Raw genomic sequence first — 257,500 nt, 5'->3', positions numbered from 1 at the left:
CATTTGGTATCCAGAAAGATAAGTTAGATGAATTAAATTTATACCATTTCCAACGCGGCAATGCGGTCTTGACAAGAGCGAGTGGAAGCTTCAAGAATTACCGAGATCCCCTTTATAGAACATTAATTTATTTCACAAACTTGAAATGTCATATAAGCAATAACTAAGCATTATTAAGTATGCATTATGTCAAGTGTGCATGTAAAATAATTGAGAATTTTGGTACCCGATTCGTGTAACTTCATGAAATTCCCGTTAAAAATCGCGTTTCTGTGTGTGTCAGAAACAAGTGAAAACCATTTTGTTATTATTTTAATAAAGACGTATCGATAAATGCTATTGTAAAAGAGTTATTATTACTGATATTAGTTAACCAATAAATGCGGTAACTTCGGGGAAGTCGGTACCTGCGCGAGCGTCTGATATTGGTAGCCTTATTACTTTATAATAGCCTGACCGTATTCCATTTCGTAAAACGCTAATTTTATATCAGACAATGTCCAAACTTACTGTGTTGTTTTTGCGCTTTAAATTATAGTGATTGATAAATGTCCCATAAGCAATGTGAAAAGGGGCCTTTTCACAGATTTTGGCATTTTTTTAACTTATTCATTAAATGCTTTATATTGATAAATGTAAACATTGGATCGTAAAAGCTCCAGTAAAAAATCAAGAAAAAAATTAAAAAAAGGAAAAGAACATTGCCCGAAGCAGGTTTCGAACCAGTGACCCCTGGAGTCCTGCCAGAGTCCTGAAGTAAAAACGCTTTAGCCTACTGAGCTATTCCGCCGAGTACAAATTCTTGACGTATTTTATACCTTATATAAGCAATCTTCGTAGTTTCACAAAATTTAACGACAAAAACAGAACTCTCCAAATTATTCAATCGTTTCGCGTTGCAACGCTTTATAATTTTTAGGTTTTAAAATCGTCAAACGATGCATATAATGGCTATATTAGAGCATGGTTAATGTTCAGTATTACTGTTTCCTCACAAATATCATAACTAAAACGAAAACTTACGAATCTGAAACAACTTTTTTCAATTTTGTCAATTTACCAAAGCGTGAAAAGATCCCTTTAATATGATTAATATCACTTTTATACGCAATAACATGTGGGATTGAGGTACCCACCCGGCGTCAGAAAGCGCGTAAAACTTCACCGAATTCCCAGTTATAAAGCTCTATTTCGTGTCAAATACACGGGTAGGGGGAGTGTTTCAGTAATAATTTTGTTAATAACACGGGTAAATACCGGTAAAGTGTTAATTTATTGCAAAAACCACCATTACACGTAATAACGGGTTCGATTTCGGTAAGCGCGCAAGCGTTTGAGAGCGTGTTTAACGTACCGATTTACCCGTTATAAATAGCTGATGTTCTCTTTAATCGTATATGTTTTGCATTTGCAGAATAACTAAATGGCATCAACCCCTTTACAAGTGTAATATGGTGTAAAACAAGTCCATAAAATAATTCGGAATATCGCGTAAATCTAAATGCAGTCTATAGGCAACGAAGCCATTTTGGTGTTAGCTTGTCTAGGTTTTCTTCCCGCTGAGCCACGTGATTAAGTGGGCGGAGCGATCACTGATAAGTCGTCATGTCAATTAAATGTACCACAGACGAAACACATACTTATTTCCAGTAATAAATTGTGACTATCTGATTATTTGCAGTCATTAAAGCATTTAGCTTCTTACTTGTACATGCTACTGATTTAGACATTTTCCATAGTAATAATGAACATGCTAATTGATATGCCTACGACTTCAAATTTCTTTCTTTAACTATGTTTTTACACATTTATTCTGTGTCCCATTTTTTAAAATTTGACGCCATGCCGGAAATAAAGGACCACATGCTTTCATAATGTTTCTATCATGCTGGTGCAGCTTGATTTACTTTCTGTCAGCGTCAGAACATTGACGACCGCAGTGTCAGCTATGAATGCAAATAAAAGTCTCATGTGTCACGACTATCCATACAGACTCAACAGTATTAACCGCAAGAAAACATGACACAATGGCTACCAAATTCTCAGAGGAACTCGAACATGCCTTGTCTATAGAAACCAAATTGGATAAACATAGTTATCCTAAAGGCATGACAAATCATGATATAATTACGAAGTCAGCATTCTCTATCCCCGAGATATTTATTGATAAATATATTGTCATTCTGCATGGTATTCTAGAAATAATAGAGGAGCAGACCGTAAGGGTAACGATTAAACTAATAATACAACACTAAGAAGAGACTTCCTTTAAACCAAAAATAGCATTTAAGCGAAAATAATATTTCAACCGGCGTGTCTTGATATTAGAAGAAATTCATGTATATTACCAACTCAATGATATTACCTCACATGTCTCAGTTTATTCCAAAAACAGTTTTGGCATATATTTATCTGTACAGATCATAAATTATACATATTAACTATGTTTGAGTCATTATCTCTCACGAAATTGTAAAATTCAATAACTCATGTTTAATTATGTGCAATAAGGAATGCAAGATAGTATTTGAAGAAACTTATACTGTCTATTAAAGGTCACTTAAAACTTCTTTAGAGTCAAGTTCAACAAGTAATTTACATTTAAAGCTTTCAACGAGTAATTTACATTTAAAGCTTTCAACGAGTAATTTACACTTAAAGCTTTCAACAAGTAATTTACATTTAAAGCTTTCAAAAAGTTATTTACATTTAAAGCTTTCAACAAGTAATTTACATTTAAAGCTTTCAACAAGTAATTTACATTTAAAGCTTTCAACAAGTAATTTAGGTTTAAAGCTTTCAACAAGTTATTTACATTTAAAGCTATATACAGAATTGACCAGAATCGCAATCGGGAAAACATGTCAAAAGCGAATTATGTTAAATGTGGAATTACCAATGTTACGGTTGTGGTATCATGACAGGAGGTATTAGTCCATACTTACATGTACCGCAAAATGATAATTGGTGATCTGATTTGATTTTCTTAGGAAATAAGCGACACATACATCATCTGCAACAATCTTAATATACACATTAACTATATTTTCTAAAATAGAGAAATTTTAATCGATATTATAAACAGACTGTTTCATAATATAAAGAAGGGAAACTCCAGCTGCTGGAGTAGTATTGAATTATTATTATAAACAATTAGTAGGTCCCTTATTTTAGGAAAGTGACCGATTGCCCAAACAGTACAAAACAGCACAATACAACACAATACAAAACAACATAAACACAAATAAGAATAATGCTGGGATCACCGCCTTGGAACGGTCAATGCAAAGCATTAGGAGTTTAAACCGGTTTTGGAGCGCTCAACCTCACACTTGGCCCCATTGTGTACACACCGGTCTTTCTGACCTGTGTACTAACGCGAAAGGAATTGTGGGTAGCACTTCTTTAATGAAAAGTGAAAGTAAAAGAAGGTCTGGTAATCATGCTTCTGATAATCGCTATCAGGCTTAATAGAGATTCAAAATCACATTTAAACATAATTAAATAACATTTCTTTAAACAACATTCCGTTTTAAACACACAATAAAAACGAGTTTTCTTTCAATATTAACATTTTCATTCCTACGCAGAACTACTTTGGCGAAAGCATAATTCCCCAAACCAGGGGAATGTGATGCGTCTAAGCATAGAGGTGACAATAACGTAGTGACGTCACCATCTATGTATTGAATGACTTGGCCCAGCAATATTCATAATACATTTAAGTGTAAATAAAATTTAACCTCATAGCATTGTAACTCAAATTAAATAATAATAAAAGGGAATTAAAACGCATTCAATTTAATTACCATTTAATTACCATTTAATTACTCAACGGTATTGAACACAGTTACAACTTTTTGAGGAACGTTGGAATGAAACTATGAACAAGTGTCAACTGCTTTCCTTCTTTATAGAAAAAGATTTAAAAATATAGCATCATAAAGTTTATATTTCAGATCATCATCGCACAAATACAGCAAGAAGCAGCAATAATGGGTGTAAAAGTTCCATATTACATTGCTTGGTTGTTTATGTACTGCTAAAAAATAAATCAAACAAGAAACGCCTGTCACAGAGAAATTAAAAATAAAAATATAAACCCAATGACCTATGCATGTAGATTACAACTGGGAAAGTTGGTCGTATGACGTCACAAAAATCAATGAACCCAGGAACAGAGAAAGAGTTATGACGTAATTGACAAGCGAAGACACAATGACGTGAACACAATCCAGGGGCAGTACTGTAAAGTAAAAATAAAATATTAATGGGACGGTACTGCAAAATTGAACTACTAATAAAACAAGCTTAGGGGATTAAATATTAAGAATCAAATGTATAAAAATAGTAATTCCATTAAAGCGACATTATCGGAATCAAACAGTATATAGGTGTTTTAACAACTGACGACAGAAATGATTTGATGTAAGATGTGAGTCTAAATGTAGTTTTCATGCAGAATTGTGCAAACGACACAAAGACACAATTATGCTCAAATGTAAAAAATGCCCATAATATCATTAATGATTCCAAATTTTAAGAGAAGAAAGATAAAGTGAATCAAAAACGATCAAGCGCGTGTTTTTAAGTACATCAGCATCATATCCTTTTGATAAAAACGAGTTAATTAAATTGAAAAGTTTAATATGAACATTTTCTTTAACATATTTTAATTTGCGGACACGCTTCAAAACATCTCCATAAAATGATGGATGGGAAATTCCATTATTTAAATGCCATTTTAAAGAAACATTATATTTTGAAATTAAATCACCATACTTTGAGTGAAATCTAGCGAATTTACTTCTTAGGTTATGATACAAAAAGCCTTGTTTTATCAATTTCTTTGTTAATATAAGATTACGATCATTAAAATCTTTAATACATAAACATACTCTGGCATAACGTGCCAACTGCGAAATGTAAATACCATAGAAATGACCTTTAGGGATGTTGCCATCTAGGAACGGAAAATTCACAATTTCAAAGTTAAAGTCGTCCCGTTTGTCGTACAAAGTAGTTTTAATCATATTATTATTAATAGCTAGATGTAAGTCTAAATACGCAGCGTCTGTATTGGATTGAGATGATCTATTTAAGACTAGTTCGTTAGGGTAGATTTTGTGAATATATTGTTCAAATAATGGATTATCTAAATTTAGTATGTCATCAATGTACCTACTAGTAAGGTTAAAACATTGAATCAAATCTACTTGTTAAGGTTTAGAACATTCTAACATATATTCGCTTTCATAACAATATAACAAAGATCAGCAATAAGTGGCGCACAATTAGTACTCATAGGAACGCCAATAATTTGTTTAAATATTTTACCATTAAATTCAATAAACAAGTTATCCAGAAGAAAAGAAAGTGCTGCACAACAGTCAAGACCAGTCCAAATGATGTAATTATCTATTATCTGATTAGAAAAATAAGCGGTTTTAGTGTTTAAAGCTAGATAAGAACACTTCTCTCAGTAATGTGTGTGAACCTGGACGGCTTAGCAACTAACTATTTCAGTTTCAAGGTTATGCAAATAAAATCAATTTCAGGAAAGAGTGTGCGGTTTCTACGTTTAATATATTAGATTCTCCATATTAAGGCGCGACAAATTCAACCGCATCATACGAAATAAATTAATCCCGTCGCAAACAAACAATTCCCTATAATTTATACGCTCTTGAGACAAAATCCATGGACTACTTGTTTTGGACAAGCGACATTCCAATCAAAATCTCATGTAAGTGAGTAAGGAACAAAAGGCTTTTCATGTCACTATGCTTGCAATTAATCATTCCATTCTGCAAGGACGCCATTGAACACAAGAAAGCTAAGAAGAACAAAGCTTTGTGGAAACTATAATTGGCTAGAAGCACAAATTATACTGGTGACATCTACGACGGGTCTCTTAATTTGCGCACTAATAACAAAATCAATTATCTTTTGAATCAAGGCGATTGATATATGCAACAAAATTATTTGATAAGTATCATGTTAAAATTCCGTTAGAATCATACTGGAATAGTTTTTAGAATAATAATATAGCAGCTAAATATAGATGACACTCCTTTGCTTACATTCAAACCATATAATATGTATGGCTATGTTTAATACCATATATGCTTACTGTTATCAATGCATGTGTTTATGGTGAGTTAGGAAGATATCCTCTCTTTATACATAGATACATACGAATTATACAATATTGGTTTAACATAGCAACCTCTGATAACATAATAATCGAAACTGTATACAACATTGGAGTTTCAGATTATAAAAAAAGGCTGCCGAAATTGGATTTATAACATCAACACATTATTGGATGATTACGGATTCAGTTATATTTTTAACAGCGTTCATGATATTGATGTTAAATTTGTTAAACCCATTCTTAAATCCAGAATTATTGATTCATATAAACAAAATTGGCACCGTACACTAGAAGATAGTTCAATGTTAGATATTTATAGAACATTTAAATCAAATCTTAAATATAAGATTTACCTAGACTTAGTTCCGAAAAATTTACGGATTTATATATGCCGTTTAAGATTATCTGTTCACCCCCTACGTATACAGACTTGCAGATATAATGGAAACAATATTGTCTTTGTTGTAATGTCACGGGTATTGAGGACGAATTTCAGTTTGTATGTATTTGTTCAACATTTGCTGATATAAGAAAGAAAAACATTAAAAAATATTACTATAATAATCCATCTGTTATTAAGTAGGTTTAACTGCTTCAATCAACCAATAGGTCTGACATAATAAAACTTTGTTTATTTGTTAAGGTTAATGGGGGGGGGGATACAATTCATTAAAACTTCGCTTTGGTTTTTCTTCATTCAATGTGGTACAATATGGTCAAACTATATATCATTTTAAAGCTAAAGACGGATATAATAACATAAACACATTTTTGACATTCAATATTTGTGTGATTTATTCATTTTTTTGGTTTAAAACCAATACATTTTTACACTTATTTACAAAATCTCAATCTAAAGTTAGGAAGGATATGCACTACCTTAAGTTGAATAAATACAAAGCTATATACATATACAAGGTCAAGTTAGCAACATTTCACAGAAAATTATTGTCATAAAACAACAAATGAGTTTTTATTCAACTGCCTTTTTTGGATAAATTTCCTAAACAAAGTTCTAAAAATAACTAAAACGTAACTACTTTTTAAAAATCCAGGTATGGTGGATAATAAGAGTCACAATTCTATTTCAAAGGCTTAACAATTTTGTTATTTACCTCTCAACCAAATTGCAAATTTTAAACCATCTCAAATTGAAATAGATTGCAGACGACACATAAAATTGTAAAGGAACATAAAGAAATTGGCAAACCGATTGATTTTATATTTCGATTCCTTCTACCCATTTTGAAAGCGTGGCACTCGCTGTGCTCCGTAGAAAAACGTGCAAAACAAATCGGTCGAAACCACGTGCAGTGGTGAGAAAACCGAGTATGTGTATACACATACCTGAGAAAACACATACTTATTTTGACAGTTGGGTGGCAACTAGTAAAACAACTATTAACATTAATCAGCAAGAGATCGCACTAAATAACAGAAATAACCACGTAGAGATATCTTCACTTACCCTATTTCAAATATTTTCCAGTTGAAAATTGTCCCCCCACACGTCTTTTTTAGTTTATGTGTATTGTTTTTCTGGAGCCGAAGTGCATCTCACAGAATATCCATCCAACTTCCGTTGTTTTAACTTTCGTAATTAAAAACTCCGTTTAAAAAAAATATTTCTACTTTTAGATTGTTAAAGCGATGTATTATTATACATTATCAATAGAAAAGTATACCGTGATGAATTGAACGGAGTTACGTATCGATTTTTCTGTCAGTCTGTAAGCGTACTATTTTATGCGCAATAATATAATACATGTGATTCGACAACAATTGTAAACATTGGTGAAATGCTTCTGACATAGTTATTCTTTTGAGTGTTTATGAGGTCTGATCGTGCAGTTTGCAAACATCAACGGAAAGATTACAAGCCAATGCATTTGTCATCATCAACCGTTTGGAATGTCAATTAGGCGATGAGTGAGTTTTTAGCATGTTTCTTTCTATTTTATTAATTTAAAAATGGCTACCCCCATGGTGATGAAATGACATGTGTTCGAGTTTTGATATTTCTAGATATGTAAACTTTTTTTACTATTTAAGCGTAACTTGCCCTCGTCAATGTCGATATAATTCACTAGTTATATAATTTTCCGCCGAAATACGTGGAATAAACATGATTTAGATTTTTGAAAATAATGTATATTTTAGTGTTAAAATTGCTTTGTATTTTGATTGATTTTGTGGATGGTATGATACGTTGATGTACAGAATTGGTAGCAGTTTGAAGGAAAAACATCCTTTAAAGCAAATATGTATACATTTTTAATGTGGCACTCTTCCTTTAGTCAAATTTGAGTTCAATGCTAGGGGTCCCACATTTTTCAAAATGAAGCCTCTACATGAACCTTAAGGAATCGTTAAGTATTAGATTGAATTTGTTAAATCGTGTAATGTAATTTTCAAATTGTTCATCCCCAGTACATCTGTATATATTTGTTTTGTAAATATTCATGTTTGTTGACACTTGTTTTCTGCGCATAGACATGATGACATATATCAATACCAACCTCATGTGTTGTTGACGATGTACATTGTGCAAGTCAAATAAAATGTCTGTCTGTCTGTCTGTCTGTTAATAAAATTTCAACATATTAAATAATAATCTGACCAAATATTAAGAATACCTAATTCAAAAGTACACTACCGTAAATCCAATATTTAATTGCGTTCATACTGGTGCTCAATACATTTACAAAAATAATCATATGTGTGGTTGTGAGATTCAAAAAGAAAGGCTGTTCTGTTCTGTTAATTGTGGCATATAATTATGTTCACGGTAAATACATCAATTGATTCGATGCCTGCATCCATTACGAGAAACGTAGAGAAGACAATTGAAGCCTAAACGTACCTTCTGATCTTCAAATGTCATCTTATCGGATATCATGGATTGATAGCGATTTGATGATTACATGACATTATATTTAAGATATTCAGAGAAAAGGGAAATATACTATAGATAAAGGTTTGTACACAAACATAGTGGACAAATCAATTAAATACTAGTGTATTTTCTCGTCTACAATACTCAATTGTATATTTTATACAAATGGCCGGTAGGGATATTTGTATTAGAGTCGGAATAAGATTCCCCACTTGCATATGAACATGGTTATGATTGTCTCAGTACTCGCCATTGAACGAAAATTTGCAACTTTATATATTCAATTGAGATTTTTTAATTTCGTTTTTATTGCCGTTATTGAAGACACCAAGTATTTTTAATATAATAAACGTTACAACTACAAGGGAGTTCGCATATTAGTTTTTTCGTCAAAAATAATGCGTTATAAAATCAAAATGCAGCACATAATTTTTCTTTGTTAAAAAAAATCTAAAAAGTGAAACATAAGATGTCTGTAGCAAGACAATAAGCGTTCAAAGTAATATTAAGATGGAATGCCTTACATAAAGTAAAAACGAAAAAGATGATCAGTATCATGATTTCTCGTACCGCATATCACATATATATATATATAGATCCAAAACTTCGAATGATTTAGTGTCTAAACTATTTTAGAACATTTAAAAGGTTAAGTATGATGCACTAGTGATGTTTTTAAAAAATAGACACCTATTGGTTTTTTTAGAATATCAATATTAAATATGAAATTCCTTTAAGCAAACAGCGTAGACCCAGATGATACGCCGCATGATGCAAAGGCCTTTTTTCTAGACGCTAGGCATAAATGGGTTAATTCGTTTATTGATAATATTGCCAATATCCGGTTTTATATCACCCATGCGACCGATAATGACGTGCATTTTATTTATTTTAATCGATTATATACCGGTTCATTTGTTTAAACGTGCCAATTTAAAACGCTAATTGTGAAATTACACGCACAGATCAAGTTATGTACCGTAATGTAACGAGGTTTAATTTGCGTTGTTTTAGTATTGAGATTCTTACTTGTACATGATAATTTTCATTATAATTAAGACCATGACAATTGATATGCCTCCGACATGAAGCTTCAAACTTCAATAATGTTTCGAGAACGATTGTTTTGTCTCACATTGTTTGACACTCGGCGCCTTGCCATACATACATGGCCATATTCTATATTGTGGTTTCTCCTTTGCTAGTGCGGCATAAGTTTCAACTTGTAAATATTTTCTATAACTGTCTTCGTGTCAGTGTCAGAAAACAATAACGGCAGTCAAGTCAAATAAGCGATACTGAACATATAAGTGTCATGATGATGTGTACGGTTTCTACTTTAAGTAGTGTCCTGACTATCACAACAAACTCAGCCGTGAATGTGCATGAGACACTGGGCAACACATTTCTAGATAACTTAAGAAAAAATCAATTTGTTTATAGAAACTAAATTGAAATAATACAAATATTTCAATGGCGTAACAATACGTCATACAATTATTAAGTCGGAATTTCCAAGATATTCACTTACACATATATTTTCTTCGATGCTTTGTTGGCAGACTAGTTACATTCGGGGATCTAACAAAAAGGGAATCAAATTCAATCAGTTACGTGGCTAATTGTGAAAACATCGATTTACGAACACGTGCCAATCATAGTCAATATTATCTTTTAGCAAAACGTGTTGTTTTTGAGAAATTCGTGTCAGCGCCTTAGAATACAAAGTATATTTTAACTGGGTTTTCTTAACATTTGAGAAAATGCATGTTTTAAGACATAAAAAATGATATGACTCCAAACGTTTCAGATCATTCAAAAACAGTTTCGGCATCAAATCAGTGCTATGTTTGAGTAATTATTTAATCACTCGAAACATTGTACAAATCAAACACTCATGTGTTATCATATAAGATAAAACATATAAAACGATTGTTTTAAGCTCCAAACACTGGTTTTAACTACGTCGACATTCAACTGTTTTAAAGTAATGTGAATCAAGCAATTCGTTCTACGCAATAAGTTATATTAGTAAAAAATCTATTCACATACATTAAACATAGTCGCTATGATTAAGAAACTGTAAATGCGAATGTTACACTTTTGGGGATCTGCTTTGATACGGTATAGATGTTTTGACTAAAAGTGTTTGTCCTGATTTAATTAAACGACACAATAATAAGGCATCAACTGTTGGGAGTTTTTTGAGCAAAAAAACAACGTCAACAAACGCATCTGCAAAATCTCAGTGTATAAATACTGTATTATATTTGCACAATTTTTTTTCGTAGATATTATAAAAAGACTCCATGTAAAATCACGTACACATGTGTCTCCTGAAGGCTTTACTACTAACTATTTCACATTCAATGTAATGCAAATGAAATCAATTTCAGGAGACAGTGTGTAGTTTTTGTGTTAACTATGTTAACCTCTCTCCTAGAAGGCGCTACAGTTTGACAACCTCGCCCTCAAAAACAAGAACACAGAATAAAACTACATAAATTTCCCCAGACGCACAAAACAATTCCTCGTAAGTTACAAACAATTGAGACAAATTCTATGGAAAACGTTTACTAGCCAAGCGACGTTTCCAATCTCATATAAGTGGAAACGGAAAGAAAGACTTCCAATTTTCGCTTCTCTGTGCTTGCAATAAATGATTCTATTTCTCTAAGAACGTCATTAAACACACACCAACCTAGGAAGAACAAAACTTGTTGGAAACCTATATTGGCTAGTAACACAACTAATGCCGAAGTCATCTTTTAAAGGGATCTTTTCACGCTTTGGTAAATTGACAAAATTGAAAAAAGTTGTTTCAGATTCGCACATTTTCGTTTTAGTTATGATATTTGTGAGGAAACAGTAATACTGAACATTTACCATGGTCTAATATAGCCATTATATGCATCTTTTGACGATTTTAAAACCTAAAAAATATAAAGCGTTGCAACGCGAAACGATTGAATAATTTGGAGAGTTCTGTTTTTGTCGTTAAATTTTGTGAAACTACGAAGATTGCTTATATAAGGTATAAAATACGTTCAGTATGTGTACTCGGCGGAATAGCTCAGTAGGCTAAAGCGTTTTTACTTCAGGACTCTGGCAGGACTCCAGGGGTCACTGGTTCGAAACCTGCTCCGGGCAATGTTCTTTCCCTTTTTTTAATTTTATTCTTGATTTTTTACTGGAGCTTTTACGATCCAATGTTTACATTTATCAATATAAAGCATTTAATGAATAAATTAAAAAATGCCAAAATCTTTGAAAAGGCCCCTTTAACAGTCACTTAATTGGCATACTAATAGAACAAAAATCCGATATGCGCTCTTATTTTTAATGAATCGTTTTAAACAAACAAGAGTTTTTTAAAAGGGAATTGCAAATATATAAAGGGAGATGGTGTGTACAATATCATGTTAACATTCCTTTTATCTCATACATGAAATAGTTTACAGAGTTATTATATACAATCTACATATGGCGATATTTTGGACCATATAATTTGTATTGCAGTGTTCGAAATCCTATATGCTTACTGCCAATATACATTAAACATATAAAACAATATTCTGATCAAATTAATATAATGAAACGTATTACATAAACAAAATGCAAAAGTCCATACCGTAAATACAAATATTACATGCGTTCTTCATGCTGTACGATAACCGTTCAAAACAAATCTTATGTATTTTACATCATTATGATTAACAGCTAGTAAAACGAAACATTAAATGAGTTTGAAATAACAAAGCTGTGCTGTTGTGTTGTTCTCGACACAATTCTAACGTAAAATGCTCTAAATTAATCTTTGCATGAAATGCTAAATAAGATCCATAAGAAATTAACAGAAAATATATGCCTCAAAGTACCTTTGTTAACGCATCGAATATCATGAATGTATAGAGATTAAAAATTTACTCGAATATTTACCTTGTACTGATGATTTTCAGAGAGGAAAGAAATAGACTGTGGATAATGGTTTGGACACGAACTTAGAGGACCAATCAATTAAATACTGAAGCATTAACCAGTTTTGGAAACTTAATTATTTAATCGGAATTGACGTCAGGGATGTTGGTATTGGATATTGAAATGGTTGGTATTGAGATAAATATAAGAGATGTCTTAATACTTGCCAATGACCGCATACGAATCGCCCTCTTAAAGCCAGTGATTGTTAAAAGTTAAATATTTTTCTCCGAACTTTAAAATTCGTTGTATTTTCCCTATTAAGAATATCGCGTTTTTGTTTTAAATAAAATAAATGTATTATAGACTATAAACGTCTTCAGATTATCATGATTTATTGTATTCGTCGACACTAATGTGTTATCTAATTAACATGAAGCACATATTTCTTTTGCAAAGAAAGAATGAGTCGCATTCTGAGAAAACTGGGAATAATGCATGTGCGTAAAGTGTCGTCCCAGATTAGCCTGTGCAGTCCACACAGGCTAATCAGGGACGACACTTTCCGCTTTAATGGTACTTTTAGTTTCAATGGATACCTTCTTTCCAAAAATCAAGTCTAGGCGGAAAGTGTCGTCCCTGATTAACCTTGCGGACTGCACAGGCTAACCTGGGACGACACTTTACGCACATGCATTATGCCCAGTTTTCTCAGAACACGACTCATATATTTAGCCTCGTTGTGGGCAAACTGGGCTTCAACCATGTGCGTTAAGTGTCCAAGATTAACCAGTGCAGTCTGCACATCAAATTAGGAACGACACTTTGCGCCTATACTATATTTTGTTTAGAAGATACTACAGGCTAATTTATAACGACAATTGACGAACATGCGTAAAGTTCAGTTAGAACAAATCACATTTAAGTCCATTATCAGCACATATAAACAAATGCATTCTTTAGATTTCTAACAACTGATAGTTCATTTCCATGAAAACTAAAATTTTTGTTGCAGGTTTTTACGTCGATATTTTAAAGCGCTTTGTGGCAATTTAGTAGCTACTTCACTGAACGCTTGAATAGAAAGTAATGTATTGCCTTAAAATAAATCAAGAAATTAATGAAACTTAATAACACAATATGGGTGTCAGTGTACTGCAACGTGTGGCACTGTATTGTTAACCTCAAATTTAATTCTTTGTGATTAATATTCATTGCTACTTTCGCATATTTTATTCTCCCGAAAGCGTATTAAGTGCCTGACAAGTTTGAACGCCGTTTCCGGACTAAGACATCGGTCCGTTTAGTTGACCTAGTTATATAGACGTTTAACATTTGGCTTTCATAAATGTTACTGATTTGCATCAAGATCAACCATAGCCAGAATATATTGTCGGTTTGTCAAATATTTACTTAACATAACAGCACATTAATATACAAATAAGAATTAACGGTACAAGGAAGATACAATTGCAATAAGTTCAGTTTACTGTAACAGAGAGGAGGTTAACGTCAATCCATACACTAGTTTATTTTATACGGGCATACATATTTCAAAGCGCAGAAAGCTGATGTCAAACTTGATAAATGTCTATCTAGAAATGGAAATCGAATGGTTTAAGGTCTAAGATATTTAAACGCAAGTAAAATGTTTGGTATGATGCTCTAGTAATGCTTTTAGGAGCTGACAATCGATTGGTTTTTTAAGAAGATCAATTATGTTTCTCGATGATATATTTGAAAGACGCATTTATGAGAGATTAGACAGGTTCTTTCATGGCAATATTGGCAATATCCGGCTTGAGGTCAGTCATCCAGACCGATAAAGACCTGCACGGTATCTGATTGAATTTTATAGATTATATATATTTTTACAGAGGACTGCCACTTTAAAGCGCTAATTAATTTATTGTTAGATGACATTCACAATCAATTTAATGTATCATGGACGAAACACATACTTATTTCCAGTAATAAATTCTGACTATTCGATTATTTGCCGTCATTTAAGCATATAGCTTTTTACTTGTACATGCTATTGATTTAGACATTGTCCATAGTAATAATGAACATGCTAATTGATGTGCCTACGACTTCAAATTTCTTGCTACAACTAAGTTTTTACACATTTATTCTGTGTCCCATTCTTTGAAAATTGACGCCATGCAAGAGATAAAGGGACACATGCTATCATAAAGTTGCATGCGGGAGATAAAGGACCACATGCTATCCTAATGTTTCTATCCTGCTGATGCAGTTTGAGTTTCACTTTTTTGGTTATTTCTAATAGCTTTACTTCGTGTCAAAGTCAGAACATTTACGACAGCCGTGTCAACAATTAATGCAAATAAAAGTCTCATATGTCACGACTATCCATACAAACTTAGCGGTATATTAACCGCAGGAAAACATGACACAATGGATAGCAAATTCTCAGACGAACTAAACATGCCTTGTCTATAGACACTAAATTGGATAAACATAGTTATCTCAATGGCATGACAAACCATGATATAATTATGAAGTCAGCACTCCATACCCGAGATATCTATTGATAAATAAATTGGCTTTCATGCCTGATTGGTATTCTAGAAATAATAGAGGAGCAGACTGTACGGGTAACGGTAAACTTAATAAGAAAGCACTAAGAAGAGACTTCTTTTAAACAAAAAATAGCATTCAAGCGAAAATAATATTTTAACCGACGTGTCTTGATATTACAAGGAATTCATGTATGTTACCAACTCAATGATATTACCTCACATATCTAAGTATTTTTGAAAAAAGGTTTCGGCGTAAATTTATCTGTACATATCATAAATTATACAGAGTAACTATATTTGAGTCATTAGTTTATCACTCACAAAATTGTAAAATTCAATAGCTCATGTTTAATTATGTGAAATAAGGAATGCAAGATAGTATTTGAAGAAACAAAGACAGTCTTTAAAAAGTGACTTAAAACTTTTTTTTAAGTCAAGTTTAACAAGTAATTTACATTTAAAGCTATTTACAGAATTGACCGGAATTGCAATCGGGAAACACATGTTAAAAGCGAATTATGTAAAATTTGGAATTACCTATGTTAAGGTTGTGATATTATGACAAGAGGTATAAGTCGATACTTAAATGTACCGCAAAATGATAATTCTTGATCTGATTTGATTTTCTTAGGAAATTAGCGACAAATACATCATCTGCAACAATCTTAATATACACATCAATTATATTGTCGTAAGAAGAGAACTATTAATCGATATTCTTAACAGATTGTGTAACAAGTCAAGTAATGTGTGTGACCCCTGACGGCTTAGCAACTAACTATTTCAGTTACAAGGTTATGCAAATAAGATCAATTTCAGGAAAGAGTGTGTGGTTTCTACTTTTAATATATTAGATTCTCCTCATTAAGGCGCGACAAATTCAAAATTTCATACGGACAAAATAAACCCCGACACAAACAAACAATTCCATGTAATTTATACGCTCTTGAGACAGAATCCATGGACTACTTGTTTTGGCCAAGCGACTTTCCAATCAAAATCTCATGTAAGTGAGAAAGGAACAAAATGCTGCCACGTTTCTGTTCTCTATGCTTGCAATTAATCATTCCAATCTGTTAGGACGCCATTGAACACAAGGAAGCTAAGAATAACAAAGGTTTGTGGAAACTATAATTGGATAGAAGCACAACTTATACCAGAAACATCTATGACCGGTCTCTTAATTTGCGCACTAATAATAAAATCAAGTATCTTTTGTATCAAGGCGATTGACAACATATGCAACAATATTATTTGATAAGTATCATGTTAAAATTCCGTTTTAATCATACTGAAATAGTTTTCAGAATAATAATATATCATCTAAATATATAGGACACTCATTTGCTTACATTCAAACCATAGAAAATGTATGGCTATGTTAAATACCATATATGTTTACTGCTTATACAAATCCAACATATTAAACAATAGTCTGACCAAATGCATAAACTAGCAAATATTAAGAATATTTAATTCAAAAGTACACTACCATAAATCCAATATTTAATTGCGTTCATGCTGGTGCTCAATACATTTACAAAAATAATCATATGTGTAGTTGTGAGATTCAAAATAATAGCTGTGCTGTTCTGTATATTGTGGCATATAATTATGTTTACGGTAAATACATCAATCGATTCGATACATGCATCCATTACGAGAAACGTAGAGAAGACAATTGAAGTCTAAAAGTAACTTTATGATCTTTAAATGTCTACACATCGGATATCATGAATTGATAGCGATTTGATGTTCACATGACATTGTACATTATATGTAAGATATTTAGAGGAGAGATGAATATATTGTGGATAACGATTAGTAAAAGAACTAAGCGGAGCAATCAACAGAAGCGTCGGAGCTAGGGCGGCATTTCAATACCTGTACATTTCAAAATATCTTTTCCACGAAGCAAGGTTATCACGCTTTCGCGGTTATGACACGTGTATTGTTGATTGTCATCACCCGCCCGCGGTAATGTACGTGTCAATTATGTTGTTAATTGATCAGTCTCTTTTATAACGATAATACCTATATTCGTGAATAATTAAACCTGGGAATCTTTTTTGTCTGTATGATGTAAGCCTTTGCTTCTTTTGATTAATATAAAGGAAAGTATGACATGAAACAAATGTGCCGATATCCAATAGTCCTTAATTATAACAAAATTAAAGATCCCTCATTATACCTGAATTAATTGTAATAACTCAAAGTAAATCGATAATTCTAAAAAACATTTTTAACGTTTTTCCCCCTTTTTGTGTCATTTCAATATGTCTACTCCAAACCAACCAGGCTCCTCGAACCCCCACCAACGGTAGGGGGACATCCCCTCCCATACCCACCCCCTACGCCGCCCCAATGTCAAATCGCTTCAGACATCCCTATTTCAATATTAGTGTATCAACCAGTCTAAAATGTTAAATTTAAGCATATTTAATACGAATGACCGATAGGGATATTTGTATTAGAGTCGGAATAAGATTCCCACTTGCATAAGAGCATGAGTACATGATTGTCTCAATACTCGCCGTTCAAACGTAAATATGTAACTTTATGTATTTAACTCAGATTTTTTAAAATTTTGTTTTATTGTCTCTATTGAAAACGCCAATTATTTTTAGTATAATAAACGTTACAAAGATAATTTAGTTTGCATATTAATATTTTCGTCAACTATAATTCGTTATAAAATCACATATTTTTAATTTGTTAAGAAAAACAATAAAAAATGAAACATAAGATGTCTTTAAAACGACAATACGCGTTGAAAGTAATATTAGCATGGTATGCCTTACATAAAGTAAAAACGAAAAAGATGATCAGTATCATGATTTCTCGTGCCGCATATCACATATATATAGATCCAAAAACTTCGAATGGTTTAGTGTCTAAACTATTTGAGAACATTTAAAAGGCTAAGTATGATGCATTAGTGATGTTTTTAAAAAGAAGACATGTATTGGTTTCTTTAGAATATCAATACTTTTTCCTTATTATGTATTTGACAGGCGCATTAGATTAACCCATTTAAGCCTAGTCACTAGCCAAGTGGGCTCTCCCGTCCTTCTAAATTGGATCAATTTATTTCCAAAATTAGGGATGTCTTGTCTAGTATATTTATTTCTATATTTATAATATTTCGCACAGAAACTCCTTTAGGAAAACAGCGTAGACCCAGATGAGAAGCCGCATCATGCGGCGTCTCATCATGCGGCGTCTCATCTGGGAATACTCTGTTTGCGTATGCATTTTTTCTAGAAGCTGGGTATAAATGGATTAATTCGTTTATTGATAATATGGCCAATATCCGGTTTTAGGTCACCCATGCAGCCGATAATGTCGTGCAATTTAAAACGCTAATTGTGAAATTCGTTGTTTTAGCATTAAGATTCTTTCTTGTACATGCTATTGATTTAGACAATTTCCATTATAATTAAGACCATGGCAATTGATATGCCGCCGCCTTGAAGCTTCAGACTTCCATTATATTTCGAGAACGATTGTTCTGTCTCACATTGTTTGACGATTGGCGCCTTGCCATACATACAGGGCCACATTCTATACTGAGGTTTCTCCTTTGCTGATGCAGCATAAGTTGCAACTTGTAAATATTTCTATTACTGTCTTTGTGTCAGTGTCAGAAAACATTAACGGCAGTCAAGTCAAATTAGCGATACTAAACATATAAGTCTCATGATGATGTGTGCAGTTTCTACTTTAAGTAGTGCCCTGACTATCAAAACAAACTCAGTCGCGAATGAACAGGTGACATTGGGCAACACATTCCTAGATAATATAAGAAATCAATTGTCTATAGAAACTAAATTAAAATTATACAATTATTTCAATGGCGTGACAAATCGTCATACAATTATGAAGTCGGAATTTCTAAGATATTCATTTACAAATATATTTTCTTCGATGCCTTGTTGGCAGACTAGTTACATTTGAGGAGGTAACAAAAAAGGGGATCAATAAAATCAGTTACGTGGCTAATTAGGAAGTCATCGATTTACGAATAGATAATGACAGATGCCAATCATAGTCAACATTATCTTTTAAGAAAACGTGTTGTTTCTGAGAAGTTCGTGTCAGCGCCGTAAAATACAAAGTATATTTTAACCGGAGTTTCTTCACATTGGAGACAATGCATGTTTTAAGACGTGCAGCTTAAATGACTCCAAATGTCTCAGTTCATTCAAAAACAAGTTTCGGCATCAAATCATAGCTATGTTTTATAATGATTGTATACTCGGAATATTGTAAAAATCAAACTCTCATGTTTCATCACATAGGATAAAAGAATATAAAAACTAGTATTTTAAGCTCCAAACACTGGTTTTAACTACGTCGACATTAAAAATAAATTGTTTTAAAGTAAGGTGAATCAAGCAATTCGTCCTACGCAATATGGTATATTAGTAAAGATCTATTTACATATATTAAACAAAGTCTCTATAATAAAGAACATGTAAAATGCGAATGAGGATCCCCTTTGATAAAGAATAGATGTTTCGACTAAAGTTTTTGTCAACATTTAACTAAACGGCAAAATGATAAGGCATCAACTGTTGGGATTTTTTTAGAAAAACAACAACAACAAACGCATCTGCAAAACCTAGGTGTATAAATAATGTATTATATTTGCACAACACATATTCGTAGATATTATAAAAAGACTCCATGTAATATCACGTACACATGTATCTCCTGAAGGCATTACTACTAACTAGTTCACATTCAATGTTATGCAAATGAAATCAGTTTCAAGATGCAATGTGTAGTCTCTATCTTAACTATGTTAACCTCTCTCCTTGAAGGCGCTGCAGTGTGACAACCCCGCCCTCAAAAACAAGAACACCAGCATAAAACTACATAAAGTTACCCAGACTCACAAAACAATTCCCTGTAAGTTACAAACTATTGAGACAAATTCTATGGAATACGTATACTGGCCAAGCGACGTTCCCAATCTGATATAAGTGGAAACGAAAAGAAAGACTTCCAAGTTTCGTTTCTCTGTGCTTGCAATTAATGATTCTTTTTCTCTAAGAACGTCATTAAACACACAAAAACATAAAAAAGAACAAAACTTATTGGAAACCTATAATGGCTAGTAACACAACTAATGCCGAAGTCATCTTTTAACAGTCACTTAATTGGCATACTAATAGAAAACAATCCGATTTGCGCTCTTATTTTTAATGAATCGTTTTAAACAAACAAGTGTTTGTTTAAGAGAAATGCAAAAATATAAAGGGAGATGGTGTGTGCAATAACATGTTTACATTCCCTTTATCTCATACATGAAGTAGTTTGCACAGTAATTATATACAATCTTCATATAGCGATAATGGAACCTTATAATTTGTATTGCTATGTTTGAAATCATATATGCTTACTGCCAGTATACATTAAACATATAAAGCAATATTCTAATCAAATTTATATAATGAAACATATTACATAAACGAGATGAAAAAGTCCATACCGTAAATACAAATATTACATGCGTTATTCATGCTGTATGATACACGTTCAAAAAGAATCTTATGTATTTTACATCATTATGATTAACAGCTAGTTAAACGAAACATTAAATGAGTTTCAAATAACAAAGCCGTGCTGTTGTGTTATTCTCGGCACAATTCTAACCTCAAATGTTCTACATTAATCTTTTCATGTAATGCTTAATAAAATCCATAAGAAAATAACAATAAATATAAGCCTCAAAGTACCTTTGTCAACACTTCGAATATCATGGATTTATAGAGATTGAAAATTCGCTTGACCTTTTACCTTATACCGATGATATGCAGAGAGGAGAGAAATAGACTGTGGATAATGGTTTGGACACAAGCGTTAAAGACCAATCAATTAAATACTGAAGCATTAACCAGTCTTGGAATCTTAATTATTTAATGGGAATTGCCGGTAGGGATGCTTGTATTGGAGATTGAAATGGTTCCCAGTGAGATAAATATAAGAGATATCTTCATACTTGCCAATGACAGCATACGAATCGCCGTTTACAAGCCAATGATTGTTAAAATGTATATATTTTTCTCTGAACTTTAACATTCGTTTTATTTTCTTATTAAGAATATCGCGTTTTTGTTTTACATAAAATAAATGTTATCTAGATTATATTATAGAGTCTTAAGATTATCATGATTTATTGTATTCGTCGACAATACTGTGTTATCTAATTAACATGAGGCGCATATTTCTTTTATAAAAAAATGAGTCGCAATCTGAGAAAACTGGGCATAGTGCACGTGCGTACAGTGTCGTCCTAGATTAGCCTGTGCAGTCTGCACAGGCTTATATAACATGACTCATATATTAAGCCTTGTTGTGGGCAAACTGGGCTTCAACCATGTGCGTTAAGTGTCCAAGATTAACCTGTGCAGTCTGCACATCAAATAAGGAACGACACTTTGCGCCTATACTATATAATAAGGAACGACACTTTGCGCCTTTACTATATAATAAGGAACGACCCTTTGCGCCTATACTATATAATAAGGAACGACACTTTGCGCCTATACTATATTTTGTTAGAAGATACTACAGGCTAATTAAGGACGACAATTAACGAATATGCGTAAAGTTCAGTTTTGTTAGGACAAATCACATTTAAGTCCATTATCAGCACAAATAAACAAATGCATTCTTTAAATTTATATTGATTTATAGTTCATTTCTATGCAAACTAAAATTTTTGTTGCACGTGTTTACGTCGATATTTTAAAGCGCTTAGTGGCAATGTAGTAGCTACTTCACTGAACGCTTGGATAGAAGGTAATTTATTGCGTTAAAATAAAACAAGAAATTAATGAAACTTAATAATAATATTGGTGTATGTGAACTGCAACGTGTGACACTGTATTGTTAACATCAAATTTAATTCTTTGTGATTAATATTCATTGCTGCTTTCGCATATTTAATTCTTCCGAAAGCATATTAAGTGACTCTGACAAGTTTAAACGCCGTTTCCAGACTAAGACATCGGTCCGTTTAGTTGACCTAGTAATATAGACGTTTTACTTCTTGCTTGAATAAATGATTACTGATTTGCATCAAGATCAACCATAGCCAGAATATATTGGCGGTGTGTCAAATTTTACTTAACATAACAGCAAATTAATATACAGATAAGAATTAACGGTACAAGGAAGATACAATTGCAATAAGTTCAGTACTTTCTTACTTGCACATCCTATTGATTTAGTCATTTTCCATGGGAAATAATGAACAAGCCACTTGATTGCCTCCGTCTTCAAAATTACACGCTTCAAATATTTTTTTCGCAAGTTTATTCTGTTTCATATTCTTTGAAAATTGACGCCTTGCCGGAAATAAAGGACCACATGCAATCATACTGTTTTATGCTGAAGATAAAGGACCACGTGCTATCATAATGTTGCATGCCGGAGATAAAGGTCCACATGCTATCATAATGTTTCTATCCTGCTGATGCAGCTTGAGTTTCACATTTAAAAAAATATTTTTTAAAGCTTTACTTCGTGTCAGCGTCAGAACATTTACGACAGCTGTGTCAGCAATTAATGCAAATAAAAGTATCATGTGTCACGACTATCCATACAAACTCAGCAGTGTATTAACCGCAGGAAAACTGGGCACAATGGATAGAAAATTCTCAGAGGAACTCGAACATTCCTTGTCTATAAAAACCACATTGGATAAACATAGTTACCCCTAAGGCATGACAAAGCATGATATAATAATCAAGTCAGCACTCATATCCCCGAGAGATTTATTTATAAATTGAGTCGCGATCTGACAAAACTGGGAATGATACATGTGCGTAAAGTGTCGTATCAGATTAGCCTGTGCAGTCCGCACAGGCCAATCAGGGACGACATTTTCTGTCAAAATTGGATTTTTGCTACGAAGAGACTTCATTTAAACGAAAAATGTCATGAAAGCGGAAAGTGTTGTTCCTGATAAGTCTGTGCGGACTGCACTTGCTTATCTGGGCCGACACTTTACGCACATGCATTATGCCCAGTTTGCTCAGAGCACGGCTCATATATTATGTTTTATGCCTGCATGGTATTCTAGAAATAATAGAGGAGAAGACCGTAAGGGTAACGGTTAAACAAATAAGACAGAATTAAGAATAGACTTCCTTTAAACCAAAAATAGCATTCAAGCGAAAATAATATTTTAACCAGCACGTCTTGATATTAGAAGGAAATTATGTATGTTACCAACTTAATGATATTACTTTAAATGTCTAAGTTTATTAAAAAAAAAGCTTCGGCAGATATTTATCTGTACGAATTGTAATTTATACCGATGAACTATGTTTGGGTCATTAGTTTATCACTCACAAAATTGTAAAATTCAATAACTCATGTTTAAATATGTGAAATAAAGAATGCAAGATAGTATTTGAAAAAAACTAATACTGTCTTTAAAAGGTGTTTTAAAACTTCTTTAAAGTCAAGTCCAGCAAGTAATTTACATTTAATTCTATTTACAGAATTGACAAGAATCGCAATCGAAAAAAACATGTCAAAAGCGAATTATGTAAAATTTGGGATTACCAATAATAAGGTTGTGGTATTATGACAAAAGCTATTTGTTAGTACTTAAATGTACCGTAAAATGATAATTCATGACATGCTTTAAATTTCTTAGAAAATAAGCGGCACATACCACATCTGCAGCTATCTTTATATACACATTTATTATATTTTCTAAAATAGAGAAATATTCATTGATATTATAAACAGACTGTACAACAAGTCGAGTAATGTGTTTGACTACTGACGGCTTAGCAACTAACTATTTCAGTTACAAGGTTATGCAAATAAAATCAATTTCAGGAAAGAGTGTGTGGTTTCTACGTTTAATATATTTGATTCTCCTCATTCAGGCGCTACATATTTCAACAGCATCATACGAAATAAATTAACCCCGACGCAAACAAACAATTCCCTATAATTTATACGCTCTTGAGACAAAATCAATGGACTACTTGTTTGGGACAAGCGACTTTCCAATCAAAATCTCATTTAAGTGGGAAAAGAACAAAAGACTGCCACTTTTCATGTCACTATGCTTGCAATTAATCATTCCATTCTGCAAGGACGCCATTGAACACAAGAAAGCTAAGAAGAACAAAGCTTTGTGGAAACTATAATTGGCTAGAAGCACAACTTATACGGGGGACATCTATGACCGGTCTCTTAATTTGCGCACTAATAACAAAATCAAGTATCTTTTGAATCAAGGCGATTGATATATGCAACAATATTATTCTCCTCATTAAGGCGCGACAAATTCAACATCGTCATACGAAATAAATTAACCCTGACGCAAACAAACAATTCCCTGTAATTAATACGCTCTTGAGACAGAATCCATGGACAACTAGTTTTGATCAAGCGACTTTCCAATCAAAATCTCATGTAAGTGAGTAAGGAACAAAAGGCTGCCACTTTTGTTTCCTCTATGCTTGCAATTAATCATTCCATTCTGCAAGGACGCCATTGAACACAAGAAAGCTAAGAAGAACAAAGCTTTGTGGAAACTATAATTGGCTAGAAGCACAACTTATACCGGGGACATCTATGACCGGTGTCTTAATGTGCGCACTTATAACAAAATCAATTATCTTTTGTATCAAGGCGATTGACAACATATGCAACAATATTATTTAATAAGTATCATGTTAAAATTCCGTTAGCATCATACTGAAATAGTTTTCAGAATAATAATATATCACCTAAATATAGAGGCCACTCATATGCTTACATTCAAACCACTGTGTATGGCTATGTTTAATACTAAATATGCCTACTGCTAATACAATTTTAACATATTAATCAATAGTCCGACCAAATGCATAAACTAGCAAATATTAAGAATACTTAATTCAAAAGTACACTACCGTAAATCCAATATTTAATTGCGTTCATTCTGATGCACAATACATTTACAAAAATAATCGCATGCGTGGTTGTGAGATTCAAAAAGAAAGGCTGTGCTGTTCTGTTTATTGTGGCATATAATTATGTTCACGATAAATGCATCAATTGATTCGATACATGCATCCATAACGAGAAACGTAGAGAAGACAATTGAAGCATAAAAGAACCTTTTTTGATTTTCAAATGTCAACACATCAGATATCATGAATTGATAGCGATTTGATATTCACATGATATTTTATATTAAATGTAAGATATTTAGAGGAGAGAGGAATATATTGTGGATAACGATTGGTACACGAACTGAGTGGAACAATCAATTAAATAATAGTGTATTTACCAGTCTAAAATACTCAATTATAGCCTATTAAATACGAATGGCCGATAACGATATGTGTATTTGAGTTGAAATAAGATTCCCACCTGCATAAGAACATGACTACATGATTGTCTCAATACTCGCCGTTTAAACGTAAATGTGTAACTTTATATATTTAATTGAGATTTTAATTTAAATTTCGTTTTATTGTCTCTATCGAAAACGCAAATTATTTTTAGTATAATAAGCGTTACAAAGACAATGAAGTTTGTCTATTAATTTTGTCGTCAACTATAATTCGTTATAATTCGTTATAAAATCAACATGCAACACATATTTTTTCTTTGTTAATAATAACAATAGAAAGCGAAACATAAAATGTCTTTAAAACGACAATAAGCGTTGAAAGTAATATTAAGATGGTATGCCTTACATAAAGTAAAAACGAAAAAGATGATCAGTATCATGATTTCTCGTTCCGCATATCACATATTATATATAGATCCAAAACTTCGAATGGTTTATGGTCTTAACTATTTGAGAACATTTAAAAGGTTAAGTATGATGCACTAGTGATGTTTTTAAAAAGTAGACATCTATTGGTTTCTTTAGAATATCAATCTTTTTTTCTCAATTATATATTTGGCAGAAGCATGCACCTGATAAAGACGTGAATTTTATGTATTTTCATTGATTAAATACAGGTTCATTTTTTAAAAGTGCCAAGTTAAAACTCTACTTGTGAAATTACACGCACAGATCAAGTAATGTACCGTAATACATTGGGTAACAAGGTTTAATTTTCGTTGTTTTAGTATTGAGATTCTTACTTGTAAATGCTATTGATGTAGACAATTTTCATTACAATTAAGACCATGACAATTTATTTGCCTCCGACTTGAAGCTTTAAACTTCAATAATGTTTTGATAACGATTGTTTTGTCTCACATTGTTTGACGATTGGCGCCTTGCCATGCATACAGGGCCACATTCTATAATGAGGTTTCACTTTTGCTGGTGCAACATAAGTTTCACTTTGTAAATATTTCTATAACTTTCTTTGTGTCAGTGTCAGAGAATTATCGGCAGTCAAGTCAGCGATGAGTGCAAACAAAAGTCTCACTATGATCTGAACGGTTTCTACTTTAAGTAGTGCCTTGACTTTCAAAACAAACTCAGCCGTGAATGAACAGGAGGCATTGGGCAACACACTCCTAGATGATTTTAGAAATCAATTGCCCATATAAACTAAATTCAATGGCGTGACAATTCGTCATAGAATTATGAAGTCGGAATTTCCAAGGTATTCATTTACAAATCTATTTTCTTCGATGCCTTGTTGGCAAACTTGTTACATTTGGGGAGCAAACAAAAAAGGGAAACAATTAAATCAGTTACGTGGCTTATTGTTAAGACCTCGATTAACGAATAGATAAGACATATGCCAATCATAGTCAATATTATATTTTAACAAAACGTGTCGTATCTGAGAAGTTCGTGTCAGCGCTTTGGAAAACAATGTATATTTTAACCGGGGTTTCTTGACAACGGAGAAAATGCATGTTTTAAAACAAAAGAATTATATGACTCCAAATGTCTCAGATCATTCAAAAAAAGTTTCGCCGTCAAATTAGTACTATGCAGAGCTCTAGATAAGATGCGTATCTGCGTATTTACGCATTGAAAAATTAAAAAACGCTTTAAAAATCGGCCCATGTACGTAGCATTACGCAATACAAATCTCGGTACGTATTTATAATCGATTATAGTGCGTAAACGGTTTAACCGATAATCCAGTTTAGTGTAAGTTAACCTTAGTTAGTAAGTCAATCAAAAAAACAAACTTGTAATCAAAATTAGAATGGCGGCCCATCGTGTTGTAGGTTCGAAAAAGGGTCGTTTCAAGCGAACATTGGCTCCTGCAGGAACTAACAGTATGTTACAATATGTCAATAGGGATAACTCGTATGATTCTTCTAGGATTGTAAAAATAATTCTAGGCGATTTGATTATCACAGCGGTTGAAAAGTCGGAAAAAAAGCCCAAACATCATGTTGGTGACAAAGTGTCGGACAAAACCATCACATCATGGAAAGAAAATTATCACTGGTTATTAATGAATAAACAAGGCCCAGAAATAAGACTCACGTGTAAAATTTGCACTGATAAAAAGGTGCAAAGTATCTGGGCAAATGAAGGTTCAACAAACATTCAAAGAAACAGCATTGAAAGACACAACAAGTCCAATGAGCATCAAACTGCCGAGAAAGAACTGGCAAATGCAGTCAATGAATATTCTGACAACTCAGAAGATGAAAAGGAACCTGAGGTAACAGTAGATGATGCAGATATTAAATTATTTCGGACAGTGTATTATGCTGCTATTGAAGAACTCCCTTCTGTAAAAGTTAACAGCTTGCTTGATTTGCAGAAAATAAATGGTTGTAGAATGTTGTATCAAAACTTGAGTTGGGTTACAATTTCAGACATTCAGAAGTGTATCTGCACTGTTATACGGAGAGATACTGTGTCAGAGATTTCTGAATCAGAGTTTTATGCGATTATGATTGATGAAAGCACAGACATCACGGTAACGAAACATCTATCTATATGCATTAGATATGTGAAAAATGGGGTGACAATTACTAAATTCTTAGGAAATGTTGAATTATCAGATGGAAAGGCCCACTCTATTGTTGCCTGCTTAGTTGAATACCTGAACAGACAACATCTGGACACTTCAAGAATTGTTTCCTTAGCAACAGATGGAGCCTCTGTGATGATGGGTAAGCATACTGGTGTAGGGGTGCAATTGAAATCTAAGTATGCTCCGTTTGTGGTACAGACACACTGCATGGCTCATCGCTTAAATCTCTCGGTATCAGATGCAATCAAGAAAGAAGAAAAACTTGTAACATTCAGAGCGAAAATCAGTGCACTGTATGCTTTTATGAGTGGATCTAGCAATCGCACAATTAAGTTAAAACAAATGCAAAAGGTACTCGATGAACCAGAGATAACATTAAAGGAACCTCACAGCATAAGATGGCTTGGGCTACAAAATGCAATTGAAGCTGTGTACGTCAGTTACAACTCAGTCTGTGCTACTCTATCTTGCTTTGCTGCCGAAGGCAATGCAGTTGCAAATGGCCTGCTAAAATATTTCATCAAGTACAAAACTGTACTTATGGTAGCTTTCATGTTGGACGTTCATGAAGAACTAGGAATCCTGAGTAAAAGGCTCCAAGAACAGTCTCTTCAGTTCAGTGAAACAGAATCTCATGTAGACGGGTTTTTGGGTAAACTTCAGTATTTAAATGTCAATGATGGACAGAGATTGAAAGAAATGAAAGCATGCATTAAAATAGGGACCAAGGAAGATGGTACAACATGTGCATCATTGAATGGTGAAGATATCTTGACTTACAAGGACAATTCTGATCATGCATTTGCCAAGTTAAGAGAAAAATATGTGGCATGTTTGGAAAAAAACATTAAACATCGGTTAAGAAAGGGTGACAGTGAGGTGTTCAGGAACTTAAGCCTTGTCCTGAATCCACAAATAGTCAACAGTTCCGAATCAAGTGAGTGTGTAGCTGCTTTGGAGACTTTGAGTGAGTTGTATGGTGAAGATAAGGAGGTCACCGTTGTTAGGGGAGATTTACAAACTGGCACTGAAGAAGAGAAAACGAAGATAAGCAAGTTACTAGACAAAAACAAGTTGCTTGATGAATGGCCAAGATTGAATGGGATGATAATGGGTTGCTAAAAGGATCTTTCAACAAAAGCACTCTGCCATAGAGTTATCCAGATTCATGAGAGCACCGGGTTACCCGAGTTTGCCAAGCTGTGCAAGATAGGCCTGTGTATGGTAGTTACCAGTGTGGAATGTGAAAGAAGTTTCAGCACACAAAACAGACTGAAAAATAAGTTTCGAAGCTCTCTAAAAGAAGAGAATCTTGACCTGCTGATTGCCATGAACATGTACCAGGTCCCTGTGGGATCATATGACCCATCTAATGCAGTACTTGTCTGGCTGAAAGATAAAAAGAGGAGAAAGAAAAGATTGTTTCAGGGGTATAAGCCCCGGGCCAAGAAAGTGAAGACAAGTTCAGATGAGTGACTATGAAAAGAACAAGTTCAAGTTATTACGTTTTAGATGTTTTAAGTTAACCTACATATACCACAGGCAGTGTGACTTTATTTTCAATTGCACAAGCAGTGCCATAACTTAGTTTAATTGTACTACATGAACCAATCAAGACAGAGATACAACTCATGTAAGTTGTCTGTTCATATCATCATTTAAAATTTATTATGTTTGCATAAATTAATAACAACTAATAAATATATTTCTAGATAAAACACATCATGTACTATGTCAGGTTTCTATGGAAAACGTAAATACCCCTCAATATTCCTAAATACCCTTTATGGCTGAAACTAAGGAGTAAAATACCCTTTAACAATAATATCAGGGGGTAAAATACCCTTTATACTCAATCCTTATCTAGAGCTCTGGTACTATGTTTCAGTAATTATTCTATCACTCGGAACATTGTACAAATCAAACACTCATGTTTCATCATATAAGATAAAAATATATAAACTAGTATTTAAAAATCCAAACACTGGCTTTAACTATGCGATAGGGTATACTAGTAAAGATCAATTTACATATATTAAACATATTTCCTATGATTAAATAAATGTAAAATACGAATGTTACACTTTCGAGGATTCCATTTGATACGGTATAGATGTTTTGCAGTAAAGTATTTGTCCACATTTAATGAAACGACAAAATGATACGGCATCAACTGTTGGGATTTTCTGAGAAAAACAACGTCAACAAACGCATCTGCAAAATCTAAATGTATAAATAATTTATTATATTTGCACAAAACATATTAGTAGATGTTATAAAAAGACTCCATGAAATATCACGTACACATGTGTCTCCTGAAGGCTTTACTTCTAAGTATTTCACATTCAATGTTATGCAAATGAAATCAATTTCAGGAGACAGTGTGTAGTTTATATGTTAACTATGTTAACCTCTCTCCTTGAAGGCGCCACAGTGTGATAACCTCGCACTCAAACACAAGAATACAAGCATAAAACTACATAAATTTCACCAGACGCACAAAACAATTCCCTGTAAGTTACAAACAATTGAGACAAATTCTATGGAATACGTATACTGACCAAGCGACGTTTCCAATCTCATATAAGTGGAAACGGAAATAAAGACTTCCAATTATCGTTTCTCTGTGTTTGCAATTAATGATTCTATTTCTCTAAGAACGTCATTAAACACACACCAACATAAAAAGAACACAACTTGTTGTAAACATATAGTAACACAACTAATGCCGAAGTCATCTTTTGACAGTCACTTAATTGGCATACTAATGTAAAAAATCCGATATGCGCTCTTATTTTTAATGAATCGTTTTAAACAAACAAGTGTTTTTTTAAGGCAAATGCAAGCAGGGAGATGGTGTGTACAATATCATGTTAACATCCCCTTTATATCATACATGAAGTAGTTTGCAGAGTTATTATATACAATCTACATATGGCGATAATTGAACCATATAATTTGTATTGCAATGTTCGAAATCATATATGCTTACTGCCAATATACACTAAACATATAAAGCAATATTCTGAACAAATTAATATAATGAAACGTATTACATATGCGAAATGCAAAAGTCCATACCGTAAATACAAATATTACATGCGTTCTTCATGCTGTACGATACACGTTCAAAAATAATCTTATGTATTTAACATCATTATGATTAACAGCTAGTTAACGAAACATTTGTTAATAAATTTCAAATAACAAAGCCGTGCTGTTGTGTTGTTCTCGGCACAATTCTAACGTTAAATGCTCTAAACTAATTTGTAAATGTAATGCTAAATAAGATCCATAAGAAAATAACAGACAATATAAGCCTCAAAGTACCCTTGTCAACACATCGGATATCATGAATATATAGAAATTGAAAATTTACTCGACCTTTTACCTTATACTGATGATATTCAGAGAGGAGAGAAATAGACTGTGGATAATGGTTTGGACACGAACTTAGAGGACCAATCAATTATATACTGAAGCATTAACCAGTCTTGGAAACTTAATTATTTAATGGGAATTGACGTCAGGGATGCTTGTATTGGAGATTGAAATGGTTGCCAGTGAGATAAATATAAGAGATGTCTTAATACTTGCCAATGACCGCATACGAATCGCCCTCATCAAGCCAGTGATTGTTAAAATTTAAATATTTTTCTCTGAACTTTAAAATTCGTTGTATTTTCCTCATAAAGAATATCGCGTTTTTGTTTTAAATAAAATTAATGTTATCGAGACTATAAAAGTCTTCAAATTATCATGATTTATTGTATTCGTCAACAATACTGTGTTATCTAATTAACATGAAGCAAATTTTCCTTTTGTAAAGAAGTAAAATTCAATCAGAGATATAAAATGTCCTTAAAAAAGACGATCAGAGTCGAAACTTATATTTGGTTTGAATGCTTTAACAAAAGTAAAACAGGATCAACATGATTTCTCGGACTGCATATAATTTGAACGCATTAAATAATATATAAAATATAGTATTTAACATATATATCGTTTATGCACTGCATAATAATGTATTTACTTTACGCAAATAAAGCATGTAACATTGTTACAATGCCAAACTTGCACGAGGATTCTTTTACTTCATATTTTATATCGAGATAGATGTCGCACAAAAATTCAACTCGAGTGAAATCACACATTTAATATAAAGTATTATAAAAATAAAGCATATACATTTTAAATTACCCGTTATTGCAATTCTTGGGTATACGATTGTTTATTCACTTAGTAAAAAAGGTATGGGTTGTAATACACGTATTAGTACAACGTTACCACGGATATTTATGGAAAAAAATTCGTAGCACACCAGTGGTTTAAAACGTGTAATTCAATGAAAACAAACAGACAGTGGTTTCATTGTAAGATAGCGCCCCTTTATTAAAAACACAGATATTTATCAAGTCAGAGTACTTGTCCAACACAACAGCACTGATGACGACTTTACGTTATAGGTGTTATATTTTGATGTAATAAGGCAACAGTTTGACAACCGAATTTTACAACAGTTTTTATGCTTGTGATCTCTTTTGAAGTTGTCTGTACATTTACAAATATCCATTTAAACAAAATGCCCGATTCTCCTCGGAGAATGACCTAGTGCATAACATCATTTTATCATTTAACCGTCCAGTTGTTGACCAAAAAAAAGTATCTGATGCTATGAGCGAACCGTCATATATTTAGTGGTATATGACATAACCCCCATGTGGCTTTGTTTTTTTTCAATAGACATGAAACGTTTTCGCACTTGGACGATATATCGTTATAACCAATAATTTTAGCAAACGGCCAAAATTTCATTTTATTAAATATTTCATAAATTTTATACACCGACCGATTTTTTTTAAAGAAATTAATACATGTCTCTACTTCTTTTCATGACCTACCGACCTAGTTAATCAGCTGTGGACCTTAAAATAACCTGATATCGTGACCCCACGACTCCATTTTGTTCAAGTCCTTGACATATAGCATTACCGGATTTTATCATCATCCAAAGACCCATGGCATCAGCCGTTGACTAATGCCATGTTTTGATTTCATGAGCCATGAACATTGTCTGAGCATTTAACCTATGACATTTACCTGATTCCATGACCCAATGGACCCTTTTCTAAGTCGTTGACCAATGGCTAATTCAAGGTAGAACAAGGGAATAGCCTCGATCACTATCAACACGGCATATGGAATCAAGAATGCCCCTGAAACAGTCAAACTACAGCTATATAAAAATATGTATTGAATCCAACTAAAACACGAAAAACACGAAACTGTTCTAAACATATAAAATCATGTTTATCAAGTTAAAATCACAACACAATTATCGTCTTTCACCGCAATTAACTGTGAAAAGTTTTACTATTTTAAATCTGCTGAGACCTGGTGTTTTATTTAACTTGCTTCTACTGTAATATTATAATCGAATAATGGTTTATATACAGGAAAATCAATTCAGAGTCTTACATGTTTTAGTGCATACATGGCGAACTAGTATAACCTAGAATGAGTATTTAAGAATAAGTAGTTGCTTGTGTTAATTTGAATATTAATTTGAAGAAACTTACTAAGTTTGACCTTATGCAATGTTAACTCTTTAAGTTCAATAGTTTGTTCGCTCTTTGGTCTTGTCTTAAATAAGTCTTTACATGTATAAGCATGCTTTTCCAGGTAAATTGCACATGTTGATAATATTACCTTGCTGCATTTGATTTATTCTTTCTTACGTCAAATAATCATTTAGATAAAACTCAGTTGATGGTAATTAACACAATAATTATTTTAATAAAATTCAGTTAAACCTCATCGTACTATATGCATTTTTTGTCTGCACATGTTCCATGCAATCGTGTTAAAAAGCTAATTACACTCTTCATGTATTGCACACTCAGCACGTCAGACATTGTGTTTTTGTTTGAGCTACTAACACTTAATACGATATCATGATGCCAAAATTAGCTTATTTTACCGTCAACATAATTGATTTTCCTTTTTAAAGAGGGTAATTATCTTCACGATGGCGATTGCTACTGAACAGGATTTTATCAAGTGATCAATTAAAACAGGAAAATAGAAAATGTTATCGACGTCATCACATGTGTATTCTGCTTAATATTGATATTTCTATATTTGTTTAAGAAACTCTTAAAAACGCATGTACAGTATATTGGCAAAGAATATGCTGTGTGCTGTTTTGTGTATGATTGTTTTATGGATTGAATACATTCCCTTAAATGGTTGTCTGTTTTAAAGCAGCATTCTTATTATTCAAGAAAATTGTCATCATATCACTACAACAACAACAACATCGGTATATATCGATATCTAAGTTAGCAATATAAGTTATTAAGAACACAAATATTCTATAGATATCAATCGAAATTGTACGAAATTGTTTTAGAAAAGACATGGTCACATTGTAATCAGCGCCCCTATATATGTGCTGCTGCAGTATGGAGATTCAAAGATAACATTAATGATGTATTTCTGATCGATGTTCTGAGGCTCTGCCAACTGATTGTCAAAGACATTCTAGTCTTATCAAAGCTATAAACTTCTGTTTTGTTTCATATTGTATTCAGGGAGAAATTAACTATCACGAGAAAGCGAATAAATCTGGTTTTGCAAATTCTCAAGCAGACCATCGATTGCAACTTACTTGATAGGATTTCAGGCGTGCTTGTCAAAGATAGACGCTTTTACGAGCTCAGGAAGGTGTCATTGGCCTTAATCAATATCATCTCCCGAGCCTTAACATTCGCAGATGCACACCCATATGGTGATATATCGTTAGATATAGAGATATATTGAGGTAGGTATTTTGACACACAAAATGTACATATTATGTTAGTAAAATAATAAAACAGTAACCATATAATATCTTTTTATGTTAACTTCATCAATGTAATAACTCGTTTATGTATTTCACAAAAACAATGGTATTAATTCATATGTCCCGCAAGGCTCTATTTATAACACGTATGTATGATTTTTTTATTTATATGATGGTTCTTTAATTTCAAGTGGGATAATTAATTTCTAATATGGATTGTGGCTCTTGGAATAGAATATATGTTGAAAGAGAAACACATATGGAATTCAAATAATCATATTTGCACATGTGTTTGGTTTCAAAACGAGTAAAGCTATTTACGTATTTATAATGAAATCAATTCAAATTACGAACACATTTTGTCCGTTGTTGCTTCCATGAAGTAAATCGTGTGAATCATTGACAAAAACGTAGCACGTCTGACGTACATAAGACCAGAGCAATGACCTTTGCGATGCGATTGTGTTGGGTTTGTTAGTACACATATTATGTACACTACACGGATATGTGTTTTCTATTTCGTGAAAGAAACTCAAGTCAGAGTAGTCCGACAGTGTTATTGTAATCAATTTCACTTGTGCTTTGAGCCCGCGCCGTATTGGAAAAAACATTTTATTGCACGCCTCAATCGGAAAAGCAATGCAATTCTTTTAGAGACTTTTATTAAAAGGTTGTTAAGACTGCACATCATACGTGAACCTGGAATAGAACGTCTCTTTCCTAGGTAGTAAATGACGTCACCACAATGTTTAAGAAAAAAACGCAAGAGAAACTATTGTCATTATTACAGATACTCCCTTGAAACATACCAATTAGACAACCACCTTAGTTGTATTCTAGGACTGGCTTCATTTAAAATGGCATGTGGCGTAATATTTGAGATACTTTATTGTGGTCAACAGGCATATGTCTTATCTTGGGGGTTTTATTCCCTAGGTTGATTGGGAATGTCGTAAGTACAGGCGTCTTTATTGCGTACACTTCATGTAGTCTTAGGCTGTCTTATTTTATTTTTTAGTGCACAAACACGTTTTATACTTACATGTATCGGTTTTATATGTAGTATTCAACATTTTGTATGCATACATGCTTATAGAACATACAGTTTAAAGTTGTATTTAATAAGTGCTACATATTTTGTACGGCCTTTGTGAATATCGACTCTGTCGAAAAGTATTTAGCTGCATCACAAAGTCCTGTATTCATAGCATATAAGTAATGTGGATCTCAGATGGAACTCAACAAGAACACACCAGGTCTGTTTTATATCGTCTTACTTCAAATGTTTTTGTGTGTGACACGTTGTTATATGTATATTACACATATGGGATACTTGGTTCATTGAAAAACTACGAATTACCGTGTACACAAATCGTACGTAACGTACCTTTAATTCTTTTACATATACCATTTAACCACATTTGCTGTTAAATCATTCTGTTATTAATGCAATAAATTAATCTGACCGGAACATATATTATATTTTATTACAATGTAATTACACAATTATCCCTCTGTGATGTGTTGTATACAGAAGGGATTCTTTCATAAAGAATTATGAGTCTCGTATAGGACATGTGCATGCACGTCTGTTATGTTATATATTTAGAAACACCATCTTACGTAGTAATCTAATATCAAAACATGCTGTTGTTTTTTTCATTTTATATAAGGAGTAATTTATTAAAGGACATTTTTATATTAAAGGTAAACAGTTACTAACATGCAATGTCAATACAATCACTCTTCTGAATTTTTTTAAACGTACCTCCGCCATTTTTCTGGGTCAAGTAAGGAAACCTCCACACGTTGCCAAGGCCAACAGCGTAGCCAATCAGAGACAAGGTGAACTCCGCTCTATTGCTCCAAGTCTCTCTCTCCTCCCCCGTGTGACGATTGATTGCCTTCTCAAGGTCAATGCTTAGGAGGTTTGCCGTAGATGCCTCGGGTTGAATACTCAGTGTGCTGCCTGAAAATTGCCATTAACAGCAGATGTTGCCATTGATTTAATGATAGCGTAAATAATATATATGGTGAACGACTGGCCATTGAGTATGCTACCTGAAATAAGCTCAATAAATCAAGTACTTATCAGCTCAGGTCTGTGCAATAATATAAATTATGCCAATTATGATATTGCGTTTTTATGATATACTGAAATCTTGAATTGAAGTACTGCTTCGTTTATTCTGATGTCGAATCACAAATAAAAAAATAACATAGTGATGGCCACAACACATGCTTCGTGGTTTCATTTAGTCTGTATTCAAAAATGCATACGTATAAGAAGAGAATGCTTCTAAAGTTTGTTTTCTAAAATGACAAACATTTGAACCAAACGGAAGTTCATACGTTTGATATCAAATTGTATATGTGTGTTTAAAAAAATGTAACTACCAGTTCAAGACTAGACAGTCAATCAATATTCCACTATAACGGAAAAACACGAATGCACTGATTTCCATTAGAGTCAATACCGTTCAGTGATATATGGTTTTCAACGTTTAATAGTGTGCTGCCATTAATCAATTAAAGCAATTTACAACGTACTATACGAAGTTATTCTAATTAATTTGCATACATGTTTTCAAGTCTTTTACTAAAAACCGAGATAATTCTGCATTTGATACAGCTGATATCTTATTAAGGCTTTCTACCGATTTTTTTAAAAGAGCAGTACCGTATGATGTCACCGGAGATGTTTCCACACCAAGCAAGTTATTTGCCGGCACGTGTTGCGTTGTTGTGGTGGTGGAAGGAGATGTAAGTTTTCCAACTGAGTTATCTTCACACTCCTCCATCGATGTCGTTGGTATCATAAGGTTGGACAGCTCCACTTTTATTTTATCGCCACTGTTTGCACGTTTGTTGTTCATGTCACGTTTGTTATTCATTGTTACTTCTCAATTTGTCTCCAACGCGTCCTGCAAATACGCATTTAATTTAATGATATTATTATTGCACAAGCAATGCCGAATTATAATTTACTATATAATTATGTAGAAATATGTGTTTCGAATATCCATGCACATTTGCAACATCGTATATAATTAAGCTGATACCTAAATATCTATTAAGTCGTAATAGGTATTTACACGTGTATGTTATAGGAAAATATCGGCATTTTGATTAATATTATACAGATGCTTATTATACTATAAAAACATTTGCGAAAATGGAATTAGAAATAGTCAGGTAAATACTTGTCAATGTTTGTATAAAATAAAAGTTTGTTTAACTGGGGCAAGCGTATTTTGGCCTTAAAGTCTCATCCATTTCATTTGCTAACTACTCTACAGAAAATTAAAATGAGTTTCTGTGATGTATCCGAATAATATTGATGAACAAAACAACGCTATATTTAACAGTTAAACAGCACTTTAATCCAGTCACCATCTGCACTATTGCTTCGCGATTTACACCGTATTCCAACGTTCTCATTTGGGATTTTAAGGCCGCATTCGTATTCCGAGAAGAAGCAGTTCGCAAGCTATGATGCCAGAAATAGCGAGCCAATAATCAATCGCTGCTTCAGGATGATACCGAACTCGACTTTGAAGCATGTAGTAAATACCGATGCACAATGAAAATGTAACTCATTGACAACTAACTAAACATTCACCCTGATCATAATGTGTTATATCTTTGCAACTGGCGTTATATTGTTATTGATTTTGTTCTAGAAATGAACTGTCTGGAACTCTTATGCAGCACACAGGTTCAAAGTGCTTGATTTATCAATGCCGTGTAACATAGTGCCAGTACAAACATACATCGTAACTGAGGATTTATTTAACGAACTATGTATCATCAACAAGAGCATTTGCAAGACAGCGCGATTAATTATTATTGCGCTTGGATATTGTAATGAACAATTTATGTTAGTCGCATGATGTAATTGTTACAAAGAATTATTTGTTGTTTAATGTATGCAGAAGTTATATAGTATATGTAAACTTGAAGCTAAACATTTATAAACTAAAACCATGCCAAGACAATTGAATTTCAAGATTTTACCAATGAAATTAGTTACATTTTATCAGCTATGAAAGCAAGGTCTTCGTCTGAGCTTCCTACACACATCATATCAACACAATACCTACACTGATCTCAAGATATTGAGTGAAACGCATTGTTTCGTTTTCTACTATTGGTCTTCATTTCGTACGTCCCAAACAGAATGCCCCGAATGGTCTGCATATAAGCTACCTATAAACAAAAGTACAACATAACACCCCAATTCAAACTAAATTATCAAACATTTACTGTTTCCTACTTGTAGAATCAGTGATCCTTTCGTCACTGGCCACTAAATCCAATCCTCCACTACATCGGTCTGTTAACTACTTACTTAAAAATTCAGCAAAGTATGTGTTGTGTGTACTGCTTTATATCGTATTATACTAGCAAATGACATTTATCTCCATATAATGTCGATTTTATGTTTTCTTTTAGTGGAGTAAACTGAACGGATTATATTTTGTTTCATTTAATTTCTGTTACGACATGCATTTATTGGAAATGTGTCCAATAAAGTTTTACAAAATTGTATTCACCGGGCAAGAAGTACCTAACAGGCATTGTTTGCTTTCGTGAACGTTTAAATTGTAGTAAGAATGCGTAGCGGTGAAAAGTGAAAGACATATCTTTTGATAGTTTAAGAGTCGTCAGGCAATCGAAATGTTTACAGATGTAATATGCCATGAAAAGTATCATTTACAAAATAAAGCAACCATCTAAAGCGTTGAGAAATCAATTAATATGATACATAAATAACTATACATTATTTATGATATATTAAAAACGCAATAATTAAGCGAAGTCGTAGTGTTGTTGTCGATTTTAAAGAAGTATTAACTGTTTGCGCATGAATATTTAAAAAAAGCGACAACACTAAAACAATTATACTTAATATACTAGTAGTATGTTTTCTAATATTATTCACGAATTGAAACCGTGTATACATATTGATTACATATGGTATTTTTCAGAGTCATGTTCTTGATATACATTTAACACTAAAAAAACATTTGCTTTAAACTAATTAACCACACCAGAACAGTACAACAACAAGACCATATATACATTTTGCTTTTCACTATTCTAAGAATAAATGAACAACATATATTTAAAAATAAGTTTTGTACAGACTTCTCTTAGTCAATAGCAAATAAACGTTAAAATATGTGTTTATTTATTTGTAATTGTTGATTGACATTACGTGTCAACTTTTTTATTTTCCGATAAATCGCGGAACTTAAATGACGACCCTTGCTAGTGTATAAAACCATTTATTCGTTCTCTCTCGATCCGGTGGTGAATAATTATAACTTTGTACAATAACCAAAGAGCAGCGCTTCACATACATTCAGGGATGATTCTGTCTGAATGGTATATTTTTGTAACTTTAACTGCCATCCGAAGGACAGCAGTATTTCCTAATGTATTAGTTGGTTCACTCTTTGATGATACATAACTATTATTACATACACAAAGTAAAACCAATGTCCGGCGGTGGTTCACATTTGATTATGGTAGACACTGTTAGCGGATACAACTCACCAAATTTTTTTAAAATTGTCGTCCGTCAAATAGTCAATAAAACTAATGTACTATAGTTAATTTAATTGGTATTGTATAACATAGGTATTTTTGGATCATAACTTTATGAACAATTATGTCATTATTTGGTTGTGTTTGAATGAACTGTATATGCTTTTTAAGTTAATGTGTGATAATTTCATTCCAATTGAAGATGACACTATTTCATAGTTGTTACAAAACCTTTTATAAAATTAAGTTTATTATGATTACACACTGGATGTGTAAGACTAATATAGTATTTGTTCGGTTCTGCTCACTTGGCCGTTTCATTTAATATGTTTAAAGCATAAAGTAAATACTCGATTACATATAAAGCAACTTGTAATTCGTACTCGGTGCTATGTAAACAACAATTTAAGATGCAACCTAGGTCGGTTGAGTATTGTATTTTACGTTGGAAACAATCTGTGTATAGTTTGCAAGTCGAGTGTTTATATATTTACAAGCTTTTGCAACTGCACTTGTTTCATTGACGTAATGGTTTTGAGCCTGGGAGTATATATATGCATTATGTGGGAATTACTTAAGAAAACATTTTCAGAAGGCCGAAGTTGGTGGAAAGGGAAGATGTAAAAGTATATATACCAGTAGATCTTCAAACAATTTCCCAAGACCAAAAGTATCATACTCATGACTACAGGGCTTATGATGATATTGATGCTGACCTACCAACAAAATCTAGTATGTCACATAATTTTTTAATTATGCTTAATATAATACACACACACTATTGAATTTGACAATCAATATACGGCAACATTTTAATAATGAAAGTTTTCATTAGTTTTCATTTGCAGTTCAAGAGTCAGAAAGGGAGAGGTTGAACATAGCCGCATGAAAATGCGCCCATCCAAAATGTCGATTCATGACATAATTTGTGACAATGATGAGGAATTTGTTTTTATACTCAAATATACTCAATGAAAAAATACATAAAAAATAAATAATTCATTCTGGTTGTAATACAAGTTTCTTTTTTTCGTACTTGTTGTTCCATTTGAAATTCGGTACAATCCATCATTTTGATACTGTGTTCAAGTATATGAATGACTTTTATATACTTATAAGTGGCGAATTACTTTTCTTTTTAAGTTGGGACATATGGAACAATGATATTACTAAATCGGAATGATTTGTTACACAAATTATGGAGTTAAGTCAGTGGAGTACACATGTAATTTTGATTGTATTAACAAGCTTTATTTGTATTTAATGTCTAATCCTTTTTATTTCCAACCACAGTTAAAACATTGCTCACTCACAACTCAATATGTGCATGCCACACTGTTTTATTTCAAATGCTGCTCTAAACATCTTTTCCAATCGACGTCTTATAAGTCCTGGTGGTTGTTCTTAACAGGTTAGCTCCTTTCAACTACTATGCAGGCTGGACTGTTACCTGCTTCACATAGAGGATGAACTATTTATCACTCTTATGAAATTACGTCTGAAATGTCAGGACTTGAATGTGGCAGTTAGATTCGATACAAGCAGAGGAACTGTTTCGAACATTATAAATACATATTATATTTATGTGCTTCACGAAATATTGTTTGAAGGAATTTAACTTAAAGTAGGGATTCGAAGCAAAATCAAATGCAAGGGATACATGCCGAAGTCATTTGGATACTTTAGTTCTGCTAGAATTGTAGTGGATGCTACATAAATTTTACTGGATGTTCCTTGCAAAATGAACCATCAAATACATTCTTACAATAATTATAAAATTAGACATACTGTAAAAGCTGTAACATGTTGTGCTCCAAATGGTGCATTTATTTTGTGTTCAAATCTTTATACAGACTCTACATCAGATGCAGCTATTGTTGATCACTCGATAATATTATAGCAACTTAATTTAAACTTTATTTTAAGCAAATATTGCATGTAAACATGTACACATGTAAACATAATTCGAAATAAGCATATACCAAAATTAAATGTGCTTTGGATTGGAAAACAAGGTCGATGTGACACTTATATGAATTCCTCTCCGTTTGTGTTGAGTTGCGACTGCAGTCATTGTGGTCAGAAGTCGAACTGTAAGTGTTTAGATTACATGTGAAAATGGTTGGAGAAGACATTATCTAAAAGAATTATTTAAAAAGGAATGCAAAAACCTAACAAGAAAAAAAAATGTTATTTTATTTGTAAACCTGGTACACGGTCTGTTTTCGAGCAGGAGAGAGCCGTTACACATATGTTGCAAAGCGTTTCGTTATTATGATATATCGCTGTACAGCGCGAAACAGAAGTTCGTTTTCTGCAAGAGAGAATCGATCAAAGCCATTTAACAGATTATTTGTAGTAATAGGGCACCGTATATCGGCAAAGCAGTGGGTTCTGAGGTTTGTATAATGTGGACATCTTAAGAGGAAATGTTCAATTGTTTCTGAAGATCCACAGGAACATAAGGGGGAGCTTACTAAAGACCTTCTGTACAGATCATGGTTCAAACCGCTACAGTCGAGTCGAAGACGTGTGTGTAGGATTTGCCCAGTTCGTGAACCGCAGTAAAAAAGAGGTGAGGATTTATTTTTTTCTTTTTGTAGGGCGTTTTTGAATGAGTGTACGTCTGGTGAATTTTGTATTGTTATGTGCAGTTGATTCCATTCCCGTATTGTTTTGGGTAAGAAAGATAAACTATATGCTTGCGTGCGTGCTCTGGCATGTCGGATGTGTCTTAAGTTGTATCCGCCTGATTGGGTTTGATTAATATGTGTAATTAGATCTGACATGAAGGGTGGTGAAAGTCCATGTGCCATTTTGTAAAATAGAAGTAGGCGATGTTGTTTCCTTCTTTCCGATAGTGTATCCCATTTGATGTCGTTGAGTAGCTTTTGGATGTTGCAATATTTTGTTGCTCCAGTACATATACGGGCAGCTTCCACTTGAACAGATTCAAGTTCTTGCTTTAGGTATTCGCTACAGTTGTCCCAGACCACATCAGAGTATTCAAGTGTAGGGCGGATGAGTGACAAGTACATTTTTTCGAGACAGGAGCGGTTGAGGAAGAATTTAAGCGACCTAAGAATACCGATAAGTCGCCAAGCTTTTGACAGAGTAATTGAGATATGTGCGTTCCATTTTGCGTCAGAGGAAAGGGTCAGACCCAAGTGCTTGTGGGTGTCAACTTCTTCGATATTTAGAGAATTCATAATTAAAGGTGGGTGTTGTGATTTAAGCCTTTTCCTGCTGAAAATAATAGATTCAGTTTTCTCAGGGTTAAACGATACAAGCCAAGACTGGGACCACGAATGTATGGATGCAAGGTCGTTGTTTAGCGTGGTTGATGCAGTTACAGGATCTTCTACAATAATGTAGAGACTGGTGTCGTCGGCAAAGAGTCGGATGTTTGAGTTGACAGCAGAAACAATATCGTTAATATAGGCGAGAAAGAATAAGGGGCCAAGGATGGAGCCTTGAGGGACGCCTGCTTGTATATGGCGCCATGATGATGTAGAATTTGCATACACGACGCGTTGTTTGCGATTTGACAGGTAAGACATAATCCAGTTAAGTAGGGAGTCACATATTCCAAAAGACGAAAGTTTTGTGATGAGACCACGATGCCAGACTCGGTCGAAAGCTTTTGAAATATCGCAGAATACAGCACGCACTTCCTTGCCCTCGTCCATGGCCTGACATATGTCGTTGTAAAGACATGTAAGTTGATTTACGGTCGAGTCCCCTTTTATAAAGCCAGATTGGAAAGGGGTAATAAGATTATTTGTCGTTAGGTAATTATATATGTATTTGTGAATGCATCGCTCCATTAGTTTGCCGAGGCAACTAAGTAGGGAAATAGGGCGGTAGTTGGCGGGTTTAGAAGGATCTGATTTTTTGAAGATGGGCGCAACGTTTGCAAGCTTCCAAGAACCAGGGAAATACGAATTCTGCATGAGCTTATTGAAAAATGTTGAAAGAGGTATAGAAAGTTCGTGTATGCCTTCTTTTAGAAGCCTAGGACTGACCATGTCTGGGCCACTTGCTTTGCTTGGGTCAAGAAGTGAAAGAGCGTCTTGAACGTCTTGGGGCGTAATGGTGATGCTTCTCAAAGAGGATTCCGTAACACGATTTATTGGTGGAGGATAGTGATCTCGATCGTCGATAGTTGACTGAGAAGAAAAGTAGTTTTTTAAGAAGATCAGCTTTGCCATCGTCAGTAGTTGCCTCGTGATAGTGGTCGTATAATGTTGGTATTGTTTGCGATTGTGTTTTGTTTGCAAGTTGTTTAGCTGTTTTAAACCATGTTTTAGGAGATGTGTTAGGTTGATTTAATTTCTCAATTAATTTATTTTTATAGTTTTGTTTTGCCTGACGTATATGTTTAGTGACTAAATTTCTTGCGTGTTTAAACTTTGACCATGCTTCTGGCGTATTCAACTTTTTTGCTTTTTTATGAAATTTTTGCCTCTTTTTTTATAAGAGTTCTAATCAGGTGTGACATCCATGGGATGTCATGAGGTCTTACTGTGATTATTTTGTTTGGGATATTTTGGGATGCTATTGATAGGATTGTGTCTGTTATTTTCTCGGTAATATCATCTAGGTCGTCGTTGTCGAAAAGGCTGTTCCAGTCCGTCGACCGTAAGCCGGCTCTGTAATCATCATAGTTTCCTCTGTCGTAGACCCATATACGTCGTTTGAATGGAGCTGTTCTGGGCTTATGCAAATGAAGAACTACCACTACTGGACAGTGAAAACGAGTTAAGTTTGGAATGAAAGGGTCTGCAACAAAGCTGGATAGTATGTGATTTTTGTTTTTTACAAAGATTAGATCGATAAGTGAGCTAGAGTGTTCTGTGATGTGAGTTGGTGAGGAGATAAGTTGTTCAGCGTTGTATGATGTCATAAGATTTATGATTTTATTTGGGCATTGACTGAGGACGTTCATATTAAAGTCTCCAGTGATGATGATATTATCATAGGACATGGAAAAAGCTTGATCGATGTTATGTTCTAGTAAGGTCCAGTAGTCATTGTTTGCGTCCGGAGGACGGTAGATGCCTCCAACAATAATCTGTGCCTACCTGTTGATAATTCGACCCAAAGAGATTCTAAGCCATTTATACAGAGATCTGATCGCTTGGTTGCATTAATACCTTCTCGGACATATATAACTACACCGCCGCCAAGACGATTTATACGATCACAGCGAAATGGTTGCTGAAAATGCAATAAAGCGATATCATCGTCAGGAATCGATGGGTTAAGCCAAGTTTCCGTAAGAACGAGTACGTCGTATGGATGTGCCTCAACTTCTAGGATGTCAAGCTTTGGTCTAAGACTCTGAATATTCAGGTGCATGATGCTGAGTCCGTTGTTGTTTAATATATGGCTGTATTCTGAGAGGGAAGAACTAATCGATGAGTCGGGGCCGGGGTTAGGGTGGACGTCTCCAGAACACAGAATAAGTAAGGAGCACAGGTACAGCTGTGTATGGTTTCTGAACGTTAAGGGTCGATGAATGAGGTTTAGCAACAGAAAACTAGGTTTGTAGTAGGATGGGCGGCATGTCCTATCAGTGTAGACAGTCATTTGACTAGGGAGGATGATATCTGGGACGGCTGAGTAGAAGCCATGCCGCCTTTTCAGTTGTAGACAATGTGTGGTGGTCGGATCTCATACTCGCCAACGTGAACCGTGTACCAAAGGGGTTACTTATAAAATAAAATAAACAGATGAGTGGAAAAATGTAACATATTATGATTAAGGACATGATGCTTAACGGGCATTGTGGTATTGGTAAGTGCTGGCGGAAGAACAGTATCTTCAAAATATGGGTATCGTGGAAGAAGCTTATAATGGAGGTCGTCAGGCTAATGTTTTAAATCCTTTCGTATTAAGTTTTTAACAAGTAAAAGGATTGATTGTTTGAATGCGTCTCAGTAGCCTTGTTTCCGGTTAAATGGTTAGTTAACGTGTCCCACAATAGCAAAGACATTACTCTATTATCTTAAAGAAGAGATGTGAATTGTTAGTACATAGTTGTTAAATATCGTGTATATGTAAGCATAAATATAACATGGCAAAATACTATGATATTACAAAAAAAGAAGCAACATCAAGATACACGGCGGATAAGGACATATCAGATTATTAACACAGTACTTGAATGTATACAAGTATGAGTGCTATACAGGTATGAACTGTTTGGTAGGCATGAATAGGTGGTACATTTAACTGTAAACTACAAAAGGCAGTCATCTGACACAATACAGCAACAAGAATAATCGATAGTTTTTGGTGATCACTAAACTATATTTTGTGGATCGTTCGTTGAGTAAATGTCAATGCATGTATACGAAGTTGAATTTTTTGTAAAAACAGCATGCCTTTAATGTAGTTAAAGTAGTCATCTACATAAAGAAAAGGCCAATACTTATACTAAAACACGGCAAAGTTTTAAAACTTGATATGCTCTAACGATTGCATAAAAATAAGTCGGCTTAGTTTAGAAAATTAATTCGGTTATTAGCGTTTTACACGAGGTTTATGTGTTACGGTGGGTTGTAATCCGATAAACCAAGATACTAGTAGTGGAATGTCGTAGTCCATGCGTGAATAGGTATAGTGTACATAAAAGGTAGAGCTCGCTAAATACTCTCAGTGAACGAAGAGAAATCTGCTCTGGTTGTTATTCTGTGGACCTTCTGTGTTTTATCTTTGATGAATATAATTCCATCAAACGACCAAGAGCTATCAATCCGTTTCTCCTTTACGAGTATGCGTGCCTGGTAGAGCAGCTCACTGCGTTGTTTAGTAAGTTCTTCGTTTACAAAAACATTTTTGTGGCCGCTCTGCTTAAGCTTTGTTCGGAGACTGTATAGCTTCTGGCGCGCACGAAAGGAAATAAATTTCACAATGATGTCGCGGGGTCTGATGTTGCCTCCCACTGATCCCACTTTGGTTTGGTTGGATTTAGGCTTGCCGAGTCGATGGGAACGGTCTATTTCGTCTATTGTAAGGTTGGCCCCAGCTGCTTTCGCGATTTCAAGCACCAATGAATCCGTTGACTCCTCGGAAGTTTCTGTTAGACCCGATATTCTCAAACAGTTGCGCCTGGAGTATTGTTCGTATGAATCGTTCTTCTCTTCAATTTCGCTTATTTTCTTTTCGAGATCGACTACCTTAGATTTAAGACCGGTAACTGATGATTTAAGTCCAGCATTTTCGGATTCAAGCGCTGTTATCTTAAGTTTTAGACCATCTACGACCCCTGATACAATACTGCTCACAAAGGAAGAAAGCTGATTTTCAAGCGAATCCTTCATCAACATACTCAGTTTCCTTAGTTGTTCGTCGCTTAGTGTTACTTTGACATAGTCCAGGCTGGTGTCAATGTCAACGCAATCGCTTTCGCCCCCATTTGAGCAAAGGCGAGATTTCTTATAGTCGTCATCGTCTAATGGTGATGATGCCTCACGTTTTTTGTCTGTAACCACGCGAGATGTTACTGGCGTAGACGACACTTCAGGCGTAGACGACATTTTCAATTGGTGACGCTTATATTTTGTCGAACAGTATAGATGAAATATCGAGCAAATGGGGGTGGCCTACTTGTTGGTCTTCTTGTTGTACGACTGATTGTTTACAGGTAAATTCAGTCAAGCGTGAAAGTAAAATTGACCGTGTTTCAAAATTCAACAATTCAAAAAGTCTTTCAAAAATTCACCTTTGTTAAAAGTTATCTCGAGGAATCCTTCTCGAGGCTAAGCACTTTCGATAGAAACATTTTCCTTTGGATTTCCGTTCCGCTTTCTCAAGAAAACCACAATTTTATATGCCCTGGTAAATTGTCTAACCCGCCATTTTCTGACCGGAAAGCTTATAGCAACTTAAACCAGGTGACTTGACTTTGGCTGATAAGGGCTTCACTATTTTTGATAAACTTCATGCAGTAGTTTCTTTAAATATTCCTCCTTTTCGTTCTTAGTAAAGGTCATTTTACAAAAGAGGAAACTTTACTTTGCTATAAAATTGAAAGCCGAATTCATGTAGAAAGGGCAAATGAAAGGATAAAACATAATTTAAGATCATATTTCTGCACAATACAGACAATTAGCGACAAAATGTTTTCAATTGTATTGTTGTCTTGTTAATCTTCATGCCCCATTGTTTAAGGAAATAGCAGATAAATATGAAATTGATTCAAATAAATGCTCTCAAATATCAACATACTTAAGCAGTACTTAGTAATCCATGTACCCCTTTCATTCAAAATGGCTTGGAATCCCTACTTTGTGTTACTGTAAAATTCCTTCAAACAATATTTCGTGTATATGATGCTGTTTTCTCAAACTTTTTGTAAAAAGAATGGATTCAGTTGATACTTGTATGCATCATTAAGAGTTTATCCTCTATGCTGAAGAAGCTAACAGTCTAGCCAGCAAAGTAGTTGAAGGGAGCTAACCTCGTCAGACTCTCTGAAGACAGTGCAAAGGAATAGTTATTACATTTTAGCTGGCAATTTGTATTTCTAATTTTAGCATATGCTTATGCCGATTTTATATGGAATGCTTGTATGTTTCTGAACTTTTGTGTGTATTGTTTAAATATAGAATACAAGGTCGGTGCGAATAAAGCGAAGTTTATTTTGCGAGGCTTAGAAAATCTGAACCACGAGCCTTGACGATTTATCCCATCGATTTTCTTAGTCGTCAATTATTTCTTTAAAGATATAATAGGACAATAAAACTACAAAAAAATCCCAAAGTTAATTTAAGCAAACATTGTTTGTCGACCTTAGTTGTAAAGAGGTCCGCGTAAGAAAACAGTACAAAAATATTTCAAACAAAAACAATACGATAAACACAATGCATTTATAGTTACAAGACAACAAATCACTTTCATATGTTACCAAAACTCAACCAAATAAATAACTATAACTAAATTATATTTATAGCGATGTAAAAAGTCATGTGCATTTAAAAAAAATGGTCTACACAGTAAGCCGAACACGTGAGTCGAATTTGTGTGCAGAGCAAATCGATGCTTTTTGTCGAATTAACGGTGTGTTAAAAGTAATATTTCGATACTGGATTAGTTATTGTGTACATGAAAATTCTGGATGTTGAACGTTGCCCCGAAGAACTGGGATTTTAATGAGCTGGACAGTGACTGCTAGAAGCTGTACTGTGCCTGTGGGTGGTTCTGCATTTTGACCATGGGAGGCAAGTATATTGAAACATTTTTTCTGTTGCGAATGCCTTACATTTGAGTAATTTAATATTGACTGTACATTTTTTTGTCCAGTGACAGACATAATTTCAGTGGCCGGAATGTTATGGTCTCTAAGTTTTTGAACCAGGTGCTTGCCAGTAGAATGATTGGTCGGGCGTTTTTCAATTGGTAGCCCGGCTTCAGTTACCATCATCCTGAGCATTTTGCTCAATTTATTCATCCCAATGTTTTGACGAATGGACCATTGCTAGCTTTCTTTGCGATCAGACTCAGACTCTTGAGGTTCCTGCTTCATCATTGTGTTTGGAGCTAGATAGAATGGGTCATCCACATCGTAAAAATTGGCTGGGCGCTTCTGTGCATACATTTTGTACAAAGCAACTGGGTTTCTGGGGTCATTGTCATTGGTGGCAAACATTTTTGGGGTGACTCTTCTAACATCGCTCAAGTTTTCTCCAGTTCTAGTCTTAGTTTGACGTTCATTGAGCTCCAAGTACTCGGTCCCATCAGAAGATATTTTCAGTTTAATGTCCCCCATCTGTTTGAAAACACATTATTCTAATTTCTAAATATTTCAGTAATTTATTACTTATTACTTTATATTACCCTGGTAAGTAACAGTATAGGGCAGGCTATTTAAAAAAAATGTAGCTGCTATAGTAGTAAGTAACGAAAAATAAGGACAATTTAAGAAAAAAATCTGGAAAATATCAAGTTATTCCAAAACATGATATTTTTTATTATACCTTACTTTTATTCACAATGCTAAACTCCCATAGTAAATCGTGACATAGAAATACTGTCAGACCCAGCGGGACAAAAATTACTGTCCAAAAAATACTATCGCCCGCTACCTTAGCAATCATGTGGTAAAAAATACACTGTCCCATTCGTGCAGTACGCATTTTTGCAAAAAAGTTATAAACAGACGACCAAATTCATGAATATGAAATATTAATATTAAAATTGTTCATAGTTCTACTTCATATAAATTGTTCATGTTTGAATAGTTTTTCTTTATAATAAAATGAATATTACATGTTTGAAAGGGTGACAGTAAATTTGTCAACTTTCGGAAAATACTGTCAACCTCTGCTTTACCTTGGTTGATAGTATTTCCTCAAGCTGACAAATTTACCGTCACCCTGTCAGAAATGTACTGTAATATTTATACAATATTTCATTTTATTGCTGTTTTTTCAGAAAATAAATATTTTTTTGTGAAACTTACCATTACTTATTTTCTGTAAAACAGCACAGTTTTTAATTAGATTTATTAAAATTCTGTTATTTCAGGCGTCAAATTGATTATTTCTAAGGCTGCATTGTTCCTTCGTGCCACGCAAACCGAAATGCAAGCAGTTGTTTAGCCACATGGTGTGGACAAGAGCTGTTGGACTGTGAGGACAAAGGACACCCTTCTGTCACATGATATCAATTTCATGGTCGGTAAGTACTTCTGCCTCTTATGGCCGGTTGCCTTTTCCCTATATAACAGCAAATGGGGTTTGTATAAAGAAAACCCCATTATTTTTTATAGCATTATAATTCTAAAAAATATTTGTGTATTTGTCCTTATTTCTAGATTCACGCGAAAAATCCCAATTAACTGAATTTACGCAATTCCAAAAAAATCCAGAGTTGATCGGTACCCGGTACTTTTCCAAAAAGGCAAGGAACTTACTCTAAACTGTGAAAATCAGCCACTGTTGTCTTATAGAAATACTGCAGTCAGTATACACAAATATTATTGTTTCGTCAATAAATCACAAACTGTCATAGTTTTCATTAAATAATGCAGTACAGTATTGAGTTATGAATTTAAACGGGTGTTTGCTTTCATTTAAAGTGGGTATGCACGATTTTGATGTGTGTTAAATTGTAATATATTGCTAAAAATATGTTACAATAACACAAAATGGGCAAGAACAACTATACATTGAAGACGAATTTCATAAAATGCAGCAAAGACAAATTAACGCCCCTAGCCGATTGTAACGAAGATATTTCGTACATATTTTTCCACAATAACCAAAGCATTCTTCTTTTTATTACGATCGCAGTTAAACTGTTAGTGTTCTTGTGTCGGATGAATAGATATCGTTGCAGGAAATTAAAATGATCCGTAAAACTAAATTTAGATTCACATCGTACATGCACGATAAACATACTGGCGAATTCGACTGTACAGACATTTTCGACTTCAGAATAAATATCTGGCTTATTTCGCATTTTTCGACACACGTTCTTCTTAACTTTTATTTTAATTAATATTGAAATATCTGTATAATAAGTATTTTACACATTTTATATAAATTCATAAATATTTGACAAAATCATGCATTACCCACTTTGAAAAAAGTTAGTTTTACCTGCTTTTTTTAGGTTTTTCTTTTTAGCATTGTAGGTTTCTCTTGTCAGAGAAAATTGGGACCCTTTCTCATTCATAATGCTAAAAAGGTATTTGTGTCTTTTCAGCTTCCGGTCCAGGCTACTGATGATGACCCGGATACTTATTGGCTCAAACTCTGTGCCATCTTTGCGTTGCGGGGATAGAATAAATGTAGCAATATGCTCGTCAAGGACATCGACATCCAACTGATGCATTTCACTGGTCTCACCCTTTGTCAGTAGAAACGTCTGGAACTTTTTTGTGTCATTTAAAGTTTTTTTGCTGTGTTTTTGTTTTCTTCTTTGATGATGTACTGTCTGACATCAGAAAGCTCAAAGTTTTTAAATTCATTTGGAATTGACTGGGTGAGATTTTTGGCTTCATTTTGAACTGTAGCATTTGTGTTATTTTGATCATCACAATTTGAATCTGGAGCAGTAGTCTCAGTTAAATTCACATCACATTGAAGTGCATCAATACCATATTTTTGCTCAAATTCTTCCAAACTTAGTTCCACAACATCTTGAATATTGTCATTTGAAAACAAACCATCCAATACCACATCAAAATTCCTTGTTTCTTGTTTGGAAATTGTTGTCAAAATTTATTTAATTTGCTGAAATCTGTTTTGCTGCAGTTTTATTTAATTTCTTGATTGTGTATTATTTATTTTTTCATTATTTAAAGAACAATTGACATTTAAGAACTTAAGAAGACAACTTGTTTGGCTGCTGACTTATTTAATAAAATATATGAAATAAAACAACAACAACATTTCATATATCTAAATATCAATTTCTGAACAATTTATTTCCAATAAAATGATTTTTTTAAGTATTGCATTGTGTTGATTTGCAACCACTCATTGACGAGAAAAGTGGATACACAAATTAAACAATGGCGACCTACTGAACCGTGATAAGTGACGTCTTACAAAAAACTAGTCCTTGTTAATAATGACGTCATGAGAACGCGCACTTAATATTAATAAAAAATGTTAATTTTGCTGTGTGTGTTAAAAATATATAACAATGGTATCAAATAGTTTGTGTTGTTGAATCTTATTCGATTTTACTAAAGTTATTACTTTATAGTTTATTCCGAGTACTATGACCATCCTCCTCCTCCGCGCCGGACAGCTATATCTCAGCATTGCCGAAATAAAGGAAAATATATTCCACAGTAGTTTATTTCGACAATGCACGTCTAATGACGGGATAAATAACAAATCATGCACAATTGGTTGTTGATCTGTATTTTTATTCAATAAACATCTAACAGACGGAAAGTATTTCTGGTATATTCCACCTTATCAGAGTCATAAAAAACAAAGAACCAAATAAAAACAATTAAAATGTCTTGATTATGGCAACTCAGTTGACCATGATAAAGCTGCCGTTGAAACACATGCATTAATAACAACATAAACAAATGAACACTTATAAGAAAAATACACATTCTACTGAAAATGTAGAATTAAAGAATATCTGTACTGTCACAAAATGGTGTATTTATCTCATTATATAAACGATATATACATATTCAACTTATCGGTAGTACATGTATTAACATATTTCTTTAAAAAGACAAATAAAGACGTGCAAGTGATCAGCATCAACTCAATATCTGAAAGCGTATAGGAAAAAAGTCCGGAATTCTGTGTATAACAGATTGTGCATGTAATAAGATTGAACAATTTAACTATAATCGGTTCATACCAATATCATCTCAGATTTAATGTAACCTTTATTCGTTTAGTAATGGTAAAAAGCTCGAAAAATAAAAATAAATCCTTTTTGTTTTACAGATTTACAGACCACACATGATCCTTTGCTATTCTGATCACTTGCAAGTCTTTATTTGTCCACACAACAAGATCACGTTATGTCTTTGAATTTGATGCCAGAAGTTGTTTGCAACCTTGAGGGAAAGCCGTCCATCAGAAGATTGATCTGAAATGAATATGCATCCATGTGTAATAAGGCAATTGCCACCTAGTAGCAGGGATTTCAATTGAATCACAATCATGCTTTTTGATGGTTTTGGTTTGAAATTGATGGTATTTTGACTCCTGCAAATAATCTGCCTTGCATTATTTTGACATAACTGTTACCGAGATGCTAACTTCAAAATATATTTCTTATCATACAATGCTTGTTTGCATAGTATTTCACTTTATAATATGCCAAACAACATTTTGCAGAGTATATAATAGTTATCCAGGAACAAAGAAATTCTCGACCTCTGAAAGTTTCATTTGACCCCTGCAAAAGTCAACCAAGGGGTCATTTGACTACTGGTTTTCACAAATCTATTGAAATCTCTGAAGTAGTGTTTTATACATCAAGAGATTGTAAGAGCAAGGCCATTTTTTACATTACACTGATTGTAATAATATGAATGGATGTAATTGCACGTTGTATGCAAAATGGGTAAATGATGCTTATTTTTTAATTGTATATACTGTATAATATCAATGTGCATTACAACCTTGAACAGTAGACATACTAGTTTTATCGAGGTAAAAATCTTTGATCGATTAACACGCCTCCAGAATAGTCATGTCTCTGGCGGTGTAATGGTTTTTTACTTCTGTGATGTCTGCACTACATGTTGCCTGGTCATGTTGTTGATGAACTACACCCCTAAACACGCCTTCGACAAAACCATCTGGTGTTGCACCCAAGACATCAGACTCGTGCAGCCAAATGCTTGTATTAAAATGATATAACATAATATATGATATTAAAATAAACACATTGTGAAATTCTATTACAGCTAAAGACCAATTCAAACTTATAAAAATACGTTATCCACTTGCCTGTACAGTGACTCCTCCCACCTTGCAGTAGTCAGCTATACACACCTGCTCATGTGTTGCTCCCAACTGCATAGGTGCACGTTTTTCCAGGTTATACGTACTCAGTTGTTTGTTTTCAAAGACACTGCTAGTCTTGAAATACATATAATACATATACATTTATTTATCTTGTATGTTTATTTATAAATAAAAAACAGTATAATTTACGGCAATGCATACAATCATTACAGAAAAAGTAATGCAAGTCTATGTTTAATGTCGAGAAACATATATTAGGAGTTAATATTGACAACCCAGTTTAAATTTATATTAATTCACATGAAATGAAGACACGACCATCATATATATTAAAATTATAGCAACATGTAATAGCACTTACTTTTTCTGTCAAACGCTGACAAGATATGCCCGAAGTTAGAGGCGGCGAATCTCAACTTGCGAACAGCTGCCCATTAGGCATGTTCTCTCTTGCCAATTGTTACTGCAACTGTTTGGTTAACCTTTTCGTGCGACACCAGCAGCTTTCGTCTCAGCCATGTGCGGGGTCGTCAGCTCCCAGATAATCAGGTTGGATCATCAAGTCATCCAGAAGAAGCACTGTTACATGTACATCCTGTGTCTGTGGCTCCTCTTCCATAATCCAATTCAGAGCTGTAAACATAAAACACAACAGGTCAAATTTTAGCAACAGACTATTAAAAATGCTTTTAATTTTAGAACAATAAACAATACCATGTGTTATTGATTATTTTTTAAGTACCAAGAATGTTTGGTATTATTACTTATAAGTCATACTATCACAACTACATATTTGCCAATGCGATTAATAAGTAATATCTCACTGTTTGAACAGCATATTTTTTATATGAAAATCATTGCTATATATATTAAAACGCTTTAAAGCACATACTTGAAACACTCATACGGAGTACCACTCATGCTAACAGGAACCAAAATGCTTACAGAAACAAAAATGCAACAGGAACCAAAAATGCTAGCAGGAACCACCAACAATGCTATCAGGAAACATTCTTGATAACATGAACCAATCATGATAACAGGAACAAAACATTCTAACAGGGACCAATTATGCGAACCTGTAAAGCGACCCAGCTGCCCAAGTTGTTTATAAATAAAAGTTATGTGATCATCTAAGACAGCTCTCTTTAGAGCCCTGAGTAACGAGTAAAAAGGTACATTGCATTAAGAAATAATTGTAAATACAATTATGCCCATGAGTTAATGAATAGGTCTAGTATGGTCCAATTAAAACATGTACACAATTTTATTATTTCAGAATAAAAGCTATGATATGACATGTTTCTAATCATTTTGCAATTCTTTTGCTCCTGTAGTTGTATACAGACAGTTTTGGTAGAAACATTTGCGCCATCGTCACAGTTGTATTGGGTGGTGCGGATCTTGGACGCTTTATCCAGGAACACGTAATGTCAGTTTTACTCGCTCTCTTGTATTTGTATAATGAATTAATTTTATTAAATTTTTTACAAGCTTTAATCACTGGGGGCTGACGAGGTCAAAGCGTAGTCCGTTTCGCTACGACGTCGGGTATATGTTTTACTACGAAAACATGGTGTAAATACACTACTTAATCAGGCGAGTTCCATATTTTCTGGTGTTTATGGATTAGAGAACGGAACATCCAGTAATGGTAGGTACTTATTTTCAATAACAAACTAATAACAAATGCGCGTATTTGCAACCTTTAAGTTTATTTTGAGCTAAAATCGAAATATTTTGATTTGAAGCAATGCATAAGGTGGTTATTCTGTTAAAATAGCCAATTACGGTAACTTAAATTAAATAAAACTACATTTTACTTCGATTCAGTGTACATTACACATTTTAAAGTACAAAACAGGTTACGAACATATATTTTAATTATGCAAATTCTTTGTTTCGAAGGAAAATACAAGTCGTTTTATGTAAAGGTTTCGCACAGAGTATGTATTGGTTGCGCAACGAAGTACAAATATAATGTATAGGTTGCTCAACGAAGTTTCTGTATCCATTTCTGGACATATCACATGCAGTTTTCAGTTACTGCAGACTGCCATTTCCCAGTGCAAAAGATGCCGTGCTTCACTGTGCGCATGAACATCCAAACGAAAAGGTTGAACCCGGTGAAAGCCTGCAGAGTCCCGGCAGAGCCCCGGTATACCGTCACTACGCCGGCACTCACCGGGGTTATACCGGCATCAGACCCCGGCAGAGCTGCGGCAACGCCCCGGTTTAACCGGGGACAACCGGGGCTCCACCGGGAAAGTATTCAAATGTTTAATACCTCCGGGATGAACCAGGAGTTACCGGGAAGGACCGGCAATAACCGGCTTGGCACTGGAAACAACCGGGACTGCATCGGGAACAACCGGGACGGTACCGTCAGAGCACCGGTTTACTTATGTAACGTAGCTATAAAGGGACTCTGCCGGCATTCACCGGGGCGTTGCCGTAGCTCTGCCGGGGTGGTTTTGGGCCCCGGTGGAGCTAAGATGCCGTCCCGGTTGTTCCCGGTACAGTCCCGGTTGTTCCAGGTGCCACGCAGGTCGTTGCCGGTCCTACCCGGTGACTCCCGGTTCATCCCGGAGGTATTAAACATTTTAATACTTTCCCGGTGGAGCACCGGTTGTCCCCGGTCGTCCACGGTTTATCCCGGTGGAGCACCGGTTCATCCCGGTAGGGCCCCGGTTCATCCCGGTAGATGCCTGATCACGCACTGGGGCTCCGCCGGCATCATAGTGAGACTGGGCCTTAACCGCATTGTAACACGAAGTAAATTTACCGGCCGTCATGTACGCAGTTAACAATAACCTGTGACGGAAACCCACTGCCACAACTTTACAACAATATATTGATTATGCAATTGCGGATTTGTGCCATTGGGGTCCTACTTTCCACACCTTACGGCTGTTACAGGTGTGGATTTTACAGGTACAATCATGTATACGAACATGAAATTCACCTCAAAATTAGTTGACGATTACCGATTTTCAAGAAAATCGCTTTGATATATACAATGTAAAAATCAAAATCCGTATGAGATAAATAATGATCGAAGTTGGAACATGGGATTTACTTTGACATAAGCAGAGTTTCGAGATAAGCGAGTTGGGAATAACGAGAATCGAATGTCATTTGATAAAGAGTACCGTATGCTGAAAACCTATCGTCGGTCTCTATCAAAATGAACGTATAAGGGATTGTCAAAAGGTGAAGATGCGTCATTTTTATTGAGACCGACGACATAAGTTTCTCGACTCTCAACTGTCATCTTATATATGGATTATCGATTTTAATCGTTTCCTTTGGCCTAGTCGTGAATGTAATTATATCATAATAATGTGCATTACCATGTCGACTGTGCGCTTCGGATCATGTTGTGCCGTTGTTACTACCTCTGTCTCAAAGGAAACATCCAGCCACTCCATGACTCTGTATTAATTTTTTTTCTTCTTTATTTTGCCTTTGAGAGATAACCAATACGTCTTCTGTGAGAAACGCATGCACGCTAAAGCGTTGTCGTAGCGAGGCATATACGTATGCTGTCAGAGACATGATCATGCCTTATAATAATATGTAGCCTTTATTTCTGATAACTGGGTCACCCTACACATTTCTAAACACCCCAGTGGCTTAACAATACATAGATCAATATGGAAATTGTAAAATTGTGTCAATTAAACACAGTTGTAAACCTTAATTGCATTTTTTTAAAGTGAAACTTGACTTCGGTTTGATAAATCAGCGGTCTATTTCATGTTTAACCGCATAAACCAGACACATCTTGGATTATAATTTGATGTAACAGACCTATGAAATGACATTGTGCTTAAATTCAGAGTTTTGTTATTACAAAATCATAATCTTACATGTTTTAAACACAATTTTCGACTTATCCGTTCTCGATGTCATGTGTATTTAAACAATGTTTTCGTAGTAAAACATATACTCGACGTCGTAGCGAAACGGACTACGCTTTGACCTCGTCAGCCCCCAGTGTTAATACATTCAATACATACTTAATACGTATAGTAACACATAAGCATTTGCCTCTATATTCCTTGTGAAGATATGTCTGTTTATTACGAAGAACTTACACATGTAATTGTTAGCTGATAAACGTTTCATGAATAGTTTACAGATATTTATTTTCTCTTAGTATATTTACAACCTGTTTTAAACATTACATTACAAATATAAGTTATTTTATGCATTACCCAAACAATAAAGCAGCAGCCACATGATGCCATTTGAAATTCCTCATTGGACACGGACATGTCGATGATTGTATCACGCCGATGTTCTCTGACTCAAGGTGAATCTAGTGAAAACAAAATCTAAAAGAGACATCATAACAAAACGTAGACTTCACAACGAAACAATTTACACCCAATTATGAACACAGTAAGGGACGAAATGAACATTACAATATACAGCGGATAATATTCAATACAGATAAATATGAATCATTGCGATTACATTTTACTGTATCATAGTGAATCGGATGTATCTATATAACTAACCGTAACAGTATAACAGTTCATCGAAGCTTGAACGCTGGCACGGATTACACGCAGTTCGTCCATAAAGATTTTAAAAACACGTCTCTTTTAACCGACGCTTCACTATTTCGACGTAATTTAACATAAAATCAACGTAGTTAGACCAGTACATTATTGATAAGGCCATTCTGATTTTTGTTTATATCCGGAAGTTGGAGATGAAATCGTGAAATATCGGTGGTCACATGACGAGACTTACATACCCTATTCGTCGCTCGATGATGATGTTGTCCGTATGGTTATATGTACACGTTTAGATTTATCCTCAGTTTATCAAAAAAAGAAACATTTAGACAAGCAAGCGTTTGTATTCTGTTTCGGTATGATTTTTATGAGTTGTAAACAATTATAAAGTAAGTGCACTTTTAAAAATTGTGTTAGCATTCTTTCAAATAGTGGATGTATGACTTTTTTTGTTGACGTCATTTCAACACAAGTGTGTCTTGTTGCATTTATGTTTATAGGCATTTGATTATCATCTCATGACACTAAAAATAAAGAATGTGGTTGTTTTCAGTAACATACGTTTTTGTTTATTTTTTTCAACACAAGTCACACAAGTGATGAGCATATAATAATTATTGTCAATGTTAATAAAAAACTGCCTATTAACGTTCTATTTGAACGTATAAAATGAAATACTAGATAATTAAAAAATGAATAATACGCGCATTGTTCACTAGAATAACTATGAAGACAAGTTTAAATATACAATCACAATTATGTCTTCGTAAGTTTTGCACACAATAGGCCAGTTTCACAATACTCCCAATGTAACGCGACTAATTTCAGAACGAGGCTGAACTTGTAACTGTCTTTAGCGGAGAATATCGAAGATTTTATATCTGTTGATTGTTATTGTAAACATTCGGAAGTTTCACGAGAACTGACACTGGTAACAATAACGTAAAATATATGCATACAGGCATGTATTTATTTATATAAATATATATATATATAAACATTTAACATTCTAAATAATAATTCAACGACATAAATATTCAGTATCATTAGGGTACCTTTACAAATGGTATTTCATCTTATAAAAATACGACTTACCCATGACCATCAGAGTAAAGGTGGTCTGAAGACTAAGCATCGCTGATTAAAAAAAATAAAGATATACAATAGCCATCTTATACGATACATAGCATTGTATTTCAACTATAATTCTCAAAGGTATGTGGTGTTTTTTTATTTTTAATGATCGATCGAACGTGTAAGACGTGTGTTGAATAACAGAAGACAAAGCACTACAAAATGCAAAATATGACACTTTCAACAATTTTTAACAGGTATTTGTAATGTGTTATTATAAAAAGTGTGATATTTTTAATATTTGAATAATATTGTTGTTCAGTTTTAGGAATTTGTCGTGAACATGAACATTATAACGTAAACATTATTCAAATATATCGACTAACACTGATATATATATATAGCATACTAGGTTAGCGTTGAATACAGAGAAGTTTATGTTGCGAGGCTTAGAACGCCGGGAGCGCGAGCCTTGGCGAGCGCTTTTCTGTGTTCGAGCCGAGCAACATAAACTTCTCTGTATTCAACGCTAATCCTAGTATTCTATTTATCCCATTTGATTTTTTTTGTAACGTGACATTGAACATAAATAGATCTAATAACCTTAACAATAATTTTAATTCAGTCTTAAAAGCGCTTAAAATCTAACGAATGTAACCATGCGTAGTGATATAAATGTATTTGTTCTGGTACGCAAAATAGTCTTTAAAAATTCACACACAAAATGTAAAACAACTAAAAATATCACCATTTGCCTCACTTCAATCTTACGCAGTATCGGAATTGTAACACATTACAACCGCAAATAGAAGATTTTACTTTACTATAATTCATTTTATATTCGAACGTAAATGATCAAAATCCAATATGGCGGCGATTGCCTCCTGACAAAAGGATGTTGGCGTCCATGTTAAAATCATTTCCCCGAGAACAGGGAACGACAAAAATACAAAAAAGCAAAATACGTTCGAACTAGTATCTTACTTTTAATTATCTTTTAAAATCCATCTAATAATCCATTTAACTCAATAATTGACGATTTTGCATCTAGGGTGTTTAATAATTATTTTAGCATAGTTAAATAAAGACCCTTATGCCATCCTATCACTATATTCAAATGAGTTTACGAACTCAATAAACTTTCTTTTTCGTTACACGCTACGTCATGTACTCTACATTACTGCTGTTAAAAAATGAACCGGAGCAGTTTATCAAATAATAGCCGTTGGTAAACTCGGTTGCATTTGCAGATTTCTGCATTCAAACATAATTATGTTTAAACTTGCACAATTTTTTATTTGTCTATGGTAAATGCGCTTATTGTACAAGAAAATAATTTAATATATAAATACACAAAGAATGAAAACATTCCATTACACAACCAATAAATGAGTGTATAATACCCGTGTACAAAATGGGACGTTCCGAATTCCAGTGTGGTGCTCTTTTTACCATCTTATACTTTGCACAGCTCAATGCCTAACGTGAATTAAATTTGAAAGCAAATATTGCAGATTACTTATGAATTGTGCGATATTTGTATGGCTTGTTGTACATTCTTAAAACTAAAAAGTATATGCATGGGTTATAAACAATGCACATTACACGAAATATGGTAAATTTGATAAATTGACAATTCAAATATGTCGATATACAGTACATGTACATGTGAAATAAGTTGCGTTTGTAATAAATCGTCGTTTTTTTTTGGGGGGGGGGGGGGGAAATGATGCAATAAGTGTCATTTTCAGCTGATTCATCATTATACGGATGACGAAAAATTATGTCATATGACTAGATTTAAAGGTTAAAGGTCGTATAATTTTGAAGCTAAAGTTTTCTCGCATTTTAGCGCATATCGCATGACGTCATTTGAAAAGTAGTCCGTGCAAGCTACAGGTATATTCCACAGTGTTGAAGACAGGCTAGTATATTCCACAACGTGTAATACCGTCAATGTCGCGTTGAAAATGGGATAAATGTAATTAGCGAAACCTTGCCGTAATTCGGGAGACTTTAACTGCATGGTCACTGTATTGTAGACTTAGACGTGTGTTTCTTGTCGTACGAGTGACCCTCGAAGCATTAAACAGGCTGACCGCGTTCGTTTTTTTAGAAGTTCCATGTTGGAATTTAATTTGAAGGAAGGGCCCATAACTATATATACATATACATATTTTGTTCACAGTTGAGGTATTAAACAAATGTTCGGATGTAAAAAAAACAACATGTAGAATGTCCCGATCGTGAAAATTATGTAGGAATGAATATTCGGACTGGCTAAACAATGTAGGAAAATTTCTCCAGGTTGTTAAAAAATAGTTGGAACGAATGTCCTGGTAGTCAAAACAACGTAGGAACGAACGTCCGTCATTCACTTTAGGATTATGATTAAAATGGCAAATATCTATACAGTATGTAGTAACTGAAAATCTGTTTTGAAAACTACTATCAATTTGAGAGTTTGGCGTTAAATTAATCCTCAAAATGACTACGCAATACTTCTACCAGGAGAAGACTTGTAGGTATCATACATTTTGGTTATTGACCAGACATCTGCTACGCGTGGTTTATGAAAATTTGCTGTTATTTATTATTTGACAGCACACTATCTGATCACAACGAGATTATGGGTTTGTGCTGAACACATGGTCAATGCAATCACAGATATATCAAAACACAAGATTATTGATCGATCTTTGATCAAACACCGCGATAAAAATGCTCAAACGAAGAGTTTCAAACTGTGTGCAATCAATTTAATAAAACAGCTACTTTAATCAAGAACCTTTATTCAAAACATAAACACTTAAAATCGGAATTATATATTAGTGCCATTTCAGACAATATCATCTTGTGTTGAAAATATTATTACGTCGCCGAATGTTAAAAAAGAATGAATGATTGAAATCAGATGCGGCGTTGCGTGGCACTATTAGCAATGGATACACGTTCAGCCTCGTTCTTGAATTCTGCGAGTCACGTGATGTCGCCCTCTAATCAATTTTGGCTTATTGTGAAAAGTGTCTAGTTTTTAAAATTGTTATGAGAACATATGTATGGTTTTAATTTAAAATAGCATACTTTTATATATTTGCATTAAACAAAGAGCTTTTAAATTAATATGATATAAACTGTACCCGAGTGATTTTTAACCTTTTTTAGTAATTTGTAACCCAATTTCTTGTGGTCAGTTTTATCACTATTGGGTGTGGTTTTCTGATTGAATTGTTCACTTTTGGTGGGAATTTAGAGAAGAAAGGCAGACATTTTCTTCTACCTGTTTATTAGTATTAAATCAGGATTTTCACTGGCTGGTGTGTGATATTCGGTTGTTATGAACTGTATTCAATCCATTGTTATTATTGCATTTGTATTTAAATAATGATTTGACACGTAAGTTATGTTAAATCGTCTGTTTTTGCGATTGTTGAAATGGTTGCACAATGGATTCAATTCTTTCTTTTAATATTTTAATTTCTAGAATCGTTTTAATGCTGTACTAATCAGTGCACTTAATAATGCGTGTGCATGCTTAATTTACAGCAGTCACGTGAGATTGGAGTGTAGAACTTGACCCGAATCGACGCTGCCCTAATTCGACGCGATTTTTGTTTTGCCTCTTTGATACATAAGCGACATCCGTTGACGTCATACAATAGCACATGGCACACTACGCACAATTTACTATAGTTGTTGTTTATTATGTGGAAAATAGCGGGTTAAAAGTTAAGATATGGTTGATTGGTTTGCAATTGATGGATTTTATGTATTTTACTCAATGAAAAACTTTTGAACACTTTACACCCAATTGTCTTTGTAATTAAGACCGTGGGATAATGCATCGGTTTCGTCTACAAAAGTTCTATGTTGCATTCATAAGTCAAGTGACTGCCATTTGACAAAACAACGTATAAATAGATTTCAATTTTAACTACATGTAGCAAGTGTTTATGTTGGTAATTGCATATTATGTTTATTACTTATTCTCATTTATTTAATTATAATTGTAGGTTCTACAAAAGAAGTACAGGTTATATTCACCTAATTCCCTAAACACAGCTTATGACAAGGGGTTGCTTACAGGGTCCCCTATTAAAACCACTGCCAGAAAGTATGGCATCCCAAAATAAAAACCTTTACTGATTTAATTGATTTCAGTTCCATTTTGCTTTTACAGTGATACAAATTTGAGTACAACAATCATGAGTTAATATTTTATGCATTCAGTCTACACGGGAGTGATATTAACATTGAAATCAGGTTACCAATCAGATGCGTCGATTTAGGACGATCTCAACAATTATGGCCGCCGTTACATAGACTTGGGTCATTTCGTTTTTCAACGAATTTTTGTTGATAGCACAATCAAATGAATTTATAATGTGTAAATAAAAGGTAAATGTGTAATGAAATAACAAAATTTATTGCATATATCCATATATTGTGCAACAAAACTTCAACAAACTGCTTGTATGCGTCGAAATTGGGCTCTCGAGGATAACTGTGTGCTATGTGATATGCAATGTTCTTGTCATGTGATATATGTTTGTTGCTTTGTATGTTGTTACTATTTGTATTGCATAATAATGTTTAATGTTCAGGTTTTATTGGCCACTAGAACATGACATTTCTTATTTATAGTATAAATAAGTATGATCAATAATAATTGATAATATTACCATTATTATTATGCATCATACTTAATATGTAATTGTTTATTTACAGGATGGGACGTTTCCATAGATAACTACATCCTGATCACTTATTTGTGTATTTACATGAATACATTGAAACGTTAAAAACTGAATCGTATTGAGTTGTATAGTCCTCTTATGTGAGTTATATAACTCCAAAGAACCCCAGAGTTATATAAATGAATATATATTAAAGGCAAATTATTGAAAGGCATTTTAACAAAATAGTTCTATGTGTTGAAAAGTAATGTTTGATATATTCCTGATGATAGAACCGTCAAACTACTTCTTCTTGCGTTTTTGTCAGCAGATCGGCCTGTCTAGTTGAATTTCTTTAAACATTAAAAAATATAGACTTTACAACAACATTCACATTCAAAACCTGCTAGATTTATACAAAATCAGTGTCTATATGTGCATGTCTAAATTCATGTTTATTCGCAGGAAAAAGTAATTCAGCGACTAGGCAATAAATCCTATATAACAATCGGCCGTTATTTTAGAGTTGATTCGCAGTTTAAACGAGATAACAAAACTGCTGAATACAATTCGTAATGATGTTCAATAAAGACACAAAGTGCAAACATATTTCGCAGTTTATTCTGGACGACACATCTGATTGTATTGATACATTACTATTCATTTAAGACAATCAATATTAGCTTAAGAAATTACAAATTCCTGCCAAAAAGTGGTATTGATGGCACAGTCATTGAAATAACCAAATATATTAACCAATACAATTGATGGTTATTCAAATTGAAGTGTTTATTTAATTTTTTGCTGATTATATGTCGTGCTGCAGAACTCATTGCCATCCTCAATTGTTGGGATTGCCATGGTACTGGTGGGCGTGTTCAAACTGCACTGAAATTGGTGAAACATGTGTAATGTTTATATATCAAGAAGTGAGATATATATATATTTCAATATAAAATGTGAAACATTGAATGCCTCACCAACATGTGTATGTGTAATACCATGTGTATGTGAATGGGATTCATTTCAAACGGCACATATGCTATATTTTATTTATGAAACGGAACACCAATCCTAGTCATTAACAAGCGTGATTGTGTACCCTTAACGGCTGTCAACAACAAGTTGCAAAATTTTCAGCACATGCACATAAATCTGACTCTTGGGAGCTGGCAGAAGCGTTTAGTTCTTAAGAGCCCAGATCGAAAACAATGTATAGCATTTGAGTTGTATTGTGTTCTTATCTGTTTCAATCGCGTAGAGCAGAGAACTAGATACAGAGTCACCCAAAATCGACCAACAGTCTTGATATCAGCGGGCAAGTTAAATTGACGGATTTGTTTTATTGCTTCATTGGTTTGTGTTATATAATTGTCAAAGCATTTTAGATATCAATTTGAAAACTGACTGGATAGTTTAGTTTACCGGTCTCAATATTTGTGAAATAACGTCATATAAATGACAGTATAAAGCGGTATAAAGGATAAGTGATGCGATACTATTCCGAATACTATTTAAACGTCCAAAACAACACCGGGCAATACATTAATTATAAAAAAACACATGTCATCGATATAGCAACTCGGTACATATCTTTGCATAAATTTGAAAAAAAAGACATCATTATACATTGCTCATGCGTTATTTAACAAGATTCTACATAATGTCAATCTTACTTGCAGCGGCGATGATGACACACGGCCACGTTCACGATTAATAAGAGTTTTCCATACATCATGAATTGCGAGCGTCTTATCCTGGAATAAAGAAACTAAATTTACACAAACAGTTGTGGCTAGCTGCTGATATAATAGTATATTGCAATTATTTAAAAATGAACTTGAAAATAGAGCCATGACTTATATTCAGAATCAAAATAACTAACATGTGTTTTCAAACGAAGATATATACACACTTTTGTGCAGTATAAATTGTGTTTGAACATTTATGTAATGGTAACATTTTTCATTTACTTTATGTTTATTTTAATTCGTAAAAGCTGTGTATGTTGTTATTTTCACAGCCTGAGTTATACTTAAAACTAACTGACACATGAATACTTTTATTAGAATGCTTATATGAAATTCATTTACATAAGTAACACTTACCTTATTCACCTGATTTACCAGCGTGGATTCGACAACATATTGCAAGTTTCCCTACGCTTTTGTCAATGATGCATATATGTTATATTTATGTTTTATAATTGCAAGGTGCGCAGATTGTTAATGTGTTTCTAATTGTTAAGTATGCTAGAGTACATGATAGTTATCGCACATTCGAGAGTTACAATAATAAAATAAGTGTGAATTATTTTATCAACTTGTCTGTTTTTAAAATATAGTCGGAGTTGTGTTTTTCAGCGATCCGAATGTTAATAATCCTCCTTCGACAATTACAAGCTTTTATAATGTTTCACTGATAATTTTGCGAATTTTGTTTTCAATTTAATAAAAGCTGATGTCATCAAACTCGGAGGACAGAACTATTGTTTTTATTAGTAGCTTTAATTACGAATTCTCGCATAGTTGATATTTTATGCTATCTACAATCACAAATAAATATAATTTCAGCCAACCAACAAATAAGTCACGCATCATTCATTCAGACCATACTTGCAACAATTAGCCTGAAGAAAACACAGATGATGGCTCAGCATACCGAACCACCTCACATAACCATCAACAACTATATACTAGAAGTTGTCAGCAAGTTCACATATCTTTGTTCTACCATAACTTACTACCTCTGTTTGGCATCAGTGATAAACCAAAGGATTGTCAAGACCTAAAAACTCGCAGAAAGTTAGAGAGCATGGAACAACGGCTTGCTGACTGCAAACAGAAAGATACATGTTTACCAGGCGTTCGTGTTACTCACTTTTCTATATGCCAGCGAATCATGTGCATCGTACGCATCATATGAACAACACCACACAACGATGCGATTTGGAATCATGTTACCAATAACTATGTGATGGAGATGACATCCATCCCAAGCATAGCCACTTTTCCCCGCCAGCGACGTCTTTCATGGCTGGGGTATTGGCATCGGATGGAAAAGTGCTATTTTGTACAGAGAACTTGCCTAAGGAAAGAGAACAACTGGTCGAGCACATCTCCAAGGGCGTCTGCAAGCAAGCGTAGAAGAGAGCTATTGACATACAATCCAAGGCTTGCTCAGGACAGATGCATATGCATAAATTATATGCATGTTGTACTGCGGCGGGAGATGAGAGGATCCTTGAGCTTGCCAACGACAGAGGCAACAGGAAAAAAGGAAGACAAATGCGACCGACATTATATTAGCAAAGTGCGACAGGAACTGCCACGCCTCAGTTAGCCTTCACAGCCACAATAAACGCTGCGCACGAAACCAACAAGCACAAGCAACCTTTCCTCAGTAAACAACCTTCAAGGAGCACAATCGAGACTAGCAACGCTAACGAAGCATGATTATGATTATGGCTGCTGATGTTTTCCGTATAGTTTAGGAATATCCTCTCTAAACATCGTGAGTAACCCCGAGTAGACACAAGCTTATATTGACAATCAGTCGAAGTTAATTAAATTGGTGCATGTTCATAAAAAAATAACGTTCATTTTATATAGGCTGAAAATGGAAATAGCAACCACTGAAGAACTTTATCATCCATGATGTCATTAATAATAATAAAAAAATGACAAATAACGAGCGATATTTAAAAAGAATCAACTTGAACACAAGTTTAGAATTAAAACTAGTTATTCGCAATCAGTGCATCAAAATAATATTTGCACATGTTGATACGATTATATTCTAGGTAAATCAATTTTTTCGCAATAGGGAGTACTGAGAAACAGCGTGAACAAGTGTATTTCAATGTCTATGTGCATTGTCATGACTTTCTAAATACAGAGCTCCTGGGTCTCTTTCAACCGGGGTGTTGTTTTAATGTATTCGTGACTATAACACGTTACTCGACGATACCGCTTGGCAGCAAATTGGCAAAAAAAGTGGCCAGTTATACTCACACAAAAGTGCTGTAAAATATAACTTTAATATCAAAGGCGTGTTTAAATGTAGGTGTAACTCAATGCTTATTGAAAATAATACTTAACAAGACTTTTGTGCCAAGGATGCTCCCATATACGACTATAATCTCCAAAATCCAATACCAGCTGCCTCTAATGTGACTTTTGGTCACACAGGATGATCTGTACCTTCAAGGAAAGAAGGCAAGTGATACATGTGATACTGAGCCATTTTTTGATATTGTGTAATTGCATTATGAATAAATAAGCTACAGCCCGAATATGCCAATTTATGGTCGATTTTGATATTTTACCTCTTACCATTTAACTAAGGTATGGAGAAAGACTTTACACATTTTACATTTCCTTATGGTGGTCATCCGTGTGTGTTCATTTACGGAGATACTATTTGTTAGATTTGGTGGAATGTCAGTTTTAATTCACGCGTGACCATATGAAATAATATTTTCATGAGTGGCGCACCACAAGTATTTTTTTCTATGATCACGATTGAATTAAAATCGATATTCGATCAAATCCAATCAACTGTCTTTTTATGTTATGCTTACAAATGATTATTTTTGTAATTTTGCAATTACAGACACTTTCGTTCCACGTTGAGCGCCACGAAATGTTGTTACATCTCCTGGAATGTCCAAGGGAAGCGTATCCGTATATATTTATAAACATTAAGTGGAGACTAATCGCCCTTGGTAACATTTGGGTGGGGGCACGATGGGGAAAACAAAGTTATCTAAAAATAATCCCGGCAAAACAATGAAATTTATCGACAATTTTCACTGTTATTATCCCTTATTTTAAACAGTGAAATATAAGTTTTATTGCACCATATACGAATACCACAATTAATAACAAGGTACAGTCTTGACGGGATATATTTCAAAGCTGAAAAAGACAAATGAACTCTTAATGTTACCTTGACCTTTGAGAAAGAAATACAGTTGATAACAATTTTATTTCAAAATCGATCACTCTGCTGCGGGTCGTGACTGGGACAAGAATAATAAGATTGTTTTATGTTCTAGATTGACTGTTGGCTTCATAATGGTGTAGATAGACGGTTGAAACACGACACACATCGTCTTTTCATAGCTTACCTGTGTGCGAAATTTAACATGAACTCTTTGATTGAAGTAATGGCTGACGCAGGACTTTTTTTGAAGCCACTTTATGGTAATCTTTGAATTTGACCTATTTATGTGACCTTTACCTCTGATATAGAGAGACCCTAAACATTCTTAGTTGTCTTGTTTTGATGGTCATTTGTTACAATTTAGTTTACAACTGCATATTCATGTTGAAAAATACAAATAAATTGCGTAGTGCTATTTTATTTATAAAACGAAATTGATTTTTCACTTATATGTTTCCTTTTGTTTGCGGCCCTTTGTGGTAAAGTTATTTTTTCAAAATCATTCGATACATGTCAAAGTAATGGCTGAGACATGAATGTTCATGCTGGTCATGGCAAAATTAAATGTCTGTGTCCTTAACGCTCGAGTTACACGCGCACCTATTACGATAGTCATGGGCAACATCGGAAAATTGGCCTAGGTTTTGTCTTGACCTTAAGGTAGGAAAACGGTGCGAAACGTCTTACTATGGTGGCTTTTCATTAAGAAAAGTTATTTGAAAATCAATCAACCAAAGGAAAATATATTGCTGAAATTGGAAGCTTCGCAGTGACGTATACAAGGAAAATATGACGCCTCCTCACATAGGAGAGTAGGCTTTAAAGATATACAAATGTCATAGATGCAGTTTAAGCAGTATTTCCAAAAACCAATGGGGGCGTCATCTTTCCTTTTTCCGTTTGTCAGTTACAATATAATGGCTGACCCATATTCAAGTCCAAATAATACTGTTTACAGCTTTTAGAAAACAAAAACAAAACACAATTTGGTGTTAAAAAAGATGTGAATTTAACAAGATCTGTCTCAAGACAGCGCAGTCGATTATTCTTCTCATTCGATTGTAAAATTAATGTAACTGTCAGGAACCTATATTACGGTAGAAAGAAGCTTGAAGCTAAATATATGTAAAAGTAATATATTGTGTTAACGAAATATGAACATTTATACAATTTTCAATTTTTGGTGAACACGAAAATCGTCCACAACGCAATCGTTGTCTACACATCAGCTATCTACACACATAACTACAGAACAATAACTCCATAAACAAAGCCTATATGCCACTTAGATATCGGAATCGGAATATTGATCAGGGGTTGCGCCACGTGTTGGCTGCATAAATTATTGCTCTGATAAATTGCTTTATTTAATAGATATTGTGTGATTCTAAAATCAGGATTTTTGTCATACTATTTTATGAACATAATTACTGTGTTGTGCTTTTTATCGGATTGTATTGTTATATAAGCTAATTATCTTAGAAAAACAAGTGGATGTGCACTATTTTAGATAAAGTTTTACCATATCAATTTCAAACTGTTTGGTGAATACCCGTTATAAGCTCAATAAGAAATTCACATCAAATTCTAAAAAGTATGGAAAACCAGTGCAAACCTAATAATCATAATATCATATATATATACACACTGAACCAGAAACCCTCATAAAAAAACGAAACCATTACAATGAAAAAGTGATATGTATAACATTAAACTGCCACTCTGTTGTCCTAGACACCATTATTGGCCAATATTTCAGGGAAGAAAACAATGAGTTCGCTCTTTTGACAGAAACTGGGTTTTCATATAATCGAGAAGACCAAATTGAAACATCGGACTTAAACCAAAACGGTTACAAACTGTGTGCAGTGAATAGACCTAATGGAATTGGTGGAGGAATTGCTCTTACCTATCGAAGCGGGATGAAAGTAAACAGGAAACAAAGCCGAATTAGACGTTTCTTTGAACATTGTATTTGGCAAGTAGCATTTTATAACATTTCAGTTACTGTGGTTGGAATATACAGGCCACCATCTCTTTCCACTGACTCCAAATTTATATCGGACTTTTTCGAGTTCATGGAAGACATTATGCCCCAGTATTCACACTTAATGGTTCTTGGCGATTTCAATCTCCACGTTAACGAAAAGAGTACTGTAACATCCGTCTTTCAGGACTCACTTTTTGCATTGGGACTTAAATAACATGTTAACTGTAGCACCCACACGGGAGGACATTTTATTGACCTATTCGTTACTGAAGTAACAAATGGTGTTCAAATCCAAACACGTGAACCCGGTCCATTTCTCTCGGACCATTGTGTCGTGAAGGTCACTACCAAAGTAGAAAAAGAAAACATAAAAAAAGAAAACGTGAAATTTCGTAATGTTTAAAATATTGACAACACAATTTGCAGATGATCTCGCAAACGGTGTGATCAATCGAACAGACATCAACACATTTGTGGAACAAATTGAAACTGAAATAACAACAATCCTCGATTCGCATGCACCAATAAAACAGAAAACCATCATAGATCGTGCCCCGAAGTCGTGGTTTACGGAAAATATACTGAGCTTGAAAAGAAAATGCCGGAAAGCTGAACGAATGTGGAGAAAATACAAACAGCCGGACCATTATGAACTGTTCAAACAAGCACATAGTAAATATAGCGTTGAGCTACAGAAAGAATAACAACAAACACTCAGTGAGAAAATTGCTAATTTCAAAGGCAATTCCAAAAAGCTACACAAGTTTGTCGCAGAGATGACAGGAACAAAGGCAGAAAATCCCATGCCGACTGGTGAAAATGACAAGACATTAGCAGACCTATTTGCTAATCATTTCATACGAGATTCACTGAACAGTATCGCAATTTTGATCCTGATTTTAAACATACATCATCTTTAGAATCTTTTCAAGAACTGTCTACGGAAGAAGTGAAAAAGATAATCACTGAACTTAACACGAAATCCTGTGAACTAGACGTCATACCCACACATATCATAAAATATTTTTTTCAGGAACTCCTATCATTGATAACAAACGTGGTAAATCTTTCTCTCACACAAGGTGTATTCCCTTCAAAATGGAACCAAGCTATAGTAAGACCACTTTTGAAGAAGGTAGGACTTGAACTAAATTTTGGAAACTACAGACCTGTAAGTAACCTTTGTTTTATGTCAAAGGTAATTGAAAAGGCCGTTCTACTACGACTCATTTTCCACGTAGACGAAAACAGTCTTTTACCGAGAAACCAATCCGCATACAGACGTTTTCACTAATGTGAGTCTGCGTTGTTAAGACAAGTGAATGATATATTGGACGGTATGGGTAAACAGGAGGTGACGGCGTTGATCGCCATTGATCTGAGCGCCGCCTTCGACACCGTGGACCATGGCATTTTAACTGATGTGCTTATACAGTATGGGTTATCATCGACTGCACTTGGCTGGATCGACACATACTTGCATCCACGACACTGCCGTGTAAGCGTCAACTCAGCATTGTCATCAGCACGTCCACTGGAATGTAGTGTTCCCCAGGGTAGCTGCCTTGGTCCTTGTCTGTACCTGACATATATTTGATGTCATCCCACCTACAATAACAGTCTACGGCTTTGCCGATGATCATACAGCAATCAAACGTTTTCGCCCTACATCAGCAAATTTAGAGCCACATGCTATTCAAGAACAAGAGCAATGCGCACTTACAATTAACAATTGGATGAATGAAAATAAATTAAAAATTTAATACCTCGAAGACTGAATTTATCATGTATGGCAGTAGACAACAACTTGACAAGTGTAACACAAAAAATCAATATAGCCAATGATTACATAGAGGCGAAAAGTCGTACAAGATATCTGGGAACATTCTTAGATTAGACATGAACTTTCAAGGAACATGTGAAGCGCAAATGCCGAACTGCAATGCTAAATGATCTGAAAATCAAAAACATCAGAAAGTACCTCACCAAAAAAGCAACTGAAGTTCTCGTGCTATCCCTAGTCATATCACATCTTTACTACTGTAACGTTATCCTTTACGGAATATCGCAAAGTGAAATCCAGAAAATGCAACGCATTCAAAACATGTGTTCAAAACTTGTCCTCAACCGTGGAAAATTTGACAGCTCTAAACATTCTCTTTACGAACTCCATTAACTACCTGTAAAAGCACGAATCACGTTTAAAATTGTAAAATTCATGTTCAACTGCTCAATTTGGAATGCACCCCCTTATCTGACAGAACTTCTTTCAGAACAAGTTCATAAACGACCATTGCGCTCAGCTTCGTCATCGGAACGGTGCTAAAATGTCCCCCTCAACAAGAGAAAAACATTTAGTGACAGAGGTTTTAAAACTGTTGGACCACGCCTGTGCAATGAAATTCCCATTGAGATTAGGAAATAAAAAACAATCGAAATTTATAAACGGAAACTTAAAACGTGGTATTTTAGAGACTTCTACGCACTATTCTACACGAGAATTAAACAAGGATGTTTATTGTACAAGTGACTGGTAACCTAGAATCATAAGGGCTTCTTTGCTCAATGATTGAAGACATCAGCCAGCTGTATTTTAGTCACGCTTAGCCCCTATAGTTGTGTCTTATAGTCACACTGTAATTTTTACCTTTAAGTTGTGTCTTGTAGTCACACTTGTTCAGTATGTTTGTTACTTGTAGTCACAATAGTTCAAAAAAGGCTAAAACCCCAAAAAGTGTCCGTAATGGTGACAGGTGACCGGTAGCTGTGGGATCTGACAGCCAGAGTGCAGAAATATCCTTTCACGTATCCTTTCAGTTTATGAAAAACAGTGTCTTTATGTTGCCAAATTTTACTCATAATATAATTATAATTATTGTCTTAACCCTAGTTATATCAATTTATTACATAATATTTTACTTTTACTGTGTTTTAATATTGTAGCCGGCATTGTTTTACTGCTAAAGTTTCTTACAGTATTTTTTTTATTACACACAATTTTAGATTATTAATCCTTTTATAAATGCTTCATAATAGTATCAATCACTCTTATTTGTTATCAACTGTATGTACATATATATGTTTTGTACACCGCTATTGAATATAATTATATAAATAGGCGTTTCATTAAATTAGCATGTTTCAAGTTTCAATGGGTGAATGCAAACATAAACACATGTTTACTTCGATCATAATTGTGCTGCATTGTAGGTCAGAAGTGGTGGCCTTTATGTTAGCTAACATGATGATAACCAACATTGTGTGAAGTTTATATTAAATATATGTGCTACGTACACACTTCCGTACTTGTTTAACGCAAACCTAAACCTTTATTTCAGTGTATTGGAATAGATCCTGTCTGCTTGGTCTGGCTTCTGTCCGCAAGCGACATTACAAAGTATCGCTGACGACCTTTAATCCGAGTACGTCCACATGATAGAGTTTTACATATGTATTTGTATTCAAACACAGTAATCCCCATTCCAACAATTTTAATAACAAACACATCGTAATTCAGAGAAAACGAAACGCAACAGACTACAGTACAGCTCACGCAAAACCAACAAAGTCTGCGGCTACGCCGCGGACAGATTCTTCTGTAAACGTATTTTCGCCGCGTATTTACTCGGCATGATGCCGAGGCACTCGACGAAATTTCGCGGAGTGACGCCGCGTCTGTTTTTGCCTCGGCATCGATTCGCGGAGTAACGCCGCGTAGATGCGGCTATTCGCCGAGTATAACTATTTACAAATATTGATTGTATACTAATCTATAACACATGTTATCGAAATATATAAACATACACAAAAAATACGCTGTGCGATCGTTAACATTTCTCTATATCTGCATACATTTAATTAAATTATCAATCGGATATCATCTGTCAAAACAATTATTGTGTATGTCGATAACTAGATCTATATTGAGTTAAAGTTTACACAGTTAAATCCCGTAGATTATTTCGGAAACGAGACTTGCTTTAAACGTCTGTCATGTCGCCAAAATTGTTGCTCAATAATTTAAAGAAAATAAATGTAGTATTAGATACACATTTTGCAACATGTACATGATTCTAGGCTTGTTATTCTTTAGCAAGGCAACCAAAATTCTAAAGATGGCTGCCAGTGCAGCAACCATCTGCGAAAAAAGAGAGACATATTGTTGTTGCTTTGTCTAAGTTATCTCTATACAATTAATATGAGGATAAATAGTGCACCCACATCTCAACCTGTGCTTTGCGGCACACTCTTTATAAATTTGAATGGGTTGTGTGCATTTCAAACTTGCGGTATAAAAAGCTATAACATAATTTTGAAAACTAAGATTATGCAATAGCGAACAACTTCAGTGCCTTCAGCGATTTGATATAATGTTTTATTTGACCGTACGATTATTAAACCTTTAACATAACATATTTTTATAAATCTTAAACTTGTAAAAATTCTAAAGTATTTATGTTATGTTCAAATACCCGTTATAATATAAAAATGAAGCTTGCACTCTGGTATATATTGTTGGGACGCATTGGCCATGGCATGTATTACTAGTATGTATTTGTCTATTGTTAAAGATCGTGTACCTTAAACATGATGAACGGGAGGGCTTGTGCGCTTGATATTTCGTTTATGTTAATACACCCAATATTTATAAGACCCATGGCGAACGCCTCATAAGTTAAAATTGTACTTGTGAAATCTGATATGGCTTTGGAAAATCCCGGTCTGTTGCAATCGATACCCCTGCAAAGCTTGTTTTTGTATATGATAAAATAGGTTTGCAAGTACGTCCTTTAATTTTTGGACTTGCTGTTTTAAGATTTTGTGAAATGGGAAGAACATATTTGCAATGCCAATTATTTTCAATGAATAACTTCAGTCGGGCAGACATAGCTGATATCTTATTAACTACTTTTATGTATAAAACTTCTGTGTGTAACGCAAATGCTTGATATATATTTGTTATTCCAATTTTCGGAACTGGACATACCGATCGTTAAACTGATACTAGATTTGCACACTCTTAAATAAAGAAAAGAAAATTCCCCTACAAGCTGGCCATTATTTACGTTATTGAGAATACACTTAAAGTTTTTAGATGTGTATTTATATTCTTTTCCTACGAGACATGGTTTACTGGGATATACACGTAATAGGATGAGTTATTTTATTAAGTGCGATCAGTTATCATTTTCTGTTTGAAACAAGCATCATAAAATCGATTAATTGTATAATAGAAACACATAACATATTTTTATTATATATATTAATAGTTTTGAATTCATGTTGCATTTTATTATGTTTGTTTTTTAATAAAAAAAAGTGTATATCCTATGTACTGCAAATGACATTAAGTCTCGTCTTATTATCTACCATGTTGTACTTTACATAATCGTCTTTTCCATAAACTCATTATAAGTATTATGGATATGTGAATAATAAAGCACAAAAATATAGTACCACATATAAATGGGGGACACACCTTCATATATTGGCAATACACCTCATTCGTTTTCTTATTTCATTCAAAAGTGTAAGCTCCCTTTAACAGGCCTACTTTTATTCCCGCATCATATTACAAGCTTAATGTTCACAGCACACAGCGGTAACATGTTAGGAAACTGCAACTAAATTGCATGTTAAAACCCTCTTAAAAATGCAATAATTTATGTCAAGGCCTCAATTTCATTGTGGAAAAGTATACCGTACTTAAGCATGGCCTACGTGCATGTTAGCGCTGAAAACATGACAGTGCGCCGTTAGTTTACAAACAAACATTTGAATACGTATTGTATCTTTGCAATCTGATACAAAGCCCGGGAATGGCGGTCTGATAAAATCGATATCCCAGCCAAGCCTGCTCTACATTAATATATTTTGCATACCAGCAGGCCGAATACAGTTTCTTAATTGTCCGTGACAACAGGAAGATAAGTATCGAATGTGTAGAATTTGCAACGACTAACCAAGAGAGTATTAACACTTAAGAACAATTAAACAGGCGCATGCCATGGTGGTCTGATGTGTCATTATGCAAGGATATTTAATACGTTTTTCTTCCGATCATATTATTTTCCTGCCATTGTAAATGTTTTGCAATATGCATTGTAGTTTACATCATTCCTTTTCAGACAACTATTTGTATGATCAAGAATAAGGAACATTCATGAACAACACGCTTTACATTGTAGTTAAGATCTTTAATCCTGTTACTTGCAAACGCCTATGCGCCATAGTGTGGTTTTCAGTAGTTATGTGAATCACATTATATTACATGTTAACTTGTATAAACAGCCATTGTATTTAAGTAGGTCATGGTTATATTGATTGCTGAATATTTGCTTGGAGAGGCTTCTTAAGTTACAGGCGCGATTATGTAAATTGATTATTTAAGTCTAAAATAGTGTTCAGGTGATCATTTTCGTCGTAATTTTAAAGCATTTTGGTAATGCGATCATTTTAAGTGTGGCAGTTAGAGCAGGTATAAATACCAAATGTTTCAATGCATATTTTGCCAAAAATCATGATAAAGGTTTACCACTGAAAACTTCAAGTATCATTGCCTTCGATACGTATATGTAAGGCAAACGTATAATGGTGTTACGATTACCACCTTTTGGTAATTGACACGCAAGGAATTTTGTAAGAATAATGAAATGACAGTGTTCTTATTTTCTTAACGTAATGTTCAACACATGAATTTGCGGGGTACAGAATTCGCGCTATTCGATTGCCAATGTGCTCCTGCGGTCTTTATCTTTAATACCCAGTCCATGTGAAGAAAAGCTACTTATTTTTAATCAGAACACTCGTTTAACCCTTTCCCTATCAGCAAAGTGGAAATGGCTATGTGCAAACAGCATAAAACCAGAACAGCCTGCGAGTAACTCGCAGTCTGTTCAGGTTTAATGCTGTTTGCTGCTCATCAGTATCTAATGTTTGTAGATGAAGGCTTAAGAACTTGAATCGAGTAAGAAAGGTCTTAAATTAAATATAACTTTCCAAGGGACTACAAATGCGTGAAAATACGTATCTAAGTGGTAAGGGTTAAATTGAAGCTTATTATGCTTGTTCGATGTACATGTATACACGTCAGTTCTAATGTTTAACGGTCCACTTCTACATATATGTTCAAATGCGGTCGTGATATTGAACATAATCAGCATCATCATCAGCAGCAGCAGCATCGGCGGCGGTGGCGGGGCGGCGGCGGCGTCGTGGTCGTCGTCGTCATTTTCATCACCATCATCAGCATCATTTGCATATGATACTTCACGTGTCTGAGATATATGTGGTTCCATTAGCTGAAATACAATAATGTTCTGTGAACAGCAGTATTTGGCATACGTACGTGTTTTTTTTATGCCCCCCGAAGAGTGGCATGAAGTTTTTGAACTGTCCGTCAAGCCGTCCGTCTGTCTGTCTGTCTGTCTGTCCGTCAGTCCGTCCGTCCGTCCGAACACTTTATCATTGGTCATAACTTTTGCAATATTGAAGATTTTTTGCACTTTTTGTGTGGTCAAAGGTCAAGGTCATCCTTCAAGGTCAAAGATCAAATATATGGCTTCAAAGCGGCGCAGAAGGGGGCATTGTGTTTCTGACAAACACCTCTCTTATTAGTTGTTCGCTTGCGAACAATTAAGGTTAAGAGCTAGTTTTGCAAGTCGGTCTGCTATTAACTACCCTAAGAACGATGACCACCGCATCTGCTTGTGCACACTGATTAGCCTGTTTATGCTTCACCACTGGTACACTGCAGACAGTGAGTGTGTGAATGTAATCAATAGTGTTTAACAGCCTGTGCGACGACATTGGCCAGTTTGTCATTGAAATCTGTACATATTGGCTGCGTTCAGGGAAAACGGGGCCTTATGTATGTCCAATAAATGGTGTCCTGTGCACACTGATTAGCCAGTGCAGTTCGCACAAGCTAATCAAGGAATACACTTTCTGATTCTATGGTGTTTTTCGTTTAAAGACAGTCTCTGGTACTGGGTTGACAATTTATGCATATGCATTAAGCCCTGTTTTCCCAAGAAGCTGCAGTCAGTATACAATACACTAATTGTTTCGGTAATGAAGGAACTGAAACAGCGTAACGGTAACGATACAGTGTGTTTAAATTATATTTTATTTAGAGGAATTGTCCGAACGTAGTTAATCTACATTTAATAAACATAATGATTTCGGAACTTGTAATCAGTTTCTATCCCAGGTAAATTATAGTTTATAAGATTGTTCGCCGAGTGACTCAGCGTCATATCACCAACAATTTCCTCGGCATCATGCCGAGGCGTGCCGCGGCGTGTCTCGGCGAACAGACACGGCGACTCGGCGACCAGATGGTCGATGCCGAGTCGACTCCGCGAACAATTGATGTCGTCAAACTCCGCGGATCGCGGAATTTGTTGGTTTTGCGTGAGCTTTACTGTACATACACGTGAAAACACCTTGAAGTGATCTAAGATTAAATTGCAATAAGCCCGTGAGAGATATGGGTTGCGGAATGAGCTGATAGAGATTCCCCGGCGGTGCATTTCGTCTCCCGGTCAGGGCCACTCAAAATAGCCCGGTGTATTTCATGTATGTCTTTTTAGAAATACACATATTAAACATTGGGATAATAAGCTATGACAAATTATGAACAGCATTCACACTTTAAACAGGAATACACCTTACATAATGTGTTAACTTCTGTATTTCGTATTCTTATCATCACTTAAACTATTTTATATTTGATAAAAAGTATGCATCTTTACACATCTTCAAACATTTCGTACAACGACAGATCAAAGTCTAAACATGGCGTAAAGAGTTCATTTGAAGTGTTTGTTTTCTTTCATTTACCGAAACGACAACGTGTTAGTTGAAAGACAATACTGAAATAATAATTATAATAACATATTACAGAAGTTTAAAATTTTCAAAGAAAATCTTTACATGGCATAAGCAAATAACAACATGAATACACTTTTTTCCAAATTCACACACAATGGTGTATTGTAACACTTAGCATTGTTTTTAAGTTTTACGATATATTGTCGCTAAATGTTTATCAGTAATAACACAAACTTATATGTATATTTTCATACTATTTCACTCTGTAAACCAGGATGTTAAACACTCCTTGTGCCACAATGATGCAGGAAGCTGTGCTGCTGTAGCATACTGCCTGTGGGCCCCATGCGTCCCATACATTTTGAGCAAATGTGGCCAGCTTACGCTCCCCCTTACAGTCCACTTGTAAGATAGTTTGGGACCGCCATCCACATACCAGAACCTGACCCGCTGGGGTAACATGTAAATCAAGTGGATGAAGAAGTTCTTGATCAGTGTATTTAGCCAGAGTGTTCCCATCCCTGGCCAGGGTGAGGAGCGTGTTCTTGGAGCAACTGATTATGTACAGCTTGTCCCCTGAGGGACTCACTGCACACTTGTCTACTACACAATAGAATAAAATCAAGAAATACATATTACGTATATGTTGTGATAAACGCGCAAGTAAAAATTTTAAATATCTACATATAATCATAAATAGTTGTGTGTGATATATTTTTATCAGTTTATTTCGTCACAGTTTTACATAATGAAATGCGACTGGTAAGTTTGAAATAATGTGAATTATAATAAAACAGATGGAACCAATTACATGGACGTAAACAAATCCGCAGTTTAATCAACATGTACACAAACATTAACCCATATGCATCAATTATATTTGCTCTACACATATACCATTTTATTGTTATATTAAGACGATATTCATGTATCTTTACAGGTAAATATACATAAAATAAGTTATGCAGACTATTAAGATTTATGCACATTCAGATGTATTGTAAACATTAATCCACGTTCAAATTCGACTGATTTCACGAAACATGTGAACTTGCAATATTCAATCTTTGTTTTAATCAACCCGTTAGTTGGTGCTTTAATTTAATCTGAACAGTTTCTGATGCGCGCACATAAACGTGATACTTTCGGTGAATGGTGTACGTTTGTGTCTCTGATATTCATAAACACATGTATTGTCCAGATTGGTCAGAATCAGTAAAAAAAGAAATGTTGATATAAGCATATTAGATTGCGGTTTCGTGTATAACGCTTGCTCGCGGCTTAGAACCCGTTTAACAACGCATATTGATGTTGCAGTGTACATATGTGATAATTAAGTATTGATAAATAATTTAAATTGTCACAAGCAGACATACTGTTTTCGTTTACAGTGCTACACGTGTAGTTGTGTTTGCTAAATTGTTAAAACAACCAATTAAGCATGTTGTTTATCTAATTGTTTACTTAAACAAAAGCGAGTTCTTAAAAATAAATACATTATTCTACATATTATAAGTTAGATCATTTCTTAAAAAACAACCATTTAAAAAGCTTCCATTTAATACGATGCTATGATTTATTAAATTGATTAATAATATTGTAAATGAACATGAATTTGATAACGAAAAAAACCAACATTAATTAGTGACACTTACAATACTTCATTACTTATATGTGAAAATGAATAAAACTGAAAACCTTTTCACCTTTCGTAGCAATCAAAACACACATTTAAGTATAAAAAAGTATAATAAATTTGTAATGCATATTATTAATAATATCATGTGGACTCCACAATGAGTAATACCTGTCAGTTCACCAAGTGGATCCTCGTAGAGTCTGCACATCTGTCTACCACTAAGTGCGTACTTGTACAGTTCAAAACCAGAGCTGATGAACAAGTCTCCTTGGTGATGCGCAATACCTGTACACGTATGTTCTAACTGAAATGTTCTGCTTGGCACAATCTGCCTTTCGGTGACTGTGATAAACTGAACCCAAACTGTATGACCAATCAGAGCCACTGCTGCCTTACTGGGTGTGATTTGGCATATGACCCCTGGACAAGAAATCACATCACAGTGACTAACCACCTCGTACTGTTGGTTAAGCAACCTGACTGTCTTAGTTACGGAATCTGCAATCAGGATCAGCCCATCAGGAAGAACACACATCCCTGAGATACCGGATGTTTGCGAATCACTTCGTATGCTCACATTGCGATTAAACTCTCCCTGTAAAGTTAACCTCTGGTCTGACTTCCCTAGCACAGTAAACGCCTGCTGTATTATATACTTACATTTCATGCTGGTTATAAAGCAGAGTTCCTTACAGTCTCCAATCGTCTGAATACATTCAGATACTTGTGTTAATGTGTTTAGAAGACGGGTGCAGTTAGGAATAGAATTTGTTATGGAACTGTTTATGCTAATAACTTCATCTTTCATTTCGTCCAATACCTTCCCAGTTGAATTATCAAATTTATTCACGATATTGAGTACACTCAAACACATTTCTTCTTTTATGTATTGCTCATTTGTATCAGACGTACTCACATTACTATTTTCATGTTCATCTAAAGTAGTATTTATATTGACACTTATTCGTTCTATCACGAAATCCATATGTTCCCTGTATGTTCTGTTTAATGACTGAACACTGGCCTTATGTCTGCTCAATAGGCTCTTGATTTCTTCCATAAGAGTTTCAAGCCTCACTGACAGCTCCTGTAGGTCCGTTGACAGGGTTTTACTCAGCTCAGTAATGTTATTCACTTTATTGCATTGGCTGAAATGAAAAAACAATACATGTTCATCTAATGAAATAGCCAGTGCGTTTTTATCGTAAGCTTGGAAAATTGGTCATATGAACTTAAGTTGTCCGCATCTCCCTCAATCCGTATGACCTTTACCGCTTCCGAATCTTTTGATTAATTTGTATTGACGTATTTGTATCTCATTTTTATACAAAATGGAATTTTAAAATGTTTATCACCTGTTACAGTATTGCTGCTAGAGATTCTTACATTAGTTTTTACCATTATGTCAACTCGCGCAGCTCCATATTTTGGTTTGGTTCTTCGAACAGAAGTAAAGTTATATACTCATTTTTTAAAGCGCATATTGTTAAATTTAATTGAGCTCCTTGGTATTTTTTTTAAATCAAAAATAAGTTTGGCCCCTTTCAAAAACGTACGTTTGTTAATAGTAAGAAACCTAAATCAAAACGGTTTGTTGATAGAGGAATATATTTTTAGGAACACAGTAACGGTCAAATTAAATAGCTCATCTCCTTGTGTTTCTATTTTTTTTTTGTTTTACTTAAAACACATGTTAAATTGCTGATATGGTTTTCTACTTTAATATTTGGAAATCTTGATCACACTTTACACATTCGCTCATGCAAGAAGATATAATTTATTCTCCCCACCCCACATACGCTAGCAAGCCTAAAGGCACTAGGTGTCACACCTGCGGTATGCAGTTATGTGTTTATTTTGTGAGGTTGTATAATAAGTGTATATTTTATATAGGTTTTTGAAATAAATATGTACGACAAAGACTTCATGTTGCCGGAACCTGCAGAAGACGAATTGAAAGTTTCTATGAGAAGCCTTAAGTGAGGCGAATTATTAACACCGGAGCATGATTTGAAGAACTTTAGTAGACGACCACCATAAAATGTCGCGTACCAAATAACCCCCCCCCCTGATTTGTGCGGTTTCAAAAATTGGGTCCGGTAACTAGCCTAGCAGAAACCAACATTTGTTCTATCTTTAAATAGATGGTTTTGTTAGGATTGGAATAATATAACAGCAACCGTAAGGAAAATGTGACATGGAATGTTCAAAATAAATTTAAATGCAAGATAATACCATCTTAGGTAATTTAGACAACGGTATATACTGGTATACACTAGCATTATGTACAAAAAGTAACATAAAAACCTTATCTTAACTATTAAATAGGTACAGACAATATTTTGCATTTTTAAACATACAGTCTTAGATCAATGCTTTGTTCAAACATTTGTACTAATATAAAGAATTGAAACATGCTGTTATTGTATCTCATATAGCACACTTTTTGCAAGCGATGACAGTTAAACAGGCAAAGCTGTATGTTATATGATTTAGTGAAACATCATAGCCTGCTTTACTTTAAAACTTAAACGCCAAATACATAAGTATTTATAGTTATAAGAATATGATATCCCAAGGTTGTTTAGTATATTAGGTCCAGTGGAAACTCTCTGTAAGTAAATTATCTTTGGTTCCATAATTTATGGCCGGTAAAGTCGAATTATTATAAGAGAGAAACACTCTTCAATGTGTGTTGATTTACTTTTTAAACATAATCCGGTCTTTTCAAAACTAAGGGTGTTGTCTCCCATTCGGGTACCGTAGGTATCGGGTAAAAAGCGGTCCGTCTAAAATGCGTATATGACTAATATCCGCGGATATGATCGAAAAGTGCGGATATGGACGAATATAGGCAATATCGACACTTGTTCTGCAATGTTAATTTCAATGTTTAATAAAAAATACGAAATATGTGTTACATATGTTAGTATTGTCTCAAGATAGAACAATTTAATAGACAGTACCATGTTTCCAACTCTAAATTCATATCCGCGAACATAACGAAGTGCAAGAAGATTGTTTAAAGGCTACACACCACTAACAATATAACCACGCCGACACCACAAATGTTTTGTTTTATAAGTTTACATAATGTTTATATAATATACTGAATGTATGAATATTCTTGGTGTCTTTGAATACTTTGATTTGATTGGAATCTTAAGCTATGTCTGAATGAAGGAAACCAAACAAAACCATATAGGAACTAGGAGGCCGTTTTATCAACAGATCTTATGGGGATCTTACGTAAGATTTCGTTAGATTCGATCGTACGCTAATCATAAGTACCGCGAGTCGTTTTATCAAAGAAAGCGCAGCTTAGATGTCGTAAGATGTTTGCTTAAAGTTACGCCTGGGTAATGCCAGTCTTAGCATTCGCAAATATGGCGGCTGTGGGAGCTTTAGACGTATTTTACCACGGGCAATGAGTCTGATTCGCAAAAGAGATGGTTTTAGCGATCTTTTAAATGTAGACATATTGATTCGTTATCTACTAGACGGACGCTTGTCGAGTTGTTAAAAGATGATCTCCAAAAAAATGATCTCCAAAAACCGACAAGGACATCACGCAGGTTTGTTGTTGCATTCATATCATTGATATGTTCTCAATAAATCCAATATTATTGAAATAACTTAAGTTTGATAACGTTTAATGAATTGGTTATATTAATATATGTATTTAATGTTCAATGGGCATAATTTGAATTGTGGTGCATTAAAATGAGCGATAAATTGTTTAGTTTCCGCGTAATTAATTGTTTAGCACTTGAAAGGATAAGTGTACAATTTGCTTTCTTTGTTTCATGTTAATCAAAACCACTGTTTATATTGCGTCTCTTCAAGTAAAACAGTTGAGTTGCCATAATAACTTGAATTTTAAAGATTGAAATAGTAGTCGGATATTGCATATTTCGGACGTTGCCATGCAAGTTTGTTGGCGACACAATTTATTGAAACACCTTTTTCGCATACACTTATTAATTTGTTGTCTATACAATGGAGCACTGTATGATTTCTTGAATAACTGCCCCACTGATAAGTAAGAAAATGTATACCCCATCACAACTTGTTTACGCTATTAACAATTTTTTATATTATTACCCTTTATAACAATGTCAGTGAGAAACCGTGTAATTTATAGTGTACAGTATACGTAACGCGTAAATTACAATTATGCACACATCATCTAACGGTGTTAATTGAATTATATGTTCACATCTTAAGTATAGTTTATTTGCAGGTACATAGGCATTGTGTCAAAATGGCCTGGGTCAATCAATGATGCCTCTGTCTTTGACAGCTGTTGATTGAAGGTATGAACATATTTTTATGTGCTTTTATGGATATAGTATACCGTTTACATTTTCATTGCTTTCAAAAATAAACTGTATGGATTGACAAGAGTAATGCTTAATGTCTCACCATTGTAATCATCACATCAACATCATAATAATAACAATTTAGTCAATGTACAAGCATTTAACCTGTCCGTTATCTCTGTCTTTCCATATATATGTTGATTGATTTTGCATAAACTGTGTCTGCTTCATGACCTACATGCGTCGTTGAGATCTAAGAATAAAATGTAGATGTAAAAATATATGTTATTAAATATTAATGTGTATTTTATTATTCAAATTAAAAGCATATAAACATATGTTGTTTGTGCAGTGAAATATCAGTTTAATTTGCTTACATATACACGTGCATATGTTAATACAAATGTATATCCATATCTTAATGCCTACATTTACTGTGTTTTATTCATTAAGTCTTAGTTAATTAATTACTGAAGACGTATTTCATTAGGGGAGATGTAATTAAACCACGTTGTAATATTGATTTTTATTTCCCACTGGCAGGTGTCTACATAAAACGGAAGTGTTAATACATGCGGCCAGACAAGAGCTGTCAACCAGTTGCTGCATGAATACGCCTTCACAACTTGTGCAAAAATCAGCAGGTGCCAAAACCTGAACAATCTATTGAGGCACAGGAGGTTGATGATATTGTACACGCTTCCCCACACAGGACCAAGTTACAGCAGAGTACAGACAACAAATCATTAATTTATATATGTAGCTGCTTTTTAATGCTAACATGTGTATGCAGTACTCTTGGTGAGCTTTTGTGGTCTGTTTATGTCCGGCTACATGTGTTATCCATATTTTACTCTATGTTGTTGTAAGTTGGTCCTACTTTTTCTGTTAATAATACAATAGAAAATGATGATTTGCTGTCTATGAGCTGCTTTGTTGTCTATGAGCTGCTGCATTTCGGTTAAGTGTGGTCAAACTCCTTTTAAGATGTTGATATTGACAATTTCTATTTCGTTCTTTTTGTGGATTGTTTTCATTAAGTACAATATTTATATATGCCATGCTTACAATTAATAATGTTTCCATTACATTAGAACACAATGAAAACAAAGTATACTCCTTTTATTTTTGTATTTGTAACATTACACAATATTTTTCCTTCAACAACTCTACAGAAACAAAAAAGTGGGACACAATCTGAAAATAAAATACATTTTATGTTTTAAATTATTTTTACGGCAAATGATGAAATAACAAGTTAATATTGCTGCATAAAGGGATGTTGTTTATGATTTTTCTTTTAAGAACATATACTGTGCATACTGCATATCAGACAAGATTCGATTGGAACAAATTGTTTCATATTTAATTGTTTTTAGAATTAATAGATTAATTAACGTTAAGATAGATTTTTGATATATTATTACAAGTTCACGATAATAAGGCTCGATTGGTTATTGTCAGCTCGAGTACTACTTAAATAATGCCCGGGTACTCTTAAGTATACTTAAATGTACACCGGGTACGGTAAATATATTAAAATGTACACGGGAGTTATAACACTACATTGGTTGTTGTCGACTTTTTTCCCAACTAATGTTGGGCATGTTTATGTCAATATTTTGTACAATGACCTCTATATCATCGAAACTTATACTACAAAAACGATATTGAAGCAAGTTTTTTTCGAAGTAAATTCTGTTTTGTATTCCGTAGCGTGTTTAACATCGGATTTTTGGCGATAATAAAACTTGAGTACAGTCTAAATTGGCCGGGTATGCGTTGATATATATTCCGTACCCGGGGTACATTTAAGTATACTTAAGGGTACCCGGGGTACATTTAAGTAGTTATCGAGCCGACAATGACCAAGCGAGCGATAATTATTTAATCTTTTGAACTCACATCTGTTTTTCTTCACTGACTCTACTGACTGGGCCTCATATGTGCTGATTGGCAGATCTTCCGATAATGTTTATGTACGAGTGAATAAGAATCTTTCATTAACATAACTAATCCAATATGTTCGTTTAGCTTATATCTACTTGTAACTTTCTTCCTACAATACTATGTAAAAAAACACAAATACATTATTTTGTATTAACTAAAAAAATGAATACCCATTTGATTTTTACAATTGCTATTGTAAAATGTGATAAACATTTTTTCTTTAAATAAAAAATATTTAATAGATCACCATAATAATATATGTATGTTTACACACTATGTTTATTTTCGTGTTTTTTAAAGTTACTGGTATCTTACGATAAATATGCATTATTAAATATGTACACTCATCTTTATGAGCTGTCCTACATGTAAACATGCACATTCAATGACAAAGATTTTTTTATTGTATGCATTTATTACAATGTGTACTAAACCAGTCACAAATAACGAACTTTATGTCACATAATACAATTTTGATTATGATACACATTGTTAAACCTTATTTATTTAATGTGTTTTGTAACATTGATGCACCTACAAGAATAAATGTAATAACTTTATACCGTGTACTTGATAAATTATCTCAGCAACTCATGTTCAATTGATGTGATGGAAGACATTCACACATGCTTGTTTGTTGTGCGCCTGAAAAGAAAGTACATAGTGTTCTAATTCAAACATTCCACAGTTGAACAAATTAAGTTATGAATACCGGTAGATACCATATTCATTAATATAAGTAAAAAATAGTATGTATATGTCAGAATATGTAGAAAAACCAAACATGAACTTAACTGGAATTGGTCGACAAAACAGTCTTTCCCAACCATCATATCCGCACGAAGAATGGATATAATCTATCCTAAATAGAAAACAGCAAACATACAATTACTGGCAACGATTATTACGTGCGAATTCAATAAGTTTAATGACATAATTGTTTTATGTATAATTCAAAATAAAATTTTAACTTTTGCTTCCAGTCTAGCTTTCATTTTTAAAATCTTACTTGTGACTGACATTGTGATTTTTTTAATTATCATATTGTGGTAAGATAAGGTTAGAGTCATGCGATTTTATTTAAGAAATAATATTTTTCTATCATGGTTTGTTGTTGAATAACCCACAGTAAGGAGTATAGATTCGTAGGAATTAAATCACGAGTGCAAAGCACGAGTGATTTGATAACACGCATCTACACAACTTACTGTGGGTTATTCTACAACAAACTATCATAGAAAATTATTATTTCGATTCTAACACGTTTTTCTGATTGATTTGGTTCAAGCTTTTGGAAGTGAACTATATTTTTCAATACTCCGCCCTCCTAAGTACAAAGCTCACTATTTAGTGACGTCATTGAATTGTAAAAACATAAGACGTCGTTTTCATTCAAAATATTTTGCAAATGCCGTCACTTTCATTGAAACATCAATGTAGAAACTTAATGACGTCACGTTTATTGATGTTACTGAAAAGCTGACATGCTATAAATGTTTTCTGAATAACGTTTCATAACACATAACATTCTTTGTAGGCGTGGTTATGCCACTTATCACCAAATATACAATTTGTTGTTTCATTACATTTATATACATGCTACATTTATTACATTTCTTTTAGAGCGGGTTTTAGCACGTGCATTTTACTGCAATATTTTCTTTATTTATTCGGAACTATTTTCGAAACATTAAGCTCCGCCCATAAGTTATTGCAGAATAACCAACACTTCATTTCCTTCTTTGTCTATAGAAAACAAGTCGCGTGCCGTGTTAGAATAGTTAATATACCTTAACTCGATTTCTTGATCACTTTGTCTAGTAAATGCTGTTCACTAAGAAATTGAGTGATAGTTTTCAGATTTGTATTTAAGCTAAGTACAATTGGTAATATAGTACATTCTATTATATAAAGTACGCATCCTTATATACTAAAATTATATACTAAGATAAATATATATAAACACGAAGCGGAAAAGTGTAAGATGAGAATGTATCATGAAAAATCAGATAAATTTACTCTCAAACAAAACACACAATAACATGCTTTCTTCATATTAAGGACATGGGCATAATGTATTGATTAAACTCAAATATACACGAATACTATTCCGCTAAAAAAAATTATGATATACAGTACAGCTCACGCAAAACCAACAAATTCCGCGATCCGCGGAGTTTGACGACATCAATTGTTCGCGGAGTCGACTCGGCATCGACCATCTGGTCGCCGAGTCGCCGTGTCTGTTCGCCGAGACACGCCGCGGCACGCCTCGGCATGATGCCGAGGAAATTGTTGGTGATATGACGCTGAGTCACTCGGCGAACAATCTTATAAACTATAATTTACCTGGGATAGAAACTGATTACAAGTTCCGAAATCATTATGTTTATTAAATGTAGATTAACTACGTTCGGACAATTCCTCTAAATAAAATATAATTTAAACACACTGTATCGTTACCGTTACGCTGTTTCAGTTCCTTCATTACCGAAACAATTAGTGTATTGTATACTGACTGCAGCTTCTTGGGAAAACAGGGCTTAATGCATATGCATAAATTGTCAACCCAGTACCAGAGACTGTCTTTAAACGAAAAACACCATAGAATCAGAAAGTGTATTCCTTGATTAGCTTGTGCGAACTGCACTGGCTAATCAGTGTGCACAGGACACCATTTATTGGACATACATAAGGCCCCGTTTTCCCTGAACGCAGCCAATATGTACAGATTTCAATGACAAACTGGCCAATGTCGTCGCACAGGCTGTTAAACACTATTGATTACATTCACACACTCACTGTCTGCAGTGTACCAGTGGTGAAGCATAAACAGGCTAATCAGTGTGCACAAGCAGATGCGGTGGTCATCGTTCTTAGGGTAGTTAATAGCAGACCGACTTGCAAAACTAGCTCTTAACCTTAATTGTTCGCAAGCGAACAACTAATAAGAGAGGTGTTTGTCAGAAACACAATGCCCCCTTCTGCGCCGCTTTGAAGCCATATATTTGATCTTTGACCTTGAAGGATGACCTTGACCTTTGACCACACAAAAAGTGCAAAAAATCTTCAATATTGCAAAAGTTATGACCAATGATAAAGTGTTCGGACGGACGGACGGACTGACGGACAGACAGACAGACAGACAGACGGACGGCTTGACGGACAGTTCAAAAACTTCATGCCACTCTTCGGGGGGCATAAAAAAAACACGTACGTATGCCAAATACTGCTGTTCACAGAACATTATTGTATTTCAGCTAATGGAACCACATATATCTCAGACACGTGAAGTATCATATGCAAATGATGCTGATGATGGTGATGAAAATGACGACGACGACCACGACGCCGCCGCCGCCCCGCCACCGCCGCCGATGCTGCTGCTGCTGATGATGATGCTGATTATGTTCAATATCACGACCGCATTTGAACATATATGTAGAAGTGGACCGCTAAACATTAGAACTGACGTGTATACATGTACATCGAACAAGCATAATAAGCTTCAATTTAACCCTTTACCACTTAGATACGTATTTTCACGCATTTGTAGTCCCTTGGAAAGTTATATTTAATTTAAGACCTTTCTTACTCGATTCAAGTTCTTAAGCCTTCATCTACAAACATTAGATACTGATGAGCAGCAAACAGCATTAAACCTGAACAGACTGCGAGTTACTCGCAGGCTGTTCTGGTTTTATGCTGTTTGCACATAGCCATTTCCACTTTGCTGATAGGGAAAGGGTTAAACGAGTGTTCTGATAAAAAAATAAGTAGCTTTTCTTCACATGGACTGGGTATTAAAGATAATAACCGCAGGAGCACATTAGCAATCGAATAGCGCGAATTCTGTACCCCGCAAATTCATGTGTTGAACATTACGTTAAGAAAATAAGAACACTGTCATTTCATTATTCTTACAAAATTCCTTGCGTGTCAATTACCAAAAGGTGGTAATCGTAACACCATTATACGTTTGCCTTACATATACGTATCGAAGGCAATGATACTTGAAGTTTTCAGTGGTAAACCTTTATCATGATTTTTGGCAAAATATGCATTGTAACATTTGGTATTTATACCTGCTCTAACTGCCACACTTAAAATGATCGCATTACCAAAATGCTTTAAAATTACGACGAAAATGATCACCTGAACACTATTTTAGACTTAAATAATCAATTTACATAATCGCGCCTGTAATTTAAGAAGCCTCTCCAAGCAAATATTCAGCAATCAATATAACCATGACCTACTTAAATACAATGGCTGTTTACACAAGTTAACATGTAATATAATGTGATTCACATAACTACTGAAAACCACACTATGGCGCATAGGCGTTTGCAAGTAACAGGATTAAAGATCTTAACTACAATGTAAAGCGTGTTGTTCATGAATGTTCCTTATTCTTGATCATACAAATAGTTGTCTGAAAAGGCTTGATGTATAATACAATGCATATTGCAAAACATTTACAATGGCAGGAAAATAATATGATCGGAAGAAAAACGTATTAAATATCCTTGCATAATGACACATCAGACCACCATGGCATGCGCCTGTTTAATTGTTCTTAAGTGTTAATACTCTCTTGGTTAGTCGTTGCAAATTCTACACATTCGATACTTATCTTCCTGTTGTCACGGACAATTAAGAAACTGTATTCGGCCTGCTGGTATGCAAAATATATTAATGTAGAGCAGGCTTGGCTGGGATATCGATTTTATCAGACCGCCATTCCCGGGCTTTGTATCAGATTGCAAAGATACAATACGTATTCAAATGTTTGTTTGAAAACTAACGGCGCACTGTCATGTTTGCAGCGCTAACATGCACGTAGGCCATGCTTAAGTACGGTAAACTTTTCCACAATGAAATTGAGGCCTTGACATAAATTATTGCATTTTTAAGAGGGTTTTAACATGCAATTTAGTTGCAGTTTCCTAACATGTTACCGCTGTGTGCTGTGAACATTAAGCTTGTAATATGATGCGGGAATAAAAGTAGGCCTGTTAAAGGGAGCTTACACTTTTGAATGAAATAAAAAAACGAATGAGGTGTATTGCCAATATATGAAGGTGTGTCCCCCATTTATATGTGGTACTATATTTTTGTGCTTTATTATTCACATATCCATAATACTTATAATGAGTTTATGGAAAAGACGATTATGTAAAGTACAACATGGTAGATAATAAGATGAGACTTAATGTCATTTGCAGTACATAGGATATACACTTTTTTTTATTAAAAAACAAACATAATAAAATGCAACATGAATTCAAAACCATTAATATATATAATAAAAATATGTTATGTGTTTCTATTATACAATTAATCGATTTTATGATGCTTGTTTCAAACAGAAAATGATAACTGATCGCACTTAATAAAATAACTCATCCTATTACGTGTATATCCCAGTTAACCATGTCTCGTAGGAAAAGAATATAAATTCACATCTAAAAACTTTAAGTGTATTCTCAATAACGTAAATAATGGCCAGCTTGTAGGGGAATTTTCTTTTCTTTATTTAAGAGTGTGCAAATCTAGTATCAGTTTAACGATCGGTATGTCCAGTTCCGAAAATTGGAATAACAAATATATATCAAGCATTTGCGTTACACACAGAAGTTTTATACATAAAAGTAGTTAATAAGATATCAGCTATGTCTGCCCGACTGAAGTTATTCATTGAAAATAATTGGCATTGCAAATATGTTCTTCCCATTTCACAAAATCTTAAAACAGCAAGCCCAAAAATTAAAGGACGTACTTGCAAACCTATTTTATCATATACAAAAACAAGCTTTGCCGGGGTATCGATTGCAACAGACCGGGATTTTCCAAAGCCATATCAGATTTCACAAGTACAATTTTAACTTATGAGGCGTTCGCCATGGGTCTTATAAATATTGGGTGTATTAACATAAACGAAATATCAAGCGCACAAGCCCTCCCGTTCATCATGTTTAAAGTACACGATCTTCAACAATAGACAAATACATACTAGTAATACATGCCATGGCCAATGCGTCCCAACAATATATACCAGAGTGCAAGCTTCATTTTTATATTATAACGGGTATTTGAACATAACATAAATACTTTGGAATTTTTACAAGTTTAAGATTTATAAAAATATGTTATGTTAAAGGTTTAATAATCGTACGGTCAAATAAAACATTATATCAAATCGCTGAAGGCACTGAAGTTGTTCGCTATTGCATAATCTTAGTTTTCAAAATTATGTTATAGCTTTTTATACCGCAAGTTTGAAATGCACACAACCCATTCAAATTTATAAAGAGTGTGCCGCAAAGCACAGGTTGAGATGTGGGTGCACTATTTATCCTCATATTAATTTTATAGAGATAACTTAGACAAAGCAACAACAATATGTCTCTCTTTTTTCGCAGATGGTTGCTGCACTGGCAGCCATCTTGAGAATTTTGGTTGCCTTGCTAAAGAATAACAATCCTAGAATCATGTACATGTTGTAAAATGTGTATCTTATACTACATTTATTTTCATTAAATTATTGAGCAACAATTTTGGCGACATGACAGACGTTTAAAGCAAGTCTCGTTTCCGAAATAATCTACGGGATTTAACTGTGTAAACTTTAACTCAATATAGATCTAGTTATCGACATACACAATAATTGTTTTGACAGATGACATCCGATTGATAATTTAATTAAATGTATGCAGATATAGAGAAATGTTAACGATCGCACAGCGTATTTTTTGTGTATGTTTATATATTTCGATAACATGTGTTATAGATTAGTATACAATCAATATTTGTAAATAGTTATACTCGACGAATAGCCGATCAACGCGGCGTTACTCCGCGAATCGATGCCGAGGCAAAAACAGACGCGGCGTCACTCCGCGAAATTTCGTCGAGTGCCTCCGCATCATGCCGAGTAAATACGCGGAGAAAATACGTTAACAGAAGAATCTGTCCGCGGCGTAGCCGCGGACTTTGTTGGTTTTGCGTGAGCTGTACTGTAAACACACTTACGATTTGTCAATTTAATGGCTGACATTGCCAAAGTGGGTTACTATTATTTCGTTATAACAGTACTTGCAAATTAAAAACAATACATAATTTCATAAATGCATGAACACATTTTGATACTTTGGTGAAAAATATCAATATTAATAAAAAAAAATATTATCAATGAGTAGACAAATTGACAGACACAAACACTATGAATTCTGAAGACATCTCTCAATATCGATACATTTACTTCTATCAGTAGTAAATCATAACTATCATTTACTACTTGCCTCTGTTTACTTTGGCCGTCATCTTCCTTTTTTGACATATACGCGAGAAATCGCGTAACATCTGATGACATTTTTCAACTGGTTCGCGATTTTTCAGATCGTACGCACAACTAAAATATAAGCTGCGTCTCGATACTTACGACGGCCGTCATAAAACGGGTATTAGCGGATCGCAGATGAAATCGTTAGTCTTGGATTTAAGATAAGATCCGCTAAGATAAGATCTGTTGATAAAACGGCCTCTAGAACTATTTCAAAAGCCCATTAATTTTACTAAAACTTTTATTTTTTATTTTTGTAGCAGTGACTTTGACCCGATTTGACCCACAATGCAAGCTAGGTTTGCATGTAGGCTACATGTACACACATATTTTATTCACGCGCAGCATCTCTATGATAACACACGTTATTAAGAGGAAACCTTTTTTTTTTGAAAACCAAAGTTACAAAATAAAAGTTGTGTATGGTTTACTTGCTGTTGCACCAAATGGTTATATGTTGTGAAAAAATACACACATATTTTTAAAAATTCACTGAAACTAAGGAATAGAAAAATTGCATTGAGAGAAACGAGTGTACAAGTCTTCTGTATACGTCTCTAAAACCAAATTCGCTTGTTTTTATCATTAATCTGGTAATGACAAAGAATCTTAAAATGTCCTTCATACTTTACACTCGAATTTGTAGTTAGGTATTGAGGTTGTTAATATTATCGCACAATTCCCACAGCTCATTGAATTGCTTATTTTGATCACATAAAGAACGAGGCTCTCGTGATGACATCACCCCAATGCGCTCTGAGTACTCTATTTCATTAACATGACTACGCTTAAAATTAAATACAAAAACAAACAAATAAAGAAAAAACAGGAATAATGTCATTCTAAAATCTTCCTTCAACTAAAATAATTCAAAGGTATCAATATTCCGTTTTATTGGTTATTTTAATTAAATTTCCACCTAAATGTCAGTAAAACTGACGACTTCACTATTGTAATGGTATCTAAACACTTAAAACAAAATACTTTCACTTTCGTTCGATTTTCAGAAAATTGTGCATGCAATAATTGTAGATTTTTAGCATAAGAGCAGTGCCTGCACATTGCGTCAGGCGATATATGCGCGTTCAATGGGAATACACCCGTTCTGATTAGATGTTTATTATATCATATTTCGAATAGTTTCGTGAATCAATTTGTTTAATTTGTGTTGGCCTAAAAAAAATTGTAATCAAGCACTCCCCCTTTCCGGTGTGACTTCTCAAATCGAGATAAAAACGCTCGCAGTGGATGTAATTGCGGGTGTAAATAAACGATGTTTACGTGGATTTACCGATAAATACATATTTAAAGTTAAATCGTTTATGGATGCATTGTTTGCATTTATACAGATACTCGTCTACTCGTGTCCTTAACAGCTCGATACGCGGTAATCGAAAGATAAGCGAATTAAACACGATAACTGTGATATTCTTTATTTGCATTGAAATTGTTAACCACTTAAATGGCATTACACTACCATATATAGAAAATTTAATATTCGAAATACATGTCCTTTAGAAGAGTACAGTTGATGAAGTGCAGCTAAACTTGGTCATCAAATTACATTTCAATTTTTCATTTAATGAAAATATTTCTTATGACATTGTTAACAATAATAAACCATATATTTGTTTATGTGAATATAAAACAAACTTGTTTAAATGATTCCTATCATCAACGCATAATTTCATAAGTTATACATTTTACTATATGAATTAATTGCGAGAAAATGATGATATTCATAGGCTATTCAATTAGCGCCCTCCACTAGAGAAACAGTACTGCTGATTGTGTGTTTGTGTACGTGGTTTTCACAAAACAACAAGTCAGTCAGTCAGTTTGTTGGTCAGTCAGTTAGTCAGTCAGTCAGTTTGTTAGTCAGTCAGTCAGTAAGTCAGTCAGTCAGTCAGTCAGTCAGTCAGTCAGTCAGTCAGTCAGTCAGTCAGTCAGTCAGTCAGTCAGTCAGTCAGTCAGTCAGTCAGTCAGTCAGTCAGTCAGTCAGTCAGTCAGTCAGTCAGTCAGTCAGTCAGTCAGTCAGTCAGTCAGTCAGTCAGTCAGTCAGTCAGTCAGTCAGTCAGTCAGTCAGTCAATCAGTCAGTCAGTCTGTCAGCCAGTCAGTCAGTCAGTCAGCCAGTCAGTCAGTCAGTCAGTCAGACATTATGTCTGTCTGTCTGTATGTCTGTCTGTATGTCTGCCTGTCTGTCTGTTTGTATCTATGTTTGTCAGTCAGTCAGTCAGTCAGTCAGGCAGTAAGGCAGTCAGTTAGTCATTCAGTTATTCAGTCATTCTGTTTGTCTGTCTGTCTATTTGTCTGTCTGTCTGTGTGTATGTCTGTGTGTCTGTGTGTCTGTCTGTCTGTCTGTCTGTCTTTTTGTCTATATGTTTTTTCGTTTGTTTGTTTGTCTTTCTGTTTATCTATCTTTCTGTCTGTCCGTCTGCCTGATGAAGCTAAGTGTTTAAAGATGAGTGTTCGTGAAAATAGTTACGTGCTTTCAGATGTAGTGGGTGGTATTAATGATTCTAAAGTGGTGGACACAAGTATAATACCCATAATTGCACACATGTTTTGTTTGTAGTCGTCATACTAAACAGATGGAGTTACTTCGGATCATTCACAGGGGCATCATTTGTACAGACTTTTTAGAGGACCACTATAAGAAGTAACACACAATTAAAAAACTGGCTCTCGTGGTTAAAAAGAGTTTTAAAAAGTTTCACGTTGTACATAGTTGCTTTCACTTAAAAAGTTTTATTTCAAACAATTATTTTTATAAGTACTTGTAGAAGGCTCAGATAAGCTTAAAGGTATGAAATCATTATAAAACGATGAATAAATGAATCATATTATTCTAGATTGAACAAAGTAAATGAGTGAATTTCGTTATTTTAAATAACAAAATGAATATATTTGCCAGGTACCTGTGATTCGTTACAACACAATTAGAGCAGCACAGCTGAGTATGGTCATGACAAAACTGTGTGAGCGTAAAATCCTTATGAACTTCACACTTCCTGACAAAATCCTCCACTTCCTCCGAAACCGGCCATTTCCTTATATCTTCCCTTCCATATGTTATATGCTTTGTATGAATCTTATTATGATGGTAAACGCAGTTTTTACAATAAAAGCTCAAACATGTCTCGCAATAAGTATCTGCAGATATCTCATGATTCTGATCTTTACACGATGTGCAACAAAAGTCTGCAAACATCCGCGAACGTTTAGCAACAGTAGACAGTGAACCTGTCGCCATTTTATTATTCTGTGTAAACAGGAAAACGTGTGTATCTAAATATATAACATATATTAATGTTTACTCTTTTACTCACAGGCATATAGATAATTTGAAAAGTTAATTAAAAATGAAACAATTTAAACACTAGTCAAATCCAATCCAAATATCACTTAATCTTTAAGGTAATTAAACCACGTGACTATGTACAACGCGAGATAAAGGTATAAAATACAAAGATTAAAATTGCTGCACCCAACCTAATCAGGTAGTTTTAAACGCTGTGTAAAATCAAACAGGAAGTATATAAACTCTTGATGTTTACCTGCAAAATGTTCACACAGTCAGTGATATCCAAACTATAATGGCGAAAATGCAATGTATTTATAGCTGTGAAAGTAATTCGTCCTTATATAAAAACATAACAACATAACTACATGCAATCGAATGATTGAATTGATTAATTTTTAGTTAATATATTTAATAATATTTACAAATGTTTTACTTATATGCAGAATGTTTTTCAACACAATCTGAATCGATGGGAACTCGCGATTACACGAATATTTGTTAATTGATATATCTTAATTGTGTAGCATGACATATATAACGTATAATCCTAGTTGTACCATTATAAAAACGCGCACGCATTCTTTTTCAAATACTCGATGTTTATGCAAAAATATTTGATGAGTTTACAAATGACGTGTTTGATAGGCTAGGCAACACTGCCGTACTATTGTAAATTGTATTCTGCAGGACACCAACACAAGTAAATTCTACATCTTAAAATATTTTTTCGCTCTGCCTACTCGTTGAGAACACTGACAAAACGCGCCTTTTTATCTCAATTCACCCCAGACATAGACTGCCCATGCGAAGATGTTAATGTTACTATTTTATCCAGATTAACCTCTTAACCTCGCGTAGAGATTAATCCCTTTAAGGGGTGAATTAGGCAATTCATCCCTAACACTCGCCAGAAAAGGTTGAATAGAGATGAAATCGAATGTACACGGATTAATCCCTTAACATCGGCTGAATGATGGTGTTAGGATATTTTAGGGATTCTAAAGAAATTAATCCCGGAACAAAATCCCTATACCCACTGTACTCCGAATAATACTCCAAGCAGAACCGAGTCACTATTATTGTCGTCGCTACAATCAAAACTATCATTCTTATGATTTAACTGGACGTAAACCCACTGTTTAAAAACTTAAGAAGGCAATCGAGATCTTTAAGAAAAGCTTCAGGAAAAGATGCCATACTGCCGTAAAGTATTCTAATGTAGAAACAGCGTTCACCTAGAGCATCTAAACAGCCTCCTCTGTCAGTGCTGGAAAGAAGGAGTGGTGCCTCAAGACATGTAAGATCACTCTGTACAAGAATAAGGGCGAGAGTAACCACTGCAACAACTACATATGGGCAACCTTCCGGAGTTCTGAAAGTAAAGTCTTTGAACCTGTAGTCCTGAACAGACTTCATAAGCTTGCTGATAGAATTTACCAAGAGTCACAGTGCTGGTTCCACTCAGAGACATCAACCATAGATATGATCTTCTCGATCAGGCAACTGAAGAAAAAAAAAACAAGCCTCGTTATATGACCTTCATGGACCTCACTCAAACTTTAGACCGTTTCAGCTGGGATGGACTTTTCACCATCCTGACGTAGACGTGTGCTGCCTATCGAGAGTCCTGAGCTTGATCCAGTCGTTCCGCTATAATATAAAAGTCATTTAACAGTATGTCGGCTCGTCGTTACATTATTTTGACAACCGCAGCTGTGTCAAACAGGGCTGCGCCTTCACTCCCGCTCTGTCCGGCTTCTTCTTTGCTGTCCTAATGCAGCATGCTTTTAAAGATTCCACCGAGGGTGTCTATTTCCACACACGGACAAATGGTAGTCTGTTACATATAAGCTCGACAGAATTAACGAGCAAAGTAAAAAAGGTGATTATCAGGGAAATGCTTGTTGCGTGTTACGCTTATTTGTTCACTGAAACAGAACTTCAGAGGCAGTTGAATCTATTTGCAAAGGCATGCGATGAGTTGACTCAGACATCCAGCCTAACGAAAACACAAGTAATGACTCAGCATGACGAACCCTCCCACAACAACATCAACGACTATGATTTAGAGGTCGTCAGCCAGTGAACATTCATTGGATCTACCATCACTGACGACCCCCCACTGGAAGCAGAGATGAACTTACGGATTGGCAAAGCCTCAATAACCCTGACACGGCTGCCAAAGAGAACGACAACATGCTAGAAGAAAGACCCTCAAATATACCAGATCTTCATGTTAAGCACTATCCTGTATTACAGCGATTCCTGGACCTTGTACGCATCCAAGGATAAAATGCAAGGCGCTTTCTATATGCGCTGCCTCTGACGCGTACTTGGCAGCTCATGGACGAACCGCATGAAAAATAACGATGTGCTGGAAATTACAGCCATCCCCGTCATGACCACTCTGCTTCTTTAGCGTCGTCTCAGTTGGCTGGGCCATGTGCGTCGGAAAGACAACGGCAGAACCACCAAAAGACTTAACGCCGATCGGCACCACTGATGTTCACTTCTATAGCATGTCTTGCTATAGTATACAACCCGAATCCGTCTATAACAAACATGTTTTGAGATGAGCGGAGTTTGCCAAGCTGTTGCCGCACCCCATTATTCAAATAAGCATTCGGACACGAACACAGCGAAAACAGACATCCATCTATGCATCTGAGGGAGACTTATCGTCATCTGCGCTATGGCATATGCTTAACATGTTTACATACCAAAGCCTTTTATAAAAAATAATTGTGTATTGCTATATATTAGGTAATCAGTCACTACACACAATGGTGTATTGTAATTAATTAGGCAATCTATGACGAATTTATAGTAACATATGCCATATCCACGGGTAAAACGCTTTTAAATCATGTCGGGATAACGATGCCGTTTTCCTGATGGGAACATTTGTTAAAGTCGGCTCAAGAGCAATTTTATATAATTTATGTGATTCACATATTGTGAAGCATATTAATCTGTGTGCCGTACATCATTATTTGTTTGCTTTTCAAGTTAATGTGCACACATTAAATCATCTACAAGGGACATGCACATGCGTGTCAACATTATAGCTTACTTCATTTTACCATATTGTCTATAAAGATATATATAGCTGTGTATGTACCTTATATATGAATAACACATTAGTTAATTTATGATTTAGTCAATTGTTCAACCAAAAGTCAGTATTTAAGGTTGCTGGCGATTTCCTTTATAATACATTGTAACTCAATAAACACAGAATCTCACACATCTAAAGCTTGTTTCATGCATATGAGTTTTATCCATGTTAACACTAAGTTCATCAATTGATCAGAAAATGCACTCGTGTAAATAAGCTTACGCATCATCTTATTGAAATGTTAAGGATAAAGGAAACTCGTGAAACTCTTGTATTTGATAAAAAATTCTAATTACTCATTGGTGTAAAACTTACCAGAGTCAAAGAGTTTTTACATTGCTGACATGAAGCAAATACATGTATGAGCAAAATCACTTATTACTTTTATGAGTTTAGAACCCAGCTACATAGTATACATTCTAAAAAAAGATAATTCAATACATAAACATTGTATCGAAATCAAATTGTATAAAATATAAGTTTACCTTTTCAGTAATATTTTTACAGAACAGAACATAACAGAATATTTTATTTGACTTAAGCATATACAGCTCATCGTCGTTCACATACATATACAATAACAGCATGCGTTATAATTAAATACAAAATATACATCATTCGAAGGAAGATCGATTAAAAAAAGAATGAAATACAACATGTTTAAGTGAGAATGTCACATGGAAGAGGTTAATACTGGGTGACCACATAATGTAAAAACGTTGTTTAATGCTTGCAACACGTATTATATTATTATACGCTTAGTGGCTTTATGAAAGATATATACTATATAGCAAGTTTAAAGTTGTTTTTTTTAAATCGGCAAAACGCCATTGACCATTGACAAACAAGTAAACACAGTATAGTCAAAGTGCATCTATGAATTACAAATACAATCAAGTAAATAAAATATACTACAATGAAACATGTTCTAATGTTTACATGAAACATTACAGAAATAAATAGCAAAATATCGAAACGATACATACATAATGTAATAATTAAGTTTAGAGTTGATGCACTGTACATGTTTTATGTTGAACTTTACAAATGTCTGGTTTTTTTTTCGACTTATAATATGCAACTGCGTCGGCAGAGCTGATCAGTATACAACCATACAGAACAAGTCTCGAATCGTGATAGCAGAAACATTGTTTCACATATCACAACTAGAGCATTAATGCACTTGTGTACAATGTATCATGACAATTTATAAGCATTTCGACATTTGGTAATATGCACATCCAAGAAACTTCATATTATCATTAGAAAAATTGTTTCAAACGGTAAGCAGTATTCGAATCACGACAATAAACACAACACAATATCGTAAAACATCAAGTATAAACGATTGAGTCAACCCTTGGTATGTTCAATACAATACAGGCTCAACTCAACTCAACTCAAACAATTTTATTGAAGTAAATACAGGCCACCGGCCCAAATACACAATATACACAAAATCTATACAATCACATAGTTGCCTTGTAACTATTTCTATCTATATTTAATTATACATTTTAGATAAATAAATACATACATACAAATTGATTTTGTTTCACATGTAGATATACATATAAATACAAATTCATGAATTGATGTTGTTTAACAGATGGTATACAAAACTTGCAACTTTATGGATAATTTCATCATTATTTGATCCCATTAATGAATAAAAATCAGATATTGAACATCCCCCATGGTACCAATTAAAAAGATATTGGGTACGGATGTCTGTGTGTTTAAAACAATAGAAAAATGCATGAAATTCACAATCAATAACACGTATATTATTGTTATCCAGACAAAAATAACATAGTCTATCAACAAATGGGATATTTGATTGTCTACCAATCTCAATATTTAATATGTGATTAGAACATCTAAATTTAGAAAATGCAATTTTATGTTTATATGGTATGTTTTCTAAGGTAAGATATCTCAGTATTTAGCATTGTTTTGTAATACATGTAATGGTGACAGCGAGAAGAATTATTTTTATCACTTTGCCAGTTTTGAGTATAACAATCAATAATACGTTGGCGAAAGTGTCTAATGAATAAATTAACATCACCAATTTCTTGACTTTTCCATACATTTCCATATCCATAACGAAATAGCATTGTTTTGACTTCTGAAGCCCAACATTTTCTTCCGAAGTCATCAAGCCCTTTTAACATTATGTAACATTGTTTAGGGTATCTATGATTATGTATAGTTAGTAACGTACACCAATATTTTATAAAATTGACAAAGTAGGTAACACATAATGGGAGACGTCCGCATTCACCATGAACAAGACATGTGTTAGTAGGTTTTTTAACATGCAGAATTCGTTTACAAAATTTGTTATGTACAACTTCAATTGAGTCGATATACTCGTAACCCCATATTTGTGATCCATAACATAGAATTGGTTTGATCATACTATCAAACAATATAAATAATTCTTTAGTCGGGAAATACCCAAATGATTTTGTATAGTTGTAAATAGAAAAAATTGCTTTTTGTGCTTGTGCACTTAGTTTTTCATGTGTAGCGCTCCAAGATAATTTTGGTGTAAACATTAACCCCATGTATTTATAAATAGATGTAGTATTTATTCGTGTGCCCCGGAAACTCCAATGTTCGTAATGTCTTAAAGGTCCACCGTTCCTAAATACAATTATTTCTGATTTTTGTAGATTATTTTCCATTCCAGTTAAAGCACAAAATTCGTCAATAACATTTAATTGCTGTTGTAATTTAATTGCTGTTTCGGCACAGCTAGCAACATCATCGGCGAACATTAGACATATAATGTCGCTGATTTCATTAGTAATGAATATTCCATTTCCACATTTCTCTCGTAACATCGTAGATAATTCATCGATAAATAATGTAAAAATCGCTGGACTGGTTTTATCACCTTGCCTGGTTCCAATATTGCATTTAAAAAATTCTGTTATGCTTACATGTGAAAACAAAGAGTGTCCGTCGGGTTGGAATTGCGGATTTTGAATTTTAACGAATTCATGAATTCAGCAATGTATACAAATTGAGTAAAACATTAATTTTTTTTCCATGTATGCCTTTTCTTTGTAGGGACTGGAAGAGTACATGATGATTGATTTTATCGAAGGCTTTCCGGAAGTCAATATATAAACAATAAAATCTACCTCCCTTTTTGACAGATATTTTTGAGCTATAGCTTGTAGACAAAATATATTATCGATAGCTGAGTAACCAGTACGAAAACCTGACTGTGATTCATCAATTTTATTGTTGGTTTCTGCCCATTCGTACAATCGTTTATTAATGACACCCGTGAAGATTTTATACATCGTATTTGTAAGTGATATTCCACGATAGTTTTCTGGCATATGTGTTGGTCCTGATTTATGAATAGGACAGATAATACTTTTCCCCCATGAATTCGGGAATTCTTTGGTTTCAAAAATGTTGTTAAAAATCTTAACAAGATATGGTGCTAAAATGTCAAAAGTATATTTATAATATTCTGATGGGATGCCGTCTATACCACAGCTTTTGCCAATTTTTAGTTTTCTAATGGCATCTTCGACTTCTGATAAAATGATTGGTGAATTAAGGGAAATTGTATAAGAAGCAGGATCTACAGCTATATCGTCCAATAAAATGGGTGGTGCGTTATTATCATATAGTAAATCAGAGAAATTTAGACAGGCCTAGAGGTAAGATCTGCACTAATCAGAAAACACACATTACAATAATACAACTCACAGAAACAGCATTTCCGTTAAACGCAAACACAAACTGTTCAAATATGTGATTCTTATTTAATTCTTTTTTTCCCCTACCTATGGATTAATGCATAGTATACACAACAATACAAGTCAATTATAACTATGCAAACCTATCATTATGGCGATTATCAAACAAACACTTAAGTAACGTTTCATGGGTAATATTGAGTGACAATATGATTAACCCAGCTTTCTCTTAACCTTTTGTAGCATCGATGCATCTCTCATACAAACCCGTGGTTACCATGGGTCAAGTAGTTCAAAGAATTGTACTTAGGATCGTCACAATTTAACTTAAAAAACTGATAGTATTAATTGACATTTTGGAATGTGCATCTGGTTTATGGTTAGCATTTTTGTATAAACAAGCTTCGGTATTTTATAATAGACCTTCATATTAAGTTAAAGGGCCGCCATTTCTGAATATATAATTTACATACGGTGTGTTAATCATACCTGTACTTGCACAGACGTCACAGATTCTACTTAATCATGAATTATGTACTCTCAACATCAATCGCTACATTGTCTTCATACAAAATGCATATGCTATCACAAAAAACGTGTGCTATGAACATACATGTAAAATCATTATTCTACAGACCAATAACCAAATCATTAATTCATACGTTGACAGACGCCGTGATATTTACGTCCCTATATTTAGTAAAGTACTTGGGTGGTATTTAGAAACGTATACGAAAATGTACGAAAACGTCAAAATATTGCAACAAATATGTTATTAAATTAGCCTCCAGCACTTAATGTTAACAGACGTTAAATTTGTATGCGGCGCACAAGCCCATCAAAGTCACGGTCAATATATAGAACACAGATTCTAACACTCTATTTTTAATACTTGTTTGAATCATACTTAGTTGCATGAATCTTATGTAGAATATCAAGAGCTTAAATCAGTCGGCGGTTTATCAAATAAATTACAGTTAATGATCAAGAAGAGAACAGTAAATTAAAAAATATGCACGCTGTCTACAAGAGATTTTTTATTAAGTTGGAAGGATCCGTTAGACCTTGTAGCGTGGACCGTATATATAATGCTTTCGAGCCAGATGTTGTGAAAATTAGCCAGTATTTAGAATGTATTGCAAAATAGTTGTGAAATCATCGACCATATATCCTTGCTTATTCCGTCGCTGCCTTTGGACTTTTCCAATTTAATCTCGTGGATGCTACCTTGCCCCGCGAATAAGCTCATAGTTAAATTTATTGCTTATAGTGTCACAATCTTCCTCAAGTGTCCTTTTCTTACATATTCAGTTATGGCGATGTCATACTGGCTTATCTTAAAATTTGTCTTTCTGATAATAATATTTATGTGATTAATTTTCCTACATTCCACACTGTTGAAATGATAGTTTTCTAAAATCCGAACGCGCTATGTCTAGAATTCATTAATTTATTTCGCAAATTGCCATTTTAAATAATTTGTATGAAATATCAACTTTATATAAATTCATCTAACATTATTTAAGGTTGTGACATTTGTTAAAATTGTAACATCCTAATATCCATCCTTCCAAGACACTGGGAGCGAAAACACAACATTTGAAAGTTGTTGTTTTTTCTTTAAAAACATATAAGTAGTTTTTGACAATTAAAAGCATGTGTGCTGTTTGTTTTGTTAACACCAACACAGCCACACAATTAGCATGCAGCTTTGCAACTTAAGAATACGAAAGGCATAGAACTAAAGATAGGTTGACCAGATTGAATGGAAATTGGGTTTTTACCTCGCATACTATGGTATTTCGTAGCTCCGCGTTGGGATATACCATGAGACAAGGCACATATTAATGTCAACAATGTTTAAAAAACAACACGGAAACTCGAAAGAACAAGCATGGTATGAAATCCTGTAAATGGCATGAATACAGTCGTGAACAATATATAACACTGTTAAGGTAGCAAATGATAAAATGTGAAGAAATTGTCACGAACATATTACATTATTTAACCGTTGAATGTAACATCTGCATATGGGCTTAATTATGAATGTCAATTTGTTTTGCGTGAAGAGCCTTTGTTTAAACACTTTCATGGTCTCGATAATGATACAGGATCATCTTGGTTAACCACTTGTGTTGACAATTTGCAAAGTTGAGCATGCAACCTACAGCACTGTTTAGAAGTCGCCGTCGATTAGTTCATTTTTAACCAAAATGCTACTAAAAATGTTTTAACTGTTATCTGAACATTTCTTCAATTATCCTGGTAAATCATATGCCAGTAAATTAATAGTTTGTTTGTGAATTTCATTTTGAAGTTACAGAAATATGTGCATAATAAAACATAAATAATCTATTCGTTTCGAAAATATCTTTATATGTTTGTTTTACTTTCTTGCGCAAAATAAGATGCATTCCGTTAATAAAGTGAGCAAAAATCAAATAAATATATACAGTACAGCTCACGCAAAACCAACAAATTCCGCGATCCGCTTAGTTTGACGACATCAATTGTTCGCGGAGTCGACTCGGCATCGACCATCTGGTCGCCGAGTCGCCGTGTCTGTTCGCCGAGACACGCCGCGGCACGCCTCGGCATGATGCCGAGGAAATTGTTGGTGATATGACGCTGAGTCACTCGGCGAACAATCTTATAAACTATAATTTACCTGGGATAGAAACTGATTACAAGTTCCGAATTCATAATGTTTATTAAATGTAGATTAACTACGTTCGGACAATTCCTCTAAATAAAATATAATTTAAACACACTGTATCGTTACCGTTACGCTGTTTCAGTTCCTTCATTACCGAAACAATTAGTGTATTGTATACTGACTGCAGCTTCTTGGGAAAACAGGGCTTAATGCATATGCATAAATTGTCAACCCAGTACCAGAGACTGTCTTTAAACGAAAAACACCATAGAATCAGAAAGTGTATTCCTTGATTAGCTTGTGCGAACTGCACTGGCTAATCAGTGTGCACAGGACACCACTTATTGGACATACATAAGGCCCCGTTTTCCCTGAACGCAGCCAATATGTACAGATTTCAATGACAAACTGGCCAATGTCGTCGCACAGGCTGTTAAACACTATTGATTACATACACACACTCACTGTCTGCAGTGTACCAGTGGTGAAGCATAAACAGGCTAATCAGTGTGCACAAGCAGATGCGGTGGTCATCGTTCTTAGGGTAGTTAAGAGCAGACCGACTTGCAAAACTAGCTCTTAACCTTAATTGTTCGCAAGCGAACAACTAATAAGAGAGGTGTTTGTCAGAAACACAATGCCCCCTTCTGCGCCGCTTTGAAGCCATATATTTGATCTTTGACCTTGAAGGATGACCTTGACCTTTGACCACACAAAAAGTGCAGCTCCATGAGATACACATGCATGCCAAATATCAAGTTTCCATCTTCAATATTGCAAAAGTTATGACCAATGATAAAGTGTTCGGACGGACGGACGGACTGACGGACAGACAGACAGACAGACAGACGGACGGCTTGACGGACAGTTCAAAAACTTCATGCCACTCTTCGGGGGGCATAAAAAAACACGTACGTATGCCAAATACTGCTGTTCACAGAACATTATTGTATTTCAGCTAATGGAACCACATATATCTCAGACACGTGAAGTATCATATGCAAATGATGCTGATGATGGTGATGAAAATGACGACGACGACCACGACGCCGCCGCCGCCCCGCCACCGCCGCCGATGCTGCTGCTGATGATGCTGATGCTGATTATGTTCAATATCACGACCGCATTTGAACATATATGTAGAAGTGGACCGCTAAACATTAGAACTGACGTGTATACATGTACATCGAGCAAGCATAATAAGCTTCAATTTAACCCTTTACCACTTAGATACGTATTTTCACGCATTTGTAGTCCCTTGGAAAGTTATATTTAATTTAAGACCTTTCTTACTCGATTCAAGTTCTTAAGCCTTCATCTACAAACATTAGATACTGATGAGCAGCAAACAGCATTAAACCTGAACAGACTGCGAGTTACTCGCAGGCTGTTCTGGTTTTATGCTGTTTGCACATAGCCATTTCCACTTTGCTGATAGGGAAAGGGTTAAACGAGTGTTCTGATTAAAAATAAGTAGCTTTTCTTCACATGGACTGGGTATTAAAGATAAAGACCGCAGGAGCACATTGGCAATCGAATAGCGCGATTTCTGTACCCCGCAAATTCATGTGTTGAACATTACGTTAAGAAAATAAGAACACTGTCATTTCATTATTCTTACAAAATTCCTTGCGTGTCAATTACCAAAAGGTGGTAATCGTAACACCATTATACGTTTGCCTTACATATACGTATCGAAGGCAATGATACTTGAAGTTTTCAGTGGTAAACCTTTATCATGATTTTTGGCAAAATATGCATTGAAACATTTGGTATTTATACCTGCTCTAACTGCCACACTTAAAATGATCGCATTACCAAAATGCTTTAAAATTACGACGAAAATGATCACCTGAACACTATTTTAGACTTAAATAATCAATTTACATAATCGCGCCTGAAACGTAAGAAGCCTCTCCAAGTAAATATTCAGCAATCAATATAACCATGACCTACTTAAATACAATGGCTGTTTATACACGTTAACATGTAATATAATGTGATTCACATAACTACTGAAAACCACACTATGGCGCATAGGCGTTTGCAAGTAACAGGATTAAAGATCTTAACTACAATGTAAAGCGTGTTGTTCATGAATGTTCCTTATTCATGATCATACAAATAGTTGTCTGAAAAGGCTTGATGTATAATACAATGCATATTGCAAAACATTTACAATGGCAGGAAAATAATATGATCGGAAGAAAAACGTATTAAATATCCTTGCATAATGACACATCAGACCACCATGGCATGCGCCTGTTTAATTGTTCTTAAGTGTTAATACTCTCTTGGTTAGTCGTTGCAATTTCTACACATTCGATACTTATCTTCCTGTTGTCACGGACAATTAAGAAACTGTATTCGGCCTGCTGGTATGCAAAATATATTAATGTAGAGCAGGCTTGGCTGGGATATCGATTTTATCAGACCGCCATTCCCGGGCTTTGTATCAGATTGCAAAGATACAATACGTATTCAAATGTTTGTTTGAAAACGAACGGCGCACTGTCATGTTTTCAGCGCTAACATGCACGTAGGCCATGCTTAAGTACGGTATACTTTTCCACAATGAAATTGAGGCCTTGACATAAATTATTGCATTTTTAAGAGGGTTTTAACATGCAATTTAGTTGCAGTTTCCTAACATGTTACCGCTGTGTGCTGTGAACATTAAACTTGTAATATGATGCGGGAATAAAAGTAGGCCTGTTAAAGGGAGCTTACACTTTTGAATGAAATAAGAAAACGAATGAGGTGTATTGCCAATATATGAAGGTGTGTCCCCCATTTATATGTGGTACTATATTTTTGTGCTTTATTATTCACATATCCATAATACTTATAATGAGTTTATGGAAAAGACGATTATGTAAAGTACAACATGGTAGATAATAAGACGAGACTTAATGTCATTTGCAGTACATAGGATATACACTTTTTTGTATTAAAAAACAAACATAATAAAATGCAACATGAATTCAAAACCATTAATATATATAATAAAAATATGTTATGTGTTTGTATTATACAATTAATCGATTTTATGATGCTTGTTTCAAACAGAAAATGATAACTGATCGCACTTAATAAAATAACTCATCCTATTACGTGTATATCCCAGTAAACCATGTCTCGTAGGAAAAGAATATAAATACACATCTAAAAACTGTAAGTGTATTCTCAATAACGTAAATAATGGCCAGCTTGTAGGGGAATTTTCTTTTCTTTATTTAAGAGTGTGCAAATCTAGTATCAGTTTAACGATCGGTATGTCCAGTTCCGAAAATTGGAATAACAAATATATATCAAGCATTTGCGTTACACACAGAAGTTTTATACATAAAAGTAGTTAATAAGATATCAGCTATGTCTGCCCGACTGAAGTTATTCATTGAAAATAATTGGCATTGCAAATATGTTCTTCCCATTTCACAAAATCTTAAAACAGCAAGCCCAAAAATTAAAGGACGTACTTGCAAACCTATTTTATCATATACAAAAACAAGCTTTGCAGGGGTATCGATTGCAACAGACCGGGATTTTCCAAAGCCATATCAGATTTCACAAGTACAATTTTAACTTATGAGGCGTTCGCCATGGGTCTTATAAATATTGGGTGTATTAACATAAACGAAATATCAAGCGCACAAGCCCTCCCGTTCATCATGTTTAAGGTACACGATCTTCAACAATAGACAAATACATACTAGTAATACATGCCATGGCCAATGCGTCCCAACAATATATACCAGAGTGCAAGCTTCATTTTTATATTATAACGGGTATTTGAACATAACATAAATACTTTGGAATTTTTACAAGTTTAAGATTTATAAAAATATGTTATGTTAAAGGTTTAATAATCGTACGGTCAAATAAAACATTATATCAAATCGCTGAAGGCACTGAAGTTGTTCGCTATTGCATAATCTTAGTTTTCAAAATTATGTTATAGCTTTTATACCGCAAGTTTGAAATGCATTCAACCCATTCAAATTTATAAAGAGTGTGCCGCAAAGCACAGGTTGAGATGTGGGTGCACTATTTATCCTCAGATTAATTTTATAGAGATAACTTAGACAAAGCAACAACAATATGTCTCTCTTTTTTCGCAGATGGTTGCTGCACTGGCAGCCATCTTTAGAATTTTGGTTGCCTTGCTAAAGAATAACAAGCCTAGAATCATGTACATGTTGTAAAATGTGTATCTAATACTACATTTATTTTCTTTAAATTATTGAGCAACAATTTTGGCGACTTGACAGACGTTTAAAGCAAGTCTCGTTTCCGAAATAATCTACGGGATTTAACTGTGTAAACTTTAACTCAATATAGATCTAGTTATCGACATACACAATAATTGTTTTGACAGATGACATCCGATTGATAATTTAATTAAATGTATGCAGATATAGAGAAATGTTAACGATCGCACAGCGTATTTTTTGTGTATGTTTATATATTTCGATAACATGTGTTATAGATTAGTATACAATCAATATTTGTAAATAGTTATACTCGGCGAATAGCCGCATCTACGCGGCGTTACTCCGCGAATCGATGCCGAGGCAAAAACAGACGCGGCGTCACTCCGCGAAATTTCGTCGAGTGCCTCGGCATCATGCCGAGTAAATACGCGGCGAAAATACGTTAACAGAAGAATCTGTCCGCGGCTACGCCGCGGACTTTGTTGGTTTTGCGTGAGCTGTACTGTACATATACAATCATACGTATTCATTTACACGCCCGTTGACATGGCAGTAACCATGTCGGCTTAAAATATGTATTTTATTTGTACAATGATTGTTTTCTTTCCACATTACATCTAACACACCTGTCAACAAAGCTGCGACCGACGTAATTATAATATAATTTATTGTTTGTTGATGCAATCATGTTATTTATGCCTATTTGTTATGTTATCTACTAAAAAACAAAACATAATGGCTGTCGTTTAACTGCTTCCCTAGGCGTTGAGTGTTTACCTGTTTTTGCACACGTTATTTGACGTAAGATGTTTTATTTATTATTTATAAGTGGTTAGAAGCTAGGTACAATTTGTCAATGTCAGGAACACATGTGTTTTAAAAGTGACTTTTTATTCTGAGTTTTTTATAATCAAAGTAAATAGAAAATAGCTCGATACCGAAAGTGAGGCTCATGTTTTCTAAGAATTGTGGAAACGAAAAAACGCTTTTTATTGACTGAAATATGTTGGAAAAAATGCATACGGAGAGGGAAGCCATTCTTCTAAACTAAACTGTATTAATGTAACTTTATTTTGCGAATAATACATTCTTTGATACAATGTTATATTCTGTACAAATGGTTAGGATCAGGAATTTATGCATTTAAAAGTTTGTTTACATTGAATTAAAAGCAAGCCGAGCCGGTGACGGTTGGAATGATAGATTAATAATTGTGTTGATTATCTATATTATCAACTATACATGTGCCCAGAGACAAGATAACTTGAAGGTGTAAAATAGGGCTGCAACGAATCCAAAAAGTTTGTTCGGATCCGAATCCGAATCCGAATATGGTTTTTTACAGTTTTTCGGATCCGGATCCCTCATATAAGAGAAAATTAGAAGTTTCTGTCTAAATTAAAGAAATCAGATGTTTTAGAAGTATAATTTGACTAAAAAACATTAAACATTAGTTAACAAAAAAAACATAACAAAGTTCTCGTTTAACATTGTAGCAATGTCAAAATAAAACGAAACCTTAACAATTATTCACTAAATAGTTTGTTTGTTAACATATGGTTTTCACTGTTCATGCAGTTTGATGTTTGTTTTTACAAAAAATAGCATTATGAGCACTAGCGAGATCTCCTGCCGTGAAGAAGATTCTCTCACTGGGCACTGAGGTTCCTTGCAGCACAAGATAGCATTTAAACTTAGTAGATGATGCTTTCAAGACATTACAATTTACATAATGCAGGAACTCAATTGGACAGGTAGTCCATATAAACGGACTCCCAGAGCCTTTGATAATTTTTGCTATGGCGGCTCTAGGAGTCCATATGCATCCCTTCATAAACATGGGTGCAGTTCAGCGCAGCGAATCCGTGCGCTTCACTAAACAGACGTCGTTCGAGACAAATTGAGAAAAATAATGAATAAACTTCATAAATTTTGATAAACATGTTTAATTAACCTGAATGGCAACCTACGGATGTTATCGTTTGCATGCACCCTATAAAAACACGACGATGTTTCAACACACTTTTCTCGCTGATAACTGTAACTATAACCAGCCCGTTGGGCTATAAAGCGTAGAGTTGAGTTATTGCAACTATTGGACAGGTCGCGAAATTATGAGTAATTTACCTGAATAACATTCCAGACACACTGGATCCACTACCGTTGTTTTTAATACAACTCAGAAAGACAATAAGGATTGAAAACTTACTTATTGCCATTATGAATTGCATTTGTAATGTGTAAATCCTCCATGATTTCGAAGGGGGGCATTGTTTTCAATATAGATATGACACAAATAACGGTACCTATAGATATTACACGTCAATCAAATGAGGATTGATACAGTAAATATTGTTTACAAAGATATTGTATACGGATGAAGGATTCTTATTAAAAATAAGATATTATGATAAAATTAGTAACCATATGTATGCGTTTAAAAATTTAAATCTCAAGTTTTTAATCTATTACGGGAACTATTTTGCGTTTGCTTCAAACACGAGTCGAGAAGGCCACAGGTACAAACGGTCTATGAACGAATAATTACCGGTTAACGTTAGCAGATGGATATGATTTCCGTTAGCGAATTTGTAAAAATATAAAACAAATGTGTATAAATTATACTCAGACGTTAAACGTTTTTTTCCGAGCGAGTATCATACGTTGTCAAGTATAAGGCGTGTGAATGAGTGCAACGATACACTACGGAGCATTAAACAAATATGTGGTGATATATTATTCGATAGCGCGCAATATTATTGTGAATATATTCTACTGAGATATGCAACATTGTCTTTCTTTGAGCGAGAATCAACCTTTGTCAAGTTTAAGGTATGTGAAGGAGCTATACAATGCGCTTCAGAGCAAAAACAACACATGCACCATGTCTATTTGGAGATATATGTGCCGAAACCATGAATCGTGCACTTTCTGGAAATAATTGAACAGCGTTTATGGCAGTATATTTGTATAAATATACTAAAACACGCAACGTTGTCTGTCCCCGAGCGGGTATAATCCATTGTCAAATCTGAGGCATGTAAATAAGTGCAACAATACACAACGGGGCATTAGCAGAATATGTGCAACATCTTTTGGTGTTATATTTTCCGATAGCGCAATGCGCAATATCTAGTTTGAGTTACATGACCAACGATGTGCAACGATGTCTTGCTTTCTGCCAGTATTTACCACTGTAAAGTTAAAGGCTTATAAATAAATCACACAACACGCCTCGGCGCAAAAACAACGCACGTGTAATATCTATTTGGAGTACTACTTTTCAATTGCACGAGTGAATAGCACAGAATGTGCATATAGTTGGGATTTCCTGTCCAGGGTGTATCGGACATATGCTAGGCGTGTGATTCTGTAAAATATTTCATTTCGGACCATTCACATCACCTGTGCTCTATCGGTTTGGACTTGATTTTTTCCATAGTACAGAAAGTGCTATATCTATTTTGAGTTGAATTTATCCTCAAACGCGCAACGGTGTCTGTCCACGAGCGGGTATAAACCATCGTGCAGTCTGAGGCATGTGAATGAGTGCAACAATACGCTGCGGGGCATTAACAGAATATGGGCAACATATTTTTGGTGTTATATTTAAGAAATAGTAAACTCAACTGAGGTCCCTATGGCATTATAGTGACCAGCCAGGCAGCCAAAAAATGTACGGCTTCGGTCCATATACAGTTTGTGGCTGCCTGGCTGGTCACTATAATGCCATTGGGACCGAAGTGGAGTATACCATTTCTTATATTTCACCGAAGATTTTCCCCTTTACAATTTTACAGTGCTGTACGATTGTTTATGGTTAAAAGGTTATAAACTGAAGTGTTCGCAGAAATAATGACGTCATTTCGTTAAAAAATGACGTCATTTTACAGAAAAACAGTGCAAATTTAGTGGTGTGTAACCCCAAACGGTCCATATACAAAAATAGTGACCGGCCATATACTATTAGATTTCTCTATCGCATTTTACAGACCGAAACCGGTCATATGGATATAGATGGACCAATATCTCTGAGGTGTAATAGTTTGCGATATATAGCGCGCAATGTGCAATATCTAGTTGGAATTACATGACCATGGTGCAAAGGCAATTCATATGTACACATTTTGCTTCGATGTGCAACGATGTCTTGCTCTCTGCCAGTATTTACCACTGTAAAGTTAAAGGCTTGTAAATAACTCACACAACACGCCTCGACGCAAAATCAACTCACGTGTAATATCTATTTGGAGTACTATTTTTCCATTGCACGGGTGAATAGCACTGAATGTGCATAATCTAGTTGGCATTTCCTGACCAGGGTGTATCGGACATATGCTAGGCGTATGATTCCGTAAAATATTTCATTTATGACCATTCACATCACCTGTGCTCTATCGGTTTGGACTTGAATTTTTCCATAGTACAGAAAGTGCTATATCTATTTTGAGTTCTATTTAACCTCAACGCGCAACGGTGTCTGTCCACGAGCGGGTATAAACCATCGTGCAGTCTGAGGCATGTGAATGAGTGCAACAATACGCTACGGGACATTAACAGAATATGGGCAACATCTGTTTGATGTTATATTTTGCGATATATAGCAAAAAGACAACACACATCGGAGCAAAAAACAACGCACGTGTAATATCTACGTGGAATGGGCAAACTCTAGATAGAATCTCATGACCTGGGAGTGTAAACTATTTCTTAGATGCACGAATGAGTGGTAGGAAGCATTTCTTAACATTAGCAGCGCTTGTGCGATGTCTTATAGGGTGATTTCACACAAATAACAAAATATCCACGCATACATAATAAAATAAATAAAATATTTTGAGTGATTTCACACAAATAAAGAATTATGCAAGTGTGTTAAACATAGTTTTATTCGACTAATAAATGATGAGTCAATTTTTGAATATATATACGGCGTAGATTGTGGTTGGGGTTGGTGAAATCTTAGACGTCACTCAGTTTTCAAAATTATGTTATAGCTTTTTATATGGCAAGTTTGAAATTACCACAACCCATCCTGGTTTATCTAATTTGACATACATTAAGCCACGTTTTCCATGAAAGCACCAATCTGTACAGATTTTAATGATAAACACTAGACTGGCCAAAGTTGTCTTACAAGCTGTTTAATACTTTTATTACATAAACACTATGTAGTGTACCAGTGGGGACTATAAAAAGGCAGATGCGGTGGTAAGAGCAGACGCTCCTAACATTCGTCATCTGCATAATTTTACTGCAGTTATCCGTATAGGCAGTGGTAAAGGTTCTTAGCGTACTCAAAAGCAGACTGGCTTGCAAAATTGCCTCTACATTATTTGTGAGCTAACGCTCACAAATTAAAACAGGCACAATGAAAACTTTGGACCAATCTGAAGGGAAATGACCTGAATTCAATATAGCATTAAATATATTTAACAGATGTTGTGATAGTATATAAAAACTTTCGATGCATTAAATATCTTTAACAGATGTTGTGATAGTATATCTAAACTTCCGATGAAATATTCGTTTATCAAATAGTCAACGCCAACCGATGTATTGCGTTTGAGTCGATGAACTGCCTTCTCTACTTCTTCTATGGTAATTGGACAATCTAGCTCTTCACATCTGCCTTTATCAGTGTTAAAATCATACAAATTGCTAGATTGTTTCGCCTGGGTATTATTTACGCGTTTTAAATCGTTCTGGAGAGAGGAAAAATAATCATAAAAGTTATCAACGGACAATGAATCACTAATGCTGTTTTTATTTTTGCTGAAAAGCTTACACAAATCTCTAGGTTTCGAGTGTCTAAAACTTACGATTTCTTTAAATCTTTTGTGTTTATATATTTTTGTTTCGCTTCAATTTAACAGTTCATTTGTATAATGTTTGCTTATTTATTGTTATCAGTCTATCGCTTTATGATCTGCTTTTATTGTATTCCGCTACAGCTTTTCAATCGGCGGATTTTGCTAGGCTACTCTTTTAAACGTCGTTTTTTAGAAGAAGATTGGCCACTTTTAACAGTCTTAGCAAATAAAGCTTCACCAGATTCGCTGAGTACTTTTGAGAAAATCGCCGCGCAATACTCATTACTGTCAAAGCTATTACAATCAATATCATCGATAATACTGTTTAACATATGTGAATTTGAGATTAATTTTTGCCGAAATTCGTCACGATTCTGATCCAACCAACTAATACGTGTTGTTCTAGATTCATTTAACACTTCTCGATAATGCAGTATTACACTTTATATTAAATAGCAGTGGACCATGATCTGACCATACTGAATAAAAGTCAACGTTAAAATGTGTTATAAGATTAATGTTTTCTTCACGTGGTAACACGTATTCAATGACACTAGAACCACGTGGATCAATGAACTTAAAAAGCTCCTAAACTATCATTGTTTAACCTACCGTTAGCTATCATCGATGAGAGCGATATGCACATGTCAAGCTTCTTACCAAAACAATTAGTTTTTGATTCCATTGAATTCCGGGTAAGTTGAGAGTCACTTGCGTAAGACTGGTCATTTATGGGATTAATTGTGAGGTCCCAAACAATAAAATCTCGCTTATTTCCTACTAGAGCGTTCCAATCGCCCGCAAAAATAACTTTGCCATTTGTTTGAAATTGATATATATTGTTTGTGAAATATCAAATAAATTAACATTTCAAATAGTATTAATAGGGAATAGCTAATGCCAGATGTACACACTAGCCAGGGAAATATCGTCCGTGTGTCATAGCTGAGACAAGCATCTCTTGCCATCAGCGCGAGCTTTCCGGAAGGCAGGCATCAAACTTCTGCGTCGGTCGGCAACGTCCTTTTGAAACTGTTCACTCACATAGTAATTGGTTTCCCTAAGGTTCCGGCTAGATTTTCGCACGTTTTCTCGGTCATTGACTAGTGAGAGTTTGGCCTCAATTGAACGTGGATGTGATCGGTTCCCGCCAATACGATGTACTCGCTCAAAACCAGGTATGTATATATACTAATATACATACCTGCTCAAATAATTTTTGTAGGTTTTCAGTCATAAAAGAACGAAGTATTCGTTTAGTATCGTCGGGTGTTTCAGACGGACGGTAACTTATGCCGATGATTATTAAATTGTTCCGCATTGTTTCGCCTGCATGTAATTTTAAGGACTGCGTTAATTCTGATTTATGTTGTTATTTTGGAATGGCGCTCTGTGATTCTGTCACTGCGAGTTCAAGCAGCGAAACGTTGTCCGCGATCTTATGCAGCTTTTCAGTCTGAATTGTGTTGGTGTATTGTACAACATTCCAAAGTTTGCACATTTCTGACTCTACACCATTTACTTTTTTCTCAAGTTTCTCTAATGTTTCTTACTTTTTGTTTATGACCGAAAATTTAATGTTCCTCGCCTTTACCATGGATACTATGAAACTCTTATTACAGAGTTGGTGGGTTGGCTTACCTGTGATATGATGCGTCTCTCGGTTCCATGTCCGGCCTCTCCTGCACTTGGTGCGAACATCGAGTTATCCATGACAGGGTCACTGAATAACACGGAATGAGCACCATGGATAGCGTCAATCACTCTGCAATTAACACTGCATATTTCCCTCACTACACTCTTTGTTGACTCATTCGATCCACCAGAAATACCCTTGTTTTTTGCAGCTATCTTCTGTTCATTTTAAGTTGGTCGCGTTAGCGGCCGAATGAATTTACAGACCATGTTTTGCAATCAGTATGTGCTTGGAAGCCTAAGCTACGCTAACGCAAAGAAGCGCAACTCACTATGCTAGGAACGATTATAGCTGCCTCTCTGCACTGCAGACGACGAATGCTAAGTAGCGTCTGTTCTACTACACTGCAGTGACTGTATTTACCAGCTTGTAAGATGTAATTGGCCAGTCTAGTGGTTATCATTGAAATATGTACATATCGGCTGCTTTCAGGGAAAACGGTGCTTAATGCATGTAAAACAAGATAAGCCTGTGCACACTGATTAGCCTGTGGAAAGCGCACAAGCTAATCAAGGACGACAACAGCGAACTATTTCAGTGCCTTCGGCGCTTTGATTTGGTCCATTGCTACTACTAGAGTTGTTACTACTGTTTTTACATTTTTGTGATTTTCCCATGGACTGTTCTGTAAAATAAGCTGATAATTGCAAAACGCTTGTTTGAATCTAGTGGTGCGTTAATGTAAAAATTATGCGCAATGTGCGACGTTGCCTTTCCCAGGGCGAGTATGATGATTCGTGAATGAGTGCGATCAGAAAATACAACATATCACACTTAATTACATTAAGATGAAAAAAAAACGATACACGGATGCCTGGCACCGCAACATAAGTAATTTGAAAATCAAGTTAAGAATGACGATATCACTGCGTGAACCAAAAACATTGTAATAAGTTTATTTCATTGAATTGTCAAAGTTATAAAATACTTTTTTATCTTGATATCAGCACCTCGATTATCACATGCGACACATAATACTACTGTGGTTGTTATTTATATCAAGGAGCATTAAAATACGACCATGTATAGCGACGCTATATGGTGGACAAAAACCACTTTCATTTTACATCGATTTTTGTCAAAGTTCAAAAGCAACGTTTGACTGTATCATCATGCGTCTTTCACGAGACATATTATTCACTTGTGGGTATTACTCTCGCCAAGTATTATTAATATCCCGACCATGTATGGTGTTCTTTTTTTGCGGACATGAACCCCGGTGTTGATTCGGACTTATTAGCTTTGTTTGTCACAGTGCAAAAACACCATTTAACCTTGATCTTCAGGACTTGACAGAACAGAACAGAACAGTTTATTGAGTAAATCAAGGCCTCCGGCCCATACTACATAGCATAATGACATAATGCAATACAATTTAAGAGTTGTGCCCATGATATATAACACAATAACATCAACATTAATTATACAGTTTCAAAAGTTGTGTAATTTTAAATTTCAAAAGTCGAAGGACAGGCTTGTCGGATGTCCTAAGACATAAGACCCGTTTTTGCAATACGTGGCTCAGTTTTAAAAGCACGTCATATAACATGACGAAAGTATTGGCATAATTGAAAAAAAGTCTTGATAACAATTACAAAGATTATGAAAAATAAGAGAACAAGTTGGAACTCGGAACTCCTAAGACATAAGACATAAGGCTCGTTTTCGCAATACTTGGCTTAGTTTTAAAAGCACGTCCAAAAACATGACAACAGTATTGGTATAAATGAAAAAGAAATGTCTTGATTACAATTACAAAGATTATGAAATAAAAGAAGACATCAGCATTACGAGTCTTTTACGCGACAAACATTTAAGTTGTGTATAGTGAATTTATTTAGCGTTCACGAACAACTGAAAAACTTAGTATTTTATATTGTTTTTTGTAAAAGTTCAATAGCGCCGTTTGAGCTTCACATCAGCATCTTGAGCCTTTTGCGCATCACATCATACTTGTGACTATTAGTTATGACAAGTATTATAAAAATCCAAACATGTTTAGCGAAGTTATTTAGTGGAAACAAAACACTGAGATGATCACAGTGTTAGATTTATTTTTTTTGTCAAAGTTCCAAAGCACCTTTTTACCTTGACCTTGACATAAGCATCTCGAGTCGTTCACGTGACATATCAAACGACATGTATTGTGGTTTTTTTTCTTATGCCAATTATCATTAAAATGGACCAGGCACGACAAAATTATTTATTGGACACCAAACACTGTCATAATTAGGTATTTACATTGATTATTGTCAAAGTTATATAGCACCGTTTGACCTTGACATCTGGCTGTTGAGTATTTCACATATACTCTTGTGGTTAATACTCATGCCAAGTAATATTTTAATCCGACCATACATAACAAAATAATTGAGCGGACACGAAACCTTTGCATTTTTTAGAACATAGTTTATTAAACAATCCATCCAGAAGGCCAAAAGCCCAAGTGGACAAATCAAGCATACATGATACAGTGTTTACACAATACACAGTTTTTGATTATACAAAATAAAGTTATGCAAAGAAATAAAATCGTTGGTTACAACGGTGCATACATGAATTATTATACATTATGAGTTATTATACATTACACTAGAACATAAATAATTATCGAATGTATACATGTAATTAAATATATCCTTAGTGTATGAGGCTAATAAACTCAATTTAATGCAATAAACAAAATATACTGTTATTTACATTTATTAGGTCTCCATAAGCAAGATGTGCTAATAAAAACACTTTGTACTAATCCGGAGTAACATAGTCGGTTTTATTAAGAATATTCGTATGTTACTAGTACATTTATATATACATCATATGTTTAAGGGTAGTAGAACAGTTTGTGATAGTAACAGGCTTGTAAAAGACTTGTTGACAGATCTTCTAAAATAAAAGTCAATTAAAACGCATGCATGTAATAATAGCATAAACGTCAGCCCTTACAGTCTACCTATACGAAACGGAAATATAGGCAACCCAAAGGCTCTGGAAACAATGAACTTTGTTAAATGGACGTTATAAATCAGTTCAATTATCTAAATAAACAAACACAACAAAATGCACTGAAAAGACAACGTTTGATATTAATTTATATTTAATATCATTGTATAAACTCTATACAGGTCACCTACGAAATTAACATATACATGGTCCAAAAGTCATGTTGAATGCTATATAAACAATAGTATTTATCAGTACGTTTGATAAGTCTTACATATTGTTTATTGTTTATTAAACAACACATCCAGAAGGCCAAAAGCCCAATTGGACTAAGTAAGCATACAGTGTTTACAACATAAATAATACATGAATTTACAACAAGAGCACCGCCTTGCGGGTGCAGACCGCTCATCTATTTTTCTTTCTAAAGGTGAAGGGACCTATCTCAATGTCAATCACAAAGGAGGGAGGGGTGTATAGTGTGGGGGTGTGGTCATTTATTACATTATCTTCCAAAAATGCAAAAACAAGCAATTTTTTTTTAGGGGTGATTCTTGGGTGGGATGGTAGGACGGTATTTCAAAAATAAAAACAATAAAAATAAATATTTCTGTTTTTTAACCATGTTTGAAAAAAAAAGAGATGTGTTCGTCAGAAACACAATGCCCCCTATTGCGCCGCTTTGAACAAATTTGTTTTTTGTTGTTTTTTTACCTTTGATCTTGAAGGATAACCTTGACCTTGAACTTCCACCACTCAAAATGTGCAGCTTTATGAGAAAGCCGCTTTAAAATATTCATCTTTGACCTTGAATGATGACCTTGACCTTGAAGGATGACCTTGACCTTCCACCACTCAAAATGTGCAGCTTCATGATACTGCCGCTTTGATTAAAAAAATAATTTACCTTTGACCTTGACGGATGACCTTGACCTTGACGGATGACCTTGACCTTGAACTTCCACCACTCAAAAATGTGCACCTTCATGAGAACGCCGCTTTGAAATTTATTAATTTTTTTACCTTTGACTTTGAAGGATGACCTTGACCTTGAAGGATGACCTTGACCTTGAACTTTCACCACTCAAAATGTGCAGCTTCACGAGCACGCCGCTTTGAATTTATTTTTATTTTTTTGACCTTGAAGGATGACCTTGACCTTGAACTTCCACCACTCAAAATGTGCAGCTTCATGAGATACACATGCATGCCAAATATAAAGTTGCTATCTTAAAAATTAAAAAAGTTATGGCCAATGTTAACGTTTTCGGACGGACAGACGCCATATATTTGAAATTTGACCTTGAGGATGATCTTGACCTACACCTTTCACCACTCAAAATGTTCAGCTCCATGAGATACACATGCATGCCAAATATCAAAGTGCTATCTTCAATATCGAAATAGTTAAACGTTAAAGGTGTGGTGGTCATTTATTAGATGATCTTTAAAAAAAAAAAATGGGGGGGGGGAGGGATTGAGGGGGGGATTGAGGGTGCATTTGGGGGGGCTAGGGGAGGGTTTGAAAATTTAAATTTAATTGAAAACTTATTAAATGTTTCATTAAATTTAATAACAGCATAATTACTACAAGGTTAGAAGAAACCAGAGCAATAGAATTTAAATTTTCTTAGGCGCGATGCAATGAACGAACCAACAAGTATCAATAACTTCTCTTCTTTCTAAAGATACATTTAAAAAAAATAACATCATATAGTTAATTATTCAGAGCATCGTCTAATTTACGCAAATCCTTCCTTTGTTAGTGTACAATGTGTTAGGACAAGCATTTGAGTAGCAAATCTTAACATACATGCATATAGTAATCACTATTTAAATGTATCCAGCCATTCCTCTAAAACAGCAAAAAAACTTACCAAACGTGCAATGGTGGCTAATGCATATTTAATGTATTTTGATGATTTGTTTTTTAGTTGAACTGAAAGACTATGTTAAATCTAAGTGTACATGTAATGGTAATTTATCTTACTTATTTCGCAGGCATTTTTTAAAGCCTTTAATGCAGAGTGTCCAACGACACAACTGCATTCGGTATGGGCTTCTTGGTAGCTGCATTTTGTAAAGGCTTGAAAAATGCCTACCAAGGCTTCAGGAAGCAGCACTTCTGTGATAAAATCGTCGTGCATGCTAAACAGAAAACAAAACAGACATGCTTTTTATTCCACTTCAACATTTACATAGTTAACTAACATTATGTTCTAAGCATTGCACATTTGGCCACACGCAAACTGGAAACTGGTAAAACAAGAGCTGAAAGAGGACAGCGCACTCAACCAGTCGAGTGCTTGACAGTATAACGCATCATTGGAAATTGTTCAGATTATTAAATAAGGTCGAGGTAATAGTTCAGGTATATTTTTTACACAATCTATTGAACATTTGTAAAGACATAAAACAAATTAATAAGATTTTATTTCAAGTTTGAAAGCAATAGCTTGGGTGGGAAGTTTGGACGGTCCTGCAAATATAAAGTAAATAAATCTATTTTTTAACAATTTTTCAAAGAAAAAAAAATCTTTTTGGGTTGGGATGGAGGGGCAGGGATTCTGGGTTGGGGCGTGGGGTATTGTTTGGGTTGAATCCATTGTTGTATTCAGGTAAGTGTTGTTCGGTCAAAGTATTAATAAAATCTGATCATAAATAAAGAAGTTATGGCAATTTAACTAAAATTAATTCTTTTGACCTTGATAATCAAGGTCATTCAAAGGTCAAGGTCTAATTGAACTTGCCAGGTACATTACTCTCATAATAATAATAAAATATTTGAAGTTTGAAAGCAATAGCTTTGATACTTTAGAAGTCAAGTTGATGTAAGCACAAAATTCAACAAAATGTTGTTTCTAAGACAAAAAAAGGCCATAATTCTTAAAAAATGCTTGATACAGGTGTCTGCTCTTGTTTATAGATTGGAGTCATGTTGATTACGAAGTTTGCAAAATATGCAAGCAATATGTCAAGGGACATGGGACATATTTGGGATGGTACGCAAACATTTGCACGCTCACGCTAACACTCATGTCGACATCGGGGTGAGAAGGATAGCTCAACTATATATATTTCATATATATAAGTCGAGTTATAAATGAAACAAATTAAATTAACTAGGATCACATTCATTGCCTTTTAAGCTAAGATCATGCATAACAATGTACATATGTTATAAGGCAAAGAGAAGACACATAAGGTTAACCATAGTCATAAGATCACATCAGGGACATATTTTGCATGTCAGTATCTATGTTGACACTGCTGTAGTAATTGCTGCTGTACAATATGTATTAAGCACAGCTTTTGCATTTACTTTTGAAGAAGGGCATGGATCGTATGACAGTGTGTGTTTACAAAAATGTTGTGGGATTTTTTTAATTTCTTAAGTAATACAAAGTATCTGAATAAGCAAAGATAAATGTTTTTATTATATATTATCATACATATATTCTATTTAAGATACATTGACGGATATTGTGTAAAAATGGTTAGTGATGAAAACAATACATCTTTCTTCATAGGTAACTATATCTGTAGCCAAAAACAAAAAATACAATTTTTGTGGAAACTTACTATTTATCCTTCGCAAGATAAGCCTTTAGGTTGTGATCTTTAATCCCCGTAACTGTTTTACGACAGAATAGTATGGTTCACTGAAATTAAAACCGAAGTAACTGTGATTTGATTTTATAAAAAATAAATTTATGTAACTATGTAGGTTTGAACATAGACAAGTAACTGTTGCCCACAAACATATAAACTGCATTCTCTGCAAGTGATGATATATTTAAAGTGTTTATAGTTATAAATGCTAATTTAGAGAATGTGGAGTGGTTATTATGTCCCCCACCACTATAGTGGGGTACATATTGTTTTTGCCCTGTCTGTTGGTCTGTCTGTCTGTCTGTTGGTTTGTTTGTTGGTTTGATTGTATGTTGCGTCAAACTTTAAAATTTGCAATAACCTTTGCAATATTGAATATAGCAACTTGATATTTGGCATGTATGTGTATCTCATGGAGCTGCACATTTTGAATGGTGAAAGGTCAAAGTCAGGTCATCCTTCAATGTCAAATTGGTCAAATACATAGCTTCAAATCGGCGCAGAAGGGGATATAGTGTGTCTGACAAACATATTTCTTATTTTGTTTAGCTAACAGAATATTAATTTATACCACCTAAATTAAAGTCAACTAGAAGAAATATATTCATTATAAGGCCTCTGGGCTCTGAGTTTGATCAGAGGCTCTGAGTTTGTTCATTACCTTTCGGATAGGTAGTCATGCAATCTCCAAAATAACAGAAACAGTCAGGACATGCATTTGCATGAGTACGCATTAAAATATGTTCATTAACAGAGGCGAATGAGTTTGAACATAAAAAGTTTTTTGTAACTACTTCAACCGACAATCAGTAAAAGTTTGTCACTGCATTACTGTCAATGATAGGATGTACAGCTATTACAGAACAAGTAATGCCCTTTCAGCATGAGTATAAAAATCTTCAAACTGGTTCAATAATTTAAACATAATCATATCTATACATGCATGTATAGAATACGCTTTTATTTATTTTGAAATTATTTTACATTATTAAAATTGCTTACTCTTCATTCTGTTCCATCAGTTCGTCTTTAATGTAGTGTCTCACACACTCTATGGCCTTGAAAATTAAATGTCAAAATGTTCAATACTCATAGACAGATTGTGATTAGGAATACAAGAATACTGGCATTTTATAATTGTTAATTATAATATTTAAATTTAAAATACTTGTGTTTTTGCTTGAAAGTGAAATTGTCCCAAAGACAAGGATGCTCCAGCATCACAAGTAATTTTAAAATCTAACTTATAAGGGCGATATCATTAAATGGACTTGAAACACTATAAAGCTAAGGATTTTACATATGATTGTCAAAGTTCAAAAGCACCTTTTGATGATGGCAAAAATATCAGCATCATGAATATTTCACGTGACACATCATACTATTGTTGGTATTAATTTTTCCAAGAATCATTTAAATCAGTACATGTTTAGCAAAGTTATTGATTTTTGAAAAAGTTCCAAAGTACAGTTTGACATTGACTTTCTCATCAGAATTTTGAGTCTTTCACACAACACATGTGGTTTTTACCCATGCCAAGTTTTATTAAAATCTGATTATATATAAAGGGGGTGAACAGACACGAAAACATTTTGGCCACTATTAAATTATATATTTACCAGTCCTATATATCTGCTTATACACATAAAGCATAAAAACAATTACTGGCACTAAATACATAAATTGAAAAAGTTAAACACAAAGTGTCCATTATGTTTGTCACTGACCTTGAAGTATACCACATGGCTGTTGCAACAAACATTGTCTTAATAAGAACATTATTGGTGCCAACTTATTTTGCATTCCAAAAAGTTGAAGCACAGTTATAAACAACAAAAAAAAAACATGCACATTTGTCGAAGTCTCCATAATAAAAGTTTCGATAAAGAGATTGTCCACCAGTAAATTGCATAAAAAATAACTTGCTTACCACACAGCTGAAGATGGCAAATCCAAACACATTTTTCACTTGCCGGTTGCCTGCCAAAAACTGGTTAGCAGAATGCATCCATGGAAGAGGGCTTAAATTGTTGGAAAATCAATGATGAGAGGTCTATTGTAAAAACACTTTGATGCAAAAGATGTTCATTTTTATCTTTCAAAAGTTCCAAAACAATTTTAATCCGGCAGTGTGAAGGTTGTTTCAACACGTACTTTGATAATGTGTCAACAGGTAAATGTTCACAAGTATTAAAGATTACCTTGATGATCCTACATGGTTCAATATCATGCTGGCTCTGCTGATTCCTGCAGCCATCTGAAAAAAGAACAATCAGTATCATAACTTTCTGTCATCATTGAATATCATTCTTAAGTTAACAGAACTTCTCAACTTGAACCAATTGTGCCCAAAGTCAAGCCTGTTGCCCAATATGCATACTATATTTATTTATCAATTGAGGTTGTTATTGTCTTATAGCTGTCTAAAGCTTGAAAAATAAGCTTCAAGTGTAGTTTGCGAATCAAACAAATGTATATATTCATTTATTTATTACCTATATAATTGTGTGTGTTACATATAAAACTAGTTTTATCAAAAATTAAGTAGGTCTGTTACTCACATTATCACAGGCGTCCTTCGCACAAATAAAAAATGTGCCCTCACCATGTTCCTCCTCATCTATAATCGTCTTAAATATAAACATAATCATTAAATTTAATGAAAAGATTGCCTTAACAATATTTAAGCTAATAGTATATTACAGTTATTTATACCACATCAAACGCTATTTGGAAAAGTAAGAAAAATATTTTTACCTTAAAATGTTCTGGAATCTCAAATATCTTTTCCTGCAAAAGACACTATTGTTAATTGGAAGCCAAATAAAATGATAAGTTTGCTACAGAGCTATGTTATGCCCTTTTTCGAGGAGGCATACATTTGCACATGTTGGTGGGTTGGTTGTTTCTTCGTAAAGAAGGATACATTAATTTACCTCTGACAAAAGTTTTACAGATTGGTTATCGCTTGCTTATAAGATCCATATTGTTTTTGGCGTTAATACCTTAAAGTGATATCTTGAGTTCTGTATCTCCCTCATTCTTTATATTTGGTCTAGGTGTTACTTACAACTAGAGGAAAACACTCATGGTTTTTTAATCGATACCTAAAAGGTCAAGGTCACGTTTACATTTTCTTAATTTGATCTCCTTGCAGGAGTGCTGTTGTAAGTTCTGCATGTCCCTCAGTCTTCATTAATAAGAATTTTTTTTGCCCACCAGTAAACGAAGACCTGTATTGATTTTGTCATTTATACCTCAAATGTCAAAATCACAAGGTAATGTTTGCATATTTTCTGTATATGATAGCCTTGTCAGAGTTGTATCTCGATTTCTGTTTTCCTGTCACTGTAATATGTGGAATAGTATTGTTTTACCAGAAAAAATTCCAAACTGATTTTTAATTTGATATTTTTTTACAGGTCAAGTTCACAAGGTCATTTCAACATATTTTCTTCATGTAACAGCTTTGTCTGAGTGATATCTTAAGTTGTGTTTGTTTCAGTCTTCACTTTTGGTATATTTTTTGCACATGATAATACAAAGGCTATACTACACATACAAAGGTCAAGGTCACTTGGAGATTGATATTATTGCATCTTATGTTCACAAACATTTCACTTGAATTAAGTTCTTTTAATTCAGACTGAATAAAACATTAAATACTCTATTTAGAAAAAAAAAACCATCAAAGTCATTATAGTGTAATGTTCAACATTTTACAATTTGAACCCTTTGTAAAACTTATTAACAAATGTATAGTTAATAATTAAAATGATAATTAATATGAGTTATATATTATACACGCTTCAAATCTGGCTCTATATGAATGCATACAAGCTTTGTAAAAATAAAACAAGAGTGCCAAACTGTCACAAGATACGCCCATTTGAAGGTTTTGGACAACTTGATAACTTGACCCATATTTTAACTTGATCAACATGTACATATCATAAAGACACAATTTCAGACCAAATTTGGTGGAGAAAATATGAAAACTTCTTCAATTAGATAACGGACATCATGCTAAACCATTGAAATGTGCTATGTGACCCCGTGACCCAGTTTTTGACCCGGCATGACCCATATTCTAACTTGTCCTAGATATTTTCTAGAACATTCGCCAAAAGTGAAACTATAATACGTCCCGTTTTAAAAAAACGGAGGTATGAAAATTAAAAGTGAACCTTTGTAATATTATTGAAGTCGTGCCAATCCTTTACACTAATTTTACCTTGATCATTCACACTAAATAATGGTTGGTTTTATTACAATATTTAATTTTGGTGTACATTAACTAAAGCAGGTAACTCTTCCTTTTAGCATTCAATATTGACGGTTACACAAATGCTATTCACCAAACTAATGTACATTTCAAAACAAGCATTAAATATATGGTATGAAAGTCAAAATTGTCATATAAATGGCTCAAACGTATTTTAAGCATGCTTTTATCATAATCTGTTCTTTTATATACATGTACGTAACCATACAATTGGCACAATGAACCCAAGAACAAGCTAGGTCCGAAATAGATGAATAAATGTAAACGTCTCTCAATTAATTCACAAAGTATTTTGAACAGTTAACCCATGATATTTACCTTAAAATCCCGAACCAAGATGCCACATAATATTAATTGTGTGAAGTTTCTGTACAATAGGTCAATAAGATTTTGAAGAAGAGGTTGGTAAACAAAATATATGAATATACAAATCCATGTAAAACAGCTTTTTTAAATAGGTTTTGGTAAGTGAAAAAAAACAAACAATACCTTGTGTGAACATGATGCGCATTTGTACTTTTCTGGTTCCACCGACTCACCAACACATTCCGGGTGGCACCATGTAAAGCATCCTTCACACTGCCAGTATGGTGACACATTTATTTAAAATTTCAAGAAATTGCATGAAATAGTTGCTGAAAAACAGGTCCAGATGGAAAAATGTGACAGACAGAAGTATGGAATGACAAAAAAAAATTCCCTCCGCCTCAGAGAAATTAACTCACCTTCACTTTATTATCACACATTTTATTATGGTATATATATAATTACTTACTGCATATTTTAAAACCTGAAAACAAATTACCTTTATTTAGTCGTTATGGATTCGTTACACTTTGATGACATTGATTTAATTCTAAATTATTTTGTGAATTATTTTCTACATCACATTCATTGATAAAAAGCATCAAAGAACCAGTATGACATCAAGGACATTGCTGCCAGTGAAAAGGTGATAAGCTAATATAAATACTCTAAAATTCATTTCCCTAAAACATTATGTTTACAAGCAATTATACAATATGTCATTAAAATACTATTGTTTGTTTCTTTACATTTATACACATGACATCAAGGTTTATTGCATTTCCTTGAGATTGTGTTTCATATGTGTATTTCTTATCAAATTATTTAAACTGTTCTGAACTGTTTTCAAAATAATAAGCTTTTCCAAAAATTGCTTGAGATTTCCTTTGTTCTATAGATTTTGAGTAGCATGTAGTGTTAGCATACTAAGAATTATGTCATGATATTTAAGGCATAAGTTACTGAATGAAAGCTCCGAATAAACAACACATTTATTGATAAGGAAGGGCTCAGAATTTGAAAAAATCTGGGTTAAGATCTTCCAGATTATCTTGCATGTGACATGTCTCATCTCTATGACTTGCTGTTGTACACAATAACTGTTAAAATTTTTTAAAGTATAATCTTACATTGATTTTGATTCCATTACAAGAAATACAAACCTCGCCCATTATGTGATGTTCGTGGGTTCCAACATAGGCAACAAGAACACACACTTCGCCTCTCAAAGAAGAGACTTTAGCTGATTTTAGCCGATCTATGACAGCCTGTCTTTTCCGCCTTGTGTCTGTGCCTTCAAGCTATGTCATAAATATTGTGCCATCAATGAAGAAAGTACAAAATATGATTAAGTAACCTTCCTAATAGACACATCTAATTTAAAACAATTACAAAAGTAACTAAACATCAAATTTACAATAATTACTATTTCATATCCTTTACATTTGCTCATTTTAGAAGGGCATACAGCTAGAATGGCAATTTCATTTTTAAATTATATGTATACATGAAAAAAAAAATATCTTAAGGATTCATTAGTACACAGACCTGAATATAAAAAATCATATGTAAATTATGCAGTATATTAAATACAAACAAGAGATGTGGCCAAATCAGTTTAACCCTGATCATTTGATCCGGGGGCATATAACAAAATTTCAATCAATTAAGGGGCCATAAATCTTAATATGAAACCAAATGTGCCAGCACAATATAACACTAAACATTAATTTTTAATTTCAATACATTTCATACAATAGTTGTTGAGAAACCGTTCATGGCAAAAAAAATCAGTTAAGGGGCATAACTATTGAGATACTAAGCCAATCCCGAAAAAAAAATGCATGCTCCACTGCTGTATGATGATACACTTTTATTTTAAGTTCATAAAATTCTATGCAGTTTTTAACAGCTTAAAACTGACAAAAAAATACTAACAATTCCATTCATTTTGAAGGAATAACTATGGAATTACCAAGAATGTACAAACAGAATTAATGTGTACAGCAAGGTAATAAGATTCATGAACTTCCTTGCAATAGTACCCGAGACACTGCTCCGGACTGAAAAAAGATCCTAAATTTCAATCAATAAGCGAGGCATATCTCTAGAGTTATGAAGGCTATCGGAACAGAAAGTGTGCTTGAACCACTGCAGTATAATGATAAATACGAACTTAAGGTTTTGTGATTCAAAATGCAACAGTTACTGAGGAACAGCTCCAGATGGAGAAAACAATTCAATTTAAACAATTGAGGGAACATTACTCTGGAGTTTCATAGGCCATTCAAAAAGAATATACTTGTGCACAGTGTGCACTTTGATTTTAGAGCCAATGTTAAGGTCTTAGCATGACATAGACGGTGGTTGACAAGACAAGCTGGCAATGACAATACTGCGGGTTTTCTCTGAAAACAGCAGAGCTTAATAATTACAAACCAATATTAAATTTGTTTCTGACATGGTTTGTGATTGTTCATTCCATTTCTTTTGATCTATTTTTAACATTTTCTTTAAACAAGTATTTCCTTAAAAATTTCCTCAAAAGTACACAGTTGATTTTTAAAATTCTATTTCATTATTTATAATCACATCATCTAACCTTATAGACTGGCAGCCGCAAGATGGTTTTCATTCGAATCTGGCAGCAACAGCCGTGTTTCTTTGTGTTTTGAAATATTTTCCTCTTGCCACCGGCTTATGTATGTTCGGGATCATTCTTAAATACATGTTCATGCACAAAATACATGCATTAATAAAATCAAGGATTCTGTTTATGAAATATATCAATGTGAATTCTGTCCACGTTTAACAGTGAAATTTGAAGCAAAATACTGATATAAGAGGAAACACACTATATACAGTGAATGAGCAAAATACAAACTTCAGCATTTCATGAACTAATAAGACGACATCCTATTTCTTCTTTAAAAGCCTGTTGTAGATTATTGTCACATGTCTTGTTAATAGAACATCCCATACCACAACTATCACATGGGGAAAAGGCCCCTATCTGAGGACATTTTCCAGCAACTAGTTGCATGAGCATGCCCCAAAACATCTTGAAAATTGGACACTCATCAGCACAAAGACCACGAAGAAATTTCCCAACATCTTTTCTTTCATTGACATTCATTCTGTGGATGATGGCAAATGAGGCTTGTCGCAGGAAAAGTCTCTATATCCGAACTTTTCAAACAAATAATGAATAACTTGTCAAACCTGTTACTCGTCAAAAACAGTTGTATTATTAATTATGCCATGAAGCTAGATAGAATGTAACCTAATGGTTTGACAACCATAAGAAAAGTTGACTTTTAATTTGACGTCATGCATGAATGACATGTGAATAATAATATCTAGAAAAAGTATTATTTTCAGTTTGACACAGATGCTTTTAAACGGGACACGGAGATACCATTTAAACAATAACGTTTAGCTTAATTCATTTTGTTTAAACATTAAGAAATATATGTAAACGTGAGACCCTTAACTGATAGATAGACTTTACAAAATATGATTATGGATAAATCCGATAATTATTTATCACATGCTATACTTTGTTTGCCATATAATACATTGTATAACCATCACAAATAGTTTTCATTCGCTTAACCAATTACATTCCAATTTACATTACATTATTACCACATCAAATGACATCATGGAATGTAAACAACTTTATTCACTGCTCAGCAATTGATATGCCAAGAATGCTTACAATGCCATGCCCGCATGGGTAATACTAAATAGACACAATACTGGTAGTTACATAACAACTGTCCTGGCACTTTCTCTTCCACCCAAGCAATCATGCTTACAAAGATGTTACCCAAATAATTAATAATACCAGAAAAATATCATTTTCAATAATAATACAATGTCTTTTCATTATTTTGTCAAAAATTGTGTTATATGACAACCATACCGGCTGAGCTTTCTTTCTTCCCTGCCTATTAGGACCGTAGTGGCATTCTCTTACTTCTGTTCCCAATTGCACGAATGGACATCCATCAAATGGTATTGGCATGGAACCACGATTTTCGTAGAATCGAAACACAATGTCATCCGTAGTGCTTAATACTACAATCATGTCATCAATAAAGCTACAGACATTCAATAAGTTCAGTATAACTTTACATTTATATCAACATAAAACACATAAAAAAATCATTTAAGTTTCTAGTATATAGTCTATAAATGTAAGCTTGAAACTTGAAACTTGAGCATTTCATTGAACGCCTATTTCTAGGTATAAAACATATTCAATGGCGTTGTACAATCAAAAAAAAAAGTTAAACACAATTTAAAAACATACACAGGTACATCACGTATTACCTAAAAAATATGGAAAAAAAATCACCGAACAAGTATGTCTTAAGTTGTTTTTTGAATGCTATAGTATATCTTATTAAAACAAATAAAAACAATAAGATTCTATATGAATTACGCTTATAAATGTTTTGCGTAATACACTTGTTTTTTATTAAAAAAAAACAAACCAAAATCAATATAAAAATTTAAACTCATTTATGACTCATGCTCTGTGAAAGAATAAATGTCATTTTCACATTAAATGTAGTTTCTTCTGAACATATAATTAAACAGCATAGGCAAAAGAGTCTCATCGACACGGATATAATAAGCCTGGTCGGATACTTGTTTTGCCTTTTTTTCTCATTGCTGAGATTGTAGTATTATAAACATGGGTATGAAAACAAACACAGTTAAATTGACCAGTAAAAGAAGATGTAGACTTTGCCATTTAAAGTGTTAAGTGTTGTGATATAAATGCAGGATTTAGTAACATTTCTTCACACAATAGCATATTACTTGTAAACATCTAAGAAACATTACCTTTTCATACATGTATATATATATGGCAAACATTTTTTTAGGAAATGACAACTTCATAATCAGTCAAGCTCTCCATTGATTAAACTGGGTATGATCTTTCATCAATCATGAACAAAGTTGCAAAACAATGAACAGTCATAAAAAATGCAAAATGTTTTAGCTGCTGCTTTAATCAAATATACATATATATATATATATATATATAACTTACCTATACCTTTATGCCATCTGTCCAAGCTGTTGAATTCTGATATATTTCTATTCTAAAAAACTTCAGAAGTACATTTCTAAAATGATCAAGAGTTGACGTGCTCATTTTAAGTAACAAATTTTAAATTTATATATATATTAAATGACTGAAATTGTTATTCTTAAATTACAAATATATATAAATAAAATTATAAACATTAAATATTCAAAATAAAATTAATGTATGTATTGTTACCTGTTTAAGATCTTTTTTGTGAGCTTGCTGATGGCATTGATAAGTACCCATTGACATTGTACAATTTTACATGTACATGTACAATGGATATCTTACAAACACCAGAAATTTTTGACGTCAAACAATCCAACAAATGTCCATCTCCTTTCCTTCCACTTGGTGTATTATCCAATAAATTTCAATACATTGCCTTTTAAACCAATTCAATGCTTTCACACGATTGTTTAATATTTTAGTATTTCCACAATAAGCTTAATTCAAATAAATATTGTAAGTAAATTTCCATTCACACCTTTTTAACTTTTAAAAAACCAGTGTTAGTTTGTAGATTTCTGCATAACTTTTTCCAGGGACCTTATTAAGAATCACAATATTATATAAACAAGTCACACTGTTTCTTATTTCCTTAACATGTTGAGTGTCAAATTTAATGTGATAAATAGATTAATTGCACACTTCTTTCCATTACCAAAAATAGCAATTGATGGTTAATTTGTGGCTTTCTCTTGAAGTTTTCACTCTTTGTTATCTGTGTTTTTCTTTACTTCACAGGGGAAATATGGAGACTTTTTGCCACAAGACATTGGGCCACATAATACTGATTTATTTATTTAATTTCAATTGCACAATATATATTTAATTTTACTTATATCATTGCAATTTAAATACAAAAACTTATTTTAGATCATAACAGCATTTTTGCAACTAATTATTTACTGGAGTCCTTTTATCATTCTGCAAATGGTGGCGCAATACAGTCCTTCCCAAAATTGTAATTTATTGCCGGCCATGAGGTCCTATAATCATGCAGCCATTTCCGGGCCGGGCTTGCACTAAGAAATAAATTTTGGAAGTCCTGACTTCCTGCCCTTATGTTAACGGAATGTCAACTGCGTAAATGATCACAAACTCTTCCCATCCATTTTGGGTCACTGTTCATCTGTGAAAGTAACTAGATATATCTTACAACAAGGCGGAGACTACCCTAGGCTTTAAAAATAGGGAGAAGTTTGGAAAATCAGGGTATAAGTTTGTGCAAATAATATCGACTTAAAAAACAAAACATGTTAATTTCAAAACTTTTATTATTTCTATCATTTTACTATGTTCATTTGTAAAAACAATAAATTCTCATACAAATCTACGGAATCATAACACAATGAAGTCATTCAACACATTTAAGTAATTTGAGATATGTGCAGTTGCAAATTTTCATCACATATTTATTGTCATTTTATTATCCTCATCCCTATGACTGCATTTGCAACAAAACACAATCTTAATGAATGGTCATGATGGAGCATCTAGTACATCAATTACTGTTTATCCGAATACTATATATGTCCGAAATATGTACACTTAATAAATGCCCTACCAGTTTAACTGTAATAATCCAAACTGTCCTTGTTGTTATCTGGTTTAACAAACCTTGTCAAATATTTGTTAAATCCATTTAATGTTTTCTCCATTATTCAACCAACATTACTTGTAATTTGAATCGCCAGCTTTGAACTGAACGCTGGTTGAATGTTACAATAGGCCAGCCATTTGTAATGTCGAAGGTCATGACGTAGGAATTTAATTCTACTCGGATAATTTATAGCTAATCCAGGAAATGTGTTTTCTGAATGTTTCTGACTATTTAAATGACTTGTTAGTATAGAACATGAACTGTGATTCCAGTTTATATAAGATGATTATTACTCGTAATTATTGGTGGATTAACATACTGAGAAAACTCGCGGGACCTAATACGGTAGTGAATCTACGTAATTAATTAAACTTTGATCAATTTTGTTTTTCTTTAATTATTTTTGTTGTCTTTCTTTTACCGTGCCGTCTGCCCTAAACCAGCAATTATCTCCTAATCTTCAGACAACATATGGCACGCGCAGAGGCACGAGTGTGTTGTTAAAGCAACCAATTTTAAGCGACTGCTTTGTCACGGTCAATTTGCGATCCACGCGGGGGGTAAATTGTGTAACCGTTAGATAAACAACACACAATAAACTTGCTTATCACCTGCGGGCGGTAGCAAATATAAGGAGGCGGAGTTAAGACTGATCGAGACGTATGCAAAACACATTGAGTCGGCAGAAAGCAGTGTTGATTGAAGTGTTATTTTAATCGACAGCTTACGTCCCGGGTTGCTATTTTCGGCGTATGACCAATTTTAAAGGGATCTTTTCACGCTTTGGTAAATTGACAAAATTGAAAAAAGTTGTTTCAGATTCGCAAATTTTCGTATTAGTTATGATATTTGTGAGGAAACAGTAATACTGAACATTTACCATGGTCTAATATAGCCATTATATGCATCTTTTGACGATTTTAAAACCTAAAAATTATAAAGCGTTGCAACGCGAAACGATTGAATAATTTGGAGAGTTCTGTTTTTGTCGTTAAATTTTGTGAAACTACGAAGATTGCTTATATAACGTATAAAAAACGTCAAGTATGTGTACTCGGCGGAATAGCTCAGTAGGCTAATGCGTTTTTACTTCAGGACTCTGGCAGGACTCCAGGGGTCACTGGTTCGAAACCTGCTCCGGGCAATGTTCTTTTCCTTTTTTTTCAATTTTATTCTTGATTTTTTACTGGAGCTTTTACGATCCAATGTTTACAATTATCAATATAAAGCATTTAATGAATAAGTTAAAAAAATGCCAAAATCTGTGAAAAGGGCCCCTTTAAGGAAGTACAGTGGACGTCATGGTTTTTTTTTTATCGGCGTATGGAAACAATTATCGGGCGTAATATACGGCCGTACGCCGCTTAGTGCAAGCCCAGTCTGATTATTTCAGGCCCAAAAAGTAAAAAATGACGACGAAAGACAAAGATGACATTTTTAACAATATTTAATATTATCAGATTAATTAAATGTCATGCTTGCTAACGAATTAATCGGATATAACTGGGACCAAAAGTATATGGTATCGTTTCTCTCCCTTTGCGAATCTACTCATATAGTGATGACGTAGTGTGTAATTTGCATTGACGACGCAGCAACAATCTTCGGATACCGTATATGCACGTACGTTATTCAAGAAATGCAACCAATGAAAAAATGTTTTACATGATTGGAGTATTCATAAATAACTCAGTAAATTCCCACTTTTGCCTTGAAACTTTTCTGAAAATAGCTTATAAAATTCCAAATTTCGCCATAATTTTATAACCGGACACGAGGTCCGGTAATATTAGAATCATTTCCGAATTTTCCAAATTATTATCGGAAAAATCCGAGTACCGAAGGTCTTTCGGAAAGACTGCAATAGTAGAAACAACACATGTTCTTTAAACCCATTATGTCTTTCGCGTCTCTGTTCTTAACGATCAATGGCACTGACATCTTCATATAAATATTTGATGCAAATGTGCCAAAAATATACATATGTGGTATGTAATTTGCAAAAGTAGCATGATTTTGTAGTAAGTGGGAAAAAATTGAAGTGATAGAAAGTCCTGAATTATTTCTGATGTAGGGCGAACCTAGTCATGGTGTTAAGAAGCGATTGTGTTAAAAAATTATCCAAGAAACAAGGCAATAATGATTTCAAGATAAATGAGATTTTCAAGTCTGCATGCACATTTTTAGCGATGGCAAATTGACAGACAATACTTCAGTATGTTTTTTGGTAAGCGTACAGCTTAATTAAAAAATGTTCACATAGTCAGTATAGTGAATCGATATGCATGACAATGTTCTGTGCGAGTGAATTTCATATAAACTTAGCCTAAGTCTTAAGCATGATTACTGTGTTCTAGAGCTTTACAGTTGTTGGTCATGCCGATGTAATGTTTTAAATCTATAGCCAGTGGCCAAGGTTAACGATTCCGACAACGCTTATTTGCATGTACATGTACCCCTTTTGGCTTTATCATTTTGAACTCACTTTCGAAGCGAGTCAACAGCATCTTGAAAACCATAGAGAAAGTGTAAACATTAAGCTACGTGCAGTATTTAACAGGCACAAAAATTCGATTCGAAATATTAAAACACCTGTAGACTGGGGTGACCCACGTCTTGCCAAAATAAGGGCACCATATTACACACTATGCATCTGCGGAAGTGCAGGTCAACAGAACAGGAACTTCAAAATGCTGGAGGGGTGTAAACAATAAACAAGGTGCAGCATTTAACAGGCACAATTCTTTGAATACCAAAATGGCCATAAAAAACACTGGAATTGCACTGTTAAAATACCTGTAGACTTCGGTGACCCACGTCTTGCCAAAAAACAAAACGTTCGCACGTTTTGATTTCTTCCTCTCTGATGTAATTGTCGGCGTCAATAAAAGACTGAAATGTAATACCGCCATTTGTTACAACAGACTAAGTTATCTCCCTTCGTCGACGGAGTTAACACCGCACTACTTTTGAGAATACTCTTTGGCTGATTAATTTATTTGGAAAACAACGTTACCGGATTTCGAATTAGTTTTTCTTTGTCGCAAATGACACTCTTATACAATAAAGGTTACACATGCCCAATTAATTTCCTTCTTTGTTATATAAAGAATTCGCAATCTTTGATCTCAAATTTCACCATGACCGAGCGATAAGCCAATATATAACTATACATGACTGGAAAGGTGGTTTCATAAGCTTACAAAAAAACTGCATTTGAACAAATTCTATACGGTGTAACTCAAAATAATTAACTTAGAACATATGAACCGGTTTTGACAGCTACCGGCACTGCCATTTGAAGGCAAAAACCATGCCCTACTATTGAGGCTGGCAACCAGTAACATACAAAGAAATGCACAAATCAGGCCTTTTTTTCCCTGTGGCTTACACATGTACCTTTAAACTGACACCTACACTCTTCATTTCAGATACATTTTTAAAATCTTATGCACCAGGACCTGCATCATATGTACTTAGTAGCAAACCGACTGCATGTAACCCCCCCAAATTCCACGTCCGTTTTGGATTATGTAACCTAAAAGCCGAAGGATCTTGAATGATCAGCTATTTGACTGTCGCATGTGAATAAATATCGACAATTATACGTTTCTTTTATCGTCTAAATGAAACCAGTCTGTATAAAAAACAATACTCGTGAATACAGCGCTAGGTTACATACAACTATAAAAATAAATATTCGGAACCGAAATTTCCAGGGGTGGAACCGTACCCGCGAATCTGAAGTAGGATCCGATGTCATCTGATATTTCAGGTACCCGTTGCAGCCCTAGTGTGAGATCTGTAATTTATCTGCAAATGCTTACATATGAAACACACTTTGTTCCCGCGATCTTTGCTCAATATACATACCGTACTGTTCCTGTAAAAAGGCTCTTTTGAAAGGTTGAGATAATATTAATAAATATATCAGTAAATGAAGTGTTTTTGCGTTCTGTTGTTTGGCTGTACAGTACAAAACAGGTTGATACTATACCAAAAACTGAACATTATATTTTAAACTGAACATTTTATTAATTCTTTAATACCGCAAATTCATTGATCAGAACTTATAAAGTTAAAGAAGGACATGCATTTATGAAAGTTTAAATCTTCATATAAGAGTGTGTTACACTTATACTAATAGTTAAAGACCTATAGATAACACAGATTGGAAACTTCGCGCCTTATCGGGCTATCTCGCGGCGGGGTCACGTGGTCGAGAAACCGATAAGTACACTTAGAATCAGCAGACGATTTATTCCATGAATCAATCGGAGTAGTCCGGAGATAGCCGGTGTATCACGATTGCGATAAGATAGTGACGCGTCAGTAGCAACGGCTACGATTATTGAGCAAAGTAATGCGAAAATGTTACGGCGCTATAGAAAGGCGGCTGTAACTTGGTCAATAATGATCCGATTGTTATAAAATAAAGTTTTTATAGAAACATGAGTAATTATGTTTTTATGAAATCTCGATTTTATTTACCTACAATAAGAATTTATTATGCCACGATCGTTGAAGAAATAACGCTTATAACTTCCAAATCGCGGTGAGAACGATGTTGAATAGTTTATTTGAAAGGCTTTTGCTGATAAAATAGTCTTGCATAAGTTGGTTTTTCAAACAGGTAAAACCTTATAAACTATTATTATTTCAAAACGGATAGATATATGTGGACACATAGATCTAGGTCTCTGATTAAAACAACATTACAGTATAATAAATGCTATGATCGTTCGATCCAAAAACGGTTTCAGTTAGACTTATTTCAATATTGATTGTGTAGATTTTTTCCATTGTTTAATTTTCTTTTTATTAAGATCTTATTCATGAGTTATAGGTTATTAAAGTTTTGTTTGTAATCTTTTTTTTTCTTTTTGTAATTAAATTAAGCTTTCAGTATCGTGGGCTAGGATTTCGCGAAAAGAAAAAAAAACAATTTCACGCGCGTGTTAATCGTCGGATCATTTAGCGAACTGAAGAAGATGCTTTGTGTGTTTTTTCTTTATTCTTGAGAATTAATTAAAAGAAGGGATCCTAACTTCAATTATCAGTTTGCGGTGTTGATTGATTTTAATTGTGTGATCAGTGGCCACGGCCGGCGAATTATAGTCATCTCACAGCTTTTGTTTGTGTTTTAATAGTAATCTCACAGCTATCTGTTAAAATATATTTGTATATTAACTTGCATGTGTAACATTGACAGGAAAACTGGTTATACTAATAAAAGAAGATATTAAATGAGAATTTAAACCCATACATTGTACTTTCATCTAGTGTTTTTATTCATACCAAGATAAACATATCACCCAGAGTACGAAATCTTATTTCTTCAATTTGAGGTGAATAATGACAAAGTTTTTCACAATGAACCAAAGCACGTTTGACGACATGTGCGTATAATAGGGTAAAAGAGCTTAAAATTGTACCATCTTTGTGCAAGGCCAAAATCCTTTAAAATGAACATATTCCTCCAGTTTAGTTAATTCATACCTAGATAAGCACATCACCAAGCTTAACAATCTGACTTAATCTATTTGGGATGAAAAATGAAAAAGTTTATCAAAAAGAACAAAAAAACGTTTGACAGCAATCTTGTACAATAGAAGAAAAGAGCTTAAAATTGTACCAACATTGTATAAGGCCAAATACTTTAAATCGATTATTTTCTTCTAGTTTGTTTAAATCTATACTTAGATTAACATCTTGCCTAGCATAAAAATCTTACTTCAACGATATGGGATGAGAAATAGAAAAGTTTTTAAAAAAGAAACAAACCGCTTTGGCGACAGGTGTGAAAAATGATTGAATGGAATAACAGTAAAAAAAAGTACAAATCGTACAAAGGCAAAGTCCTTTAAAATACCTCATTTTCGTTTACTTTTTATAAATCATACATAGATTAACATCTCACCTAGCGTAAAAATCTTACGTTATCAATATGTGATGCTTAATAAAGATGTTTTTAAAAAAATGCTTCGGGCCTTTCAATTTTTCAAAAATGATCGAAAATGAACGAATCCAGTGTTCTCTTTCACATTCCGATAAATTAATCATAAATTAGAATAATAACTACCAAAACCTAACAAATTATCAACACAGAAAATAAATATTTATTTTTATTCACACAAAAAATATTCATATGTCTTTTTTCGGCGACCGACTTTGCTCACTACGTGAAGTTCGTAACGTTGCGCTTTCAGACATTCATTGCTCTGCAAACTGACAACCGAGCGCTAAAAACACTAATTAACACATTAAGATTGTTAATAAAAATATCAAAATAATATAAACTACCAGATCGTGCTCAAAATACCATACAACAACAAATATTAACGACTAATTACGAAGAATAATTGATTGCTTTATAACACAATGGCCGACAGTAGCTGGAACAGGGAAGAATCTACAGGTACACCGGCATCTCCAAAATCAATGTCACGTGACCCGCGTCCGCCGTTAGATATTATCGCATATCGCTATCGCGAAGACGAGAGTTTCCAATCTGTGTTATCTATAGGTCTTTGTAATATTATAGAGGATTCAATTCATAGCATGTAACAATTTTCTAATTATAACGAATTGTATTTAAGGTTGTCGAGTCAGAGAATGATCCATTCATTGAATGCAATGTATTCAATAGGCTTCCTGTTATCAAAACAAAGTGTTAACAAGCTTAATAAAGGTACACTTTGTTCAAAGGTATAAGGGATTGGGTTCCCAATGCCTTCTTAAAAATCACTCTTGGACATCCAATGCGATCTTAAGCGTCGAGAGTCACCTTACAAAAACGCAAGTTTAAGATGAAGACGTTGTAATGGTATAACGCCTTACAAATTAGCATATCACCTAATTGTAATTTGATCTAACAGACTCAAAATCGAAACTATGATCTTAATTAAATCTCTTTTAAGATAATGTTTTGTTTTTGAAGTGAATGAAGCCGTCTTCTAAAACTTTTACTTTTTAACAACTGTTTTAATGGTATACATATCGCTAGTCAGGACACAATTTGTTGTCATCAATGACGCCAACATCTGTTAACAAATAGACACGTTTGGGATACAAGGAACGTGTCAAACACATTGTTCCAGTAAAGCTACCGCTTCAGAACGATTATTTTGTTTCAGATTTATGGTCAAACTGAAGATATGCATTACACTGAAAATAATGATCACATGTATTACATGTCTACAATATCCACGCATATTCTTACTGTTCATCGGTAGCTTGTTTTCAAATTTAAAATTGATATTTTGTTAACCATAATCAAATTTCTTTTAGCGAATATTTGTTCGTTAAGACCAAAAAAGAGGTTTATACTAAGTCCATTATTGGAGTAAACACAGACCTATCAATAAAAGTCAGCATCGTATGACTCTAAACGAAGCAAAACATTACGCGCTGTTAAAATTCTGAGCAGAAAAGTAGTGTCTAGCATCCATGTCAAACAACTGTTTGTGTGTTTTCATGATTTAATCTATTGTTTCATCCCATGTCCTTTCAATCTCTTTGCATGTTTTTGATGGAGCCTTCAATTTCTGCGTCAAACGATTATGAATTGGTATGCATGGATAGTTTCTATTTTTATATTTGTATAATCTTTTTCTAATAGGTTTGCTTTTTTGTCCATAATTGGGTATTCATTGATTGGCCCGTCCTTTAAATTCTTCGAGTGCTCTTTTTTATGTCTTTGCTCTGCCGACATTCTTTACTTTTATCTGTTGAATATTTGTTTATTTTTTCTCTGTCCTACTTTTTAATGCACACAATGCAAAGAAGTGTGATTTGTTACTATGCACCTTCGGTCTGTCGTTCAGTAATTCGTGTCTTGTCATGAGTAATCGCACGAGCAATCTTACTCAGGGATTAATATCATTCACATTTCAATAAGTTGCTAGTGTTATACATTCTTCTGAAAAGTCCTTGTTGAGATCGGTCAATAATGCTAATAGATATTCATTGGTCAAGTATTGTTTGCGTTATTCTGCTCCGCAGGTCGACATGACTTTTAGGTTGTTCGTATTTTTTTCTTGTTAGGAACAACTCCTTTCTCTTGGTGCATTTATGTACAGTAACGACTATTTGGTGTTGGGAGCGGTCTTTTCTGATCCGATTTCTTTTTTGTACCATTTTGGTTTTCTTTAATGAGTTATTTTTGTTTTTGTGGTGCTCATTTGATTAGTCCATTCTGTTTATGATCGTATCTTACCTGTATATTTGTTTTTTTAGTTGTTTTTTTTGTTGCTAACGAGCATATCTTATTTAATGTATATCGTAGTTTCTTTCATATCTCTCTTAAATATGAGTTACAGTCAGGAAATTACATTTGCATTTGATAACGTCTTGTATATAATGCACAGTATTCAATAATGAATCGAGCAACGCGCATCAAATTCGTGTTTGTTATTACTTACAAACGACGTTATGAAGCATAATTATTTTTAGACATACACAAATCATGACTGCCATCTTTAGCCCAATCATGTTTTAATCTCCAGTGCAGAAACTGCACTTATGGAACATACGAAATGGTGTATTCAAAAACGGAATTTACTACGTTTAAGTGTTTCCCCACTTACTCTTAAGCTAAGTTATTGCAGCAATTACGTTTATCATCTGTGTATATGCTGTAACCTCTCTTGGTCGATTAACATTTATCATTATACGGCTCAGGCTTCTAGTCCGTTATAATAGGTTTGAAAATAAAACAGAGTATTATATATCAACCATTATCATGCAATTGTTTAAACTAAACTAAACAGATCATCACACTGTGCAAATGTATACTGCTTCTTGTATTTATTTATTTACCACGTTTTATACTCGTCTAAACATTCAACATATTGACGATAGCCTTTAACTTCAAGCAATAAGTAATCAAGTAAACGCCACACGGCGCAGTAACTCTACGTACAAAAAAGCTGTCATCGTTTTATTTAAATAACATATTTCATATGCCAAGTACAAGTGTTATATTGCTTCCAGCATGCCGGCGATTGCTCATAAATAACGAATCACGCTCTTTCTATAGCTCCAACCCAACATCCTTATAGTAAAAACTATTATTCATATCGTCTGGGTGTTTTTTCTGATGTCAACGGTATTTCAAACGTATACAAAAATAATGTTGTATTGACGTAAATTTTTCAATTTGTTTAATTTACAAATAGCTGAACATATTATCATGCCATAAAAGTTCTCTAGTATCGTAAATATTATCAGTAATACTGAATACATGTAATTTGTGCTTTTTCACAAATATCAAAGTATTCAACGATAATACAGTGTTTTGGTCAACTAACTTATACAGATTTAGGTCATAATATACTAAATATTTGCCCTATATAATTCAATGTAAAAGCGACAAATTTAAGCGAAAATAAATGCAAAATTGTGCACATAGAGACCCCTTAACCATACCTTTTCTTAAAGACCAAAGCGGAATCAATTTATGCACTACACAGATATCTCATTTACAAACGAAGAAAGAACCTGACACAACTCAAAATCGACTGTTTTTGCAACTTTTTATCCAGCCGTTTCCTAGTGAAATGTAATTTGTTCAGTGCATTGTTTTTATTGTGTCTAACTATATCATATTTCAGTGATTAGTAGTAAATACCAGTTAATGCCCTACCACAATTTCTAAAAGAAAAAACCAGAACAATAGTTCAAATTGTAACACATGCCTTCGAGTGAACTATGGTATTTCTTTAGAGTACAGTCCTACTTGAGACTATTATTAGTAAAATATAACCTACAGATGATCAGTAAATTACATTAAAATAATCATTTGTGCACACATTTGACTTTGTTTAATTACAAAATATGTAGAAATAATACTATTATATTTATTCTTATCCAACAAATATAGATGTTCAATAAAATGATTTTAATCATAAAACTGTACAGAACAATTGAGGATTTAAACAATAATCATATAACAAATTGATGGTGAAAACAATGATCATAGCATTGTTATGAAAACGTATTCATACAAGACGAGTTGATATTAAACTATTAGATGAAGATAAATTATTTTGTAAAAACAACTATATCCAGGGTTAGTTTGATGGGAACTGCATAAGGGCTCTACATATCAACTTCTTGTCTACATATTTCTTGTTTGCAGTATATCAACAAATTAAAGACACTTGTTCTGGTATAATAGTACATTTGGATAAATTATGTTCGCACTGAATTATAGGCTCTGTATATAATAATAAATGCTACTCTTCTTTAATATCTCTAAAATAACATTTTGTGCATATCCGCTTTGATATTTTTAAATTGTATATATACCTGTTTCAATGGCTAATTTGAAAGATGACAACCGTTAGTTTGAAATAAAAATTCGCACTTTATTTGGTAAATTATCAAAATAAGTTTCAAATTCAAAAGTGTCTTAAATAATGTGTATGTCATTTATGAGTTTAATTATTCATTCAATAATACCAAGATTGTTTAAAAACATATATGTTACCTTTGACTTTAAACCAATATGAAAGGAATCGAGTTTGACCGAAGAGGGAATATTTCATACGTATGCAAATCCGTTCGTACCCAAACGTAATTATCACATTAAAAGCAAAATTACTTTTACAATATTGCACTCGTTTAAAGTGATATTTGAGTTATTGATTTTACATCAGAACGCTATTATACGAACGTTTCTGTTTATATTAATGGGATACCTTCTTAGTTTATTATATATTCCCATGCTGGTGCAAGATAATTTGATACATAGAAGCATTCTGCAAAGTTGTAGATGTATACTTTCTAAATGAAAAAACATGTGAAATCCCCATGTTTCGCAACCGTAATTTAAGGTCGCAACCTCGAATGCGTCAACAAGTTTGCAAGCAATACTGGATTTAATATATAGATTTTTGGATTATTCATTATAATATATAGGGCATTATGGCCATTTCCAGAAAGATATTCAGCATTGAGTTAAAACTATCCCGTGCAATGCCGTTGTGTTCCTAGATAATTTAAATCACAAACTATATCTAGCTTTTAGCCTTAGAATAACCAATTTTCAGTGTGAAAAGACGGTCCCCTTCTTCTAAAAAGCATTGCATTAGTTAAACTAATATTAACCCCAAGCCCCTAAATAGTTTTACATATATTATATATTTAAATTTTATATCTGTGAGTCCTTGAACGTTTGCTATTGTTGTTTGTTGCACAGTAATGTAGCAACAGAAACAGTTAATGTAGAGTGTTCTGTATCTCTTGCCAGACGACAGGCATTTCGCTTCTGTCCAGGTCGGCCACGTTCTTTGAAACTTGTTTCATGAAATAGTAATTGGTTCCTTAAATGTTTAAACTTTATGTTAGCACGTGTTTCTGTCCTTAAATAGTGATAATTTGTCGCCTATTTTACGAGGATGTTGTTGGTTCCCGTTTTGCCTTGCTGCAATACGCAGCACTCGCTCAGCCTTAATACACTTAACAGCCATGGGGAATTGTCACGGTTTTCAACCAAAAAGGAACGCATTAATGCTAAATACCAATGAATCTGGGGATTGGTTGTATGTGTGATACGACCGGACAGAAAGTGTGCCAAACAGTGTTTTTTGTTTTGCTTATCGATGCTTATTACTATTTTTAAAGGACTTTTTTCTGTATCCACATTGATATTTCGCTTAGAGAGCAACAATACAATTATACACCCGTTTGCCATTGTAATACTTAAACAATATTGAAATAAATAAATAAGCTCATCCAAAAAAAAACTTCTGAATTTATGACATATAAATTTACATGTTAACGTTTTGCCCACTGCTCTATATATTATTTGCGGAGTTTTTATTTTTCGGAGTTAAATTCTGTCAATTTGCTTTTAAGATTTATTATAAACGTTTACTCGAACAAGCAAATGAGTATAAGGAGCTTTGGTAATAGGCTAGAACCAAATTCTGAAATCGTTTTAACATTAATCAAAGCCTACTAGCTCTAATTAAACGACCAATGACGTGTTATAACGATCGATCTCATAGTTTGGTAAATGCGTTTTTTGTAGTATAACGTTAAATTTTAAAATAATACTTCAACGCTAAATCTTAGATCGATTAATGGTATAAGGTTGGGTTAAACACCTTTGCTTTCTGCGGATGGACATCAATGGCGACGGACGTAAGCTATTTAAACAATCACCGAACAATCTCAATAAAATTAAATATCAACATTCGCAGCATTCGTTATCTGGTAACCGCTGGTTGTGGTTATTGCAGAAGTGTTATGCTGGCTTTAAGAACATCTGTCCGCAGCACTTCAATGAGCGTGTAAACGGTTATGATAATTGTTAACACACACATCAAGCTAAAAATACACAAAATAAAACGTACAGCAATTCAATTATGGCCCTTTTAGATCATGGAATGTCCTTTCGTTGATTCGACGGCATGATAATGTCAGTGCTTCCCAATGATCTATTATTTCTAACAAGTCAATTAGGTATACAAAAAACAGCTGAATGAAACTATATCATAATATATTAAATATGAAATATTTTCCCAAAATATAGAACTGTGAGAAAACGGGTCTTATGTTTTATAACTCATATGTATTGACCTTCATTACAATAATACACGATTGGTGTATTATTTATAATGAAAAAGCAATGATGCTTCTTAAAATAAAGTTATCATAACTATCTATAACAAAATAATCAGGAATCGTCATACACAAATACTATGTTTAAATTTAAATAAACAGTTTGTTGTCCCAAAGACAATCATCAACCAATCAATCTATAAGTTACACATTTTTGCGAACTAATTATGTAAATGATAGTTCTCAAAACACACACTAATAATAAAACGGTTTGAATGAAATACGTCTACTGAAAACAGACACATTCGAAGGTTTTACAACTATCAGAGAGACAAAACACTCCAATAGTTCACACTGTTGCCCTTACAACAAATCAGATAAAGATACCGCGTAATTTGTGTATGTTAATTATGATAATAGGGAGGAATCCTGATCCAAACATCTGGGATATTAAAAAAGTGACTTGTGTACACAAATACAAATGTATCATTGAGCAGCTTTCTGAACACGATCGGCAGCTATCATATCATATGTCATCATATGGCATTAAATGTGTACGGTTACATGACCGATGATTTTATTTGGCTGAACGGCTGTGGACTAACAATGCATTTTGCTAATAAATAGTGTGGGATTTGTTGGTAATAGTCGTCAACACTAGTTTCCCTACAGTCAAGAATAAATCGCGTGGTAATAGTCGTCAAACACTCTAGGATCCGACATTCGAAGAAGAAAGTCCGCAAATTGTGCTTCAAACAAATTATACGTGAAAGTGTTAAACATTTAAATAACTGCGTCGTTTAGGCTTGTGATGCATAGAATAACTTTATTGCTTATTTCTATAAAATGATCAAGCAATGCTAATAATTACTTATAATAATACTATAGCAAGTTTTTTATGCAAAACTTTTTAATCGACTCGATTCATAAAAATGTTATGTTAATCTTATGAGTTATTTTAAATAACTAGTGATGATCGCTTGTAGTCGTTTGCATAAGTTTTACCATCGTTTTTTTCCAATTGCAGTATTGTTCCTGTGTGCTGTTAACTTTGTATGTTAAAGCATCCGTTAAACAAGTATAAGGTTGTTGTGGAAAGTGCTGATAATGCCGTTTTTAGTTGTATCGTTTGCGCGTTCTTATTAATTATATTTTGATTATTGTATATCATGAATAAGAAGTGATTTTATTCCAATACCGATACAAGATATGTATCCAAACTTTCTTTCCGGTCTTATCATTTTGTAAACAATAACAATGTTTTTCTGTAAATTAAAATAATAAGTTTCTCAATTTGGAATCTCACATAATACAAGATAACACAGATTCAATGCTACACAGCTAGATTGTTGTAGGTTTAAGCATACTGCGTGCGTTGTCTCACTATGTTAACGTTTACGTTGGAGAGGTTTTGCAGCTGACTACTGCTTTTCCGTAGTAAGACCAGGGGGCAGTTTCATTAACGATCGTACGACAAATGTAACATACGAGAGAATTGTGTAATCTTATTAAGTAGATTAACTAGCTCGCCATGCTCGTCAAATATATATACGGCGCTTGAGATGCCAATGTAATTAATTAAGTACTGAACATTTATAATACTATACTATGGACTTTAGTAGTTATGTATCTTCGAAAAATGTATCGTATCGTAAATGTGTACTACGATGTTTATTGAAACGGTCCCCTGGCTTAGCCTGGTATTTGAAATCTTAAGACAGATGTTCTGCAGGATTTTGAAAATAGGAATGAACTTAAAACACGGTTATTTTTACGTTTCTATTTTAACGAAATATGTAAATTAGACTATTTAAGGTATGTACTAGGAATGTACATATCTTTCCTTACACTTAGGTGTAAGCAAGAATCATGGCTCAACAAACATCTGCGAAGATCATTGTAACATTAACCGAACATGATAACTCTAATCTAAAAAATAGTTGTTACGCTCATAATTAAAAAAATACTACATGTGAAACAACATAGGATTAAATGAATGCAAACACAGCAAAACTATAACATCGGCGTGATTCGAGATGATGGTGCCAGGTAGTCGAGCAACATATCTACATGTGCGTTTCAACTTATTTAACAATTAATACGCGTTTGTTTTTATCGCTGGGTATATAAGACGATTCTTTCAAAATGCTCTAAAATTCATGTTTCTTGTGTTAAGGATACAGCTCAACTATGAACAAACTTTGCCTGATGCTGCTGCTTGTTGGCTGCTTTGCGCTAATGACTTTGCCACATGTTATCGAAGGCGGTAAGTACATGGACGTTTTCAAACGACTTAGCTTGGTACATAGCATGGATACGTGTATATGTTATTTCACACTAAACATGGTTGAATCTTTCAGTTGCCTTTAAAGTGCCTACTTATTTTCACGTGATGTGTTTTCCACATTAACACATTTCGGGACAAAATAAATTACGTTTAAATCCAAATATTGTTTTTTTCATTGTTGTACACATTCAAATACCAGATACGACCATTGTAGCTGCAACTGGTGAAAGCTTTGTTCATACCATCGCGCCGCCCATAATCCAGGCGGCACTTTGATTAACACAACTGTCGTGATGAACTTGTTTTTTCGACACGATACAATACAATTTAAATCGACATACGACATTTAAAGACAACACTTGGTATTTGAATATTTGAACATCGCCGCGCTTATATTTGCCAGAAAACGTAGCATGACATTTTAGTGTCGTCCTTAATGTTCGCGTATCGTTAATTAATGTCACAGGTCCTGACGTGTGTAGCTTCGATTAATATGTGTCGACCGCAAAAGGCGACAGGCGACCTTTAAAAGAAAATGGCAAACTACGACACGCGACATTTCAAACGACACGCGAAATTATTTCGCTATAATATGGCAATTTTCGAATGTCGAACTAAACCCAGGGTGAACAACAGACAACATTTAAAGCGACGAACGACATTCTATAAAAAATGCTTGATTTTCATCTACGAATCGAACGCAATCAGCTTCATCTTTTATGAATAAAATTGACGCCAAATTGATAAAAAGATCGGAGGTGTATTGCTTAGTTATCGTGCCTTAACTTGAAAATACATATTACGAAAGCATAATATCGTGTTGTAACCGAAATACTATTTGTTTTATATATTTTGTTGTCGACTTACCCATGGTAAGGTTTTAAGATACTAAGAACTCGTCATTTGTTCTTCCACATGCGGACTACTGATCGTTGATTATTCTACAATAACATAGGATAAAAAATATGTCTTAATTAAATGTCGATATGCTCATAGGACTTTAGCAACTTTTGCATGTTTTTTTCGTTATAGACTATGTTTGTGTTTGCAAAGACACATGTGATGACTGTTTCCCAGAGGACCCTGGCAAATGTCCAGTGGGGGAGGGCGGACAAGGTCGTCATTGTTGTATCGAATTAGGACAGATCAATGCGTGGTAAGGTCCTGTTAGAGATTTACCAAATGGAACTTGTTCATGACCCAGATTCAAACTTGGTCTTTGTATTGGCAGGATTAACATCCAAGTTGTATCAATATTGAGTCATACATGTGACCTCTAAAATGGAAACACGATTGTTTAAGATTTGATCTGATGACCTAGGTTATTAGCACATATAATGTATTGCAAAATAAAAAAAATGACCTCGCGACATAAATATTAAATAATACATGTTGCTTCTAGAGTAGCAAGAAGCATGTGACACAGGTTCGAAATATAATGGCAATACATCAGATGCATTGTAATATGTTAAATACACTGTACCGAAGTCAACCAAAGTAAGCATTTGTGAGAGACGTGTATGGTATTGGTTGGTTTGCATGCGTTGTGCTATTTAAAAATTTAAATGCAAAATGTCACAGTTTTAGCCGTTAACATGAGAAATGATTTCTTTTGAAAGTACTCTCGCTTTGTACGATAAGTAATACTATTGCACATGTTTAATGTACTTTAATCGTGCAAATATATCCTTTACATGCAATTATGTTCATTCATTTTGAAATAAAGGACTCATGCATGAATCACTGTCCGTCCTTTTATCAAATTTACAAGAGACCTCAGAAGTTTGTAATCTAATTAAAAAAAAAAGTTTTGTATGAAAGCAGTGTTCTTTCGTGCCGAAAATATTTGCTGATTTATTTATCAACTGACCGGTGCTTATTTGCGTTGCAATATATAAGTATACAATTATTACTTTTTTCCCCAAAACGTATGCGTACAATTTATCTGTAAAATGCTGACGTTCGACTTTATTGTCAAAGCAAAAAGTTGTTCGTACTTATTTTCAATCTTTACGTTGATAATCTGCAAATTCTCATTTCAGAATGCCTCGATATCGCTTTGACGACGCGTGAACGAGTGCATCAACATACTTCATTCCTGCTTGACTGTATTGTTGATGTAGAAATAAAATAGCGATTCGTTATAGGACATCTTGCATGGTCAATATAACATTACTTTAAACTCAGATATTACACCAAAATAGTAACTTCCGTAATCATCCGATGAGTATTATTTAGTTATTTAGAAACTGTGTAAATAAATTAAATTTTTTATGACAATAAATAATGCAGCAAAACTATTCAAGTAATACCCTTACTTTAAAACTGGTATCACCTCAGCGGGATAGAGATCAAGGAGAAATGACCTAACCAGCGCGTCTGACTTACTGTAATGTAACAGTGCATGTAAAAACAGCTTAATTTTATTAACTGATAGTTCCATTATGATTTTGCCTTATTAATTATTGATGGGCCAAGACAAAAACTAAATACACACATGCATGTCACAAACACATTGTATTGGTTATTGTCTGATATAGCTTGGTTAGTAATTCACACATGAATGTCACATACAAATTGTATTGGTGATTGTTTGATAGCTTGGCTGGTCAGTGTCAACATAACACTTCAAGGTTATCATGCATGCAACAGTATTTATCTGTAGTCACCGGATTGTGAATTAAACCTACATACCATCAACACGTTACATACAAGCATCAGGTTTTGTTTTGTTTGGGAAATAACACGATGCCTAAAACATTAATAATCTGTATCGGCGTTTTATTTCTGATAAAACATGCATATATATGTAATTATATAACGGTAAATCCTTCATATAAATGTCGTCCGTTTTAACAGCATGCTGTTGACACCAATTGGAGTCATTGTAATTACTGTGCTGAGTGGTCCGAAGTATTGTTTCAAGTTAAACGTTGTGTCTTGGCATTCAAAGTATGGAACAAGACTTTGAAGGCAGAAAATTAACAACGAAATATAACTCCGAAATACTGGAGAAGTGTTATGATATATGTTCAATGTGCTGCTGCTCGGATTTACGCACGATTATATTATAGTTTGTAAGATTATTTTGCATAATTAACAATTTGTGCTCCAAAAAAGAAAACAAACACTATTGAATACTTATGAATTTATTATCCACGCATTTAACCTACACTAAAGGAAATAACTAATTTATTACTGAACATACAATTATGGTCACTGCTATTGGCATATATATGAAAACCATCTATAATAACATTAAGAATTGTTGCGCTTCATTCAATACTTGCTACGTTATGCCCGATACAAGAAATAAAATATGCAAACAGCAAACGGAAATATCTTCAAACAGACTGACAAAAGAGTTGTATTCTTGTACTGTAGATTATCTTTTAGTGTTTTTTTATAAAGTACAAGTTTTGTGTAAACATTTACCCTGTGGTGTTATGATCCAAATAAGAAAACTCTCAGAAGAACACTAACTACTTTAATCTTACGATTTAGTTAAAGTCCTTGCACGCTATACATTCCTTAATCCCTCTGTCATAATATTAAGTTCTATTGGAATCATACCCCCGCGGTATGCTACGTACAAGAAGAGGAAAAATACTGTAAACACGCCCAGCAGATGTTGGAACTCCAAAAATATTTACAAGTAGAATTTGGTTCGTGTGCCATGCATCGCTTCTAAATTTCCTTCATTATTTGATACTGTCTGTATGTCATTTACGTCGGCATGATGTTCAACAATTTACATGACCGACATCAACATGTAAAAGCCAATACCGTATTTCATACTTATTACATACATATAAGATTCTTTGAGTTATGTTCGAAATACCAATATAAATTTATTAAATACAATATTGAAAAAACAACACACATTTCTTCGACACATTGTATGAGTTCGGCATGTCAATTGAACTAAGAAAAACTGTTTCAATAACATTTTTTTGCGCTGGTGTTATCACTATCAACGTATTGTATTTAACACATTTCCAAAAAAATGAAGGCATTAATCGAATAAACACTTTGAACAATAAGAACTCAGTTGATTCAAAGCATCAAATTGACAACATTTAAGAGTTGATACTGTTGCACATGTTAAACATATTATGCTTGACTATTGCCTCTCGGCTAAACACATGTAAACTTACTGACAACACCGATATTTATAACAAGCCAACGAAAATCCCACGGTAACATAACCCGTTTTATAAAATAAACGAAAATTCTGAAAACGACACTGTTTGTCTTGTTTGTATTGGTTTTTCCCTAAGGGTATATCTTTAATATCTACTATCGGACAAACTACAAAACATAGAAATACATATTTCGCATTTAGTTAGTACGAACCTCTTCTCGAAGTTCAATGAGCGCAACACATAGAACATATTATTATTTTTTTATCAAACCTGTTCGCAGCATTAATACACATTCTAGATAATATGATCGCAATCATTAGCATCGATCGAAAATTCAACCTTAACTACAACACAAACGAGAAGTGAATTGCCATTACAAATAGTAAGAAGCAAGCGCAATTAGTCTGTTGTGAAACGTTTACAGTTTAAACAACTTAAGCTCGCTCTATTTTCTTTTTCTAAGCTTCACCATATAAACTTTGTCTCTACACCAACCATGTATTCTCTACAATCATTGTTCCCTATTGCAATTTTGCATGCTTCGATGTTAACTACTTTTAATACTTGTGGTTTATAAATATAATGTATCAATATGTCAAAAGTTAAATATGTTATAGTTATTTTAACGATAGTGTTAACAATTTAATGATAAAACAGATCTGATCAATTGTATTATCTATTTATATTTAAGCGATATAATATGTGTATTAACTAATTATTTTGTTGACGATATAATTTATATATATACTATTAAGCTACATAACAGTAAATGTATCTTAACAGTTAAAGTCTAAACGCACATAGAGATATGACTGAAACAATGTGCTTATCGATAGAAAGACGGATGTAAAAATATCGTGAAAACTCTTAATAAGACTAAATCAAGGCTGTATAGTTTCTGCATGACTACAAATATATGGACTGAACCTGTGAAGCTGTGAACCAGGTACAGAAAGTATAATAATCACAGAGTATATTATTATGAACATACAAACTATTCACGTTGAAAATTGATACAAAATGCATATTTTAAATTGAATTTCAAAAATCATGTACACAATGCACTGACCAGCTGCTTCTGTATAAAAACACAAACTGTTATTATACCGATGTAATTTTGAATTAGGGGTTACGGGACCATTCTACCCGAATATCATATTTTTTCTAGATTTGTCCAGATACATCATGCTATTTATTTCGTCATGAGACTTAATTATCGATAACACCAAATATCCTGATAAGTTTGGCTTATTTCTGACATTTAAATAGTATTATCAAGGATAAATATTTAAAAGAAATCACCGCTATTTGAGATGATTTAAACAGCAAATAACGTAGTTTAAAATTTCTGAATAAATCGGAACGACAATGCTTGATATTAAGCGACTCGATGGAGTGAGATTTATCCCCATTTTATGTTACTTCTTCATCTATTTTGCTTACTGAATTTTTTTTCAGCATATTAACTGCAATCAGTTTCGAAAAACAAGTATCGAAACAAATAGGTACTTAATAGACGAATACAAAAGTCTTTGCTATCGCCAGGCAATTCAGATTGTATCGTGCGAGCATAAGTTCTGGATCATTGATAATTGTTTACCAAATGTTCAGAAGAAAGGAATTATACTGTGCAATACTTAAATATATATTTGATATTAGGATTGTTCCAAATAAGCTCAATATTTTCAATATCTGTAATGTTGTTATACTGTGATTTAATAGTAAGCGACCACGTTTCTGTAGATCTTTGTAAGATGTATGCAGCACGATATAAAACATGTAAATATCCGTCTGCGAACATTACCTTAAAAAGAAATATAAATGAAAGTGGATCATGTTTTATATCCAATCACAGCAGCAAAGGACTATAGAATTCAAACTTGTTTTAACAGCGTGCTATCCAAGCCACTGTGTACATAGTGCCAGCAAGAATGTAAGTTATTTGTAACATTTGTGCAAGTTCTACAACGCAACGATTTTTCGAGTATTTTTTCCTTGGTTAACGAAAATATCGTCTTGTCGTGGCAGATTTGCATGTTTAACAGAGGAAGAACAAGAATTAATCGTCTCCGATAAAGATTCTTTAAAAACCAAACAAGCGACAAAATATGCGGTGTCAACGTTTCGTCAGTACCTCAAGGAAAAGGGCGAACACGAGACTTTTGAAGATCTTGAGATTAATAAATTGAACCGTCAGTTTCGAAACTTTAACCCAGAATTACGGAGTGCTAAAGGTTAAACGTACACAAAACGTGTGTAAAGATAATAATCGAATTTAATTATTAAAGGCACTTCCTAGCAGAAGAACGTGGAGGTCGTAAAGACTGGTATAAAAAATAAGGAAATGAACTTTTAATTATTATGTTCATCAGCAATTTAAGAACGAATGGGCAATATGGAAGAATTTCATGTGACCTGATGAACTGAACTTTAAGCCCAAAACTCCGCCCAAAACAGAATGTCACACTATCAGTTGCCAGCCTTGCAACCAAGAGTGTACCAACGAATGTTAGATCGGGATTTAAACCCGAAACCACACATGAGCCATCTAATGAATCAGAAATGATACCGGCCTGGGTTGTTCTACCAATTAAGCTACCTGACCTTTTGAAACAAACTATAGGTTAATTGCAATGCTGTATTATGACATGATTACCTTTCTAATGAAAATGCTACAAAAATAACATTTTATTAAAACAAATATGATTTAGAACAGTATATTGTGAGTTCAAAAGCTCACATGAGGTAATGTTTGAAAAGCCCACACAATCTTCTGCTTGTAAAATGCTGCTTATTTGCCGACTGTGTAGTTTAGATAAAATCACCTTATTTTGCACATATCTTGTAGAAATATATATGGTTCGAATACCAACTGCGGATAAGAGCAACAGAACGGACTTTATAACTTCAATATTTTTTTTATATATTTATCTAAACTATAAAGTGACCTATACTTTAAAAATTATGTAAACCTGAAGAGAAGATATATAGGTGAACGTTGCTGTATTGCATGAAACTATAAACAAATTGTGCAGCAAACAATGATTGGTATATACCAAGGACATATATATTAATGTAGTATGTATGTCCCTGGCATTACCTCCCAAAATACACTAATCAACTAGAACATACAATGTAAAAATTTAGAACAGCCAAATGTTGCTACCTTGTCAATTATAATTTTCAGTTGCATATCATCGTCACTGGCATTAGCAATGATTTTTCCATGTTGCATTATGTACTTAGAGCATTTAAAATCAAAGATATTTCTAATTACCACAAATTAGGAATTAATGCAAGATAGGTCTGCGACAATAATGTCTCCCACCAAAATATGTTATTTAATACCATTGATATAACACTTTTTTGTTTTAAAATTTTGATGATTCACGAGACGGATCAATAGTTTGAAATGATCATATTCCAGCATTAAAGAAATTTCCTATTTTTCATTTAAATTTGTTGGATATGTAACCAATGTATAGATTTGTTGGCCGTTTTGATTTACGCCCTTTAAATATACTTCGATGTCAAACTTTAGTAGAAAAATGAAGCTGCCTCAACTTTAGACGCATGAGCCCACCAATTACCATCCAACAAACCAGTTTTGTATATATCTAATGACATGGCATGGCTATGATACATTTGCACCTTATTATGCCAATAGTCCCAAGCGTTGATAATTCTTTGGCAGATCAGATTTCGAAACATTAGACAATGAGAGCAACAGTTTCCATCTAGTGGTTTATATTGTACTAAATAGAGAACATTGTCTATTCTCTCAAATTTAGTAAATGACATTTTCTGTCAAATAAAATGTTGTCTTTTTGTTGACTGTCAAAATATTTAAACATTTCAACGATCGGATTTGTTTATTAAATGGAACGCATATTTTATCAGTTTAAAAAGACAGTTTAAGCTTCCATTGCAATGCAAAATTGGTGTTATCAAATAAAATCGATCTAATTTCTTTAACCTGTGTCCGCATAGCGACCGGAAAATCACGGGTTCGATCCCCAATGTAGGAGCGTTCTTAAGATCTTCCACAAAGACACTAATTAGTGTTTTGGTAACAAGCATCGGATCGACGAAGCGTTGGTTATGAGAGAAGGTTACGTAAAAGGCGGCGCTGATGCTGTTAAAAAGATAAATGTGAAAGTTACCGCAATAACCAACGCTTACATGTCGATTATTTTGAGTCTAACACGATTTCATTAATAAGGTATGCGCGATTTAAATGTTATAAATGTTAAAAATGATTCGGTTAATCATATTAACTGAAAGTCCTTCACTTTTCCGCGAAAACGTGACATCACCACAACAATGAAAATCAAATGCTATTCATGTTTGACGCACAACTTAGTAATAATCATTGACAAATTATTTTCACAATTTAAGGTAGAAAAACAGTACTTAAAGTGTGAACAGGCTTCGGTCCATATACTATTTGGGGCTGCCTGGCTGGTCACTATTATGCAAAAGGGCCCTCAGTGATGTTTTTATATCTTAAATATTACACTCTTAATCAACAACCGTAAATCCATAGTATACTTCATAATGCGATCAACAACGAACGCCACAATTGACCACACGTAAATGATCGCGGTCTCTCACTGAGGTATCAGATTCGATACGATGTGATCTCTGTCCTTACTTTATTAAACTCAGATTTTCCTTCAGATGCGAAGATTTGACGATTTGAAAACAAAAGATACCGGAGCATTGCACGATCTGATCTCTAGTTCAGGTACGATATAATCCTGTCGAGTAGATGTATTTCGCATAAGTCGGCTATAAGGTTATGAATTTAGTCCCTGAACATAAACTGCTAAACAAATACTGGAAACAAAAGGTTAAGACACATTTTTTTCACAGTTAATTGCAAGTTCCCTGCCAAACGCATCATGAAGCTGTCTTGACATAATCAAAATGGTAAGAATCTTTAAAAAGAAGCAACGAACATGTTACGAAACATTTGCTGTGACCAAACAATATTTGACAGAAACGATTAAACTTTTTTTCCGACACGATCGTCACGATAGGGTTTCCAAAATTAGCACGTTCTAATACGATTTCTACTGTATATATGTTTAACAACAGTTAAAGTACACAGCATCCATAGGTATCGCATGGATCAATTTAAAGATATTTTCCGAAATATAGACGTTTGTATGTTGTTATTGTTACCCTGCCATGCAATTCCCAGGCTGCAACGAGGATCGAGCCGGCCACTGCCCGCAGGCTAATCAGACAGACAGTCAAACACGTTGCTAAAAAAAACAGCCCTCTCTTTATACCAAAACCTGCTACACCCTCCTCCATTTGTAAAATTCGTCCACATATTTCATACATCCACGTATCTGTAGGTCATCCAACGAAGGTGTTTTCTATACTACATCGGCGCCAATATAACACATGATACATTTTTTGTGTGGTAATTTTTAATATCCTGTATGTTTGAAGCTTCGCATTGAAGACCTACTAGAACATGAGCTGTGTATGGGGCTTATTGTCGAAATAAGGCTTCCGAAACACGGTTTCTACGGCGGATGCATTTGACAGCGATTAACTTTCCGAGAACTAGCAAGCCGGTATGTTTTTGGGTGTAATACATGTAAGAAGACATATTTTTAAAATGACACCAGGTTTGCAATACACGTAGGAAAGGCAAGAACATTGTTTTGACAGTTGGCTGTTCTATTATGTTAATTTACCTTATATGGCTGTATTGAAATCTTGTTTATACTCTAGAAGTCACATGTTTTCGTCCAATCTTAATACAACTTGGTAAAAAATGTTGGTTGGATTAAAGCTCGACCAAGAGTGTTTCAAATGGTTAAGGTTCGTTGAAAAGAATGGCCACAGTGGGTGGGGCGCTGTTGCTTATACGGCTAAAACAAAACTTAGTAATCATTCTAGAAGTCACTACTTTTAATACAATCTTCATTGAACGTTGTCAGAGAAGTTGTTCTTATGCTATCTCAGCCGATTTATATTGGATGCGGATTGGTTTTGAGAGGCCATTTAAATCTTTAAAAAAATATATTCATGCTTCCATGAGTGCTTACAAAGTTTCCTAAAACATACAGTAATTCAATAATGCACCAATCAATTCATTATTTTAAAAATGAATTTCTTCTATAAGCAGTCAATGTTCAGTTGTATGTTTTAATACGTACTTTTTAATTATTTACACTTATAGATTCAACATGTAAGTACTTCTTTCTATATCATGTTATCATATAATTTATACCATAATGCTAATGTAGTATAACACATATTGTATTTGTTTATGACACATATATGTAATATTTAATTACACTGAAGTTTATATTAAATTTCCCTGTTGTTTTCATTAATGTTTCAGAGCTGATTTTACTGTGCACGATACTAAATCGTGTGACAGTTATTAATATTCATAATTAATTATGATAAATGTTAACAACAGCTGTGTTACAAACATTGTTCAATTGTGGACTTAACGGCTATTCACTATAAACAAGAGCAGTGTAATGCGAAATGTGGACAAACCGATTGGTTCATTTGAGTACATCTCCGATGCGCGAACGAAATAGAAAGGCATATCAAGTGTGTGTCTTCATAATGAAACATAAACTAAAATACACGCGAATTAATATCAATAAATATTACTTCAGTAAATATATTTATGATGCTATAGCTCTCAGTTCCTCGGTAAACCCAATACTGAATGCGAAATAGCACACAAGGATTAACTCTCGATTACTGGAATTGTTAAACAAATTTTGAAGTTGTTTAAAATACGCGTCACGTCTGGTTGACGACACACTCTTTTCACCAGCGGATAGACAAATTGCAGCAATGTGTGACACATGGACTGTTTCTTTAAGTATATGTTGTGCGGTCCTCGCTTGTGTCGGGTCGAAGCAGCCGTGTCCCAGCAATGTGTTTGAAAAACCGGAAGAGGTTCTAGCTTGCGAGCAACGTGCACAGGTAACAGACATGTTAACAATTAAGGGAAACACTTTTCTCAGCTTGAGTTTGAAACTAAAATATGTAGCTTACAACTGGACAACTGTGATTGCCTAGTCTTTTACGTTTTGGGTTGCTTTATTCTTGAACAGTGTGCATATTTTTTTGTATGAATACACATTTCCAAAAGATCTGTGCATAATCTACAATCGACAATGTACACACTGTTGATTGCACAACATGTACTTAAAATGCGGATGATGCGTTCTAACATATACATCTGGTAAAATTTGCTAAGATTAAACAATGGTGTACAATGAGAGGAAGAATTAAGAGTAAAACAAAACTGCTTTTTGACAGTTTTATTAATGTGGACATTGTATGAACTCTGTTACAGTAAAAAAAAATACAGAACGACCCATTAGACATATTTGATACAAATCTAATACAAATCACATTAACGTTATACATTTGCGTTTTAATTTATTAATACTGCTTTAATATATTCTAAATAGACTGTAATATAACAATGCTTTATTTGTATATTTACTCAAATGTTTATAATGTTTACTACGTGTTATTCATATGAAACATGTTTTAGTTAGTTGATATATTTTTTACTGTTTTTGTTCCCGAAAATACTTTGTGAGAAGTGACGATACAACATTGTATAACCCAGAGGCATATACTTCCAACAACTTTTTGCAAGAGCCGATCGCTGTTAACATTCACATTTATAAATTCAAAAGTAAATGTAATATTAATCATGTGCTATTTTTAATGTACACACGTCTAGATCGTTAAATTAATTAAGTAGCTACTGAACTTATTTTCAAAAGGATTTGAACCATGATGCTCCCCTCCTCCTCTTACCCCTCATTCTCCTCCTCCTCCTCCTCTTCCTCCTCCTTCTCCTCCTCCTCCTCATCATCATTATCATAATAATTATCATCATCATCATCATCACCAACACCATAATAATAATTATCATCATTATTAATGATCACCACCATCATCATTAAAGTAACAATTATTTTTTTCGTCGTCATCATTTTCATCGTAACCATCCTTATTGACATGAACATCATTGTTGTCAACATTGTCACCATCATCATGTTGCTTCTCTCTTATTGCATATGCAACATATTCTTCATTTGCACAATTTATTGCAAAGAACAATACTATCAGACTCTGGAAATGACTGGAGTTAAAAAGCAACATTCATAATGTACTTTCGATATCGATTATCATTTTCTCAATCGATATGGTTATATTATATACACTAGCACTACTCTGAACTAATGAACCCATCTGCATGAATTCTGGACGTTTACATGTAGTCATTTTAAAAATATGTCGACAACAATGCCAGTGCTTTCATAACAAACGCATTATTGAATCAAATACATTTTTATAAGCGACTGTCTGAATGATATGCGACTGCCTAATGAATTTATATGTGTCTCATTGTTCATATCCGTCAACGAACATGCCCAACCTGTCGCCTGATGTTTGCGTAACGGTTTCTTTTTGTGGGACTGCCACGTAAACTCGATAGACAGTTATACAGTGAGAATTTCTTCCTTATTGATATAATTGTTGTTTGTCGTCTTGTCACTTCTTCTTTTTTCCATATCTTTTTTTCCTTTAATTTCATTTTATTTCCTTCTAAAAGTTGTATTAATCTTTATTTTTTTCTAAATTGTGTTTGCTTCATTTTCATTTTCTTGTTTAATTTGAAAAACTATGGTTGAAACATTGACCGTTTAGTCGTAAAGCTGTCTTGCAAATACACATAATATTCCCTGATGAGTAAATAGTAAATACAAGTTCATCTTAAAATATTATTCAATTTAGAACGAGCCTGTGAACCAAGCACTGGCGTCTGAGGCTTGCTTGAGGACATACTTTGTGAACAGACTCACAGCCAACCCAATGCTACCAGAAGACTACGCCATGCTCGCAGGATTCGCAGAGAAAAAGTAATTATTATGCTGCACCTTTCACGACATTTCAACATAAACATCTATTAAGTGACACAAACTGATTTAATGTACAAAAGGTATTCGTCACATCACATACAGAGACATTTGTCACAACCAATGTATACATGGTATTCTCATATTCAACTACAAACAGTATTCGTTACTTCAACTAAATAAAGATGATTTTGACGATCTAGTAATGCAAATAAAATCACATTACACGATTCGTAGTGGGGGAAGACTTTGACATGTTTAAAAAGCTTCCGCTCATTCTGGTTAAGGGCTACCATGTCCATTATACAGTCACGCAATGTTTGATGGTCTTATACGTGGACATAGTTGCTCCTGACTTGAATGTCAGGATTTGCACGCCATTCTGCAGCTGCGTTGGCCGCTTATAATATAAGACCCATTTTCGTATCATGCGGCTAAAAAACCATGCCTTTTAAAAAAAAAGATTTTTGCATGTGGATCGATATAAACTTTGTATATACAATGATGTCTTTGCATGTTCGTTCGACACAAAGGTTCGGTAAGAATCTTCCTTCTAGCGGATACCGGGTACGACGTGACATCCGAGTCCTATCTGTTACGGAACGACACAAGCTGTTCCGAGCTTTCAATGTTCTCTACAAGGTAAGTATGACCTCATCTCAATTTTACCCCATTAACGTTTTATTGCAAAGGACTCATGTAGCAATAAAATATTTTACTAGTGTAAAGTGTTACATCAAACAAAAAGGTCAACTTGTTTGATTTGTTGGTAAACGATGAACATGCGATATTTATACCAAAAACATTACAAAGACAGAAGCCATTACAAAATTATCGGCAAGGTAAATTTGTAATTGATTATATAATGTATCATTTTATGTGTAAAATCAAATTTAAGGAACATATAACTCTGATTAATCTTTCAACATTTAATGGATTATTGAAAGTATAACTAGTGTAATATAACATTCAATAAGAAGCTACCTCAGAAATGGTGTTCTTTCTGTGGAAAGTATATTTCTTAAGATATATACACCTTACTGATACTCATCCGGTCTTATTAATTAACAGTATCATAAGGTTCACATTTTTTGCCCATATTTTTGACAGGGGTTTGCGTTTTCTGCAATTTACGAATAACGCCATACGTGACGTTATGGTTCCTTAGACGTTTTGTGGAAATCACTTGATGTAATTGATGTCATAGCGTAACGCCTATTAATGTTTCTTGTTTCACACGGGCGTACTGGCGCGATTCGGCCGCCTTCACGGCATCCAAACTCTCCGGAAACACAGCGGGGCCAGCTTCCTGCCCTGGCATCGTGTTTTCACAGCGGCGTAAGTAGAGCCAGAATTATCGCACTTTGTCCAGCAAACATAGTTTAGGGACACAGTTATCATGATTGATAATAAATTAATGGTTTGCTGTTATTTTCAAGAGTGTTTGGCTATCATGGAAAGAGTTAATGATTTCCATACATAGTGCATGTCTGATATGTCGGTCTGCTGCAGGGTCGAGGAGAAGCTCCGAGAGATCGATCCGGATGTGTCGCTGCCCTACTGGGACTTTACCATGGACAATTACCTCCCGGTTCCATCGGTATCCATCATGTGGAGCTCGTGTTTCGCTGGCAATGGCAACGGAACGGTCCTCGAGGGTCCCTTCCGGAACATGTACGGCGGCTTGAACACTCTGATCGAACGCGACATCGCGCGAAACGGAACGCGACTTATTAACAAGGACGAAATCGATAAGCTGATGGGACTTTGCTATTATGCGGTAGGTTTGCGTCATATGTAATTATGTCAAATGTGATGGGTGCCCAAGCAACCAAGTAACTAGCATTAATAACTGCAACCAAGCAAAATAAAAAAAATGCCATTAGAGTTCCCGTTTAATGAACAAATCCCAATTCTTAATAGTAATTATGCATTATTCATTTGTTCACATAAAATGATAAGTTCAGAGATGTCCACCTTTCTTAAATATTGATAGTTATGGATATCCTTTTAATTTACAAAATCATAACATCTATTAGGTTCTAGCCTTAGAATCAAGTCAAACCCTTCTCTCGATATTTCTTGTAATAGTACCTTTATTGAATCTACATCTTCAAAACAATACCTAGGGCTACATTGGATCAAACCTTTTGTCCTTTGATGCCATGGATCGTTCAGTAATTCTGAAGGCCAACTCCAGGTTAAAATATCTATATAGAAAAACAGAATACTAGTATCTCACTCAGCAAACCAAGAAACGTCTTGTCATGTCTTTGATCCAATGTGTTTACGCTTACTCAATATGGTACCATAGTCTCACCAAAGTGTTACAGAATAAGCTCCACACCACCCAGAATAAGGTATTGCGGTTTGTCCTAGGTCTCGATGCAAGGGCACACATTGGACCAGAACATTTTCGATTGATCAACTGGCTACCCGTCAATAAACGTGTAGACCAGATGTTTTGGCCATGCGTTTAAGATTACAAATGGATTGGTCCCTGACTATATGATAGAACATTTTATTAGCTCATCTATTTTTTGAAAAAAAATTATGAGCTATTGTCATCACCTTGGCGTCGGCGTCTGCGTCGGCGTAGGCGTTGGCGTCCGGTTAGTTTTGCGTTTAGGTCCACTTTTCTCAGAAAGTATCAATGCTATTGCATTCAAACTTGCTACACTTACTTACTATCATGAGAGGACTGGGCAGGCAAAGTTAGATAACTATGGCGTGCATTTTGACAGAATTATGTGCCCTTTTTATACTTAAAAAATTGAAAATTTTGGTTAAGTTTTGCGTTTAGGTCCATTTTTCTCAAAAAGTATCAATGCTATTGCATTCAAACTTGGTACACTTACTTACTATCATGAGGGGACTGGGCAGGCAAAGTTAGTTAACTCTGGCGTGCAATTTGACTGAATTATGTGCCCTTTTTATACTAAGAAAATTGAAAATTTTGGTTAAGTTGTGTGTTTAGGTCCATTTTATTCCGTAAGTATCAAAGCTATTGCTTTCATACTTGCAACACTTACTAACTATCATAAAGGGACTGTGAAGGCAAAGTAATGTAACTCTGACTGGGATTTTGACAGAGTTATGAGCCCTTTTTATACTTACAAAATTGAAAATTTGGTTAAGTTTTGTGTTTAGGTCCACTTTATTCCTACAGTATCAAAGGTATTGCTTTCATACTTGCAACACTTATTAACTATCATAAGGGGACTGTGCAGGCAAAGTTATGTAACTCTGAGTTGCATTTGGACGGAATTATGGGCCCTTTATACTAAGAAAATTGAAAATTTGGTTAAGTTTTGTGTTTAGGTCCACTTTACCCCTAAAGTATCATAGATATTGCTTTCATACTTGGAACACTCGCAAACTATCATAAGGGTACAGTAAAAGGACAAGTTGCATAACTCTGGTTGTCATTTTTACGGAATTATGGTCCTTTTTTGACTTAGTAACTTTGAATATATGGTAAAATTTTGTGTATAGATTCACTTTACTTCTTAAGTATCAAGCTTATTGATTTCAAACTTCAAATACTTTCATGCTATCATGAGCTTACTGTACATGGGAAGTTGAATTTTACCTTGACCTTTGAATGACCTTGACTCTCAAGGTCAAATTATTAAATTTTGCTAAAATTGCCATAACTTCTTTATTTATGATTAGATTTGATTGATACTTTGACAAAACTACTCTTACCTGACATACCACAATAGACTCCACCCAAACCATCCCCCGTGCCCTCCCCCCTCCCCCCCGAATCGCCCCCATAATTTTTTTTTAAGATCATCTCACAACTGACCACCACACCCTCACACTATACCCCCCGCCCCACCCCCCAATTTTTTTTGAAACGGTCAAAAAACACAAATATTTATTTTTATTATTTTATGATTGAAATACCGTCCAACCATCGCACCCAAGAATCCCCCACCCCACCACCCTCCACCCTCCCCCGAACCCCCCCATATTTTTTTAAGATCATCTCACAACTGACCACCACACCCTCACACTATACCCCCGCCCCACCCCCCAATTTTGTTTTGAAACGGTAAAAAAACACAAATATTTATTTTTATTATTTTATGATTGAAATACCGTCCAACCATCGCACCCAAGAATCCCCCACCCCACCCCCCTCCACCCTCCCCCGAACCCCCCCCCCATAATTTTTTTTAAGATCATCTCACAAATGACCACCACATTGCTCTTGTTCCGCAGGTCTCTATTCATTCATACAGGACCAGGGTAACTCACAAAGGTGCATTTGCTGTCTCTAAGGTCAAAGGTTTTGGGTCAAAGCCCTTTTGTTACACGGAATGCTCATTATGGAACAATTTACACTCCAGTATAATCCATATTGATATATTGTCTGTTTTAAGTCAGACCTACCTACTTACCTACCTACCAACCTACTTACCTAACTACCTACCTACCTACGTACCTACCTACCTACCTACCTGCATGCCTGCCTGCCCGCCCGCCTGCCTGCAAGCCCTCCCGCCCCGCCCTCCCGCCCGCCCGCCCGCCGGCCCGCCCGTCGCCCGTACCTTCCTACGTACCTACCTACGTACCTACCTACGTACCTACCTACGTACCTACCTACGTACCTACCTACGTACCTACCTACGTACCTACCTACGTACCTACCTACGTACCTACCTACGTACCTACCTACGTACATACCTACGTACCTACCTACCTACCTACCTACGTACCTACCTACGTACCTACCTACCTACCTACCTACGTACCTACCTACGAACCTACCGACGTACCTACCTACGTACCTACCTACGTACCTACCTACGTACCTACCTACGTACCTACCTAAGTACCTACCAACATACCTACCAACGTACCTACCAACGTACCTACCTACCTACCTACCTACCTACCTACCTACCTACCTACCTACCTACCTACCTACCTACCTACCTACCTACCTACCTACCTACCTACCTACCTACCTACCTACCTACCTACCTACCTACCTACCTACCTACCTACCTACCTACCTACCTACCTACCTACCCTACTACCTACCTATCTACCTACCTACCAACCTATCTACCTACCTACCTAAGTACCTACCTACGTACCTACCTACGTACCTACCAACGTACCTACCAACGTACCTACCAACGTACCTACCTACCTACCTACCTACCTACCTACCTACCTACCTACCTACCTACCTACCTACCTACCTACCTACCTACCTACCTACCTACCTACCTACCTACCTACATACCCTCCTACCTACCTACCTACCTACCTACCAACCTATCTACCTACCTACCTACCTTCCTACCTACCTACCTACCTACCTACCTACCTACCTACCTACCTACCTACCTACCTACCTACATACCCTCCTACCTACCTACCTACCTACCTACCAACCTATCTACCTACCTACCTACCTTCCTACCTACCTACCTACCTACCTACCTACCTACCTACCTACCTACCTATCTACCTACCTACCTACCTACCTACCTACCTACCTACCTACCTACCTACCTACCTACCTACCTACCTACCTACCTACCTACCTACCTACCTACCTACCTACCTACCTACCTACCTACCTACCTACCTACCTACCTACCTACCTACCTACCTACCTACCTACCTACCTACCCTACCTACCTACCTACCCCTACCACCTCAACCCACCCACCCACCACCCATCTAAATCCCACCCACCCAACCACCAACCCACATACCCAACCACCCATCTATCTATCTATCTATCTATCTATCTATCTATCTATCTATCTATCTATCTATCTATCTATCTATCTATCTATCTATCTATCTATCTATCTATCTATCTATCTATCTATCTATCTTATATCTATCTATCTATCTATCTATCTATCTATCTATCTATCTATCTATCTACTATCTATCTAGCTATCTAGCTATCTATCTATCTATCTATCTATCTATCTATCTATCTAGCTATCTATCTCTATCTATCTATCTAGCTATCTATCTATCTATCTATCTACTATCTATCTATCTATCTATCTATCTATCTATCTATCTATCTATCTATCTATCTATCTATCTATCTATCTATCTATCTATCTATCTATCTATCTATCTATCTATCTATCTATCTATCTATCTATCTAGCTATCTATCTATCTATCTAGCTCTATCTATCTATCTATCTATCTATCTATCTATCTATCTATCTATCTATCGATCTATCTATCTATCTATCTATCTATCTATCTATCTATTTATCTATCTATCTATCTATCTATCTATCTATCTATCTATCTATCTATCTATCTATCTATCTATCTATCTATCTTTCTATCTATCTCTCTCTCTATCTATCTATCTAGATTTACAAATATCAGCGTGTTCTGCATATTGATTATTGCTAGTTTCCATCTCGTTTTTTCCCGTCTCAATCAGAACATCACGACCGGAAACGATCCAAACTACCACCAGAAGGTGAACAATCTGGAAGTTCTACACGATGGTGTACACGATTTGGGTGGGTGGAGATATGTCCTACGGGGAGTATGCATCGTACGACCCCGTATTCTTCATGATCCACGCCTTCATCGATTACATTTGGGAGCAATTCCGACGCCGTCAGTCGTCTTCGATGTAAGACGTTAATATACTTTCACTAAAAGTAGCTGAACTTGGACGACTTAAGATTATAGATATAATAGTGTAGATATTATACTTTTCATCAACTTGGGAACTATAACATTCAAACAGAACAAGGCGGCGAATAGTAACATGTATAATATAACAATTAAGGTTAACTGAGTATATTATGTTCACAAGGTCTTTGGTTTAGATCCAAATTAAAAAAATTCAGCGATGTTTTTAACTTTTACAGAACAATAACAGAGCGATATATTTCAGTTTCTGCAACTTCCAACCAACATGTATATATATATATATATAAACAATCTTTATTTACGGTTTCCAGGTGTAGTGTTGATGTCGAGAAAGACTACCGTGAACCAAAAGACTACGCCGTCGACAACGCCCCCGGTCACGCACCCTGGGATGAGATGCACGGGTTCGAGTATCTGCAAAATCATGATGGTCTATGGCGTAACTGGACCACAGCCGTGTACGGCTACGAACCTGTGCCGAAGTGTCCCGAGTGCGGCAATTCAGAGAACCGCTATTGCGACATGGATGTCGATCAGCGCCGACCGGAAGGCGTATGCGTGACAAAAACGAGGTTTTTCTGCGTCGACCCGCCGCTTAACGACTTTAATAGAAACACGTCATACGAGGAGCCGGTAGGGGGCGGTGCAACGGTGATCCAAGACACTAGACACAATGAGCCACCAGGGGACGATCGCACTAGATTTATGTCGCAGACAGAGGGTCTCGCTATTGTTAGGCAGCAAGTAGGTCAAGGTATGTGGATTGTTTTGTTAGTCATAATGAGTATACTAGTTCTTGGGCGCTAATAGTTGTGTTCACTGTATTATTATTTTTTAAATTGACGTATATCAACTAGCCAAATTGTAGACACTCGAATTCATAAACATATGACTCTATTATTTGTTTGTTGCAAGCATAAAAGCCCGTATTATCTGATTTGATACCCTACATTTTCAAGTAGATCGAGTCTCACTTTTGTATAATGTAACGACAACATTTCTATTGGTTGCCCATTAATGTAAAATGAACACCATTTATTGTCTCCCTTTTCGTTAATGAGATAACACTTATTCATCTCAGCATTTATAGTCTTTTTTTAATGTTAAAAGTATTCCACCACAGTAATTAATACGATACTTATTTAACTGAATTATGCTAAACTTTACCTTGTTAAAATAAATCTCTGGCATAATTTTTTGAGTAAAAATGGAATCAGTGGATGCAGTAAATTATATTTAATGGCTTCCAATAATATATAATTGCGTGTCACACATACAGGATTTGTAAGACACCCTTTGTGATTAGTGTTGGCGTAAATCGATGTAACTAAGATATATACATTGCGTATCGGATTTTGCATAATATGGTCTCATATTATTGGTTAGTTATCCATTAATTTAGTCTATTAGTAAAAGTATGCAAAAACCTATTGATGTATTTTAGCAATAAGATGTGTACATTATTGTAAATTTCATAATAAATGAAATGTATCGAAGAATCATGAGCTTAATAACTAAATGAATTGATGATGGCCATTTAAATAGTCGTGTCGAGAGAAACCCATGCGAAATCATGATATGAATGTAATACTACTTTTCATGTATCGAACATATTTTTCAAGTTTAGACTATGCATCTATAAAGGATAAAATTATCTCAAATTTTGAAGACATTTATAAAAACAAATGCCAGTTTGCGCTACGCTACTGACGAAGTTTTAATTTCTAACTACGACCATCACGCGTTTAACGATTGCGTGTTGTTATATAGTATGGATACAAAAATATATCTATTTACTATAGTGTAAGTGGTTTTTGAGGTGGGCTTATATTTACGCAACAAAACTGTTGTAATATTGACATAGGGTGTTCGTTTCTTACGTTGTGTGCATCGACATAATTTAATAAAACCCGTTCCGAGGCGGTCTCCTGGGATTCCACTATTTATTCTGTGTGTTCTTAGTTGTTTTTTTTTATATAAATGGTACTGTATCGTATAAGATAAGCGAATTATAATACGAACGTCTCTCCTGGTAATGAATGTAAACAAGTATTTCTATATATTTTAATTTATTTTGTCAGTAACCCCATCGCTGCAATCAGTATCGTAAGAGGTAAAGTCAACTGAAGGCGACATCCCGACTCTGACATGAATATACAAGAGGAAGACTCCGTAATTTCCAGTGTTGACCGCAATGGTCTGCCCCGAAGAGACGAATACATCATTAGGGGTCGGATAACCCAAATCGCTGGTTTCTTTGCACGTATGCAATATGTCATTAACATAGCGGACTGTATTAATTTGTGTTACTGCCGCGCAATACTCCCAGTTGAATTGTTTTACAGCTTTTAAGTAAGTGACACAAAAGTTAAATAACCAAATGACCGGTAAGATTCGATTAATATTGAACAAACTATAGCAAAATCATGGATTTATCTAGTTAAGCAGATTGTCTTAATATTTTGTTTTTGTTTTGCTAACGGATGTGTAAGAAGGTTCTTTGTTAAATTTGTTGAATATGCGTTGAGCAAAAATGGCCAAGGTCATTAGAACACATATTACATGCGAATATCTATTTTACATAGTATCTTTTTATATCTCATCTAAAGAGTTGATTCCGATTGTATGTTATGGAAATCGTGGCTTCTAGGTGTGTAATCTTTTCAGATTGTTTAATTTCATTGATAAATACTTCATTCATATTCTGTTTTGCTTCGTCTCCTTTAAACTTTCTAGTAAATTGATAGTGTCTATGTTTATTCCCTCGCTATTATCAAATTTTAATTGCCATAGACTTAAAGCGATAGTACACATGTTAACTGCTTCGCTGATTCCGTAGTAGGTTTAACTTGCATTCGGTTCTTGATATTCAACTATTACAACTGTTTCTACTGTGGGTATAAATTACACGGATATTCGTCTGTTAAACTCCTTTTGTGAAAGTGCTTTTTATATTCAATCCACATAAAAGTCTCTGTTAAGCTCTTGACAACTCAGTAACTGTATTATTGTAAAACTGCTATCATTTAAGTACTCGTTTTATGGTTATTCCACCTTCAAACCACTGTTAAACGGGCATTAATGAACCATACTAACGGTATTATACTGCTTCATTTTATAGACATTCCAATCGTTTTAACGCTGGCTTCAGACCGTATTAACGTTGACTTCTGTTGTTCAATTGCATACAGTCCTTTATGATCGACATTTCTTGGATAATTCACAGTGACATGTATTGTACGGTTAACTGTTTCTGCAAATCGTGCTGAGTAAATGTAAGCTTTATGTAGCAGATGCATGTTGACTGTTTAACATTAACACATAAGCATTCATGTAGTTGTATAGATCACCATGTTAAAGTATGTATTTAGTTGTTGTTTGTCTTTGTTTATTGCGTTTTGCATTGATATGCGTTGCGATCATTTTGTTGTTAAACTATCATCGGATATTTTCAGATATGTACACTACAGTGGAATATTAAATCGTAGCTAGTATTCATTTGGATATGTGTATATGCTATAATAAAACTTTGATTATGGTATATGGTAAAACAATTGATTTACAATTAGTTGTATAATGTCGTTAGATATAATATGCAAAATGTATATTAAAATATGCTTTATATGTTTGCCATTTGAAAGATACGAGTAAGAATGATAAAAATTAACAATCCCACTACTCAAGATCATAACAAACACACATAAACGTCATTATATTTAAAAGTATGCATGCAACTTATATAATCAATGTATTTTTATTAGACACTGTTTTTAATATATCGGCAATATACAATCGTATAAGCATCGCATGGTCATTTATTAACAGGACAACATGACACGACACATCTTGAAATAACCCAACATATTGCAGCAGTCAAGAACTATAATTATAAACAAGAAAGCTAAAGGCCGTAATGAACAAGATTGCGGTCGCATATTCAAAGCTGGTCCCAAAAGGTTCATAAACGTTGACTAAAACACAAAGTTTTGTCCTCTGGCAATGTTTTTGAATAGAGCAGAATATTGTTTAGCATATATTTTATTTTAGAACATATATGTTAAGTTGTAACAAAACAACGGACAAGTTCGTTGCCCAATTACGTCATGTTTTCAAAACACCGGAAGTATTTTTAAGCGCCGGTGATTATTATAAAAAAAGGGTATGATCTGAGCCATTCAATTTTATGACGATTCGGTGAAAAAGTCATTGTTTCGTTTTCACATTTCACTGTAAAGCCTTGTAAGAGAACATAGCCCGACCAATATCGCCAATATTATTTTTACTTTTAGTGGGGAAACGTTTTTAATTTACTTCAAGCTATTGATAGAAAACCTATTTTTTACAAGGTTTCATTATGATTAGAGACACATGCGGCTTCCAGAGTTTTCAAAAATTTGACTTTAATCTGACATAGTAACTTAACTGTTTAACCTGTTTGATCTAGTTCCAACACCGGTCTTAATTTCATTAAGAAAACAAACCTGATTATGTTTTATGGAGATTGGAAATACATGCGGCCCTTAGGGTGTTCACAATATTCACGTTTTTGACGCATAACGATCGATTAACGACGGTCAAAAAGCTGTCAATAAATACCACAAGGAACTCACTGTTTTAGGGTATCTACACACATTATTCGGAAAAACAATGTCCGATGGATATCTTATCAATATACATACATATCAACACCGAGCAACTAAGTTAAATTCAGAAGGTAGAAATTCGACGAGGGCTGTAGTCATGGCAAGTGACCATTGCCCAATAGGAGACACCAATAAAACACATGTCATAAGCAGATAGAATCTGCCGAACGTTTAGTTAACATACATATTCGTAAATAAAATTTCACATTTGAACATGAAGAAACGAAATGAACAACATGAAATGTTGAAAGATCAATTGTCAATTTTAAATGATTGTTCAATTACTATGGGTTGAACGCGCTTAATACGCGTCCCAGCCCCCAACATGCACTAAAGACGTCTCTATTGTGTTTAATATTCAAATTTTGGTTAGTTTACATTGTACAAAATTAACACAATCACAAACGCACTATGACAAATGCGATATACTTGGACGAGTATGACTTTGAAGACATGCGAGGAAGCAGCGTAGTAGATCAATACTGGTCCCCTTTCTCAATAAGTGAACTATATGACAAGGGAACCATATGAGCATGTCGTTAACACTTCAGATAAATAGGGCTAGAAAAGCAAGCAAATGCTACGAACATATGTTTAATATAAATATAATATATAAACAAAAACGCTGTATTTATTTTATGCCGAAGCTTTTGACTTCACGGTCTTCATCAGCGGCCATTTTTTATTTTCAGATGTTTTATTATGTACGGATATGACGACGCCATTTCATCAACGTTTATTCTTGCACGTTGATGCCATATGGTCGGTATGTCCTTAGTTTTGCCTTCCACAGTTGCTCCATGCCATGGTTTTAAGGTACTCGTCCGACCCGCTGAGTTTTTCGAGTCCCATTATTTGGACATCATCCACGGAGTGTCCGTCTGTGTAGAAATGTTCAGCAAAATGCACGACGCCATATCTGTACATAATAAAACACCTGACAATAATGCATGGCCGCTGGTGAAGACCGTGAGGTCGAAAGCTTCGGCATAAAATAAATACAGCGTTTTTGTTAAAATAATGCAAGGCTTATATAGACCTTGTTATATATATATAAATATATATATATCAACATCCTGGATAACAAGGAACGGATAAAGACGTCAGAATCCGCATCGGTAAAGCATGAGATGCCTTCCATAAACTAAAGAACATCTGGTGATCAAGTGCAATGGGCATCAACATCAGAGATCGGCTATTCAATACCATCGTTAAGTCAGTACTAATCTTTCGAATGGATACCTGGATAACAAATGATGGACGAAAACATCATTTAGATAGATAAGTCACACATTTTGCAAGCCTGCATTTAATACAACATGACATTCCTACATATAAAACTATCACGGCAGAACGTAGAAAGGTCGGCCTAAATGCGCATTGTGACGTGACTTTTATGTAGCTGCACAGGAGACGTAATGATACCTGAAGAGACTGGCCAAACAAAGCAGAATCCTTTAGAAAGCTGGCCATTGTGCAATGTCCATCTTGCTAATATGAGATGAGATTTGTTCTACAGACATAACTCATACTGCAAGTGCAGATGTTATATCTTTATTGAGATCGTAAAATATTACAGATGCATCACGGATCTTGAAAATCGACGTCATATGTATTAAAATAACTATCGATGCAAAACATATATACAACTTTGATGGACATGTGTCGCTGGGGGAAAACACTCTATATTTAGCGTCTGCCTTGTATTGGTTTGGAAAGAATAATTGAACTAAATAATCTTTATCTATAGTTTGTTAATACAGACAAGAATCTTACGCAATTTACAAGAGTTGTCGACTAAACATAATCAAACCACGAAAAATAAATTGACGTTAAATCATAATTTGTTCAATTATACATTTCATGAAAACATGATAAATCGTGATTATTTTAATGAGCCAGACAAACTAGTGAGCATATAGTTAACAATTTGTCAGCATTCATACGTCTGATATTTATATATCTCCTGAATATCGAAATGTAAAGTAGAGTATATTTAATCGTGTTTCATAGTGCATGATCATTTTTGTGGACGAATTGATAAGTGAACAGAAGACTTATTGAATGATAAACAATGACAACAAATGAAACAAATATGTGCATCTTGATTTATTTTCTAATGTATTTGTTGGATAGTTATTATATTAAGTTAAAATCAATTTTGAAAACTTATTCATGAAAACATGAATGTCTACTTTAATATTGTATACATTTTGTTTCGATGAGTATTAATGACATTTGCTTGGAATGTTCGCCTTTACATTAAGTTGATAATGTGCGTCCGAAATAGGACACATAGTAAAAGCATATTGAAATCAAGTTAACACTCTAAACCACTAATATTTTACTTAATCTTGACGAAACTTTGTCGCACTATGCATCATGACAATATCTAGTAAAAAGTTGGAAACGGGGATTCGTTTGTCTTAAAACGTATTCAGGACACATCTTAGTAAAACCTTGTTATAACTCTGAAAACCAGATGTATGATATTATAAACCGAATTACAACTGTCAAGCTGAAAATGAACCAATCAAAAACAGAAACCATTTTATACGGAACAAGGCAACAATTATCTAAAATGTCCAAATCCAGTTTGAGTGTTGGAGGATGCATGATTAAGTTAGTAGACCATGTGAGAGATCTTGGTGTTACAATGACCAACACTCTTAACCTTGACCTTCACATCACGAAGAAGTGCCAAATTGCTCAAATTCAATTGCGTAATTTAAAAGCTATACGCAGGTATTTGACTCAGAAGTCAGCGGAGGTGTTAGTGCATGGTCTTGCACACTCCCATATTGACTTTTGCAATGGTTTATTCACCGATATACCAGCTTACCAAATTCAAAAGCTTCAGCGGACTCAAAATCAAGCCGCAAGAGTGGTCCTGAATGCGTCATTTGATCAACCAAGTACTGAACTCTTGAAACAACTTCACTGGCTACCAGTAAAAGCTAGAATCTTGTACAAAGTCCTGGTTATGGTTGTTCGTGTGGTCGATGGTTATGCTCCAGGTCACTTGCAAGAAGTGTGTGTCCCAGCAAACAGCCGGTATAGACTTAGATCACAAAGAGACTGTAATCTTGTTATTCCCAGGAGGCGAACTAAGATGGCGGGTAGATCTTTAGCTGTTGTTGGCCCGAAGTGGTGGAACAATCTACCAAGCAACTTAAAAATCATTGACAAATAGGGCAATTTAGATCAAGACTTAAAACTCATTAGTTCAATCTTTTTCACGGATAACCAATGTGCAGTGTTTGTGAAGCGCAATATAATACTTGTTTAATCATGTTTGCGCTATATAAGTGACATGTATTTGTATTTGAATGACTCAATCTTGGATAAAATCAGTGCCCACAATTGTATTATTGAAACTATCTAGAACAGGCTTAAATATTTATCACGTGTTGGGTAAGACAGATCTTTGATTGGTGTCCATTGAACTAAGGTAAGCGCTTAAAGGCTGTCATGGCCTTTGGTAGCAGAATAGCAGAACTTTTAAACTTAAATGCATATACTCTGTCATTTGTTTTTTAAAAACATGTATGGTCATCATTATGAATTGTTTCTTTATCAGGTTATGTCGCCTAAACATATTACACAACCTATAGTTTAACAAATTATATCATTATCTTATAACAGAAGTAAAATAATAATTAAAAATAGTTTACCTCATATAAATTTGTTTCGTCTTTGTGTATATAAACTACACAGGTCCGTTATTTTGAAAAGTGACCCGTAATGATGCGCGCGCATCTAGTCAGCGACCGCTATTTACAATAAAAATGAATTTTGTATAAAGAAGCGAATTTTTCCTTGTCCAACTTACGCAGGGAGACAACTCGCGCACAACAATAATTCGGTACATATTATTAATAGTAACTGATAAATATTGGCGGAATTTATATTGTGTTATTTATCTTTATTTCTATTGACTGCACAAACATGTTCGGTGTGATATAAGAAATAAAAACCTCACTTTATGCTCAAGAGCAGAATAGTGACCACCCAGCCAGCCCCAAATAGTATATGGACCTCAGCTTCAGTCCATATACTATTAGGGACTGCCTGACTTGTCACTATTCTGCCATAGGGCTCTCAGTGAGGTTTGCTATTTATTTAAATATATACTTCTTTATTATTATTTAATAAAAAGTATAATCGATTTCGTTCATTTGAGCTCTCCTTGGCGCAACATGAACTTCGTGTTCATGAGTTAGCTTCTTTGTTAGCTCAATCGGGAACAAGGGCACGAAGGTTAGCGTTTGTGTTTCTATTGGATCCGTTTTCAAAATCCATATTGTGGATACAATAGATGGTAAATTTATTGCCAAATGTTCTTACAACATTTTCAGATAATTTGTAACAACTCAATATCGGCTGAGTTCGAGATTAACAAATATGCGGCTAAGGACTGGGTCAATAGGTAGAATACAGAAAAAGGGTCTGTGAAGCCAACAATGCGTTACCAAAATTATCTTAGTAAATGTGTTTGTTTTGTATACCTCGGATGAAAAAAGTTGCTTTGGGAACACAACAATAGTTGCTAATTAATAACGGAGTTCAGTTCCAATATATCATAATCAAATATCACAAATTACCCTGAGAGTCAGAGTGGCCGGCTGTTAGCAGAGCGCAGGGCTGCAAATCTTACTATCGCGGATCAAACTCTACGGTCAATGATAAATGCCTCTGGTTTACGTAGGGCAGTTTTAAGTAAGTGGCGTTAGTGTGTAGATCTAAATATAATACGGGTAAATGAGCTAGCCCTGGACAAATGTGAGTCAGTTGCCCGTTGGAGGATTGAACAATTGTTTTTGTAGGCAACTATCAATCAACCAAACAAGCAAACAAAAATCCTACGTTTTCCTATGTTGGTTATTCAACAAATGATTTTTTATGTGTTTTGTTATTTACTTATCTACAGAAAGTTCTCGGAACACGGGTTGTTAAATGAATTCGCATTGATTTTTTGTTCCCTATGTACTTTTGAGTATGAAATTTCCTATGAATTCCTAATTAACAATTTTTAATCAACTCATCATGTAATCGAATAAGTGTTTATTTATGGTTACATTTACATATATATATATATGTATCATATATATATAAGAACGCATGAACAAAAGGGAAATATTTTAAAACAGATAGCCATCGACACGCTACCATATGTTAATATTGGATAGTTATCATGACCGCTAATGTAAAGTTAATGTAGAATTTAACTACAATGCATAAATGGAATTTCGGTTTGCAAAACACTGTAAATAAATAATGAATTCAATGAAACATTATAGTGAGTGTTTGTTTTTAAACAACTAAAACATCGGATATAACAAAAGTCAATTTTAAATGAACGGACCATTGGTCACTCCAACCATATGGTTGTAAGCTGCTAATAGTGTTATCTTTGTTTAAACTAAGACTATTAAAAAATTGTTACAATTTAGATAAATTATTTGTCAATACAAATTGTTTGTTTATAGTTTTATTATCATTTTAAACATTTTTTAATACATTTGAATTGCTGTATAAGGCAATAGCATGCACCGCGTGATTAATGATTCAATGATGAATTTCAGTAGAATCATTTTAATTGGAACCATATATGTTTGAAATTATTAATGCCAAATGTCATCTACATTTGGCATTAATAATAATTAATAATGTTTTGAAAGGAAATCATGTTGAGGTTACCGCGGAGGCTCCATTACTTACTTTTGTATGTAACTTACAAATACTAGCACACACACTATGGTCTTAAGAAACCAAATGAAATAAAATAATAACTTAATATGGTTTAACAATAATATGGAATTACACAATGCTGGTAATATCTTGGAGTAGTATTTAATTAGAAATAAGGTGTTCAGATGATTAGTCAGCTTGTGATCGGAAAGGGATTTTAGGAACGCAACGTTTTGCTACTAAATGTAAATACAAATGTTGTCACTACTTGTATTACTTGCAGTTATGTGACGCCTTTGTATTTGAAGCACCTTACTATTATTGTGTGGGTTTGAGATTTAATAAATCGAAAAGATACATCTAAAATATCGCAAATCCTTATAAGCTGTTTATTCAGAATTAAGTCGGTATTTTATATATACATATCCACTGTTGGTTGCATTTGATAACTTGACTCAAAATAAAATAACAATCCAGTTACAGTGTCAAACAGAGTGTTTTGTTGTTAACCTTAAAAATAATGATGTATTCAATCCATGATTGATCCTTTCTGTAATGGTTTATTATTAAGTTAAACATATTTGCAGTCATGTAGATCACAATCAACGAAGGATTAAATTGTCTCTTACTCCCTTTATATGTTGGTATAAACGCCATAAATACATCGTTGTCATGCATGTTGAGAATATTTCCTATATTATATGTGCATCCGCATTGTTGGGACATTTCATCGGAGACCAAGCTGCACGATGAACGTTAAAGATGCGTGTCTTGAGATACTGGGCTTTTGTAAAAAAAATACTCTCGGAGCCCAAATGTCAAAGGATGTTTGCATTGCGGCGACCAACTTTTTCTTAGGAAATGCACGATGTTTTCAACACCATTTTTCAAAAGAGGATATATAGCCACTTGCCGTCCAATTTCAAAAGTTGCACATGATCATTATCTTCTTAGCTTTTAGGGCAATCCAAATCCCTTAAAAACAGAAAAAGTTAAACACATTTTTAAACATAAATTACAAATTAATATAATGTAATAAATGGGGCAATGCCTTTTTACCAAAATTTAAAACAGAATATATTAACCAAAAAAGCGCACAACAGAGATACACTTTTAATTATTCATGGTGAATAGACGGTTAAATACATTTCGCCAAGTACCTTCAAACTTAATGTATGTATGCCTCAACCTATATATATATATATATATGTGTGTGTGTGTGTGTGTGTGTGTTCTAGATTCAATGTCTGAGTCTCTCTGTAGGTTATTTTGACACTTAATCTTACTAAATATCTGAAAACTTGTACAATAAACAAGTTTTATATTTGTTTATACTTGCACATATTGCACACCCTTTGCTGAAGTTGGTTTAATAATCTAGTTACTTTTAGGACTGTTGAAGATGATAATTCACATGGTAATGCTTGGTAAAAAAAGTTGAATGTAAGTTTATCTTTCTATCTCGATGAGTCTTAATGTTTTATATCTTTTTAGTATCAATCATATTTATGTATTTATGTTTGTACACAGGCAGTTAAACTCCATCAAGAGTCGTGTTTCGAGATATCCGTGTTGGCAAATCATATTTTGTTCTTCTTAAAGATTCAATCAATATATTTTTGTGCTATAATTGTTCCTGGAGTGATTCAGGAGAAGTGTGAGGGGAGGACACCGAAATGTGCATAACCTGGTGAAAAAAACTCATTCAATAGACAAACAAATAACACCTACAATAACGAAACAACATTATTAATTGATATGGTAATGATTATATTTTGCAATGAACTTCATATCTACACTGGATCCATAATTCACCTTTTTCAAATTTGTGATAAAACATGTTGCTTTCTGATTTGTATTTATATGTTGTCTACCCATTTTTATATACAAGTGATATTCACTAATTTGACATATGCCGAGACGCTGTGAAAATCGTTTGTTATTTCGAATAACTGCATTATCTACTATACGACGCTTTTTGCAAAACGAGTCAAAAAAGCCATTACAAACAAATTTTCAAAAACTGATTTTGTTTGCAAATTACCAACTAAGGCTTATCGCGTAACTCATTACATACATGCCACTAATGTAATACGCAGATAAAGCCGCTTGTGCGGTATGTGGAGAAGTTACATATCAGATTTTCATTGAGCTTAAGAAATATGCGGTTCCCCCTAATGTACATTGTTTTTCTTCAAAAAAAAATACGAATCCACACTTATCATAACCATTATTTCATTCGACTGATTCATGTATTATACAAAAACTTGCTGATACATTTGCGAATGTTTACAATTGAACAGTACACGATTAAATCAGACAAAAATATTGCAAGCTTAGTAGATACATTTAAATCATTTAGTGCACTTTGTAGACAAGAACCATTAATAATCAGCTGTTGCTTCACAATCTAATATTCTAAAACCCAGACATAACAATTGGTAGAAAAAGTTTGTTTCTTAAATCATGGTTTGAATAAGGCATTCATTATGTTGAGGCTTCGATGCACACCACTGAATGTTTAACCTTGTACAGGTATGCAGAGTTTTGCATTGTTGATAATTTCAATCAAACTACTTATGTTTGGTAGGAATTATTACCGCAGTAAAACAATATATGAAGTCAAGAAGCACTCATGACACAAGTTTGACGACATATCTTGGTAAACACAAAAGGTACCAAACCTATGTATGAAATAACTTCCAAATTCGAGACTTTACCAGCATTCATAAATAAATGGGTGAATGTTTTTTATAATATTGACACATACAAATGGCGACATATGTTTAGATGCCTTTTCGTATTACTTAGGATAAACATTTACAGTTGATTTAATATAGATTTGTACATATAAGTATAGGCACAATCTAATTTGTATTGAAAATAGGATATGCCACTTCAGCAAAACTATATTTTTTGTAAATCTGAATGTCAAACTATTCAACGTATATTTGGCAATGAAAGCATGTAGATCAGTTAATAACATATCTGTTTTGTGAATGTAATCTGTTGAATTTTCTAAATATGCCTTCCTGTGTACAGGGACATTCAAACCTAATATTTGTTTTGATAAAAATGTTAATTTATAATTGTAAAATGAACAAATCAAGAACCACAGTAAAAGCTGCTTTATCGTACCTGTCATTGAATTGTCATGTACTAAATAAAATTAACTATTTTAATGAATCGTGTACAAGCAAAGAATGGGAACTACTGTTACCTCTTTATAGGGATGTGTGATATGGGGCTTAAGAAGTGTTGCTTTGTTAACTGTGCCTATAAAAAATGTTTATATTGTTATATATAAGCTTTTGAATGTTAAATTATACAATTTGCTATAACATGCATGTATATCGTGTAAACTATGTACGGTATGGATTGGGATTCCCTCGACCCTTACTGATCTATTGACGAGGACAATACAAACTGTTGAACAGAATAAAACAAAACAAAAAAAACAACAACATTATTACACTTAAATAACAATTAAAATATATTTTTAAATATATATGTAAAAAGATTGTGTATTCTTACATTTAATTTAACTTGTTTAAAATACGAGTTAATCATTAGATATGGTAATGGTTGTCGGGGATTTAACACACAACATTTAACAAAACAAGGCTTTACATTAGCCGTATTCGATAAAAACAATACAATAATAATAAAAAATATTATTATCAAAGTATAATTATCAGTTCTATTGATTTTAAAGTATATGTTATTTTTCATGAACGATCGAAAGTGGTAAATCTACCACAAGTCCTATAAAAAGCCAATTGCATTACAGTATGTATGGTGTCATTCAATGCATAAGGCAATGTATTCAAAACTTAATACACAATATACACATTGTACACATACAACCGAAAACAAAATACAACAACAACCTGAATATAATGAAAATTGAACTGTATATACATTTTTATAGAAATCTCAAAACTAGTGATTATATATATATATATTATTCGCATTTTCGTGAATATTATTGACCACTGTTATTTTTAAGATCGTTAATTGAATATAGAACTGAAAGGAGGAATTAGTTTGTGATCATGACGGCAATTTAAAATATAACAAGGCAAAAAGCAAAAGAAACATTCAAACTTTAAAAAGAAAGGACGTTTGAAAACGTTGCAAAATCAATATGAAAGAAATCTGGAAATTTCAAAAAAAGTTATCAAAAACAAATAGCATTGAACATCTACACTAATTGTATATGATTGTTTTCGTTGAGCAATTCACGCAAAATCAAACAAAGAAAAAAAGAAAACAACACAAATAAAACGGAAACATAAGATAACGATTTAGAGTTTTAATGTACCGTGCAGGAAATAAAAACTGCAGTTTAACTTCAGATAATAAAAAAGTCCATTATCATGTAAACGCCATACAAACTTTCATTTTGAAATAAGCTATTCAAAAATGCTACAAAACTTTCATTTTGAAATAAGCTATTCAAAAATGCTTGGGTTTTGGTAACCAGTATTCGGGTTTATGATATATCATACTTATATTTAAAGGTAGCATAAATAGACAGTATTACATAATACAACATGTAATAACAAATAAATAAGTTTCTTCTAAATCTTTGAAAATTTAGGAAACAAAAAGCAATCAAAAATATTAATTGTTCTATAAAAACAACCTGTACGCTTAAATGCATATTTATAATTGAATAAAAATATGCTTTATAAAATAGGCAGTCTAGTGTTTGTAGAATTTAGCAACTCAAGCGAGAGAACAAAAATTACTTTGATTTACGGATTTTATACTGCCATGGGGTAATCTTTAAAAACTCGTTCTCATTAATAAAATCTCCTTATTTATATAAATCGTATTACCATCTGCATTTAAGGTAGTGGATAAGAGGCGTTAATAATTTACGGAGGTGGGACTGTACACACTTAATTTCGGAACTAGATCCACAGAAATTAACCGGCGTGAGAAATCTTGCGGTATTTAATATCCCTGGAAACGAATACACTGGTACTGTATAAACAGAGATGTCAAAACTGATCCGATTAATTCAGCTTTGCCACAAAGACGTCGAATCGAGGTACTTCATCCGATTTTCGATTGGCGCATATTTGCTGAACAATCTTTAATAAAATGATTGCGACACATGGTAGCGCATAACATTCATATAATAAAGGAAAGGTTGAAAAAGCATTGTATGCTTATTGGTTGTGTTGAATGTTTAATCCTGACTAGTAATCGGTCACTCTCGCAAAAAGACTATGATTTATATAATTTCGTTCCATATTCTTTCTCTGGGGTTTCATATTTAGTAGCTGTTTAGATTGATTTTCACCTCGATTGCTTGCAATAATCATATGGAGCGGTAGCACTGCGCAAATAGACTTGCACACATGTTCAAGGTTCAGGGCATGCACAAATACAGCAGCGGTTTAATAACGGTATTCTTATGAACATTGTACTATTAATGAGATTAGATATAAATCGCAAAAGCAGCGCAAAGGAGTGGTAAACAAAATAACGGAACATTCTTAACCAAACCGATTGTACAGACATTTGGCTATTTCCAGAATCAGTGAATACTGCTCAATGTATTATCTTTTTTAAAAATAAAACGTACGGCACTACAGCACCACCTACTGGAATGGCAGTGTCTCCTCATATATCTCAATTATTGCATGTACGGAACTAAAGTCAGTATTCAAACGTCAATCGTTACTTGATATAATTATTGTTGAACAACGCATAAAACCTCATTGCTTAGTTCTGTGTGTCGTCTCCCGAAGTTTATGTGTAACGGGAAGTAATTGAGGATGAATATCGCTTTTTTAAAAAAGAAATAGGAATACAGTTATTTAAAAGCGTAGATGTGGTCAACATATGCACAAATTAACTACATAATAGTTAATAAATAGTATTAATAAAACTAGATTTCTTGTGTAAAGGGAACATTTTAATACGATAAAATGTCATATATGTAGTATGAACTAATTATATTATTCACAAAAAACAACACGTTCGTAAATATATAACAAATACTGCGATAAAATGTTATCACTATTTAGTTACCTCATCTTCCGAAAACATATTTATTTCCTGTCTATTTAAATTAATGCTTCTTCGAAATGATTTGTTTCTATAATTACTTAAAACGCATGTGTGAGAGTGACAAAGAGCTTTATACTAGAAAGTCATACTTGACTATGATACTGTTGTTTTTTAAATTCAAGTCTCTTACAGAGGGAGATTTTCCCTCTTGTCTTTATTCACTGTTTCTGTCTCATTTTAACTTTCTTTCTGGGATTTAGTTGTTATGGTTTTCTTAAGATGTTTAGCATAGTCATATCATCCCTACCACGTTCATTCACACTCATAAGTAATTTTAATTTGTGGAATACATCCACAATTAGAGCCACTTTCTCACGTCCATCTGATGGGCGTCCTCAGCCTTACATGTTAACTCATCATAGTATGAAGTCTTTAATTGGAATACAGTGGGAATATCTGTATTAATATACTGACATAATTTTGTTGTGTTTAATTTGACCCACTGGTATTCGACGCAGTTGGGGTAACTATGGGTTTATCTTCTTGGGACTTCTAAAAAAACATGTCCTTAAAATTTCTTTTTTCCTGGAATAACTAGAGAAATTTTACTCGATGATTTAGTTTTAATCACATCATGTATTTTGGCAGGGTTAGGAGTAATGCATTTGATGATGCCTTCCCCATTCGGGCATTTTCTTCCACATTCGAAAAATAACGTATCTCTGCTACGTTAGTAACCAAAGCGGCGCACCCAAGGCATCTGGAAGACGTACTTGTTCTGCCGAGTTCTAGGGTCCTCGAATACAATGTATAGATTTGTCATAAACATGATCATGGCACCCTCGATATCACAACGTTTCGCCAATGGACAAGGTTCAACAGTAACCCTAAACAGTTCCGCTTCAGCCCCTATAAATTTAACATAATTTTCATTTAGAGCATCTCTTCAATCATATGTTCATCATGTAATATAAATTCGATTGATGTTGATGAGGAACAAATGAGGAAGGGAACAGTTTGATAAATTAACAAGGGTAGTATCCATAATTTTCCGTTTATGGTATGGTGAACATATGTGGTAAGAGTCTTTAAAACTGCATGATGAATGGCACAATTACAGGCCTGACAATATGCTTAATCGCAAAAATTAACAAATGATCTTTTAAGATGACGTTGACCTTCATGATAGATATACGGGTTTTACAAACGACGAATGGTCTTATTGAGGGTTTTTATTACCCTTTTGTCTGGATAACAAAGTTACGATCAAGAGAGGCTCGGACGCACGCACGCATACACGGACATGCGAACGAACATGCACTCGATCATTGTAACTGCTACAAAGAGTTTTTTGCATGCGGACTGGACTAACATCTACGAACACATATTCTCATCTAATAAAAATCGGACATTATGTTTCGATTTTAAAAAATAACACGTTCACATGGTTGTACGTATGAATCCGAAACAATAATGGCGTCTATGTTTATAATACTATTTTAACATGTAAACGCATAGTCATTGTATACTGTATTTAATTCAGTTCTTTGTATTGCATAGAACATACAATTTGTCATAGAATTTTGATGTTTTGTTTTAAAATAAGTTTTTTTCAGTACATTAATTTAAAGAATTGATATTCCTATTCATAAATATGACCTATGTAACAATAAGGTACGCCATCTTCAGTTAATCAAATTGTTATTTGTTATTGTCTTATCGTGAGGTAGATTTATACAGTAAAAATCACATTATCATTAACATGGATTAATTAAACTGATCAACATAGCGAAATAACACGATAGTTATGTTTACCATTCACACTATCAAATTTAATAAAGAGCTAAAAACACCCTGGCAATGTGAGTGTTTTTTTGTACATATAAACTTTGTGCATTTGTACATAAGTTATATTAAATGCTTCTAACTTTAGCATATTTACCAATACAAAGAAGAAGCATTTATTTAATAAAGATTAATTAAATTATCTGTTTTGTAACTGTTTTTTAAAGGAAGTTTTCTTTGAAAATGATTAAAAAGCTATCGCCAGTATGTGTAACATTTTCTGCTTCAACAAGCATGTGGATAATTCTTTACTTGAGCGCGCGTTACGGACGGACAGCACTTCAAATATAATGTTTTATTAATTTTCATAACAAAAATTTGGGACGCACGCGCAGATTCCAACTTGGCAACATCAATCGCCTCGTGCAAGTGTTCGACAGATCCTCTGCTAGTTTTCGTGTTGAGGTCTTCATACACAGTATCTATCAAATTCGTAAAGACACAATTAAATGTCATATATACAGAGCAAACTAAACTTACATATAAATTAATACAATTAATAGATTTACGTAATGATAAAATTTTAAATATTTTTTTCATTATTGTCAATATTTTAGTTCTAATGAGTAAATGAATATATAATTATCATACATTATCTAATTTTATCGTATTCGTATTTAAAGCAAATTAAAACCGCATCCTTGATAAGTAAAGTGGTCCTTATTTAAGTATATTATAGACATTACGTTCAATATTAAAAATGAACTACGTGTATAATGATCATACGTTTACGCTCTGTGTTTCATTGATTGCAAGGTATGCATGTACATTTCCTTAAAATCAAAGTACTGACAGTATTGTTGTGACGATGCTTTTGAAGAGGATGGATATACAAGCATCACTTTATGTTTATCTACATCACCACAATTGTGTATGAGGTTACGAAAAGTTTGGGTACAAAAAAAAATGGGTACGACAATTTGGGGTACAAAGAATATGCACAAAATTGGGTTCGAAAACAATTTTGGTTACGAAACAAAATGTGGGTAGGAAAATACTATTGGGTAAGAAAAAAATGTGGGTACGATAAAAAAATGGGTACGAAAAAAATTGGGTACGAAAAATTGTGGGTACGAACAAAATTAGGGGGTAAGGGGAAGTGGTACCCGTGGGGAACTTGACCCATTCAGCGAAAATGGGAGGCGGGTTACATTCTCGATCAAATATAACAAGAAATATCTTTAAAAAGATATTCGACGTGTATTTTTTGTACAACTTATCTTAAAAAATGTTCTGTTACAGGAAAACATGTGTGGGTTATAACATTACGTTTCAGCAGATATATTCAAAACTAGACATGCTCTTTAATTTCACATGTATATCATACCAAACTTTGTATTTCGTTGTTTCCTTTCCTAAGTTAATGATGTTATGTGTACGGACGTGATTTCACAAGCCCATGTGCATGAACATATTTTTTTTCTCTTTTGATTATTGCTTTTGCTCTAATTCAATAAGCTTAGGCATGTTTGTTCGTCAAGTACGGCAATAATTTCATGATGATTCCCGAAAGTTGGTATGAGTACATAGTCGTATAAGCACTTGAAAGATGAGTTCGCCCATAAACACATGGTAAGGTTAACTAAATATCCGCGATATGACCTAATATGTGTTTAAAACAGCAAACAATATCCAAGAAACGAATTAATCATCAAACATAGTATGTGCACTAATGTGGCTCTGTAATTTCAGTTTCATAGATGTCGTATGGCTATTATGCTGTTTATTTACCATACTCTCTATAACGTTTACAAATGGCAGGTTCGAAATAATTCGTTTTCTTTACAATCATGATCGCGTTATACGTTAATTATACACGTTTTCATTCGCAATTTATTTACAAAATCACGACAAATGTAAAATACAATACAGAAAATGCATAGGTGTTTCATTGATCTATAAACATATAATGGATTGAGTATAACTGATTTAAAATTAACTTTTTCAAACTATTATTTATTTTTTCTCCCATAATATACTATCCTATTTATAGCTGAGCTTCCTTTACCCGTATCAATGATAATCAGCGAGGTATGCCGATTAAAAAAATCGAGCTATCTCAATCGGACTGGCTCGGTCTTTTACATAGGTCGATATTGTGAAGAAGTTGTTGATGGTATGATACTAAGACGAGCCGCTTCGAAGCATCGTCAATAATGTGCAGATAGAATACCACGCCAGTATTAAATACGGATGTTATTTGCTAAGCACAAACAAAACAAAAGTCACCTCTTAACACATCTATCTGTCTTCACCGCTAAAATGTCTCGTTTTCAGACACGGTTCCTAATGAGCATATAGTTTTACTCAAGATCTGCAAATATAGCTCAAACGGAGACAGTCTTGTTCTTGCGATATATGGGCACTTTAATTTGATTACTTAATCTCGAAATATCGAGTTTTCATTTGGGGATAATATAAAAGTTTAGTACATCCGGACGGGAACTCTAATTATTTTCATAAATATTACAAACTTAGTGTTTTATGTATGTCTTTACAACGCAATTTTTATAAAACATGAAAGATGCGTCAGGAGATTGCACTTAACAATCTTATCCTTTCAAAACTACTGATCCTAAATAGGTTTGGGCATTCCAGTTTCATTGTATAATTTCTTGTTCAAACAATTGTATTTTTTCTCCATAAATGCTCCAATTATAGCATTAGCTAAATAATGCTCCAATTATAGCATCAGCTAACTGACCTGAAGTATCTTTGATTTCGTCATACATGTGCACGACCTTCATAATCGATTTCTCTGTCCGATTCACTTCAGCCCGAATCCGAATATATATATATGTGTGTACATAAATATGTATTTATTGTAAGAAAATGACACTAACAAATATGTTTATATTTTATGTTATGAATATTACAATATCCTGGCAAAAAAACGTAACTAGTTAAACTTGATGATAATTGATAGCAATTTTAACACGTATCCTTCTGTTATAATTCGAATACCATTATTTCACAAAAGAAATGAACAACAAACACATGTTCACGCGTTTGCTGATCAATGCATGTATGTCTGTATGCGGATATATATAGGAACTCAGAGTCTACTTTCTTATAGTTTACAGGATTCTTTTTATGTTTTTGCAATAAACCGGCGAAAACTGAAGTTCAACAAATTCATGTGAAGTTAAAAACAAATTCACGCACTTATTGTATACTTAAAACTTGTAATATATTGACATGGAATATACAGAATACAGAAATAGAAATAAGCAATTTTATCGAATGTGTGACGTAATGAATGACCATTATTATTCTGATCGATTAAAGGTTTGAAATATTAAAATATTAAATATTAAATATTAAAATGGAAACAAAAAAATAAGCTTGTGTATATTTTGTGTGAAGAAATGGATCATGTACATTATTTTGAGCGATTCAATGTAAAATTATCGTCTTTTCAGCATTCACATTCAACCATAAATTGACGACTATTTATATGTAATACCATGTAATTGCTGGCTAATTTACACGTAATGATATATTTGAAACAAACATTACTATTCAACACGCTATGATATATTTTTTAACAAATATGATGGTTAAACAATATTTTTATCTTAGCGAGTTTACATACCGATTTTTGTTGGGCACTCGCAGTAGACTAATATATCAGCATATTATTGTCATTACATAAAAGTATAATGTTTAAAAAGAAACAATAACACATCGGTATCAATACTGTTATATAAGTGGAAGTGGTTTGTGTATTCACTTTACTGTGCATCAACCTTGGCCCACAGTTGCTTTTTTCTTTTAAAAGCATGTCCATTAAAAATATGCCCACACTACTTGCAGAGTTCCTATAGCTGAAGGTATATACTGAAGATTAAATCATAGGTTTGAGACAAGAAAATATAACTCGCATTCGACAAACATGTTCATTGGAAAAGGCGCATTTTGATGCCAGAGATGACCTGACAAGTATAATCAAAAACTAAATTGTGCTGAAGACCTGTATATAATGTAATATGCAAAATAGGACAGCCTGGAGCTTTATGACAAAGCGTTTTCATATTGTCATAGGGTGTACACTTAATTTGAGTAGATATTTATTACAGAAATAGTAAAAGTAGTTACGGTAATTTGGTGTAGCGTATATGTTGAATGTATTGAATGTATAGTTGAATCTTACCTAGTTATATTTAACATTCCCGCCTTTCTGAACGAGCACCGCACAGCTCACACATACATTGAACGAAGCAGATCGTCAATCATTGCACTTTTAATATTATTCATTTTGTGTAAGCTTCTATTAAAAACCTACAGGTAAATACAATATTTTTCTATATGACATTGTCAGCCATTGCGGGTTTAACGTCTTATTGTATTTCAGATGTTTGTTATTTTGTATTGAGTATTTGCGAAATCTTTCGCTCATCATACCGCCATTGATATGCATTGTATTTTGTTTAAAATTATTATTTTTATATTATTATTATTATTATTTTCATTATTATTATAATTATTATTTGTATTATTATTATTATTATTAGTATTATTATTATTATCATTATTATTATTATTATTATTATTATTATAATTTTTTTTTTTATTTGTATTTTTATAAAAAATTATTATTATTATTATTATTATCATTATTATTATTATAATTATTAGTATATACATATTTGTTACAGGGATTTATTAATCCTATCCAAATCAATCAGAGAAACGAACCACGACTTATTGTCAATTACTCGAACGCATATGCGTAGCTAAGTTGGACGACACTGGCGCCTAACGTGGGGCTCGATGTTTAGCAATATGGGGTTCAGTACATTTTGTTAGACCAGTTTTTCTAGACGGTACCATTGATCTTGGGAAACCCGCGGATACGAAACGTTCAACGGGTCCTCTTCGTTCTTCGAGACCGTTACACCACAAGACGAGAGACTTCTACGAGTTTTGACATTAAAGGGGCCGTCCAACAGATAAAGCGTCGTGCGACGCGAAACGATATTTTGAGAAACTACGAGGATTTCTTATACATGTATACCTAAAAAATACATCCGCTCTAACCATGAGCGTGGATGTTCGAGTGGTCTAGGCGGGAGACGTTTTACTTCAGGACTCCAGGGTCAGTGGTTCGAGCCCTGTTGAGGGTTACTTTTTTTCTTTTTTAAAATTGTATTCTTGTTTTTTTTTTTACTGGAGATTAAAATGTTTAAATTGATCAATATAAAGCATTTAAAGCATTTGATGACAAGCTTCAATACATGCCAAAATATGTTGGTGTATTTGTGACAGTGTGTGAACATTGTGTTTCGTAGTTGACGATTCATTTCTACGGTGGCGTGGTGAGCGTTTTGTTTTTCACCATATGTTTAATTATACTTGTGAAAACCATTTATATATTCCAAATATAATTTTTTTGGTGAGAAAAACATTTAGGAATCACACAACTTACATTAAAGTTGCATGAAATCTAACCTACGCCCATACATTAAAGCAAAACATTTCTACACATCGACTACTTATCCTTTAAACAATAGATTGCTATGTAGATTTTGCAGTTAAACAAACAAACTACTATCTTATGAGCTAGTCTAAATCCCAGTAGGTTTTTTTAGTCACTAGCAGTATTAGTTAACCACCCAACCTTATTTATGTACAGTGAACTCGATTTACCAGTGCTTTTAAAGATTGCATTGGTATGGAGTAAAGGTGACCGCTTTGTTGAAAGTTATTTATCAATGAAATTGGTTTTAAATCAGTTTCATTGTAAAATAAAGATTGTGGCGAAAGAAAATCCTTGCGAAGTAGCGTGAATCGAATAGTTCGCGGTCGTGCGTTTATTTATTTTGGAATATTGTAAAAGTTTACAGCATAAACCTGTAAAAATTACATAATTATATTGAGGATACAAAAGTTTATCGAGTGTATCAATATCGGTACGTCGCTGAAAGCATAAAGCGCGCGCGTTTAAGTCATGATTGGGTAATTATTGACTAGTTCTGTTAGTTATTATTAATATCGCGTCAGCGTTGCAGTTAAACTTTGAACCGGAACCGGATATCGACGTACTGGAACTCGATTTACCTCACTGTAAATAGGACGTTTCAAATCTAAATGTGTTAAATTATCTTTATCAAAGTGCAATATTGTATTGTATTTGTTTTATAATATTTTTGCAATTTTGTTGATAATATATTTTCACAATACTTACACTTAAAGTATTTAAATATTCAATTATTACTATTAAACTTTAAAATGTTTTTTTATATTTTGTTGAAAATAAAATAAATAATTAAGCACTTATTCAATTTAAGTAGGCAATGAAATTAGTAGTGCAGTATTAAGTCATTTACGTCAATTATGATATACTTTTATCAAATAACTCGTTTAATTACAGCAGTTTTTCATATGGTCATTACATTTTGCCTACTTTATTGAATACTTAATTGAAGTGCGTTGAAGAGTAGATACCATTCATGAACATTGTGTGTGTGTGTTTTATGATTTTGAGAGTGGTCTATAATATGAACACTAAGATATTTTTGTGTGATATAGTGATAGTCTATTCACTGCTTTGTGACAGTTGTGTGCCTCTCATTTGAAGTGTAATACATATATGAAAATAACTTTGTGATCATAGTGTTAAACATTTGTGAATTGTCATTCTTCAAACATCGAAGGTGATATAACAAATAGGAAAAGGAGACTTCACAGGAGAGGAATGCTCAGAAATGAAGCTGCTAGGATTACAAATGAAAGGGAACTTAAAATGATAAAACAGAAAGATCTAGAGATTGAAATGAAACAGTTAAACTTTAAATTAATTGAATTAGAGAGACAGAGAACAGAACTAATTGAAGCACGAAGAAAGGCTAGACATGACAAAGACGAGTTTAAGAGACGGAAAGAAGATGACATAATTAAGCAGAAAGAAGAAGTTGATGAAATAAGACAACTACAGGAACAAAGGAAGGCGTTAGAATTACAAAGGCTTAGAATGAGTGAAACTGTCATTGATATTGAACTTGATAATGATGTTTTGTTAGCATACGCACTAAGTTCCAAAGACTTGAGACACGCCCAGTTGAAAGTTCCCGTAATCTTCTTACTTATGGACCACGTTCAGAAAGGCACCAGGCCGTCAGCTACGCGGGCTTCGGGCAACATATCAGAGCTAGATAAGTTTCATCGCGAATGGGATAAACTGGAACTTAGGGACGGTATATTGTATCGTAAAGGCGTGCTTTTGGACAGCAATACCATCAACTTGTTTTGACTTCTTACGAAACGATGTATTTCAGGCTTTGCATGATGATATTGGACACAGATCCAGAAATTCCCGTCTATGACGTTAAAAGGAATGATTCAAGAGCAAGACGTGTTCGAAGACTACATCGGAACCTTATCTTGCCCCCAAGACAAACTGATGGAAAACCCTCGATAATGTTTTAGAGGATTTCGCTTCAGCCGGTACAAAATACGTCATCCCACAGAAGCGAGGAAAACATACACCATCCGATGATGACGTGAATCCACAATTACGTAAGTCGACCAGGAACCGCCGCGCTCCGAAGTGGCAAACTAGTGGCCAATTCCAGATGTACAACGTGTTAGCACATTCTGCATAGTGGTTAAACAATTGTTTTAGCACCATATCGATGTACATATATTGTTAATTTTACTTTTGTTATGTATTGAACTTAAGTGTTTTGAAGGTTCAAAACATAATATATTTACTACCGATTTCCGTCTACTAATTGAACGCGGTATATTGTATGCGTTTGCAATATGTCATTAAAATGACATAATTATTGACTATTATAATGAGAAATTCTAACATTATTCACATGATAGAATACAAAATACAAATATACGAGTTGAACAATTATATAGACATTATAAATTATATTTATACAAATAATATAAAAAAATATTATAAAAAAAATTATCGTCCGACTTAGCTACGCATATGCGCTCGAGTAATTGACAACAAGTCGTGGTTCGTTTCTCTGATTGATTTGGATAGAATTAATAAATCCCTGTAACAAATATGTAACTACTAATAATTATAACAATAATAATGATGATGATAATAATAATAATAATAATAATAGTACACAAACTAAAATGCATATAAATGGCGGTATGATGAGCGAAAGATTTCACAAATACTCAATACAAAATAACAAACGTCTGCAATACAATAAAGCGTTAAATCCGGAATGGCTGACAATGTCATATAGAAAAATATTGTATTTACCTGTAGGTTTTTAATATAGGAAAGCATACAAAAAATGATTTTATTAAAAGTGCAATGGTTGACGATATGCGTCGTTCAATGTTTGTGTGAGCTGTGCGGTGCTTGTTCAGAAAAGCATGACTGTTAATTATAACTAGGTTTGATTCAACTATACATTCAATACATTCAACATATACGCTACACTAAATTACCGTAACTACGTTTACTATTTCTGTAATCAATATCTACCAAAATTATGTGTACACCCTATGACAATATGTAATGTCTTTTTATAATAGGTGACCCTCGGGGCGACGAAAGTGTCAATCTCAGGGTCATAATTTGACCACCAGACTTTGACAGATAACAAACATGAACACTTGAGATTAGCGGTTTCAGACAATATGTTACGATATCTTCTATATGTAAAACGTGTCCCATGATGCGAGACTTGTTTTGATAACAGGGGCGTATTTCGAACAAACGTTATAGATGATCACAATACGATAAAACATACACAAGTGACCAATTAGGCGTCATATGTTTGACTAAAAAGGCATATTTTGAACACAATTATATAATACGCACCAAACATAAAAGCTCTATGCAAATCTATTTCAGTGAAGAAGTTTTGAAAGTTTAATTTTTGAAACATGTTTTTAGCTTTTCCAAACGGTTGAGACGCCGTTTGAAGAAAATGTTTACTGACGCATACATGCACGGACGAAAGCAATGACCTTACGGTATCATAACAGCTAAGCGTAAACACTTTTCGAACAGGTGAGATTAACATACGAATTCTCTTGACAATAACTTTATTATATTATTTTCTTAACGTGTTAAAACCCAACAAAAACATGAATAAAATGATTGCTTCAAGGGACTTTGAGCAATTACATGGAACTTTTAAATTACATCGAACCACTGACAGTTTAATTTAACTGATGACGCAAAATTTGTAAACATAAAGAAAAATGCATCTTTTCGTCGAGATAAGAATAGCATTTTGCATTCAAAATATATACCATGTAATTTCTTAATAATAAACATGCGATGCTGCATTAGTTTGACAAAAACGATGGTAAAACTGACGTTACTCACAAGACCTGCTGTACTGGGTGGCGTTTGGTTGCGTTTTCCAATCGTCTGCAATATTAATAATACGAAAAAAAAAACGGAAAAATATAAGTAATAAATAATAAAAATGCATATGATATTGAATATTCATTCTAATAAGCGTTATGAGCATACATTATTTATATATTTAATGGATGGTAAGTCAGTTAACTATGTAAACGGCCTGCGGCCTAACGCATCCGATCATAAATATAGCAAGAATGATCGCTTATTTTTTGTTAATAAACGTTGATATTTTAGTGGGTCAATTATTATGTTGGGCGTCAATATTGAAGTATGTCATTTATTATGTTTACTTGACAGATTTAAGCATATAAACTCTAATTGTCAAATACTATACCAATGCAAGTTGATACCCGGTTCTCACGATTAAAACGGTAGCACTTAAACAACTCCGACATGCAATAATAATGATGTTTTGATACGACCTTCATATTAGCGGACGTAGAGTTGTCGTAATCAACATAAAATCAACATATATTTTTTTCTACCGTATCTCACAGAAAGAGTTATTGTTGTTGTTTTATAATGTTTTTGATCAACACTATTTGAATACAGGTATGTAGGAATTATTGTATTTTCTTAGTTTAAACATATTTATTTCAAAGAATGTACATTGTTTCACAAAGAATATGACACAACATTTATTATAAGAACATGCTTGAATAGGATTAGAACGAAAGACGATGTCTTATTTTGTTCTTCTCCCTATACAAATACAGTTTCATGTTGCTAGACGGACATACATGGATTTTAAATAATAAACAATGTTAAGGGTATGGAAAAAAATACGAGTATAGTTTCTTTTGTGAGAAACAGGCAATAAGTCGACATTTGGGATGTGTATGAGAGAGAGAAAGAGAGAGAGAGAGAGAGAGAGAGAGAGAGAGAGAGAGAGAGAGAGAGAGAGAGAGATAGAGAGAGAGAGAGGGGGGGGAGAGAGAGAGTTCTGTAGCATATTACGAATCAAATCGCTTACTTTTAATAATAAATGTATGCACTGCATCGGCTATTTTAGTATTCGTTAAGTAGTCACAAGTGTTGTCTCCATATAGAATAGTTTCAATGCAAGGAACGGAATATGCGGATATTGAGTTCAGAAATTCGCCACGAATATGTACATACCGAGTGCATTCAAGAAAGTAATGCGACGTTGTTTCATGAAGTCCGCATAGACACAACGGGGATGCAACAATATTGCGTCGGAAAAAGTGTTCGTTTAAGGCGCTACACTTTGTTCGTAAGCGCGTGTGTAGCATTTGAGAGCGTCTTTCACCGTATGTAAATAATGGATTCGGAGTCTGTCGATCTATGTTAATTTGACTTTTGAAGGAATTTATCGATTCGGCGTTTTTTATTTCATCCGGAAGATTATTCCATTCACAAACAGTGGATGGTAAAAACGAATTTGAGTATAGTGACGTTCGCACTTGAATAGTTTGGAGATGTGACGAATTTCTTAATGAGTAATTGCTAAACGATCCAACTGTAGCGGGTAAAAGGGATTGCAAATAGTTTGGTACATTACTAGAGTTCATTTTATACATTAATATTAATTTGTGTTTGCGTCTTCGTTGGCTGATAGTTTCCCAGCCTAGCTCATTATAAAGTTCTTCTATTGAGACTAAGCATGTGCATCCAGATATTATACGCGCGGATTCGGTTTGGATTTTTTCTAGGTCATCTTTTTCATATTGCGTACAATTATCATATACAGCGTCTGAGTACTCAAGGATTGGTCTTATAAAAGAAAAATATATTTTCTCGAGAGTTTTTCTATCAAGCATTGATTTTAACCGACGCATTATATGAACGCGTGTCCATGCCTTTTCCTTTATGTATGAAATATGAGCATGCCAAGTGCAGTCATTAGAGATAAAAACACCTAAGTGTTTATGGACATCAACGATTGGTATATTCATGTTATGCATGGTCAATGGTGGATGTGATGGTTTATTCAGTTTTCGAGATATAAGCATTGATTCGGATTTTGAGGGGTTAAAACATACCAACCATTTGTCAGCCCAACTGGATATTTTATCAATGTCTGATTGCAAAACGACTGCAGATTCGTTTGGCGAGTTTACGACCATAAACAGACTAGTTTCGTCAGCAAACAGATGTATATGTGCTTGTATATCAGCAATAATATAATTTATATACACAAGAAACATAAATGAACCTAGAATAGAACCTTGAGGGACACCGGCGAGAATTTCAATAGGGATTGAGTGCGCTCCTGGTAGGATTACTTTTTGTTTGCGATCAGAAAGATAATTAGTCAAGAAAGATAATATATTTCCACGAATGCCTGCTTGTTGTAGTTTGTATAATACACCTTTATGCCATACTTTATCAAAAGCTTTACTAATATCAAAAAAGATAACTCTGACCTCAAGGTCATTGTCTAGTGCTCTGCAAAAAGTATTATAAATATATGTAAGCTGATTAACAGTCGAATCACCAGGCAAGAAGCCAGATTGAGTGGGCGCAAAGAATGAATTATCTCGAAGAAAATTAAAAATGTGTTTATGCAATATCCTCTCAAAGACCTTCTCAATAGTATTTAGCAATGATATTGGTCGATAATTGGACGCTTTCGCTGGATCACCCTTTTTAAAAATCGGACACACATTAGCAATTTTCCAACAAGAAGGCATTTTGTGAGTATTAAGACAAGAGTTAAAAAGATCACACAATGGGTAGCTTAATTGATGCATTGCTTCTTTGAGGAAACGATTATCAATTCCATCAGGACCAGATGCTTTGCCTAACTTAAGACATATGATTGAGTCAGTTACTTCTTCCTGTGTTATATGAATATTCTGAAGAGTGTTAGCGTTTGAATTGTTGATTATTGGTAGTTCGTGGTTGCTTTCGTCAATTGAACATTGGTTTGCAAAGTACCTGTTTAGCATATCGGCTTTACAGGAGTCATTTGCTACAAAGATACCTAATTGTTCGTCGAAAAGAGGTGGAATTGAATTGTTTCTGTTAGTAGAAATAACTGTTCGAAGTGTTTTCCACCAGTCTTTTGCGCAAAGGTCAGATGACTTCAGTTTACGTGCAATATTGTTAAAGTATTCATTTTTTGAGTTACGTAGAAGTAAAACGACTTCATTCCTGACACGACGAAAATTTAACCAATGCATATCGCTATTTAGTTGCTTGGCCTTTCTGTATAGACGCTTTCGTTGTCGAATTTTTTTCTTTATAATATTATTTAGCCAGGGGAGATCACGAGAACGTATACATACGTTTTTGTTAGGAATACATGAGCCAGCAATTTGTAAAATTGTCTTCGTAATATTTTCTGCATAAATATCAACATTTTCGCATTTAAGAAGACCCCAATTAGTATCTGTCATTAGTTGTCGAAGTTTGGAATAATCACCAATGTCGTATCGCCAGATATGTCGATAGAACGTTTTACGTAAAGGTTTTATGAATTTTAATGTAACAAAAACAGGGCAGTGGTACCGAATAGTTTGGTCTAAAATGGGTTCACCTGTTCCAGAAAGTAATACGGTATTCGGATTACTTACAAAGATAAGATCAATTATGGAAGATGAGTGTTCAGTATAGTGTGTTGGCTCATTTATTAGTTGCGTTAAGTCATATTGTAGACATAATTCGTTAATTTTCTTCTTACTTTTATATAAACCTGTACTTAAGTTGTGTATATGCGATAAACATACTGTTTTGAAATGTGTAATTCGAATATCTATTTGTGAAAAGCATTAGTATTGTTATATAAATTTGCAACAATGCTACATAAAATGTAACATACTTACGTCTGACTCTTTGCTGATTTCATTCACTTCTTCGCTATCAACGCATGCCTCGTCAAGTCTTCCGATTTCATTAAAGTTGTTTTCAAATGCTAGCCTCATTTTAACGTTCTCTTCGAAACTATATGTCTGTATGCAATTGTTTTGCCTTACTCTTTCAACAAGTGCGTTGATTTCATTCATTTTCTGTTCGAATCTTTTTGAGAAAACGTATAACTCTCCCCCCTTCTTTTTCTGCGACATTTCATGAATTAAGTCTCTCTGTTCCGTAATGAAACGTTTAGTCTGTTTACATTGTTCCTGAACTTGATCAAGTTTGCTGCGATTTTGTGTGTGTTTACTTTTTCCTGCATTCTCTGCAATGGATTGTAACTTGTCGAGTCTGGTGTTTAGTTTGTTGCGGAATTCTTCAATTGATTTTGCATATTTTTCTTGACAATCATCACTCAATTTGACATTTTCATCAAAGGACGCTCCAAGAACATTTATAGTTTCTTCCAACTTGTTCAGTGTTGATAACAGTTCGCCAGCATTGCGCTCATCAAACTTTGTATTATACAGATCAACGATTTCATCTTTGCAAGCCATGTGTGCGCTTAGTACACAGCGACCACATATGGTGACATCATGTTTTCCGCAATATAGGGACTTACTGTCAGTTTTATGCACTCGACATTTTACTTCATGGATGCTCATTTCAACATGCCCAGTTATTGTCGTTGGTTTAAAAGGTACCACCTGATGATCATTAAACATTACGACTTTCGTATGATTAGATAAGCATTTATGGCAAAGTCGAAGACTACAGTTGTTACAGAATCCAACCACATGTTCTTCAAAACAAAGACCGCATACATATGTAGACGTTGCCATTCTGTAATAAAAAGGTCAAACCAAAAACATTTATAAGGAGAAGTAGTAATGGCAGCAGTAATAGTAGCAGTAGCAGAAGCAATAAAATGAGCGGCAGCAGAAGTAACAGATGTAACAGTAGATGTTTGAGCAGCGGTAGCATGAAAAGCCGTAGCTGTAACAGTACAGGCAGAACCAGTAAAATAATTTGTTGTTGGTGTAGGTGTCATAAAATATGGTTATTATTTATATGTAGAATATATATCAAACAATAAAATAATCGAAATGCGTGTTCATTTTCTTTTTTTTTGGTCAATACACAACTTGTGTTCTTCTGATGCGTGGCTGTTGAACACTTTGTGTTTATTTACTCTCGTGGTTTAATGTTTAAACACCAGAACCCGAAATTGACAGATACTTAACAAACAATTAAACATTAACAATTATTACCAGTTTAATGAGTGGAACTATTGGGTATTATAACTCGCAAATATTAAGAGTATACGTCTGACTCTATCAACATAAATATAACAATTTTATTAAAATGTATACTGTGCTTGGTTTGTGAACATTTCTCACGACATTAATAACACAAACTTTAACAATTTACTCTGTCCAAGGGCCACCCCCATGATTTTTTTAACTCGCGTAAAGTATTAAGTTTAAGTTGATTTCTTAAAGGGCAACTCTTAATCTGATCATGTTTAATAGTCAAAACAAAAAAACACACGGTATTAACATGATTTATCTTGAATGAAATTTCAATAAACAGTGTGTAATACATACACTAAATTGGTCTTGAAAGCATATGACATGGACAACTTTGTATTTTTATATATACTTAAATCCATCCATCTGACACACTCATATGTGTAAAATATTTGCCAATACTGGTGTTAAATTGTATTATGATTATTGACAAATAAATTGTGTTTGTTTGATTTAATTCATTTAATTACAAGGCTCACATCAAATCATTTCTGTCTTCAGTTGTCGAAACACCTATATACTGTTTGATTCCAATAATGTCGCTTTAATGGTATTACCATTTGTATTCATTTGCTTCTTAATATTAAATCACATAAACTTGTTTTATTAGTAGCACAGCCCCATTAATATTTTTATTTAGTACTGCCCTTGGAATTTGTTCACGTCATTATGTCATTATGGATTTTTGTGACGTCATACGACCGACTTTCCCAGTTGTAATCTACATGCATAGGTCATTGGGTTTATAATGTTCCATTTTATTTATATTTTCTCTCTGATAGGCGTTTCTTGTTTGATTTAATTATTTTTAATTTGTTTAGCAGTCACATAAACAACCAAGCTATGTAATATGGAATTTTTACACCCATTATTGCTGCTTCTTCCTGTATTTGCGCGATGATTATCTGAGATATTAACTCTATGATTCTACATTCTCAAATCGTTTCTATAAAGAAGGAATGTAGTTGACAATTGTTAATAGTTTTATTTGATCGTTCGTCAAAAAGTTGTAATTCTGTTACTCTTGTATCTTCAATGCAATTGAGTAATTAAATAGTAATTAAATTGAATGCGTTTTAATTCCCTTTTATTATTGTTTAATTTGAGTTACAATGCTATGACGTTAAATTTTATTTACACTTAAATGTATTATGAATATTGCTGGGCCAAGTGTGAGGTTGAGCGCTTTATAACCAGGTTTAAACCCCCAATGCTTTGCATTGTTTCAAGGCGGTGACCCCAGCTTTATTCATATTTTGTGTTTATGTTGGTTTGTATTGTGCTGTATTGTGCTGTTTTGTACTGTTTGGGCAATCGGTCACTTGCCTTAAATAAAGGACCAACTAATTGTTTTTAATGAAAATTCAATACTGCTCCAGCAGCTGGAGTTTCACTTCTTTATATTGTATAGTTATCTCTCTTTATTCAAAATTGTGCGGACGGTAAATAATATTTCAGTTCAACAAATTAATCATGAAAATCTTGATACATTTTTTTTATCTCTTATCACCTAATGTATGCCTTTAATCATTCTTCTACATTGGTTAAAAAAACATCAAATAAGCCGATCAAATTTCAAATTTGTGATCGCCAGTTTAACAGATGTGTCAATAACCGTGTATAGTTACTACTTTCTAAAGATAATACGTTATCAACAATTAGTCACTGTCTGTAACAATAAAGATACCAGTTAATTGTTGGATTACTGTGTTTATTTACACGTAATTGATTCATATCATCGACATGACATGTTTTCAAGTAGGCAATAGCGTTAATTGGCTACCAGTGTGTTGAGTGCTAGAAATGGGATTTAAATGATTTTTTTACATTGAACATGCACTTTATTGAATTTTTAAAGGCATCAGGTTAACCTTTTCTAAATAATATAACCTATTTACCGATCGCACACTAGGTTAATAGGATATTGCATTGCAAGTTAATATAGAGGAGATCTTAAATGCACAATCTGGAAATGTAAACTCCTTCTACCCAAGGCTGATATGCATAAAGCTCCTATGGGTAATCATAACTTTATTTTACATTTTCCAAAACCAAATTCCAGTTTTCTACTTAAATAATTATATGTTACACTCCGAAGCAATATTGACATGTTTGAAACATTTAAATGTACGAAGTCCTAAGCACAAAATAGCGAGAGACAAAAGGATTTTGTTTTAAGTCAAGGAACATCTTTTTAATTTTCCTATTGAGCTTTATGAAAATAGAGAGTTATATTTGTATCGAAATCAACGTTACAGTGTAATACACCCGTCTGCCTATTTAACCTTAATCGTGTACGAACATGAATCGATTCACCATAACGATTTTTTGCACAGGTGTATGTGATTCGCAATCAGGATTATAGGAATTTAATATTATATCGACATTTGAAAACAAACACAACCCAGAAGAAAACTCATCATTCAACATCGCTATGGAACGTCTAAATCGCAGTAAATATATTATGATAAGGGGAGATAACTGCAATGTGGGTTTAATTACTTCAAGGACAGCATAAAACTCCAATTATTTATATGATGCGATTAATACAATTCAAAATTCAATCGACTGTAATCGTATGTTTTTATTTGTGTAGTAGTTTAACACACATACACATAAGACATAAACTACGCCGCTATTTTTAAGAATAATATACTACTTTCGAATTCAGATTCAATACGTCAACTAAATGTTTGAATTTATTTAAATGTTTATAAATACATAACATTAAGATGGTATACCTTAAATCCCTACATGGAATATATTATTCAATGACACTTAAAAACAACATTTCGAACATAGGAAGTATTTTAATTGCTTACTTTTTATAACTTGAAGTCAAGTCGACCACATTTGCCCAGGTAAACACAGCAACACGGAAGACAATTCAGGTAAAGTCTTCACGCGCCTTAGTAAAACTACTCTTAATTCTACGGAACCCTGGTGTTGCCATCACGAATAGACCATAACTCAATGCGCAGGTACTTTAACCCTTCTCCACCGTAGGCCCTACCACCGTAGCCCGTGTTCAGTTAAAATACAAACGTAATTTGATTTCGAGACTTTTGACATTCAAGCGTGATGTACACTGCATGTTTATTTTTATATTTCGGAACGGCTTTTAGAACAGTTGGCACAGCTCTGGGGTACGGATCTGATTATCGCAGATACGATCTCTTGCCCGGCAAAATAACCGGTGTGGGGAGTGTTAATGAAATACATGGTCATGACCATTACCTCTGATTCTAGTAGGGCAGTTGTGAGTAACTGTCATACATTTGTAGATCAATATTTAGTACGTGTAAATCATCTTTCTCTAGACAAGTTTTAGCCAGTTAGACGTTGTATGATTCAACTATTGCTAAAAATCACACAAAACAAACAAAACCATTTATCACTTTATACCATGTTCAATATTCAACAATCGTTCTTTTAATTTGCTTTGCTATATCATATTAACATAAAGATTGCTAACACCGTGTTGTGTAACTAAATCTTACTTAAATGACCTCTATTGCCGCATATCCGAATTAACATTTTCACAGATTTTCGTATTTAAACAAAATAAATTATATAAAAAACAATGCAAATATATATTATGATCTGTACAGTCCTAACACATTACAATAGCAAGAAAAATAGCTGAATAAACAATATTGACGTCCCCTTGATTCTAATGCTGGTCCTCTTGAAGCAAAAGCCAGCGCTACCACTGCGCCATGCATCATTTTGAATCATACAACGACACATGGTATATATAATAATAGTCGAGCATTTCCCAGAAAATAAAGGAAAAGCATTACAAATACTTTTTAATTTTACGGAATTTGAAACATGATTATTAGTAAATCAACTAATAGTTTAAACATGTTCTCAATCAAGAGCGTTACTTTGCTTGTTGAAACATAATACATACATTATTTTTTATATAAAGCAATTATGTTGACAATCGTTATTAAGCGTCCATTTAACTAATCCCTGAATCGATTCTTTAAATTAACGAACCATGCACTAGTTTTGAATTTTTAACATAGTTTATCCAATTAGAATTGTTAATAACAAGAACGCATGCGGGTAAAAAATATCATAAACTGTGAATGTCACCATACAACAAATTTATGTATTTCATATGGTACACAGATGGGTTTGTAGTCCCCGACTCGGCATACCACACGTGGAAAACAGGATAACCAGTAGTCAGTCTAACATCTGTGGAACCGGTATCAAGCAGATATTACGTCTGTCAGACGTACGGTTGGACCCCATGATAATATGATTTAACCAAAATAAACCTTCAACATGTAGTTGTGTGTATTAACATTCTTGGCAGATTGCACACCTTTTATTTGAAACATATATATCGTTACCCGGTAGCGCATAATCTAAACAGGCAACACAGTATTGAAGCTCTTAGACTTTATAATGTCCATAAGTGATACACTATTTGCATATTCGGATTATTAATAAATTGATTTTTTCTTACATATTTTCTGGGTTCTTGTGCAAGATAAATCATCGAGTGCCCAAAAATATGGTAAAGATTTTGTGTACGTGTTCGAGATTAAATACTTTTAAAAGCCGCTATTCAGCGTTTAATAATGATTTATATACTATGTTATATTTTTAGTGTAAGTACAGTAAATATAATCATATTTTACTTAGGGTGAAGGAGCGTTTGTCATCAGTGAAATAAGGTAAACGCTATAACGACGCAATCAATACAAAATTATGTTGTATTGGTGTATTTTAGTAATTTGGATACAAATTTGTCTTCATGAAATATCTAAGTTTCGAATTTAAATAAAAATACAGTACATAACTTCGTTTTACACGGACTCCTCAATTACGGGTAACAAGATGTTACCACGGCGGGATTAAATTCACATATTTAACCTGCAGAACCAATTTTGCATCTGTGTAGTGTCTTTAATTGTTAGAACGAAACTTTTTTTGTTGAACATGTGACGTGCGTAACTAAAAAAAACATTGCTTCCAGAAAGATCCAAGTTAACACGTATAATCAGAAAGATTTTAATTGGCCCTGCTGCGTTGTTTTACATATCTAGGATATGGCCTAATTTGAGGTTTTGTCATGAAAACGTTTAATAAAATAGTGTGGTTTCTCCTTTTCTATATATCGCTGATAGATAATTGCATTTTTCTGTATTGCTCTAATCTGTTCCTTATTAATGTGGATTGAAATGCTGTTCAAGCATTCATTTAACTAGTCAACTGTATTACTGACCAAATTGGATAAATGAAACATCCTAAACCTGCTGCAACGCTTTATTTTGTATTTTTACAAACTTCTACATTGTCATCAGCTTAATTATTTATTAAGCGGAACATGTATATATTCGTACATATTCGGAAAGCAAGCACAGTACGACAAGCAACCAATTTAAGGACTTTCTTAGTTAAATGAATTGATCGCAAAAATGCCAAAAAACTATGAATACGCTATTCAATCCTTGAAATTGACTGTTCCAAGACGGTGATCCAAGATTTGATATATTTATAAGTACATACAGTGTCATATCAGATAGGAAGCGAATAATAAATATATAAATGCTATTATCGTCAGGGGTTTAATAGTGTAATTGTTTGTAACATTATATCATATTCAATGTAAATATGCGTTGTAGTGTAAATGTCATTATCAACATCGAGTGCAATATCTCGTGTTACTAGCGCGCACACACTGCCCAATATAAACTCTATTATAAGATATCAACCCTCTTCATATCCTTTAGATGTTGAGAATAAAATTATATTCCTTTTAATAAAAGGAGTACTTGTAATATATTGTAACTATGAATGACAAGTACATTTATAGAAGAAAACGCACGCAAAATGGTGTCCGCTTTTTACAAACATGTCTTAATGTTTGTATAATTAATTAAATAAATACTACTTAAACATAATTCGATCATAACACTTACATGTTGTCATATTAATGTTTAAATGTAACGAAGATGAAAACTATTTCGTACAGGCGGACTGAATACATTACGTGAGAGCTTAACTACTGAGTAGCACCAACATATATCGCATAATATACCCTAAGAAGCTTGATAGTTTCCCGATTTGAATTCAGTTACTATATTTTTACATTGATGTGTCCATACGAAACTCGTTGCGCAAAACTTAACTTTTCGAGTACATACATGCGCACTTGTTAAACCATGATTTGCACGATGTAGATCTTAAAATCAACACAAATACAAATATTGTTTCATAGTAAGCTTTTTTACGTTGTGCAAAATGTATAAAACAAATCGCGATTCATTTTTATGCCTTCCTTATAAAACACAGCTGTATTACTTTACCCCTGTCCGTTTTTAGGATGTTCGATCGATGTGTCCCAAAAAACATTTCGTGCACGTATGATCAATAGCGACCGTTTTATCATACCAACGAAAGGAAGACGTGCAATAGTATATAACAAGTTTCTCGATCAAAATCAGTGCCATAGGTAACATATGTTTCGTTTCCGATTTATTTTATCACAAGAACGCTTTGAACGACGATCATCCAAATAAGCAAGCATATCACTCAGGAGAAACTAGTAATATGTATTGATTTCTATGTCGACTTCTTAACGGTCAATACCAAACATACGTCTGTGATCAAGATCAGGGTCTTAGGTGGCTTCTGTATGAAAGCCATGGTAAACGCAATATAGAGTACTTTATTATATACCTGTTTAATGCTTTTAACAAAAAACAGGTTGTATCAATCGTTGAAATATAAAATCCCGTATTACGCTACTCGCTGTTTCCTATGCCGTATTACCATACTAGCCGGACTTCTTCGACCCATTTAATGACGTTACATTATACGCACCGAAAATAGAAATATTTTATATTACGAAATAGATTACGTAGTAAATCGTGTGACGTCATTTCTGTGAAAAAACACAATAGTTTTATCTAAACTCTTTAAGGACATGTCGGACGTGGTGTTTTTTAACAGTAAACTATGTGTTAAAAACGTATTTTGGAGTGTGTGTTTATCATGCATAAATGTATATTTCGATAGGAATACAATAAAATAGTGTGGTTTAAACTAAGTTTGGATAAAGACATGGAAGATAAAAGTGGAAGTGCATATCGTTTAAACGTTTTTGTTATAAACATCGGATTTAAGTTGTCAACTTAATTGTTATAACAATTGGATTAACGATGGCATTAAGGTAAGCGTGTCGGAAACCTGTGTTTTCCCGGTTCGGATGTTTACACGTTAATTTACATAAACTGTATGTATACGCGTCTTAAATAAACTATGGCGTACCGTTTTAGTCATTGTTTTGTCAGTTTTGTTAAATTAAAAATTACATTTGTTAACTGTTTTCGTAAGTTGTTGTATATAATAAAAGGAATATTACGCTAGTCAATTGTTCCAAGTGTTTGTATCATTCTCGTGGTTTGTGCTATTTCGCATCACACTCTAGGCTCCGCCGCTCGTGTGATACGTCATCACACAAGCCACTCGAGTGATAAAAACTCTTGGAACAATGGACTAGCGTAATATTCCGTATATATTATACTGTTATTAATTAGTTGAATTCATATTGGCTGTGTTATTGAGCCGAAGACAGCCGTATTTGCCTAAGGCCGCAGGCCGAAGGACAATACGGCTGTCTGAAGCTCAATAACAAAGCCAAAATGAATTCGACTAATTAATATAAATATTATTAATCAACTTTATAATATTATTAAGTATAGACGAAAGATCCTTTCTAGACATTACATGATGCAGGGACACAATTCGACAGGTCGCGAAATTATGCAAACTTTACATGAATACCATTCCAGCCACACTGGATCCACTACCGTTGTTTTTAATACAACTCAGAAAGACAATTAAGATTACAAACTTACGTATTGCCATTGGGAATTGCATGTGTAATGTATAAATCCTCCATTATTTCGATTTAGTTTTGCTTCCGACGCTCGGTAATTGTTGATTGTAGCGTTGTTATTTATGTACGCTCAAATATTGAACCTTACTGTTGTGGTTACACTGCACTATTCTTATTGTCGAGCCCTTGAGCTGAAAATATAAGGTGCTGAGTACTTTAAGTATATTTAAAGGTTTAAACTTTTGCACCAAAACTAAGCATACAACTTCAAAATGGCGTCCACAATTGTCGAAATTTTAGATTCTCATAAAAGGCCGAGTTTTTCCTGGTTTCTGATTGGCTGAATCTCGTATTAGCCGACCTTTTTCCGTATTGGCCGTGTTTTTCCATATTGGCTGCATTTTCTCGTACGAGGGGAGTTTCGAGCTTTATTGGCGAGGCTCAACTTGTATTGGGAGAACAAATTGAACACATTCTCGTCTAATATTATAAAGTTAATTAATAATAACTCGAATCGAAACATCGTATCATATGATGAAACGTAATACCACATTATCCGATACAACTTGCACTATCACAGCTTAATACTTTGTCCGTGTTACACAACCTTCATTTTCCTTTGCAGACCTTCAGAAACAAAGTAACAATTAAATGTATAATAAGCCGTTTATTCTTAAATACAGTGTTGCCGCTAGCAATCTCTATATAACTTTATCTAAATATTGACGTTACAAACCCCGTTATTATTCAAAGGGTATTGTATTCCATTTTCGTTGGACGTTAGTAATAAACAGTTTTCCATATTTATTTCTGATAGTTTTATCAACAATATTCTTTGTCATTATTTGGTTTGCTAGCCGCATGTTGGAGATGTTACAACATTGCTTGATACTGTCATTCATAATACCCTGTAGGTTAACCTTGTTACCAGTAACATATGCTGTACAGTGTTAACTACGCTGAAATCGATACATGCAAATGTAACAGATTGTAGAAAGTGTTAAGATGCACTGTCTTACTCAGGATTCATTGATGTATCGTTAGGAGTCAAGCAAGGTTTACCCTTGTCATAACTTGTGTTTATTTTTTATAAACGACACTTGTCAATGCTTGCGTTCCACAAACCTATGCATGCGTTCTATTGGTATATTATAAATTTAGAGGTAAATGTTTACCGATTAGATTGCTTTTTTTTCAACTGATCCCAGCATCATTAAACACAAATTTAATTGTTTTAATGGCTTACAAAATGTGGTCAAGACAATACGTTGTGTTTAAAAAAATCAAATGTCGAACATTTCATATATGAGAAAGCAATTGTGCAAACGTTAATTGTTTCACGTACTAAGGTATTACTCTTTTCTATATTGGTTCACTTACATGTGCAGTTGAAGCGCTGCATTAAATGGCTAAAAAATCAAACTATCACTGTTCGTCTTTACAGTAGAAATAAATTAGATATTAAAATTACATTGAAACTACTCGACTCATTGGTAACACCAATAATCGCGTGGCGATCCGTATGACTGCGTTATTGCACTTGAAATTCTGCAAGCGAATACTTTTGGTTCGTCAACCACCATGAAACGCTACGGTACTGTGTGAACTTGGTCGCATACGGTTGCCAATCTTTTGTAAAGAACGAGCCCCTTATCAATAGGTGTTCAATCATGAGAGCACACAATTCTTTATAAAAAGTGTATTCAATAAGTACGGATGATTCCTCTTTAAATACTGATTGTTAATTGTGTAGGCATAATGCTGTTTAAAACTTTAATTTATTACTTCGGGTTCAGCAATATGTATTTGTTATAGTATCACGATACAGATTAAATTTATATGCTCAAACAAAAAGTCCATGATGTTAACGTCCAAACTTGGTAATAGTAAACATTAAAACACGTTTATAAAATAATTTAGTTGTGAAACGTACTTGTATATAATTGTATAGATAATAAAATCATAGAATCGCTTTCAGTGGAGCACGATACTGTTCCCATCAATAGGAAATAGAAAGATGCAAATTTAATCATATTTACGGCTATGATAGTAACAATTAAGTGCGCTACATATTTTATTTAAACTGAATGTCATTGTCTATGTGTTTGTCAAATTTATAGATATCTTTTGTCCAAATTCAACATTAAGATGTGATTTGATACATTGAACTATAACATAAATAATATCTCTGTAAAACGTATTCGGAAAGTACTAAATTGTTTTTATTGTTCAATTATTATGTTAAAGTGCATACATACAATTGACTATTTTGCTTCTTCTTATAAATTGCTTTTCATTACTCTTTTATTTTGTTATGAATTTATATTATATATAGACATTTGTTGCATGGTATGAATTACTAACGTGTTTATAAGTGTAGCACAGTACTAAGACTTTTTTACAATATTTTTTGTATATCAACAATCCATCTAACTGCTATGATGTGTTTATACTAGTATGGCATTTTTCCAAAATCAAATATTTTTGATTATGCGAATACATTAACCAACCCATAAACAATTGACGTTAGTTATTCTATTTATGCATTTATTCTAAGTATCGAATACGAAAATTTATGCATATGTTCTTTTAATTGCATGGCTGTTTGCATATTACATTGCTGTAACTTGTTTACATTGGTATAAGTAAGTATTGATTGCGCATGCTTATTAACTTATAATGGCATACTAAGATTCAAGCTGAATACAATTGCCATACTAGACTTCATAAACAAGGATAATTTGTTTGTAGGTTTTAAATTTGCAACTAAAAACCAGATACGTGTACTGTAAAGTATTAGATTTTTTGGTATTATTTACGTGCAACATGACTACATGCGTGAATTGAAAGCAAACATATAGAAACCAAATTGTATTTGTATGTTTATCGGTAATATTTGAATAGTGTTGCAGATTACTAAAGATACGCGGAGACAAACAAGTGATTAACGCAATCTGTTTGTGTTTTTCGATCTGCAAGATAACATTCAATTAGGATCAATGTACACTGGTACTGTACTGATTTCATAAAACATATATATTTAAAATATTTAACACATACAATCACCATAAGTGTATGCCATATGTCACGGAAACCACGTATTATGGCTTCTTGCATTGTATGTGTTAACCATGTGCTAAATAAGGAGTAAAAGTTGCGTTTTAACCGATGCTAACCCCAAATACACCATCGACTGAAAGTGGTTACTCCACTTTTTGACATGTCTATGTAAATGCTCTGTTTTATGTACTGAAAGGTATCATTTAATATTAGAAAATGTAATTTATCTTATAAGATTTCATAGGCGACATAATTTTATTGGAAATGTGTAAACGTAAGTTCAACCAGAATGTTTTTCATCGGGCATGAAACCTGAAAGGCATTGTTCGCTAGCGTGAACGTTGAAAGCGTAGGTAGCATACGTAGCGGTGAAAAGTGAAAAGGCGTTGTTATGATAATGTCAGACTATTTAGGCAATCGAAATGTTCGCAGATGTAATATGTCATGGAGCAATTCAATCAAACCTTTGAAGCGTAGATAAATAAATTTTAATGACTCATAAATAGTAATATTGTATCATTTACTTTATATTTAAATCTCATCTGACACAATCGTCTGGAAAAAGTCATAGAGTTGCAGTCGATACTAAAGAACAATTAAATGTTTTCGCATGGGTAAATTAAAAACAAAACATCAACAAAACAACAAGTCCTATATATATTGTCATTCTCACTATTCGTATAATAGTATGAACAACATATTTACTAAGGTGTTCTTTGAATTAAATTTATTTACAAAATAAGTGTTGTAGAGACTGGTCCGTATCAGTAGCAAATATATGGTAAACACATATTAGTTGTATTTTTTTATGTATTGATTGACATTATTTATTTTACTTTTGTGTTAATTCGAAAATTAATCACGGAACACAAATGATGACCCTTGAGCGTGTATCAAATAATTTAGTGGGTATGCCGCTTTGTGGTAGTTCATTATTATGAATGTGTCCAATTCACAACCGAGGAGAAGCGCATCACATCAGGGAGGATTCCGTCTGAATGTATTATTACAACTATAAGCATCATACGGAGGGTAACAGTGTGTCCTTATGTATTTGGGGAAACACTGTTTGATGCTTCATAACTATAACAAGTCAAAACGATACCGGCCGATGATCACGATTTATTATGGAAGACTAGTAAAGAAAACTAATTTTATATAGTTCATGTAATTGTTTGGCATTACATAGCCCACTATTGACTCATAGCTTTATGCCATATTATGGAATGATTTTTGTGTTTGAATTAACTGTATTTTTGATAGTAAATGTGAGAATGTTAAATTCCTATTTAAGATGACACTATTTAATCGTTGTAACAATACCTTAAATCAAAATAAAGTCAATATGATTGTAAACAATATGTAGTATGTTTATAAGGTTCTGCTCACTGAGCCGTGTCATTTAATAAGTTTTAAGCAATAAGCAAATACTCGATTACATACAAAAGCAACTTGTATTCGCATTCGGTTCTGTGTGAACGACCTTTCAAGATGCAACCTATACCGGGTTGAACATTGTATTGTCAGTTGGAAACAATCAGTGTATAGTTTGCACGTCAAGTGGTTTATATATTTACAAGCTCTTGCAACTGCACTAGTTTCATTGGCGTAATGGTTTCGAGGCTGTGAGTGGATACATGAATTGTTCGGGAATAACTTAAGAAAACATACCTGTCGTAAGACGAATTTGTTTTCATATGAACACGCCAACACATACATATCCGAAATTAAGTGGCAAAAATCAAACGTTGTGCAATTTATTTAGATCAAGCGAACATGTTATTAATAAAAAGCGAACATTTAACCAAGAGTCCATCTTCAAAACATTGCTGATGACTCAGGCGGAAATACTTTAAAAATTCATTCGACATAATATTGTAAAAACAAAACACCATGAAAATAGAATATCTCTGCAGATATTGCATATAAGCCGGTTTTTTTTCTAAAACTTAAATTGGTTCAATAAAGTATACCCGTATATTAATCATGCACACCATGTACGAGATACATATACAAACAAACGTGTTCACGGTAATCGTTATGAATCATTTGAAGGTTGATAAGGTAATGCTTGATATATATATCAAATTTATTAATAGTTTCTCTCTGACGGGTGTTTCTCGATTGTTTTAGTTTTAAGCGATCACACAAACAACCAAGCAATGTAATATGGATCTTTTACACCCAATATTGCTGCTTCTTTATTGATTTGCACGATGGTGATCTGAAATATTAACTATATGATGCTATATTCTTACATCATTTTGTAAAAAAGGGATGTAGTTGACACCTGTTCGAATTTCATTTCATCGTTCCTCACAAAGTTGAAACTATGTTGCTCTGGTCTCTTTCCTACCATTGAGTAATTAAATGGTAATTTAATTGAATGCGTTTAAATTACCTTGTATTATTGTTTGATTGGAGTTGCAGTTATATGATGTTAACATGTATTTACATTTTATATATCATAAATATTGCTGGGCCAAGTGTGCTGTTAAGCACTCTACAACCGATTTAAACCCCCAACGCTTGCATTGACCATGCCAAGTGGTGACCCCATCTGTATTTTTCTGTGTTTGTGTTGTTTCGTTTTGTACTGTTTCGTGCTGTTTTGGCAATTGGTCATTTGCCTTAAATAAAATACCATCGAATTGTATATTATAAGAATTCAACACCGCTCCGTCAGCTTGAGTTGCACTTCTTTATATTGATAAGTAAGATGCATACACTTTGTTTTAACATTTATTCAGATACATTGTTGTAGTTTAACATTTACGAAAACATACGACTCGATTGTTTCAGGCGTTGAACGCAATTTGACTTATTCGACGCTCGATGATGAAGTTGTCCGTAAGGTATTATGTACACGTTAAGGTTTATCCGCAGTTTATCGGAAACCGAAACGTTCAGACAAGCGAGTGATTGTATTCTTTTTCGATAGGATTTTATGACTTTTGTAAACACCTATAAAGTATGTGCACTTTTATCAATTGTATAAGCATTAAGCATATTTTCTCAAATAGTTGATGTATTGCTGTTTTTTGTTGATGTCATTTCGAAACAAGTTAAACTTGTTGAAATTCTCGGCATTTATGATCATAGGCCTTTGAATATCCTCTCAAGTCATTACAAATAAAAAATATTGTTGTGTTTAGTAACACACGTTTTTGTTTATGTTTTTTTCAACACGAGTCACACGAGTGATGAGTGTTAATTTATTATTGTCTGTGTCAAAAAATAACTGCATATTAACATTCAATCTGAACGTATCAATTGAAATATTAGATAATTGAAAAATAAATAATACACACATTGTTCACGAGAATAACAATATATAACAGTTTGAAAATACAATGAAAATTACAATTCTGTCTTTGTAAGTATTGAACATAATTGTTAAAATAATTTAAGAGAACAGATACATCTGTTTAATTTAAATGAGCATACTTTTATATATTTGCATTAAACACTGTACCTTTAATTAAAACTGAAAATATACGTATATATATTTGAAGCAAATTAGTGAAAGTCATTTTAACAACATAGTACTTTCGTGTTGAAAAGTAATGTTTAACATATTCTGGATGATAGAACTGTCAATATACCTCGTATGTCGCTTTTATCAGCCAAGTTTTGTAGTAGTTATTTTTTGACACTTCGAATGGCAGACTTTACAACAAAATTCAGTTTTCAAAACCTGCTTGTCAACAAAGACTTATACAAAATCAGTGTTTATATGAACAAGTCTAAAATCGGGTTTTTGTTTCAGCAAAAAGTAATTATGATCTTAGGCAAAAAATCATATGTAACAAACGGCCGTTATTTTAGAATCGATTCGCAGCTTAAACGAGATATCAAAACTGCTGCATACAATTCATAATGAAGTTCAATAAAGACACAATGTGCAAACATATTTCGCAGTTTATTCTGGACGACACATCTGATTGTATAGATACATAACTATTAATTTAGGACAATCAATATCAGCTTAAGAAATTACAGATTCCTGACAAAAAGTGTTATTGATGGCAGAGTCATTGAAATAACCTAACATATGAACCAATACAATTGGTGGTAATTCAAATTGAAATGTTTATTTAACATGTTTGCTGATTAAATGTCGTGCTGCAGAACACATTGCCGTCCTTAAATCTGCGCTGGACTGTTACGGTATTTGTGGGCGTGTTGAAACTGCACTGAAATTGGTGAAACATTTGTTATTTTTATATATCAAGAAGCGACGTACAAGAGCTCGAAATCAGGAAACATATATATCAGGAAAAATGATCAATGATGCTACGTATTAAAGGTAAATCAATAATATATATATATAAATAAATAAATAAATAAATAAATAAATATATATATATATATATATATATATATATTTATATATATATATATATATATATATATATATATATATATATATATATATATATATATATATATATATATATATATATATATATATATATATTTATATTTATTTATTCAACCCGTATTATTTATTTGAAGTATTGTATGTATATAAATAACTAATAAAAAATAAGTAAATACATATATAATATATATATATATATATATATATATATATATATATATATATATATATATATATATATATATATATATATATATATATATACATATATATATATTATACGGCAGTTTGACAGGAAATGTATTGAAATACAACCTAATATTCAAGACATGGACACATCATTTGAACGTCATTTAATTGTTGTTTGACTAATATATGATTAGGGTCGGTGTTCTGTTTCATTGATAAAATATAGCATATGTGCAGTTTGAAATAAATCCCAGTCATGTACACATGGTATAAGAGTGGTAAGGCATTCAATGTTCCACATTATATATATATATATATATATATATATATATATATATATATATATATATATATATATATATATATATATATATATATATATATATATATATATATATATAATGTAGAACATTGAATGCCTTACCACTCTTATACCATGTGTATATGACTGGGATTTATTTCAAACTTCACATATGCTATATTTTATCAATGAAACAGAACACCGACCCTAATCATGTGTTAGTCAAACAACAATTTAATGTCGTTCAAATGATGTGTCCATGTCTTGAATATTAGGTTGTATTTCAATACATTTCCTGTCAAACTGCCGTATATGAATATGATATCTTGTTGTAGAATAATTCGACGTATAAGGAATATGGTATTCTCAAAAGATAATACTAGAACGTGATTGTGTACCCTTAACGGCTCTCAACAACGAGTTGGAAACATTTTAGCACACGCACATAAACCTGACTCCTTGGAGCTGGAAGAAGCGTTGTAGGCATATTTGTTATAGGGGTTCCTTATTAATCACTTGTTTCAATATCAATCGTGTTAATGCATGCGTAATAGCTATCATGAATAGTTACATGTACAAGGCTCTTGTACCAATAAATCATGGGACTCCACTCAACACACATGATAGCGATTATAACTACCACTGCTATAATAGTAAAGACAAGATCGTAAGAGCCCAGCTCGAAAACAATGTATAGCCTTTGAGTTTTACAGTGGCCTTATCTGTGTCAATCTCTTAGAGTAGGGAAGATAAATAGATAAATACACCCTCAATCGCCCAACAGTCTTGTTGTCAGCGGGCAAGTTATGTTTGATGGTTTGGTTTTATTGCTTCAGTTGTTTGTGTTATATAAATTGTCAAAGCTCTTTTAATATCAATTTTGAAAACTGACTGGATAGTTAAGTATACAAGTCTCAATATTTGTGAAATAACGTCATATAAATGGCAGTATGAGGTTGTATAAGTGATTAGTAATGCGATAGTATTCCGTATACTATTTAAACGTCTAAAACAACACCGGGCAATAAATTAATTATAAATTACAAATGTCATCGATATAGCAACTCAGTACATATCTTCACATAAATTTGGAAAACGAGACATCATTATACACTGCCCATGCGTTATTTAACAAGATTCTACATAATGTCAGTCTTACTTGCAGCGGCGATGATGACACACACGGCCACGTTCACGATTAATAAGAGTTTTCCATACATCATGAATTGCTAACGTCTTATCCTGGAATAAGAAAACTAAATTTACACAAACAGTTGTGGCTAGCTGCTGATATAATAGTATATTGCAATTATTTACAAATGAACTTGAAAATAGAGCCATGACTTATATTCGGAATCAAAATAACTAACATGTGTTTCCAAACGAAGTAATATACACACTTTTGTGCAGTATAAATTGGGTTTGAACATTTATGTAATGGTAACATTTTTAATTTACTTTATGTTTATTTTAATTCGTAAAAGCTGTGTATGTTGTTATTTTTACAACCTGAGTTATACTTGAAACTAACTGGCACTTGAATACTTTTATTAGAATGCTTATATGAAAAACATTTACATAAGTAACATACAAACTTACCTTATTCACTGATAAAAGTTATCTGTTGAATGCGATATCCTGTTATGTTTTCGATAGTATTTATAGAAAACGCACACGTTTCACCGATGCGTGCTCGTGCCATGGGTGACATATTTAAGTGAATCAAATGGTTTTAAGCTACGCAGGCTGAAGGCATTTTGACATGAATAATCGAATTGTGTTCGTTTAGCTTTGGGTAAACAAATTACATGCCATATAAACGTGGTACGTTTCGTGTCGTATTAAAAAGTGACTTTAATACAAAATCATAAAAAAATATTTATGTTTTCCCTTTTTTCAGATTAAAAATAGTTGGAGAACATGACATTATTTTAGGTGAGTTCTTATTTTAGAGCACATGTGTGTCTGTTTTGTTATATTAAGTCGATGAATGTTATGTTAAATTAATTCTGCAATACAGATAATTGACATACGAAACGAAAAGAAGCTAAAATTATATAGCACTTTCACCGATCACACAATCATGTATCGTTATTCTATTAATTTAAAGTATTCACAGTTAATTTAGCACAGCGCTGTTGGGAGTTGAATAACAAATGGGTACAATGAGCAACCAACGGGTAACAGTGTTTAGCAATCTATTCGGGAGTTTTATGTTTAATGGCTATACTGTTGAATAAAAACATACATCGGGCTACGTTGTGTTTAACAATTTACATAGGCATATTATATAATTGTATAAAGTATTAGGTACTGACCCTCATCAGCACACGCATACACAATAGAATCACTGACACCCGGTGTATTTGGTATACGAGTCCTACGGTCAAGCGACGTTAATGAAATTGTGCGGATACACTTTGTAATAATAGTATTTAGAGCGGCATGTTGAGTGGCATGTTGAACATTATTCTTTAATTACATACATTAACCTGGTACAAATTTCGTATAAACATAACGAAATATTGAAAATTACATACGAGGTTAAACCTAATATATATATATATATATATATATATATATATATATATATATATATATATATATATATATATATATATTGTAACCAATAAAGTTAAATTGTTGCTGAATTTTCTATCAACAAATTACAGTATAATACACAACAAGCATCACGCGATGTTAATGAAATTGTGCGGATACACTTTGTAATAATAGTATTTAGAGCGGCATGTTGAGTGGCATGTTGAGTGTGGAGGAGGAGTGGTACCAATCTATCAGTTCATTGTGGCGTGTTTCCCCATCACAAAATTCCCGACAACGAAACCAACGAAATAACCTCTGGTGTAATCCAAACTATTAATTGCCATAATAATGAAAGTTATGTCATTTTCTTCAAGGGTTCCAGAATCAGAAGACCGATTGTCTTGCAGCGTAGCATTTTGACAAGGAGTATCACAAGCTCATCTTTGATACGTGAGGTCTTCTGGGCATTACTGATGGTCTGGTGGGCATCCGATAACCCTGGATACAGTGAGCTTGCAATCAAGTGCCCAGTTAGAGTGCAGGAGGTTTCCTTTTTGTTTAATTGCCTGGTGAAGCCCGCTTGCCAAGTGTTATACAACCCTGAGTCATATCGCACCCAGTAAGGCAGTCGAACTGAGGCGGGACAACATCTTACTGACTGGGCAATCGAGAACCTACCTTTAAAAAAAGCTTCAAGAAAAGATGGGATACTGCCACATGTCATCTGCACAACCTCCTGTGTCAGTACTGGGAAGAAGGATCGGTATCTTACGACATGAAAGATCATTCTGTACAAGAATAACGAATGCAACAACTACATAGGAGTATCCTTTCGGAGTTCTGAAAGTAATGCCTTTGCGCATGTAGTCCTGAGCAGACTACATACGCTTGATGTTATAGTATACCAAGAGTCACAGTGCGGGTTCTGCTCAGAGAGATCAAACCATATGTATTTGATCTTTTCAATCAGGCAACTGCAGAAAATGTGCAGAAACAAACACAAGCCTCTTTATATGACCTTCATGGACCTGAATCAAGCAATGGACCTTTTCAGCTAGGATGGACTTGCCACCGTCCTGACAAAAAGATAAGCTGCCAAACGAGACTTCTTTGCTTGACCATGTCGTCCTGCACGATAAAATGAACAATATGAATTATCGTCGTCACATTATTTTGACATAATATATATTCTTGGCAGTATATGCATAGCTCGACTGAATGCAAAGTTTAAAGTAAAGGAAGTTATGTTCAGAGAAATGCTTCTTGCAGATGACGCTGATCTGGTCACCGAAACAGAGCTTCAGAGGCTTTTTAATCTACATGTATATGTAAAGGCATGCGATGAGTTAAGCCTGACAACAAGCCAAACCTAAACCCAGGTGATGACTCAGCATGCCGAACTACCCCACATCAACATCAAAGACAATGTTTTAGAGGTATTCAGCCAGTGCAAATTCCTCAAATCTACTAACACTGACGAGCCCTGACGAGATAAACCAACTGGTCGGCAAGGCCTGAATAACCCTAACCAAGAAAAGGTCAACTTGCTAGAAAAAAACAAGCCAATATAGCTGAGTGTCCGACTTTGCATGTTAAGCACTCTTCTGTATAACAGCGAATCATAGACCTTGTACGCATCCCATGAGAAAATGCTAGGCGACTCTATATGCGCTTCCTCTGACGCGTACTTGGTATCTCATGGACAAACCGTGTGAGAAATAACGATGTGCTGGAAATGGCAGCCATCCCCGTTATGACCATTCTGCATATTCAGCGTCGTCTCAGTTGGCTAGGCCATGTGCGCCGGATAGACAACCCGTATCACCAAAGACGTCCTGTATGGAAAGCTTACCTCAGGCAAAAGATTAACTGGTCGCCCACATCTCCGCCACAATGACATCGGCATGCGCGACCTAAACGTCATTTACTTAAAGGGATCTTTTCACGCTTTGGTAAATTGACAAAATTGAAAAAAGTTGTTTCAGATTCGTAAGTTTTCGTTTTAGTTATGATATTTGTGAGGAAACAGTAATACTGAAAATTAACCATGCTCTAATAAAGCCATTATATGCATCTTTTGACGATTTTAAAACCTAAAAATTATAAAGCGTTGCAACGCGAAACGATTGAACAATTTGGAGAGTTCTGTTTTTGTCGTTAAATTTTGTGAAACTACGAAGATTGCTTATATAAGGTATAAAATACGTCTTGAATAGGTACTCGGCGGAATAGCTCAGTAGGCTAAAGCGTTTTTAATTCAGGACTCTGGCAGGACTCCCGGGGTCACTGGTTCGAAACCTGCTCCGGGCAATGTTCTTTTCCTTTTTTTAATTGTTTTCTTGATTTTTTAGTGGAGCTTTTATGATCCAATGTTTACATTTATCAATATAAAGCATTTAATGAATAAGTTAAAAAAATGCCAAAATCTGTGAAAAGGCCCCTTTAAGCCCTAGCACATGGGAAGCGCTTTTCCAGGACAGATGAAAGTAGACACGTGCTGTGCATGTTTGACTTGAGGTCGGAGAGGACAGGTTCCGCCAGCTCGCCAATAAAAGGCGCACAAGAAGAAAGGGCGTACAGCTGCTGCAGAAATTTAAATCATCCTTTATATGCCCGAGATACGGCAGTGACTACCAAGCCCGAGTAGGTCTGCACATCCACCTTTACCGCTGCAAAAATAAACATTCGTTACATTGTCAAGGGGCGCAAATTAAATGTAATGCATTAGAAAAAACAAGGAAACCGCATACATAGTTGTTGATAAGAGAAAAATAATACTGTTCAGGAGAAAACCATAATACAAACAATATGTTTTGTTTTATTTTTTTTCAGCCTCGTCGGATGGCTCCATTAAGGCAGAAACTATGCCGTATATAATTGACTTATTAGTGTAGTTTATTAAAAAAAATAGACCAAGACTTAACACCGATTGGCAACACAAAGATTTACTTCTTAAGTATATCTTGATATATTATACAGCCCCAATCCAGTCAATAACATTCATGTTTTGAAATGAGCGGAGTTTTCCAAGCTGTTGCCGCACCCCATTATTCAATTAAGCATTCGGACACAAATATATCGTGAACAGACATCTATCTATGCACATGAAGAAGACTTATCGTCAACAGCGCTAGGGCATGTGCTAAACATGTTAACACACCAAAGGCTTTTTACAAAAAAAGTAATTGTGTATTGTTATTAATTAGGTAATCAGTCACTACAAACCATGTTGTATTGTTATGAATTAGGCAATCAATGACGAATATATAGTAACATATGCCATACCCACGGGTAACACGCTGTTAAATCATTTCGAGATAACGTTGTCGTTTTCCTGACAGGAACGTGTGTTAAAGTCGAAACAAGAGCTATTTAGTATAATTTATGTGATTCACATATTGCGTAGCATATTAATCTGTATGTCGTAGATCATGATTTATTTGTGTTTTAAGTTAATATGCACATATTAAATCATCTACAAGGGACAGGCCATCTACTTGCGTGCCACTTCAATGTAACATATTGTCTGTATGTATGTACAGCTTTGTATGTACTTTAAATATGAATAAAACATCAGTTAATATATGATTAAGTAAATTGTTTAATGCAAGAGCAGTATTGTGTACAATTAATTTATGGATGACAGAACATACTGATGGAGCCGTCATCACCCATTAAGCTACTGCCGAAAATGAACATATTGTCGTTTTACCAGCACACTTAAAATAGGCATTTGCTTCATGCTATGAATCGCAAAATCTAAATTGATAATTAGAATGAAAAATAAAGTATCATGTATCTATACAACGCAGAACATTACAACCAATTAATTATTTATGGTTGTAAAACGGTTTTACAAATTTAGGCTTTATCAAACGCCATAGAAAAATCGGGGACGACCATCATACATATTCCCATATATTGAATCCTACACAAGCGAGCAAGTAATTGTTCGAAGACCTTTTTAACGGTTTACTCTGGATTTTGTTATCCGGCTTTAAAACATATAAATAATCAAAACCAATACTACACGTAAGTTAAAACTTATCGCGATTGTATTCAACTTAATACCATAATTAAAGTTTCTACAAATCCCAAGATATCTAAAAATTGCGCTTGTGTTTTGTTTGAAAATGAAACGTCTGAAACATGACGTTACGACATTTTGTAATATGCACTGCTATCAAACTTCATGTTATCTTAAGACAAATCATTGTTACAAGTTTCAAGTATTTGTCGATTCACGACAATACACAAAACACATAATCATAAAACATCAAGATATAAAACGATTGGTTCAACCAACGGTATGTTCAAAACAAAACAGGCCTATAGATAAGATCTGAATTAATCAGAAGAACACACATTACAGTAATGCAACTCACAATGAAAGCATTTCCGTTCAACGCGAAAACAAACTGTTCAAAAATTGTATTATTTTTTTCCCCAACCTACTACTCTTTGGTAACCATTGTTCAAGTAGTTCAATTAATTTTACATTGGATCGTCACCATTTAACTTAAATACTGATATAATAAATTTACATTTTAGACTGTGCATCTGGTTTATGGTGAGCATTTTTGCATACACAAGTACAGCTTCGGTATTGTACAACCGATCTTCATATAAAGTACACGAGCCGTAATTTCTGAACATATAATTTTTTCGTTTTCATATGGTTTTATAGTCAAACCTGTATTTGCACAGAAGTCATATATTCTTCTTAATCATAAAGTATGTGCTGTTAACCTCATTTGTCTTCATACAAATTGTATATTCTATCACAAATTATGTGTGCTATGAAAATACACATAAAACTCAATAAAACAAGAAACACATCTTTAATTCATGCGTTAACAGACGCCGTGATATTTACGTCCCCTTGTTTACAAAAGTATTTGCGTGGTATTGAAAAATGTATTCGAACATGTACGAAAATGTCAAAATATATGGGACCACACATGTGATTCAAACATCCTTCCTCACCAAATTTCTACATACTTTAAATTTATTCACGGCGCATAACCCCATCAAAGTCACTGTCAATATATAGAAAAAAAGGTGACACTCTACTTTAAATACATTTTTGAATCATACTTTGTATCATGTATCTTATGTAGATTATCTAGAGCTTAAATCGGTATGCGGTTTATCAATTTAATTACAGTTTATGGCCAAGTGGAGAACATTAAGTAAATAAAAAAAAATATGCATGCTTTCTGTAAGATATTTTGTCCTTAAGTTGGATGGATTCGTTTGACATTGTTCTATGCACCGTATAGATAATTCTTTCACGCCAGATTTTTCGTAACAAGAGAGTATTAAGTATATATAGCATATTTGTGAAATCATCGACCATATATCCTTGCTTATTACTTCGCTGCCTTTGGACATTTCCGATTTAATTTCTTGGTTGCTACCTTGCTCTGTGAATAAGTTCATAACATAGTTAAAGCTATTGTTTATAGTGTCACAATCTTCCTCAATTGTCCAATCGAGTTATATTATCTTAAGTTCTTTTGAAAAAAAGGCTCAGGACAAAGGAGTGGCGGTCGTGACAGACAGACAGACAGACATACAGACAGACAGACGGACGGACGGACGGACGGACAGGCAGGCAGGCAGGCAGGCAGACAGACAGACAGACAGACAGACAGACAGACAGACAGACAGACAGACAGACAGACAGACAGACAGACAGACAGACAGACAGACAGACAGACAGACAGACAGACAGACAGACAGACAGACAGACAGACAGACAGACAGACAGACAGACAGACAGACAGACAGACAGACAGACAGACAGACAGACAGACAGACAGACAGACAGACAGACAGACAGACAGACAGAATGACTGACAGACAGACAGAAAGCGAAGTGATCCCTATATGTTGCAGCTACTTTGTAGCAGACGGTACAAACTAGACCATTTTTTCTCCCCTTCACTAATTAATAATGTCATTGGGTCTTGGAGACTATTCCTTAATTGTTAAAGTTCCCAAAAGTGTCAATTGTTCACACATACCTTATTGCATATTGCAAAATTTAAACTGATACTTCTTTAAGTGGAGCTAGTTACCTTAATACTATGATTCTTCCCTAAGTGCCAGACAGTCTAGTGTATTGTGTTTGGAAGAGTCTCATAATATATAATTTATGTATTATTCCCTCCAGTATCAAATTTTCGCAAGTTTAGAATTGAATATTGCTTAATTCAACTTATTCTTGATGATATGATGTTACAGACCCATTGTTTTTTTAAATTTAATTCCATTTCTTAAGTATTCATTTTATTGTGACATATTATAATAAAGAGACCTTTTTCACATAAGAAAATCAAACACTCAATAAAATACAAATGTAATGAAGTATTATACGGCCAAAACTACAAATATTTATGTTTATGTTTCCCCTTCCCTACATACCCAACAAAAAATGAGAGTATATAATTATGCTTATACATAATTTTTTTAAGGGGGAGGGGAGTCTGGTAGTAGAGTTAATAATATTTGCACCTACGTAATACGTCTGGCTTAATAAATGGAAATAATTCACAGTTGTATTGCTTCATAAATCTTTGTGCAAATTAGAGGGTACAGTCATGCACTCAATTATTAATATGAAATTCTATTACAATAGTTTTAGTTATGTTTTAGTTTGTGAAAATTGTCCACTAAACAAAAGTTAAATATTGCTAAGCAAATTCTTGGTAGAGGGGAAATAACTGGACAGGGGGGAAATCTGGATAAAAAAGAGAAGAATAGCAACTCTCTATCAAATTATGTTGTTAAAACTACTTTTATAAGGTGTGTGTTGGGGGAACTGGCCAGGGGGGTAAAACTGGCAATAAGGTGAATAACAAATGTAAAATATAAGTAAAATAAAAGATAGGGAGGTGGAGGCAGTTTTAAAAACTCTAAATCAAGTTCTGTTGTTAAAAGTTTTTTTACATGGCAGGTTGGAAAAATTGGCTACGGGAGAAAAATAGACAAAAAGTGCAGAATAAATGTTAAACAGACGTAAAATAAAAGGCAAGGGGAAAGAGGTATTTTTAGCAACAATCAATCAAGTTCTGTTGTTAAAACTACTTTTACATAGTATAGGGGAAAAACTGGCCGGGGGGGAACTGGACGAAAAGTGGAGAATAAATGTAAAAGAGAAGTAAAATAAAAGATAAGGGGAAATAGGTAGTTTAAGAAACTCTCAATAAAATTCTGTTATTAAAACTACTTTTACATGGTAGGGGGGAAACTGGCCAGGGGCGAAACACTGGCCGAAAAGTGAAGAATAAATGTAAAAGATAAGTAAAATAAAAGATAGGAGTGTGGAGGCAGTTTTTGCAACTCTCTATCAAATTCTATTGTTAAAACTACATTTATTAGGTAGGGGGTGAAAACTGGCCATGGTGGAAAAACTGGCCGAAATGATTAGACGGGAAGATAATTATATTAAAAGAAAAATCAGGGCGGGAAGAATTTGACTAATGCGGGGGGGGGGGTAGAATTGGCCTAGGCAATTTTTTTCCCGGGAAAAAATTGGCCAGGGGGCGGGAATGGCCTGTTACACCACGATAATGGTAATTGATAGATGCTAATCTTGGTTAACCACTTGTATTGACAATTTGCAAAGTTGAGTATGCAACGTACTATACTGTTTAGAAGTCGGCGTCGATTAGTTCATTTTTAACCAAAATGCTACTATGAATGTTAAAATTGTAATCTGACGTTTCCATAATTATCCTCGTAAATTATATGCCAGTAAATTAATCGTCTGTTTATTAATTTAATTTTTAAGTTACTTGACACAGACATATGTGCATAATACAACATAAATAATCTATTCGTATATAATGTCTGTTTTACTTTCTTGCGCAAACATAGATGCATTTCGTGAATAAAGTTTGAAAATCTCAATTAAGCATGATATACATATAGAATCGTACGCATACACTTACACGCCCGCTGACATGGCAGTAACCATGCCGGCGTCAAATATGTACTTTATTTGTACAATGATTAATTCAGTTTGGTAGCATGTGTTGTTTTGTTTCCACATTACACCTTAGACACCTGTCAAAAAAGCTGCAACCGACGGTATTATTATAAAATTAATTGTTTGTTGATGCCATCGTGTAATTTATGCCTATTTTTTAGGTTATTTACCAAAAAACAAAACATAACGGCTGTCGTTTAACGGCATCCATCGGCGTTGATTGTTTACTTGATTTTGCACGCGTTATTTGACGTTAGGTTGTTTATTATATTTATTATTTATAACTGGTTAGCTAGTTTAAATTTGTCAATGTCAGGAACACATGCAAAACTTTGAAATAACTTTTTGCAAATGTTACATTGGATCATTTATTACCTACTATTATACATGGCGCTGTGACACTTCGTTAAAAAAAGCCGTTACCATTTAATTTTAATATTATATTTCATATGCCAATCGCACGTGTCATATTGCTTTCCGGCATGACAGCAATAGCTAATAAATTATATATTACGCCCTTTCTATAGCCCCTACCCAACAACATTGTAGTGCAAACTATTACTCATATCGGCTGTGTGTTTGTCCATATTTTTCCGTTGTCAACGGTATTTTAAAATTAGACATGCATTATGTTTAATGTTTAAAGTAAACGTAACAGTTTTTACGGGTTGCCGTGGTGTACTGGATATCGTGTCCGCATAGCGACCGAGTGGTCACGGGTTCGATCTCCACCTCGGGAGAGCTCTTTAGATCTCCCTAAAAGACACCAAGTACTGGTTCAAGGCCCAGGAAATGGACTCGAGAGAGAGTTTATTTAGATTTAGGCTTTTGATGCAATCAAGCTAAAATAAATAGGTTTTAACTAAACTAACAGTTTTTTTTTGTAATTTACTTATAGTTGATCCTACATATACATATTTTCAGGTCATTCAAGTATTTTACTATTGTAAAGATAAGCATAAGTACTGCATACATATTATTTGTGATTGTTCACAAATATCAATATATGCAACGATAATATAGAGTTTTGTTCAACTAACATATACAGATGATCAGTACATTACATTTAAATAATCAGTTGTGAACATATTTGATTTTTTTTAATTACAAACTATGCAGAAATAATAATAATTTAGTTACACTAACCCAACACATATAGATGATGAATAACATGATTTTAATAATTAATTGTACAGACAAATGGAGGAATAAAAACAATGATCATATTACACATGAATAGTGTAAACAATAATCACAGTATTGTTATTAAAACGTTATACAAGACGAGTTATATTTCAACTATAGGATGACGATGTTGATATTTAAAAAACTATATCCAGTGTTAGTTAGATGGGGACTGCATTAAGGCTTTACATTAGAACGTGCTGTTTAATTGTTTGTTGTTTGCAGAACCCATTATTTCAACAAATATAAAAACACTTGTTCTGGTATAATAGTACACTTTGATAAATTATGTTCGCACTGAATTGTAGGCTGGGTATATCATAATAAAATGCTCCTCGTGTTTAATATTTCTGACATGCCATTGTGTGCATATCCGCTTTGATCTTACTATATTGTATATATACCTGTTTCAATGGCTAATTTGAGAGATTATAACCGTTATTTTGAAATATAAATTTGCATTTATTTGGTAAATTCTAAGTAAGATAAGTTTTAAATTAAAAAGTATTTTTAATAATGTGTAGGTCAGTAATGACTTTAATTATTAATTGAATTATACCAAGATTGTTTAAAAACATACGTTACCGTTGACTTTAAAACAATATGAAAGGTATTGAGTTTGAACGAAGAGGGATTGTGCCATATGTATAAACAATTGTAAGTATTAAAAAGTACTTATCATAAGCAAAATTACTTTTACAATATTCCACTCGTTTAAAGTGATATTTGAGTTTATGATTTTACATCAGAACGCTATTATACGAACGTTTCTGTTTATATAAATTGGATACCTTTCTAGTTCCCCATATATTCCCATGCTGGTGCTAGATTATTTGATACCTAAAAGCATTTTGCAAAGTTTTCGATGTATACTTTCTAAATGAATAAACATTTCAAATCCCCATGTTTTGTAACCGTAATTTGAGGTCTCACCCAATAATGCGTCAAAGAGTTTGCAAGCAATACTGGATTTAATATCTAGATGTTTTAGAATATTCATTAAAATATGTAGGGCTTTATGACCATGTTTTGTAAGAGATTCAGCATTGAGATAAATCGAACCAATGCAATGCCGTACTGTTCCTAGATAATTGAAATCATAAACTATATCTAACTTTTAGCCTAAGAATAACCATGTTTCGTTGTGAAAAGACGGTTCCCTACTTCAAAAATTCATAACCTTAGTTTAACTGATATTAACGTCAATCCCCAAAAGATCACAATATTCACTAAAGTTGTTAATACTTGATTGTATGTCAGTTACAGACTTGTCGAATATTGCCACATCTTCAGCAAAAAGCATGAGTATATATATCAAGTCATCATATGATTGACTTCTTTTCTAAAAATAGTTCAAGCTCATTTAAAAATCGAGAACACAGCACCGGAAACATTTCCTCTCCATGGTTTCACAATCAAAGAAATCCTAACATAAATTACACTTGTGTATACAACATTTAACTTAAGGAATACACGTTTTTAATTATTGTCAATAATTTACCGTTTATATCTGCGTAATTAAGCTTATAACACAGCCCATTTAAACAGACCGAATCAAACGCACGTTTCATATCGACAAAACATCAGTACACACGTACGTTAGCATTCATAATATGTAGAATACTATCAATGAGTACACATATTGGGTCAATAGTCGAACGGCTCTTTCGGAAGCCAAATTGTGCGTCACTGAACATTTAATAAGTTTCGATCCAACTATTAAAACGACTATTAAGAAAGCCGCCACCAAAGATATACGCCTATAATTACGCACATTGACCTGGCAAAGACAAAACCCCCAGGAACATTAAACCCCTGGACCATTCTGTATAGAAATATACTGAATTAGTTATAGGTTTAAATATATTAAACGCATGAAGTGCGGTCACATACACTATAGACTCGCTTATTTCCCACTCAAGCGTTCCAATTGCTAGCTGAAAACTTAACTTTTGTTTTAAATAGATTAATTTAAATGTGTATGATATAAAATAAATTGACATTTAAGATGCTATACATACGAAAATGCTCAGGACAGTTTTAAACAAGAGCTAGAAAAATACGTTCGGTTAGATAAAAATATAATATTTCTAAGTTAAGCCACACAATTGCATCATGGAAACTTTTAACAATATAAATTCCATTCCAAAAAGAGTGCATATAATTAATTGCTATTCCGCTCCTACAGTATTTTGAATTTGTGTTCTGAAACTTCTTGTTAAACAAGTTATATTGATAGCAAACGATGTCATAGCAAGCTAAGCTGCTTGCACATGTTTTCAACAACAACAAAATATCAAATTTACGAATATAGTTTTTAAAGTCTTTATTTTACAAGTTTTATATTTGTGTGTCCTTGAACTTCAAGAAAGCATATATTTTTTCCCAACTTGCTTCTCCCGCTTCTATTGTTGTATGTTGCACTGTAAGGTCGCAACGGCAACAGTCATTGTCGATTTTGCAGTATCTAAGCCACGACCTCTTGCAATCAGCGCGAGCTCTCCGGACGACAGGTATATTGAGCTTCTGCGCCGGTCGGAAACTTTAGAAAGTCTTAACTGACGTAGTAATTGGTTCTTTTAATGTTCGAACGTCATTTAACCGGTGCCTCTGTCCTTAAATAGTGATAATTTGGCGACTATTGTACGAGGAAGTGGTTGGTTCCCGTTTTGCATTTCTCCAATACGAAGCACTCGCTTAATGTTCATTCACCTAACAGCTTCTTGGGAAGTCGTCTGGTTTTTAATTATAAATGAACGAACTAATGCTAAATAACACTTAAGATGGGGATCGGTTTTACATATAAGTGTGATACGAGCGGACAGAAAGTGTGCCAAACGGTGTGTTTTATGTTTTGCTAATCGATGCTAATTGGTATTTATACAGGGCGTTTTTTTTGGATACACAATGTAATGTCGCTTAGACAGCAAAATACAATTATAAATATGCGCACCATGGTAATACCAAGCAAATATTGAAATAAATTATTAAGCTCACACAAAAACACAATTTCTGAATGTATGACATTAATGTTTACTCGTTAACGTGTTGCGCACTGCTCTTTATATTATTGTCGGAGTTTTTATTTTTCGAAGTTTAATTCTGTCATCTTGCTTTTAAGATTTATTTTAAACGTTAAATTGAACGAGCAAACGAGTATCGTGTTTGCAACAGGCTAGACGCTTAAAGCTAAATTCTTAAATCGTTTCGAACGGCCACCGGAAAAACTTTGCGAAACCGAAATTTCGCAAACTTAAGTACCCTTTTTCTTGAAGGTTTGCTTATTTGTGATAAAGTATAAGATAAAAGTCTAACTTGTGATTAATAATTGGTTATTTTTGCTTGTTAAATGCGTTTTCTTCACTATGAACTTTATTTGCAAAGTTGGGGTTCCCATGGGATTTTTGTAATATCCCATGGGATTTTTCATTATCCCATGGGAATTTTGGTTTCTCCCATGGGATTTTTCTCCAGCTTTTTTTATGGGAGAAAAAATCCCATGGGATTTTCAAAAACATAAAACACGTTCGTTTGTGCTTAGTTATCGATTTTAAGCATTGTTAAAGCATTTGTGCTTATTTTCGTTCAATTTACTTTGATAGAAAAAAAATCCCATTTTTTTATGGGAAAAAAAAATCCCATGGGATTTTTTTCTGATTTTTAGAGATTTATTCATGTAACCTTCAGAAACACTACCTTTTAACAAATGATGAGCATTTCTCGCGATTTCAACGCGTTATATCGTGTTTTAAAATAATAAAAAAATCCCATGGGATTTTTTTGTCCCATGGGATTTTTTTGTCCCATGGGATTTTTTTTCCCATGGGATTTTTTTTTTCCAATGGGATATTTTTTAAGGTATAAGTTTCTAAAAGCTATATAATAATAATAATTATAATAATAATAATAATAATAATAATAATAATAATAATAATAATAATAATCGTGCTCAATATGATGAATTTGTACTTTTAAGCGACTAACATTTTTATTCGAGCCGATCGTCGCGTCCGAATGGTGAGTATAAGAGCAATTTACCAGTACAAATAAATCTCACTTGTGAAGAGAACGCTACCGTACTATAAAATAATCTTGATAATAAGTCATATCATTTCTCGACAGAAAATGAAAACAGTATCCATATTGATGTCAGCAATGTCCCCTGCTATGATAAATATTGACAAAATGAAAAACCTTGACAATAATTCCGTGTCGAATACGCATTAGATTATAGCAATCAAATTCATATAAGCATTGATAAGATAATTTGCGAAAATGGGTCTTATGTCAAATACGGCAAGCGTAGCTCCATTCCATAATGTCCGGTATTAAGTCACGTCAAGTTTCGTGGTCGAATTATAGCATAATAATCATTTTCACATTACGCGAATCATATGAGTTTCCCTACATATATTGTGTTAAAATTTATGTTACACTAATGTGCGATGATAAAAAGGGGATTTCGGTAATTCTACATTCGCCCGCCTAGTACCGAAATCCCCATATTTACGCCTTAAAGGGTCAATAGGTCATCGGTATGAATGGTTTTTGACTTCACATGAATGTTAAGGTGCAAAAAAATGATATTAATTTTAATTATTAAGCACTCTTGACAGCATTAAGTTGCCTCTCAGTGGGGATTTCGGTAATTCTACACTAGAACTTAAACGCGCGCCGGTACCGAAATCCTGCTGTACAAACCTTCAAGTGTCAACACAATTATTATAGTGTTTTTTTTTCATTAGCAACCAGTGACATGTATTATCTCCCATTCGGTTACTTCTTTTGGAAAATAATTAGAGGGGATTTCGGTACTGCTACATTCGTACGCCCAGAGCCGAAATCACCCATGTTTACGCCAATCCCCCATATTACGCCTTAAAGGGTCTATATGTCATTATGTTTGGGTTTTGGCTTTGCATTAATGTTGATTTGTACACAATCATATTAGTGTTAATCATTTAAACACTCTTATCAGAATATTTTTTCCATTATTAAATAGTTTATTAATGTGAAAAATGTGTAAACGAATGTAAAAAAGGTAAAATGTACATTTAAAACATTGGTTACACAAAAGTATATGTAAATATAACATGACATAGTAATAATAAGTCTTCAGAAAGTATTTTCCAAACAAATCTGATGAAACAAATGATATCGTACTACCTTATTTACAATATGCTATACACTTTTGCAATTTAGTTATCAATGTTTAATCAAAGCATAAATCAGGATAATATGTTGCCTCTTAGCGGGGATTTCGGTAATTCTTAACAAGCACATAAACCCGCGCCGGTACCGAAATCCCCGCTGTACAAACCTTCAAGTGTAAAAAAATACTGATTTAGGTTTAAATAAAGGGAACAATAGTATTTTTGGCCACCAAAAAGCACGTCCGCGTCAACAAAACGATTGAAATTATGTCAGAAACCCAGCTTTTCATTGTATATATTGCAATACACCATCGGCCGCCGAGAGCGGAATACTGCGCTTGGCCGCTAAACAATGTGGATTGCATCAAATTAAATGTCAATTTTCGATTTTATTACAAAAATAAACACTGCCTTCTTATAAATATGTCAAGCACGTACACTTAACAAAAAAATCGATATATCTTTATGTAATGTAGAAAAGTAAAGCGCTTTATATATAACAATGTTTTATAATGTCTCTCTGGTTGAGAAAAAAAACTAAACAAAACCATGTAGAACATATATGTTTTCATAATTAAAAAATTTTTTTTAATGATGCACGTGATGTTTTATAATTGATATAAGTTCACGTGTCATTGAACGAGTTAAGGGAGAGATGCGAATTAAATTACACATAATTAAAAAATGATACTATACTGTCAGCTTGATTTATAAATTGTGTTCCATCGCGCCAATATATTCATTGTTCCATGAAATTGTGTATAAAAGCAAAACGATTGAAATTATGTCAGAAATCCTGCTTTTTACATGAAATGATCTTTAACACTTTATTTATTCCAATCAGGTAATTAATAATAATAGGGGAAGTCTATACTGTGTATTAGAAACTTGTTGTGGTGATCCCTATCTTATCCGCTCAATACACATCCACCTGGCTACTGTACAGAAAAAATTAGATTTACTTCCAAAATAACTGATTTCATTAATTGCTAACTTGTTGTCTACATTTTAAATTAACAACGATAATGGATCAACATCACCATTGCACAATTATTAAGTTCACAGTAATCTGTACTTTAAATAGATAGCCTAATTAAAGACGGTGCTAATAAAGAACAAAGCGTGAATGTGGATATTAAGAAATTAGATCCTTTTTTGCATGACACTGGCAGTATATCATTTTATCTTATATAAATAAGCCACATTTAAGACATGAATATAATTAAAATAAGACACATTTGCATCTTTCATTTCTTGAAAAAAAAATAAGCACGCAGTCACATATAAATAAGATACATTGAAGACACAGAAAAAAATAAATAAGACACATTTGCATCTTTCACTAAATTTTCTTAAAAAAACATGTGAAACTGAAGAAAAACATTTATTACTGACACATTATTCTAAAAGTCGACTGACAACTTAAGTTCAAAGAGGGATTTACAATTAAATAAGATCCATTTTCGCATGATGCTGGTTGTAGAGCAAGCAATACATTTCTTACTGACACATTATTCTAAAAGTCGACAGGCAACATAAATTCAAAGAGGGAACCACAATTAAATAAGATCAATTTTCGCATGATACTGGTTGTATAGCAAGTAGTCACATATTAATTACAGCTTGCATTAGTTGCAATAATTTTGTTAAGTGCGCGTGCTTCTGAACGTTGCGTTAAGCGAGAGTGTTGTCATTTTGTTAGTTTTATATTTTTGTATTATGTATGATTATTGCTTGTTTTGAATTTGAAATAAACGCTTTCTGGCAAATAAGCATCGTTTTAATTTTAATACAAATAATGAACATTTGACATACAAAATGTCCAATAACATACCGGCAACAACATTATATATATGTTAATTTCTGTGCATGTTTATAGCGAAATTATAGCCGACATCGGCAGTTAGGGAAATTTAGTGACACACTTTAACACATCAAACATGCATGATAGTTCTTTTTTCATATGATATTCCCCTGGTTGCTTACCGGTGTATTGGTGCAGTTGATAACCCCGCCGGGACTACAGTAGGGTGCTAATACACACGTGTATCGTGTTCAATACAATCGTCTTAATTTTAATACAAATAATGAACATTTGACATACAAAATGTCCAATAACATATCGGCATTAACATTATATATATGTTAATTTCTTTGCATGTTTATACCGAAATTATAGCCGACATCGGCAGTTAGGGAAATTTTGTGACACACTTTAACAAATCAAACATGCATGATAGTTCTTTTTTCATATGATATTCCCCTGGTTGCTTACCGGTGTATTGGTGCAGTTGATAACCCCGCCGGGACTACAGTAAGGTGCTAATACACACGTGTATCGTGTTCAATACCCGATCCATGCTACAACATGTAAGAACGGGAATTTCGGTAATTCTAACTTTTTAAGCTTGCGCACCTCTAATGGGCACATATCCAAATATAATTTAATTAATTATTTTCCTAATCAACATCATTTCACTAAACTACATGCAAATTTGTAGGTAGCTTTCCGTGCTTAAAAAAAAATAAACCGATTTTTTCAAAACCACCCTCACGCTCGGCTTTTGTCCAGTTTATTTTCACCCCTGGGGTATATAAAAGTTCCATAATTCATTCAAATTTCCAAATATGGGCATGCAGTTGGTGTGTACAGATGCAGTAAAGGTGTTTAAAGTTAAAACAAGATGAAATAAGTATTCTTTTACAGACATTTATTTTTTACAAATTTTAATCTATGGAATAGCGCCATGAAATGTAAGTGATTTCAGCCAAGTAAAAATTGGGTCGGTTAAAAACAAAGTGTCATAAAATTCAAAATAGTATCATTTAAGTTATATTTTAAATTAAGTTTTTATAGAAACACTATATACAGCAAAAATACCAAAAAATAAACAGATTTACCGTTTACTTTTTGAAATAAAAATAAAAATGCAACATGCATCATTCGTATTTTCAGCAGTAAATTAATCAATTTAGCCATAACGTTGTTTTAATTTTAAAATTGAAGGATGTGCATACAATTTTCAACATATTTAACAATAAACATAGCTTATGTGCTATATTAAATCAAATTACGTTAGAAAAGAAATAAAACGCGTCGCAAAAAGTATGCGATGTCGGCAGGAATCGAACCTGCGCGGGAAAATCCCAAAAGATTTCAATTTCATCGCCTTACCCACTCGGCCACGACAACTTTACATCTGTGTAACCTTAAATTAGATATATATAAGTAAACAGGTAAAAAGGCTCGCTCGATCTTTGAAGAAATCGCGAAATCGTATTTTTCAGATGATAATTGGATCAAAGTCAATATTTATAGTGAAAATAATGTAATCTAAATGAATAAGTTAAACATATATCAAAATTCGAAGTTTGAAAAAAAAAAAATGCATCTCTCGGAAATAAGCGATCATTGAAGATCGGCAATGGCTTATGTATGAAGTGAAAGGACAGTTGAAAGTTTCCATTTTGCACGTTAATGATTCTGATAATATGGTGACAAAGGCAGCAGTCCTATGCAGTATTGTGTTTGACCGGAGAGTAGCGTGATCTGTGTCGGTGTTGGGCGCTCTGAGGGCGCAATCCGGCTACATAGGTACATAGAAACCTCTTGTGGCTATAGTCCATGGATCGGGTTCGGCAGACAGGGAACATGTAAATTTTTCGGCGTTAGCTGTATACGCCAGCTTTTCACCTTAGCCTGACCTTTATTAGCGTCCAATAGAATTCAAATAAAACTTCCCGCGGCCAAGTACAGATGAATACACTTCATTGACTGCATTGGCTGATTTGAGAATACGACCAGAACATTGGAAACATGTCCGCGTCTTTGGAAAACTGTTTTACTGCGTGTTCAGCATGAAACAATTTTATATCTAATGAAAAGGCTTAATAGATAGAACAGTTTTACACTCAATCTCGACATCAATACAGTTTGTGCGTCCACCTTTTATTTTCAGAAGATTTTCAGCGCGAGAACGTTTGCATTTAAAGGCTATGTTCTCATATTTAGTACTAACTTCCATATTCCTGTCAACATGTTAACATGTTAAAGTATAGAGAGCAGTGTAAGCGAAGACTCACTTTAATGCATTGCATTTCAACTCGCGAGGTATATCGGGTCAATTTGCGGCCACTGTGTGTGAATGTCAGAGTTTACATACAGGTCATCGCTGCGTCTCTACCCTATGTGCTGATCGGAGTTCGCGGCAGGAAAATAATCGTTACATAATAAAGACGCTATAGCGTGAACTAGGTGAACTGGAATTTTCTTTAGACCAGACAGATGTTAAATGAAGATATCCAGCATATGGTTTGTCAATAACAGATTCTTAATGTGTTTTACAACAATACCATGATAAATATTATTTTTAATTAATTTATCAAGAATTATGCCATCATATTGTCTAATGAATTAAGCATGAGCGCAATGATTCTCGATACTGTTAATAATCGAATCAAATAGCAACGCCAGACAAACCACTAAAACAGGTTTGTTCGAAGAACGCGCGTATAAATATTTAAAATATGTACGGATACTTCGCGTGTGGCCGGTTGACTCATATGTTTCACTTCCATTCTTCTTTTGGTTTTCTGTTTTGTATCTATACGTTTATGACCAGCAATATGTAATAATGTAAAATAAGCCGCGAAAACTCCGCGTATCATCCCGTACTGCGTTTGCTGCAGCTAAGAACTGCACAGAAAAAGACATTCGCTATCTTTGATCTCATTCATTGAAGTCTTTACCTATCATTAACTGCAACCACAATCAACGCCGTATATCTTTTTTAAAGATATTTCTTGTTATATGTATGTTTTATATCTTAATTACCTAAACGTATATTTATCCTGGTTACTTATTTACTGAGGTATGAGTTAGTCGCAATGATTGTAGATACGTTGTACTATATTTAGTAAGTATTTGGAGGACGAGTGGCACGGGCACGCGCTTTAATATCACTTATGCAAGGAACGCGTTTTGTTTATATACGTATTTTTGATATTCCGATAGGCTTAAGGGAGGTAACTTATTCAAGTAAAACGCGATATTTTTGCAATGCCTTTTTATAACTCTTGTTTAATTAATTACATACGAATATACAGCTAAATTTAAGATGATTTTTACCAGAAAAAAATTTCGGAGAAAGATATATTGAGATTTTGATATTCCATAGAATGCGAGTCTCCATATATATTTTCTATTGCAGGGGAGGTAATTTAAATTTTTTAAAGTCTCCGAATTGGTCTTTGTTGTATCTATTTACGTTTATTTTCAAGCTTATGGCGATTAAAAAATTTATATTATTATTAGTATATGCTCACATGGATATTGGTACGGATATATCGTGTTCATATAACTGTTACTACATCCATTTCATTCATCATTCAGGTCGGGCTACACAAATCTCGTGAAGAGGCCAGTAGGACCTGTAAACAAACTCTCATACACACACTCTTCACTCATCGTGGCGCTCTCGCATGTCTGAGGCGATATATTGATATGTTTGACTGCTTAGGACGCAATGAATATAGTGTATTTATATTTAATCGAAGTGAGCACATTGTTGTTTCTGGCGGTATTCAATTTCTGGTAATAGTTTCGCGATTAAAGACGTCGGTTCTCGGTTAGGTGTGGAATGTTCTTATTTGTTAATGTGCCAAGTGCTTAAAGGCGGTTTATCGCACTTTATTAGTCGGCGTTTCAAGAGAATGGGTAATAAATGCAAATCAGTAGGTGCTTAGAAGACTTAAGTAAGGCAAGAACCACAACTCACTCTGCTAGGAACGATTACCACTGCCTGTCTGCAGCAGACGACAAATGATTCTGCTCTAGCAGTGAATGTATATACCAGCTTGTAAACACCATTGGCCAGTCTAGTGTTTATCATTAAAATATGCACATATTGGCTGCTTTCATGGAAAACGAGGCTTAATGCACGTCAAATAAGATTAGCCTGTGCACAATGATAAGCATATGCAATGCGAACAAGCTAATCAAGGACGACAACAGCGAACAACTAAAGTGCCTTCAGCGCTTTGATTTATAATATACATTATGTCCTATGTTATATGGCGTATAGCTACTAATATATGTGTGTATAAAATATGTTAACCGTCTTTATTTTTTAAATAAATGAAATCATACTGAAACTCTACGAATTGAGGATTTACATGTTTTTATGAGCTGTCAAAGATTATTACAAACAACAATTATTATCTTTTTTAATGCAGACACTTTAAAAGACTGTGGGTGCGGACCCAGGATCCTGCGATAAATCAAACGGAAAGGTACTTTAGGTACTTAAGCTACGTTGAAGAAACTCGGACATTGTTGACGCCCTGTCTTCAATAAATACTGTTTTTGAGTGAGGTTAAACTTACAAATGTATTTGTTAGCCAATTGACGTGTATCGTGGTATTTTGAAATTATTTTTAAAATAACTGGGCTAAGCATTGGTTTCGGTAGAAAAGTACTGCAACAATTTCGCTAGATTTGAACACATTTTAACACTCCGCATTATGATATTTTGATTCAATTTTTCATATTTATACCAAGTGAGTTTCCATTTGACCGCCTTGCGGATACAGATCCATTAGCATGTGCTTGTGTATTATAATAACAATTAATGAGTTAATTTACTACTTACAGTATCGTTATTTTCATCAACATCATCGTTATCAACGTTATCATGATCATCATCATCAACATAATCATCATCTCATCATTATCATCATCATCATTATCATCATCATCATCATCATCATCATCATCATCATCATCATCATCATCATCATCATCATCATCATCATCATCATCATCATCATCATCATCATCATCATCATCATCGTCATCATCATCGTCATCATCATCATCATCATCATCATCATCATCATCATCGTCGTCGTTGTCGTCGTCGTCGTCGTCGTCGTCGTCGTCGTTGTCGTCGCCCTCGTCCTGCTCCTCCGCCTCCACCGCATCATCAGCAGCAGCATCGTCATCAGCAACAGCAGCAGCATTATCGTCACTATCACCAACAACATCGTTATGGTCGTCATCGTCGTGATCATCATCATCAGTGTCATCATCATCATCATCATCGTCATTGTTATCGTCGTTTTTCTCCTCCTCGTCGTCGTCATCGTCATCATCGTCGTCATCGTCATTCTCATCATGAACAATTTCACCAACCGTAAAACCTATCGCTCAGCTCATTTTTGCAGTGAATTCGGATGTTATATCAAATCTTTTTGATTAATAGAGTTTGCTGCTTAATGTATTAATAACTAAATAATAATGTTGATAATATTGAAAATAAATGGTTTCAATTTTATTTATCCGTTTAAGATGCAGTATTTGACCAAGTCAATTTGTCGCTAAAAGTAGTCATTACACATTCAATCCAAAAAGCGTTACGAGTTGCTATTGAAACTATAATCGCATTCCGATAAAAATGGTGTCTGTATTAGGGCCTGTTTAATTTCTACGCTTAATTGCAATTCATAAAAATATTTTTAAGGGTACCGGTATATCTAGACACACTCTGTTATCCAAACAATCCTTGTGATCATAAACAAATAAACAATGAAATATAAATAAAATTAGATGACAAAAAATGGTATCTTCCTTTTTGCTGTTGCTAGTTATCAACAGAGTAGCAAAACTTTTAAATATAAATTATATTCAATTCATAGCACGCTTAAAGATTTGAAGTTTATCTAAATCTATAAGCACAAACATATTTATGTTTGTTAATACAAAGCTGTAGCAGTTTTCTGATTGCGCTTGAAAAGATGTGATTGTTGTTGTTGCATTAATAGTATCATTAGTTTGTATTTCCAGATTAGGTATTCCACCATACATTTTGTTTTTAATCATATGTCTTATAATTGGCATTGCAATATTTCAATAACGAGTAATCAACACAATTGACTTTATGTATTTTTAATTGTTTATCCATATTATCATTAACACTTGAGGGAAAAATAAGCTGTGTCATTTTTTATTTTTATTTTACTTATGGTTCAGACAACTCTGCTTTTACTATATGCCGTAATAATTATAAGTTTCCGTTCACTTAAAGATATTGTTTTTCGTGTTGGAAAATTTAAATACGAAAAATATTTAGAGACAAGTGTGTTATGTTTGTTTGTCAATTATTTAATTGAAGGAGAAATAATACATCAGTGTACATAATTTTATTGTGTTGTTCCCTTCGTTCTTTACTTTAAAAATGCAACTTAACAGCTTTGCAATCAACTGAAATAATATATAAAAAGTAAAAACAATAAACGTTTGGCTTTCTTAATACGATATCATTTCAAACGCTGTTGGAAGGAACCATTGCTTATTAGAGGTTTACAAGGTAATTTACCCAAGTACGCAAATGTAATGGTCGATTGCCCTTAGGCATGATTCTGTTTTATTACTTTAATCCGGTTGTAAAAATGCATGACCGAAGGGTCATCAGATAAGCAAAAACAGGGTCAAAATCTGATAAAATAGCGCTGTTTAACTGACTGTACGAAAATCCGTATGTCCGAATATTTAGAATCATGAACACATAAATATTTTGGCTTAAAAAGGAAATGTAAGAAAATTTAGAATGTAAGAGAAAATACGGTGGTTTTATGGTGTTTAAATCGATTAGAAATAGCAAAACCTAAAGACCTTATCTCAAGTGTGATTTTCAAAAGATTTTATATGAATGTACACACACGGTAAAACTAGTCTATTAAAATGAAATACCTTCATTGGTTCTCATGTTTTTAATATTTATTAAACATAGGTATTTGTGAACACTTGTTGTTATATAATATTGAAATGTACACGCATACTGAACATAAAATCATTAGCATAACGGCTAAGTTGGTTTTTACTAAGATTGCAATAGTGTTTATTTTATTATTATGAATCTTATGAGGATAATTTTGAAAGTATGACACAGAGTATCTGAAGAAGATATATACATAATCACATATGTTGTTGTTGTTGTGGTTATTGTTTCAATATTTTTATGAGTATCATACATTCAATGACGAATAGCTATTAATTTGTCATACAAACACCATAATTATTATTGGATTGCGGAGATTAAACAAATCGATTCCCTAGTAACTGATATAACTGATACATTTTTTGAGCGACAATTTGAAACTAAATCTAGTATTATTTAAATTTGATTATTTTAATTGCAGACTTTTTTTATTAACCCCAATTATTGTGTACGCAACGTTTCTTTTATTTAAATCGCTGAGTACGAAGCATCAAGCTATTTTTTAATTAATTGACAGTGATCTTTAATGTATGTCATAATATAAATTGAAATCAATCTTAATTAAAGCTTGAGCGGTTGGTTTGTAATAAGTTTTGTAAATGTTGCTGTAGGATATGTATGCACAATAAATACTAACGCTCTGGCATATTGTGATGGTGATATGATTATATATTGCACAATGAATATGTGATGATGTTCTTGTGATAATATTGAGGCTATAATTAGTTTTTGAATTAAGCTAGCTAATTTCAAATAAGATACAAACACATCCCAATCCTAAAATTATCAGTAAGTTATAGTATTGTTTGCCTCTAGGCGCATAATTAATTGAAGGCCTAGTTTATCTGTTAATCCTCGCCCCATGTGGTGTCCCAGTGGGTACACTGATATTAATACACGATGTATTGGTCCACCATTAAATCTCTTATCAAAACATGTCTCTCAGGTGACTGAAAAATGGCTGTGTAGATACAACAAATACTACTACAACGGAGACTAAGATAACACATGTTACAATTAATTTGTCTTCCTTGCGTTCTTCTTATACGACAAACACTTCTAAAACAAAAAAGCAAAAAGCCGCTACTGCTACTGCTTCGGCTACTCTTACTGCTACTGCTACTGCTACTGCTGCCGCTGCCGCTGCCACTGCCACTGCCGCTGCCACTGCCGCTGCCACTGCCGCGGCCACTGCCACTGCCGCTGCCACTGCCGCTGCCAGTGCTGCTGCTGCTGCTGCTACTGATAGTGCTACTGCTACTGCCACTGCTACTGCCACTGCCACTGCCGCTGCCACTGCCGCTGCTGCTGTTGCTTCTGATAGTGCTACTGCTACTGCTGCTGCTGCTGCTCCTGCTGCTGTTGCTGCTGCTACTGTTACTGCTACTGATACGGCTACTGATACTGCTACTTCTACTGCTAGTGCTACTGCTACTGCTACTGCTACTGCTACTGCTACTGCTACTGCTACTGATTCTGCTACTGCTACTGCTGCTGCTGCTACTGCTGCTGCTGCTACTGCTACTATTGATAATATTTCTCCTTCTACTTCTCTTTCTAATATTGCTAGCGATGCTTCATAATTTATTTTTAAATGTATCATTTTGTTAAAACAGGAAAGAACTGTTATATATATTTTCTTAAAGGGATCTTTTCACGCTTTGGTAAATTGACAAAATTGAAAAAAGTTGTTTCAGATTCGTAAGTTTTCGTTTTAGTTATGATATTTGTGAGGAAACAGTAATACTGGACATTTACCATGCTCTAATATAGCCATTATATGCATCTTTTGACGATTTTAAAACCTAAAAATTATAAAGCGTTGCAACGCGAAACGATTGAATAATTTGGAGAGTTCTGTTTTTGTCGTTAAATTTTGTGAAACTACGAAGATTGCTTATATAAGGTATAAAATACGTCGAGAATGTGTACTCGGCGGAATAGCTCAGTAGGCATAAGCGTTTATACTACAGGACTCTGCCAGGACTCCAGGGTCACTGGTTCGAACCCTGCTCCGGGCAATGTACATTTCCTTTTTTCTTTTTTTTTTCTTGATTTTTTACTGGAGCTTTTATGATCCAATGTTTACATTTATCAATATAAAGCATTTAATGAATAAGTTAAAAAAATGCCAAAATCTGTGAAAAGGCCCCTTTAAAGGTGTAAAGAATCTAAACTTTTCTGCGATTAAAGTTTTATTTAACTGGATTAGTATAGGCCACATAACAGACGCTATTGTACTGATTTGTACTAAACAACATTTTGTCATAATCAACAGTTTTAACATGCCGCAGTTTCCTTGGAAGTTGACCTTTGATTGGAGTTATGTATAAAACATTAACAAGGTATTTGTTGACAGTTTGTCCTGTCACAATTATATATTAGTTGAGCCAAACGTGTGATAAAGATCCCTTTTGGGGTGGCGATAAATACTATTTATATTGTTCAACAGTGGGAGACTGAGAAAACATATGTTACAATTAATTTGTCTACTTTGCCTGCTTCTTCTTTATATATTTTTCTTGCTAATCGTTTAAGTTTAGTTTTAGTTAAGTAGGTATATAAATTTACATTTTTTGATAGATATTTATTTGGATAGTAATAGTATGTTTTATTTGACTTGACATCATTGAACCGGTTTATTCATTGATAAGATCGGGATCTCCACAGGTGTTTAATCTCGATTGTTAGGTGGGGAGAAGGGTCCGAATGATAATGTTGTCGTCGGCTTACGAATCACATTTCACAAGTTTTAGACAAATATGCATACATTATAAACCTAATTTAAGTATTACATAGATAATAACTTATCTTTATTTTGATGAACTACGTTTAAGGTATAAAACTATAATTATCTATGTTTTGTGTGCCGCATACATACCATCTTGCTTTTTTAAATTTGATCACAACGGTCCGAAGTCATAAACATTCATTATGCATGGTTGCTAAAGCACAGTGTATACTAACTAACCTATGTTTATTGTTGCTTGCTAGGGTTATTATTATTATTTTTTATTTTTTTTTATTTTTTTTTGGGGGGGGGGGGGTGGGAGGGCTTTTATAGAAGATTTCAACTAGTCCTTCAATTAACGAAAAAAAAATGTTGGTATAGGAAATATAAAAGAGTAATAGACAGCTTCATTCATGCTGTTCTATTATGGTGTTTTAACGCATATAATTATGTATGGTTGATGAAGCACATTGTATGCTACCGATGTTTATTGTTGTTTGATGATGATGTTAAGTTGGTGTTGCTGTTGTTGTTAATGATGTTGAGGAGGAGGAGGAGGAAGAAGAAGAAGAAGAAGAAGATGATGATGATGATGATGATGATGATGATGGTGGTGGTAGTAGTGACGACGACGACGATGATGATGATTTTGATTATGATAATGAGATTTGAATTAAATTAATGCGCAAAGATTTTTCTTTTTAGCGGCCAAATGCAGATATCTGCGCTCGGCCGCTGTAAGGGTTATGTAATATTTGCAATCTACATAGGAGTCAATAGCAGATACCAAGCACCATATGCTTATGAGAAACAAAAGCAAAATATTGGCAATCGCTGAAATCTCGAATATGACTTAATCATTTTATTAAATGAAAACCGGTAACTATTTTAAACGGTTATTATATTGCAACAACTTAGCGGTGTTTATCCAAAAGACCATTGTTATAATTACAGGGACGTCAATAGGCCAAACTATTCAGGAAATATGATTTGAGTCGTCAAGGATAGATTTTTAGATCAATGTACGTCCGATGAGATTTAAAGGGAGTTGGAGGCGTAGGGACAGATTCGTTCGAGTACGCGATCATTTGAGAACAAATTATGTTGAAGCTTTATCGGAATTCCGGAAATTTGCGATCGGTACCGATTTTTCCTGGTTCTTTTTTATTGATTCTGATAAGTTAGCGGCCGGCACGGACATGAATATTAACTGACGAAAACCTCTTCGCTACTTTCCGAAAATCTTCGACATGTTGCAAATATCCGTAATATTCCGCATTGTACTCACCAGAAATTGCAACTAGAAAGACTACAATAAATCAGTTAGCTACGGCTCGGGCGGGGATTTACCTTTTATCCCTGTAAGGGACCTAATGCCCCAGACTACCGGCTATTTTTTCCGGAATTCGAACTTGATACACTTGATATCCCTGAATTAAATATTTATATCCGCAATTTTGATCTCTAGAGTGCTGACTGTTAGTATTGTATTTGACTGGAATGACTGTCGATTATGTGTTTTTAAGATTAAAACAAGCTTACGAAGAACTTTGTGTTTGCTTTTTTGTACGCTTTCTTTTTAAAAATGTATTGTCCGCCACGGACGCAAAAATTGACCAAATGTACCAGATTGTGGTCTCTTTAAAGTGCTATGTTTTTACTGCCGTGATATCTTTAACAAACTACACATTATTGATCGTGGACGTTTTATACTCTTATTGAATTTGTTTCCTCAAAATATGCTCTTCTATTAGTAGATGTTTAGGTGACGATGTTCTAATTATAGATCTTACACGGCCAAGAAACACTAGATAAGTCTTTGCAAAGAGAGCTGTTGGATATCGTGAATGCGTTCAATGTGGCCTGTTTATTTCAGAAAGCTATGTGCAATGTTTTATGGGGATTTCTATCAAATTGCCAATTGCAAAATTTGATTTAATTCATTCGGACCTACAAGCGGGAAACTTCTTCATTAAAATTCAATGGGCTTTTAAGAAGTTCGTTGAAAGGCCAAATTTGACGTTAAACAGCAACGCCAAAAAAATTGCTACTCAGTCTTATTTATCACTTTTTTTGTAAGATTTACCAGTAGACGTTCTTCAGTGAAATTAAGCAAACACACAGTGCCGTCAAATATGGAAGGGTATTTAGGTAAAAATTACATCCTTCTTTGTGACTGTGTCATGATTCTTGATGGTACTTTCAATTAGTATGTAGACACCTTTTCATGCTTGATGACACTTACATCTTGCCTGATGTCCAATGTCTATTTACATTCTGCTTAATGGTATCATGCATGTGTACAGATGCAACATTCTTGTTCGTTAATTGCATGCTGCATATGTGTATGTTGGTTTGTGCAGAGAGACTTGTGCAATAGGCGCAGTGCATAATGAAATCAAATATTAATGCGTTTAATAAATTAACGCGATGGTAAGATGTGAGTTTCACCCAAGCACAAAGCAACATACTATCATGCATGATACAATGATGTCAATTGACAGTCATTCCGAAATGCTACGGAGAGGACCACGGAAATTTACGGCGTTATAACGGAAATTTTATGTTATAGGAGAAGTTGCGCACCTTTGTAAGATATTTGCTACTGAACCGAAATTAACCGCGTGTTTGTAGACTTAACTTTTTTTTGGTTAATGACTAACCATAATTTTTGTACAGTAATTTACCTTCAATAACCAAAGAAAGTCTATGGATATATTTCAATATATGCTACTAATGCATGTATGCAGAGCTCCAGATAAGACGCTTAAAGTCGTAAAAAATTGAATTAAATTTAGTAAAAAAGTAGACTTAAATTCTGTGCGTACGGTTACACATTGGAAAAATAAAATAAGAATTCAAAATGTGTGATCATGCGTAAAACTCAATATCAATGCATATAATGTAAACATTTTATCAATGAGTTCCCACTCGTCTAGGCCCTCATTACAATTATGAAATCAACAGCACTTTAACGTTATTATGAATAACAGACCATCTTTACAACAGTCGAAAAGCCGAACGTTTTCCATTATCTGGTCCTTTTATCGCAAAAAGTCTGCTGTAACCCGGCAATTGTCATTAGCTCTTCTTAGACTATAAACCTAAATGCGGATGTGCCAAAAATTATATTTACCTGAAAAAAAAAAGAATTAATAATAGACTTTAAGGCTTGATTATTATAGAGTGTAAACCAAGATTTTGCTTAAAAAGTTATCTGGAACTTTGCATGTATGTTGAGAGGAAATCGATTACATAATTTCAAATTTACTAGAGTACTTTTATATTGCACCACATAAAATGCTTTAAAACTATAATATTGAAGTGCGCATATAAACTTTATTATAGATGGGTAGGTATTCGTGTCAATCTCTTTCACATATGAAAGAGCTGTTGGTCATGCTGCTTTAAGTACATATAGATGCATGACACAATTTAGATTAAGCAAAATAAAACACTAGGTATTGCCAAGAGTCAAATATATACGAGCAGTAAGAGCGTAATCGTGCACAGCGAGACTTACTCATGTAGAATTTAAAACTCTAATTGCTTTCTTTCGAAATAATTTCATGTGTCCGATCTAATATGCAATATGCCCGGTGTTTTTTTTGCGGATTAATGTTCCGTTTTAGATCCATAATTAACGAATGCCTCAATATTTTCAAAAATTAACACCGGAATAATGTTCACCGACATTTTTTCATACAGATTGGATATAAATATTATAGAGCTTAACAAAAAATACATTAAGCCCTGTTCTCCCGGCACACGTGCTGGACACACAGGTGGTTAGCGTGTGGCTATGATAATAATTAGTGAAAACATCTTTTTGAATGATAAATAATCATATTAAAACGAAAAATCAAATTTTCTATATAAAAAAAATCACTACCGTTTTATATATAACAAGGTATCCAACTCGAAATCATCCGAAAACGGGGTGCATCGTTTTGAGCAGCCATTACTAAATTAATTGTGCAGCGATTTCATGACCCGGTCTTATTCAACGCAGAAATGAATTTCCTTTTAGGAAATGTATATATATTGTTATATTTTCTACACATGCTGGGTCAAATTTTAAGAAATAAAGCTATACATAATTCGCTTGACCCAGTTGTTATCGATCAGACCGTATTTATGAATGAAATCTCCAGTTGTAAAGACACAACTCCGCATTGGAGCAATGAAATCACTCTTGTGTTTAAAATGTCAGTTCGTTGAAATGTATGTAACAAAGGTTTGAAAATGCGCTGGACAGTTAGTTTTGATGCATAATTCTACGGCAAGCACGGTAAGAATGTTTTTTTCATACGTTTTATTGAATAATGGTATCGAGGTTCGTGAACTTTGCAGGGAAAATGCCCATTTCCCCGTGAAGATTTCAGTCATGAATACTGTCTGATCGATCACAGCTGGGTCACGCGAGTTGTGTATCGTGTTATTTTTAAAAGTGACCCAGTATTTGTAAAAATATTGCATGACATATACATTTCCAGAAAGGAAATTTATTTCTGCGTTGAATAAGACCAAGATCGTGAAAATCGCAAAATTGATGAAGTAATGGCTGTTTAAAAACGATGCATCCCGTTTTCGGATGATTTCGAGTTGGATACCTTGTTGAATATATATTTAACTTATTATTTTTAAGAAAAGTTGATTTTTCGTTATAATATGATTACTTATCATTCCAAAATATGTTTTCACTAACTAGTATTATAGCCACACGCTAACCACCTGTAGCTGGACACTTTTAAAAAACACAATACAAATTCAAGTACTTATGCAACTTAATTGATTGTAAACAATGACGGTTGAAATCCGTGCGTGGGAATTTTTCTGGTAACCAAGAGCGACGTCAACGTTCATGACAAACCTGTTTATATGACATTTATTTATTGATTTTTTCCAACTTGATTGAAAATTATGTTTTATGATATTTTAATACATGTAGATGAAGTAGTTGTTTTCTCAACGAGGAGTACAATAGTTGTACAGTACTAGACACGAGTACTTGTAACTTTCAGGTTTCTCTGTATACCACAGACATTATATAGTCATAAAATGATAAATATGTGTTTATAGAAATTGTAATTATAGCATGGTAAATAGACTAGAGAAATCTGAAAGTTTCACGCACAGGTCTGTGGCAATGGGGGTTTGGGGCTACTTTATAAATATGAGGTCGATATGCAATGCACATCGGTAGATTACGTCTACTGTAATTATTTGGACTAGGGAAGGGCCACAATTCCAACACATCAGCCCCGTTATGTTCTGAATAAATACATGTATAATTTCTTGAGTGCCAATTGCATCTTACAAATATCAAAAACATTCACGGCAGTCAATTCATTGTGTAAACGTACTGGTCTTCATGGCAATTATGAACGTATTTAGTTTAAGGAGATTATATAACGAAGGGAACTAATTCAGCTTATTCAGTTTACTAGTCAAAATGATTCGGATGTTTTCGCTTTTTTTTCCGAAAAGTAATTTATTCAACATACGGAAAATAAACGCGCGCCACCTGATGTCATAATTTAGTAACTTGCATTCTGCTTACTGCCTGTTGCTAACTGCCGTTGTTAATGACGCTTAGTGGCAAAACCGATTATGACTGGTTTCAGGAATAATGAACACACAAACATTGGATAGTCACCAAGCATGTTGAAACAATCATCAAGTATAACCGATAGAGAACAAGCATGTTGGAACTGTCATGAAGCAATGTTAGAATAAACATCACGCATAATGTAAAATATTATTCATGAATGATGTAATGTTGCAGCAATCATCAAGTATAAACGAATAGACAACAAGCATGTTGGAATTGTCATAAAGCAAATTAGAATAAGCATCAGTCATAATGTAAATATTCACCACGAATGATGTAACTTTTACCTAAATATCCTTCCATAGACATGTGTTGTTACTAAAATAGACATAGAGATTTGAGCATTGGGAGTGACCTAATCATACTGTGCTTTAGCAGTATTACGGATACCGTTAGTGCCATCGTGGTTACACATTAAAATCCAGAGGGGCGAGAACGCGAGAACGCGATAGTACGATGGCGACAATGGTGACAATACGATGATGACAGGGGGACAATACGATGGCGACAATGCGATAGTACGATGGCGACAATGCGAGAACGCGATAATACGAATGACGACAATCAGACAGTGCGATGACGACAGTGCGACAATACGATGGCGACAGTGAGATAGTACGATGGCGACAATACTACAGTTCGATAGTGCGATAATACGATGACGACAGTGCGGAAAATACGATGACGACAGTGCGACAATACGATGGCGATAGCCGACAGTGCGATAGTACGATGGTGCCAATGCGATAACGCGATAGTATGATGGCGGCAATTCGAAAATGCGATGGCGACAGTGCGACAATACGATGGCGACAATGCGATAGAACGATGGCGACATTGCGATGATACCACGGCGACAGTACGATATGACTATCGCATTGTCGCCCCCCGTACTATCGCACTGCCGCCGCCATTGTATGTGTCGCACTGTCGCATTGTCGTCATCGTACTAGCGCGTTTTTCGCAATCGTACGAACGCATTGTCCGCCATCGTATTGTCGCCTGTCGTCATCGTACTTTCGCGTTCTCGCATTCTCGCCCTCTGGATTTTTAATGAGTAACACGGTGGCCCTAACGGTATTTGTGACAGTAAGTGCGTAAAATCTGGTTTGGAATAACAATTTTTTAGCCGAAAACAGATGTTAAAACCCGACTATTTGTTTTATAAGTAGTAGTCTAAATATACAATGAGTTTTCCGAGCATTAAATAAACAGATTAAAATAAAATTCATGTTCGTATCAGTTGAAGTTCTTGTTAATAGTAGAAGCAAAGAACACAATAAAACGGTTATTGGGCTTACTAATTTGAGGCAAGAAAAAACACACATCGCGCTATTATATATAACATATAACGCGCATCCGCAAAGTTCGAGCGCCCGTCTCGGCCCGTCGTTTCCGA

General features: G+C 34.0%; 5 protein-coding genes and 2 long non-coding RNA genes across 10 annotated transcripts in view; 1 reads left to right on the top strand and 6 right to left on the bottom strand.

The window, feature by feature from the left end:
- LOC127843863 (sodium-dependent neutral amino acid transporter B(0)AT3-like) overlaps window positions 1-38,214 on the bottom strand; it is a 56,477-nt gene extending 18,263 nt beyond the window's left edge. The window contains exons 1-3 of the mRNA XM_052373733.1: window positions 37,977-38,214; window positions 37,065-37,265; window positions 33,553-33,668 (exon numbers count right to left, since the gene is read on the bottom strand). Of these exons, the coding sequence (XP_052229693.1) occupies window positions 33,553-33,668; window positions 37,065-37,265; window positions 37,977-38,190 (531 nt within the window). The 5' untranslated portion in view covers window positions 38,191-38,214. The remainder of the gene's footprint in view (window positions 1-33,552; window positions 33,669-37,064; window positions 37,266-37,976) is intronic.
- A 15,577-nt stretch (window positions 38,215-53,791) lies between these two features.
- On the bottom strand, window positions 53,792-56,122 carry LOC127846775 (uncharacterized). The gene is made up of 3 exons (XR_008033662.1): window positions 55,679-56,122; window positions 54,987-55,431; window positions 53,792-54,430 (listed from the first exon to the last, which is right to left on the bottom strand). It is a non-coding gene; the product is annotated as an uncharacterized LOC127846775 (long non-coding RNA).
- Window positions 56,123-66,201: 10,079 nt separating this feature from the next.
- Window positions 66,202-223,725, bottom strand: LOC127843671 (uncharacterized). The gene is made up of 3 exons (XR_008032274.1): window positions 223,701-223,725; window positions 223,261-223,343; window positions 66,202-66,484 (listed from the first exon to the last, which is right to left on the bottom strand). It is a non-coding gene; the product is annotated as an uncharacterized LOC127843671 (long non-coding RNA).
- LOC127843661 (uncharacterized) lies at window positions 81,211-100,119 on the bottom strand. Of its 2 annotated transcripts, none has more exons than XM_052373360.1 (3): window positions 99,544-100,119; window positions 83,176-84,155; window positions 81,211-81,968 (listed from the first exon to the last, which is right to left on the bottom strand). In XM_052373360.1, exons 1-3 carry the CDS (start codon window positions 99,876-99,878, stop codon window positions 81,622-81,624), a joined length of 1,662 nt encoding a protein of 553 aa, XP_052229320.1. In that variant the 5' UTR covers window positions 99,879-100,119; the 3' UTR covers window positions 81,211-81,621. The 2 variants fall into 2 exon arrangements, with proteins under 2 accessions (XP_052229320.1, XP_052229319.1); XM_052373359.1 differs by having other exon boundaries at window positions 81,211-81,971; window positions 99,544-100,115.
- On the top strand, window positions 167,972-177,092 carry LOC127843668 (putative tyrosinase-like protein tyr-1). The gene is made up of 4 exons (XM_052373376.1): window positions 167,972-168,725; window positions 173,393-173,590; window positions 173,925-174,367; window positions 175,695-177,092. The coding sequence occupies exons 2-4, from the start codon at window positions 173,457-173,459 to the stop codon at window positions 175,721-175,723; spliced, it is 606 nt and encodes a 201-aa protein (XP_052229336.1). The 5' UTR covers window positions 167,972-168,725; window positions 173,393-173,456; the 3' UTR covers window positions 175,724-177,092.
- Window positions 190,179-194,597, bottom strand: LOC127843669 (uncharacterized). The gene is made up of 3 exons (XM_052373377.1): window positions 194,524-194,597; window positions 192,149-192,241; window positions 190,179-190,883 (listed from the first exon to the last, which is right to left on the bottom strand). Exons 1-3 carry the CDS (start codon window positions 194,564-194,566, stop codon window positions 190,705-190,707), a joined length of 315 nt encoding a protein of 104 aa, XP_052229337.1. The 5' UTR covers window positions 194,567-194,597; the 3' UTR covers window positions 190,179-190,704.
- LOC127843663 (tripartite motif-containing protein 45-like) lies at window positions 199,826-214,283 on the bottom strand. 3 transcript variants are annotated; one of them, XM_052373362.1, is made up of 3 exons: window positions 214,187-214,283; window positions 204,966-205,836; window positions 199,826-201,180 (listed from the first exon to the last, which is right to left on the bottom strand). In XM_052373362.1, the coding sequence occupies exons 1-3, from the start codon at window positions 214,228-214,230 to the stop codon at window positions 200,941-200,943; spliced, it is 1,155 nt and encodes a 384-aa protein (XP_052229322.1). In that variant the 5' UTR covers window positions 214,231-214,283; the 3' UTR covers window positions 199,826-200,940. The 3 variants fall into 3 exon arrangements, with proteins under 3 accessions (XP_052229322.1, XP_052229323.1, XP_052229324.1); XM_052373363.1 differs by lacking the exon at window positions 214,187-214,283 and adding an exon at window positions 209,126-209,206 and having other exon boundaries at window positions 199,829-201,180; XM_052373364.1 differs by having other exon boundaries at window positions 200,999-201,180; window positions 204,962-205,836.
- Window positions 223,726-257,500: the final 33,775 nt, after the last annotated feature.

The sequence above is a fragment of the Dreissena polymorpha genome, chromosome 9 (assembly GCF_020536995.1).
Source record: "Dreissena polymorpha isolate Duluth1 chromosome 9, UMN_Dpol_1.0, whole genome shotgun sequence".
NCBI lineage: Eukaryota > Metazoa > Mollusca > Bivalvia > Myida > Dreissenidae > Dreissena > Dreissena polymorpha.
This window is presented reverse-complemented; position numbering and strand designations above follow the sequence as displayed.

Coding starts and splice junctions, on each gene's coding strand:
- LOC127843668 (XM_052373376.1), top strand. CDS start 173,457: ATGGTGTACACGATTTGGGTGGGTGGAGATATGTCCTACGGGGAGTAT. Junction 173,591..173,924: donor CGCCGTCAGTCGTCTTCGAT/GTAAGACGTTAA, acceptor TACGGTTTCCAG/GTGTAGTGTTGATGTCGAGA. Junction 174,368..175,694: donor TAGGCAGCAAGTAGGTCAAG/GTATGTGGATTG, acceptor TTATTTTGTCAG/TAACCCCATCGCTGCAATCA.
- LOC127843661 (XM_052373359.1), bottom strand. CDS start 99,878: ATGGCGACAGGTTCACTGTCTACTGTTGCTAAACGTTCGCGGATGTTT. Junction 84,156..99,543: donor TGTGTTGTAACGAATCACAG/GTACCTGGCAAA, acceptor TTTTCATTTCAG/CCAATGCAATAAAGTGAATA. Junction 81,972..83,175: donor TCCACTTGGTGAACTGACAG/GTATTACTCATT, acceptor TCTATTGTGTAG/TAGACAAGTGTGCAGTGAGT.
- LOC127843663 (XM_052373362.1), bottom strand. CDS start 214,230: ATGGAGGATTTATACATTACACATGCAATTCCCAATGGCAATAC. Junction 205,837..214,186: donor GCAATTCCCAATGGCAATAC/GTAAGTTTGTAA, acceptor TTTTTATTACAG/AATGGCAACGTCTACATATG. Junction 201,181..204,965: donor AAATCAGCAAAGAGTCAGAC/GTAAGTATGTTA, acceptor TTAATATTGCAG/ACGATTGGAAAACGCAACCA.
- LOC127843669 (XM_052373377.1), bottom strand. CDS start 194,566: ATGAAGGTCGTGCACATGTATGACGAAATCAAAGATACTTCAG. Junction 192,242..194,523: donor CGAAATCAAAGATACTTCAG/GTCAGTTAGCTG, acceptor CGAATTTGATAG/ATACTGTGTATGAAGACCTC. Junction 190,884..192,148: donor TGCCAAGTTGGAATCTGCGC/GTGCGTCCCAAA, acceptor TTAAATTTATAG/GGGCTGAAGCGGAACTGTTT.